The sequence below is a fragment of the Dunckerocampus dactyliophorus genome, chromosome 17, assembly GCF_027744805.1.
Source record: "Dunckerocampus dactyliophorus isolate RoL2022-P2 chromosome 17, RoL_Ddac_1.1, whole genome shotgun sequence".
Taxonomy (NCBI): domain Eukaryota; kingdom Metazoa; phylum Chordata; class Actinopteri; order Syngnathiformes; family Syngnathidae; genus Dunckerocampus; species Dunckerocampus dactyliophorus.
The window spans coordinates 9,281,704-9,545,942 of NC_072835.1; the positions used below are offsets into that span (position 1 = coordinate 9,281,704).

The 264,239-nt window shown below is 40.8% G+C and overlaps 7 protein-coding genes and 1 long non-coding RNA gene across 17 annotated transcripts; 5 read left to right on the forward strand and 3 right to left on the reverse strand.

Moving 5' to 3' along the window:
- Positions 1-951: 951 nt before the first annotated feature.
- On the forward strand, positions 952-19,014 carry tmc2a (transmembrane channel-like 2a). Its single transcript, XM_054757012.1, has 20 exons — positions 952-1,009; positions 2,935-2,973; positions 3,061-3,445; positions 4,418-4,573; positions 5,713-5,803; positions 5,886-5,967; positions 6,044-6,150; positions 6,292-6,390; positions 8,556-8,698; positions 9,934-10,081; positions 10,242-10,430; positions 11,804-11,983; positions 12,081-12,239; positions 12,415-12,543; positions 13,943-14,010; positions 14,799-15,038; positions 15,116-15,241; positions 15,351-15,429; positions 17,831-17,951; positions 18,056-19,014. The coding sequence occupies exons 1-20, from the start codon at positions 976-978 to the stop codon at positions 18,250-18,252; spliced, it is 2,772 nt and encodes a 923-aa protein (XP_054612987.1). The 5' UTR covers positions 952-975; the 3' UTR covers positions 18,253-19,014.
- Positions 19,015-21,553: 2,539 nt separating this feature from the next.
- On the forward strand, positions 21,554-30,008 carry LOC129170007 (annexin A1-like). The gene is made up of 12 exons (XM_054757117.1): positions 21,554-21,624; positions 21,702-21,795; positions 21,995-22,100; positions 23,286-23,380; positions 24,216-24,329; positions 24,554-24,644; positions 25,105-25,241; positions 25,881-25,974; positions 26,162-26,257; positions 28,367-28,425; positions 28,495-28,617; positions 28,717-30,008. The coding sequence occupies exons 2-12, from the start codon at positions 21,727-21,729 to the stop codon at positions 28,771-28,773; spliced, it is 1,041 nt and encodes a 346-aa protein (XP_054613092.1). The 5' UTR covers positions 21,554-21,624; positions 21,702-21,726; the 3' UTR covers positions 28,774-30,008.
- Positions 30,009-30,386: 378 nt separating this feature from the next.
- Positions 30,387-40,080, forward strand: slc30a5 (solute carrier family 30 member 5). The gene is made up of 16 exons (XM_054758127.1): positions 30,387-30,866; positions 31,010-31,132; positions 31,305-31,371; positions 31,465-31,550; positions 31,674-31,761; positions 33,014-33,101; positions 33,176-33,252; positions 33,351-33,521; positions 33,677-33,965; positions 35,791-35,999; positions 36,165-36,322; positions 36,405-36,534; positions 37,789-38,059; positions 38,125-38,351; positions 39,247-39,375; positions 39,817-40,080. Exons 1-16 carry the CDS (start codon positions 30,796-30,798, stop codon positions 39,985-39,987), a joined length of 2,355 nt encoding a protein of 784 aa, XP_054614102.1. The 5' UTR covers positions 30,387-30,795; the 3' UTR covers positions 39,988-40,080.
- An 86-nt stretch (positions 40,081-40,166) lies between these two features.
- On the reverse strand, positions 40,167-83,327 carry LOC129170479 (MAM domain-containing protein 2-like). Of its 3 annotated transcripts, XM_054758128.1 has the most exons (20): positions 83,018-83,327; positions 82,602-82,912; positions 82,172-82,239; positions 81,940-82,082; positions 60,111-60,286; positions 55,291-57,701; positions 55,076-55,186; positions 52,884-53,161; positions 50,132-50,216; positions 49,599-49,739; positions 47,008-47,285; positions 45,927-46,020; positions 43,380-43,526; positions 42,086-42,205; positions 41,864-42,003; positions 41,686-41,782; positions 41,372-41,527; positions 41,053-41,306; positions 40,797-40,881; positions 40,167-40,448 (listed from the first exon to the last, which is right to left on the reverse strand). In XM_054758128.1, exons 6-20 carry the CDS (start codon positions 55,346-55,348, stop codon positions 40,402-40,404), a joined length of 2,091 nt encoding a protein of 696 aa, XP_054614103.1. In that variant the 5' UTR covers positions 55,349-57,701; positions 60,111-60,286; positions 81,940-82,082; positions 82,172-82,239; positions 82,602-82,912; positions 83,018-83,327; the 3' UTR covers positions 40,167-40,401. The 3 variants fall into 3 exon arrangements, with proteins under 3 accessions (XP_054614103.1, XP_054614105.1, XP_054614104.1); XM_054758130.1 differs by lacking the exons at positions 81,940-82,082; positions 82,172-82,239; positions 82,602-82,912; positions 83,018-83,327 and adding an exon at positions 62,069-62,909 and having other exon boundaries at positions 60,111-60,129; XM_054758129.1 differs by lacking the exons at positions 81,940-82,082; positions 82,172-82,239; positions 82,602-82,912; positions 83,018-83,327 and adding an exon at positions 62,069-62,909.
- LOC129170477 (amyloid-beta A4 precursor protein-binding family A member 1-like) lies at positions 62,042-86,404 on the forward strand. The gene is made up of 13 exons (XM_054758125.1): positions 62,042-62,340; positions 69,394-71,217; positions 72,205-72,528; positions 73,535-73,574; positions 73,873-74,018; positions 76,321-76,353; positions 76,476-76,562; positions 76,645-76,845; positions 77,262-77,441; positions 80,070-80,282; positions 80,351-80,470; positions 80,539-80,679; positions 81,248-86,404. The coding sequence occupies exons 2-13, from the start codon at positions 69,433-69,435 to the stop codon at positions 81,317-81,319; spliced, it is 3,342 nt and encodes a 1,113-aa protein (XP_054614100.1). The 5' UTR covers positions 62,042-62,340; positions 69,394-69,432; the 3' UTR covers positions 81,320-86,404.
- tjp2a (tight junction protein 2a (zona occludens 2)) lies at positions 84,823-133,285 on the reverse strand. Of its 8 annotated transcripts, none has more exons than XM_054758123.1 (26): positions 133,098-133,285; positions 122,990-123,116; positions 112,711-112,764; positions 104,884-105,008; positions 102,171-102,273; positions 101,269-102,043; positions 101,100-101,203; positions 98,474-98,627; positions 97,405-97,516; positions 96,952-97,082; positions 96,765-96,843; positions 96,484-96,634; positions 95,934-96,042; positions 94,539-94,758; positions 94,164-94,351; positions 93,982-94,077; positions 93,816-93,895; positions 91,207-91,417; positions 89,529-89,629; positions 89,179-89,403; positions 88,945-89,049; positions 88,372-88,581; positions 88,191-88,205; positions 87,921-87,998; positions 85,451-85,536; positions 84,823-85,341 (listed from the first exon to the last, which is right to left on the reverse strand). In XM_054758123.1, exons 2-26 carry the CDS (start codon positions 122,993-122,995, stop codon positions 85,185-85,187), a joined length of 3,675 nt encoding a protein of 1,224 aa, XP_054614098.1. In that variant the 5' UTR covers positions 122,996-123,116; positions 133,098-133,285; the 3' UTR covers positions 84,823-85,184. The 8 variants fall into 8 exon arrangements, with proteins under 8 accessions (XP_054614098.1, XP_054614092.1, XP_054614094.1 ...); XM_054758117.1 differs by lacking the exon at positions 133,098-133,285 and adding an exon at positions 125,917-126,852; XM_054758119.1 differs by lacking the exons at positions 88,945-89,049; positions 133,098-133,285 and adding an exon at positions 125,917-126,852.
- A 1,037-nt stretch (positions 133,286-134,322) lies between these two features.
- pip5k1ba (phosphatidylinositol-4-phosphate 5-kinase, type I, beta a) lies at positions 134,323-158,127 on the reverse strand. Its single transcript, XM_054757696.1, has 16 exons — positions 157,923-158,127; positions 157,714-157,772; positions 150,166-150,294; positions 149,857-150,060; positions 146,861-146,991; positions 146,165-146,282; positions 145,913-146,065; positions 145,032-145,328; positions 144,434-144,618; positions 141,766-141,846; positions 141,604-141,652; positions 141,446-141,530; positions 141,238-141,372; positions 140,293-140,377; positions 140,054-140,153; positions 134,323-134,973 (listed from the first exon to the last, which is right to left on the reverse strand). Exons 4-16 carry the CDS (start codon positions 149,926-149,928, stop codon positions 134,971-134,973), a joined length of 1,494 nt encoding a protein of 497 aa, XP_054613671.1. The 5' UTR covers positions 149,929-150,060; positions 150,166-150,294; positions 157,714-157,772; positions 157,923-158,127; the 3' UTR covers positions 134,323-134,970.
- Positions 158,128-166,874: 8,747 nt separating this feature from the next.
- On the forward strand, positions 166,875-182,511 carry LOC129170298 (uncharacterized). Its single transcript, XR_008566578.1, has 3 exons — positions 166,875-166,956; positions 181,354-181,497; positions 181,633-182,511. It is a non-coding gene; the product is annotated as an uncharacterized LOC129170298 (long non-coding RNA).
- The last annotated feature ends 81,728 nt before the right edge of the window (positions 182,512-264,239 follow it).

Consider the following 264,239-nt stretch of genomic DNA (forward strand, 5'->3'; position numbering starts at 1 on the left):
AATTTATGGCTAAATTCTAATCTCGTGACATTTCCTTTACTTCAAAACTACTACTAATTGTTTAAATACTGTGCCATTCACGAGTCAGTGAAGAAATGGTAGCTCTTTCTTTTGCAGGAGCCAATCACAAGCTATCAGTCATCTTACAAATAACACTAAAGTCATCACACAGCAACTTAACACTCAAAAGGTATACCTAAAAAATGTATCACCATGTACCACTACGAGTTTAAAATGAAAAAACAACAAGTTTTCATGTAATGCATCGCGTCTGAGCAACGCATTCATTGGGGCGCTGCAATGACGTCAACCTCCCTTTGGGCTCCAGCCTCCGTTGGCTCCCTCTGGTGGACAGAGGCAGTATTGCAGTGCCATCCATCAATTTTCTGTGCTGCTTGTCCTACAATGAAATGCTTTTCTCAGACAAAATGCATTATGGGAAAACTTTAAAATGTTGTTTTTTTTCATTTTAAACTTGTATTGGTACATATTTGTATATTTATAAGGTATACCTTTTGAGTGTTAAGTTGCTGTGTGATGGGTTTAGTGCTCTTTGTAAGATGACACCGTGAGTCAGACTGTTATATTGAGAATGACCTCCTGCAATTTCCAGTGGGTTGACAAGTTGGTCCTGAGTTTTTTCATAGATCATGATTGGCTCCTGTCAAATGAAGAGCTGCCTGGTGCTCACGGACTCGTGCGCGCCACAATATGTCATTTTATGACATGGACACGTGTGGCTTATTGGTGTGGCTTATATTTGTACAAATCTGTTTTTTCCTCTAAGTTTAGTGGGTGCGGCTTATACAATTTAAATTGCATACATCCAATAACCATCCTCTGAGAAGGGATCACGTGCAGCAGTCGTCATAGTGACGGACACCTGAGTTGGGGACTGGAAGGCAGCCGAGACAGAGGAGAACCAAACAGCTTCTGGTTCACCATAGAGGACACTGTGGCTTTTTCTTATTCACCATGCCCAGAAAGAAGGATTTGTCAGCAGATGAAGGTGAGACTGATAATGTTGTTTGGGGATTGCGATGGATTGGGACCTTGGCAGAAAATATAGACAATTATATTTGGAATTTATGACAGTATGCAGTTGGTTTTGATTGTTTGTGGTATTTTCTGTTATTGTCTTCGGGTACCAATGAGGCTAAAAAGTACAGTACTTTGAGTCTGTGGTCAGATGATGCAGAATGAAACAAAAGTCAAGGCTAATGAGAATGTGAATGAACAAACTTCATGTCAGCGTTCCAAAGGATTGAGCCCTCATTGTCAAGTCCATGCTTAGAATTACACTAGTAGCAGGAGCAATAAACCAGCAAAACAAACATGTCTACTTTTATAAACGATCACTTTTTAATTTAAAAAACCCATCTATTGAATTTGAACATTGTGAAAATAAATGTAACTTACAATGGGGGTTGAAAAATTTCCAGTGCAACTGTACCTAATGAATATTTGATAAGTATATCATAGTACACCATGAGGATGGACTGACACTCACAGGCCACACTCTTATGCAATTCAATGCAATTTAATAAGGGCATATACTGTATAAATATGTGCTACTAACTGTACCTTCTTTGTGAAAGATATTCTACTTAATCAGTGGTGTCCAAACTTTTTCTAACGAGTCTGTGAATATTCTCATTCATCCAGGTCATTGTATTTACAGGGTATTGAATTGTTCGCAACTGCACTGTTCATGTCAGGAAGACGTTACGCCTCTCATCCGAGCAGTCTTCAACAGTTCATGCGCAAAAACAAGGTAGGACAGCTCTAGTCTGAGGGGATAGTGCAGGATCCCAAGTATTTATCCCCAAACAAGAATGGTTTCATGTTAGTGCCTCTACCTGAGAGGATACTTTAGATTCTGCACCATGACCTAGACTAGAGTTGCCCTATTTAGTCTTTGAACATGAACTGATGAGGTGAAACCTCTTCAAAGACAACTTGAACGGTCCAGCTGCGATCGACAACATGCTCTGAGAATTTCTCACAACGAGGGTAACTGTGATGTTTGTAATTTTGTAAACAGGCTAAAATAAACCCATGCAGATATGCTAATTGTCGTTATATATACTGTACTGTATATTTGAACAACAAACAGCCTGCATGTCAGCTGTGTGTTGTCGGTGACAAAGCGTATTACTGTGGGACTCGTTTTTGTCAACACCCCTCGGACTGGCTGACTCACGTCGACATGGGCGGTTGTTGACCGAAAATCAGTTGCATTTACTTGTGACTTTGACCATAGGGGGCAAAATAAAAGCTTTTTGTTCCCTCCATTTGTGCAGATGTTTATTTATATTTTGCTGTTTTTATATATTTTATACTCTTATCCAGTGAAGTGCGATCAGTGGAGGTAGTGAATCAGGTACCCGATACACTCATGACAAGAATTGCGCACTCGATACACTGGAGTCACAGATTGCATGCAGAAACTTGCACACCCGCAACAAGCCGTCGCAGCAGTGACTAAGTGAGCGAGTTAACAGAGATGAGTACCCTCGAGGTCCGTTTCTGTACAAAACTAGTCAATTCTGAACGACTCGCACAACTCTACCGGACAGAAGTTACCTTGTTGTTGTTTCACGCTGCTTTGAAATAATGATGAAGTTAACAATACAATACTGCAACGCGTGTTGACATAAACGCACCCATTCTTCATATAAATGAGCCCCCAACACCCAACACGCGCGTAATTTGACCAATATAACCCCCCGAATATAACCAAATCATTCCGATTTAATAAAAATATACATTATATTGCATTAATATCTTGTTAATTTTCTTTATTTATATAATTTGCCAGCAAATCAGTAGCATGTTTAGTCATCCGGTAATGTAACCCCCTCGACTAGCGTCATTAAATTTCATTTGTTACATGCATTTTTGTCATTGCTGTGTGTTTGTGTTTATTGTCAGTTGGGATTGATATAAACGATGACGTCAGTGACAGTGATGGTAAGTTTTGTGCAATATTCCATGAACATACTGTCAATCACGGTAGGGTATAGCAAAAATCCTCAAATGGATTTATTCCTCACATAGACGGCGCCACCCGGAGGCGAGCCAACAGAAGACAAGCAAAGGGAGGAGCCCGGGCCAAAAAAGCAGCCAGTGAGGACGAGGAAGATGATGAGATTGTGGCTCCAAGAACACGAAGAGCAGCAAAGAAGCCTGTCAAGAAAGGTGATGAAGATGATGAAAGTGAGGATGAGGGCCCCAAGAAGAAGAAGCGAGGGGGAGCAAGCAATAACAAAAAAGGAGGTAAAAGCCGAGACAGTGAGGAGGAGGACAGTGACGTGGAGAAAAGAAGGAAGGGGAAGAAGGGAGGCGGAAAGAAAGGAGGAAAGGAGAAGGAGGAGGAGCAAAGTAAAGGCAAGAAGGGAGATGCCAAAGGAAAAGACAAGAAAAAGAAAAAAAAGGTGGAAAGGTAGGCCATAACACTTTAAATGTCCTAAAATGGTCCCCTTTGTGTTGGAATTTAAGTCATTAAGGCCTTAAGTGAGTGTGGGAAACATGTTGGCATCGTTGTCATGTGACAGTCATGTGACTATTTCACGCTACTGCTTCCTCAAAATGGCGGAAAGAGTTAGCTAATTTCCCAAAGATTATTTTGTACCATTAAGGGGCACTTTAAACCAATGTAACAATCCTAATGAGACAATATGTCAAATATTACAATTCAACTGTTGTTACTATATTTCTTGAATAAAACAATGTAGGAAAATATTGCAAAATTCGCAAAAATGCTAATAAGCCAATTTCACTGTTTCAATTATTTTTTTAATTAATATACGTCCTTTTGTTCAATTTAAAGTGCACTTGTAGTTGAGTTATTTTCAAGTAAGGAATAAACTTACCAGGAATAATGTAACATATGTGACAACACTCACCTTTGACATTAATTAATCATATTTTAGAAAAAAAACATCAGAAATTGTTTCATTTCACTTTAAGCAGAACTGGATCTGGGTTTTTATGGATTCAATAAATAGAGACTACTGTATACTATATCCCAACATATCATAGCAATCCCCATGTATAATGCCAATTTATGGTTGGTTTAGACAATGGTTTTTTTAAAGACACATTAACATGAATCCAGTGGCCTGATTGGACACTTATATGTGCCCTGCGATTGGCTGGCAAACAGTCCAGGGTGTACCCCGTCTTCCGCCCAAAGTCAGCTGGGATAGGCTCCAGCATACCCCCATGAGGCTAAGCGGCATAGACGATGGATGGATGGATATAATACCTATGAAATAACATGACATAACTCCAGCATTGTTGCTTTGTTTTGCTCTTTAATTGAGTCCATTAAAGCAATACAAACTAAGAATATTGAATACACTTCCCACTCACAACCCGCCTTCTACCTCTCTACCTGTCCATCCACACACAGTTCATCCGATTCTAGTTCAAGCTCAGATGAGGATGAGGATTCCTTGTCTGAAGGAGAGATGGCCTTGCTGATGGAGGAGGTGGAGGAGAAGAAGAAACTGATAGCCAACATCAGGAACAAACCATGGAGGATGAAGAGGAGGCTGACACACCTGAAGTAATGTCTTGTTGTTGCTATACAGGGAGTCCCTACATTTTATACATAGTATGTATGTTAAATGTATCCAGTTTCGTTTCACTTAATTGGTCCAAAGATGACTGTTTAATTTACTACAAATGTAGTGTAATGTGTTGGAACAATTAAGTGCACTTCCACTAGATGCGAGTATGTGCAAAATTAACTGCCATGTATACAACAGAATAAGTTATGGCACCCCATGAGATTTTTGTAATGTAAAATATATGCCTTGGCTCAACACTGCATCATGCAAAGAAAGTTAAATTAAATGAATAATTAACCCATCCATCCATTTTCGGTACCGCTTATCCTTACTAGGGCTGCGGGTATGCTGGAGCCTATGCCAGCTGTCTTATTATTATTTATTTTTTATAAATATTACATTTTTAATATTTAGTATAGAATACTAGTACTGTACTAGTATAATGCTTATTTAATATTTTTACATGAATTAATTTTAAAAATAAAATGCAGTTATAAAAAACTATTATATACACTAATATAAACAAAAAATATGATTATTACATTCAATTATAATAAGATAATATTAAATTATTTATTTACAATATTATTTATTTATATTATATACAAATATAATTAAAAAAATAACATTATTTTAATAATAGTATAATGCTTATTTTCTATTTAATATTTTTTGACAATTTTTTCCCTTTCTTATTTCACTGCATAATTTATATACGTATTATTACACAATCTCTAGTATTTTCTCTCCCAATTAGAAATATGTGACACTTACACACAGGAGGCGAATAAACTATTAAAGGACAAAACAAATTATCGTCATTGTCAACAACACGTTGTGTGAGAGAAGTGTCAGTGATAGACACGGAGAAAGGGTAGGATTAGATAAGCTCTGCTTCTTCCTACTCCTTTTTGGACATGTTGAAGTGTGTAAATGGAATCATGTGATGTTCCTAAGACACCATGTAGTTTGATATCAGTTACCTCATCAACGATTGCGGTCATTTCTCATGTCAGTTACTCAAATGTTACTGCTTTTTTGAGGTAATAAATATGTATTTGCCTTTATTCTTATGTTTATAAAGTCTATGATCCGGTGTGAAAGTCGCCTTCATGTTATGGGCATTTCCTCACAGGGAAGCTCAAGAGTTTGTGGATAAGTTTGAAGGAGCTCTTGGCAAAGGAAAAGGCAGGAAGTGGTACGCCTACAAAGTGATGATGACAAAGGTTGGGGAAATAATTTGGCTTATACTTTTCAGCATGTACGTACTGTATGTTGGCCTTATAATTTGTCTTTTTCTTTGTTAAGAAATGGATTAAGTTCCAGAGAGATTTTGAAAACTTCAGAACGGCATGTATCCCCTGGGAGAGGAAGATTAAAGAGGTGGAAAGTAAGTAAGTTTTGAGTTTGCACGCTCCACAGCGACCTCTAGCGTACAGGTGATCAACTCTTCCCTGTGTCCTCAGGTCACTTCGGGTCATCTGTAGCTTCTTACTTCATCTTTCTGCGCTGGATGTACGGGATGAACCTTGTCCTGTTTGGTTTCACCTTTGGACTGGTGGTCATTCCTGAGGTAAAGATGTGATGCCATAGTGTGTAAGTCTGTTTAAGTCTGTTAACACATCTAATACTTGAGCACAAACAATACAAGTCATAGAAAATGTGTGCAAATTCAGTGTTTGTCTTGTATTTAATTTTATTCCTTTATATACAGGTTCTGATGGGCCTTCCCTATGGGTCCATTCCTAGGAAGACTGTGCCCAGAGCAGAGCAGGCAACCGCTCAGGACTACTCTGTCCTCTTGGATTTCAATGTGAGTTGTTGATGTTGTAGGAGGAACTGCAAGGTCGTGTCTGCATGCTCCCCACACAATACTTTTTCAGTATTATGTCGAGCATGTCATGTTCTGTGGGCTGCTCTGCTGCCCTCTATCTGCCATGTGTTGCAGCACACTGCTGAGTTTACTGGGTGGAGCTAATTGACACACCTGTGTGCTATTACCAGCCTGCCTTCTTAAGCTGCATTGTAGCATGCACTTGTTGCCAGGTTGCTAGCTGCCAACCCTTGCTTGGTTATTCTCTGGTCGCTTTTTGTTAACACCACAGTGTGCCCTGCCAGGCTATCTCCTGCAGTGGTGAGTGCTACTATTAGCATGTGCTCCTGCTTGGTTTTCAGCAGCGTTTTTAGATAGTATTTTTCTCTACTACCTTTTTTTCAGCTCCCTTTAGTTTTTCCCTGCGGTTATCTGTGCTCAGCAATGACTAGGTCTGGGTAGTTTTTTGTTGTACTTTGCATTTTTGTGTTTTCTGTATTTTTCCCATGTGTGGTGAACCTTTTGTTAATAATACATTTTTGTTACATGGACTGTCTCGTCTATGCAATTCGGATCCAGTACTTATGGCTGTGGCCAATCGTTACAGGGCCTATACTATGACATTATATAAATAACACAGAATGTACACTTTTTTTTTTGCTATTTTGATTTACTTATTTAGCAACACGAGAGTGGCGAAAGACTACACTGTCCTTTCAAATCTTGTTCAATTAAAACAGTGGAAACTGCTTAAGTCGATCCCACTTATGTCGACAGCCCGTCTTATGTTGACTAACTCATCAAGTCCTGGTCCACCATGCCTATTTAAGTCAATGTTGGCATACATATGCTTTTGAAACTTAAGCCTCGGGCAAAACCCACCATGCGTGTTTTGTGGAGCCCACGGCCACCATGTTTTCTAAAAACCTGGGGAGGGTGTGGCAAGAGCGTGCAGGGAGTACGCCAACGCATGTCACTTGTACTGTTGCGCAAGGTGTAAGTACGTGGCCCGCACCACACGCCTGGCCGTGAGCGGTTGCATCGTACGTTGCGCACGTGGTGAGTGAGTTGTACGTGCTTATAATGTGCTTGCGACATACGATCTCCGTGCGATTGCTACGTTATCGTACGGAGGTCGTACTTAAATGGGCTACTCACGTACGGTGTCCTGACTCACTTGCATGTTGTAAGTGCTGCCTCAAGATGCCGCCCATTCCACTGCAGAGACTACAGATTCTGATGCTGCAAAAGCAAGTTCAAGTGGCAGCGCATGAGCACAACATGGCATTACTTGCCTTGATACGAGGAAGGGACAGATACTCTGGTTTCCTCCCACAGTCCAAAAACATGCATGTTAGGTTAATTGGCGACTCTAAATTGTCCATAGGTATGAATGTGAGTGTGAATGATTGTTTGTATATACTGTATATACCCTGCCTCTTGCCCAGCTCCCCCAGCACACCCCCACGACCCTGGTGAGGATAAGCGGCATAGAAGATGGATGGAGGGATGAAGAATATGAAAATTTACATGGTCGCAAATTCCGAATCCACTGTGTTATCATCATCAATGTTATCAACACAATGATGTTAAGAAGCTTCAAATGACAACAAATGACAAACCTGGCGTATTACACAGCATTAAAACATGCACACATTGACTTCCTGTTCAGTGCAAAGAAAGCATGGCAGTTATAACTTGGATTCTACCACAGCAACATAATGCACCCATTTCATTTTAAAAAATGTTGTTAGCAAGAAGAAGGTTTTTTTGAAAGGTTTGAGGTTTATTGTCATTGTAGTCAAGACACTTAACTGCAGCAGCTGAGTTAGATAAGAGCTTTAATTGCAGATTTTAAAAAATGATCGCCTCTTCTCTGTACCGTATAGCTCTGGCGACGGTCACAAGTAAGTGTGAAAGCATTGGCTAATTTCCGTTTCAATATCAATTATGTCGACAACCCTCGGATTGGCTGACATCGACATAAACAGGTTCCACTGTACCTCTATAATATAATGTAGTAGCACTGAAATGTTAGCATTTTTGCATCCCACCAGGAGAGGGAGACACAAAGTCATAGAGAAATTATTTTTTTGCCCAGCAGTAGGTGCCAGTTTTATTTAGATCACATTCAAGAGGAATGAAACTGCACCTTTTCTTTCCAGGGATATTGCAAGTATTCCGTCCTGTTCTATGGATATTATAACAGCCATCGGACCATTGGCTTGCTGAAGTTCCGGCTCCCTTTGGCCTACCTTATGGTTGGGATTGGAACATTTGGCTATAGTCTGATGGTTGTGATCCGCACGTGAGTCATGAGCATGAAACTGGCATATTTTCCCACAGCATTCCTGATGGACTTTCACGCCACGCCAACAGTGGTTGGGAATCACTGAGCTATTCCACAAATTATTATTGAGGGAATAAGTTACATAAAATACGAGGCACAACCACACAACGTAATTACATTTAGTTAAATGATTACGTCTTTGACAGCGTAAATGAATAATAAACCATCAGCATAAATTAGCTGTTTTATCTTTGATACAGCTCATATGGCAGGGGTCTCAAACACAATTTACCTGGGGGCCGCTGGAGGTAGAGTCTGAGTGAGGCTGGGCTGCATCAAGTATTGGGAGTAAGGCTGGGAATCTCGGGGTACCTCACGATACGACACGCGATACATGGCTCACAATAACAATAGTATCTGGATACAGTAATAGGGTGATTCAAATAAATAAATAATTTCACAATTTATATTTTGCTGCATTCAGCTGGGATAGGCTCCAGCTTACCCGTGACCCTAATGAAGACAAGCGGTATAGAAAATGGGTGGAATTTTTTACCACATTTTTTATTGACTCACTCACTCTTAGTTCAGTGTAGGCTTATGTGTGCATCGTACGAGTAACATTGGCTTGTCGCACGCCGTCTTACAGTAATCTTTGAGGACAAGTCGCGGGCCGCAAAATGTGCCTCAGCGTGCCGCAAATGGCCCACGGGCCACGACTTTGAGACCCCTGACTTAGAGCTTGCGGGCCGCATTTACAGTAGTCTTTCCTGTCAAGTCTCGGGCCGCAAAATGTGACTTGGTGGGCCGCAAATGGCCCGTGGGCCGCGAGTTTGAGACCCCTGTCATATGGTATCCCGTTGAAAGGCTGTATGTTATGTTATATTACATCGCTCCTTGAACATTGCTCCCTCCCTCTATCGTGTTTGGAACCAATTTACCCACATTAAATGAGGGACGACTGTATATGGACTATTTTTTACATTGGTCATGATTACTTATTAATCTATGAGCTTTTATGATCTATATCTATATACAGTGGATGCGAGGGTAACTTTCTGTTGGGGAAGTGTGCATGTGTGCTTCCTAGCATGCCTCGGACAGTAACCCTGTGAAAGTCAGGATCTACGCTGTACATACTGTGTATATATAGAGAGAGAGATTATGTTTTAAGCAAGACATAAGCAGAGACAATGTGGCTTGTAAATATACAATACACACTATCCTGTTCTTTAATGTGTTTGATTGTTCAGGATGGCCAAAAATGCAGACCTAGGCGGTGGGGATGGAGAGGATGGAGAGTTCACCTTTGGTTGGAAGATGTTCACCAGCTGGGATTATCTCATAGGGAATGCTGAGACCGCGGACAACAAGTATGCATCCATCACCACCAGCTTCAAGGTAACCAATGGCAGTAGATGACTGGTATGTAATATAATCATAGAAATTCAGGGTTGCGCTTTCATTCAGAAGATGAATGCAAGTATAGTTGATAAAAATCCCACCCTAGCTGTTGACTGATTGCGATTCTCTGCTTTCCACTAATGTTGTATAAGAACAGGAGTCCATTGTGGATGAGCAAGAGAACCAGAAGGATGAGAACATTCATCTGCGGAGGTTCCTCAGGGTCCTGGCTAATGTCCTCATCACCTGCAGCCTGGGAGGAAGCGGATACCTCATCTACTTTGTGGTGAAGAGGTCTCAGGAGTTTGCCAATAGAGATGATCTCAGCTGGTATGAGAAAAATGAGGTAAGGACATTTGGATACTTTCTCCAGTCATTATTTGCAGCAAATATTAACAGTCCTCATTACTAGATCTCCAGTCATAGAAAAAATGATTAGACCACTCTTGCTTCTTCAGTTTCATGTTCATTTTAATGCCTGATAGAAGGAAAGTACCTTTGTTTGGACAAATAACAATGAAAACAAAAATTGGCAGTACAATGCTATAGCTATTCATATAAGAACTTACGTCATTTTGGTTATTATCAAGAAGACCAGGGAAGTTGCTAGATATCAGCTCTTAAATTAAAATCTTATGAGCTATATTTGTTATCATCGTTATATTTGTTGCACCAGGCATTAAAATGGATCAATTAACTGAAGAAACAAGGGTGGTCTAATCATTTTTTCCATGACTGTATGTTTTTTTTAATTGCCATTTATTCGATTGCCACCAAACTTAAAGCAAGCCATGACATGAGTTGATTGTCCCACCTTGTTAATATTGTGAAATAGGGTCTTGTTTTTCTTTTTTTTTTTCAAACATTTTTAGTATCTCAGTGACTGTTGTGTGAATAGTCACATATCAGATATTGGCAGGAATTGGGTATCTATGAAATAGCTAAATTTGCTGCGGCATACAAAAACTGAGGTTTGACTGTATATTGTTTCCCTGTATTGTAAACTATCATGTATACCGTTTTAGTGTCACCAGGAAGTACAGTGTTCCCACGCTCTATCGCGGTTCACCTTCCGCTGATTTGCTGTTTGGCAGATTTTTTTTTTTGTTGGTCTTTTTTATTATTACAGCGTATGAACGCTGTTACAGACTGAGCCTGGCCCTTTAAGATGAATTGCATTGTGGGAAGTTGAGTGTTTCTCTCTTCCCTCTCTGTCTGCACCGCCCATTTTTTTCTGCGTCCTGATTGACTGTAGACCATTGTCAATCAATCTCCTTCGTGCCGTCCTGCCATATCTCCTGTGTCATCGCTAGCTTGTAAATGAATCTTCGGTTCGTCTGCAGCAGTGTGTTTTAACAAGGATACAAAAACACTACAGTACGGCGCCAGGGCAAAAAGGCACGATCACAGGAGTGAAATATGCGTGAGTGATTTAATAATTTCTTGTGCTGATCATTATGGTTGATCATTAAAATTCAAACAAAGGTTTGAACTGTTTTGAGTGTTTAAACAAGAGAAATCTGAGATAATAATTGTAAAAAATGAAGTTGGCTGCTTTGCGGATTTCACTTAATACGGGCTATTTTGGGAACCTATCCCCCGTGATAAACGAGGGAACACTGTATAGCAGTGTATAGCTACTAATATTAAATAGAAACCAAAAACATGTTGTAAAATATGTTTGGGATGAGAGTGGTGTTTTTGATTCACTTGCTCCAGTTGGAGATCATCATGTCTCTGCTGGGCCTTCTGTGTCCTCCACTGTTTGAGACGATTGCGGAGTTGGAGGACTACCATCCTCGGATCGCCCTCAAGTGGCAGCTGGGACGCATCTTCGCCCTGTTGCTGGGGAACCTGTACACATTTCTCTTTGCCCTCTTTGACGAGGTCAACAGCAAGGTATGCGACCTCACGCTTGTTCCACGTTGGAGGTGATTTCTCGGAGACCACACTTCTTCTCTAATGATGCCACATTATCTTCTCTTTATCTTCTTAGCTGGAAGAAGAGCAGTCCATAAAAAATGCCTCCATCTGGGCCATGAAGGAATATTACGCCAACTACTCCCGACTGGTCAATGACACAGAGGCCACCCCACCCCCCATGAACCCTGCTGATGTGATCAGAGGACCCTGCTGGGAGACGGCTGTTGGCATAGTAAGGAGAGACATTTATTTAATTGGACACCTCATTAGATACTGTATATAACATGTATACAGCACAAACCATTATGTTACAATCGTAATAGAACATAATAAAATAGCTGCATTGTATCATGTACAAATGAATTGCGTGTCAATACTGTTGATCTTTTTTTATATTTGTGTTGTAGGAGTTTGTGAAGCTGACAGTGTCAGACATCCAGGTCACTTATCTGACCATCCTGATAGGTGACTTTGCCCGAGCAGTTATTGTGCGTTTCCTTAACTACTGCTGGTGCTGGGACCTGGAGGCTGGATTTGTAAGTATCTTAAACTTGGTTCAACTACGGGATAGTAACTGCTTCAACAGTTGGAGAACAGTTGACGTCCTTGGCAACTCATTTTGAGTGAAAGCTCCACAAGGAATGGAATCAAAATTGTGAGGAAAGAGCATTAGATGGTTGTTGTATCAGTCACAGCACAGATATCGGGCCATGTATTGATGGCAGAATCATCTGAGAACCTCTGCAGATGATAGTGGGTGGAGCTGTACATGCAGTCTACAGTGTAAAGGGTGAAGAGGAATGTTGTACTGCAGGCCAGTAAGTCTGCAACATAGCTCTTTGCTGGGTAGTCTATAATCTAGCTGCCGAGAACACGGTCCAGTCCTGTGTGCTCCACAGGAGCGGTCCAGACGTGCAGGCGGGATGGTGTTGAATACGCTGGAGAAATCAAAGAACAAAATCCTCACAGTGCATCCAGGTAAGAGAAAGCTTGATGCAGGAGGAATATGACAGCATCTTCAACTCTGATGCCAGGCAGGCAAAATGCAATCAATCCATAAACTTCCAAACCAGCCTCTCCAGTGCCTTCATCAGATGAGATGTTAACGGCACTGGCTTGTAGCTGCTGGGATGGTTTGGTTTGGGCACATGATCCACACAGCTGGTCTGCACAAGACTTGAGGAGCTTGGAGCTGATGCCGCCCAGATCTGCTGCCTTCTTTGCCTTGATCTTATGCAGCGCCGTCCTTGCCTGGTTAGCAGAGAGGGCCAAGTGCAAGTTTAAGCTGACTTTCTGAAAGTGGTGTGAAGGGGGCAGGTGGTTGCAGTCATTGGAGATGAAGATGAACGGAGTGATGTGGAGGGGTAGGTTGTCAAGAAGAGCTGGGGCATTGACTGAGCGGGGGGGGGGATTTCTGATGAAACCTATTGAAGAAAAGTTCACTCTCATTTTCTCCACTGTTTTTGTTTTGGGTTTTTTTGCCTGAGATGGTGTTCAGGGTATTCCAGACTCCTCTGACGTTGTGTTTCAGCTTCCTCGTCCCAATGTGGGATGCAGTCTGTGAGGTTGTCAAGTCGTGAGGCAGTTGTCTTAACGCAGTCCCTCAGAAACTCTTCACACGCATCGGCCCATCATCGTACTCGTACTTTGTTTGTAACGACCAGGTTGATAAAAGATTAACAAGGTTCTGGCCTTAGATTCCCCAGGGAAGCAGGGGAGCTGCACTGTACACCTCCTCAGTGTTGGCATACAGGATGACCAGTGTTGGTGGTTTGCTGGCTTGTAGACCTCCATTGCATCACACTGAACAGTGTGTCTAAAATTGTGTCCCTCTCATCGTAGTTAAACTATCAGCTTTGCATTAAAATTAAGTCAGTATTTTCATGTTAGCGTGAGTGCCACAATTTTAAAACTGTTTTTCTCTTTTCATTTTAGCCCTCATACGGAGAGTTCGACATCAGTGGTAATGTTCTTGGACTGGTCTTCAATCAAGGAATGATCTGGTTTGACCTTTTCTTAATCGACAGTCAAAGTCACCTCTATTGTGTGTGTGGTACCCAGTGCAGTGGAACCCATTTGAGTGGGTCCCCTTTGTGTCGACAAACTCATCAAATCCTGGCCCCCCGTGTTATTATTATTAAAAATTGCCTGCTGAAGTTGACCCTAAACAGGAGAATCGGCATAGAAAATGGATGGATGGATGGAAGTTGACGTCGACATAGCTGTACATGGTTGACCCCTTTTGTCTCCATAAAATTTGAGAACCAATAATTTCTATGAAATTTCTATAAAAATTGTGTCGACATGTGTTGCAGTACAGTTACACAGCATTAAAATGTGTGCATAGTAAGCTTCAAAATAAAAGCATGGCAATATGAACCTGGATTGTGCCACAGCAACAGACAAAATGCACCCATTTATTATTTTTAGATTGTCATTGCAGTCAAGACATACAGTACAACAAAATGACCACAGCAGCTTTGTTAAATAAGAGTATAACGTATCATATGAAAGCAGAGGAATCTCATGTCCTCAACCGTTTACTGACGTGTGTCAGCCAATCCAACAGCCGTTGTTAACAAGTTGTACTGCAGAACCTTCCCCCACTTGGTTAATGATTTTTTGCTGTTCAAAGTAAATGTAATGTAATGCTTTTCTGCATAATTAGAGCTCAGTAGTCTCAGGAAGACGTCCTGCAATGTAAATGTAAACACAGTCAACCACCAGATGGGATTTTGTTGGGAAGTCATACATAATACATCGCAGTTAACTTTAAGATGAAATGTTTTAGGATGGGGGCGTTTTATGCTCCCGGCCTGGTCGGAATCAACGTGCTGCGCCTGCTCACCTCCATGTATTATCAGTGTTGGGCTGTGATGGCCACCAACGTCCCCCACGAGAGGGTATTTAAGGCCTCCAAGTCCAACAACTTCTATATGGGTCTGCTGCTCCTCATCCTCTTCCTCAGTTTGTTGCCTGTGGTTTACACCATCATGACCCTGTCACCCTCTTTTGACTGCGGACCCTTCAGGTAACACACTGAGAAAATACACATGTGAATATGCACATGTGGACAATCATGTATATTGTCGCTGCTACTATTTGAAGTGGGAAGGCGAAGATGTTTGATGTGATCATTGAGACGATCGACCTGGACTTGCCAGCCTTCATTGGGACATTGTTTAGCTATGTAGCCAACCCAGGCCTCATCATACCGGCTGTTTTGCTCATGGTGTGAGTACAGACACCCTCGAATGCTTGAATTAAAAATACAAAAAATAGCTGTGAAGCGACAGAAAAGGCTCCACTGAGAAGCATTAAATGCGTCTACTTTCCTCTTCAGGCTGGCCATCTACTATTTGAACTCGGTTTCGGAGGCCTACAAAAACTCCAACCTGGATCTGAAGAAGAAGATGCAGATGGTAAATGGAGATTGCGCTGATGCGTATTGTTTGTATTTTGTCAAGGACGCAAACTCGGCGTCATTGACTGGTTGGATTAATTTGGAGTTTTGGCTTCCACTTCTGATCTGAATGTGAACAATCTGCAGTAATGTTTGAAGATGTGGAGCCTCAACATGCTGAAACATCTGACTGGCCACAACATTATGATGACCTTCACTTTCCAATTAAACACAACACCAGAACTTTATCACAAACTGCTTTTATTCCAAAGATAATACAGTCATCCACCGCAGTCATTTATCGCGGTTCAGTTGCTCCAGACCCGACCGCGATAAGTGAATTTCCGTGAAGTAGGTTCAGTATTAATAAACAGAATATTTTCGCAGTTAAAGCATAGAAAACCTGTTTATGACTTTCTAAATGTCTTTTACTATTAATTGAGTCCTGTAGGCATAAAATAACACTCCTATTGTTCTTTGTTTACACTACATTGCTGAACACTGATGGGCAGGCTACGAGATCACTGCAGGGACATAAGATACGACCGCCACTCATAGCATATAAGAAGCTACCGAGCTAACTAGTTAGCCTCCATTTTACTTTTTCGAAACCTAAGAAACGGTTTCAAACAGAGTGGGCAAGAAGGACAAGGCTCACGTTTTTTCACTGTATCATGTCATGACTCCATGCGCTGTTGTATCTAAGGTACTATAATGTCTCATCAATGTAACTGACCAGAATACTACATATGACTTGTCTTTCAATATTTTCTGACTAATAATAGGCCATAGTCAACCACGAAACAGTGATCATTTATTAATTATTAATTTTTGATGATGTTTGAACCGCAATGTAGTGAGGAATGACTGTATAATGGAACATACAAAGTGGATCACCATAAAATCTTTTCTGTAAAAATACAGAAGATCCACGCTTTTTTGGCGAAAATCCGCGAGTCATTGCGACGCCCATCAATTATTATTTTTTGATAACTTCACGTTGAAGTTCTCTGATTTTCCCTCCATCCAGTCAATGTCTCTGGGGCAAGACACTTCACCCGCCTTGCTCCTGCTGCAGCCAAAACCAGCTCCAAATTGTAACGCTCCGCATACCGTTGGACCAAGCTGGCGAGGCCGAGAGGGGGGCCATAATGAATGGGCATCACATGGTCTCCATACACTTTGCTTGCACCCTGCCCCGGAGCGGTACCACCCTCTCTTGAGACAGAAGGATGCCTACTAGCTCAGTAGCTTACTATGCTATACGCGGCCGTCTCTTATGTCCTTGCAGTGATACCATAGCTGGCACAATGTGATGTAAACAAATAATAATAGGAGTGTAAATGTTTATTTCATGTTTACAGTGCTCTAATGATAACAAATATTTAGATAGTCATAAACATGTTTTCTATGTGCTAACTACGAATCCTACTTTGCAGAAATTCACTTATCGGTCGAGTAGAACCAATTAACCATGATAAACAAGGGATTACTGCTGTAATTAAACTTTGTTGACACATGCCTGCATCTTCCGGGGCTCCTCGTACTTCGGCCTGCTTCCCTGCTCTGCCGCCCCATGAGGGCTCAAAAGAGGACAGGTGAAGTGTCCCTGGCCCCTCTCCATCCTGATTCTCCTGACCTTCAGAGCAGTATCCCAGTTAAACGGTGAGATGTTCCATGTGGAAGCATGCCCAGCGATGCTCCACAGAGGGCTTGGGCGTTTGACGTGGGCCGGGGCTTTGAGCAGCCTGGAAATGGTGCGTGAAACCTCGCTAAGACGGCAAGCGGACAACATCACCATGGAAGCCCGGGGGCTCGGCTATCGAGTCCACACTTTGCAGTGTAGTGAAAGGACACATACAAGAATGTATTAACGCAGACTGAAAAATAGAAGAAACAAGGAAAAACAAAAAGACACTGTGGAAAGAACTAACTACGAAATACACAGCATGGCCAAAAGGGCAGCTGGGATGGAAAAATGGTGCAGGCAAGATGTCAAGGTAACAGAAAACATACTCTGGTCAAAAAGAGAAGTAAGAATACTTAGGCTGTGGCACGGAAATACTGGCGGTAGACATGGCATGAAGACAGCTATGTCAGTACTTGAAGTGCTGCCGGTGTACCTTGTGGCTCCGCTCAGCACTGGAAGTAATGACATCTGGAAAGGAAACACAAAAGAAGGCAAGTGGAGTGACCGATATAAAAGAAGACGCAATGAAAAAACGAATGCGGCAAACCTGATGATCAAGGTGATGATCAGACCAGAACAAATTAATTCAGTGTACATTATTTACTGTGGAAAATTGTTTTGAAGTTAGAACAACTTGGAAGTTTTACATTGAATGTATATTTTTTCGGAATCTCGTTATGTATTATCTATAATCATTCACACACCTCTTCGCGATCATCTCTCTGACCAGGCTCGTGATGAAGAGAAGAACCGGAGGAACAACACAGACAGCACCAACCAGGTCATGAAAGATTTGGAGGATCTGCTACCAAACCGTTCCCTGGCACCCCCCACTCCACCACCAGAGCCTGGTCAGTAATCATTGGATCAGTGATCATTCCATTGGGAAAATATCATTGACAGTGCATATTTATCCGATTTTTAACAAAGTATTCGTCATTGTTTTGTTACACAGAAAAGACATCAGATGCAAAGCCAACTAAAACAAAACCAGGGACGGCTGGGAAAGGCGTTCACCTGCAGAAAGACATGTCACTTGCGTCATCAAACCCTGGCCCCCGGGGGCCAATTACCCGAGCCCCTGGACCAAGAGGACCAGAACCAATATCCGGTCCTGGCCGAGGCCGCGGGAGAGGAGCCCCAAGAAAATGACATAACAACCATCATCTTAGGCTCATCAAAAAAACATACAGTATTTGTTGTTACAACTGGATATACTGTAGATTGTGATATTTGACTCATGTTTTTATTCTTGTATAGCGCTTTTCAAAATACCGAAACACACTTTATTAGTGAAAGTACTGTAGCTATTAAGATAATCCATTCATTTTCTGTAACACTTAACCTGCCTGTCAAAATATGCAATTCTTCTCAACTAGAGAGGAGAAATATGACCTCAGGGAAAAATTAAGCTTAAAACATTTATACGCGAGAACAGCACAAAAAACCTTCAGCATTTCAATATGTGAAGTCAAATTATGGAACGGATTGAGTAAGGAACTCAAACAATGCACTAAAATGAGCCATTTCAAGAAACGGGACAAGCAGTTGTTTACAAAGTACAAGGAAGAAGAGTCCTGAACCAGTGTGTACATCCAATGATATGTCTAATTACTACTACACTTACTACAAACTCTTCACTCTTTGTGAGTACCTTGTCTTTACAGTGACATGAACCTTGACTTTTATTTTACGGCATTGTTATATTACGCCATCATTTTCCCATGTATTTTAATTAGCAAAGAGTACATTCGGAATACAGGACGTGAACAAATTATTTTTTTATTGCAATTGATGGGATGGGGGGTAGGATTAAATAAGCTTTGCTTCTTCCTACTACTTTTTGGACATGTAGAACTGTGAACTGTACTATGTGATGTATTCCAATGTAACTTGTATGCTTGTTCAAAATAAAACCATTACCATTACCGCTTGTCCTCACTAGCCGAGAGGCAGAGCTCACACTAGACTGGTCACCTGTCAATCACAGAGCTTATACAGACACCATTCACACTCGCATTCATCCCGATGGACAATGCATGCATGTTTTTTTGTATCTCTGAATCTTTCGACCCCATGACATACAGTTGTGATTTTCAATGGCTGGCCAATTTAAAAGAAAATAGTCAAGTCAATTTTACAGTAGTTGTCTAACACCAATTCACAGCAGAAGTTATCTCATGGATCAGGTGTGGAAAACCAATTGAAATGCACATGAGCAAGCACTTGGTGATGTAGGCAAGGAAAAAGTTCCTCTAGGGAAGAAACCTTGAACAGAACCCCGGATCTGTGGAGTGGCCTTCTCTCTGGGTCGATTGGGTTGAGATAGCGGGACAGAGAATAGGGAGAACAGTTTGTATTGAACCCCCGGTACTTGAGTAGAGGGACAGAGCGTAGATAGAGAGAGAGAACAGAATAGAGGGGTTCAACGACCGGGGGAGGGGACAGTTGGGTTGCAATAGAGCAATGGAATACAGCAGGGGTGTCAAACTCGTGCCATGGAGGGCCGAGACAATGCGGGTTTTCTTTCCAGCCGGTCACTAAAGCAAGTGATGTTAATGAGCAACACCTTCAATTTGAGAGAAGGAGCTCATTAATTAAATCACCTGCTGAAGAAACCGGTTGGAGAGAAAACATGCAGCGTTTCGGCCCTCCATGGCACGAATTTGACACGTGGAATAGATGACAGAGATTAGGGAGATGAGTCTGAACTCTCCCTCAGTACTAGAGTAGAGGGACAGAGAGTAGCTAGAGAGAGAAGACAGGATAGAGGGGTTGAGCGACCAGGGGAGGGACCAGCTGGGTTAAGATAGAGGAACAGAGAATAAGGAGATATGCAGTAGTCTGTATAAGACTGATCTCTCCCTCAGTACTACAGTAGAGGGACAGAGGGTAGCTAGAGAGAAAAAACAGGATAGAGGGGTTGAACGACCGGGGGAGGGACCGGTTGGGTTGTCATAGAGGGACAGAGAATAGGGAGAAGAGTTTGTATAGAACCCCCGGTACTAGAATAGAGGGACAGAGGGTAGCTAGAGAGAGAGAACAGAATAGAGGGGTTTAACGACCGGGGAAAGAATAGGGAGAAGTGTCTGTATAGGGCTGAGCTCTCCCTCAGTACTAGAGTAGAGGGGCAGAGGGTAGATAGAGAGAGAAAACAGCATAGAGGGATTGAACAACAAGGGGAGACACCATTTAAGTTGCGATAGAGAGACAGAGAATAGGGACATGTGTCTGTACAGGATTGAGCGATCCCTCAGTCCTAGAGTAGAGGGACAGAGGGTAGAGAGTGAAAACAGGGTAGAGGGCTTGAGTGACCGAGGATGGGAAGAGAGAACAATGGGCACAACTCTTATCTGCGACATTAATATTCGCAAAAGCATTGAGCAGCAATGGAGTATAATTACATTTTTACCTGAGTTTAGTAGTAAGACATTACCAGTCATCCAGTTCTTGAAGTCTTTAAGACACGTCTGGAGTTTGTATAGCTGATGATTAGGTCCATTGATGAATAAAGTTGTGTGTACTCTCCGTAACAGTGGAAGTTAACTGTGTGCTTTCTAATAATACAGTACTGCCGAACAAAAGCATGTAATGACTGAACAGTACTGGTCCAAGCACAGATCGCTGTGGGCCGCCACGGCTAACTTGTACACATACCAATTCTTTAATGCCAATAGGTACAAACTGTAAGGAAAATAGGATTTAAACCAATTTAAACTACTGCACTTTGAGAAACTTTGCAAATAAACATACTTTAAAATGAGGGTTGAATAATTTTGAGCGCAACTGTATGTTGTCATCACTTCTGTCTTATCAATGTCTCTTACATTTATGTTCACTTTGTAATAGAGGTTTTGTAATTCTGTAAATTAAGCAACTTCTACATAATACCATGTGCAACACTTTTCGAGTTTGCCTCAAGTAGACCTAAGGTTGCCAGGATGATTGAGGAAGAGTTTGTCAACAACATGAGTGTCATTATATTTGACTTGATAACGATTGGGGAGTGGTTTGCTCAATTTTATTGATATAACTGGCATTTCCTCTCAGTGTGTTCCCGCTTAAGCTTTACCGACTCTGGACAAGACAAGGGAGAAAAATGTTGGCAATCTGGTTGAACCACATGAAACAACAGCACATTGTCGTGATGACGAGTCAGACAAGCGTTTAGTTGGCCTTGCATCTCCAGTAAGTTATGAAAATGTATCTGAGATGTCAGCGTTCACTGTAGGTCTGTGTACATTATTGTTTGATTAAAGGGTGAAGCATTTATTTACAAGACGAGTGTACATTATTGTTTGATTAAAGGGTGAAGCATTTATTTACAAGACGAGTCTGAACAGAAGTCGCCAGACCAGTCGGAGGCGATTGTCGGGTGTGTCCTTTTGGGGTTGAACCCCTGCAGGTGCCACGAAAACCTGCAAGATTTTTTTCTGCACAATCATCTGATGGGTGGAGACTGTAAAACTTCCTGATATCTTCTGTCTGTGCAGTAGCGTGTGAAGACAGTCTTCAGCAGCGCAGGTAAGATCGTCTGAGCTTTAAAGTAAAAAAATGAAGGAATTCTCTTTGTTTATTCAGACATTTTATTTGTTTTCCAGGTTTGACCATCTCTGCCCAGAAAAGATGTCTATCTTCAGAAAATTCTACCAAAATATAATTCATGACAGAGACCCTGAGAAAGACACCATTAAAGTGTGTATTGTAATATTATGATTGTCTTGGGCTAAGGGAGCTTCAAATAAGCAAAGAATTCATTTTATTTTTTTGCTTGCACTGCATTTATATGAGCTGGAAACTCTTTCCTGTCTGTCAACCATATGGTTCAATAAGAAGAAGCCTTACCTGATGTTTTGCATTTGGGAAAAGTAAACTATCTGTGCCTTTCTTTTAGCTGAGGGGAAAAGTGACACCCGTGTTTTATGGTACAGTAGCACCATACCCAAACTTCAATGCCAGCCAAGATGCTTCAGTTCTCCAGAGTGCCATAGAAAGTAAAGGTATGTGCGATCTATGGTTATCTTTACTTCTGCTTGGAACATGCATACTCATTTTATTCCGTAAATGACTGGTAAACATACGCACTAATGGTTACTCCTGTTTATTTAAATTCTATATTATAATGACCAGCAAAGTCTTTATTATTATATAGTAGATCCCCGCTTTTTGTAGGCGTTACGTTCCAGGACCACTAGAGCAAAGTACCAAAAGTAATTGATAAGCAAAATTTGTGTTTTTTGCCACACGGCTCATTCCCCTCCTCCAAACCCTCCTGCTAGCTTGACGTTGACGTTCTCCAATTTCCGATTTGCAATAAAAGTGATTGTTGTCATTTTTAGATTACATTCAGTCCCACAACCCCCCTCTTCTCTCTTCAATCGCCATTGTTCACTCGTGACACAATCCAGGTTTAAGCCCGAAATATACCTCACACACTTACCTGAACACAAGTATAAAATGTATATAAGATGAATAGATGGAATCGGAGTCACAAAGTAGCCAGTCACAGCACACAACTATGGCGCATTCAAGGACCGCCGAACAAAGTGCGAAATCTCAAAGCTTGATAAAAACCATTATCAGTGAAGCATAAAGACATACACATGTGAGCTTTCTAACAGTGGTACATGTATGCTGTACATTTTACCTGTTTTATCAGGTACATATAAATCATTTCAGACTTACAAGCCTATTTTCAGAGTGAAAAAAGTAAATACAAATATTTATTTGACCGAAAATTCAGGCAGTGAATTCTGAATTGCTAATGAGTTGGAATCCACTGTACTAAAATGTTCTGTGTTTTTTTGGGGATATTTATCATTCATTTTGGAAGCCACTTGTCCTCATAAAGGTAGCAGGGATATGCTGGAGCCTATCCCAACTAACTTCAGGCAAGAAGTTAGCTATATGTGCCCTGTGATGAGCATATATCGACAAATATAGCTAATGGAAAAAATACCATTATTCCAATCTATAATAAGTTTTCAAAACTAAAATATTTTTGTATTTATAGCATGTCGGCCATCTTTGTGGAATGTGTTGCAGCATGACCAGCAATTATTGGTTCCCTTGATGTTGAGTTTGCATTAATACAGTATGAATCCACTGAAAGGATACACACACTATTTTCTTCAAAGATCTCACCTTTCTGACACAGATTAAGTAAAAAAATGTTTGTCTTGCAGGAGTGGATGAGGATGTGATCATTTCAGTCCTGGTCAAAAGGAACAATGAGCAGAGACAGAAGATAAAGGCTGTCTATGAGGCTTCCACCGGCCAGGTGAGTTTGAAAATTCTGGTTTCTACGCCGCTTATCCTGTTCAGGGTTTTTTTTTTTTACTTCACGTGAAAGACTGGGGCTGACCACCAGTCAAATACATAACACTGATCAGGAAATAAAACTTGTTCCAGCTCTGTGAACGTCATCTTTGTGGACCAGTACACTACCTTTCAATTATCTCCCAACGGGCACAATAATCCCTAATAAAAATCACTCATACAAACACGGGCTAATACTGCTATTGTAACCCATGCCAAGCTAAAACTCAACTCTTAACCCCTGACGTCACTTACTGTCCTCCTCCCACTCAGCTCCCCAGTACCAAAACACATTTACGGCAACACGCACAAGCACGAGTCTCATTAATGTCTTATATGTCTTATTTTCTCTTATTGTGTCTACTATATTGGGTAATACAAGCGTAAAGGTGACTATAGGTGTATAAAAAGGGATCCAATAATGTTAAAACATTTATTTAGAGGGTCGTAAACAGGTCTAACTATGAAAATATTCCATTTATGAATAAGGAATCATACTTCACGGAAATTCATTTATCACGGCCCGATCTGGAACCAATTAATCGTACTATTGTATAAACAGTGGAACAGTACAAACAACGCAACAACAAAACACAGATATTTTTGAAAATAAACACAGAAGAGAACTGAAAAATATCGACCTCAGTATCGATCTTATACTGATGCTACACTTAGTATCAATACGATCAATATTTGGATCGATCTGCTCACCCCCAGTTTGCTGCTTACTGAAAGAGTAAAAGAATATGCTGAGTGATCTTGACTTGCTATAAAATCACCGCTTCCATGTGTTGCAGTCACTGAGTCGAGCTCTGAAGTCTGCTCTCAGGTCAGATTTAGAGGACATCTCACTGGCCTTGTTGATGAATCCAGCACACTTTGATGCCCACTTGCTCAGAGATGCAACAAAGGTAATTATCAGTATTTTACCAGCCTCCCTTGCCTTTTATGTCCAGGAAAAATTATATTGAAAATGTATTTTGTACAATTTTTTTCTTACAAAATGATATTATATAAACTATAACTTCAGTGTTTCTTTGCTGAATGACAGCGCCATTGATGTTATAGTGTGATTATAAGAATAAATGCTTCCCTTAAATTACAAATAAGTCACATTTCCTTACATTTACAACAGGGACTAGGCACAGATGAAGATGTCCTAGTGGAAGTTCTGGCAACGAGGACAAATGAACAGATTCGAGAGCTGACGAAGGCCTTTAAAGCAGGTTTGAGTTTACAGACTACTTCAGTGTACAAGTAAAAACACCCCCAGTTGCTCCTGATGCTGCGTCATCACTAGGCAAATGTGCTAGCGGTGCAGACAGACGAGTGAGGGAAGCGATAGACACTCGACTTCCCACAATGCAATTCTTCTTAAAGGGCCAGGCTCGTCCAACAACAGCTTTCATGCTTTCTAATAGAAAAGAGAAGCACTAAAAAAATCCTGCAGCTTATACACTGGAATTTACGCCACATATTGTTGTGCCGTGAGGCTTTTTTCATCTAAAATATGTGCCTTGGCTCAATAAAGGTTAGAAACACCGTTGTAAGGGGAGATTATGAGGAAATAAATGACATATTTCTCAAAAAAGGTAGCGGTGGTAGTAGACAGTAGTAGATAGTGGTTCTACAGTCAAACCACTGCCGTCACGCTTCATTCTGCATTCTGGTGCTATTTTCCCTCAGACTACAATAAAGACCTGGCAGATGTTATCAAGGATGAAACCAGTGGTGATTTCACCACCGCTCTTCTGGCCATGTTGAAAGCACACAAGGATGAAAACACAAAAGTTGACATGGATCAAGCCCAAAAGGATGCAACGGTATTGTGTTGGAAAAACATCTCCTCTAAACACCTAATTTCTGTTAAAGAAAATAACCAGAGATGTCGATGTCTTTTGCGGAGCCTCATGCAAAAAAAAAAAAAAATGAAAGGGCGCGGGAGCCGCTTTTTTATTATTTACTTTTCTTAATTTCATTTTGTATTAAACACACTAAAACTACGCTTGGTCAAGATACGCTAAGCTTTGAAATATATTTCAATAATTATTACTAGTAATATATTGTTATGTGTTTTTGTATTTTTTTCTGTTTACTTTTAGAAGTAATGTTAAAGTCTTTTCATAGAAATTATCCCTTTGGGTTTCAAATTTTAGTAATAAAAAGAGCACCGTGTACTGGGACTTGATGAGATGGTCGACATACTGTAGATTTGTTGTTGACATAAACAGGACCGACTTAAGCGGGTTCTTCTGTATCTTCTGTTCAAACATTCACCAATATGTTGTTTTCCCTTTTCAGTGAGGATTCTTTTCTTGAGTATTCCGTGTCGGCCAATAAATATTCCACTGCGGGCCGCAAATAACTTTCCATAACCCCTGCTTTATGCTGTCTGACGTGTTCAGTCACCTTCACAAAAGGAATCTTCCAAATGTCCTTTTAATGTTATCACTTTTATGCAGATTCTCTTCGAAGCTGGTGAGAATACAAAAGGAGTGGATGTGTCTACCTTCATCGACATTCTGACGACACGCAGTGGACCGCAGCTCTCCAAAAGTACGTGAGTGATTGTTGTTTGACTCTGCAGCATTCATTCTGAAATGAACAAGCATGTGGCACCACACCCATCTTGAGGAACAGGTGGAACAGAGAGCGATGCAATGCAATGCGTTGTTTTTTGGGACGTTAGTTAGTAGAATCAAATATTTCATGTGTGATTGTTTGTGCCCCCTTTGCCTGCTAGCGTTCCAGAGGTACGCCTGTGTTAGTGACATGACCTTACCTAAAGCTCTGAACATGGAACTGCGAGGAGACATTGAAGACTGTCTCATTGATATTGGTGAGCATGATGCTATCTTTTCCCTCACTATCACTGCTTAGTGGCGACATAAAGGGTCATTTTTCATTGAAACGACCGTTTTGGGTCTCAAATTTTAGGTCCACATAAAAAGTTGACCAATTAGTCTATTTTCCGGACTTTAAGTTGCACTTTTTTTCATAGTTTTGGCATTATTGTCAAGTGTGACTTACTGTATATATCAAATATAACTTAGCATGTTTTTAAATGTGAATTCATACTGACTGACACGAACCAAGAAGTGAACATTACCGTTGACAGCTGCTAGAGGGCGATGTAGGCTCAATGGCTTCAGCGATGTGGCTTGAGATCGGGAGCTCGGTGAACTTGTTCACTGGTAACTTGTTTGTTTGTTCATTTATCCTATTCATCCTATTCACTGTCCCAGGTATGCTAGCTGTTGTATAGCTGAATAACTGATCATGTGTTATGCTAACATACTAGACACCTGTTCAGCCCGGATTAAATGTCTGTTCTTGCTTTTCAATTTTGTGAAATGAATTTCAAAATAGATGCGACTTACAGTCCAGAGGGACATATATGTTTTTTTCCTCTTCTCTTTTTGTCTAATGCAACGTACACTCCAGAAACAACTTGTAGTCTGGAAAATACGGTATGCCGACTTAAGCAGGCCATTTTTAGGAATAAGAAAAACATGGTGGACCGGGACTTGATTAGTTGGTGGACATAGGCGGGGTATCAGCATCAACAGGATTTAAAGGGATAGTTCGGATTTTTTGACATGAAGTTGTATGACATCCCCATCAGCAGTGTAGTGTATCAACAGCGACTCACCCCCCACTTGGTTTTCTAAATCCAGTTCTGGTCGGATTTTGGTGATGAAGAACGTAGATCCAGATTGTCGCTGGGGTTTCACAAGTAAGGAGTTTGGCTTCACAAAACAATATGCGTTCAAAAGTGTAATACATCAGCATCATAAAAATGCCTACTCGAAAAAATCGGACTTCACAAATCCCTCGGTGTTATATTTCTCGCCTCCTGCCGTATCACTGCGCAGTCGCCTCTCCATTCTTGAGTGTCTTCGTCACAAGACAAATATAATGCAGAGCGATTTGTGAGGTCTGATTTTTTTCAGTAGGCATTTTTGTGATGCAAATGTATTACGGTACTCTTTTGAACACATATTGTTTTGAGAAGCCAAACTCCTTATTTGTGAAACGCCAGCCACTACCTGGAATTATGTTCTTTATCACCAAACTCCGACCAGAACTGGACTTAGGAGACCAAGTGGGTGGTGAGTCGCTGTTGATGGACTACACATGCTGATGGGGATGTCATACAATGTCATGTCAAAAAATCTGAACTATCCCTTTAAGTGGGTTCCACTTACAACAGTGTTGGGAGTAATGTCGTTAAAAATAACAATTGTTTTCCAGTACAGTCGTTCCTCGTTTGTCACGGTTTGTAGTTGAGCATGGAAAACTCTTTATGACCATCAAAATAAGTTTTTTAACATTATTAGAGCCCTGCAGACATGAAGTAACCCCATAGTCAGCTTTACACTTGTATTACCCAATATAGTAGATATAATAATCATCTAAGACAATAATAAGATAAGATAGAATCACACATTAGCATTGACAGTGTATTTCCTGGTGGCTATTGGCTCATCAAAGTAACGCTGACGCCTACAGACCAGTGTAGAATACTACTCTACTGCCGCTGTTAGTGGTTAGGAAGAGACTCGCGATGCACTTCAATCACTTTATTAACAAGCGGAGAACCCATGCAGTGAACATTCACACAGGAGATGCTGTCGGCCACTCTCTACACTGCTAACCTGCTCTACTAGCTAACGTCACACACGTCACGTCCCCTTAATTTAGTCCATGAATACGTACAATGTGCTTTAATATGCAAATATGTTTTTACTAATAATAGACTATAATTCAACCACGAAACAGCAATATACTGTATGTGTGCACAATAAAATCGCTTATGCAACTTTGCAAAATGTTTGCATTGCAACGTGATATTGACATAAAGTGATACTGGACCTCATAGTCGTCTGTGATTTTATAGCTGGATCCAATCTAAAACTACTTTGTGTTGTGATTGTTTTCTTTCAAGTGAAATGCGCCTGGAGCACACCTGCCTTCTTCGCCGAGAAGCTTCATCGGGCTATGAAGGTGTGCATAAACCATTTTGTCTGTGGTTCTGTGATTATGTTGCCAATGATGAATGCTGTGTTCCAACAGGGCCATGGCACATGTGAAGATACGCTGATCAGGGTGCTGGTGAGCCGCTCAGAAATCGACCTGAAGAAGATCTTGGAAGAATACAGGGCCATGTATGACACAACACTGCAGGAGGACATATTGGTAATGTTTTAAGTGATCTTTAAAGGCTACTTCAAGCTTTAATCAGGTACTAGTACAATGCTTGCAGGTTTTAAAGTACTATTTGCATGTGTTTCACAGAAAGACACCAAGAAACATTTTGAAAACATCCTCCTTGGACTGTGTGGCCCCCACTGAGGAACTACATCACTGGAACTTGATGCCAGCTTTTCCACCACAAATATATACTCCCTCCTCCAGTATATTTACACATACATAGACAGTATATATATGTACCACTGAATTGATGATCTAATAAAGTGGGTGTTGAGTAATTGAGCAGCAACAGCAGAGGCTATGTCATTTCAACACGTTCAATCAAGTGTTTGCGATAACTTGCAATGAGTCTCTTACAGCGCTGTGGAGGAATTTTGGCCCCCTCATCTTTGCAGAATTGTTGTAATTCAGCCACATTGGAGGGTTTTCCAGCATGAAGCGCCTTTTTAAGGTCATGCCACAGCATCTCAATAGGATTCAGGTCAGGACTTTGACTAGGACACTCCAAAGTCTTCATTTTGTTTTTCTTCAGTCATTCAAAGGTGGACTTGCTGGTGTGTTTTGGATCTTGTCTTGCTGCAGAACCCAAATTGGTTTCAGCTTGAGGTCACAAACAGATGGCCGGACATTTTTTGGTAGACAGCAGAATTCATGGTTCCATTTATCACAGCAAGTCTTCCAGGTCCTGAAGTAGCAAAACAGCCCCGGGCCCTCACACTACCACCACCATTTTTTACTGTTGGTATGATGTTCTTTTCTGAAATGCGGCGTTACTTTTATGCCAGATGTAATGGGACACACACCTTCCAAAAAGTTCAACTTTTGTCTCGTCAGACCACAGAGTATTTTCCCAAAGCTTGTGGGGATCATCAAGATGTTTTCTGGCAAAATTGAGACGAGCCTTAATGTTCTTGTTCTTCAGCAGTGGTTTTCGTCTTGGAACTCCACCATGCAAGCCGTTTTTGCCCAGTGTTTTTCTTATGGTGGAGTCATGAACACTGACCTTAACTGGGGCAAGAGAGGCCTACAATTTTTTGGATGTTGTTTTGGGTTCTTTTGTGACCTCTTGGATGAGTTGTCGCTGAGCTCTTGGAGTAATTTTGGTTGGCCCGCCACTCCTGGGAAGGTTCACCAATGCTCCATGCTTTCACTATTTGTGAATAATGGCTCTCACTGTGGTTCGCTGGAGTCCCAACCTTTTCCAGACTTACACATCTCATTTAATCTCAGTTAAGTCATGTTTTAACGGAGGCGGCAATCACTTTTTCACACAGGGCTATGTAGGTTTGGATTCTTTTTTCTCCCTTAATAATAAAACGTTTCATTTAAAAACTGCATTTTGTGTTCAGTTGTGTTACCATTGACTAATATTTACATTTGTTTGATGATCTGAAACCTTTAAGTGTGACAAAAATAAAAAAATAAGAAATCAGGAAGGTGACAAACACTTTTTCACAGCAATGTACAGCAATGTAATGTAAATATATATATATATATATATATATATATATATATATATATATATATGTGTGTGTGTGTGTTTGTGAATACTGGTGTATATGTCGGACATCGTACATTTGTATTAAAATGACATGTTTCCCCGGGGTGATAAAATGCCAATTTTGAGGCAACTAAAAAGATGGTGCATGCAAAAAGTATGACATACGCTGTAGTTCAAAACTCCGAGACAGTAGGTGGCGGTATTTAGCTTTGAAGTCTTGGCTTCAACCTGCTATTAAAGCAACAAAGAACAAGAACGTGACGTGGACTGTTTATAGCAAGTATCCAAAAGGTTTTTCCGGGTGTCTCGTGTTCAGTTTCGATGGACTTCTCTATTTGTTTTTAATATGCTGCGCCCCGATTGCTATTTATTTATCCGAAATAGACGTAGCACATATATACACACATATAAAAGAACGCGTCACGGTGTCAAACGGTAGATATAACCTGCCATGCCAGATGGTTAGCTAGCTAATTAGCTCGTAGCTAACATCCCTTGAATGATTCCTTATATAGGGTTGTGTGGTATCGACGATAGTTATAAAACGCGATTATGATATTATTTTAATTAGAGACCAAGACGAGGCTGTCTCTAATTTCATTTCGTAGAAAGCAGTAATGATATAAAGGGCACTTGGGGACGGTAAAGCCAGCCGGCTGAACATGGAGGAGAAATACAGTAGCAACGTCCTCTCTGGGAGGAAACTGGGAATGGTTGAGGTTCCTAATTCTAGGTACAGTATTAATGCTAACTAACATCATTTCCTTCTGTTGACCTGATTTGAAGTAATTGCTGCTGTTAGATTTGCCCTGATGTCATTAGATTATACATGCAGGCATGCTTATATTATATGTTCGTTGTCCTTTTCCTCTGCAGTTTAACCAAGTACATCGTTTTACTGGTTATCTCCAAGATCCTCAAGGCCCTGGGGATATTTGAATCCTATGACATCCTTAAGGTTGTTCACATTGTCCAGTTTATCTTCATATTAAAGCTAGGGTGAGTCTTGTCCAGATTATTATTAAAGATTATTTTATTGAAAGGACACTTCATCATACTAGTCCACTTGAAATGTTATGTCTTCTTCACTTCACTTCTTTACTAGCTATTAGATGTTCATTTAATCAAGGAGTTCATGAAGGAGTTGACCTTGATGTACTGTTATTCCTAGGTCTGCTGTTGTTTTACTTTTCTTTCAAAAACCCTTTTCTTCTGGAAAAGTCATCTCAAAAAGACAGGTAGGTTGGGATGTCAGACTCTGCTTACCTTTTTCACACTTATGTCCTGCCATGACGGTTAGCCCATTTCCTTTTCAATGTTTGTCTTTCTAGTGGATAAAGTTACTAAAGCATGCTGTTTTCAGCTGCATCATATCCCTGCTGGGCTTTTTTGGGTTGACTCTCTGTGGACCTCTGAGGTAAATGTCAAGTCATCCTACTTAAATGACCCGAGACAGTTTTTTCTTTTTAATGTTTGTGTGTGTGCACTTTTTCATAAACCCTTGAGGGCGCCATTAAGCTCTGCCCTGTTTCTTTTTCAGAACATTATTACTTTTTGAGCATAGTGATGTGGTGGTGATTGCTCTCCTCGGTGTCCTTTTTACCAGCACAGGAGGAGGACCATCCAAGGTAAATAGCCCTCACATGCAGAATGTGCATTCTGTATGTGTGGGTGTCATTTAGTTTACATATTGCATACCGCAGATGTGTCCAAAGTGCACCCTGGGGGCCATTTTCAGCCCACAGCTTGTTCTTTTTAAATTATTTATATATTATATTGTAAATAATAAAATGAATTCATTATTAATGAGACATACTGTACATGTACTCTTAGCTTTTAAGCAAATGAGCTTTGTCACGTATAAAGCGAAGCAAATATGTGTATGTTTTGTTCAGATAGCCTAGCATACACGTGTATTGACCTACATTGGATTGGTTTTAGCATCTTTAGTGTTCAAAATATCTCAAAGTGGGCCCTGCATTTACTCAACTGCAGAGAGGATCAGGTGTGTACTTGAGAGGGATCATTTATTTGTACCATTTGTTGTGTGAATGTGTGGAGCAAGGCATGCTGCTGTCAGTGGAGTGGTCGATGTACAATAAATTTTTACTGCATTGTTACAGTAAAAAATGGACTGCAACTGCGTTAGCAGGTTCTATTCGTCAGCCTTTTTCCTTGGTTCCTGTCAATAATGCAAGTCAGTCCATGTTGTGCTGGATGCCAAACCACTGCACTAAGCTATCCAATGTTTCCCATACATTCATTTATTAGTGGCAGCCCGCCCCGAAAATATTTTGACCCGACACAAATCGATTTGGCGCTACATGTTGGCCCTCACTCCTAAACACATTACATTGGGACTGTTTTTTTTTTCTTGTAAATGTATCACTTTATTCTCGAAATCTCATATTTTAATTTTTTTTTACAGTGTGACCATAACACTCCGTCGTACAAATCAGGTCTGCAGCGTAACCTGGTGTGCATGTTTTGTTTGTTTTTAAAATGTGATAAATGAAAAGGCTAAACGGAACTGATATAATGTTGTGGTTTGGACAGCAATTTTCCAAACTTTTCATTTATATTTAAGAGGACTAACTCATGTGCAGTTCAAACAACAAGTTTGTATTGACCAAAATCGCAATTTTTTTTAAATTATGAATACCGATACATTGTACTACAGGTGTGCTTGTCTATTTGGGTCTTACCTCTCATTTTTTGGACATGGTTGCAGATCAGTCTGACTGCTAAAATCTATTAGTCCGTTTTGGACTCTAGGCGAACCCCAGGGTGGTTTTGACTGTACTGAATGGAGCTTATGCACAGTGCCCCATTTCTGCTAACATTCACTACTACAATGATAACTGAACATCTGTCTTCCAGACCAGAGGCGCTGCTCTCTTCATCATCGCAGTGATCTGCCTTCTCCTCTTTGATAATGATGATCTCATGGCAAAAATGGCAGAGCATCGTATCCTTAATTACGCCATGTTTTGTTATCACATTTCTGTTTCCCACGTGTGTGAGCCTTGACACGCCTTGCAGCTGAGGGACATCACGACAGCGCGCTAACTCATTTCCTCTACACCACCATTGCATTTTTAGGAGTTGCAGATCACAAAGTAAGTCATTTTATTCTAAGTGTTGCTCTCATATTTTCAAGTCTTTTTTTTTTGTTGTTTTTTTTCTTATCAGCTTGTTGTCTGCTTCTTCTCATCAGGGTGGTGTTGTGCTGCTGGTGGTCTCCCTGTGCCTGAAGGTGGGCTTCCACACAGCCTCCAGGAAGCTCTCAGTGGAACTTGGTGGATCCAAGCGCCTGTATGCCCTTGACCACCTGGTGTCTGCTGTGGTGCTGCTGCCCTGGGTCATAGTGTTGTCTGCCACTACTGAAGTAAGTACAACAGTCATGTCGACCTTTTTCGTTGAAAACTGAAGCACTTTAACGCCATGAGGAATTTTACAGACATGAATTGAACTTTAAACTTGACACCCGATGCGCAGCCTCATTTAGAAAAGCATTTCAAATGTTTCACTCTTTCTCTGCAGAGTAAAGTAGAGTCATGGTCTTCTCTCATCCTGCCTTTTGCCATGATCATCTGCTCTGTGGTGATCCTTGAGTTTTACGTGGAGGCCATCTGCAGTGCAAAGATGGAGGTGCAGCGGTGCGCCCGATACGGCGCCATTGCACTCTTCTCCAGCTCCCTACTACTCGCCAACTTCTGGACCCACCCACTGACCGACCAGTTGCGCTCTATGAGCAAACCGCCCCAGGAGACCAGCACGGAGCATGTGCTCTCTGGAGGGGTGCTTGTCAGCGCTGTCTTCTTCATCATGTGTAAGTAGTAGAGTTGCTCTGAAGCTTGGTAAAAACAAAAAGTTGTGCTTGTAGGCTATGAAGTTCTTAATTCCTACTTCCTTTATTTGTGGCAGAACCTTTTCCTATGAGGCACCGAGGGCCATATACTGAAAAAAATCAAATGATAGGGAGCCATTTTCATATTTGATATTTTTTTTTAACAGGCGGGTCGCGGCAAAAAAATTTGAACTGCCACAGATAGATTTGACTTTTTAAAAAAAATACATTTGGCGCTACCTGTTTGCCCTCAAATGGGACCTTGTAGCGCAGGGGTCGGGAACATTTTTGGCTAAGAGAGCCATGAAAGCCATGTATTTTAAAATGTATTTCCGTGAGAGCCATATGATATTTTGTAACACTGAATACAACTAAACGTGTGCATTTTTATGCAAGACCAACAATTTTAGAACATGTCTTTTTTTATGCCGTTCTTATACTGACAATAACAAATACTAAATACAATACTTCTTACCGTTAATGCACTTCTGGTGCTGCATGGTTTTGCACGATACTCCTCATCTTTTCCCCCCCCATCTTCTTTGTCAAAAGGTTTTGGGCTGCAGAATTAGCTAGGAGGCAAGTTTACTTCTTGAATTGATAACAGCAAATAAATGAGTATCGGATTATATCGGACCGTATCTAAAATCTCCTATAGTAGTATTGCGGCCTCCCTGTACCGTTTCGCGCCTGCGAGGGCCGGAATGGGTCGTTTGTCTTGATGATGCGCTTGTACAGAGACGCTGAACAGGTTTGGTGTGGTGCAGGTTTATTATTATACGCTTTGATAATGATCAGACCAAAACCGGGAAAACAAACAGATACTTTGCATGTGAGACTGGTTGCTGCAGCAGTGTAAGGACACGTGACAATGCGAACGTAGGATGTGTACTAAAACGGTCAACTAAAATTCCGGTTTCCTAGCCTTTCCTCTCTCCTCCTACCTTGCACAAGCAAGTACACACCATTTATGGCTCCCAAGTACGTAAGCAACCCATGCCCATGTGACCACGCCCCTCTCCAACCGTGCAGCCTAAAACATAAACTTATAACCCGTCTCCTACAATTATTGTATTATTGTGATGTGAATGCAAAAAGTTAAATAGGCAGCAAATGTTCAAATGCAGTAGTAAGTCTTACCATTGATGAGAACAGCAATATGCAATACTGTATGTCTTTTTTTTCCCCCATTTTGTGTAAATGACCACTGATATCACTGTGAAAAGGGTAATAATAATATAAGCGCCTGTTTAGAAAGTCACTTCACCAAACCAACAAACTTTACAAGATACAAATAAAACAAGAAAGGATAAAATCAAACAAATTGTGTGTAGAAGTAATTACAGTGAGTATGCAACCTTAAACAGGTGAGTTTTGAGTCTGGATTTGAAGATATGAAGGGACTTAATGTAGTATCATATGTCCAATCTCAAACAAACTTTTGTGTCGCACCACACGACTATGGTGTGTTTAAGGACAGGTTTAAAGACATTAACATTGTGCACTTTTTTAACAGTGCCTGTATTATCACATATTTATAAATTATTACTGACTCAGGGTGAATTTTTGGGGGAAAAAATACTTTTCTGACCAAAAATCAGTCAATTGGTCGAGTCATGAATGCTGAATCGCAAATGTGTGGTGCTCCACCATGCACAATGAAACCCACTGTTGGACCACATTCTCCTTATTTTATGGTTACATTTTGAGACCATTCTCGCCGCTTCTTCTGCGGGTCCACACTGTATTTACATTGGAAGTTTGCGCGCCTTATTTAAGAGTTGTGGTCTTTATTCTTCTCACGCAGCATCCAGTATTCTCTCATCCCCTTCAAAGAAAGGTCAAAAGGGCACCCTGGTGGGTTACTCACCTGAAGGGACACCCTTGTACAACTTCATGGGTGACGCTTTGCAGCACACATCTCAGTCCCTGCCACGGTTCATCAAAGATTCCCTAAAACAGATCCTGGAGGAGTACGACTCACGGCAGATCTTCTACTTCCTGTGTCTGAACTTGGTATGTGCAGTGTAACTAACGTTCATGGCAATGTATGGATTCATATAGCACATAAACCATGACAAGCCAAGTCCTGCTGTGTGTTTATCCAGTCCATGTGTTGTTCTTGAGTGAAGTTGACACACTGCTGTCAGATATGTTTATGTGAGGATCTTTGTGTTCCAGGCTTTCACCTTTGTGGAGCTCTTTTATGGTGTTTGGACAAACAGTCTTGGACTGATCTCGGATGGCTTCCACATGTTGTTTGACTGCTCAGCTTTAGTCCTCGGCCTGTTTGCCGCACTAATGACTCGTTGGAAAGCGACCAGGATCTTCTCCTACGGGTAAAATGTGGTTTTGCCTCATTGAGACATATTTTGGGACTCGCATTTGCGTTCGATAGTTGATTTGTTGTTGTATTTTCAGGTATGGTCGTGTCGAAATCCTTTCTGGGTTCATCAATGGCCTGTTCCTGATGGTCATCGCTTTCTTTGTCTTTGTGGAGTCTGTTACCCGTTTAGTGGACCCTCCTAACATAAACACAGACATGCTGACTGTGAGTGAAATGCTTTCCATCTTCTTGTAAAAGCGTGTTCCCTTACACCCATCCACCGTGATGTTCCACTGTAGCATCGATTCGTTATTTCCTTCAAAATGTGCAGACAGTAATCTACACACAATCATTTATTTGCCAGTAAAAGCAGCTACTGTTTTATGTGACCGCTCAGGGATGTTGTCCACTACGAGGACATAAACCATACCAGGCAGTTAGAAAGAAATTGTCACCTCGGTATTGATCTGCAGTCCAGGGAAACGATGCTATTGAAGGGTCCATCTTAGAAACTCATAGCTTGGTCTTTTATGGTCGTCCTATTCTTCACTTATTAGCATGCGTTGAGCCTTGTCTTTTTGTGCAAAAGCTGTACATTGTAATCATACAAAGAAATGATCGCAGCACCTCGATAAGAGTATCAAAATATGATATGAAAACAGGATCATACTAAAAATATACACAAATAGAGAAAAAGGATTTGCCGCAGGTTGAAAAATCCTTTATTAATCGCCCATTTTTCTTATGTCTGGTTCAAATCACAAGAAAATGTGAGAGCAATGGCTAGTTTCGCTTATGTCGACAACCGCTTATGTTGGTGTGAGTCAGCCAATCTGAGGGACGTCCCATTGTAATTGCCAAGTTCTTTTATACTTAAGCTCGCCTGAACTTGGAGGCTGAGAAGATGGCACAGGACGCTTTATGAACTTCACTCGAGTACATTGTCTTGGGTTCACTTCACTCCCCAACTATTTACAGGAGCTTGTCAGGTGAAGCTGATAACCTTAATTAAATCAAAGAGGAATAACAAAACGTTGTTCAATGCTTGTACCGTATTTTCTGGATTATAAATTGCTCCAGAGTATGTCGCATCAGTCAAAAATGCGTCATGAAAAGGAAAAAAAAACACACATCACACTGGACTATAAATTGCATTTACTGCTATTTATGATGGAGGGATCATCAGACAAAACCAATCGAAATAAGTCAGTAGTTGTTACATACCAGTGGTCTCTCCATGTCGTGCATCTCACATAGGGATCACATGTCCTATTAGTATCGTGGTTATTAGACTAGTTTTATTATCATCATACTAACTAGAATCTTTTTTTGAAAGCTGTGTGTTAATAGCGTCATTGTTGTCATTCCCCAGGCTTTGAAGACTTGGTTAGTACAGTCATGTGATGTTTACATTTATACAGTATAAATAAGTCTAACAGCGATTGACTTAGTCTGACCTCTGCATCGTGTCTCCTACAGCCGGTGTCTGTCGGCGGTTTATTGGTCAACCTTGTGGGAATCTGCGCTTTCAGCCACGCTCACTCCCACGGTGGAAAAAGTTGCTCCACGCACGACCACGGCCATTCACACCATGGACACTCCCATGGCGACCACAGCCATGGAGGCCACAGCCATGGAGGCCACAGCCACACTCATGGAGGACACGGGCATGGCGGTCATGGACACGGACATGGACATGGCGGGCATGGGCATTCCCACAGCTCAGGGGGCATGAATGCCAACATGAGAGGTGCGGTGAAAATAAAAGCTTCCAGGAAGTAGAAGCCAAATGTAATGCTCCGGTGTTCTTCTCAGGTGTCTTCCTTCATGTCCTGGCTGACACGTTGGGAAGTGTCGGCGTCATCATCTCCACCGTCCTCATACGCCAGTTTGGCTGGTTGATTGCCGATCCTATTTGCTCCCTCTTCATTGCCACGCTCATCTTCCTCAGCGTCATCCCTTTGCTGAAGGATGCTTGTGAGGTTCTTCTGTTGAGAACTCCACCCGAGCACGAGAAGGACCTGAACAATGCTCTGGAGAAGGTGAAGACAATGATAGGGCAAAATAACTGCAAAGCCAAAGACGCTGTAACCTTTGGATGTAGCCCGTGTTCTACAAATGTTGTGGATAGTCCTGTTACGATAATCAGTAAATCGATTAACTACACGTTAAATAAAAACAAACTCGATCATTTTGCCTGCCTTGATATATTGGCATGTGCATGCGTGTTTGATCTACCAAGCAGGCTGGATGACAAGAGGGTTCACTCTGTACATTTGTTTCAACACGTGGGCACATTGGTTCTATAGCGGAATGAACGGAGTGAGTGAACCCTCCTGTCATTCAGTCTATGCGGGAGCACTGGCGAGTGCGCGCACACACACACACACACACACACACACACACACACACACACACACACACACACAGTGGTGCAAGTGGGGAGTAAAGCGACATTTACATTTTGCCTCTGCATTGCCGTGGCAATGCGTGTCATTTATTTATGTATTTATGGCACGCCCGAAAAGCGTGAAGACTAGTTTGTGTACTGTTTGCATTCTGATTACACATAAATTATGCACTTGGCACGCAATTCGTGACCGAAAATGGTGCGCATTGGCAGGAATTGACCATACTCCCGCTGGGTATGTATTGTCACCACCCCTTCCGCTTTGAAGCAGTCCCGCGTGACGCCACACAACAGCAGGCATCACCCCTATATAGCTTCATTAATTTGTGTATTGCTTTCAAAATGGTGTACCTGCGTTATTATGCCATGTCTTATCATTACTTTAATGAAAAAATGGTCTCAAAATAATGTTGACAATAATGTTGTTTAATTTGCAGGACAATTATCGTCCAGCAAAATGTGTTATCGTGACAGGCCTGGTTGTGGATAAAGACTCTTCCAACTGATTCAATGCGTTGTCTTTCCAGATTGAAAAGATTGAAGGGATTTTGTCATACAGAGATCCTCATTTCTGGAGACATTCAGCCAGCGTGATCGCAGGGACCATCCACCTCCAGGTCATGTCAGATGTGGTGGAGCAACGCATCATACAGCAGGTTAATACCAACTGCAAGTGCCAGAATCTTTCTGTGGCGGTCCGCTACAAATTAGTGAATGTATGGGAAGCACTTCTCAGTGGTTAAATTATTTATTACCTTAAAGGTTCTACTGTATTTTATGCTTGGTGAGCGTTTAAAACAGTGGTTAGTGCCAGTCATAGTGGAAACCCTCGAACACGATGGTGTACACCAGAGATAAAGGGGCCCTCCAGCTGAAGTAGTCCTACTGAGATGAGCTGGCTTGTGGGAGTCCTGAAGCAGCGCACAGCCTCTGCAGTAAAGGATTTACTGCTGAACCGTTGAGGCGAAGAGAGAGCTGAACCAGAAGGCAAAGCTCTCAATTTACCGGTCCAACTACTGCATGTTTCCACCCTGACTTATGGTGACAAACTCCATGATAGACTGACACGATCGGCTTGACTGTGTTTTCTCTTGCAGGTGACGGCTATTTTGAAAGATGCCGGAGTGAATAATCTCTCGGTGCAGTTGGAGAAGGAAGCTTACTTCCAGCACATGTCTGGGCTCAGCACCGGATTTCAGGATATTCTAGCTATGACGCAGCAGATGGAGTCTATGAAATACCTGAAAGATGGGACGTGTGTCATGTAGCCTCCATTTGTGGGACCAAATCAGATCTTATTAATTGCAATGGTTTTTACATGGATTGTACAGTGTATGTATGTGATTTGAATAAATCTGTATATATTTGTTTTTATCTGACGCAGACTTTCACTTTTCTTTGATTACTATCAATAACCTAAAAAACAGTGAAAACACACCGCAATCACAACCGTAGCTTTAATTGAGCATTAATCTAATGCATATAAATGTGAGGATAAACATAGCAGTTTTGTTTTTGTTACTGCACAGAGAAAAGTAAAATGGTGCGCTATGAAAACGATTCCACAAAACTGTGACCACGTGCTTGAATGGGCCGTCCAAAAGCCTTTAGAGTCCTCTGAAATGTCCAAAAAAAAAAAAAAAGAACAGTTCATGCATGCTGCTTGATGCTGCTGTTTTCCTCTACTCGATCTCGTTGAATGTTCCCACGGGGGCTTTCGTCTCTGTTGCTGCAATGGAAACAAAGACATCAGGACGCTGCAGCAGATGTGACTTCCTGAACGCTGTTGAGCTCCACAAGCACCGTACACCATGTTTAGTAAATACACATTTCAACTGGTACGGCATTGCCGTTGCAGAACCTAGACCTAAACCAAGTGAAGCAAACCCACATTGTTGCACTACCAAAAAAGGCATATAAAGTGGAACCCGCATGGGAAACAAATTGTTCAATAATTAATTTTTAGTGCATAATAACAAATTAACAATAAAAGGAAAAAAGGCAGCGGCTGTACCATTACACCACCAGGGGCTGACAAGTGAGTTGGTGAATTCTGCCATTTTATTCAGAAGTTTACCTGGACATGGTCCGCTTTCCAAGACGATGTCATCAATGGCAATGTCACTCCTGACTGATGAACCTCTGGTTGCCTCGAACACAATCTGGCACAGTGCAACAACAGCAAGCAGTCATTTTAGTTTATTTTCTCCAGTTTCAGCCTCAATATGAGCAAATGGAAACGGGCAAATCTCCATTAAAGCCTCAAAGGAAACATGCCAAACAGGACTCTGTCTCTAGCCAAAAAAATGGGTGAGTTATTTTTGCCGTCTTGCCTGATGTTGGCCGTCGCTCTGGTACTCCACCGCAGCCCTCAGCCAGGCGACGCTCAGCTCGCCTCTTCGTTGCCACAACAAAACATCTTCTCCGTCTTTTTCCAGGTGAACGCTGAGCTGACCCATGCCCGAGCCGTACATGTGGTAGTAGAAGCACAGACACTGAGGCTCTCTCGAACCCCTGAGAGGGCGGGACAGCAGGCGGACCGTCTGGCTGGGAAGCATTGGAGATGCTTCCATGTACAGGTAGTATCCTGTCAATCAAGTAACGACGGGTTTGTTAATCATATCTGCCTTTCCTAACGTGTTTTTGCCTCACCAAGTCCAGTCGTATGGTCTCCTCTGGGTCCAGTGAATGAGGTCGGAGTCGGTCCTCTCCTCCACTCCCAGTCGGCAGCATCACTCTGCTTGTCCTGCGTGTAACCACACAAACCCGCTTCAAAGTCACACCACCCTGGGAGGGATGAGGACATCCCTGCAGTAGAAAAACTCATTAACTCTTCAACATCACAAAGAAAATGGAATCAGAATCTTGCTTGGTTGGTGTTGTTGAGTATCGCTGCAGAAACAAGTCTGACTCACTAATGAAGCGTAAATATTTCCAGGCTGGTGAATCCTTGAAAGATGTTTTACCTGCTGTCAGCTCGCAGTCTCCCAGACTCATGCTGATGTCATCCAGTGCCACAGATCCACAGTCCCACAGACTCTTGCAGGAGCTGATAAAAACCACCTGAACGGTAAAGGTAACTCGTTAAAACAAACCATTGCTTGCACATGAGCTTGTGACTCCATCCCAATGTCCTCTCCTGACCTTGGCAGGTTGTGATGTGTGGAAGGTCACATCTGTTGCTATCCATATCCCTCTGGACTTCTCCCCCTGAGTCCAGATCTTCTCCTGGCTGCTGCCCAGCTGCAGGTACACTGCCAGGGCCTGGTCCGTGTGGTTGAAACCTGCAGTTGTTCTTGGCTGGTGAGTCACTTGCATACATGCATACATATTGAGACGCCGAAATGTGAAATGGTTGCCTCTCACCCCTGAGAATGAAGTAAAATCTCAGACAGTACTTCATGTTGGCAGCCAGTGTGGGACTCACTAAGCGACTCATGTAGCTGGACTGCGTGCCCAGCTGGGAGTGAGCCAACAAGAAAGTACCTGAAAGTAAATAAAAAACAATAGAGTGACTATTCATGCATTTATTAAGAAACTAAGGAAAATGCATTTCTTGATCTATTATACATATTTGCCCAGATCCATCCATCCATCCATTTTCTATGCCGCTTATCTTCATTAGGGTCACGGAGGTATGCTGGAGCCTATCCCAGCTGACTTCGGGCGAGAGGCGGGGTACACTCTGGACTGGTCGCCAGCCAATGGCAGGGCACATATAGACAAACAACCATTCACACTCACATTCATACCTATGGACAATTTAGAGTCGCCAATAAACCTAACATGCATGTTTTTGGATTGTTTTTTGACCAAAAATCTGCAAATTTGTTGGGCCCTGCTTGCTGAATCACAAAAATGCGGGGATCCACGCTACAGTCGTCCCTCGCCACTTTGCGGTTCGAACATTGCTCCCTCACTCTATCACGGTTTTTCCAAAATGAATGAATGAATGAATAAATGATGGCCCATTACTAGTCCAGAAATAGTGAAAGACAAGTCATGTGTAGTATTGCAGCCACTAGGCTGTAATGTTAGTAATGTTACATTGATGAGACATTACCTTAGATTACATTACCTTAACACTGCATGGAGTCAGCCATGGCATGTCTGACATGACATAGTGGGAAAAAAAAAAAAGTTCTCCTCCCATTCCGTGTGGAAGTGGTACCTTTTTGGCTTCTTACTTCGTGCCCCCCACACACACACACTCTGTTTGAAACCCTTTCTTAAGTTTAGAACAAATAAGTTGGAGGCTAACTATTTAGCTTGCTGTGCTTAAAGCATCGGCCGTCTCTTGTGTCCCTGCAGTGATCTTGTAACGTGCGCATAAGAGTTGCTCAGTGCCATGTAAACAAAGAATAATAGGAGGGTAAAGGTGACGAAGGCGTCTAATAATGGTAAAAACCAAACTATGAAAATATTCCTACGTTGTGGAAAATCACTTATCTCGGTCGGGTTTGGAACCAATTAACCGCCATAAACGAGAGACGACTGTATTCCTTTTGTGTTTTTTCAGCAGTGTCGATGTAGTTCTGCTCAGACGGGAGATTGATCACACGAAAAGAGCCAAGCTATGATAAGCTGAGAAGTAACATTCAGTCAGTGACATTTTTCAGCCTTTTTTGGTATCAGAATGAAAGTCAACTTAAAATACAACCTGCTCCTGATGTGTGGTCCCCGTTCCTAAATATGTTAGGCTTCACGCACACCCTCCTCCACAATGATCCGATCTTTTGGTCCTGGGTGTACTGGCAGAAGCCTGACTCAAAGTCACAGTTGGCAATGGAGGGATCAAAGGTGGGCTCTGTGGAAAAAAGGATCCAGTATGTCAGATCAGGGTTGATAATGTGGCTCTGAAGACACAAGGTCAGCAAGAATGATGGATTCCTGTCATTGGTGAACCAGGGTTGCTCACGTCACAGCAGGCATTTTGCTCTAATCCTGAAGATTTGAAGATGGTTGCTTAGCAACTCAAACTGTCAGCTCCTTCCACAAATTTTCTATGAGATTTAAAGTCCGAAGATTGGTTAGGCCACTCCAGGGTCTTCATGTTTCCTTTTGAACCATTTCTTTGTTGCCCCAGCAGTGTGTTTTGGGTTATTGTCATGCTGGAAGAGCTACCTATGACACATCTTCAGTGTTCCACAAGGTTCTCATCCAACACTCCACCTCTTTCAGCAACCTCTCAGTGCGTGAAGTCTTCCTGTACCCTTAGCAGAGCAACAGCCTCAAAGTAGAATATTTCTGTGTTTGGCAGTGGGCATGGTATTTGTGTCCCCCCAAACACGCTGAGTCAGGTTGATGCTAAAGACTTCGGATGGGCCTGCACAAGTGCCTTCTTGAGCACATTTACATACTGCATTTATCAGACTACGACTGTATGAAATTGACAGTGACGTGCGCTCACCTGTCATGAAGAAAAAGACAAAAGTAAAGAACATGAAGCAAATAGGAGGGTTGTGAATGATAAACCGATGCGATCGGATACCCGGTTTGACATACGGTTGCACCGGTAGAAGCCTCCTGGATCGATAAGAATCAGCCATAAATCCTTAGATGAATTGTAGAGACATGCACCGGGTATCGCAAGACTAGCAACCGTTTGACGGGCTGTCCATCTCCTAAACAACACAAGAGCCTGGGCTGCCGGCAAAAGGATTGTTGCGCAATCACCGTAGATTACTGTGGCTGAAGACAAGAACGGATATAAATAGTAGCGATGTGTACGTTATTGTGATCTGATTTATTATTTGTTCATCATATATTATGTATTGTGTAAAACCAAGACAGGAACAACATCAAATTAAAATCACTCAATGAATACAGAGCCACCATCCACCAGTACGAGCCTGAAGTTTGTTTTGTAGAGAGAAGATTTTGCTAGCCTGAATTAACAAGCATGAGGTTGTGCACAAATGCAACGAACAAATATTCACATTAGCACCCAATACCGCCATCAAATCTTACCTTTATACATTCCCACATAGTATCAGTATTTGGGACCACATATGAGGTGAAAGAAAAAAGGGAAAATTTCAGTATAGTAGTCTATTTTTGCAGCATGTGAGAAAATTAGATGGTGCATTCAGGGGCCGTCGAACAAAGTGGGACAGGTTGCCGCTCCTAACAAACATATGCAAAACTGTGAGATTTCTAACAGTACGTTATTTTTAAAATCAAATAATGGCCCATATTTCCAAAATTGATATATATTTACATAAAATTTGAAGTTTTTTTTTTCAGTGGTTTTTAAAATTTTTTTTAATCATGATGTGCTCTCTTGCACATTTGAAAATACTTCAAGAATGCCACTTTTATAAGGTAAGATGAATGTCTACATCAACAACCACTGAATCGAATCGAATCAAATCGTATCGCTTGTACACTGTATCAAACGGTTCCATTTTTTAAATACATTGTTTTTGAATGACATCGTAACCTGTGGCTCTAGTTTCGAATCGAATCGTCCATCACAAAGAGAGTTACATTCCTAGTAAATATTAATATTTGTCCCTGGAACTGTTGTCATTCCAATCATTTTTAACATTTTCTGGAGTAAAAATCGCTGAGTTTGCATATTTCCTGATCAAATCCAGAGATGAACCACCGTGAGCGTGGCTTCTCAGCTAACTCCGCGAGAGTGTGCACACTCATGGCCCCTTCAAGTGTCTGTTTGTCAGCATGTTGCCAGTAATATAATGTTGCAGAATCAGTTATTATACACCATCGCTTTCTCTAACCTGTGTAATGTCTTTCATGTAAGTGTGACATCATTATTCTTGCTAATCAGATAATAAAATACAGTACATGTAAGTGTAAGTGTCAAACGGAGTGTCATCCTGACGAGGTGGGGGCGTGCGTGAGCTGGAAGGTGCTTGTCACTGACATCCTTTTCTACTTTCTGCTTAAGGAAAAAAATCAAATGCGTTCAATATATTTTGATGCTGTGCTGAATGAATGAATGAACTTGACTGCCAGGATTATATACCCGAACTCACCTCGAGGTGATCAGACTTTGACAACAAAGCTTTTCCTGGAGAAGGAAAGGCTGCATGTGCTTCATATTCAAATAAAAGGTAATTTTCCTTTTCATGATGAGCAACCTTTATTAACAGAAATAAAACTCCAAAGGAGTCAGTGCCTCACCAGCCAAGAACCTCACCGCACGTCACTGGAAACTGAAGCAGTGAGTGATTGAGCTCACCTGTGTCAGAGCTGCAGAACTCAGGTGAAAATGAAATGTCATCAAGTGCAACGTGCCCTCCTCTCGGGCTATTGAAGGCCACCTCGAAAACCACCTAAAGGGTATGACAAACATTACATTACATTACATTACAAACATGACATTACTATCCATCTGTTGTCATACCTGTTTTCCAACACCTCAGTGTTTGTACAATTCGGTTTTGGACAAAAATATTTGCCAAAATTACAACGTACAATTTAACAAACTGGTTCGTCTTAAATGTTTGCATCGACAATAAGTCCCATACTGGCGAAGAAAGAAAAAAATCAGGAAAGCTAATGTTGGGGAAGGGGTAAAGGAGTTTACAAAACAGATCACAAACGATGGAAGATGATCTCTCTAACCTTCCCTCCTTCCTTGCCGTCTTCGCCAACAAAAGTCTTCAATAAAAGTGATGTTAAATGTTAATTTATCCATTTCATTTGTCATTTGTAATTATTTTTGCATTGTTTTCGGCATGTAAAGTTACATTTATTCTCAAAAAAATGTATTGTTTGTTAATATTTTTAGCTGTTTGGAACGGATTAATGGGATTTTCTTAATTTCTTATGGGAAAAATTGCTTTGATTTTCGGACAAATTCACTTTTTGTCAGACCTTTTTGGACAATTTGATAACAAAAACCGAAGTACCAATGTATCCACGCTTTGCTGTCCAAATCAAACTATAGCAAGCGTTGCTAGGCAACCATTGTGTGTTCCACTGGGCATCCTCCTTGCCTGGAGGTTCCTCGGTACTTAGAAAGTACAGTACTTCCCCCAAGCAGGGACACCTTGTGGCCCTGAAAAATGATCAGTGACTTTACTTTGGTCCAAACGTGCATATCTCTAGGGGAAAGTTCCTGTTTGCCTCAACTGCTTCAAGACTCAATTGCCCAACAATCAATTCTACACAATCCACAGTATTCTTAACGATAAATCAATTGATTACGATCCCTGTGTTTGACATTGACACATGAGTCCACTGTCCTTTGGTACAATCAGCCAGTATTACAGCTACTGCCACATGTTTCACTACTGTCACGTTATGTTCATACTTACCTGCACAGAGTAAGGAGCCCTGAGGTCCACCTGCACAGGTATCCACTCTCCGTGTGTCCCGCTCCAGTCGCTTTCGCTCTCTGGATCCACCCTCCACAGCTCCTGGTACTGACCCAGTCGGTCTCGAGTGTAAACAGAGAAGAGGTTCCCTCCTTCGTCACTGCGCTGATAGTGAAACGTCAAGCAGCCAGACATGGGCACCGTGGTCATCGGAGACACCAGTTTGGCTACTTCTTTGAACGTTTTGGAGTAGATGGAGTCCACGTACATAAAGTGACCTAAGGACCGAAGAAAATGTTATTAGATTATTATTCATAGTGGCTAGCATGTTGGCCACACAGTCAGGAGATCTGAAAGATCTGGGTTCGTATCTCCGTTTGGGTTTTCTCCGGGTACTCTTCCTCCCACATTCTGTATGAATGTACGTGTGAATGGTTGTTTGTCTGTATGTGCCCTGTGATTGGCTGGCAACCAGTCCAGGTTGTACCCTGCCTCTCGCCTAAAAGTTAGCTGGGATAGGATAGCATAATAGCATACCCCTGCTACCCTAGTGAGGACAAGCGGCATAGAAAATGAATGAATAACTTGGTAAATATGCAAAAGATGTGCATTTCTGCATTGACCGTGCGCCTAATTTGTGTTAATTTTTCACATCCAGGTGTTCTGTGTGTACTCTCTAGGTCATAACCAACTCTCAGGCACAGTGAGGCACCTGCAAGTCAGATCATTCTCCGTAAAGCGTACCACATTGCCGTCAGGTCTTACAAGGAAGCTGACGTTAACAAATGATACAAATCATACAGCATGTCCTTTCATTTCAGTCTCTTTGAAGAATCATTTGAAGCCTATTGGTACTGAAGGATTTTCCTCTGGGTCTTGCTACAAAAGTAGTCCAGTCTATGTCTGAGGTCACTGGTCTCGTAGCCATAGACCACTTGGACTCTCATCCTTGGATGTAAATGTCTGGAACACCAAACACTCTGGTTCAGGGACTCGATAACCCCTCATGCTTGGCCCAGTTGACTTAATGAGGACCAGAAGTGTAGGTATCATTGCAAGGGCGGTGAACCTACAACTTCAGGGCTCTGAGTAGTATCCAGAAAGTAATTGAACACCTGGATTTTGGCCTTCAACCAGGACACACATCGTACAAGACCCTCCAGTTACAGAGACAGGTTGTCCAGTGCAACACCAAGAACACCCATTGGCTCCTCAAATATCACAACATCATTGGTAGAGTCAAGGTTGGTAAAGCTCTCTTCAGTAATAGATGCCACCACGACCCAATACCCAATCCATACTGGTATTGAACAGTGTGGAATCTAGAACACTATGCGGGTCAACTTGTCTAGTATCTTGTGATGGATCACAAATCCTTACGACATCCCAAAGGGCTGCATGATGACGTTGAAACCTACATAAGCTGCACTAAGTCTGTGTTTCCAGTAATTAGCAACAACAGCAGACTCCCAAACGCCAATGAAGCTTGTATGCAAAGATAGGGCTGCCTTTTGCTCCTTGAAGATACCACGGACTCCCACCACTTTAACTTTACCCCCTTCAACTCTTAACTGCAGTGCAGATTTTCCCCACCCAATGATGCATGTTTTTTGTCACAGACATGAAGGCAAGGCAACCACCGGCTTTGAAAGTCACAGACGGTCGTGCGTTCAACTCAACCAGTTGAAAGGGGATGCAGTAAATTCCCTGTTGCTCAGATGATAGCAAATTAAATCAAGTCATTTTACTCTATTTAGAAGTGACAGATGTTGGCCAAAGAACAAATGTGACCAAACATATGTGAGTTGCGGCTTTAAAGAATGCTGGATGATCTATGGAGACTTGACTATAAACATCTGGATATAAATGATCCTGAAAGGAAAAGTGCAATGCCATTTATCCTGGCATCATTTTTTTAAATATGTGGCGCTGGAGACTATCCCAGCGAACTGGTTTTGACAGCCATTCCCATTCACACCATCACTGTGTAGGAACTGTTCGCACTTTGTTCGGCGGTCCTTGAACGTACCATATTTGTGTGCTGTGACTGTCTATACCACGACTCTGATTCATCTGTCCATCAATCATCTTACGTTATCATTCATTAGTGGTGAGTACAGTTTATACTTTAAAAATGTGTGAGACATATTTAGGGCTTAAACCTGGATTGTGTTGCAAGTGAACAATGACAATTAAAGGGTGAAGGCGAGGGTTTTGGAGCTGCCTGTAATCTATGATCAATAGTCACTTTTATTGCAAATGTTGATCCAAGATCAGAGGAGAATGTCAACATGTAGGTGTGTGTGTGTAAAAAATGGACTTTTTTATAGGTGCATCAATTACTCACGACTTTTCACAAAAACCCTAAACCTTTTTCACCAAAAAGCTCACCCTGACTGAACCCTAACCCCAAAATCGGATCAAATGAAATTAGCATTTGATCTTTACTTGAAAGAGACAGTACTATATAAATGAAATCAAATATATACATAACGTTCAACACTTTTGCAAATCAATGCCAGAATTCTAACTTCTAATACATGACTTTGAAATACTTCTGGGCGTACTATGTGAGTGTGTTTCGCACTCACCTGTCCTGTTGTTGTGTGTGTGGTCGTCTGGCAGGTTGTTGTGAAGCAGCTGGCCCCCGCCACCACTTCCCACATACCAGTTTACATTCGCATTCCACTGGTTATTGTACCCGCAGAGGTGAGACTCCTCGTAGTCGCACTCTACATGCACAAACGTGAGACAGTCCATGATTAGTGATGTGTTTTTTTTTTTTTGTTGCATTTCAAGTGTGTGTGTTCTTTTGGGCTCCTGTTTAATGATTCTACACTGTTATGCGCATCGCTTTCCGTCAGTATGATGACAATGCTTCTGGACCACTTTGAAGCTCTTCTATGTGTAAATGACTTCCAGCTGACTGCTAAGGAGAACCAGATGTAGAGAGCACATTACACATGTCATACTGATTGGGGTCATAGTTCAAAAAGGGCATCTGGGCGGCATACTAAATGTAACTACAGTGTGCCAAACCCAAAATACAGTTTGATTGATAGACTGATTGAATAAGTCTGAGGGGTCTTAGGGTGTGTGAGGGAAGAAGAGTGACATCACCGACCCAGGCAGTATCCGGGGCTGATGTGGATCTCAAATACGGCCACGCTGCTCCCAGCCGTCCGCCCAGGTTTACCTTCAATGACAACCTGATAGACAACACATGTTCCGCATCAGCAAAAGAGCGTTACTATGGGATGATGTCATCGAAGGGGAGCGATCATATCAAAGGTCAGACAACGTACAGTACAGTAGATCCCTGCTTTTTCGGCCAGTGAATGAATTGATATGCCCATAAAAATGCCTGTTTTTGATATGTTGCAGTTTTCGTCAGACCTTTTTGAATGAATTAATAACGAAAACCGAGGTACCGTTGTATTATATTAGATTTAGCTCCACGACCCTCCCCCGTCTCTTTTCAATATGCCTCGTACACTTTTAAACACATTTTTAATTATAAATGCACAGTGGTGTGAAAAAACGATTGCCCCCTTTCTGATTTCTTATTTTTTTTGCATGTTTGTCACACTTAAATGTTTCAGATCATCAAACAAATATAATTTTAGTCAGTGACAACACAACTGAAGACAAAATGCAGTTTTTAAATACAACTTTTTATTATTAAGGGAGAAAAAAATCCAAACCTACATGGCCATGTGTGATAAAGTGATTGCCCCCCTGTTAAAACATAACTGTGGTTTATCACACCTGAGGTCAACTTCTCTAACCACACCGATTACAGCCTGATTACTGCCACACCTGTTCTCAATCAAGAAATCACTTCAATAGGACCTGCCTGACACAGTGAAGTAGACCAAAACATCCTGAAAAGCTAGACATCATGCAGAGAGCTAAAGAAGTCAGCAAAGTAATTTAGATCTATCAGTTTGGAAAAGGTTATAAAGCCATTTCTAAAGCTTTAGGACTCCAGCGAACCACAGTGAGAGCCATCATCCACAAAACATGGAACAGTGGTGAACCTTCCCAGGAGTGGCCAGCCAACAAAGAGGTCACCTAAAACCCCACAACAACATCCAAAGAACTGCTGGCCTCACTTGCCTCAGCTAAGGTCAGTGTTCATGACTCCACCTTAAGAAAGACACTGGGCAGACACTGTTCCAAGACGAAAACCACTGCTGAAAAAAAGAGCATTGAGGTTCATCGCAATTTTGCCAGAAAACATCTTGATGACCCCCAAGACCTTTGTGAAAATACTCTGTGGTCTGACAAGACAAAAGTTGAACTTTTTGGAAGGTGTGTGACCCATTACATCTGGCGTAAAAGTAATGCCGCATATTAGAAAAAGGACATCATACCAACAGTAAAATATGGTGGCGGTAGTGTGATGGTCTGGGGCTGTTTTGCTGCTTCAGGACCTGGAAGACTTGCTATGATAAACGGAGCCATGAATTCTGCTTTCTACCAAAAAATCCTGAAGGAGAATGTCCGGCCATCTGTTTGTGACCTCAAGCTGAAACCAACTTGGGTTCTGCAGCAGGACAATGACGTGGCTGAAGAAAAACAAAACTTTGGAGTGGCCTAGTCAAAGTCCTCACCTGAATCCTATTGAAATGCTGTGGCATGACCTTAAAAAGGCGCTTCATGCTGGAAAACCCTCCAAAGTGGCTGAATTACAACAATTTTGCAAAGATGAGTGGGCCAAAATTGCTCCACAGCACTGTAAGAGACTCATTGCAAGTTATCACAAACGCTTGATTGCAGTTGTTGCTGCTAAGGGTGGCCCAACCAGTTACTAGGTTTAGAGGACTATCACTTTTACATACAGGGCCGTGTAGGTTTGGATTTTTCTCCCTTAATAATAACAAGTTTCATTTAAAAATTGCATTTTGTGTTCAGCTGTGTTGTCATTGACTCATATTTCAATTTGTTTGTTGATCTGAAACATTTAAGTGTGACAAACATGCAAAAAAATAAGAAAACAGGAAGGGGGCAAACAGTTTTTCACACCACTGTATGTTTCACTTTTACGTCTCACAGTAACTATGGTATGTTCAAGAACAAAGTGCAAAATCCTCTACAAAAACATGATCAGTGAAGAAAAAAGACATAGACATGTTTTATGTGTTTTTTAAGCAGTGGTAGATGTATGCAGCACATTTTACCTGTATTATCATGTATTTATTAATTATTACCGACTTAGGGTGAATAAGATGTGTTTTCTCCAGAAAAATCAGCATATCTTCAGAGAAAATGTATTTGACCAAAGTGTGAGTGCTGAATTGCGAGTATGTGGGGCTCCGCTGTAATCACACTTTTGCAAATACAGTCATCAAATATTTCCTTAACGCACAGCTTCTCAAAGTTAAACTCATATTCATACACCTTTTCCGCCTCAGGTCTGCCCTGGAAATACTTAATGTTTATGCGCTCAGGGGCCCACAAGTATCTCAGACATGGTTCGCCATCTCGTTGGTCATGACCTTGTCAAATCCAGAGCCACCTCTACATACCAGTATAAACACGTGCTCTACTGTTCCCACACCGAGATTAGATTACGTGGACGCTTTTCCACACACCTTCTATCATAATTAGTCCACGCAAGTTGACCTACTTCTGCTTAACCTTTAACTGCATCAATATGTCACTGCAGGAGTGTTTGTTATTATGCGTAATTCAGGACTTGTGACGATAAAGAAATCCAACAGATATGTGTATTTTATCATGACCTGCATAAGCCCATGGTTGTTTTACTATATCCATTGTTTTACTATATCCATTTTGGATGAGCATCAAGCATCAGTATCAAACCTAGCAAGAGTGAAGCTTAAACTCGGGTTAGATAACATGAATTTTACCCTCGAAGGCTCAGTCCTGTTGTGCAGGTCCATGCTTGCAATGACCCAGCTGTCTGACGGTTCTTGGCTACTCCACATCGGCCTGTCAAAGCTCTGTCCCTCCAAGCGCTGCAGGACCTGCAGGCTTCCTGAGCCGCTGATCTGGTAGACCAGCCTCAGGCAGCTCCACTCGCTCTGCTCCAGAACCGGACTCAACAAGATAGCCGTCACATCTGCACTTTTGTCCGAGTCATCGTCGTCGTCGTCATTCAAAGCTGCATCTACAGCAACAAAATGTCCTAAAATAGAAGACAAATTGTGATTAATGTATGGGAGCTACTGCCTGTACAGATAATAGCTTGTTTACACAATAAGGACACAAATATGCTGGGTAAGTCCATCCATCATCTTCTGCTTATTCGAAGTCTAAGATGAGAACCCAAGCTTCCTTCTCCCCGGCTGCGCTGTCCAGCTCCTCCTGAGGTGTTCCCAGGACATAGTCGGGTCTTCCCAATGCCTCCCACCAGTCAGATGTGCCTTCAACCCCTCCCCAGAGAGGCATCCAGGAGGTATTCTAACCAAATGCCGAGCCACCTCATCTGGCTCCTTTCAATGCGGAAGAGCAGTGGCTCTACTCTGAGATTCTCCGGATGACAGTTAAATCCCAGCCACCCTCATTTCGGCTGCTTGTACCCGCGATCTTGTCCTTTTTGGTCACTACCCAAAGCTCATGACCATAGGTGAAGGTAGGTAGGTAGATCGACCGATACATTGAGAGCTCCCTCTTCACCACACTGTTCCAATGCAGAGTCCACATCACTGCAGATGCCGCACCAATTCGCCTGTCAATTTAGCATTCCGTCCTTCTCTCAATCGTGAACAAGGTACATCAACCTCAAGGTCCATAGACTCCTCCACTTGGGGCAGAATCTCATCCCCGACCCACTCTTTTTCAGACGAGAAAAGTTGGGTACGTCCATCCATATATTTATTTTATACTGCTGTGTTGTACTTATGTACAACACTGCTCTGGCAAGACTAAATTGTCCATCTTTGGCAGAGTGTTGTTTACCAGGAAAAATACACATTTTCACAACAATAACACAATTACAAATGTTATCCAACCAGCTCGGCGACTACCCTGAAGTTATCAGTGGTTTGACTACCAGTGAGTGTGATACAAAAACAAACTTGCTGTTCAAAACACAGCGGTCCTAGAAAATGATGTACATTGTTTAAAAGTACTTGTCTCCTCCAAGGAGTATAGACACCCAATAAGAAAGTTAGAACTCTTCTCACAGAAGGGAGACTTGTTTAGACTTAGGTCGGAATGTTAATGCTTGCTTCACTTAACACTGGAATGACCAAGTATTAATTTCTCGGACCAAGACTTGGATGAAATATGCAGTACGTTCTCTGCACTGTGGTCCCTCACAGTCACTGAGACAAAAAGAGTAGGCTTCCCCAACAACTACTGCGAGAGGATCCCTACATCTGAGCCACACAGATATGCACGTCTTTGATACAATACCTTCGCCAAGAGTTTCAGTTTTGAAGACCTTGAGTCTTTTGGTAAAGACATTGAAATGTCTGATCCAGACAAATGATCACAACAACATCAATGGACAACAATTTAATTGACTTGCCCAATGTAACCAACAAGGAGAAAAGGTAAACTTGTGTGGAAGACCGTCTCTACAAGATGATCCAGTGGCAAACCCCCAATGACTCTGTCAAGCATTGACATCAATACTTGTCGCCCTTGGAATCCCCATAGACGGTAATAATATAGGATTAAAATATTGATGGAATGTTTATGCAAGGATGTGATTGGTCATATTCTTACGTGTGAGTACTTGACGTGGTCATTGAATGCTGTAATGTTCATTCATCAGCAAGCTTTCATCCCTTTGTATAAACAAATACTGTCACGAAGTCGATGTGATTGTTCACAGCTCTCTTCAGGACTGGACTGACCCAGTGAGATTGCCTAAATGTGCTCTTTCACTGAGTCCAGATGTTCAAGGATGTTGGAGCCAATGGAGACCAGATGTGATCCTTCTCACCAGCATGAATAGCGTGAGCTAAGACCAGCTTCATGTATAATTGCAAAATCCCTGTCAAAACTGCAAAGCCTGCAACAGGTAAACATCTCCGAATGATAAATGTCACTGAGGATGCCATGCGTGACACACATAAAAGTGTCCCCTTACCGTCTTTGTGTAGGGTCCAGCTGGTAAAGTCTGCATCTGACGTGTAACCGCAGGTGTCGGCCTCAAAGTTGCAGGAGCCCGGCAACAACGGCATGTGGGCTTGGATGGTGGCTTAAAAGGAGAGGAGGGGGACGGCAAGTATGAATCACAGAAACTGGCATTAACAGAAACATATCCTCATGCAACCAGCACCGGTAAAAAAAAGAACTACTCACCAGCTAAAGCCAAAACGTAGACTGGAAGCAGTGCAACCCTTCCTGAGTTGAAACCCATTTTATATAAAAAAAATTTTTAAAAAGAAGAAAAGTTCTCCTTTAAGTTGCAGCTCTCCAGCTCACAGACTGGCAAAACACTGCAGACTGTCCCAAATGTGGACAGCAGAGCCCAATAAAGAGGAGGGAGGGGAGAGGGGATGAGAATGGAAGTGAATGGTTGGAAAGCAGTGATGGAAGAAGGAAAAAAGAGCAAGGGGGTGTGGAACAGAGTGGTGAGAGAAAGTAGGAAGTGCAGAGAGTTATTAATGGAAATGGAGCTTTCAGCATGAGCATATACAAAGTGTCCCAAAAAACGTATACACTCCATAACAGTTGAGGTTTAACCCACAGAAATGAATAGCAATGTCAGACTAAAATGCTACTGCAACTTGCATATATGGGGATGTTTGGATATGTTTGAGCTGTTATGTCAAATTTGAACCCTGTTTAAATTAGACTTGTGCACCCAACTGTTGTTTTTAAAAATCACTGAAGATGTACATTGTGTAATCATTCCACCCTGCAAAAAGAGTGCTTCAAATAAATCATTATGGGATATAATATGACATCCATGCCCATGATGAGTGTATGTAAACGTCTGACCACAACTGTATCGAGGATGCCTCTCAGTTGGCTCCTTAGGAAAGTATTCTGTCATGCCCAACTGGAAGGAGACTCCGTGGTAGACCTGTAAGGACATGCTACGCAGTCCCTTCAGGATTTCATGGGGTTTTTTGTGATTTGTGATTGCGGGAGCTTTTTCACAAAAACTTGACCGAGGCTTATTTTTTCCAATAACATGGTATCAGCTTGTGATTTAATGAATTGGTTATCAAGTGTTCTTTTTAACTGTAAAAAGCACAGAACGTCACCAAATCTAACAAAAAAAAATGCTTTACAGCAATCCCTTGTTTATTGCGGTTAAATAACCATGCTAAGTGAATTTCTGCAATAGCATTCCTCATTTATAAATTGAACATTTTCATAGTTAAAACATAGAAAACCTGTTTACGACCACCTAAATATGGTTTTTAAAGTTATTAGAGCCCTCTAGACATGAAGTAACACCCCTATAGTCACCTTTGCACTCATATTACCCAATATAGTAGACATAATAACAGAAAATGAGACATATAAGACTTGTGCTCATGTGTGTTGCTGTAAATGTGTTACGGTGCAAGGGGAGTTGAGTGGAGGGCGGGAGTTGCGTTCTAGCTTGGCGTGGGTTACAGCTGCAACAGTAGCCTGTGTTAAGGATTATTCTGCCTGTTGTGAGATAATTCAAACCTGCAATGAAAGCCTGTTGTTCTGGTGATCAAGTCTGGTGCTTGTGTGTCTCAACAAAAATTACAGTAACATTACTGACACCTAGTGATCAGTGTAGGCAACTACATATTGTCACAATGTCTTTGAATGCGTCTTCTGAATGCATTATATTTGAATTTTAGTTCATTTTTATGCTTGAAAATTCTTAATTTAGGCAAAAAATACATAAAGATTGCTGAATTATGCGTATTTTTTGACTAATAATATGCCGTATTCAACCACAAAACACCACAATTTATTGATCTATTTTTGAAAAAGCATGATGGAGTGAAGCTGCAAACTTCAAAGTACAAAGTAGTGAGGGACGACTCTATTTGCCTATCCAACTCAAGTGCAGAGCACATTTTTGAACATTGACAGCCATTTACCAGTCCCCCCCAGAATCTTGAGGGCCTTTTTAGAGATGCCTGATTTTGCAGTTTTACCTAAAAATTGCCATGGAAGTTACAGTGGTTTTTTTTTTAGGTGTTTATTGCAATAAAATAAGTAAGTGAAAGTTGCAATACTGAGCTTCTTTTTGATTTTCACTCTTGTGTAATTCTAACAGGGAAAATTGTTGAAGAATAAGTAGTAATTGTGGAAAGTGTCGATAGTAAACCTTTTTATTTTCCACTTTTGTTGAGAACATTGGGGAACTGTTGAGTGCGGTCTATCGCGTAGATGTTTGTTGGTAAATGTGAGAAAATGAAGGGATTATCATCACACGTCCACATCTCTGTCAATGTGAACAAGGAAGTGAGGATGTGGGTGGGCCATGCAGCGGCACATTTGATTGGTTAGACAGTTGACTTGCAGGTTTGACGATGATTGGCCAAAATTGCGGTGCTTCGCATAATTCACGGGGGTCGGTTAAATTTGCGAGAATTGGCGCGATTACAACATGACGAAATCCTGGAGGTTGACCTAGATGTCCAACCGTTGGAAGTAGAGGAGGTGGTCAGAGACAGGGAATTGTGGGTCTCCCTGCTCATACTGTATGACTGCCTCTGCCACCTGGACTCCAATTTTCATACTCCAAAATTCAACTGGGCTGGGCTCCAGCTCACCTATGAGAAGGCAAAGGAGACAATGGTCATGAAAAACCTGTTAAAGTCATGAAAATATATTAAATAGTCATTTCATTATTTAAATTACTTTAAGCTGGCTAACGTCTTCTTATTTACTGAAGCTTAGAGGAGGCTTAGGCTTGCCCTGAATCATCCCAAGTTTTTGGCTAAGGGGGATTACCCAAGATGCACTCAGCTTCTCTTTCATATCCTAGTTATAATAATAGCCCCTCTCTCTCTGTCTCCCATAAAATTGATGCTGCTACCTCCAGAAATGCAGGCAAATATTGCAACACTACATTTCTGATTGTAATCTTACTATTGCATGCCATCATAATATGACATTCATGCCTGTTTTTGGGATGCAGCCATGCTAACCACTCATCCACTCAGCTGCGTGAGCTGGAGATTTCTAGATAAGATTGATCTAGCCATCTTACAGTGGTGTGAAAAAGTGTTTGCCCCTTCCTGATATCTTGTTTTTTGCCTGTTTGTCACACTTCAATGTTTCAGATCATCAAACAAATTTAAATATTCAATGACAACACAAATGAACACAAAATGCAGTTTTTTTTTTAAATGAAACATTTATTATTAAGGGAGAAAAACAATCCAATTTTTTTTGTTTGGCCGGCGACTCCAGGGAAGGTTCACCATTTGTGGATAATGGCTCTCACTGTGGTTCGCTGGAGTCCCAAAGCTTTAGAAATGGCTTCATAACCTTTTCCAGACTGATAGATAACAATGGCGGCTGCTGGTCATTGAAGGAGGGGAAGTTAATATTTTTCCAGCCTACATCATAAATGTGTTTATTAATTTCTTTGTAAATTTAGTATCTGCCATGATGATCTTGCCAACAGCTAGAGGTGAGTGACAGAAGAGCGTTGCCAAACACAACGCTAGTTGTTTTAAAAAAAAGACAAAGTCGCTGGGGATCGATAAAGTCTCCGGTTCAGAACAACGGAATGAAAAACTTGGAAAATGCTCCGGTGGAGGTTTATACTTCAAGATCGCTGAGTCGCTCCTTTCACTGTCAATCAAAAAGGGATTCTGCCTCAGACAGATCATTCAGTCATGCAGAAGCTGAGTGCCCGGACCAGCCCACTGCCCCATAGACCCCCAGAGATGCTGAGCGTCCGAAGGACGGGACAAAGCCCAGCACTTATCCATTGACCGTCCACTTTTGCGAAGTGGAACAACCCACTCTACGCTTCCCCATCAAAGTCAGTAGACTCTTAGCATCCGACTGTGTAAAAGCGCCGTGGCGGGGATGAATGAGAAGGAAGTCGTGTCAGTTACGTGTGATAAGTAGCTGATTCTGAACAAAAGATGAAGGTATTCTAGTGCATATTTAGTCAATGAAATGTACACACAGCAGTACATATTTCACCACTTTTTTTGGTCGACATTTTAGGGGAAGTTAAGCTTCCCTTGCAGTCTTAGGGCAATCGCCACTTATCACAATTACTCTCAGTTATGTTTTAAGGGGGGGGCAATCACTTTTTCACACAGGGCCATGTAGGTCTCCCTTATTTCTCATTGACTAATATTTACATTTGTTTGATTATCTGAAACATTTAAGTGTGACAAATATATGCAAAAAAATAAGAAATCAGGAAGGGGGCAAACACTTTTTCACACCACTGTATTTTCTATCCTGTTCTGTCCTGTCACAGTGGCCTGGAGCCTGCACCCTGAAATGGTTACCAGTCAAGTACAGGGCACATTAAGACAAACATCCATTCAGGCTTACATTTTCACATCAGCTTTGTCCCTGTGAAACCATAAGTTGGAGCTTTTTTATTTTGCCATGAATTGTTGGCATACAACTAACAGGTGCTTCTGGTAGTCTCTGGTAGTTTCTTGCTCTATATGCCAACCTTACTTGAATTATCATTGTTGTATTTGACTGCAGTTTTCCAATAGATCGTGTCCAAAAGGCCTGACCGCTCTTTCTTGACAATCCAACTTTTCCTTGCCGAGTTCTGAAGGCAAATTATGATTTGTCTGGTAAAAAAAAGTGGGGTTAACTGTTTATGTGAAGCTTTGAGAAGTTTCTTTCTTCTTTGGAAGTTAAGAGTGCATTCAGGGATGTACAGTATCCATGCACGCAGGTTCTTGTTGTCTTTTACTTTGAAGCCAAGCAAAACAGTAATATTTTGCATCTCCTTATTGCACAAAGCCAATAACTAACAGAAGACAGGCAGGATGTGTCATCATCACTGCATGAGATTTTCATGTTTGCATGATGATACATGTAGATTTACTGCCACAGGGTGTGGCACTTTGAGTCCCCTTGGAGCCTGCAGCCTTTCTTTGGGAACACCCAGAGCTTCATCTAGAGCCCATTTTTCTTAACAACTTAAACATGCATTAGTACAAGTAATTTGACCCAAACGTGGCACTTACCTACTTTTACTGTGACTGACTGGCTGACAGGAATAAAGAAAACCAGACAAGCACAGGAAGAGAACAGTCAGACGGGATATCGGAGGTGAGGCTCAGGTTGGCTCCCAGTGCAGAGTATAAGGCACACTGCTGGATGGTTGCAATTCTTCCTCTTTACGGCAACTATAAACACTTGGCTAATGAGTGATGAAAGCAAATAAACATTGAACAAAAATCATCAATCAATGCTTCATTAGCCCTTACTTTTAAAAGCAAGTGTTAGCTATGTAATAAGTAGTTTGACTCTTTTTCTTGGTCATTTAACACGCTGGTATATGGGATGTGTTTAATACACAAAACTCATTTGGTTATTTTTTTTCTGTATTAAATAGCAAATGCTGTACATATCCAACAGAAAGAAAAACGGCACCATCTGCTGGCACACTGCTCCCCTCCCCTTGATGCAAACTCACCACTGGAACTCTTGCAGGGGTGAGCGCTACTGCAAATTGCGGCATTGATCCCATACCAAGTAAATATAGGATCAGTATTGCAGATACCGATACTTTATATTTGAAATTTGTCAAGATTATTCAGTGATTTTGCCTACAATACAACACAAGTACAACAATGCAACCGTATCAAAATCAATACCATATAAATACTGTCCCAGCATTACTTACACCGATACTTTATACTAGAATTTTTTCAAGATTATTGATGATTTTACAACAATGTAATCGTATCGATCCGATACCTAGTAAATACAAGAGCCTGTGTTGCCGATACGGATACTTATCCAAAACTTTATACCAGTGGTTGTCAATTATTTTCTATCCCGCGCCCCCAGGGAATGGAAATTTTTGTCAAATCCCCCCGATTTGAAATGCTATAGAGAAGCGTGAAGAAATGCAAGTAGAGTGTAGCACTGCATTATATTATATAACTACTATGGGTTGTTACGTAACAAATGATAACAACAGTAAACATAGAAGACAACTGAAACATATCCATCTCATCACTGTAGCATCACTCCGACGCTGATATTGATCGATCGATTGGATCTTCAGCGCTCGTCACTGTGCTATCAAAAGGACATCATCCTTCTCAGGAGTAGAAACAAAGACATCACAGTTAAACGCCTATCTTAATTGGATCTCAAGAGCGGCCGCGTGGGCTTTCCTTTGCGGCCATATACTGTAGGTTTTCTGCATGACAAGAGATATCAAGTGTGCATATGGGCCAATGAAACATTAATGTGCTTTAATGGGTTCAGCCTGCGTGGCAAATAACTAATGACATGTATTGTACAGTATGCAGGGTGAAAGGACCAGTAATTATTGATGTCATCTCTCAAAATAGAGCAGCACTGACCTGAACTCTTTACATAAAATGCAGGCTGTGTTGCACAAATTCATGTCCCAAGCATTAACTATTAGACTTTCTGATGACCTGATGGAGGTGTTAAAACTTTGATTGGTGCACATATAACACCGCCACAGAAGTTAACCATTATTTTCTTTACATAAATACAGAGATAGAGATAGTTGTGTTACAGCATTGTATTGCACGACATCAGTTCCCTGTCACATAAGTGGATGTTGTCAGGGTAACAGGAAGGATGGAACTGACTGGAGTTTAGTTTGTATTGCAGAGGTGACACAGGCACTATTGATCTGCACTGGGAGGCTGTGACTGGCATTAAAATGAGGGAAACACCATACGTATATACATGTTTTCTTGGCCTAAAATCCCGTGTTTAATTCCGATTATAGTCAAGATCAACAAATTAAAGGAAGAAGCACACCATTTAATGTGCTTCATAATTATCGGTATCAGTATCGGCAATATTTGAGCAATGTACATGGTATCGATTCCATACCAACATTTGCAGTATCGCTCACCTTACAGTAACGGCCAACTTTGAGCGCAACAGCGGGATACAGCGCCCCCGGTGGTGACGGTGTGTACGTGTGTACCTGCTCCTGTAGATCATCCATCGCTGCGCTATGATGACGAGTGTGAAGCTTCCCTCCCAGCTAAACAAGCGTCTGCTCCATGTCAGCATCCGCTTGCTGCATCTCTAATCCGCTCTGATGTCACCGTGCTGGAGGAGGAGGGGCTCAGCTCTCTATGTTAGCCGGGCAACTTGTCGTCTGGACGGACTAACACTGCCGCAGCAAGCCGACCGAGCGACTGAACACAGGGGGCAGAATGTGTGTACGGCCGGAGATCCTGTACTAACAAACAGGTAATGACTTTGTGTTTAGTGTGTGTTTGTGAATACACGATGTTGTGTTCCGACACCTGCTCGAGTGGAATGTACGGAGGCTCATCTCGACAGGTGACATCTTACATAATCTGAATACATCGCTTCACTTGCATGTGTGTCTCTTGATGTATTTATTTCCTAAGTCCAATTACATTCATCTCCACTCACAACATTATGTACATTAAAGTACATTATTTTTTATGCTATTCTGTTTTCTCATGGTTTAGTTTAAATGCTTTGCTTTAGCATTTATAACATAACAGAATCCTTCAAGGCCATTGGAAGGATTTAAGAGGCGAATGAGGCCTTCAAAATAAAAGCGCTGTACTCTTTGACAAAGACACGAAGTGCTAGGAGTGGGCGATACTGCAAATTTTGGCATCAATACCAAGTAAATACAGGATAAACATTGTCAGGACACATACGTTTGACTTAAAAATGTCAAGCTCATTGAATGGTTTTATAATTTCGCCTTTAATTTGTTGATCATGATCATGATCATGATAGATCAACAAATTAAAGGCAAAACCTTCATCCTGTTTCATTGATTACAATCGATTGTAATCAATAAAACAGGTTGAAGGTTTTAGGTAAACAAAACATGTTAGTGAACATTTTGACAATATATGAATACAACAATAACAGATCATGTTATGATATCAACAAAATAATGCAGTTATTCATTTTTATTACAAACTGTAAATCATGCAAAAAGTTAACTAAATCTACAAAAACTCCTATTAGATCTCACTCAGATCCTTTGGATCCCCCCCCCCCCAAAGCCCTCCTGTGTCCAGCAACTTATTCACTCAGTTTGTAAACTATATGTAAACATAACAATGTCAACAATGTAACCATATCAATCACACAGCAAAAACTGATTTTAGTGAAAATAAACATGGAAGATAAGTGAAAAATACTGAGCTCATTGCGCCATCAGTGCAACCCATTGCCACAAATAGATTGCAGTCCTGTGGGAAACCGCTGATGCTACCCTTGGTGTCAATACTATCACTGTTTGGATCGATCCACCTCCCTTAATAAATATGCAATGTTGCAATGTTGCTGCCATTATGCTGGCACAATACAAGAAACACAATTCAATGCAGGCCATATGTTTGCTGAGTAAGTATGTGTGTGTGTGGGTGAGAGAGAGAGAGAGAGAAAACAATCCAGAGAGGATGAATGATGCACTCAATATTTAAAAGGTAAAGAAGTGGGCACAGAGCAAATTAAAACCATCTATTATTCAGTAACAGCATTGTATGTACAGTATAATTACTAGTGCTGTCAAATGATTATAGATTTTAATCAAATTAATCACAGTTTTCAAATTAATCATGATTAATCACCAGTTGCAACAATGTGCAAAATGTGCCCTTTTTTTTACTGTATTTTATGAACAAAAAGATAAATGACATTATATATTTGTATGCTCCAAAGGAACCGACAATTTAAATCATGCTAAAAGATACCACACATGTCATCATACACACCAGTCTCTTTCATGGTAGCAAAACATTTGAATCACACTTTAACTTTGTTATTATGAGACATGAGGGGCTGCGCTCAAAGACACCACATAATTTTTTAAGTAGAATGCACTGTTTTGAGTGTAGATTTATTTTCTGGGATTTTTAAAATGCAGCAAATTGTCCAACAACAGTGACACATACTTGCGTATTCAAGAGTCAAATTGCATGCTGACTACGTCAAATTCATTGGCAGGTCTGCACTAATATTCAAAGTCCTCCCTGCCTCTCACATACCCCCGACAGTTCACCGCGCCCACATCCCCCCAAGGGGGGCCTGCCCCACTATTTGAGAAGCATTGATTTAGACCAAACATACACGCATAATAAAGACGTTGTGTTGTTCAGAGTGTCCAGGAATGCACCTCGCTGTAGTCGAGTGACAATGAGGTTGTGTCGTTCCGAGGGGGACAACAGACGAGTTTGTGAGTTGGAGATGCCGCACGGTGGCCGGTGCTTGGCATGTTGGCCACACAGTCAGGAGATCAGGAAGAGTAATAATTTAAAAATATGTGATAATACAGGTAAAATGTTCAACATGCAAGCACCACTGTTAGAAAAGCCCACATTTTTTGACATGTTTATGTCTTTATGGTTCATTGATAATGTTTATTTTTTTGTCAAGCGTTGCGATTTCACACTTTGTTCGTGGTTTTTGAATACACCATATTTTTGTATTGTGAGATGCAAAGGTTTGTTTGGCTCCGGAAGCACTAACTTCGACAGTCAATCATCTTACATTACTGTATTATTCATCAGTGGTGAGTCCCTACACATTTTATACTTTAAATGCGTTGAATAAGTGTGGGAGGCATATTTAGAGTTAAAACCTGGATTGTGTTGTGGGTGAACAGTGGCAATTAAAGAGATCTGGGGAGGGTTCTGGAGCTGAATCTAATGTAATCATTTTTTTGCAATTGTTGATCCGAAATCATTGGAGAACGTTAACGTCAAGTGAACAGAAGGGTTTGGGGGGGTGGGGGGAATGTGGGCTGCGTGTATGAAAAAGACATTTTTATGGGCGTACCAATTACTTGCAGTGTTTCGCAGGTGGTCCCGGAATGCAAGCACATTTTGCAATGCCGCTATCATTTTACTTTAAGCAGGAGTGTGTCTGGGTTCTTATGGGTTGAATAGCTGCAGGTTGACAAATGTTTGAGTCAGCTACTGTAATTGGTTTGTGATAGTGTGAATGTGAGTTATTTTCCTACCAGTCCAGGATGTAGTCCACCTCCTGTCGTGACCATATTTGTTATACTGTAACTGGATAAAGCTTCATTTATGTAGCACAGGTGCACAATGGCATTACAAGATCGCACGAGTGGCCGGTCATTAGTTGTTAATAAGCAATAGTTGTGAAAAATGCCCCTTGTTATGCAATCTTTGAGTCTATGGGTGCAGAATTGGATAAATGACTTAGCCTGCGTTAAACAAGCAAATACTCAGCTGATTTGAATGTTGAGGGGAGTCAAATGAAAGCATCATATTCACCATCAAAAATGCTTGAGCCTCAAAATTGAGACACTCTCAAATTTAGGATCACGTTATTGACACTCTTAGTGCGATTACTGATGACTCAAGGTCCTCAGCACGTGTGTTGGTGTCAGTGGGTGTTTGTCAGGAGTGGATTAGCGAGTTAATGGGTTAGTAAATCCCCCTCCCTGCAGCTTTCACTGCATCCTGACAGATGGAAGTGTAGCACTTAGCTCTGCAGATGCACCACCGCTCTGCTGGGCCATCTGCAGCTTGGCCAAGCCCTCCTCAGTGAGCCTCTTCCCAAACCGCCCAGCGTCTGGCGTCCGGCTCTGAACTCCAGGGAGGGAGGATCATCTATCAGACTTCCATTCTGCCCTGGCAGTTGGGTTTGTGGTCAGATTACTGGGTCAACTTTGGGGAAATTAACATTTGTCCTTGTGTTTTTTTTTTTATTATGTTTGTTAGATTACGAAACCCACCACCCACCACTTTGGCAAGACCATGAACCTCAATTTTTCCTTCTACCTTGACTATTATTTGCTTCCAACTTTGTGGTTACAATCTGGGGAATGAGTGGTGCAGGTTGCAGGATGGCGTAGCCACCTCAACTGGTCTTGGGCGGCCAAATCTGGTTCACGTCACGAAAATGACTGTAAAGAACAAAAATAATCTAGGCTAAGAAAGTCACTAGGAGATAACGAGATAGATAAACCAGTACAGTCGTCCCTCGCTACAATCGCAGTTCACTTCCTCACTCTATTGTGGTTTTTCAAAAATGAATCATTCATAAATGATCGGGCATCAGTTATGACATGTAACTTTGGTGAGGCATAACATTAGATTACATTACTTCAACACTACACGGAGTCAGCCATGGCATGTCTGACATGACAGTGAAAAAAAGTTGTCCTATTGCCCGTGGAAGTGATAAATATTTGGCTTCTTACTTTGTCTTTCTTCCTGACTTGGTTTGAAACCCTTTCTTAAGTTTAGAATAAATAAATTGGAGGCTAACTAGTTAGCTCGCTAGCATGCTATGCTAGAAGCCGTGGCCGTCTCTTGTGTTTCTGCAATGATCCCGTAGCCTGCGCATTAGCAGTGTGCCGTAAACAAAGAACAAGAGGAGTGTAACACCCCTGGGAGTGTTATTTCATGTCTATAGGGATCTAATAATGTTAAGAACCATATTTAGAAAGTCAGAAACAGGTTTTATTTGTTCCAATTACGAACCTTTTGAATCCTACTTCACTTATTCACTTATCGCGGTTGGGTCTGGATCCAATTAACCTCGATAAAAAAAGGGATTACTGTACAGTACATGGGACTAGTTCACAGAAATAAGTCTCAGGAAAGAGCGATCAGCAACACGCAGTGGCATGGTTAAACAAGGAAACCATCTGCCGTCTTTATGCTGAATATCCGCAATCAAGTGTGTGCAGGACAATCGCCCGCAGACACACTCCAACATCCTCCCAGAAGGATAGAAACTGTTATCAACAATTTATAATCATCAACATCAACATCCGATTTATCAACATCCAGTTTCATATTGTCTTCAATCACTATACTTGTACTTTTGTATAAAGCATATAGTGTATCTCATTGAGCACCTTGGAGAATCTATTTAAAAGTTTCCACATTATCCATTACAAACATTACCATTTTTTGACCATTTTGTTACTTGCGATCAGCTTACACAGTTTATCCTTATTCAGGAAGTCTCCTCTCTCAGCGCGATCATGGCAAAGGCTACTACAGGAAATAACTGATGGATACTCTGATAGCCTTGTCATAGTTCATCGGTATCAAAAGTGACCCTGTAAGTCCCAGTACAGTTATTATTCAGATCAGTGGCCTATCCATCGCTCTGTGTCAAGTCTCATCTCACATCAGAGAAATGTCCCTCCTCATCCTCCCGTCCTGTCTCCTCTTTGACCTTTTGTCTTCTCTCGTTCTGCCAGCTGCTGGTGGATGCATGAAAATGGATGGAAGTTCACCAATCATCCATATAAGTCACCGGGGATTTAGTATTAATTTTGTGGAGGCTTCCATGCAGTTTAAGAATAATTTCATTCAACTGGAGTATAAGCATGCCAGGTCAGTCCAGCGCCTACATTGTGATGGTAGAAGGGAGCGTTTCCCTCACTAAGTTCTGGGCGTCTGTTTTGATAACATTGTCACACTGGGTGTAGGAATGTTCCTAGACGAATGTTCCTAGCTTCACTGCAATTTCCTCATCTTGAGCCTGAATTACCAGGGTCTTCTACTGGTTGTTGGCAAGGAGTGCCTGCTATTTTGCCTCTATTGCTTGAAAGACACATTTTCCAGACTATATGTCACATCAGTCAAAAAATGGGTCCCAAAGAGGAAAAAATATATATAAGTCGCCCTGGACTATAAGTGTTTTTTGTTTTTTTTATTATTTGACAATTATTTGTCAGAATGTTCTCAAAGAAGACTTACTACATGACATGACGCCTGGACGCATCCCGGTCTATAGAATGTTATCAAACTGTTGTGCTTTAACACCAAAACTTCACTTTTATATCCACAAATGAAATATAATAGACTGAAAATCATACGTGTGTATTTAGTTAGTTAGTGGCTGACACAGCAGCTACAGTCTCCAAGCTAGACATAATTAGTGTCCTAATAAACAACACTGCTGTCTAAAATACCACATTTCTCAACCCAAACAGGTATCATATCATTATAGTTCAGGGTTTATGCTACATGTAAGTGATCGTGGTGGTGCACCGCTACAAAATAAAAGCCACCGCGTTTTAAAAATGTAAATTTTTTAAAACCTTTTTTTTTTAACAATTTGAAGAAATATATTGTATGAATGGATATACTGTATATGCGATATAGATACCTACTGTATATAGCTTATTATTTACACAGATATTGACCATAATTAGTTTGAAAACGATTTAAAATATCCCAAAAAAATTTCACTGCGCTTTATTTTGGAATCGCCTGTGCCTGTGCCTTGCTGGCACTTGCGCATGCGACCAGATACACGACATGTCTTGTGTTGACTCTCACTTTGTTTCTTATTATCGGGAGAATGAGCAATACCCCTAAAATGTGTAGTCAATTGACGGCAGCTTGTCATATGCTATCGATGTCATATGCTATCTCATTCCACTTTCTGGCATTTTTGTTTAAATGCCTGGCTGGCGGCATCTAGCTAGCTTGGAGCTACAAGTGGCTGTTACATTCATGGGATACATCAATCATTGATCATCATCATAACTTACTTTTTTAAAGTGTCACCTAACAGTCTTGCTCTCTTGTTACCAGCGCTCTGTTGGCAGCCCTCTCTGCAACTTTGCCATTAAATTAACAGTTTTGCAAAGTTCTTGGTTCCTGTTCTGCTAGTTGTTGAAAAAAGTTAAATAAATAAGCTAATCAATAAATAAGTCATGAAAAAGACCTATTTGTCATTTTAAAAAGAAGTTGCAGACACAGCGGCAGCAGTACACCTCCCATGTAGCCCACCACCACAGCTTCAAAAAATCAGAGGGGAAACCCTGTAGTTGTACATTATTTACAGACACAGTCTCCAAGGCAGACGCGTATTATAATGTATTTCGTAACAAAAAGTTTTCAGTATGCGATGTATCATTCAATTTGTGTGCCTAACTGAGTCACAAGCTCAACTATTGGGGCCACTAGGTCTCGTCAAAAAAGCAACCACTACCACTTTAAAGGCAATAAAGGCATAAAGGCAGCACATTCTAAATTATATATATTTTGATATGTAAGTCACCAATCTAGGGTGTACCTCGCCGCTCGCTCTAAGTCAGCTGGGATAGGCTCCAACATTCACTAATATGTTTATAAATTGCAAGTTTGTGTCAGCTGTTTGTAATTAGCTCATGTAAACACCCTCGTTGAGCAAAGAAAGACAATTGGTTTACTTTTTGCAGACTCAAACATCCTAGTCTTTGTTCAAAGGGTCACTTTTACACATTTTCTTTGGCAGTTTGTGATTAATTGTCATTCATTGAATCTACAGGGTAAGTTCTAAAGACTGGAGCCACATCAACACACTAAAATGAGCCATAAGTACCCGGACGAGGGGAATGGGGAAGTAGGTGAGGAACGCCCAGTAGCCTTGGTTCCTCAGCGTACTAGGCAGAATAACGGATCAGTGCCTGGAGAACCCCCTATACGCCGAACCTGGAGACCGTGTCAGATGCACAGTCAAGATGGAGAGTTGAATTCCCACCATCATCATCACCATCATCATAAACAACCATCTCATCACTACCACCCACACTCAGCTCGTGGTCCACCACGTCAACGCCATCGGCGGTCATCACTGCAAGGGCAAGGCCAAAACCAGGCTCAGTTTCCTGGTACGGTACAAGATGTGGTGCCTTCCAATGAAAGTCAAGTCGATGAATCACGTCCTGTCCATCAGCTTCGCGCAGCTGTTACCCGTTACCGCCGCCGTGGTGACCCAAATCCAAGGCTGAGAGGTCACAAACAGAAGCCACCAATCAAAGAGATACAGCAGACTTTATCAGGTGCAGAACCCAGAGAAGGTCCTGCAGACATTGCAGAGCAAAACATGACAGACAAATCTCTAAAGGACCAAATACAGGACAGAGGATCTCCCTACCAGACTCCTGTTGCTGTGGTCACCCCTACCCACCTCACATCAGAACCAGCACATCTTGACCAGCAACAGAATTTCCAGGAAATTGCCGTAGTTTGTGAAGACGACATGAAGGAAGTTAAGGAGAATGACAAGCCAGAACCTTCAGAGGATGGAAGAGATCATCACTCAACCTCAGATAACTCTATCTGCAGCCATGACACATTTCAGACAGTCCACGATGAAGCAGATGTTCATGTAGTCAAGGAGGTGGAAAATCAGGAGGAAATCATGGATGGTGTTCTCGATGCTGAAGCTCAGGGAAGTGAAATCACTGATCTCTGCTCGGACACAGAAAGCGCTGCTTCTCTCAGTAATGATGGACCTCTCCACAGCCCGCCTCCACTCCAGTCCCCTACGCCTCCATCATCACCTGATGCTCCACTTTTCCCCCAGCTGGACCACTTCAGTGAGGATGCCAGTATGAGCCCTCTGCCTGACAATTACCTGCTGCCTGAAGATGAAGACGAGTGCTCCGAATCACCCTCTGAATATTACCCCAAGACCTATGCAGACTTTTATACAGAATCCCACCAAAAGTCTTACCTCGAGTCTGTTGAGGAGTCAGAGACAAAATGCCATCGCAAATCCTTTCCAGAAGCCCTTAAGACATCATATTCTGAGGCACTCAGAGAACCTGGCATGCAGTCTTGTCAACAAACTGAGCCATATGAGGCCCAGCAGGAGTCCCATCGTGAGCTATTTACCAGCCATAGACAGGAGAATGTACAAAAAGCCTCCCCTATCAAGGGCACTTATTATGCACCAAGGCGCGGCAGGGATCGAGGTTCTCATCCCTCCCATGTGGACAGCTCTGTCGGCTGCAGGCTGCACCACTATGACGCCCAGTCTGATGGAGAGGGGGGTAGTGCCCATCAAAGCCCCATCCAGAAAAGTTTTTGGAATGGACCTAGACAAGCAGATGCACTGACCAAGCATCTACCTCCTGCACAGAACAGACCAGGTGAGACAATGGATGAGGTTGGTCCCAATGCAGAGGTATCTGGAGACACCATTAGCTTAGTGATAAAAGACATCAGGGAGGCCATCGAGGAGGTTAAGACGAAAACTGTGCGGTCCCCTTACACACCAGACAAGCCTGTGGAGCCCATTTGGGTGATGAGGCAGGAAACCAGCCCCACAGAGGAAGTCAAGACACTACAGATGATGGCAGGCCATGTAAGTATGACCCTCTTCATTCTTGCTCACTTGACTTAATGTTTATAGTCACTTTCACCACACTAAGGTCTGGTCCAAATGAATATGTTGTCCCTGTGCTCATGTGGGCTCTCTATAGGTACTCCGGCTTCCTCCCACAGTCTAAAAACATGTATTGTATTTTAGGTTCATGTAGACTCCCAATTAAACATAGTATGAGTGTGAATGTTGGTGTGTCTCTCTGTCAGGCCTGTGGTTGTGGTCTGTCCAGGCTGCTAGCTGGGATAGGCTCCAGCCTTGTGGTGAGCCTGTGGTTTTGAAAGTGGTTGATTTTATTACTCTTATCCCTCATATCATAATTTTCTTGCGTTTATCCGGGGTCAGGTGGGGGGGGGGCAGCAGCCTAAGCAGACTTCTCTCTCCCAGGCTGCTTTGTCCAGCGCCTCCCGGCAGATCACGAGTTGTTGAAATAGTCTCCCCGTGTCCTCGGTCCTCCCGAGGGCTCCTACCGGTCGGACGTGCCCTGAACGGGGAGGCATCTGGGAGGCATCCTGACCAGATGCCGAGCCACCTCTCAATGCAGAGGAGCAGCGCCTCTACTCTGAGTTTCCCCTGGATGACAGTGCTTCTCACCTGATCTCTAAGGAAGAGCCCAGCCACCTACAGAGGAAACTCCTTTTGGTTGCTTGTACCAGCAATCTTTTCCTTTTGGTCACTACCCAAAGCTTGTGACCATAGATGAGGGTAGCATTGTAGATCGAATGGTAAATTGTGAGCTTTGCCTTTCGGCTGAGCTCCTTTTTTACCACAACGAGCCGACGAGCCCACATCGCTGCAGAAGCCGCACCAATCCACCTGCTTTCTTGAACAAAATAGTATAGTTCAACTACTGAATGTTTGGTGACACATTTCTACAAGAAATTGTGGCTCACACAGTCTTTGATTTATTGCACTGTGTTTTTTCAGACTTAAGTAGTCTGTTCTTCCTCCTTTGTTTCCTTTCTACAGTCTTCTCCTGAGTCCCTCTCCCAGTCAGCGTCAAGGTCTCCATCTCAGCATGCATCATTGTGTGATCAGGAGTCTGGCAGTCCGCTGAAGGACGAGTCATCCAAAGTTCTCCATTCCCAACAACATCCCGAGCACCAGCCTCAACGCAACAACCATCAGCATCAAGGCCGCCAGTCACAACAGAGGGATGTGGCTAAGCAACCTCAACCACACTTACAGCCAAATCTACCACAACAACAGCAGTATCACCAACAGAATCAACAACATCCACCTCAACAGTCGCATCAGGTTCAGCCTTCACCACAGCAGCTGTCTGTCCAGGAAGTGAGTGTCCATACACCTTCTGTCCAAACCTTTTGCACTAGCGGCTGCATACAGAAAAATTGAAGGATGCAGGGGGCCACTTTGATGCATTTTGTGCAATTAGTCACTCACACTGTACACAGAACACATTAAGGGCATTAAATACAGTAACAGAACACTAAATAAAAGAATTAAATGAAAAAGTAATGAAATAGAAGTAAAATTAATAAAAAAAATTAAAAGCCAACCTTTCCATTGCAATAATAAGACCACTTTGCTCCTTGGTTATTACTGTCACTTTCATAGGAGCAGATCCTTTCACATGTACTGACTCTGGCAGTTATGTGTAGTGTAAAGAGTTTTGAGATTTCCGAATGTCTTTGAATGTAACTGTGTGTGAAGGAGTAGGAGGACGGCTCCATGCAGAGGGGACATTTTAGTTTGCTGATGTTGTTTTATCGTGGTGGTTCGAGCAACAGTAGACAGTTTTGTATTAGTAGTAAAAAGAACAACACCCTTACAACGTCGGGGTAGACGTTACGATACGATCTTTATCCTAAATGATGGCCGCGACAGTCCGTTGTTGAGAGTAGTGTGGCTGCATGTGAGCTCCACAGTTCAGTCTTCCACTGTAACTTGTTCTCAAGTGATTCTCGTGTTTACAGGCAAAAATTAAGTTTTCAATGGATTTATGGGAACAAGAAAACCGTATTCCATTTGCGACACAGTCCAGTGCGGCATGTTGATGAGAAGGCTTCTGAGACAAATCTCTGTAATCTCTTAGCTCCACGGGGTGTATGTATAAAAAAAAAAAAAGACAGTCTGACAGTCTTAACATCTCAACATGGGACTCCAACAAAGGTTTGTGGGAAATCATGACCCTAAAACTGAAAATAAGCCCTGAATAATCAATGCTTATTATTCAGGGCAGGTTATTCTCTGCAATAAATACATTTGTGTGGATACCAAGGAGACACAGCATTCATAAGAACCTTCCACAAAATATATTTTTTGTGTCTTTTTACAGATACGCAGATCTCTTCCTCCATTTCCCACATTTGTGGATAGTGAGTAGAACACTTCTCACATTCTCACCTCCACCCCCATGATTACATAACAGTGTACATTACAATTCTACAGTTTTAGGTTTATTAATGTATTCACACATTTACCAAAATTATGGCCAAGCTGAATACGTACTATAACTTCTTAACTATTTAAAAAAATATGTTTTGTTGTGTTTGGTCACGGAATGAAAATATGAGGTATTCTTCAGGTTAAATTTATTCCAATGCACACAGTCTTCCCAAAAGCTGATATAATGGCCAAATGCTCGTGTCTAATGAGTGCGTATGATCTGCACAGTCCCAGGACCATGTGACCCTGAAGATCTGATTGATGGCATCATCTTTGCCGCAACCTACCTGGGCTGCACGCACCTTCTTTCAGAGAGGACTCCAACAAAGAGCGCCCGCATGGAGCAGGCGCAGGAAGCCATGAACAGAGTGCGGGTAAGGACAGTATACATATTTAGCTTAACACTGTATGTTCTTTCAAAAAGTATTTCACAAATAGCACATTTTTACAAAATAAGGACATGGCCATGATTGTTTCAGCTGACTGCCAGGAGTAATTCTGTTAAGAAGTGAGCAAAAAACGATTACTTATGATTACTTATGTTGCAATCTGGCACAATATAGAAAATGAAATAAAAAAGAAATGAATGTGACCTTCTTGGGATGCCACCCTAATATAATAGTAGAGGGAACACTGCTCTGTCTCCTCATTCCTGCGGGTCCCTTGGTTTTATGTAGAAGAATAATGCACGGGTCATTGCTGCTGATCCACAGTCACACAGCATCCTCTCCTCAGCGCTAGTGGATCTTACATAAAATTTTAACCAGTGAGCATCCACAGAGCAAATATCCCCCCTTCTGGCTGCAGTCCCTGCACATGATGTCACGCATGCTTTCAACCCAACATGCAATACTTAACACTTTAACTAAGCTGAACTCTTTCTGGATGCTTGAATGACAACTGTGAGCATCATCTCTATGAAGGCCTGAGAAACTGTATAGTAAGAAACATACCGTATTTTCTGAACTACTGTATAGGTAGTATATATGGAATATAAGTTGCATAAGTCAAAAAATGCATCACAAAGAGGAAAAAAAAACATACAGTATATAAATTGCACCGGACTATAAGTCACATTTACTGGTGTTTATGATTGAGATATCATCAGAGGGAACTTTTCTTTTATTAGGAGAGTCATGGCTACGTTCCTAACAGCATTAAATTCACAAGACAAAGCCAGCGGGAGGGAGCAATGTTTACATCAACAAGGAAACAAACTAAAGCTACAAAAGCTGAAATAAGTCTAAATGTTCATGTATATGCTACAATACAAACTTACTTAATAAATGTTAGAATGATCTCGAAGAAGACACTTTTAATATGTGACACCACACCTGGACGCATTTCGGTGTGTAGAAATATATCAGCCGTATTCCAACACCAAAAAGTAATTTTTGTATTCACAAATTGAAACTGAAACGTGACTGAAAATCGGACGTGTGTAGTAGGCAGTGACTGACACAGCAGCGACAATCTTCAAGATAGACATAATTAGTGTGGTAATTAAACAACACTGCTGTCTAAAATACTGTACATTTCTCAATCCACGCAGCGTCATATCATTATAGCTGCACATTACTTACAGACACAGGTGCTCCTCACGTAGCAAAGATAAAGTGGTGAGCAGACGTCTCAAGCTACACACATAGATGCGACTTCCATCTTTATTACTCTGATTACGGATAAACTGACTCGGCAGTAAGATTTCTATATCTATAACAAAAGTTATCTGTTAATTTGTAACAGCTAGTTATGTAGAAAAAAAGTCAGTAGTTTGATGGCTTTGCTCCGTGTCCTGAACTCCACTACAGTATAGAAATGCGGGTTTTGTACATTTCCGCCTGTAAAACTATTATTTCATGAATCATTACAAAATGTGACTATTGCAGAAAACTTTTTAATATGTTGCCTTGACTTTGGCTGCATTGTCTTTAAAAATCATTTTCATTTCTTGTATATCGGTAATGTTTGATACCAAATGCTAGCATTTGTAGTTATCTAAAGCGAGATTCACAAACGAATTTGTGCGGCGTCTACAGCGATGCAGACTCTGCATTGATTTGTTGTGGTGAAGAGGGAGCTGAGCTGAAAGGCAAAACTCTCACTTTACAAGTTGATCTACATTCCTACCCTCACCTACGGTCATGAGCTTTGGGTAGTGGCCGAAAAGACAAGATCGTGGGTACAAGCGGCTGAAATTCGTTTTCTCCGTAGAGTGGCTGGGCTCTCCCTTAGGGATAAGGTGAGAAGCACTGTTTTCCGTGAGAAACTTGGAGTAGAACTGCTGCTCCTCTGCATTGAGGAGCCACATGAGATGGCTCAGGCAGCTGGTCGGGACGCCTCACGAACGCCTGCCTGGGGAAGTGTTCAGAGCATGTTCAACCGGTAGGAGGCCTTGGGGAAGACCCAGGACACGTTGGAGAGACTATGTCTCTCAACTGGCCATGGAACGCCTGTTCTGAGAAATCTTCCCTGCTTAGGCTGCTGCTCCGGCGACTCGACCTGGGATAAGCGGAATAATTTTTTATGCTGCTTATCCTTATTATTATTATTATTATATATAATTATTATTGTTAATTTACAGAAATGAAATTTTGCAAACTACCTCTTAGAAAATGTTGTTTCTATGTGGTCCTTCCTTGCCTAAAAGCTAAATTCCGCTCTTTGACTGTGCAGGCGGCTCAGAAGCAAGCAAAGAACAGGAAAAAGGTAAATTCTCTTCAGCCTCTACTTTTAATGGAAGGTTGCTTTCAATGGAAGTTTGGATGAATTGATGAAGATTTTACAGATTTTGCAATCTTCTCATCAGCATGTCGCTTGTATCCCTGCAGAGTCCTGACAGTGAAACTCCGCCCACTGCTGAGGTTGATCTTTTCATGTCCACGCAACGAATCAAAGTCCTCAATGCAGACACTCAGGTTGAGATACATTAATACACATACTAAGCTATCATTTCTATTGTAAGACCTGCTGAAAATGTACTGTCCTGCCCTTACATAGGAGTCTTTAATGGACCTGCCGCTTAGGACTATCTCCTACATAGCTGACATCGGTAATATGGTGGTCCTGATGGCCCGGGGGAAGATGGTCCGGTCTCGCAGCACGCACGAAAACTTGGACACCACGGCTGAGCAAACCACCATGTCCAATGATGACAGACGGCTCTACAGGATGATCTGTCACGTATTTGAGTCCGAGGATGTAAGTGTAACCCGCCTGGGTCTGCAGAATGAGAGTCGAGCGCCATCCAGCTAAAAGCCCGAGCTGTCAACTTGATCTCCAGCACGACTCTCAAGGCGTCAGGGAGTGAGGTTTACCAACATACTTTTGGACACCTGCACAAGCTGGAATCATAAAAGCATTGCTTTATTGTTTGGTGTTAGCAATGTTTGCAATTTATCTTGCTAGGTCCCACACTTTATATACAGTGGAACCCATTTAAGTCCACCCCGTTTATGTTGACAATCTAAGTACTCCAGCTCAAAATTAAAAATAATGAAATTAGAATGAAATAATGTGTTTTACGCTGTATCTAAGTTCAGGCATGGGTTCCTTTAAGGAATGTAAATAAATTATTTACGTTGTCTCATGATAAAACTCGCCCTCTTTTTCTCCAGGCTCAGCTGATTGCTCAGTCCATTGGTCAGTCCTTCAGCGTGGCCTACCAGGAGTTCCTCAGGGCCAACGGTATCGACCCAGAGGATCTGAGCCAGAGGGAATACAGCGACCTGCTCAACACTCAGGACATGTACAACGACGACCTCATCCACTTCTCAAAGTCAGAGAACTGTAGAGATGTAAGTGCGCAAGCAGGTGGCAGCAGAGTGCTGAGGACTTTTATATCGGGTTCAAGATTCACTTTACATGTTTGGTTTGCTAGAACATTTCTCCCCGTCTCTCTCTCACACATACACCCCCCCCCCCCCCTCCCCCCACACACACACACAGTATATTGCACAGGTATTATTATAAATGCAATCAGTAGTTTTTCAAACATCCTACACTTTAGTGCGGGGTGTCCAAACTTTTTCCACTGATGCCTCATACTGAAAAATGAAAGGATGCAAGGACAACTTTGATCATTTGTAAAGCAACAGAGATAGATATGCTAAGAAGTTATACTGTATATACAGTATTTCAAGAAAAAACTGCATCTCAACTTTGTGATATAGGTGAAAAAGCTTATTAGTATAAATTTCGGTTTCGCTCCCCCCCCATTTTTGTTTTTCAAATATTTCAACCTTCTTAAATAATCTTCATAAATTTTCTATACGTAATATTATGACTTTATTTCTGTTATATTATACATTTTTCTCCAACTTAACGTTCCAAAAATTCCAACTTTATTTTGTTTATTTCTCATATTATTGCTCACATGTTTTTCGATTAATATTTCGACTCTATGCTACTAAAATGACATTATTATTTCTCTTTTGAATACGACTTTTTTCTTGTAATATTTGGACTTTATTCTCGTATTTTTTCGATACCTGTTTTTTTAAATTTTCCAACTATTTCACCATTGTTTTTGTAAATGTTCTCCTCGTAATTATGACTTTATTTCCATTATATTTTCACTTTATTCTCATAACATTATAACTTTTCCTGCAACCTAATTTTCCTAAAATGTTTTTCTTGTAATATTATGACTTTAAAAAAGTAACGTCTTTCTTCTTTAATACTGTATTTCAGATTCATGCTACTAAAATTACATTATTTTTCCTGAACATTACAAAGTTATTCTCATAAAATCACGATTACAATTACAGCGTATTTCTCTTCTCTAGTTTGACTTTATTCTCATAAAATAACTGCTATTTTTTTCCTTTTTTTAAAGTTTTCTTGTTAAATTATAGATTTAGAATGTGCCGCAGGCCAATAAAAAAAAACAGCCACAGAGAGCTGCATACTTACAAATCAAAGGGTGCGGGGGCCATTTTTATATGTTTTTTTTTTTTTTAACATAACAAATGATACATAAAACAGGCTGCATCTCAGCTTCATGTTATAAGTTACCGTACAATGAATATTGCTATTATAGGTGTTGTGAATATTTACAACTTTTTCTTCCCTTTTTTTTTTTTTTTTTTTTTTTTTTTAGTTTTCGTGTGTAATTATATTTTTAGAATGTGCCACAGGCCAATAAAAAAACAGCCGCGGGCCGCAAATTAGCCCCTGGGCCACACTTGGGTCACCCCTGTCTGATAGCATTTTACTTGGATTAAAATGTAGACTTTTCCGGTTCCTAATAACTGCTTCCTTTATATGTACTCTGGAGGTTAGACTGTTAGGGAGTTCAGACGTCACATTAAATACAATGATTCCTCAGTTTTCGTTCCAAAAGGCTGAATATGACCTGCTATATGCATATTTAAGCAGATTTTACTTATTTGTTTCCTAAATTAAGCATTTTCAGGACTAAAAATGGCTGTAGTACTGTATGTATGTAGTATTCTACACTGGTCACGAGGTGTCAGTAATGTTACATTGATGAGACAATAATCACAGGGCGTACTGTACAGCACAGGACGTTTAAAGAGCTGATGCTAACGTGTGAGTCTCTGTTATGTCTCATGTGACAACATGTTTTATTGAGAGTAACTATAGTTTTGCATGCAGGTTAAAAATGCAAAATAAGTATAAATGACAAATCCATCCATCCATTTTCTATACCGCTTCATCCTCATTAGGGTCACGGGGGCATGCTGGAGCCTATCCCAGCTGACTTCGGGTGACAGGCGGGTACACCCTGGACTGGTCGCCAGCCAATCGCAGGGCACATATAGACAAACAACCATTCACACTCACATTCATACCGATGGACAATTTAGAGTCGTCAATTAACCTAACATGCATGTTTTTGGCATGTGGGAGGAAGCCGGAGTACCCGGAGAAAACCCCCCCACACACACACACGGGGAGAACATGCAAACTCCACACAGAAATGCCCAAGGGAGAATCGAACCCAGGTCTTCTCATCTCCAGACTGTTCCTGTGTTGGCCAACGTGCTAACCACTAGACCACCGTGCGGCCTAAATGACAAATGAAAGAGAAAAAAATAAACATTTATTATAATTGTTACCCTCCTTGAATACGACAATGAGCGAGGAATGCACACTTTCTCGAATTCAATAGTGTTTCTCACTTTTTATCAAATTGCTGGCACTCGCAACTTTACGAAAACTGGGGCAAAATTTGTGAAAACTGAATCACATGGCAAGTGATAAGCGAGGTACCACTCTACAGTATTTGAGAGGCTTTTCTCCAATGGTCTTAGGTAGTTCAGATGAGCAACTGCATTGGGGGTTACTGCTGTAAAAGGGTCCCACAAAATGTTCCTCAACCCCCTTTGAAAGGTCATCCCCTGCGGAGAGGAGAGACTGGTCCAAGTTACCTTTGTCTGGATTTGTTTCGTTGCTCTCAGGTTTACATCGAGAAGCAGAAAGGAGAGATTCTGGGCGTGGTGATTGTGGAGTCGGGTTGGGGATCCATCCTTCCCACCGTCATCATTGCCAGCATGATGCATGGTGGCCCCGCCGAGAAGTCCGGTCGACTTAACATAGGCGACCAAATCATGACCATCAATGGAACCAGCCTGGTGGGTTTGCCGCTCAGCACCTGCCAAAGCATCATCAAGGTATGGTGGCTTTTTCCAAGCAAACTTCCTCAGTTTTCTGTGGAGAATCTGACTCGGTCTTCCCTCAGGGGCTGAAGTCTCAGTGCAGAATCAAGATGAACATTGTCAGGTGCCCGCCCGTCACCATGGTGCTCATTCGCAGGCCGGACCTCAGATACCAGCTGGGCTTCAGCGTCCAGAACGGCATTGTGAGTATGTTATGTTCACGATTATGTCAAGTGCCTCCTGTTAAACGTGTTGTATCACATGCGTGCAGATCTGCAGCCTGATGAGGGGAGGAATCGCTGAGAGGGGCGGCGTACGTGTTGGTCACCGCATCATCGAGATCAACAGTCAGAGTGTTGTGGCGACCCCCCATGAAAGGATTGTTCAGATCCTGTCTAATGCCATGGGAGAGGTATAAGTCCAAACCAATGCATAGCATAAATGGTGTAGACCAGGGGTGTGCAAAGTGCGGCACATTCTAAAAATATAATTTGAGAAGAAATAAAAATAAAAAAAACTGGAAACCTGTAAAAATCAGCGGTAAAAAAAAAAACCAACGGCAAAAATGGGAAAAAGGAGCAATGACTACCTCATGCTAATAAGCTGTTTCACCCATATGAAAGCTGAGATGCAGTTTTTTCTTGAAATATGTCTAACTTTTGAGCATTTCCACAAAGTGGCCCTTGCATCTTTTCATTTTTCAGTAGGTGGCCCTCCGTGGACAAAGTTTGGACACCCCTGGTGTAGACGTACAGTTGCATTTTCTTCTTCTGCCACGCATATCAGTGATAGATATGATATCTGTTAAAATAAAGCCATCATAAAAAAAGAATGGATAACAAAATCAGCAATAATTATTTACCTCACTGTCATTTTTATAGCAAAGCTCAGCATGCTTATGGAAAGAGCTTTCTAAAACAAATCACTGACAATGTATAAAGACATCATTGGAGTAACAATGTTGTCTGTCTTTGCTGCAGATCCACATGAAGACAATGCCTGCGGCCATGTACCGCCTGCTCACAGCACAGGAGCAGCCTGTATACATCTGACCTTCATCACATACTCTTCATCCAGCTTTCACTCCTTCAACTAGCTTTCACCACGTCGCATCCTGTTTGACATCACGCAACCTGCCTTAATCTGTATCGTGCACAACAACATGGACATCAACGCCGTGACAGACTTTTTTTAGTTTTTTTGTCCTCAAAGCCGCGTGTTCCTGTGTGGTGGTACAGTACACGGGGCCAAAGAGAAATCATGGGTCTCATTGTGCATAAAGTAGGCAGCAAAACAGCGTAAATGTCACTTTATAAGTAAATAAAATAGCTGTCATATGTACACTAAATATGTTGGCCCTAAACATTGTCAGGACAAGCTCAATGTTGAAGTAAAGCATCAAAGCATACACAATTCTACCGAATAAACTCAGAAAATGCAGGACAAGTTCGTTTAGTTTGGAATCATTTGCACAATGACATTTGTAATGCAAATGAAATTATTGCATTATTAGTTAGTCTCACCCTTTCTGCTACTCTCAGTTTGAACCCACATATGCACAGTGTTGCCAACCTGGCGACTTTGTCGCTAACTCTGGCGACATTCCAAACCCTGTTGACGACCTATTATCTCAAAAGCGACTCTCCCTGGTATCTGATATTTGGGGACTTACACATATTGTTCTGAAGTTTGTGTTCTCACTGAGAGGTCCGCCCCGCCCCAAAGTCAGCTCCTACGGCACACCGAGAGCAGAGTGGAGCTCTACGCATCCATCACACGTGCGTGAGGCGCGATGACGCCATGGTGGATCTTGCCCTGTTTTACAGAGCAAGATCTAAAACGTAAATGTTTCTTAATCTTCATGAAATTACTACTCATTACCTCATTGGGAGTTGCTCACTTACCTGTCAGTGTGTCAGAACATGTGATGGACGATGGAAGGTCGTGGGATGAATTCAACAAGTAGTCCAAACTGTAAGATAAAAGGTGGAGGCTGGAGGCAAGTCTGGATGTAATTATTACACTGTCTACACTTTGCACTAGCAGAGAAAAAAATATTAAAATTATTTGACAGTATTCCCTTGTTTATCATGGGGGATAGGTTCCCAAAATAGCCCGCAATAAGGGAAATCAGCAAAGTAGCCAACTTCATATATTTTTTTACAATGATTATATATGTTTTAAGGCTGTAAAACCCCTCACCATAGACTTTATACACTTTTCTCAGACAGGCATTAACATTTTATTACATTTCTCTCATAGAAGTTCAAAACTTTGTTTGAATTTTAATGATCAACCTACAGGTAGGACACAAGAAATTATTAAGTCACTTACGGGTATTTTTTTTTGTCCTATGACCGTGCCTTTTCATCCTGGCGCCAGTTTTGTATCCTTGTTAAAACATATTGCTACAGTCCTTCGAACTGAGGAGTAATTTACAAGCTAGCAAGCAAGCTAGCTATGACACAGGAGACACGCAGGCGGCAGGAAGAAGATTGATTGACAATGGTCTACAGCCAATCAAGACGCACAAAACAATGGGCGGTGCAGACAGGCGAGCAAGGGAAGAGATAGGACACTCAACTTCCCACTGTGCAATTCTTCTTAAAGGGCCAGAGTCGGCTTGTAATAGCAAAACAGTGAATCTGCAAAAGAGGGAACACTGTATTTTGATGAAGTGACGGACAATTTTAAACCAAGAATTACGTTTATTTGTTGTTCTAAATGTAATTAAGTTTTTTTTTACTCACTTTTTGTCTCTCCTATGAGGTTATGCTTTTTCCTACAAAACATCATAGGCAAGTAATATGCAAATAGCCGATGACGTCATCTAGCGACTTCTGGGACAGCCAATAGCTACTTTTCTTACTGAGTTGGCAACAGTGTGTATGCACTCAAACAAATTAGCGTAAGTACGGAAGTGTGCTAATTGTCACACGTGTCTCACAAGTTTACGAGAAAAAAGTTGTTGCCTCAGGCCAAAGGTCACACAAATACCCCCTTTTCATAGCTGTCTCAAGCAATGCCTGTTACGACAAAGTATTTAAATAATCTGAGATGTTGAGAATAAAGTCGTAAATTTACGACTTCTCGTAATATTGTTTTTTCTCATGAATTTACGAATTTATTCTCAAAATCTCAGAGTAAAAAAAAGTCATAAATTTATGACAAAGTCGTAAATACATACTGTACATTTACGAGAAAAGTCAAACATTTATGACAATTAAGTCAAAAATTGATGACTTTTTGAGAATAAAAGTTGTAAATGTAAGAGAAAAAAACTATGTTGCAGGCATTGAGATGAGACAGCTGTGAAAATGAAGGATTTATGTGACCTTTGGCCTTGGGCATGTGGAGGGGGTGGTGTAAGGAAGGCGGAAGTGAGAAGTGCTCAACTGCTCTGTTTTGCTGCCACATTATAAAATCTTGCCTGAAAGTAGGAAGAAAGTTTCCTTCCTTCCTGAAGAGCTACTGCATGCTCTATATTCCCTCTGACACATAACATTATGACTTTTTTCTCCTAAATTTACAGCCTTTTTCTCGTAAATTTAGGACTTTATTCTCGTAAATGTACATTATTCTTGTAATAGTGCGACTTTTTTCTCGTAAAATTACGTGCTTTTTTGGGGTAAATTTACGACTTTGTTCTCATAAATTTAGGACTTACTTCGTACTTTATGTCGTGCTTCTCTTCCTTTAAAATTGTGAATTCCACACGAGTTAGTCCCACCCTCTGTAGCCAAAATGGCGTTGATTGCAAGTTCATCACAGAATACTCACCATTTGGGGCGTGTCGTGCAACATCCGGGTACTGCGGTACTTCTGAAGCGTGAACACACTTACGCACTCAAAATGCTAATAGTAAGTTTGGAAATTGAGACACAGCCATAGTTAATGTAAAAAAAAACAAAACCCAAAACATTTATTTGAAATCCCCCATAGCAGACAAAGAAAAATCAAAAACGTTCATTTAAAAGAGCACTACCATGATTGTCTTATACCATATACTGTACCACATTTGATTGACTTGAGAATATATTTTGTTTGAAATATAAGAACAGTCGATGGTTGCAAGTAGATAAGAAAATATACTGTTATGATCAATAATTCAAACTAATTAAAACCTGAAATAATTTTTAAAAAAGCATTCATTCAAGATTTGGAACTATATTCTGCATATTTTAACTGCATATTTTTGCCCTTTTTATTCATTTATTTTTAATAGATAAGACAACAGAAGCAGATGGCGTAAGACAAAACAAAAAGTTCCAGTAAATTATGACTCAAATCAGATCATTTTTAAGCTTCTGGGGTTCAGTTACAGTATCTGATGAAAGATTTGTTCTTATTATGATAAAGGCACTTGAACATATGCTGCTTCCCAGAATGCACGCACACACACGTATTCTCTAATAAAGTGGAGGTACACGTACACAAAAAAATCACATGACACAACTACATCTCAAAACCAATATTGAAAGAAGTTTGTACAATGCGAAACAAATAAAAACCTCAACTGCTCAGAACTAACTTTGATTCCCTCAATTTGATGTTCATACAAAATATATATATTTACTTTTTCTATAAAAAAAAAAACAAGCACAAAGAGAGAAAAGGCATCCACACTACAAGAGGGGACAGAGGGTAACATGATTTCTTGTCCCGCTAGGAGACAACAACCCCGCAAAGATCACCAGGTTAGTTTCTTCTACAAAAGATGCTTGACTGTTCACTAAACAATGTTTACATGAGATTAAAAAGTAATATATACATACATAGAGAAGCAATGAATACAGTACGTTTGTAGTTAGGACAGGTTGTGTGGATTGAACAAAGATGATGTAGAACACTCACACAAAAGAAAATGTGCAGTGCAGTTCATCAGTGTGTCATAATCGGGGTTTAAAAAAAAAAATACTACAACTCAGTGTCTTTGTATTTCTGGGGGTTGTAGTATCCTCTCTTGTTGCTGTCAGCCAGCTGTCTGCGGTACTCTGCCTCGTCTTCTTCATGCCCTCTGCTCTCAGGGTAATGCTGCCTGGATGGAGTCTGTGGCTCAGGGTTGGAGCTGGAACTGTTAAGATAGAAACATGCACATGCACCCAAACACACACAAAGTGAATCAAGGAAAGGCTGATAAATAGAGGCTGCATATTTCTGACAATGGGACCCCACGCTCTCACCCTATTGGCTGAGGACGGTTGAGATTGGGTTTGGGCAACTTTATCGGGATGGCGTAGATGTCCGGATGCTTCTGGGCGATTTCCAACTGTGGAGCGAAAGCAACAAGACCCAGATATGTCAGAACGACTTTCAGGAGGGGGGGAAAAACACCCCAAGACATCTTCCTTCTGCATGGAGTCATAGGATGTGTTTCCATTCGAACAATTCCACTAACCACAATTGAATTGAGCCTTGATGGAGATCTGTGCTCCATTACGTGACACTCTAGTTCAGGGGTGTGAAAAGTGTGGCCCGGGGGCCATTTGCAGTTGCACATTTTAAAAATACAATTAAACAAAAAAACTAATTGGGGAAAAAAAAAGAAAAAAAACAGCAGTGATTTAATGAAAAAAAGGACACTAAAGTCATAATAAGAGAACAAACTTGTAATCTTACAAGGAAAAAAGTTGCAATTTTATTAGAATAAAATCGTAATAACAAGTGAAAAAAATTAGAAGCATAAAGTTGAAATATTAAAGGAAATATTTATTCAGAATTCAAAATAAAATAATTTTTTTTTTTTTTTAAATACCAAATCAAACAACATTGCAATTTTTGGAAAATTGAGTAAAAAAGAAGAAAATAGTTATAATCTTACTAAAACAAAGTAAAAATATTATGGCAATAAAGTCATAATATTATGAGAAAAAGAAAATTTACAAGAACATCAATTAAATATTTGGAAAATGAAAAAAAAAAAAGAAGAGCCTTGCTTTAATGAAGGATTTTTGAACCCTTTTGCATCATTCTCCTCCATAAGTGCACAATTTGTCAGTTGCGAAACACGGGACAGAAGGACGTCTGCAAAGTCTACCATGAAAGAATAAATGACCTACTGTATGTTCCTATGCCAAAGCTTTGCGTGCAAATGGCAGATCCGTTTAGTTTCCTTTCCTCGTTTGCTTTTATTGACATCACTACCACATTCATTTTGCAAAAACACACAAGCGATAATGATCAAGTTAATACTACAACACGTGTCAACATGAACTGACCCATTTCCCATAGAAATGACCCTTTATGTCAACAAAAGTGGTCGACTATTTCAACGTTGACTTGAGAAGGCACTTTTTAGTAATAAGAACACAGTGGAATGGACACGGTGGATTAATTTGGTCGACTTAACCGGGTTTCATTGTACAGTCACGGCCAAAAGTTTTAAGAATGGCACAAACATTAATTTTCACAAAGTCTGCTGCAATTTGTATATGCTGTATAATTGCAAAGTCCCTCTTTGTCATGAAAATGAACTTAATCCCCAAAAAACATTTGTACTGTATTTCGCCCCTGCCAGAAAAAGACCAACTGACATCATGTTAGTGATTCTCTGGTTAACGTAGGTGAGAGTGTTGACAAGGACAAAGGCCGGAGATGTAGGAAAAACATGACAAGAAGTAGGAAGTGAGAGCACATGGAGGAGTGTAGCGCGCAGAGGGTTATGCATTGTAGGGAAATTTCAACACACGCGTGTACGCATGCACACACATAGTTCAGCCCCAAATGTGAAAATTGTAAATAGTTCTTGGTGTTATACTTGATAGAATTACAAAAAGCTGTTTTTCTCCCTTTTCTAGTCAGGAACTGAAACTTACATATGTTCTACTGATGATTACTAAAGACCGGAAAAAGGTAGAAACAAACATTTTCTTTCTGATGAAAGGGGTCTAATCTTTCTTTTGGTAGGTTCCATGCTTATATATCCATAGAACATAATATTCTGTGTGCCTTGAAAAATAAGTCAAAATTGTCTAAAATGGGCGGTACTGAAGGGGTTTTCTTTTGAAAAATGGCTGACATTGAATGACTTAATGGGTCTTACAGGATACCGTAGTACCGAGTACCGTAGTACGTAGTACCGAGCGAGCTCTGTCCTGGACGGTCCTCTGGACTCCGTGGAGGAAGTGGGGGAGAGAAGGATGTTGCCTAAGATGACATCCATCATGAACAACACCTCTCACCCGCTACATGACACTGTGCGTTCCCTTAGCAGCTCCTTCAGCAGCAGACTGTTACACCCACCGTGTAAGAAGGAGAGGTTCCGCAGGACCTTCATACCGACCGCTGTCAGGCTCTACAACACCTGCACCACCTGAACCATGTTGTAGTCACTATGCTTTCTTTACACTGTTCTCTTTACTTGTGTATCTTGCTTGCTTGCTGCTGTAACAAGTAAATTTCCCCGCTGTGGGATAAATAAAGTACATACAATGGGTAGACGAAGTATCGCAAAATTTGGTGTTGGGTGTGTGGACCAAGATGGCTGAATAAACAAGCAATGCTATCAAAGTCACATGGTGTAACATCTTGTACAATAACCAAAGCAAAATTTGGTTAAAAAAATGCCATCGATAAACCGAATCATACGAAAACTGGGGCTTTCGAAAACGTAGGTTTAACCGCCTATAAGAGAATGTGAAGAATAGTACTTACTCGGGCGCTTTCCGCCTCCTGCAGTTCGAGGATCCTCTGAGCTCGTGCCAGGTGGTCCATCTTCTCGAAGGCTTTAATCTTTGAAGACATGAAAAGATTTTTGTGAATACCTTTTGAAACAGTCAGGACATCCATATACAGTATGTAGTGACATCCAAGTAACAGGCAGATGAATCTTTTCAAATGGAGCGAGTGAAATGAAAAGACCAACGCATGAAAGTCATGAGTGTTTCTTGTTGAACTCACGGCTGAACACGCATGTTCAATTACCTGCTCCCTTGTTTGCTGTCACATTAGAAGCCATGGAAATGATAAGAGAAGACAGTGGAATAAAGACGCAGCAAGATACCAAGCGAACAACACAGGAAAGAGTTTAGCTAATTGAACTAGTCAGTAACATTGGCAGAATATTTTAACATAAACATGCGAAGACTATGGTAATAAAAACAACCTTGCCCAGGAAGGATTTGTTGGCAGGGTCATCCTCCTCCTTCTCTGGACTCTGCTCTTCTGATGTTTGGCTGAGGCGGGCGATAGTGGGCTTTAGGGCCACCGGAGGGGGAGGTGGTGGCTTGCTAACGCCCGCTGCATCACTGCTGATGGTGCTGCTGGAGTGCGAGTCGTAGCTACGTGATGTGTCAGTCAGGGTCTGAGCGCGTACCTGTCACAGAGAAACACACATGAGCTTAACCTGAAACATCTACTCGAGCCCAACTTAAAATCAATTCCTTAATTGATCATTATGGAAATGAACATTCCAAGATTGGTTGGTACAGTAGAACACGGTTATGTCGACAATCCTTAGAGTGGCTGACTCACGTCGACATTCACTTTTGACTTACCCCAGAAACAAAAGAAGAATCAGAGATAATAAGTTTTTAATTGGTGTAAAAGCTGCACCAACCCCTCCATAATGCAAAATAACTTTTCAGTATTTTCTAATTCTTGCCTTATCTTCACAGTGTTTGCATTAAAAAGTCAACACAAACGAGGGTGACAAACACTTGTGAAGAGGCGCTCTCACCTTTGGAGGTTCAGGGACAAAAGCAGGGGGAGGACTGGGCTCTCTGTTCAGCGCCTCTCTGCTGCCTGACCTTCTCATACGCACCCGGGGTTCAGGATGGGGCTTCTACACAAAAACATGCACCACACACACAAATGCGCACGCACACAAACACACAATGCAGGAGGGTTGACAGGGTTGGGTTGTCCCTATGTGCACTACAGTAATATCCTTAAGGGTTTTCCCACCACACACCTCGTCAGGTAGGACGGGCTCTGATGAACGACTGATGGCTGACACAGGCTGAGGCTCGTCCAGTGGCTCATCCAGCTCGTTGTCTGTGTAAGCCCCGCCTTCATCAGCTGTGTCGTCGTAGTCGCTGGTCAGTCGGCTGTCCATGCTCAGGTAGTCTGCGCTCATTGTTGATAGGTATGACATGCGGTCATCATGGAGATCCAGATCCTCCTCTGAACCATCCAACTGTGAGAGGAAGCGACAAGAGGACATGAAAATGACCAAAAAGTCATGTTGAAGAACTCACTGGATGGTGTTGTATATTGATACAAAACAGGGTGTGCCTGTTGGGAATATATAGACAGACTCACCTTGCCCTCACACACCCACACAGCTCTGTCCTGCTGCTCTCGAATGGAATCTTTCACGCTGCCATACCAAGCGTCATTGGCTGAGTTGAGGTCAACAGTGTCTGAATGCCCATGAAAAGAAAAAAAACAGGCTAGTCTGTTAATATGCGTGCATTGGTAATATGCTTATGTTATATATCAATGTGTTAAATGACTTTAAAAACACTGACGGTTCCAGCCAAACAAGTAAATAATATGTAATGGTCCGTAACACTACTGTCTGCAGGTTGTCATCAGATTTTAAGGCAACTCTGGCAAAAATGTTGAATTTTCTTTCCATTTGAAGGCATTTTTCCATAGATAATGTACTGTATGAAATACAAAATTCAGTAGCGAGTAAAAAGTAGGGTAGTGGTTTGCGTCAGAGCCAGCAAAGCCTTCTCTGCTGGCCTAAACACTATCAGAAGCAATGGTTTTTTTTGCCATTTGCTGGTGGTCTTATAAAGTAACTGTACTGTATGTAATATTGTGGCTTGTGATCATAGTCCTTCCATTGCATCTAAAAGGGAAAATATGTTTAGCCAATGAGCAATAATATACTTTCAAGTCAAGCATTTGGACACAGCCCCTATAATTTCATATACTGCATTTTCTGGACTATAAGTCACACGTTTTTCATAGTTTGGCAGGTCCTGCGACAAACTTTTTTTGTTTATCTGCTGCGTTGCTGTGTGATGCTTTTAGTTGTGCACTATGACTGAGACTGTTGTGTTGAGTGATGACCTTCCGCGATTTCCAGTGGGTTTGATAAGCTGTATGAGAGCCCTGTTCTTAATCTGCCCAAAGAAGCACTATCGCTTCCTCACTGACTCTTGAGCGCCCATATGTTTGACCATACCTGCGCCCAATAATACAGTGCGCCTTATGGTCGCGAAAACACAGTACACAAATGGAATGACACTAGAATGATACTGGAAGCTTTTTGTTACGGAATATTTTCTAATACACTTCTGCCTCGGAGACTGTGTCTGTAAGTAATGTGCACCTGTGATGATATAATACCTGAGTAGCTTGAGAAATGTGGTATTTTAGACAGTAGTGTTGTTTAATTTGGACACTAATTACGCATGGCTTGAAGATTGTAGCTGCTGGGTCAGCCACTGACTAAATACACACGTACTGTATGATTTTCAGTCTATTTTATTTAATTTGTGAATAGAAAAGTGAAGTTCTTTTAATAAATATGGCTGTTTGATACATTTCTACAAATTGGGATGCATCCATTCTGACATTTATTATTCAGGTAAGTTTTTATTGTATCCATATACTTAACAAATGTGACGTATTTCAGCTTCTGTAGCTTTAGTTTGTGTCCTCCGTGTTGGTGTAAACATTGCTCCTCCTTCTGGCTTCATCCTCTTTTGTGAATTTAATGTTGTCAGGATTGGCGCCATGGCGCTCCTGAAAAAACACTCGTTCTGATGGTATTTCCATCATAAATACAGCTGTGTGACTTATAGTTCAGTGCAACTTATGTTTTTTTCTTCTTCATGACACATTTTTTTTTTTTTTTACTTATGCCATTTATACTGCGAAGCAACTTATTGTCCAGAAAATACAGCACTATTACAAGCACATAAACTAAAATAAATCTGCTATAGCTGCTGCATGAACAGCTGATTTGGAGATTGAAACCTACCAGTGAAAAGGTGTGAGCAGGTTTTCCTCAACTTGACCGCCTGCTCGTAAAGTTTGCGTGCACTGCGGTTGGATCCAGGCAGGAGGCGGTTTCTCATAGTCTTGACTCCCTGCTTGCTGTCAGGGTTGAGGAAAATGACTATGGGATACCACTGGGTGTAATTCAGGGTGTCAACAGCTTTAGGCGTCACATCCAACAGTGCATGACTTTCCTGAGAAACATAAAAAAAAACAAAAACAGGTCCAGTGTCACATGGTTGATTGTTAGGGTTGGGCACAGTTTGAATTTGAACGATACTGGTTCTGATTTATCATTTCGATTCCGGTTCCTAACGATTCTCGATTCCGATGCTTTTAAGAGGCAGGAATAGTCATAAAAGTTTGCATGGTTTAAATGAGGGCGCCAACCATAGTTCTTTTTGGATTAAATGTCTGAACTTCAGGCCACACGGTGAATGAATGGTTAGCATGTTGGCCACACAGTCAGGAGATCGGGAAGACCTCTGAAGAATACTGAGTTTTCTCCGGGTACTCACAACATGCATGTTAGGCTAATTGGTGACTCTAAATTGTCCATAGGTATGAATGTGAGCGTGAATGATCTATATGTGCCCCGTCCAGGGTGTACCCCCCGCGACCCTAATTAGGTTAAGTGGCATAGAAAATAGATGGATGGATGCATGGATGTCTGAACTTCTCCATGAATTTTTTTTATGATATGAACTTTTAAATCAACTTTACTCTGAATTTCTTACAGGGCTAATTTCAACAAGTATATAAAAATCAAACTATTCCATTCCATTCCATTCCATTTTCCTCTGCTTATCCGGGTCCGGGTCGCGGGGGCAGCAGTCTCAGTAGGGAAGCCCAGACTTCCCGGTCCCCGACCACCTCCTCCAGCTCCACCGGGAGGACACCAAGGCGTTCCCAGGCCAGCTGTGAGACATAATCCCTCCAGCGTGTCCTAGGTCTTCCCCGAGGCCTTCTCCCGGCTGGGCATGCCCGAAACACCTCACCCGGGAGGCGTCCGGGAGGCATCCGGACTAGATGCCCGAGCCACCTCAGCTGGCTCCTCTCGATGTGAAGGAGCAGCGGCTCTACTCTGAGATCCTCACGGATAACTGAGCTCCTCACCCTGTCTCTTAGGGTGAGTCCCGCTACCCTACGAAGAAAACTCATTTCAGCCGCTTGTATCCGCGATCTCGTTCTTTCGGTCATGACCCAAAGCTCATGGCCATAGGTGAGGGTGGGAACATAGATCGAACGGTAAATTGAGAGCTTTGCCTTCCGGCTCAGCTCCCCCTCCACCACGACGGTCCGGTACTGCGACTGCATTACTGCAGACGCTGCGCCGATCTGCCTATCAACCTCACGCTCCAACCTTCCCTCACTCCTGAACAAGACCCCGAGATACTTGAACTCCTCCACCTGGGGCAGGACCTCATTCCCAACCCGGAGGGAGCAATCCACCCTTTTCCGACTGAGAACCATGGCCTCGGATTTGGAGGTGCTGAGTCTCATCCCAGAAGCTTCACACTCTGATGCAAACCGTCCCAGTAAACGCTGCAGGTCACAGCCCGATGAGGCCATCAGGACCACATCGTCTGCAAATAGCAGAGATGAGATCCTAGTGCCCTCGAACTGGACTCCCTCGACACCTTGGCTGCGCCTAGAAATTCTGTCCATGAAAATTATAAACAAAATCGGTGACAAAGGGCAGCCTTGGCGGAGGCCAACGTTTACCGGAAACAGGCTTGACTTACTACTGGCAATGTGAACCAGGCTCCTGCTCCGGTTGTACAAGGACTGAATGGCACGTAGTAGCGCGCCACCAATCCCATACTCCCGGAGCACCCCCCACAGGACACCGCGAGGGACACGGTCGAATGCCTTTTCCAGGTTAACAAAGCACATGTAGACCGGTTGGGCAAACTCCCAAGTACCCTCCAGGACCCTTGCAAGGGTGTAGAGCGGGTCCAGTGTTCCGCGACCAGGACGAAAACCACATTGCACCTCCTGTAGCCGAGGTTCGATTAACGGTCGTACCCTTCTCTCCAGCACCCTGGAATAGACTTTCCCAGGGAGGCTGAGGAGTGTGATCCCCCTATAGTTGGAACACACCCTCCGGTCACCCTTCTTGAAAAGGGGGACCACCACCCCAGTCTCCCAATCCAGAGGTACTGTTCCCGACTTCCACGCAATGTTGAAGAGACGTGTCAGCCAAGACAGTCCCGCAACATCCAGAGCCCAAAATCGAACTATTCAACTTAAATATAAATGACACTTTCACAAAAGATGTTTACTTTTGAAAAGTAGTACACATTGTTTGCTGCTTCAAAGTTGGTGTAAGCTATTTTTATTACGTTATTTTTTTTAACACAAGTAAACAAGATGTAGTGCAGAGTGCTCTTATTTTGAAAGCCAGGAATGTGTTGTGTGGGTTGAGAAGGTGCCTTGACTGTTGCTAACAGATACGGATGGTGAATATGATACACATGCCGAGCCGAAGCTCCCACCCTTTATTTACACCGAACTTCCACATCAGCTTGCATCCTGACACCCAACCCTACCGATCAGCATCATCAAACTGCTTTTTCTAGAATACCCTACCTGTTCAATGATTTGTCGGATTGTGTTCAATCGCACCACTCCGGAAGATTTCTCGCTTCCTGCATCCTTTGGCTCAGTTTCTTTAAGGGAAAAACAAATATAGGTGTACTGTTTGGAAAATATTTTTTTCATCATAGAAACAATTACACGCAATTTAGACACTTACTCGCAACAGTAAACTCATTTGGCATGTCGGTGGCCAGTTTTTCATTCACAGCATCAGATATGGGCCCAAAAATCACCACAGGTCTCTTGAAACCAGCTGGAAAAATAAACAGCAAACTGTCATTGTCATTCAAGGAATCCACAGGAGAGCAAAAACATTGACAGAAGCCAATGTTAGAGCACCTTCACGCAAGACCACTCTCTCATAGGCTGGGAATCGCGTGGCAACTGGAGTTGCACTCAGATCCTCTCGACTCTTGCGAAGATCTTTTTTCTTTGCTGCTCTTTGTCCTCGCAACCTCCAGAAGTCTCCTCTGTCATTGCCCGCTGCAGCTCGTGCAGCATTTTGGACGTTGGCCATTTGCTCTGCTCTGTGATGCAAAACAAAAGTGCATATGACAGCTGTATTTATTTATTTATAATAACCAATGTTTCATCTTTCCACCTGGCATGTTAGCAAATTGTGCTTCAACCTCATTTGAGGCCAGCTGCTCCAAAATGTAAGACTGCAATTTCTGCCGGCATCCATATTTCTGCAAGGATTAAGCTTGTACTGACCTGCTCTTATTGGGAATGATGCCTTTCTCCAGCAGCTGGTTTTCTTTGTTTGTACGGACTGCCAACCAGTTGCCCAGCTTGCCATCATATAGCGTGTCTGTAACTTTGAAAATTTCTCCTCTGGCGAAAGGAAGACTCTGAGGTACTTCTTTTTCATACTCAAAGTGGGTCCTGATGAAGAAAGAGTCACCTCTGCCAGAGGCCAAAATGTCTTTGTAAACTGAAAAACAAAGCAATTTAAAAGTGTTGGTGAACTTACATGGCCGACCGCTCTTTTTAATGCACAGGCAAAAATAAATCTTAGCTTAGGCGCTGCCTGCTCACGGCGGCCTGGGCTCACCAGTGGGTGAAGAGCAAATCATGTCTATCTAGTTATTTTTCCCCTTTTTAAAAAAAATGTATGTAATAATTGACTTTATTTTGTTTAATTATACACATGCAGGTACTGTATGTACAGTATGTGTATATATGTGTGTATACACGTATTTCTATAGTTTCTTTTCTCTTTTTCTCTCCAATACAGCACATCTACATGAATACTATTCTTCATCACTATTGTGTTTTTTTCCCTTCACATTTGATGAATGATCTATGCTTTTGGTGTACCACAAGCTTTGCCCACCACTACCCTCAATTCCCACCACTACCCTATTTCAATGAATTAATAAAAAAAAAAGTCTGGCTGGTTTTATTGTTGTGCATTTATAATGTTTTATGTTAAAAATGTATTTGCAAATACAGTCATGGCCAAAAATATCGTCTTACCAAAGATGCTAATGCAATACAGCAATCTTCGTTTATCGCGGTTAATTGGTTCCATCACAGATGAATTTCCGTGAAGTAGGATTATTATTTATAAATGGAATATTTTCCTAGTTAGAGAATAGAAAACCTGTTTACAACCTTCTAATTACGGTTTTTAACATTAGAGCCCTCTAGACATGAAATAACACCCCTACAGTCACCTTTACACTCCTATTACTCAATATAGTAGACATAATAACAGAACATAAGACATATAAGACATAACATAGACTCACACGTTAGCCTTGATGATGACCACAAACACTGGCCAACTATCGAAAACACCAGTGTGCAAGTCCAGTCGCTCAAAGAGTGACAGCGGTGATGGCCAATCACACAAAGCAAAAAAAGAAAAACAAACAAAAAACTGCAGCGCCAATCGATGATCTTATGTGCGGTATAAAGGTAAACAGGCTTCAGCTTGCGTAGCTATTTTCCACTTGGTCCTAGTTTTAACACATCTTTAAACATAGCTTAACATTGTTTTTGGACGGTAAAAATGACAGGAGAATAAAACTGCCTGTTGAAAAAGTGCAATGGACATGTCCCTCGTGTCAACCCCCAAATAAGGTCGTGATCTGAGGTTTATACCTTCAGGTTTGCTCTGAGCAAGAATGGTCACATCTTCACCCTTGGGAATCTCCAGTAGGTAAAGGACTGCATCCTCACGAACCATACCCCTAAAGTCCATGTTGTTCACCTGAGATGACAAAAACAAAACTGTTATTAAAAACAACTGTGTGGAGAATATGCTTAAATACAACATATATCTCAGTTTCATTAACCTTCCTTTTGGTTTACTATTACAATTAATTGGTTGGAATTGGTTGTTTTCCATAACAATAATTACGATAATTTTAATTACCATTTTTTCCCCCTCATAAGATTAAAACCTTTTCTGTTATTATTAGAACTTTATTTTCTTCAAATGACTGCTCTTTCCCAATTTTTATGTTTTTTTTTTAAATTTTTTTTATTTAATTGTATTTTTAGAATATGCAAAGGTCCAATAAAAAAACAGTAGCGGGACGCACTTTACCCCTGAGTGTTAAGTCATTTATATATATATATATACACACACACACACACACATATATATATATATATATACACACACACACATACTGTATATGAAAGTTACCTTTACAATTTGATCTCCTGTGTGGAGACCTTCCTGTTCAGCTGCACTATCTTCCTGAACCCCAGCAATGAAGATGCCAACATCATTTCCTCCCGCAAGCCTCATCCCAACGCTGTCACCTTTCTGAAAACGCACCATCACCGTGTTCGGCCTAAAAGAAGCAAACAAGAACTCATCACAGTTTCTTGTAAAATAGAACGCTGGCAAAACAAAATATGATTGTTTGAAATGACAATTACGAGCATGATCAATTAAAGACAAAGAATATCTGATATACTGACCCGTACACTTCCTGGTCCTCTATGCTTGGCTTTAGTGGCACCCTTGGAGGAGCGTGAACCTTCGGTGCAACGGCTACCGCTTGCAGTGTGGAAAAAGAACAGAAACAAGTAAATATTTTGGCTTTATATTAAACATACTACATACTAGGTGTATGTAGTGGAGCATCAGAAAGAGAAACAGGTTTACTTGGTGGTGTTTGTGGCCGTGGCTCCTCCCTCTCAGCAGGCAATGGCGGTGCATCTTCCACAGTTCTGTCATGACCTCGAAAGGGGGTCGGCATGGCGCCCATTTTAGCCAGCCTGTTTGGTGGGTCTTCTCTGATAACATAAGAAATTGAAATTATGGATGTCTACAGGTTAAAGACACATTTACAGTATAATCGTCATAGCAATTGGGCTGATGGTCTCTGAGCTTAGTTAAACATCAACGTAATCCTGCATTATCCTGATTTCTACTGCATTACACACACTAATACAAATTCAGACATTGTCGCAATGATGGCCTAATTTCTTTTGACACAGAGGATCAATATCAAGCCTTGAACAGACATTTTGAACAAGTAGATGTTTAAAATATTTCCCAAAGATGAGTGGTTTCTTTACAGTTAATAAACCATTAAACAATGTGACGACTGCATACCTGGGCTTCTCTCTGAGCCTCTCATTGGAGGAATGAGAGGAAAGGTCTGAATGATGGCCCCGTCTGTCATCTTGTGGGGAGTAGGAGCGGTAGGACTCAATCTCAGAGATATCTGCAACAGCAAAACAGACAGTTAAAAAAAAATCTCTTCCAGGTAAGTTATTGTGTTGTCGTCACGCTCTGAAACTTATGGCAAAATTTTTCATTTCCCCATAAACACACCTGTGCATGTGTAAATAGGTGTAAATATGGTCCACAGGATCATTTAGCAAAACCAAATCAAAGTCAGTTCATACAAAGTCCAGTAACTTCACTAATTAAATGCATTATCAAAGCTTGATTGCATATAAATTTGATTATATACAAATGTAATTACACACGTAAAAGTATGACTGACAGAAAAATACAGTGGTTATTGATTTTTTTAAGAAAAGAACCACATGGCTGGTATGGTGTGAAACCTAACATGATGAAATTCTGTCATATCCAATAGCTGGATTATGGTGGTGGATTAGTTCACCCTGCCAAAGGCGGGTGAGAACCTTCTCTCTCTCACACACATACACACACACACACACACACACACACGCACACTCCCAAAAACAGACAAAGTGGGTCACAGGGCCTTTGGCTATTCCACCCTCCCTGCAGATGTTTGGTGAGCAAAACATCCATTCACACCACTTATCTAGATTGGACTGGACCAATCACAGTACAACATTTGGTCATGTGACATTAAAACTAGGTATAAAAGAGAATTCTCATGAAGGTAGAGAGAAAATGATTGCTTGATTTGTTGTCTCCCATTAGCTCATCATGTTTTTTTTGTTTTTTTTTGCTTGGTGAAAACTGTGAGGGGAAAGAACACTATAAACTGATGTGGAAGTAAAGTTTTTATTCAGTGATGGCAAAACAGATTTGATGGAGAAATACAAAACAACAATCGCAATATTTCCATACTTGACTGAGGCATAAGTTGATGTCGTGGTTTATACATGAGGAGGATAACCACACGTTTGTCTTTACACTGGATAGGACCTGCTGCTTTTCAGTTTCAAGTATCTCTCACCATCAAGCTCTGAGTCGCTGTCGACCATCGGGGGGACTCGGATCAGCACTTGCTGCCTGTCTCTCTGAACCACCAGCTGCAGCTTCCCACGCGACTTCTCAATGAGCTTCCCTGCGTCGCTCAGAGACAAATTTTCAGTCACTGTACCGTTGATCTGAGGAGGACATACATGGTTATTACACCATTAAGGAGCAATGTAGACATGTATTCATTTTTTTAAATTATGGTTTGTCAAAAGGGAAAATAAGAATTGCATTTTTTTTTTTTACTTTACATGTAGCGGAACCCGTTTAAGTCTATGCCCCTCTGATTGGCTGCCTCATGTTGACAGAAGCGGTTGTCAACGTAACTGATTGGCGACATAATCAAAAATAGCCATCGCTTGCGCATTTACAAAGAACTTCGGTAGACATCAGAAGAATGGGCAATAATTTCAATAATGAATTAATTCAATTAGATAAATAAGATTTTTTTATGTATTTTTTATTTTTTTACCTCCAATGTACATTCGTAAAACTTCTTCCCGTGGCTAACAAGCTAAAAAAAAAAAAAGACATTAAATGGATGCGTTTTGTTACGTAGTTAAAGTTTGTGGTTGCACAACGATCGAGTTAACAATACGGCAACATGTTGACATTAAATAAATCAATTTTTCATACAATTGTAGCATTCATTTGGATCTCAGATTTTATGTTGACAAAAAGCAGAAATGTCGACATCTATTTAAGTGGACACCTTTTAGGAACAAGTAGACCGTGGTGGACTCGGACTTGAGATGGTAGACAAATGGGGCCTTAAAAAAAAAAAAAAAAAAAAAAAAGACAACGTAGCAACAGTGTTGGGCAAATTACTTTTAAAAAAGCGATTAGTTATAGTTACTTTCTCCAAAAAGTAACTGCATTAGTAACATCATTAGTCATTCACCGGGAAAATAATTATTGCATTACTTTTTAAAAAAACCTTCAAATATTTATAAGAATTCAGATTTACTTTTGTAGTGGTGTGTGCTGTTGAGACGTTTCATGAGATTTGGGGCTAAGGGGTGAGCTTGTGTCTTGAAGTTCTCTATCAAAATGCGAGGAGGCAGTGTTTTCCCGAGAGTGAGCAACCACAACTCTCGCTGACTAGCTGTGTAGCTTCCTGTGTAAGTTGTAGTGAACAATGGCGAACCGAAGCGACATCCAGATTATTATTAGCGCATAATAATTAGAGTGGCTCAATATAACTTTTTTTACTTCTGCATTACTACATTACCAAAATTGCAGCCTTGAGTATCGGCTGATACCGCTAATGATCTGATATCAGCACGATCATACATACTTTTATGACTTCTTTTGTACAGTAGTGTGGAATGTTAGAAAAGGCTTGATCATGAGCTATTACTCAAAAATAGTCAGCAAACTGACCCATTTACTTCTTTATGCATGTGGGGTGTAGTTGTACCCACAATGTAGTAGCAGCTACAGTAGGCATAATGTGGAGAGCTTTGAGGTGCTCAATGAAACGTTTAAACCACCACGACATTATTCACCAATGGCAGGGGCTGGCTCTTTTCTGTTACGGCCAATGATTTTTTTAGGTTGGTTTGAGGTCAGTTGTATTAAACTCCTCGGTTCTGTGCCACCACGGGAAACTTGTGCATGACAAGTTTTGCGCTTTTTTGGACTTAAATACTGCCACACAGCCGACATCACTCCTCCTCCTTGCTATTGTTAACACGTTAGTGCATTCTCTATCCAGACGCTGCTGGAGTGGAGTCTGGGATGGACTCTTGGTATCGGACTGCCAATATTGGACATTTTAGATGCAGGTCGATATTATCTGGATATATTGGATTGGGACACCCAACGCAATAATGCAGCACATTTCACTTTCTGTAAAGGTAATGGCGTTGTAACGTTTCAAATAGTAATTAATTCGATTACAATAAACAATTTTATAACCCCCCGCAACATTGTTTATCAAGAACAGCATTTGTGGCAATTTTTTCTAGCTTCAAGAAATAGTGACGATATTCGGTACAATGACATTCAGGGGTGTCACGAGACAGTTCACAAGACGAGACAATGCATGAGGTTGGGCCCACGAGAATGAGACGAGACAAGATTTTAACATTCTTTAAAACTCTATGACAATATATTGCAATTTACTCTTTTTATTTCGACTACGTTACCTTGCATTGCTCCTCACAAGGCTACATTCTTCTGCATTTTGTGCATGCTACCGGCCCCGCCTACACCCACCGAGACAAAGATACTGTATGACTGACAAAAGGGCTCACTCCATTCATGCACTTGTTCTATGGAACAAATGCGCCAAGGTGCTGAAACCAGTGCACCGAGTGAACCCTCTTCCTGCCTGTTTGGAGGCGGGGGAAGAGGAAAACAGACACGCGTGCCCATGGCAATATATTAAGGCTGGCAAAATTATCCAGCTCCTTTTTATTTATTATGTGATGAATTATTTATTTATTATTGTCCCAGTGCCCACAAGACAGTTTTTTTCTGAATGAAAAATCTTGTCAAGTTTTAATTTCATGAGATCTTGTGACACCCCTAATGACATTTAAAACAAAGGAAAAGCAGTAAAAGAAAATTACTTTAATATTGACAAAATGCTTTGGTACCTTGAGAATGATGTCCCCTTCCTGTAGGTTTCCGTCTCTGCTGGCAAGTCCTGTGCTGGTCATCTCTTTGATAAAGAGCTGACTGCCCAGGCGAAGGCCGTACTCTGGAACACAAACAACAAACATCTCTGTGTTGAGTCTACAGAGGTTTGTTTACTGAGTATATCACCTTCGTTTGGCCGGTTCTTGAGCAGCAGCACATTCAGAGGTTTCTCCAGTGGTTCCAGTTCTCTGGTGTGGCGTGGCATCGGGATGGGCATAGCGGCAGGTGAAGGCGAGCGATCCAAGTGGTCCCTGCTACCACCTCGCTTCAACGGCTCATCATATTTTCTTGTGTCGCTCGTCACTCGATCCCGTCCTCGCTCGAAGCTGTGGTCACGTCCACGGTTGCGTCCCGGGCTATGACTGTCCCGTCTGTAGCTCAGGTCAGGGCTGTTGGTGCGGTCGAGCACGCGCTCGCTACGATAGCGTCGGTCTGGGCTGTAGTCACGGTTGAGGGCTCGCTCGCTGCGATATCGCCGATCGGGACTGTGATCTCGGTCTAACATACGTTCGCTTCGGTACCTTCTGTCTGGGCTGTAATCACGGTTGAGTGCATGCTCACTCCTGTGATGGCGATCAGGGCTACGTTCTCTGTCCAACGTACGACCTCTGCTACCATCTCTCCTGTACTGCTGGTCCGGGCTCAAGTCTCTCTCCGTACTCCTGCCTCGTTCGTGTCGGTCATAGTCTCTGTCGTAATCACGCTCACGTGTTTGGTAGCCAGAATCCATGTAGCCACCCCTTTCCCTCTCCAGGCTATGGTCCTGCCTGCCACTGTACACACTGCGGCGGTCCTGGTCGTAGTTGTAATCTTCAGTGTAGTCGTTGTTAAAGACCCTATCATCAGGTGATCCGGGACGATTCAGAAGATTCACAGGAACCTTCCTCGACCGCTTGACTGTCTGTTAGTAAATACAAGGTTTCAAAACAAATATATGAGTCAAAATTGACCATTTAGCTCGCTGAGTCACTAATCATTAAGAGGTATATCCAAATTCGTGTGTCCACTGTGATACATGTTTAACTTACAATTTTCGCCACTTTGCCACACTTTCTGAGGGTTTGGACGGCAAAGGAGTGGATGACCCCCTCCATGGGGATGGCATTCACTTGCACCACCCTGTCATTTTCACTAAACATAAATAAAGAGAAATTAGCTGAAAATGTATAAATACTGTGGTGAAAAATGAAATTCATATGTTTGCCAGTCAGAGAAGCAAAGTTCTGTCAGCCACTGTTCAAACATATTCAGCAACTGATTTTATCATAATAGATGCCGCAGCAGATCACTGCTTGTTATTGATCTGGGAATCATCTGTCAGAGGATGTGGGACCCTTTTTTTCCCCCCAATCAATAAAGCGGTTGGCTGGAGACTGATGTGATGCAGACTACTGAAAGTAGGATGATATAACCAGTCGGAGAAACTCGTCTGCAGCGTTTGTGATGCAGATATTACATTGGTCAATACTCGTTGAGTGATTACTGTATTTTCCAAACTACAAGTTGCATCAGTCAAAAAATGCATCATAAAGAAGAAAAAATGTAAGTCGCACTGGACTATACTGTAAATTGCATTAACTGTATTTTAATCCAGTTATCATAAGAGCAAGCTTTTTCTCAGGCATGTCATGGCGTGGCTCCTAAAAACATTAAATTCGCAGGAGAAGATGTGTTTGCAATGTTGACACCAAGAAGGAGAAAAAGTAAAGCTACAAACGCTAAAATAAATCTTTTTTTTTTTAAGTATATGGATACAATTAAAAATTTTCAGTTTAGTAAATTTCAGAATGATTTCTCCCTTGAAGCTTTTCAAGGGATAGTTTGGACGTTTTGACATGAGGTTGTATGACATCCTAATCAGCAGTGTAGCGCATCAACAGCGACTTACCCCCACCCCCAATTGGTCCTGTGAGTGGGCATCTGGTCGGAGAGTAAAGAGTTTGGCTTCTCAAAACAATATGCATTCAAAAGAGTACTACATTTGCATCACAAAAATGCCTCCTCCTCCTCAAAAAAAAAATACAACTTCACAAATCGCTCGCCGTTGTATTTGTCTCCCGCCGTATCCCTACACACTGTCGCCTGTCCATTCTTGTGTATGTGATGAAGATGCTCGCATCTTCTTCTGCGGCCATCTTGTTTACGTGTGTGTTCCACAGTGGAAGATGATGGATGGTCTTCATCACATACACAAGAATGTAGAGCCGACAGTGCGCAAGGGATACGGCAGGAGAAAAATATAAAGCAGAGCGATTTGCGAGGTGTGATTTTTTTTTTGTGGAGGCATTTTTGTGATGAAAATGTATTACTCTTTTGAACGCATATTGTTTTGAGAAGCCAAACTCTTTCCTAAGCAAAACCACGTTACTTGTCACGGATCTCCGACCAGAAGTGGACTCATGGGATGAATTGGGGTGGAGTTGGGCTAAGTCACTGTGGATGCACTACACTGCTGATGGGGATGTCATACAACTTCATGTAAAAAAAATCCGAACAATCCCTTTAATATGTGACATGACGCCTGGACACATCCCTTTGTGATGAAACAGTTGTATTTTAACAGAAAAACTTCATTTTTATATTCATAAATGAATTATAATACACTGTTTTGACACAGCAGCTACAATCTCCAAACTAGACATAATTAGTGTCCTAATTAAACCCTGCTGACTAAAATTGCACATTTCTCAATCCACACAGGTATCATATAATTAGTTGTACATTACTTACAGACACAGTCTCCAAGGAAGAAGCGTATTAAAAAGTATTACGTAACAAAACGCAACCAGTGTGTTCTGTATCATTCAATTTGTTCGCCTAACTGCATCACACGCTCAGCTCCATGAATTATTGCAGCCACTAGGTGTCGCCAAAAACACCCACTTTAATTGAAAAGTAGCACAGTTAGTCAAATTCTATATATATTTTCATATGGAGTATAAGTCGCAGGACCAGCCAAACTATGAAAAAAGTACAACTTATACTTCAGAAAATACAGTACATAAACTTCAGAATCCTTTTTATCTACAACAAGAGATAACTTCCCCATGCAAAATATGTGTTTGGGCAGAGAACTGCATTGGATCGCCACAAATTCATGATTAAGCATTCACGGCACTGCAAATTCACAGATTTGTGATAAAATATTTTGTTAGGTTGTATTTTTTCTGCAGAAAAGACATCTCACCATAAGTTGATAATAATTTATAAATATGTGATAATACAGGTAAAATATACAGCACACATGTACAACTGTTAAAGAGACCACCATTATCACATTCTTCCTTTATGCTTCACTGAATGAGTTTTCGTCACGTGATTTTGCACTTTGTTCGGCGGTCCTTGAACGCACTATAGTTTTGTGCTGTAATTGGCTACAATGTGAATCTAATTCCATCTGTTCATGGATCATCTTATATTATCATTCATTAGTGGGGACTACCTATATATTTTATAAGTAAAAATGCACTGAATTAATGTGTGAGGCATATTTTGGGCTTAAAGGTTGTGTCCTGAGTGAACGATGGAAACTGAAGAGAAAAGGATAGGGTTCTGGAGCTGAATCTGATCTAATTATTACAGCAATCACTTTTATTGCAAAGCGAGTTTTAAGGGCGTATCAATTATTTACGTTTTTTTTTTTTGCCATTCTCTGGTTGTGCTAGAAAGTAACCCCCGTGAAAAGCGAGGATCTACCAAACAGTGTAATATCTTCTATAGGTATTAAGGAGCAATATGTACAATAACAAGCCATCAGCTGGTCCTCCTTGTAGGACGTCAGACACGACGATGGATGTCTCGCCACTCTCCTCGTTTGGGTTGTCCCGCCCTCCTGACACTGCGATTCCAAAGCCCATCTTTGGATCCTGACAAACAACAAAATAAAACATGAAGATAATTTAGAGGTTGGATACATTCTGTTTCCCTATGTGCGCATGTGTGTGTGAGACAAAGCGGTCCTGTAATCTCCCACTGCATTATCATGGCTGTACGTCGTTGTGATGGCGATTAGAAGGGATTTTTGCCTCTGTAATGACATTCGTGAGCAGCGTAGTCATATATGACTGTGCCACAGTTCAAAGCTGTTGTGTTCATCGTCTGAAGCCTTGTGTGTCGTGTGTCTGTGATTAACAGCTCCAGTACGCTTTCAAATGCCAATTGTGTATGAAAGGAGTCAAACGTTTCCAAAGGTATGGATCACACAGTCGAGAAAAGACCTTTGGCTTCCTCTGAAAATGGTTCCGACTTTTATAAAATCTACCTGCCACTGTTCCAGTTTGAGCTGATGAGATTAGTTCAGAGATTCGACAAATGCTTTCCCTTAATCCCCCCCATCTGTACAAAAAAAACCCATTTCTCTATTCACACACTTCCCTCCACCTCAAGCAGACGGCCAGTGGTGGAAGTGACATAGAAATGAAAGGACCCTACAAAAACTCACCAAGGCCATGATTGTCATATTCATTATGGGCCCTTAATGAGTTTTTTTTAACTGTTCTTTTCCCAGAGTGGAATGATTACACACCGTAGGTCTACAAATTTTTAGACCTGGGTGCACAACTATGAATTTATTTTGTATTCTCTCTAACTTACATACAATAATCAAATATAAATCATTTTGCCTAAATACTTTAATGATTGGTGCTGAGGGATCTAGAATGTCTTAACTTGAAAAGGACAAGATCTACTAAGTTCTTGTGATTGACTGCAGTTTCTCTTTGGCAGCAAAAATGATTTGTTTGACTGCACTCATGGGAATGAACAATACTCTGTAAATACAAGAAACTCTGTGAAGATCGAAGGAGAAGTGTGGAGGTTTGAAAATATTTTTGAGCCATTTTCAAACAACTGCAAATTCCAAGACACGATTCCCACTCTTTCCCTGAAATTATTTTCCAGGACATTTTCAGCCTCTGCAGAGCCAAGTTGTAACACCATATGAACCAACCCAGGCGACACTTTTCAATTTATGGTCCCTAGTTTTGTCTCTAAGAGCTGAGTTCTTAACTGTGTCGGAAAAGTTGCTAAATCTAGCGACAAAGTCAGTTGGAAGCAAGGGGTTGCAGAATTGCTCTGTGTGGAAATGCAAATGTGATTGGCTGGTAGCGTTACGTGGGGTGCCTTAATGTTGCCCGAAAGGTAAAGTGACAACAGACATGCATGCGCAAAACTTTTAATCCCTTCACATTTGCTCACGAGACAGGGAGAAGAGGAATAATTTTACAGGATAACTTCACCTGGAAAATGACTAGAAAATTGATAATTTTCCAGGTTTTCCAGGACACATGGACACCCTGTAAGAAACCCTTTAAGATCACCAGTTCGAACACAAGTACCTACAAGTTATTGCCAGGGTCTGAAAGGAGACCCAAACTGTCACCCTCTGCTGAAAGGAAATTAGTCAGGATGTTTAGGAACAACCAACAAACCACTAAAGCTCATGTGTGAAACTTCTGGAACAGCTCTGCCGATCGCGAAAGAAGCCCCTGCTCCAAAATGGACGCCTTCAAGCTCGACTGGAATTTGCAAGAAATGCCTTGTGGATACAAATTTGATGGACCGAGGAAGACCGAGGAATTTACGTTTGGAGCCGCTAAGGTGTAGTTTTCAAACCTAAGAACACCGGAGCAACTGTCAAGCATGGTACCATCATGCTCTGGGCCTGTCAGTAGTACTGGTGCACCGCAAGAAATGGATGGAATAAGGAAGAAGAAAGACTACCTCCAAATTCACCTCAAACTAGCAGCTGGACAGCTGAAACTCGAACACAATTGGGTGTTCCAACAGGACAATTATCCCCAAAAACATAGATACATTCAGCTTCTGGAAATCCCTTCCAAAATCCCTGATCTCAACTAAATTCTTAAGTTAGGTCAGTTCCAGGAAACCAACCTATTTGAATGAAGTTTACCAATTCTGTCAAGAAAAATGGTCAAATATACAGCCACAATTATGCCAGAAGCTTATACTGTATATGGTTACAAAAAGCGTTTGGTTGAGATGAAACTTAAGCAATTTAACCAAATATTAGTGGGGGTTTATGTATGTTTAACAGGGGCTGTATCCTGCTCATTTCAGGAGCTTTTATAATAATACTACGGAAGATGCTAGATATCAGCTCTTAAATTTAACTCTTATGAGCTCAGTGGGCCACTATTGTAAGTTTGTTTTAATAAAACACTTCATAAATCTCAAAGTGGAGGGTAAATCTGCATTCTTCTCCTTTCTTGGCCGAAAGTCTCGAATTCAGCAGCTCCTCTCCCGACCACGCCTACGCTGTTGCAATTGGTCAGGGCTCGAGGGTCGGCTTGCCTGCCTGTTCACGTAGCTGTGGTGGTGTGGTGGGAGATTTTTCTAATGTAAAATACGTGCCTCGGCACACTAGAACTTGAAAAACACTGCTTTAGATGGATTACTTCCAGAAAATAATAATACGTTAAAAAAACATCTATTACTGTATATTCGATCACACTTTTATATTTCTGCAGTCTCGGTGACACAGAACTTTTCTCAGTACTTCACTGTTCCTGGCAGACTGTTGTACAACATGCATTGTCGGACATCAGCGCACCAGTTAAGCCAACAGCAAGGTTTTTTTTTTTTTTTTTTTTTTTTAAACAAACAATGAAGGCATGGAGAAGAGCATGATTATATGCAAACTGGTACAAATAAAAAGTATGCTTTAGTACGCTGTGCTTTTATCTGTAGATTCTCCGATCTGTTCAAAACTTTGTTTGGGAAGTAATTAATCATTTACTTTTGGACTTTGAGGTGAAGAACCAATGCATATGTTCCATTTGAGATTGCTGCCTGATCCTCTGCATCTCACCTGTGATTCCACACTTCACGTAGATGAATCTAGTTACCAACTAAGTCAGAACTATCTAACCCATTTCATTATGATAACGGAAAAAGTATGCAGTAAATGGGCAAACAGGAAATGACGCACGCACAGTGACGAGGCGTTCCGGGTTATTCAGAAGATAAACAAAAAGTAACTGATATTTTTCACAAAATGATGCAAAGGACTCAAAGACTAAAGCAAAGGGTGTAGGAGGCCATTTAAACCTCCACGGTATGACAGTGGATCCCCACACATTTGAGATATTTCAACTCATCCATTTTCTTTACCACTTGCCCTCAATAGGGTCACGGGTAAGCTGAAGCCTATCCCAGCTGACTTCAGGCAAGAGATGGAGTACACCCTGAAATGGTCGCCAGCCAATCGCACATATAGACCATTCAACCATTCACACCTATGGACAATTTAGAATCTCCAATTAACTATTTATGGGAAGAAGCAGACGCACTTGGAGAAAACCCACACACGTACGGGGAGAAGGTGCAAACTCCATACAGAGATGTTCCAACGGAGATCTCCTGACTGTGCGGACCACTTTCTTTTTCCATTTTCAGTAATCGAAACATAATGAGTGTGGATGAAAGGACAAAATGTACAACAAAAAAAAGCAATAGCCACTACTGGTCGCAAGGCATCCAGCATGAAAAACAAACCAAATTAAACATACCCTCTGTGGTGACGCCTCCCTCTTGCCTCAATACCACATATTTTCAATTCATGGGAACATTTTACAGACAAAAGCACAGTTGTTATGGGTTCACCAGTATCCCCCACTATGGCCAACCTCTACACTTGGAAAGGAGGGCTATGAATTTCTTTAAGGGAACAGCACCAAGTCAGTGGTACAACACACACTGGTACTGACACCCCAAGCACATGAACTCAGTGGAGACAAACATCAAGTTTACACGTGAGGATTTCAAAGACAATAAGTTGGCTTTTTTGGACTGTGATGTCCATATTGGATAGGACAGGGGCATTGGTGTTTAAAGTAAACCCACACAAACTGACTAATACTTTTTGACACAAACCACCCACTGGAACACAAAATGGGCGTTTTCAGAACCCCACAACACACAGATGATAATGTTCCCACCAGCCCACAGGCCAAAGAGAAAGAGCATAACCATCTGAGGGATGCCCTCAAAACCTGTGGTTACCCAAGCTGGTTTCTTTGTATAAAAGTGCATCTCATTCCAGAAAGAACAAAAGCAAGGTGGATGAGGTGGACAATAGTAACGTTGTCATTCCGTATGACTGAGGTCTTTCTGAGAAAGCAATTTTTAACCAACACAACATACCAGTACACTTCAAACCTGGTAACACTTTGAAACAAAGGTTGGTACACCCTATACCCAGAAAAACAATCTGGTGTATGCTGTTCAGCGCAGTGAGGAATACACCAAGTTTTACATTGGGGAAACCAAGCAGCCACTGAGCAGGTGCATGTCACAACACAGACTGGTTAACTCTCCAGGTCAAGACCCAGCCGTCTACCTGCACCTCAAAGAGAAAGAGCACTCTTTTGAGGACAAAAATGTACACACTCTGGACCAAAAAGACAGATGGTTTGAATGGAGAGTGGAGGAAGCCATGTACATTAAAGTTGAGAAACCATCTCCTACAGAGGGGGATGGCAGCAACACCATCTCTCCATCACATACAATGCTGTCCGTTCATCCCCTTCAAAAAGATTAAATCATTTAGCCTCTAACAAATAAACAAGGCACAGCCACCTTGGTTTCAGGAGAGTCCATGAGCGTCGTTACATCTGAACAAAAGGCGAATGAGGGTGATATGACCCAAATGATCATTGTTGGCTGGCGGAGGCCCCACTCCATTGTATCCTCACGATTGTCAGCGAAACCATTCCCATTCCAGACTAGAGCTGTCCTATCTAGTCATACTAGTGTTTGTCCAACTTAGTCATTGAGCGTGAACTGATGAGAGGCAAAACGTCTTCTAAGACAACCTGAACAGTCCAGCTGCAATCGATTCAATGCCCTGGGAAGCAACAGAAGAAAGTTAATTTGCTTCTAAACATACAGTACTTGTTTTACGTTTTATTTTTTTTTGCTCACTTTGTCTCCCACAACATCCTAAAAAAACCCTTCCATGCACAGTCCTTATAGTCAATTATGCAAATTAGATGATAACATCATCAAGCCCTCCCCCTCAAACTACTGCCAACGATAGATTGCAGTCCTGTGAGAAACACTGTGTATTGTTTACTTGATTGTTTCCCAAAGAGTTATTTAACACAGGAGAGAAGAGGGTAAAAAGTAGATACACAGAGTACAGTGTTAATGTGACAGCTGGCTGTGGGAAGGTTGAGAACTGGAGGTCAAATGTCTGCAGCAGAGGACTTTTTTTCTACTAAATCTGCTTTTCTGGCTCCAATGAACTGCAGCACAAGACAATGGCCTCTAATCATGATGAATAACTAAGCTCAACCGACTCGCTCGGCTCTGCACGTTTAACAAATAAATGTAATTTTTTGGGTGAAAAAAAATCTGTATCCAAGCATAATATTAAATATAAAGCTTACACCTTCTAGAACCTTCTCGAAGAGAGGTATAAATGACAAAAATATGTATTGTTTGGGTCTGGAAAAAAAAAAATCGTAAGCGACACACGGCCATGAGTCACAAGTTCACTGCTGGTCTAAAAATAGCGCAGCATAGTTTGCAGTGTCTACAATTTTTAATTTCAAACAGAAGCGGGCACAGACTTTTCACTCATGTACAGTCCCACTCCAAATTCTTCAGCCCTCATTAGGCCTGCCACGATAATCAATAAATCAATTAACCGCACGATAAATAAAAACAAACTCAATCATTTTGCCGGCCTTGATATATCAACATGCGCATGCGTGTTTGTTTTCCTCCTCTCTCTCTTTACCAAACAGGCTGGATGGCAAGAAGGTTCACTCCGTGCATTTCTCTCAACACTTGGGTGCGTTGTTTCTATAGCAGAATGAACGTAGTGAGTGAACCCTCCTGTCGGTCATTCAGTCTCTTTGCTACGCGCTAGCGAGTGAACTACTTGCTAGCTGTGTGTGGCGTGTGCTACACGATCAAATACTTTCTTTGTGTATAAAACACGATCTTAATTTCAGCCCGTTTGCGCATCATTTTGCGACATGAAAAACTATGTGACAAAGACAATTAAATAAATAACACAAAACGCTGGTAGTTATTTTTCAGTGATTCCCGAAGTATAACACGTTATTGTGCACCAAATGCATTTTGCTGCCACTAAAAGATATACATTGACCAAAAAAAAAAACAAAAAACGTTACTCCTCATTAAATGTAAAGTGCATATTCCAACACAATGTTGCTAAAAGTGAATCAAGGAAGTGTATATGCAAATGAGCTGACATCTGCATTGAGTATTTCCGGGTTATTTCTCCATTTTTAGCAATATTCAAACAATAACGAAAGTGCTACTGATTCAAAATCAGAAATATTGGGATTGATTGTGATTTTTACTTAAGTGAAATGTTCAAAATTTTATTCAAGTGCAATTTTTGCTGAAAGAGATTATTTTCGTTGGGGTTTTTTTTGTCCTTTTTTTGGTGTGTTTAATTTATTATGTTGTTTGTTTATTTTATTTAAAAGCTCTTGACATTCCAATTACAGTGTTGTTGTCAAATTAAATGTTATTGCTTCTGATATGGTGTACTCGTATTATTATGCCAAATATTATCATTACATTAATGAAAAAAATGGTCTCAAAATTATGTTGACAATAATATTGTTTATCTGCAATAATTACTGTCCAGCAAAATTTGCTATCGTGACAGGCCTAGCGCTCAAAAACTTTCACTGATAGTCAATTTCAATAAATATTCCCCATTTGTATATCGGTTGAGCTATTTAAATTGTTCTTCTATTGTCGGTTTAATGTAAACTACTGCAGCTTTGAAGTGAATGGGGGTTGAATAATTCTGACTGGAACTCCGTAAGTTATGTCAACTTTGTGCAATAGTAGACTTTAACATATCATTTAATAGTATGAACTGCGATTGGCTGGCGACCAGTCCAGGGTGTACCCCGTCTCTTGCCTGAAGTCAGCTGGGATAGGTTCCAGCATACCCCCGTGACCCTAGTGAGGATTAGCAACATAGAAAATGGTTTGATGGATAAATAGTATGAAAATGTAAAACCTGAAAAACTTTGCAAACTCTGCACCTCACCTCGAGTTTTTGACATTCACACCTTTTGTTCGAAGATTTTTTACCCACTTTCGACTTTCCATGTCAGGGATTGGCACAGCGAGTCCACTGCATGAATGCTTTTGGCTTAGTTTTTACACCGGATGCCCTTCCTTTCGCAACCCTGGCCGGGAATCAAATCCCTGCCCTCTGCCGTGAAAGGCATTACACCACCACCATGGATACCTTTTGTTCAAAAACCAAATATTGCTCTCCTGCGAGTGTCACACCTCACAAAGCTTATTTGACAAGATTGTTATCATAATGCTTCTTCTTTTACATGGAGTGTTTTATGCTCCATTAAAAGGGTATCTGTTAACATCTGTAGGCTAACTGCAGAGGATCTACCGCTTATCGGTCTCACAGGGAAGATGGAGCGTATTCCACGTTTGCACAGTTTTACATGTTGCTCTCTGTGAATCACTATGGCTACTGGTCTATGTTCAAATGCAACCGTAAGAAATGAGATGCGGTGCAAATGGACTCACCCTCTGCAGGGTTACTGTGTACTGCTCCCACACAGTCTCCTCCATGACCGGGTTCTAGAAAGAAAAAGGCAAGATTACCATCAGTGGTTTCATTTCCATGTACAGATTAATAATGAATTACGTGATGTAATGACAAAGCCACTTCATTAGCCTGTGCTGTTACGCAACACGGACCTCTTAGCAAAACAATGACAGTTGTCTGCGGCGCTCCATCAACTCTCACTTTGAATTACTGAAGACAATATTGACATTTTTTTTAAATGGACTTTTACCCAAAGTTACATGCTGTAAACAAACATTTTAAAGTCACGTTACAAAGCATCATCAGTTAAAATGTTCACAAAGTGTTGTAGCATTCAATCAGACCCCAGGATAATGAAATACAATAATTATTAAATTATTATTTTGTAATTATACAATTTATAAGTAAGCTTGTAACACATTTTCAATAACTTGATTTCTATTATTAAAACACACCATTTGTTTTCATCTGTGAGGTTTTGAATTTTTGCAAACAACTTTACTGGCTCAGTTCATGTGAAAATAGCAACATGGATAATTTTACAAAAGGCGATACTATTCTGTTATCATTTCATGAACTTTTCCAGTGCCTGCATTTTACTCACGTCCATAATTGAAACACTGCCACTGAGCGGGAGCTGATGAATAAAAAGTGAGTCAGTTTAGTCGAAACACTCACAAGTCCCTGCAGGATACGTATGGTTTTGACCGCGTGGGCCCATTTCCTGTGCAGGCTGAGGACAGTCTTCATTACTGGCACTCTCCTTTTCCTATCGCCGTCTTTCCCTGATCACTGCCACCGGTGCTCTGGCAAACTGATGTGCGCCACAGCCTCCTCCTTGGGCACAGCTGCACAACCACCAGCTGCTCTCTCCCTGCATCTGCCCGCCTGCCTGCCTTTGACGTAAGCGTGATTCTGCTGGCCTACATTCAGCACAAATCCCAGTGTCAGTAGACAGTGTAAACATACAGAGCAACCAACGCCTGTACTGGTGGGCGGTGATTAAGGAGCTTCCACCCGTATCACAACAAAACATTTCTTAGATTGGATTCCAAACTACAACAAAGTTTTTCAAATAACTCCACTATCTGCGCAGGCAAACCAACACACCTGATAGGATGGCAATTTTGAGTTGAATATACTTGTAGGAGGCATGGTTGACATTAGGATTAGGGCTGCATTAAAAAAAAAAAAAAAAAAGAATTGTGTGTTTTTGTCACACAAACATGCGACTCTTAAATTTTAAATGACAATTTGTTCTGATTTGACTTAACAAACAAACCACTGTCGTTGGCATGACTGCCAACACTAACTCCTCGCTCCCCCCAATGCCCCAGTGACGGTCCAAATTTTGCGGCTTCACTCTATCACAGTTTTTCAAACACATTAATTACCAGTGATGTCCCGATTCGATCTTCAGGATTGGGATCGGCTGCCTCCGCCGTGAGATCGGGCCGATCCGGTTTCCGTATCACATTCGTAACTCTGAGCCACACTCCAACAGGGGATGTGCAGTAATGTGCCTCAAAGCTGGTTGCCACGCGACTCCCGCCACCAGCAAGAAGAAGAAAACGCACCGCCACCATTCAGAATTGTCCGCAGTGTATTGTGGTGAAGTTAGTATATAAATGTAAGTAATTACGCATAATTATTGAGTTGCACAGTAACGCCACTCATGGTTTATTTTATATTCAATCATTTGCTACTCCACGTAAATATTTGCCATGTTTTGAATTGTTAGTTTTCGCGAGTTATAAGTAGCCAGCTAACACCGATATCTGACTTCACTGCAATACTGCATTTAATAAATCATTAGACAGTGATTAGATAGCAACCACGTTTGCCTGTTCATTGTAAGTTGTATTCTAAAATAAATGGCTCGCTAGCGAGGGGAATCTACATTACTGAATTGGCCAAGAGAGTGTCATGTTTGTGTCCGACTAAAGCTTTTTCGGCCACGGCGGGTGGATATCCCACCGCTCTACACTCCCGAGCTCCGTGGCAGCATGGAGGCTGCTCGGATGCACCTTGCCCGCCCATGGCAAGTGGCTAGCCCCTCTCCATAGTGTACAGTTTTCTAATCTAGTTATTCAGTGCAGCACATCGTTTGCAGAAGTCTGTTTGCTGTGAATCATAGCCAACCTAGTCCACCAACAAATGTCATGGTGTCATGGTGTTGAAGCAATAACAAAAATTGCAGCGTGTACACACACCAAAGCCCAGCATCTCTTCCAGATTTGCAGTTCTTTTTGTAGTTATTTTGTTAATATCTGGTCTGGTTTAACATCTTACAGTCGACAAAAGCTTCTGGGTGTTGGATTTCGCAGCGCCAACATTTTTATCACCGATCTTCAACTCGTCCTTGACTACCATACTCTACACACTCCACCCAGCCGGCTGAAAGTGCTTGCAAGTGGCGTCGAGAATGTAAACAAAGGCGAGGGAGGCGCAGAGGGGTACGAGCTAAGCAGAGCATTTTCTTTGCTGATGTGCGGTCTTTAAGGAATAAAATGGATGAGTTACGATTCCACATCACTCACAGTAAGAGACTTTTGGGCTGCAACATCAGAATTTTCACTGAGATATGACACAGCAATGGACAATGCTATTGAGTAGGTGTGTCACGAGATGAGATGAGACGAGACAAGACGAGACGAGACATGACACTGGGTCTGCGAGAACAAAATGAGATGAGATTTTAACTTTACTTAAAAAAATTTGAATGAAAAATATTTAAAAATATATAACATATTGCAATCTACTAATTTAATTTCTACTATGTTACATTCTTCTGCACTCTTTGTGTATGCTACCGGCCCCGCCTCCACCCACTAAGACAAAGAGCCTGTATGACTGACATACAGTCATGCCATTGTTCTATGGACCAAACGCACCAAGTTGCTAAAACCAAATGTACAGAGTGAATTCCTGTTTAAAGGTGAGACAAAGCAAACAGACACGCATGCACATGGCAACATATTGAGTTCATTTTCATTGTGTGATTAATTAATTAATTTTATTTGCCCACAAGAGCTCTGGTCAAGTTTTAATCTCACGAGATCTTGTGACACCCCAACTATTGAGCTAGCAGACCGCCACACACTTCAGGGTTATAGAACAGAGGACTGTGCATCTATATGAACTGCTTTCTGTGTCACTAAATCAATCAAAATAAAAGGTACTGTTGTTGCACACCTACCATGTTCATTTGTTTATCTGACTGTTTCAGCTGAGGTGGAAAAAGTTGCAAATGAGATCTGTTTATTTGTAGCGAGCACAAAACATGATGTCACAATGCGTGTGTGTGTGTGTGTGTGTGTGTGTGTGTGTGTGTGTTCGCGTTAGTAAACGTGGAATCTCAGTTCTGGTGCATTTGTGGCAATTTCAAGGATTTTGTGCAATCGGAGTCAACGTTTTCTTAACCAAATTATTTTGCATAGGAGACTAAAAAGCAAGAGGGCAAGGATTTAGGCTGCTGGAACTTGCAACGTCTGTTCCGAGGAGCGTGTGAGTGAATGTCAGAGCTAGGAGTGATGGGATATTGACGTGAGATGCTTCACTGACACAGATTGTTTTAAAATAACTTTCTGATGACAATAAGAACTTTTGCCTACATCTGTGATTACTTTCCCCCCAACTCTAGCACGGCAAAACCCGCCTTTCCGTGACGTGTAGGCCAAATATACAGTACATGACGTGAACATTAAGACTGCAGTAGCATCAGGTATCTGATTTATATCTACATACAAAAGAGGCCTGGGTCGCATTTGAAAAAAATAAATAAAATATCTGAATGTACTATTCACACTGACCTGAAAAAAATCAGATACATGTCACATATGAGCAGAAAAATCTGAATTGACCTGCAGTGTGAACGTAACCTAAGGCTGACGCAAATCAAATACTTCCGTCCAGGGTAGAATCAGGGCAGTGAAGCTAATATGCCCTGGCCGGTGAGGCTCACTGGGGGACAGGAAGAGTGAGGACAAAATGTCATTACATTTAGTTTAAATGGCAGCGTTTTAAATGATGTAGCTTAAGTAAAGTCGTCATTTATCCAGTATCACAATTTTTATCTAGCCCTTCTGGAAACAAAGATAAAGTGACAAGACAGAATAATTTGGAAGTCTCCCAACCTCTGTTGTGATACAGTATATTAGGTTTAGCTGTGTATGGATGATGGTAGAGCTATAGTGTATCTTGTGGAAAGAAGTGTGTGCACAGACCAATCACTCGAGTTATTGAACGCAGCACAAGAACAAGATGAAGCTCAAGTGAAAAAAGCAGCAGGCAACATAAAAGCACAGTTCCTGGACACAGTTCTACTATGACGTGCTTTGATTGTGTGGGCTGCTCGCAGGCTGGCTTGCAGGATAAGCAGTAGCTTCCCGAGTTCTATTACATAACAAAACAATTTCCTCCAAATGCGGTGGGAGGGTTGAACCGCAAGGTCATTGTTGCTGGGCGCAGAATTAGTAAAACAAATTTTCAGTAGATTCTTCGCATATGCAAAAAGGCTTACAACAGAAGGTAAAGTTTTGGAAGGCATTCAAGTTCAACACAACAATGGGTTGTAAACTTTGGTTGTGAAAATGATTTACAGAAATAGCGAGGTCCATTTTGCATTTGACAATGAGAGGAAATACAGCACAGCCACAAACATTTGCATGACTGATAAAAATACTTTGGGACAACAATACAGTATACTACAGTATACAATTAAAAGAAGCAGTTTCAAACAACAGAGGGCCTATTATATTATTAGCTACTTATTTCCAAAAAGATAGCAAAATATTATTTCATCTTCCTCCCTAAGGCCTGTGTGATATCTGCCATCACACATATGTGGATAGCAACAGTATACAAATGTAGCAACTGAATAATAGGGGCATTCTTGAACGAGAGGTCTTTTTTTCATCCTGCATATAATTTAAACAAACTTATCGGTTAATATTAACCTATACCGACAACTGTACACCGTCCAAGTGTATTTTTAGTACATATAAAATGCTAAAAACTTAATCTTCCAAACAACCTGTATCAAACATATTGTACGAGACTGCCCCCTTCTGGCGACACTATGTAGGACAGCGATCAAGAAAAGTTGAATAAATACTGTATTTTTAACGCATTTGGAAATGTTTAACCTTCGGTTTGTGTTGAACTACAAATATGTTTTACTTTTAATGCATAATACGTGTAATTTTACGTGTAACAACTTTGATTTTTCACCGCCACAATACGCACGACACAAACGAGTGCGATGAAAACTTTACCATCAGCAAGATGTAGAACATCGGAACAAGTCTTGGTGTGCAGTATACTTACAGTACAGTATGTATTTATATTTGAGTTTACACTTGCACGCTAAACAGTGCATGAATGCTTGAACACAGCAGGTGCACCGACGCCCAATTTGACTTTTTGTTTCTGTCTTATGGTAAGTATATTGCCTTTGTAGGTTAACTTTTGCATGAAAGAATGCATTAAAATGACTAAAACGGTAGATTACGTGTACTTACAGTGAAATAGTGAGTAGCATATCTGCTCAGGGAGAGCAGCTCCCCTCCGTTCACAGGCATCACGCACTTCGCAACGTCTCAAGATGGAATCAATCCGTTTCCGCCACGCCGTACGCGTTTTAAAAGTAAGGAATTTCAAGAAAAAGTCTTATCAACTTTACACACATTAATAAGTCAAACAGAAAAAGTTTACTAAACACGGCCATGCATGAAGTGGCGCCGATTACTCCGGACAGAGGATACCAAACGAAAGCATGAGGGGTCATTACCATAAATACTAAAATTGTCCAGTGACAAAAAAATCAACAAAAAACAAGGTTTTACGTATCTTCCCTCCGTTACATACAGCAAAGATTGAGCTGACTATCATAAAGTATAGAACACGTAAAAAAATATATAACAGTGCAGAAAGTAATGCTGCGTACAACACCCCCGTCATGGAAGAGTCCAAAATGCGCATTGAGTTAAAGATGGCCTGCTGTGAGGCTTCCAGACACAGCACAAATAAGAATTAATACAGCAAGTAACACACACTTCATGAGAGCACCCAAGCACACTCATTCTAAAGGGTAAAATATATACACTGTGTGTCATCTTCATTTTGAGGTTCTACACCAGTAATCCTAAAATACAATGCATCCAGAAATTAGTCACCCTTTTTATAGGCATGTGCCAGCATGAGAGTCTGACAGTATGATAATCTTGGGCAAAAATATCACTTTTTCACGGTTGCATGGTATTATAATTACAGCTCTAAGATGTGTTATTTTGAAATATGTTTACTAAAGAAAAGAGAAACAAAAAAATATTTTTTTCAACAATATAATATAATCTTTGTAAATAAATAATCAATAAAATTCCGTTTTTAATGCAGTGTACTGCGGCTAATCCTGCAACGAAAGTCAAAAGGCCAGAAATATTTTCTTATAAAAATAAAAGAAAAACAAAGCAAAATGCAAATAAATGCAATCACTCAGTGGCTCAAGAAGGTCGCAACAAAAACAATAAAAAAAACATTAAAAACTGTTACGTTATTACAGTATTTCATAAAAGCCCTAAGAGAGGAGGTGTTATCTATGCCCTGTCGGTTAAAGGAAAACTGCACATTTATCAGAATTTTACCCATCATTCACAATCTTTATGTGAAAAATGAAAACAATCTTTCCCTTCTCTGTGCGTTCTAACGAGAGAAAACAAGCTAGTACGAGCCAGCTAACAACGTCATGGGAGGTACCTAACAAATAACCTTAAAAAAAAAAAAACGGCAACAGTGTTCCATTTACATAACTGACCTGCATATTAACCATGCTACAGCGATATTGTTATTGTAGTAGCTAACACGAAAAACTATATTTATCTGGCGGAGTAACACGACGCCTCCCTCATCTCAGCATCATTTACAACGCCTCCAGCAACTGCAACGAGACTGACGGAAGAGTGGATACTACTGGCTCTCAATTTCGCTAGGAAGATTCAACAAGATGCTCGTTTGCTGCCAGCATTTTTTGCCTGAGGACTGGAGCACAAGTCTTGTGCTGGAAAACACAGCCATCCCAATGAGAGCGGACATTGTAAGTGTCGTTGGTGTTTCTATGCCGCTCTTGTTGTTAGCTCCTATGGTCCTATAATGTCAAATCAATGCACCTAGGAAAGACGTTTCGGTAATGTTTTAAATCATGGAAGTGCGGCAAGATACTGTAAGTATTACGTGTTCTCATCAATTTACTTGTTAATGCATGATCACAGCGTGTATATAATATGATAAAACATTAGAAGTGTTTTTAGAGGGCTTCATAGTCAAAATAGTTACAGTACCTCCCATGACATGCATTGTTAGTTGGCTCATACTAACTCGTTTTCTCTCGTTAGAACGCACAAAAAAGGGAAAGGAATATGTGTTCATGTTTCACATTAGGATTGGGGATAATGGGCAAAATTCCCCCCCCAAAAAGTGCAGTTTTCCTTTAAGGGGCCCGGACTTTGGCAACACAGCCCACGCCCGTGGTTTCAACACATCAAAGCCCAGTTTCGACTGCAAGGAATGACACAGGACATGACAAAATATGAATACTTTCCAGATGTACTGCAAAATCTGTGTTAAAAATAGGATCTGTAAAATAGTACTATACCTGCCTTCACTTTACATAAAAATAAACGTTTTTTGGAATCAAATGGTTATGAATGGACAGACTTGTAACCAAGCTCCAGGTCATTGCAACAATGTTTGGATGGGACTGAGGTCAGGGCTCTGCACAAGTCAGTCAACTTAGCTCATAGCAAACTGTGGAGAACTTTAACATGCATTATCATGTAAAACATTACTAGAACAAAAATGTAGCTATATAGTTTGTCCTCATTGGAACACAGAGACCCAATACAACAACAAAGAGCCTTAACAAAAGCACACAATGGTATGTGGACAGGGTTTAGAGCTATGTGAAAAATGAAAAGCTATTATGAGGAGCTGAAGTGGAGGTCTGGAGGAAAATAGATGGTCCCATTCAGCTGCCCCTAATAACGTATTGTTGTTACTTTGTATGCGTTTGTGTTTCTTTGCTGGCCATTTTTATCTTGACTTGTCAGCTGTACAAATGAGACAGATCACCTGACCCTTAAAACTAATTTCCACTGCATTTTCCACCCGATACTCAAAATCTACAATATGCATGCTAAATTCGCTCTATCAAATGTACCCACCTCTGATACTGTACTTGTCATATAATGTACATAACTCTCGGACTTAAAAGTTACACAAGCATCAACGTGTTAAAATCAGCCAACAATAACCAACAATTCACAACACAGACATGAAATTAGTCCACTCTAATGCAGCTCAACCTTAATACTTAGTGAGACACAGTTAATACAATGAACTGCCAGAGCAGCGGCATGTCTCTCTGGTTAATTATCATCCATTATGCAGGTGGGGTCACGTAAGAGTATGTGTGCTCAAATAAAAGGGAGCTAAGTCTGGGAAATAATGAGTCACTGCGTTGCAAGCAGTGTGGCAGGGAGGAGGAGGCTGTTTATTTTTGGAGAAAGTACAAAAATGTGTGCATGCCTTAGCTTGTTACGGGATTATGAAAAGAGCTTCATGAGATAAAGATCTAAGCAACATGCATGGAAATGACTACTTAACAAGTCACCTTTATGCAGACCAACTGGCTCCAGTGACATGTAGATAACACAGATACAGAAATAACGGACATGCAGCTTGTAGACCATACACAGCAGGGGGGTCCACCTTTATGCTCTTCACATTTGTGTTTAGAAAACACCCTGAAACCAACACAATGTAGGTCAAGATATGCTAAGCAGTTTAATATTGTTGAGTATCATACAGAAAAGAGGCCAATAAATACATTTCCTGATTATCCAAATACAGTATAAATATTACGTCATAATTATAATACAGTTTTTGTGATTTTTGTTTGTGTTTTTTCAGACAAAGTCAAAATGTTACTTTTTTAAACGTTTGTAAATTTACAATTCTAAAATATTTCTGGCTTTTTGATAGTCAATTAGGCAATTATAATTGTCGACTTTTTTCTTTGTACAGTCCCTCGCTACATCGCGGTTCAAACATTTCGCCCTCATTGCTGTTTTTCAGAAATTAATTAATAAATGATAGCTGTTTTGTGGTTGAATATAACTTATTATTCAGAAAAAATGTGCACATATAAGCATATTTTATGTACTCTTGGCCTAAATGAATAATTTTCAAGCAACCATCCATCCATTTTCTATGCTGCTTATCCTCACGAGGGCCGCGGGTATGCTGGAGCCTATCTCAGCTGACTTTGGGTGAGAGGAGGGGTACACCCTGGACTGGTCGCCAGCCAATCGCAGGGCACATATAGACAAACAACCATTCACACTCACATTCATACCTATAGATAATATGGACAATGATTTGGGAGGAAACCAGAGTACCCGGAGAAACCCACGCACGGGGAGAACATGCAAACTCCACACAGAGATGCCCCAGCGGAGATTTGAACCCAGGTCTTCCCAATCTCCTGACTGTGACCAACATGCTAACCACTCGGCCACCGTGCGGTCCATTTCGACGCATAAAAATGGCTAAATGAACCAGATACAAATACTGTATAAGGAATTGAGAAGACATGATGTGTAGTGTAATATCTGCAAGTTGTTGTGTGTGCCTTTCAGGGCCGTGTGTGACGTCACTTATGGTCAGGTCTGGAACAAATTAATCACTATAAATGAGGGATTACTATATTTACAATTTTATTAAAATTATTCATGCACATCCAAATCAATACTTAAAAAAAATAAAAAACAACTTTTTCTTGCAACTTTTTAACAGTTTTCCTTTCAGTTTGGCCCTAACCATCGTTCATGATGCGGGCTGCTGGACTTTGGACACCACTGGTATACAGTATGTATACAACATACCAGTAGATTTAAGTGAATCTTCCTGCGTGCTTCTGATTGAGTGATTCGAAACAAAACCATCTTAGTACAAAAAAACAACTGACGATTCAGTAATTTTACGACCTACTGACCCTCCTCAGAGTCTTGGAGAGGTTTATACCAGTGTTTCCTATAATTTATATGGCGTCAACTGTTCAGATTAGTGATTAGCAAAAAATCAAGTAACTTTTTCTGTTCTTATTGTACATACAGGGAGACCAAACATTTCGATCAAAAGGGAGACCATTTTGACTCGGAAGACACAGCACCAACATTCTGCATGATTGAATCAACGTACCATCATGATAGCAGAGTAGCTGCGTGAAGAGAGGCGGCGAAGATACAAGTACTGGGCTTCTCGGGACCAGCAGAACTTGCGGCTGGACTTAAAAAGTGCAGATGTCTGGTCAGTTCCAGGCTGGTCTCTGTGTGTACAGAAAAAAATATATAATAATAAATCACATGACTCATATTACTCAAGTCCTAGACATTTTAAAATCACAGAAGTAGAGAGTTCAATCTGTGCATTAGCTTCAGCACCTTGTCGCAATTGTTCGATAGAACAACGGCGTGAATGCAGTGAGCCCCTTTGTCAGTCATACAGTCTCTTTTTCGGTGGGTGGAGGCGGGGACGGTAGCATACACACAGAAGAGTGTAACAAACTACAAATTAAATTCGTAGATTGCAATATATTGTTAAATATAGATTTTTTTCATTATACTTTTTTTTTTTAAAGTAATGCTAAAATCTCATCATCTCGTCTTGTGAACTGAGCATCATGAAACATATTGTAGCTTTGTTGGGGGATGGGGGAGACATTTTAGGTAGGCTGTTCTATGGGTGTATAATGACCTCATAATCTTATACTTGATATTGGCTATTAGAAACAAGAGCGGAGTCGCGGCTGGTCCCCACATGTTAACATTCTGTGTGCCTTCATTGTTCTCAAAGACAGGAGGTGTTGGTGTTAGTGAGACACCACACGGACACCATCTTTGTGTTTTGTCATGAGTTATTTCTCTAATTCAGTAGTGTTTCTCACCTTCTTTATTAAAATGCTGCCACTTGCAATGTTCTTTGGCTAAATTTTGGGTTACAGTAGTGAGGAGAGAAACACTATTGAATTGAAGAAAGAGCTCATGTCTAAACAGGAAGGTGGGAGTGGTTGATCTCGCTGCCACACTGTTGTGTTTGGGGACACTAGTCAAGAATGACATCTTCAATTAAGGTAAAAGTAACCTTAAATGTTCATTTATCCCTTTCATTCATCATTTATATGCAATTCGAATTGTTTTCTGCATGTAAAACTATAATTGTAAATCTATAAAAACTATAAAATGTTTTGTACTCACATTTTTGGCTTTCTGGAACTGATTTATTGGATTTACATTATTTCTTACCTCCAAACAACAAATGAATGGTCCCACTGCCTTATTACCAACATTGGATGAATGAGATGTGTTTACAACAGGCAAAAATTTCCTATTTTCAGAGACAAAAAAAATTGAACCAAAAATCCACAAATTTGCAGGACCATGCATCACAAATGTGGAGGGATTCACTGTATATATTTTTGATGACAAAAATGTGTAATACTAGTAAGAGTACCGTAATTTCCGGTGTACAACCGATTGGTCATGCCTGGGAAGTGCAGCGCATGGATGATGTCATATAAAGGCGACTGTTGGTGTGATATGCTGTGGTCACATAAACAAAGCCAACACGTCTGTCCAAGTTTGTTTTTGTCTAGTCAAAGGGTTTCAAAAGGCTGGACTACTGCATGATGAGGAGGACAACAAGGCTAATTTGCTTCGAGATGAAAGACGCTAAGAGTGACAACGAAAGAGGGAGAGACTGACCAAGTGTGTGACAAAGGAAACTAAAAGGCTTTTCAGTTGTGAAGAAGACGACTTTAGTGGTTTTAGTTCCCAGGAGGAGGAGGAGGACGGCGATGAATGACTTTTCTAGTAGGCTCCGTAGATTTAGAGAGATTTAAACAAACTTTCTGTAGCATCTTTCTACGTACTAAATATCCCATGTTACAATGTGGACACCAGCAGCTTATAAAAAGTTGTGGCTTATATATGTACAAACAGCTTTGTCCCTTTAAATTTAGTGGGTGTGGATAATATACAGTATATAAGCACTCTATAGTCTGGAAATTCCGGTATTCATGAAAGTGAAAAGCCATCAGAGTGTAGGCCCTTTACAACAAAACGCAGGCTTTCATGTGTTTATCCAGATGCTTTCTATGAGGGATTCTTTCTGTGTAGCTGGGCTTTCAAAAAAAATTCTTACCATGTAAATATGTCAACAACGCATCCTAATTTGTTAAAAAAGAAAAAAAGCGAGTGTAGAGGAAGTTAACTTATGTTTATTTCTCTACTTAAAAAAATGTTTTTACTGAAAATAAACTAAGTTACACAGATAATTGCCATGTGCTCAGTGTGCCACTCTTTGTTCCAGTTACATGAATCACTCATTGCAAGCGTTATTTTGTGCAATTAACTTCATTGTGGAAAATTCATAGTTATCAGTACAATTTTGGTCACAAGCGTTCTGTTTTTTTATATTGAAAAAGCATTTTTATAAACAGTTTCTGTTGTCAAAATGCTGTTTACTTGTTTGTAAATGTCGCTTGAAAAGAACCACTGTGAATCAGTCAGAAATGTAAGAATGATATTTAATCACTTTATGTTTTTAAATCTGTTTTAATATATGGCTTTATTGAGCCAAAACAATTTGGCGAAATAAAATGACAAACTATTGTATACATAAGAAAAATCAGAAAGGGATAAAACCAGGCCCTGGTCCTTGGCTTTCGGAAAATGTGGTCTGTGCACAATTTAGTTGAGCCCTATTGTAAGGTCATATTAGGACATATAAGTACTAACGCTTTAAGTCATAGATGCCACACGACTGAACTGAAACATGGACTTCAGCAGAATCCGCAAACTACCTTTGGTCACAAAGACACAATCAGTGACAATACTTACTTGCAGCAAGCCTTCTAAAAATGTAGTCTGTTTTCTCATGTTTTGTGTGCGTGTTGTTTTTTTTTTAGGTTGTAACCATATTTGAGGCTCTTCTTGTTTGTGAATCCACACAAGCCTATTTGTACACAACATGCTATACACCACACAGCAGTGTTTACAGCCAGGTGCAGCCACTGCAGTACACAAGCCATACATGCTGGTCAAAAGACACAAAGTAATGTAACTCACCCAGGGGGTCTCCATAGTTTCCTGCCTGGTGGCAGAAGCTCTCGTTTGTTTAGGGGTACAACCCCCATTGCTGCCTGCATAATCGTAATGAACTTCTTGAACTTCATCTTCTACTGTAATACTCCTCCGACGCAAGAGGCATCACACGGATCGCACTGATGCTACACTACATTTACCCTTCTCCCATTTTCCAACAAAGACCTCAAGCATCTCCAAATGCTTGCTCATCTCTTCTGCCTTGCAAAGAGACTCCAAACTCTTCCCTGCCGCATCAGCACATCAGTCTCTCCATGCCAACAAGCCCCAAAGCAGCACGGTTGCTGTGGCGTGACTACTACAAGTGCCGTCCCCGACCGCGCACTCTTGACAGATGTCCTTTTGGCTTTTCCCAGCGATGGAGGATCAAAGGAAAACGGCCACGTTTCTGCCAGGCAGTGGGCCGGCCGAGAGAGGACGACAGCACGTCACTCTTACATAATTGTGGAGCTTCTCTGAATATTACACTAATGAAAACACAGCCTCTGCCATCACCGTGGCGGCTGCTGCTGCTGCCGTAGGGATAACTGTGGAACTAAGCTCTTGACAGATCATGCATGCTCCCCGCCCCCTTCTCCTCTAATCCCCCAACCGGGCTAAGTCTTCTCACCATTTATACCCAGACAGAATCATACTATTTCACCCTTGCATCAACACACACACTTCAGCTACCGCTGTATGGTGGGTTCTTCAGGACAAAACCTAATCTTTCATTGCAAATTAGCGAATTTCAGTACAGAAATTCTGTATCTTATCCCCACTTCAGCAGCGGACTGCAGGCCGCCACGTCCCGGGAGGTTTGAAATAAATTAATAATCTCTGTGTCCTCTTGATGAGCTGCCAGTCAATGCACATTCTGGCCAGGACTTATATTCCAGGGGCCTGGACGTCAGGAAGGCAGTGCCATCCATGGGGGCTGCTGCAGCTTTTAGAAATCCCTTTGCATACCAATAGCACAAGCACAGCGGGGAGGCACGGAAATAACACGCGGCTATGTTTGAAAATGATTGGGTGAAAGAAGCACAAAGGCAGGAAAAAGAGAAAATTTTAACCTCTTACACCCCGGGCAGTGTTTCTTGAAAATGACATGCTGGATATGATCTTGTTATGTAATAACTGGAAGACTTTGATCGTTATTTAAATGCTGCTGGTTAAGTACTCATGAAGATGGAACTGTGGATTTCATTTCCGTCTAATAAAAATCTAATTTGGACTTTAAATTCCCTTTATAACTATGCTGTTGCAGCATAAAACAAAAGAAAGGATAAAAGCCATTTGGTTAGTACCTTTGTAGCGTGTTGCTAATAAAATAAACCTGAGCAAATTTACTGCATGTTATTACTTGAGAAATGTGACATTTAGCAGCATTCTGGCAAAAACAGTTACATCTTAGTGTAACTCAACTTTATTTAGCAACGTTAATGAAAAAACATATTTATAATAGGGGTGCACGATAATTAGCGGCCCCATATGGGAAATTATGTCATAACGATAAATCTGATCATGTTAAAAAATAGCTCCGATAACTGATAAAACAAACAAAAACAAACTCCAATGAGGTGGGATTATCCGTACTTTTCTTTGGGTACGTTAGGATGAGCAAATCCAGTGCACCTGCTCCGTGACATGCTGCCTGTCGTAACCTCCCCTGAGCTCACTTGTAAATAAACATGGCGTTGATCGTGTGGGAGGTTGAATGGGAAGGCAAATGCTCTGCAAACATTCAGCGACGATGGAAAAAAAACTATGAGTTTCAACACATCAAACCTTATCAGCCACCTGAAGTGCCAGCAAGGCTACAGTGCCTGGGATGCGGGGCTTGTTCCTATGCCGCAGCGTTTGAAAAGTGCAGACAGCTAAGCGAGCTGTGATTTCATTATGGAAATGATGGCACTGGACGACCAGGACTTTACCATAGTTGAAGATACCAGCTTTTGTCGGCTAGTAACGCTTTTGAAGCCACAATTTCTACTTCTGGGCCGCCGCTATTTTTTTATGTTTTGGCACAAATGATAAATGTCCAATTTTAATATTTTTCACGGTGTTCCCATCACATGCAAATTGATTTGCCAGTTTATTTGGGATACAATTGCTGAGCTCCCTGAGTGTACGACGTGCCCAGGTTATGGCTCTCTATCATCGGAAAGTGATATTGTTTCTGTTCAAAATCCTTTTATTGTAACCCCAAACAATGGACTAACATAACAACCGGGTCTGCATTCATATAAAACAAAGTTATGAACAGAAAATCAAAAAGGTAGCAAGATTCGTAATCCTCGCTTTGTATCGTGATGGTGATTTTTGCACTGTTTTGGCTTTTTGTCCAGTGAGTTTTTGCAAGAGAGGAATAATACTTGCACCTAGAAGTCTGTCATGAAAGTTTTCTCATTTTACTAAATTCTTAATGACATACAGTATGCTGATCTTGAACTGTTTTGCTTGTTTTCAAAATTTGCACATTTAAATGTTTGTGGTTTGGATTACCTGCTGTTTTTCCTAAAATTGTTTTTTCTGAGCTTTCTGATGATGGTTGGCGAGTTACAAATAGCATGGATATAATGACTATCAATTAGTGGATCCCGAGATGTTCTCAGGCCATTTAAGAGGCATAGTCTCTCCAAGGTGTCCTGGGTCTTTCCAAAGGCCTCCTACCAGTCGGACGTGCCCTGAACACCTCCACAGGGAGGCGTCTGGGAGGCATCCTGAACAGATGCCTGAGCCACCTCATCTGGCTCCTCTTAATGCAGAGGAGCGGCATCGGTTCTACTCCGAGTTTCTCCCGGATGACAGTGCTTCTCACCTTATCTCTGAGGGAGAGCCCCGCCACCCTATGGAGAAAACTCACTTCGACCACTTGTACCCGCGATCTTGTCCTTGTCCAAGTAGTGCCAAATATTGTTTTGTCTAAAACACAAATATGATAGGTCTGCTTTGATGGATGACTACATTTAATTAAAAAGATATTCACATTTGAGAAGGTGAGATTAGAGGATATTTACATTTTTTAAATAAAAACAACAATGAACTGAAACCAAAATAAATTCTGATTAATTGAATAATCGATCAATCACCAATTAATTGTTGCAGCTCTAATTACCATTAGCATATTTCACAAGAGCAATTCCAGGTCTGAACAAGTCTAAAGAGTACAAACTACTTACAAAACAAGTGTGCACAAATCTCATCACGAACACACACACGCCATAATCCAACTTCACAATAATCTCACGAACAACACGCAGCTGGCACAGATGACAACCTAACAAAAGTATATCAACCTGCGTGAGGGGGAGGTTGGAGAAAGACGTGCTGGACACGTGCGCACCTGATGTCAATATTCCATAACCTCCTCGCCCCGGTGTTCTTCAACCCTATCATTCTGTGTATATCACTATTTTTATCGTTGTCATTTATTCCAGGCATGGTAACAAAAATCAAGAGACCAGGAGGAGGATGAACTGCCCACCCCTGTTTAATAGGTGACTGTGTTCAATATTTTGTATTGTGTTGGTTACACACCCCATACAGATGCAAGCCCAATGACTAAGGCAAACTAACCGTGGCATGGTGTGTTACCGACAGCGTTTTGTTTATTTGTTGGCTCAGAAAGAAAAAACTACGGCATTAATAAATACACAATCAAAGCACAGTGAAACCTTAGCTGCAAGAGTGTTTATCCTTACAATAACCAGTCATGTCACAAAGATTTGCAAAGTGAGTGGATGCCTCTCAGTTCCCTCTGGAAGAGGACAGCTGCCTGTGTTTACAATAAACACTGCAGCTTCAGGGTCAGTATGAGGGCAAGTGTAAACAATATGATTACATGAGCTGCTCCTCATTCAGTCAGTCCTCTTGACTGCACAGTCAGCGGGTATGGGCAGAGCACTTTTTCAATTGAAGTCCCCTATTACATTGTTATTGACATCAGTGTTTCCCATACATTCATTTATTTATTTGTAGCAGACCGCCACAAATAAATCTCTCAAAATAATAATAATGTCAATAAATTAGAATAAATGAAAAGAAACATAATCAATTATATATTTGAAAAGGAGTGAGAAGAAGTAAAACTTATTTAATCCCACCCTGTCCTGAAGCAGATATCCCATCAACTTCCTTCAATCTCCAAAACACACAGTATATACACCCATGAGTACATACACACACATCCTGTATATCCATGTACAGTAGCACATACTGTATACTGTACCATACAAGCACAGTGCACACAAATACAAAAATAAATAAATCTAATAACCAAAAATAAATAACACATTTGGGCATAAATCACAGCCACAACTCTTTCATCCTCATACCTTTTAAGAATAATATTTTTATACATTATTTTAAACTGTCTCATATTTGTACATTGGTTAGGTTAATTGGCGACTCTAAATTGTCCATAGGTATGAATGTGAGTGTGAATAGTTGTTTGTCTATATGTGCCCTGCGATTGGCTGGCGACCAGTCCAGGGTGTACCCCGCCTGTCGCCCAAAGTCAGCTGGGATAGCAGCGACCCTAAAGAGGAGAAGCGGTATAGAAAATGGATGGATGGGTTCAGTTCCACACTAAATCCCTTCAGAAGTCACACCACGCATACTGGTGGTGTTTTCTGGTGGCATGAAATCTTGGTTCCTTCAAGTTACTTTTTTTCCCTTAGGTTATAACACTCTTCCTGATTTTTGAACAATTGCTGGATATTTCCTGGTAATAGTTTATTTTTTGCTTTAAACATTATTTGTGCTGTTTGGTATTGGACAATGTCAGTAAGCTTGAGTAGCTTTGAATTTAGAAATAATGGGTTTGCGTGTTCCTGATAACCAACTTTGTGGATAATTCATATCTGAAGGACAATTAAAGAATACAGTGATGTTTTGTAGTTGTTGCCCCAAACCTCAGCACAGTACTGCAAATAAGGTAAGACTAGTGAACAGTCCAAGGTCTATCAAAGACCTTCTTTGCTTTATTTATTACTGCAATGTTGCTTGATACTTTACTCTGTACATGTTTGATATGTGGTTTCCAGCCAATTTTGTCATCTATAATCACCACCAAAAATTTGATTTCATGAACTCTCTCAGTTTCTACATGTATCTTTAATGTCTTCATTCTATAATTTCCAAATAACATTATTCTTGTCTTACCTAAATTAGCGAGAACTTGTTACTGTCCAACCATATTTTTAGTTTGTTCATTTCTGTGATTATGTCCTCCTGCAAGTTATAAACGGTCTTTCACTTGTATAGCGCTTTTCTACCTCCAAGGCACTCAAAGCGCTTCAACAATAAACATATTTGTTTTGCCTTTCTTGTTTTATTACTCGCTTTTTGCAAATGGGTCATGGCCAATAATGTAAATTACACGATTACATGTCATTACAGCATTCTCCCCCAATCCACCACAGCCACAAATACGTCGCAGTCCTGTGGAAAACACTGGACATTCTGTCACAGCGCAGTGCAGCCACAGTTTTTGGTCATCTTAATGCTTTTACATAAGCATTTTGTTTCTTTGTCCCTTGCCCCCTCCCAACATGCTGTTATTAAGGCCCAGAGGCCATTATGCAATGTCCATATGCAATGCACGTGCGAGCCAGATGGAGGGACACACTCACAAATCTCTAACGTGTGTGTTCAGAGATGGATACAGACAAACAAAATAATAGAGAGTCACTGCAGGCATGTGTCCACCACAGGTGACCCATGGATCATGAGGGAAGATAGATGTACGATAATTAGAGGATAAAAAGTACTTTAAAAATTTTCAGGGGAGGGATGTTCTTCATAGTTGGAAGTTTGTTTTTTTTAAATAAAGGATTCAAAAGTGAAATGCTGCAGATGAGCACAGAGGGCATCAAGGCATTAACAAAAGCTACCAACTGGTGTGTCCCTCCCTGCTGACTGCAGCCACAACCAGTATGCACACAACAAAGACAACAGACAAAGGGCTGCCTCGCAAACAAACATGTCAGTGGCACTGCAACAGTAATACAGCGAAGGGGCCGAGCAACTGGCACTATTCCCCACCAATCGGGGGCATTTTTAAGTCTGCTCAGTTGTCGTAAAATGTGCAGTGTGGATAAAAGTGGGTAGCAATCTGTGGCTCTTTTATTATTGCATTGCTATGTTATCTTAATTATGATTATCAATCATATGATTATACTAATTATCATGATAAACACTTGATTTGACTCTTTTCCGCAGGTTTAATCACATGTGAGTATCTTGACGTTAATCTGTTTCAGAAGGGTCAAGTCACTGGCATCAAGCATGAGAAAATATCTAAGGAGATGGCTAAGGAGATGTCCGACGCTTTATTTAAAAGTGAAACAGTGGAGAAATTTTGCGCAATCGTCCGAATCTTCCATCATCGATAGGATCTTGGCGAAAAATGAATGCAACTCTGGACAGAATTAAATGTTGTGACAATGCAGAAGATTGTGGAGACATTGCAGCAGCAAGAGTGTGACCTTTTTTTGGCCAGGCAGTGTCGTTCTACACCACTACAAACTACAAACACATTAATAAACTATATTAGATTAATACATAGTTTATGGCAGTGTTGATGAAAACAGGATGAACATTATTGTTTTTAAAAAAAGACCTAAATAATGCTACACTTGCATTGAAGTTAGTAGATTGATCTTGCCTACTCTACTGCTGCAGTGGTGTTTACCTTTGTGGCAGATACAGTAGTTTAGCATGCTGACATACTATTGACAATGCTAGTGCAGTAGCTAGCTGATGACTGCTTAATCACAGTGTATACTGCAGTATTAGGACAGTATAGTAAATGGAATGACCTCATCAAATAGATGTAAATAAGTGTCACCGGGTAGTCATAGAGGTTTAAATACTGTCATTAGAAAGGCAGTAGTTTCACATCGTACTGAAAAATAAAAAAGCTAAACAGACAACATGCGTAAACAGTCCCTACACACCCAGGTTCGTACGACAAACGGAAATAGCAAGACAGTGAAAAGTTAGGTTTACTCCCAAGGGAGAGAGCTGAATGACAAGGAAAAAACTATTTAAACCTAAGGTATAATCCAAGCGACCTGTATGTGTAAAGTACAGAAGTTCCAAACATGGCAGCAAAGAGACCCAACACAAGTATGTCGACACTAAGCGAGAGGCGTACATACCAGGTGAAACTGCGTCACTTTTCTTTTCTTTGTGTTCACTGAGGAGATGAATCCAAAATCCAAATCCAACAGTTTTTGTCCGAGACGGATAAATGCAAAAAACGCGACGTTCTTTTGTGTCGTTTAGTACGATCTGGCAGTCCAAATGTGCAATTTCCTGGTTTTCACAGGTATGTGGGCGTGGCTTAGCAGCGGCAGGTGGGTGCTTGCAAAGAAGTTTCTGTTGGGTGCGGATGTGACGTCATCACCGCGCGTCATTTACCATAGCAAATAATGCTTACTCATCAGTTTAGGATTCAACACAGACCTAATCGAAACGGGAAGGATTTTATTATTTGACATTTTGCGGGTAGGTACCATATTTTGAATTTTTAAACAACGTTTATTGCCACGTAGTTGTTTCTAAAATAAAATGTCTGTTCTAAGAGAGAATATATTTGAAAAGTAATATCTCCAATATTTGTTGTCTTTAGTAGTACTTTACTAGAAAAAAACAAAACAAAGAGTCATTTCTATACTTTTCGTTTTGGAAAAAAAAAGATCCAATATGCTAAGAAAATATTTGTTTTAGTTGTTTCTTGTTCTTATTATTTTTAAACAGCCTACATTGTGTTATTAGCATACCGTACATTTTTTTCTTTGCACACTACTGGTGGAATGAATGTCAAGTCTTGATGTCATGTCATTGGTGCGCCCTCTTGTGTTTGAATGAACATATGACGGTTAATACGAAAGCATGTTAAACGAGCTTTGAGCTACGCAGACATAAATAATAGCTGGAAATAGCTTATTGTGAAAACAACAATGCTTTTGACGCTAAAAAATATGTGTTTAAATTAAAATAGTGCAATTTACCTTTTTAAACATCAATTCAATTACATAGACATTACAGTGATTAATCAAGTATTCTAGTTAATCAACCAAATTAGTCATACTGGTCTATTGTAGTGTGGTATGCACACGTTTAAGATGGACCCTGGGGCAAATACTCACTTAACATTAGTAATAACTCATTAATAATAACTATGGCTAATAACTAACTAAATCATTACAGGTTCAACTTTTACAATTGGGTGCTTTGCCAGTTCATTTTTGCCCCTGCAAGACTGCCATTCTCGTAGCCATTTACACTCACATTCACACATTGCTATTCTCCAGGAAGCAATGCAACTGCAAGTTCCAACTTGTAGGATCAGCAGTGCACAAATGCGGTTTTTTTTGCCTTTTCTATGATTTATATTTTATTAGACAGAAATGTATTCCCATTACACAGGCCTCCAAATTACAGCAAAACATTTGATTTTGAAATAGTTAAATTAAGGCGCATTGACGAAAGCCTCCAGTTTTAAGATATATTCATTTGAGAAATGGAGCAGGATGTGATGAAGGTCAAAAAACTTGCAGAGCAGGTAAAATCTATCCACCATGATTTAGCACCAACAGATAACAACATAGTTGTTGCTAGCATGGATGCAGTGTCAAAGTAGGAAAACAGTTGCGAGGACAGAAAATAAATTAAGTATTGACAAAACATTTCCATAGTGATCCAGCCACTGAGACAAAATCAATTATTTTTTTCAATTAGCAGCAAAGTGTACAGGAAATTGCAAAGTTTTAATATTGTATTGTATTGTGTTGCATTGTATTGTATTACACCCAATCTGTATTTGCATGTGTGCTTTGTGGAGTAGTCATACACTGGATGCCACTTGATTCCAAGTAAAATCACTGTCTTGAGCATTTTATTGCCTGTAGTTTGTGAGGTGACGTTGCCGTGAAGTCCTAATGTCTTGACATTGCATGAGTGAAACCTCAAAAATCTTCCTCTTCCAAAGGCATCGCTTCCAGGGCCGCATCCACCAGCCGCGTCACCTCACTGCAAAACAAAATCCCACAAAATTGAAAAGGAGCAACATGACTTTTTATTTACCGCAATGCATCCTTGATTCTATTGTATAAATGGAATTTGAGTTATAGTTATTATACATTGAGTTTAAGTTAACTGGATATGACTTCTTTTTACAGCAAATTCGAAGCAAGTCGAAGTGGGCACAGGTGATCTTAACAAAAAGCACACAAAATAAAAGTTAATTCACCTCAGAGCTCTGCTACTTGACCTGAATGTAATTTGTCGTTTCATATCTATATAACTGTCCCAATCATCTGTGTCCATGCTTGTTGGTGTGCCACGTGTTTCAAGTACATGTGCCTGTCCCTGTGGGGGAAGCTAAAATGAAAGACCGCTAACAATTTGATGCCAGGCTGTCCAATTTTCCAGAACCCTCTGATGTTGTTCAGTGGGCCTGACATTCTGCGCCTTTGTGATGTTACAAGGTCTTTGCGTTAATACATTCTAACATTATATTAATAAATTATGTTGGCAAATTGGTAAATCCTGATGTAAAATGAATGCAATGTATACAGTATATAAAGAGTGTAAAGAGTCTGACCTTCAACATGTATTTGTCTAAATACAATATGTAGCCGAATGTGTATGTATATATATATATATAAATTTGTAGTCAGTACAGGCGGTCCTCGTGTTACGTTCCGTGGTACTGTGCAAAAAGTAAAGGATAACTAATTACGTGTGATGCAGCAGACGAATAGGTAGGTGGAATAATACGTATTTGTGTGTGGCTACACTGAAGAAGGACATCACTTTCGTTATGTCTCCCAAGCATGAGGCAGACTCTTCTGATGGCTGTGCGTCAAAGAAAAGTAAAGTGAAAAGTGAAGTGAAATTAGACATTGTAGAATGCGCAGAAAGTGCAGAAACGCTCACCAACATCGTCTCCATGCCCAGTCCTAGCCGTTCGAACGCCACGACCATCATGAAAGATAAAGATGGTATCTTTGAACATGTGAAAGGATCTGCTCCTCTGAAATGGACAGTGATAACTCAGCCGCATAGTGCTCTCATTGAGACTTCGTTCTCCCTCCTTTGCAATGCCGCTTCCGGTGTGCAAGAGAAGTAAGGAATTGTTCTCTTTTTCATTACTGTTTTGTTTAATTCTTGTATTTAATCTTTTTATTTCTGTATTTTATATGTCCATCATGTGTCCTGTGTACAGTGTGTGTGACTTAGGTGCATAATTTATGTATAATATCCGACTTACACTTAAACTGGACTTACATTGTCATCGTAGGAACGAAACTTGTACATAGACTGAAGACCTCTTGGATGTACATTGCTTTTGGGACTCCATTTCCACCTGTGGTTTTCCGTAAATAAAAGCCATTCATCCGTCCATAAATTTTCCTCTGCTTATCCAGGTCTAGGTTGTGGGGGCAGCAGTCTCATTTGGGAAGCCCATATTTCCCGATCTCTGGCCATCTCTTCCATTTCCACAGGGAGACACCGAGGCGTTCCCAGGCCAGCTGTGAGTCATAATCCCTCCAGCATGTCCTAGGTCTGCTCTGGGGCCCTTTTCCTGGCTGGACATGACTGGGACACCTCAGCAAGGAGTTGTCCAGGAGGCTTTCAGACTAGATGCTCGAGCAACCTCGCCTGGCTCCTCTTAATGTCAAGGAGCAGCAGCTTTCCTCTGAGCTCCTCCCACATGAGCAAGCTTCTCACCGTATCTCTTAGGTTGAGTCCACCCAGTCTATGGAGGAACTTAATTTTGGCTGCTTGTATCCGTAACCTTGTTCTTTTGGTCACTACCCAAAGGTTGTGAACATGGGTGAGGGTAGGAATGTAGATCTACAGGTATATACAAATTGAGAGTTTTGCTTTCTGACTCAGCTCTTCCTTCTTCCTTTAGGCGAACTTGTACAGCGACTGCATCACTGCAGACGCTGCGCTGATTCGCCTGTTGATCTCACGCTCCAGCGAGCAAGCTCCTGAGATACTTGAAACCCTCCACCAGGGGGCAAGACCTACTCCCAACTCAGAGGGTGCAATCCACCCATTTTCCGCCATGTCCAGAACCATGTCCTCAGATTTGGAGGTGCTGAGTCTCATTCCAGTAAACACTGAAGGTCACAGCCTGATGAGGCCATCGGGACCACATCATCTGCAAATCTCAGAGATTCTGGACACCCTCAACGGCTGTGTCATGAACAGGACCGGTGGCAAAGGGCAGACTTTGTAACTCGCCTGGTTCAGCCCCGTGCACCGCCGTGGACTCAATCCAACGTCGTTTGGAATGAGAGTCGAGCGTGCTAGGTGTTGAGCTAAAAACCCCGACTGTCAACTCAATGACCACGTCGGATTTTAAGATTAAGGGAGTGAGGTTTACCAATAAACATTCGCACAGCCACAAAGTACAAGGACCGAAGCGCCACGAACCCTGTGCTCCCGGACCACTCCCCACAGGACACTGCAAGGGACATGGTCGAATGCCTTTTTCAAGTCCACAAAGCACATGTGGACCAGTTTGGCAAGCTCCCATGCACCCTCCAGTACCCTTGTAAGGGTGCCGAGCTGGTCAAGTGTTCCACGACCAGGACGAAAACCACATTGCATATCCTGTAGCCAAGATTCGACCTACGGTCATTCCCCGTCTCTAGGCTTTCCCACAGAGGCTGAGGAATGTAATCCCCCTGTTGTTGGAACACCCTTCTCGAAAAGGCGGACAACCACCCTGGTCTAACAAGACAGAGGTACTTTTCCCGACTTCCACGCAATGTTGAAGAGATGTGTCAACCAAGACAGTTCCAACTAAATAAAAGCCTTAGACACACATTTGTTCGAGCTTCAAATCTCGCATTAATATATGTTCTTTATTGCAAAATGTCAAGAAAAGTGCATTTCTGCACCCAAACCCACACAGTTCCATTCACAACTGCGTGTAAACGGATACGGGTATCTCTAGCCTCCCTTTCTCTCTCTCTCACTCACCCACACACATACACACATGGTCTATTCATGCTGTTTTATTTGTGTTGCACAAGAGTGAGTAATATATGCCCTTTTAAACGTTGTCACTTTCACTTATCATTACATTTGGAAATTGTGGTAATTCTTATGAATTTAGCTGTTAAACATAATTCCATGTTGTTTCGAGCAAGTTCATGAGACATGACTAATAACGAAGCAATAATCTTTAACACATTATTCCGTGTTTCAGAGTTGTGCCCAAGGTAAAAATGAAATCCTTTTTCTTCCAAAATAATTCATGAGTATATCCAGTTATTCATAATTAGATTTAATAGCCTGATTCTTACTCAAGCAGCACCCACACTAGGCCATTCGTACTCTGCTGGACTCTGGAACCTTTTCTGTCCCCAGAGTTGTTCTGCATATTTATTTGTACAAGGTTGCGGCTGCCATAAATTACTTGCAACAGGGGCGATCTCATTAGTTAAATGAAACGTTCCATTCTGCTGCATTACAGTACTGCAATTTCTCTGACTTTGTCTTATTTGGAGACGTTCTGATTATATATTTTGTGCAACGTTGCTGCTGTCATTCGTTTTCACGAGAGCAGCGATCTCATTACGCACATGAAAGTAGTCACGGGTGAGTGAGTGTGATGTGGGTTTGACTTTTGGATTATTCTGAGTCTTTGTATTTGGATTATATAAAGAATTGTGGCAGTTATCGTTAAGAATGTGGTTGCATCACAGGCATTCTATAACTCTGCTATGTTGCGCGCGTGCTACTGCTTCCAATCGTGTCAAAAGAGGGAAAGTGTACTGCGCCAGGGCACGATTCAGTGCGCTCACACTAGCCAAACGTACTGTTCTTTAGGTGTTAAATGGGCTCAGGCACAGTACGACTGCCGTAAAAGGCAGGGGTGGTTTTTTGGTATCTGCATCTTCATGCATTGCCTGCATGCATGGTATTCATACTTCAACGATACACAATCCTCCAGCTAGGTGGCAGCAGTGCTCAAACTAATCAACAGGCTGCCTGTTCAACCCAGTAGAAAAAGAAGACTGAGGATGAGCGTTGGAGACATTTCTGACAGAAATGAAAAGAAAAGCGAAGGAGAAATCAGAGGCAACCGAAATAAAAAGTCCAGGAAATATGACAAAGCATTAATACGTGAATACGGCAGGAAATGGCGTCATCATCATCATTTGCACTTTTCTCTATGTTTTGAGAATCACACAGACAGAGCAGTCTTGCTTAAATGTTACAAACTTGTCAAATTGTTTTACGATGTCGCAGGTGTTATCTGAGCTCATTTTATTAATCTATTTTCATAATCAGGTGATTGTATGCAGAATGCTGGTGCCAGCAGCTCATACAGTGGTTTGTACAGATAAATAAATAAATATCCGGATCTCTATTGTATTTCAATTAAGGAGGAGGGGTTTGAAAAAAGTCCTGTCCCCTGGGGCGGGGACATGATCCAAAATGATTGAGAACCACTGTCCTTGTGTGAGTATGCACTCAGTCGTTCACCCTGCAAATGCCATAAGCTTGCACCCCCTGGTGCCTCAAGAATTGCATTCATTGTTTATTTACATACTGTACTGCAGGGGTGTCCTGTTTTTTTATTGGCATGCAGCACATTGTAGAAATAAAATTATACCAGAAAATCCAGCAAAAAGGCAAAATATTAATAAAAAAAAAAGAAGAAGCTGAAATGTTGGTACTAATAATCAAACAAGTTTTTATTAGCAATCCATTCATCCATCCATCCATCCTCCATCCATCTTTTATACCGCTTGTCTTCACTAGGGTCGCATGTATGCTGGAGCCTATACCAGCTGTCTTTGAGCAAGAGGCCCCCCTTGCTTTGATTTTCCGTGGAAAAAGTTTAGACACCCCTGCTGTACTGTAATTTTTTTCCTCTTAGGTTACCATTGTGATAAATTCAAAATATATGGCAGCCTATCCCTCTGTCCCCTGCACATTAATCTAGCAGGGATGTCCTGTTTGTCCATTGTCCATTCTAAATTAAAACTCAGAATTTGAGGGTTTTCAAGGCCAAATCCTTGACGCACCCCACATGAAAAAGGGATGCATGTAGATACAGTATATTCTGTATTTTTCATACCAAGTAGACATCCAGTTCAGTGTCTGACTGGCTTCTGGTGAGGGATGGCAAAGGATCATCCAATGCGATGGTTGAACTGGAAGCCCGTCTGTCTTCACTGCTGCAATAAAAAATACAATTCTAAATCTAAGAGCAAAGCATGTCATCATGCTAAAAACTACAATGGATTTCCTCTATAGGAAGAAAGATATATGCACCACCTTGTATAAAAATGACTTTATACCATAACATATCGTTACCTGTTTTCAAGGTGCTCTTCATCAGTAGATATGAATGAAACAACAGCCCTTGGCAGAAGATCGGCTGACTTGGATAAACTGGAAACTGGAAGATGGAAGGAACAGATAAAACCAGTGACCGAAGCCAAATAGGTATGAAATGTTTGAAGTGGTAGCCTAGTGTTGCATGTGGTTAGCACTGCCTCCTGGATGGTTTGGGATGGTGGTTCACAACCCGGGCCTCTCAGTTCTCTCTCATGTTTTTTGATCAGGGAAAAAAAAAAAAAATCAAAGTCAGGGGTGTCCAAAGGTCCGCGACAGAAAGAATTGATGGATGTTATGAGCAATGAGGGGTTGAGTTGAAAACAGTGAAAAAAAGTGAATTCACACATTTTGAGTGGATTTTTGTGGGATTTCCGAGCGAGCTAGGAAGTGAGTGATGAGAATATCCACTTATTATTTTTCGTTGTCTTTCTGTTTATTTAGACCACACATACACTCATAATAAAGATGTTGTTTTGATGTTCGGAGTCAGGAGTGTATGTGAATGCACCTCACGCGAGTTTGGTTAGAATGAGGAAGTGTTGTTCCGTGGCCGGATGGAGAGACTTGTTTGCGAGTTGAAGATACAAATAAGGTGTTGGAACTGCACTGCTGTTGATATGTTCAGGTGAGAATAAAGTTATAAAAGAGCCATGATGTGCACACATTAATTACGTAACAGTCCAACGTTAACACTTTATTTATGACAGCCCTATGAATAATATATCTCATTAATAATGATTTCACTTTTATTTTTTACAATATGCCAAGGGCCAATAAAAAACGAGCTGCGGGACGGAAATGTCCTCCAAGCCTCACTTTGGACAACCTTGATCTGAGCAATCTGATAGAGTGGCCTATTTTTTATTGAATATAAAAACACACAAATTTATTGAAGCATTAAATCCTTTCTGCATAACTTACCATCCAGGTTTTCCATGCTTTGAGCTTTCTTCTCCTCTTTTTGCTTCACCTTCTGCGGTAAAGGCAGCTCCTGAGAGGCAGACCGAACCGCACCAAAATAATTCTTCTTCCTTTTGGAAGAGGCTCCTCTTAAGTCTGTTGAACAAAACCCACTGTGTTAAAACTGTTGTATATAATTGCTTTAAAAATTGACAGCAGAATTACTTACGAGGGATGCGTTTGAATACAACCGTGCCCATGAATTTCAGAAATCTATCCGCATAAAAATTGGGCCTGTGAACCGACACAGTGTCCTGCAAAACAAAGACGACTGTCAGATAAACACACAAATAATCAATAGGACAAGAGACATGTGATTGTCCATACCCCATCATGTAAAAGTGCTTTCCAGGAATGTTCCACCTTCTTAATGAACCTGTCAATAAAAATACTCAAATTAAAAATATAAGGCAGCGTACAGTATATACAGTAAAAGTACGTTATGAAAGGGATGTGAGTGTGTGCATGTTTATGTGTGAGATTGTGAACCTGTAGGACTGAAGGATGTCAATGATCCCCAAAAAGATTAGCAGCTTTTCATCTTTATGTTTGGCAGGAATTCCACCCAATCTGAAATGAAAATGTTTTCAAAGTTAATCCGCATACCGTAATTTGCATTGGGATGCAGTGAACAGAAGATTCTCCTGATGTAAGTGAATCTGAAAGCTGATACGAAGTACATTGAAAACAGGACCAAAAAACAAAATACAAAGGCAAATGTTTATAAATAAATTCAGGGGAGTGACTTAAATTTTGTGATTCAATAGTTTTCCTGCCTCAGTATAAGCAGACATTTTACCTCCGGCTTCTCAAACTCACAGCCACACACCGTATTTTGTGGCCCCCTACTTGACGTTAATGTTTGGCGTAAGTGCAGCATGCTCATCCTAGGGCAGGGGTGGCCATTACGTCGATCGCAAGCTACCGGTAGTTTGGGTCGATCGCGTAAACGTCACTTTGTAGTTCTCATATGACATCAGTCAGCTGACATTAAGCTCCCCTCCTGATTCGCGCTTGCTCCCCCGCAGCGTTTCAAGCTACACACAAAGATGCAACTTTCATCTTTATTATTGTGATTATGGATGAACTAACTCTGCGGTAAGATAACAAAAGTTATCTGTTCACTTGTAGCGGCTAGTTACGTAGAAAAAAAGTGTATTGTTTACTGGCTTTGCTTCGTGTCATGAACTCCATTACAGAAATCAGTGTTTTCTACACGTTCGCTTCTTAAACTATTATTTCATGATGAAATTAAAAATGTGCCCATTGGTGAAACCTTTTCAATATGTTGCCTTGACTTCGGCTGCATTGTCTTTTGCATCATCATTTTAAATTCTTGTATATCGCTAATGTTTGATAGCAAATGCTAACCGGATGTAATACATGAACTGTGTGCCCTAATGAACATTACATAGCTATTTTGACTGACATATTACCAGCACTCAGGTTATGTACACAACTATTTAGGAGTTATGTGGAATTATCTTTATTTCCACATTGAAGTGAATTATGATAGCAACTACTTTGATTACCTGTAAACTTTGATAATGTGAACGTGAAATACTAATCTTTAATGTTTACAATAGAATTTCAGAGTTTAGTGGTTACGTTTTGTATATGTTACAGTATATGTTTTATAGAAAGAGGTAGATCATTTTGACTTGTACTTGCATGCTGAAAAAATGCGTGCACTCCTGGTATAACGTACATAAATACCTACTCAAAAATTTCCAGTATATACTTTCTGTATTCATAGTAGCAGGTAGATCTTTGGGACTTGGTCATTTTAAACGTAGCTCGCAAGTTAAAAAAGTGTGAGCATCCCTGTCCTAGGGAGATGATTGGAGGCAGTTTAGCTTGCTGAAGGAGAAGGCTCTTTAAGTGGGCAAGCAATAGGCAGCACCGAACACCCAGTCAGCTTGCCACACAGTGCAATCAACAAGGGGGTCACTAACTATATTCACGGTGCCAACACAAAAATGACAGTACAACATGTAACAGGTAAGTAACCACACACGGCGACTACTACGACTATGGTGAATAATAACAACTTTGTTTACTCTAAATACATAACTTTAGCAATTTCTTACAAAACAAGTGCCAAAAAGCAATCTAGGAAGCCTGAAGCAATCCCAGTGACGGCAGTGATGCCGGCTCCCAGCACGCCTTGCGGCACCCTCGTGACAGCTTTCCGTGGTGTTTGTAGACAAGTTGGAAACGTGATTCCAGACTAAATACTTTATGAGGCCTGACCTCACCCAGACTCTACCTCCAGTGTCCCCGAGTTGAGTTGCGTTTGAGACCCCTGTGTTACGTGTACAGTGTAGTGGATTCCCGCACATTTGTGATTCGGCATTGATGGCCCCGCAAATTTGCAGATTTTTTTGTCCCAGAAACCTTTTTTTTCCTCCAAAAAACAGGCAATATCTCAGCATAAGTTGGTAATAAATTATAAATATGTGATAATACATGTAAATGTACCACTGTTAAAAAGTCCACGCTTTTTACATGTTTATGTCTTTATGCTTCACTGATAGTGTCGTTTTTGTTTTTGTCAAACTTTGAGATTTCGCACTTTGCTCACCGGTCCTTGGACGCACCACAGTACCTGTGAGACGCAAAAGTAAATGGTAAATGGTCTTTCACTTGTATAGCGCTTTGCCACCTCCAAGGCACTCACAGCGCTTTGACACTGCTAGCACACAAAGTAAAACATATATATAACTTCTACACCGCGACTCAAACTCAGTTAATCGATCATCTTACATTATCATTTATTAGTAGTAGAGTACCTATATATGTTATAATTGAAAATGCTTTTTAATAAGTGTGTGAGGCATATTGAACAGAGAAGGGGAGGGTTCTGGAGCTGAGTTTAATCTAATACAGTAATTACAAATCCCTCTCATTGCGAATGATCCGAAATCGGAGGAGAATGCCAACCTCAATCTGGCAGGAGAGTTTGGAGGGGGAGTGAGGAGTGTGTCAAAAATAGACATTTTTATGGGCGTCTCAGTCGATTTTTGCTATCCTCTGGTCGTCCTGGAAGGTAACCCCCGCGAAAAGCAGTCATCTACTGTATACTGACAGAACTGTATCATACAGTACTTATACTTATAAGTAAGGAAAAAAAAAAAGTACATTAAAGTTTCCTCACGTGTCGTCATTTGCCACTGGTTCTGGGTCCTTCACAGTCCCCTGGATGGACTCGAGGGCGGTCGAGTAGAGAACTTTTTGTCCTTTCCTGCTGTCACATCTGCTCTCCCTGCTGAACAGCTTGCGATCCAAAACGTGGATCCCCAGCAAAAGACTGTAGTCCATGATCTTGAAGCTCTCTAGAACCTACAAAAAAGAAAAGGCTTAAATTAAATTAAACATTGTATTTATTTCCAAGGGAGAGCTAGTTCTGTAAATGTGGTGCCCTAAAGGGTTGACAGAACTGGCAGACATTTTAATAAGCACTAGACTGACCTGTCCAAGACAAGAGCAGGTCTAAATTAAGGGGACTTGATTTGCAACTGCACACCAAAGTACAGTACAAGCAAGCACCAATCCTACTGGCCACGTAATGCTGTCACAGAATTATGCTTGAAAACAAAGACTTCCTTGAGCACTGTTACCTAATACAGTGAGGTCCAATCCCACCTGGCATTTAGTTCTACTCGGCCTTAATCCTCCATTAAGTGCCCACTGTTGTGTCACACCAAAGAAATAAAATAAAGCTAATTAAAAACTGAAATCTTAATGCAACATACCCTGCAGTCTCTCTGTAGAGTCTTCATTAGTGCATTGTAGGTCTCCGCATCAAAAAGCAAGCCTTCGTGTAGCTCCTGGAAGTCCAAGTCTTTGAATGTGGGTGAAGACTTGGTGCGTTCTTTGTGCGAGGCACGCCGTTTGTACGACGAGCCCTTCAGGTCGTACTTGTAGTGCATCCTGATGGCACGTGGCAGCACATTATTCATCACAACCACACGGACAGTGAAACCGCCACACTGGATGCAGTAAAGGCCATAGAACTTGGGCAACAAAGTCCTTGGGTTCTGGTTCAGGTTCTACAATTGGGAAATCAAACATTATTTTACATAAGACATGTAATCACATATATATGATAGGTTGGGGAGAACAAGTTATTTTATTCCAAAGATAAACGGTTAAAGGAAACATTATGCATAATACGTCTGTGACATGCTTTATTCAAGAATTAAAGCACACTAAAAGCCCCTCTAAACAGCCTTGTTCAGAGCAGTAGGTTTTAGAGCCTGTCCTGTCTCATGCAAATGAGCTACTGGTCACACCCTGTTACAGATGTCATGTACAAGACATTTAAGTGCCGAGAGACATGAGTGAGGGAGTGGTACAGAGAGGGTGTGAGCAATTTGCCTTGGCATTTGTTGTACAAAAAAAAAAATGTCTCACCCAGAAAACCACAGCCTAACAATCTTATTTTTACACTAGACAGAAAGAAGGAGGTTTCCCCGAAGTCAAGACATTACAAACTCTCTCCCTGGAGAGATGAACCAAGACATTTTGCCCAATACTTATGTTTTCATACTGTAGTATACAGACTAACTATTTTTTAAATGTTTTTATGACACATGTAATCAGAGAATATTAAAAACAGGAAATGCGTTGTCACCATGTAGTAGCCAGGAAGCAGCTTCTGCAGGAACTCTGCCTCTTTAGGCTGCACAGTCTTGATGATGAACTCATCATCACTTGTAAGGTAGAACCAGGAACTGCTGGCTCCGGGGTTGGACAGCTCGATCAGAGGCTCATTACAGATGGAGTACTGCAAGTCACAATGATCTCTCAACATACTGTCATGATCAAATAATGATGATCAGAAAAACAAATTGAACACAGAACTCTGTGCCCAAATATACAGTACCAGGTAGTCGTCTGGTTTGATACCAAAGAGCTCTCTGAAGTAGCGGAATGCCAGAGGTGCATATGTTTTCAGGTGGAAATCTGGGTAGTGATGTGCTGGAGTCAGGCTACTGCCCGCACTGTAGAACAAACACAATTATCCAGAACAATTTTTTTATCCTAAAAAAAAAAAAACAGGTCACTGGTGCGTTTTTAAAAATGCAATTTTCATCACAAACAAGGCAAACTGTAGAAGCAAGCAATACTATAAGCCACGGATGCCAGCTGCTGCAGCTGCATTGGTAACACCTTAAGAGTCGCACTGGAAATCGAGTAGACAGTACGGGCTTTTAGCTTGATGGTTAGCGCTCTCGACCCCGGTTCACCACATTTTACTTTCATGACAAGTAAAATGTTTGCTCAGCAACACTCGGGCAAAATCAGTGCAACAGTTCCTGTAGCCGGCAAACAGTGAATTAAACACGTGTGCACCACAGTAAGCAGTCAGGTAAAAAAAAAAAAAAATCCCTTATTTTAACTAATTTTCCACAAATTGGCCCTTACTTTCAAATGTAAATGTTGACAGCTATATGCAGGTCTAGCCTACCTAATTATGTGCCCAGTGAGTGCATATTAAATGTGGACATCTGACCATTGAAGCAAAGGCAGAATGAATGAATGCTTGTGCCTTTTCTGGTTTGTGTTGAAATGAAAGTACCTTGGCAAGAAGACACTCTCCACCAAAGAAAAGTCTTGCATGAGAACATCTCTGTCAGGTTTGGAGCTGAGGTTTCCCACTGCGTAGCCAATGCCCAGCTGGATGGCACCCTTCAGGGCAGCAGCTGTGGGCTGAAAGAACCAGAACAATGTTGGAATGCAAACAATCCTTTAAGCCATTTATTTCCAGTTGCAAGCAGGAGGTAATTATGTATGAATCAGCTCTTTGCTTTTTGTGGCCCTAAACAAGATTTTATTTGCACCTTACCAAAAGACACATACTAATACAACTACTAAACACACATATAGGCAGCATAATAATCATAAGAAATGAATTAAGTGCAAATCTGTGTATTTGAATAAGGTCTACTATAGCAACTGAACCAATTAAAAAATATTCTGAGTATGAAGAATAATTATGCCAGACACTGGCCCTGACTCAGCACAAGATAATGATCCTCAGCTTATTAACACCATCTATTTACTTAATGATGCATTTATTATTGCGGAGAGCTGTTTCTACTTTTAGACTTCTCTCATATAGTTGCCAAAATATTGCCTACACTCCTCTCAGCATTATGCATTGCGGTTCTGCACAATTGCAGATGCCAATGAAACAAACTCTGTATTGTTACATACGGGGTCTCTCTCAGTGTCTATTAAAAGTGAGTATTACTATCTTTGTAAAGGCAGTTGTTTTGTTAAAGCTGTGCAAGGTCTATCCAGTGTTGGTAGGTGACTGTATTTCCATTCCATTCCAATCCAATCCAATTTTATTCATAAAGCACATCAACCACAGATGACCAGGAGGTGAGGCATACAATACAAATGTAAAATACTGTACATAGAAATAGAAAAAACTAGGGGTCACTTGTCATGAGATATCACAAGATCAAAACGTGACGAGATTTGTTGTCCAGAAAAAAACGGTGTTATCTTGCGATAATAAATAAATGTATATAATAATAAATGTATATGTATGAATAAATGTACCGTATATAAATAAGCCACTACTTTGAACACTGCGGCTTATACTGCGGCGCGGCTAATTCATGACTAATTTCTAATCTTGACATCTCGTGACATCTCGGTGCCGCTCGCGAGTAAGGAAACAATATTTATTTTTTTGGCAGGAGCCAATCACGAGCTATCAACGCAGTCACAACAAGCTTATCAACCCACTGGTAATTGCAGGACGTCATATATACTACTTTAACAACAGTCTGACTCAACAGTCTGTGTCTTTCAAAGAACACTTCACTCCAACACAAAATTAATCACACAGCAACTTAACACTCAAAAGTTGTACCAGGCAAATATGCGAACATGAATTTCAAATGAAAAAAAAACAACATTATAAAGTTTTCCTATAAGGCATTGGATCTGAGCAACGCATTCATCGGGGTGCTGCAATGACGTCAGCTTCCCTCTGGGCTTTGTGTTCCGGGTCCTCTGGCTCTCTCTGGTGGACAGAGGCAGCATTGCAGCGTCATCCACCATTCTCTATCTCTTCAGACTGTTATATTGAGTAATGACCTCCTCCAATTTCCAATGGGTTGACAAGCTCGTTATATATTTTTTCATAGCTCATGATTGGCTCCTGTCAAATAAAGAGCTGCCTGGTCCTCACGGACTTGTTCGTGCTACAATATTTTCATTTTCTGACGCACGGCTGATATAGTGGGTGTGGCTTATACACTGGAATTTAGGGTAAATTAATCACAGGTGAAAATGAAGTGGATGATTTTGACAGCCTCCGTATATTGTCATGTGCATGTGCAGGAGGTTGGAAATGCTACATGCAGAATTGTAAATTAAACAGGCATCCCCACACAATTTTTGTGAATAGTTGAACCTTACTGACTACTAATTCCTATGTAGTGTATTTCATTTTGACAGGGGTATGACATGTTTATGCAAGCAGAGGGTGTGTCATGGTGCTGAGTGATTTAATGGAAGACTGAAGCAGTTAGCTTTAGTCATGCACGATTAATAAAGAAGCTTAATCATGAGGAAACGCTAACTTTGGATCTCTCTATTGTTTCACTGTAATTTTTATTGGCTAAACAGGGATCCCTAGCCTGTGTAACCTTTGCTATTGGTCCAGATTCCCCTAGGTCTGGTGCCGGTAACATGTGTGTCTGTTTTCCTTCTCTTCAAAAAGGCAGGAAGAAAGAGCATTCACGCTGTGCATTGGTTTCATCACCTAGACAAAAATAGTTGCATTCACAGAGAGTGCAGCTGAATACATCGCAAAAGAAATGCTGCTCTAATACAATTGAAAAGCCAGAATTTCAAGAAATGCTGCAAATGTTTTATAGACAGTACAAATTGCCTGAGAGAAAACATGTCATAAACATCAAGTCCACAACTTTACACGGTGAAAGATGACAAATTAAAGGAAATATTGAATTATTGTTATACAGTATATTATTATTTATTTATTTATTTATTTTTATATATAACATTAATGGTTTATTTGGTCTTTAAAAATGTTGATAATAATATTGTTTACATTGTGGGAAAATAAACATTTCAAAACGCACTAGTCCTGTTTTTTTCATCGTACTTTTCTTGAAATTAATGTTAAAATCTCGTTTCCTAATCATGGACCCAATCTCGTTCATTGCCTCGTCTTGTGAGTTGGCTGTCTCCTTGACCCTTTGACAGCCATACAAAAAACACAAATGACTGACAGAATATGACAGATATGCATAAAGTCTTTAAAAGGGAATATTTGTATTTGTACTTTATTTATCCCACAGCGGGGAAATTCAGCAGCAAGCAAGATACGCAAGTAAAGCGTGTATATATATATATATGTATATAATATATCTCATATCTTTGAAATCTTTTATCCTGGTAACAGTTCTTCCAGTCTAATTTTAAGTTCTGTTGGATGTTTAGTTTAAGGGTTATTTTGTATCCTGCAAGTATATCTTAAAGTGTTGGTGAAGTTCATGTTAATGTATCAATTGTTCTGGTATGTGCACTTACCTTTTTAATATTCTTGGACACCTTGAAGACTGGAGTTCTTCTTCCTGCATCGGTTCTGTTACTGGCTGACATCTTCCGCACAGGTAGAGCTTTAAGGGGGAAGTCTGGATGCTGTTCCTGGTTGAGGTTCCCCTTTCCCCTCAATGATGCTGTTATTGACCTCGAACTGACATTACTGGCACTGCCTTTTCTTGTATAGCATCTCTGTAAAGAGAAGATTCACACAGAGTATAAATATTTCTCAGTATTGTCTCCTTTGTGATCTACAAAGCAAGTCCATACTGCAACTACCCATCAGCAAATGCTTACAGAGTTTTGCAGAGCCGTCAGTCCTGTGCACAGCTTTGTGTGTTCTGAGGGTCCTTCAGCATTTGAGTGTGTCTTTTGCTCACAAATCCATCTTGATCCCAGTTGAGAAGGATTGCTTACCCAATCCCCCTGTTTTATAACAATATACAGAGGAAACAGTGCTTAAATTAGTGGGTGGATCGATTCAAATATCAATATTATCGATACTAGCATGATTATATCAATATTTTTCAGTGTTTATTTTCAGAAATATTTGTGTTTTTTGTTGTTGTTTTCTTACATTGTTTATGTTCTTTTTGGAAAACAGACATGAAATGGAAAGGGTTATCACATGCAGTACCTATTGTTTATGTTAAAATACCTCTTAAGAGTTACACCAGGGGTCACCAGCGTGGTGCCCGCGGGCACCAGGTAGCCCCCCACGACCACATGAGGTGCCCGCAAGCCTGCTTTTCATTCAGGTTTTCAGTTAATAATGAAAGAACAGTAGAAAGAAATGTATTCTGAAATACAAAATGCGAGTTGTGGACACCAGCATTTTGTTAATGTTCTGGTAAAACAAGCATATTTGCTTTGTTTGGGTTTAAAATAAGCTCTGAAAATAAATGTTACAAAAATGAGTAGCTCTTGGCCATTTTCATTTTTTAAAAGTAGCTCTCACAAGGAAAAATGTTGGTGACCCCTGAGTTAGATAATGAAATTGTTAAAACATTTCATTTTTAATAATATACCGTGTATTATAGAGAGCTATAAAAAATAATATGTTAACGGTAGTAACTAAATTATTTAATTAACTACTACTTAATTATTAATTTTAATGGACATTTGTCTCTGTTATGACGGCAGACGGAGGCATACTGTAGTGTAGCATCCCTACAGAATTACACTTAATTGTATAACTCATGACTTTATTCCGAACTGAACACATCAATAGCAGTGCAATTCCAACACATCTCCAACTCACAAATCTCTCTGTCTAAACAGTTTTCATTCTCACCACACACTCCGCGCGAGGTGCTTTCACGGGCACTCAGAACTCCGAACATCACGAAAATATCTTTATTATGAATGTTTGTGTGGTCTAAATAAATAGTAAGACAATGAAAAACAATAAATTGATATCCTTATCACTAACATTCACTGTTGTAAAAGTAAAAGATAATCATTAAAATCTTCTATTGTACTATATATAAAATATTACGTGGTGTCTTTGACCCTCGTAATATTACTAGGAGTTACTAATGTTAGGCAAATAGAGTTTCAGACAAGTGGTATCGTTTAGCTTGATTTAAATTTTCAGTTCATTTGGAACTGTTAGTACATACGAATATACAGTGGTGTGAAAAAGTGTTTGCCCCCTTCCTGATTACTTTTTTTGTGCATGTTTGTCACACTTAAATGTTTCAGATCATCAAACAAATTTAAATATTAGTCAATGACAACACAACTGAACACAAAATGCAGTTTTTAAATGAAACATTGTATTATTTAGGGAGAAAAAAATCCAAACCTACATGGCCCTGTTTGAAAATGTGATTGCCCCTTAAACCTAATAACTGGTTGGGCCACCCTTAGCAGCAACAACTGCAATCAAGCGTTTGCGATAACTTGCAATGAGTCTCTTACAGCGCTGTGGAGGAATTTTGGCCCACTCCTCTTTACAGAATTGTTGTCATTCAGCCACATTGGAGGGTTTTCCAGCATGAAGGCCTTTTTAAGGTCATGCCCCAGCATCTCAATAGGATTCAGGACTTTGACTAGGCCACTCCAAAGTCTTCATTTTGTTTTTCTTCAGTCGTTCAAGGGGTGGACTTGCTGGTGTGTTTTGGATTATTGTCCTGCTGCAGAACCCAAGTTGGTTTCAGCTTGAGGTCACAAATGAATGTCCGGACATTCTCCTTCAGGATGTTTTGGTAGACAGCAGAATCCATGGTTCTATTTATCACAGCAAGTCTTCCAGGTCCTGAAGCAGCACAACAGCCCCAGACCATCACACTACCACCACCATATTTTACTGTTGGTATGATGTTCTTTTCTGAAATGTGGCATTACTTTTATGCCAGATGTAATGGGACACACACCTTCCAAAAAGTTCAGCTTTTGTCTCATCAGGCCACAGAGTATTTTTCCAAAGGTCTTGGGGATCATCAAGATGTTTTCTGGCAAAATTGAGATGAGCCTTAATGTTATTTTTTGTCAGCATTGGTTTTCGTCTTGGAACTCTACCATGCAGGCCGTTTTTGCCCAGTATTTTTCTTATGGTGGAGTCATGAACACTGACCTTAACTGAAGCAAGTGTAGCCTGCAGTTCTTGGGTTGTTGTTGTGGGGTCTTTTGTAATCTCTTGGATGAGTCGTTGCTGCGCTCTTGGGGTAATTTTGGTTGGACGGCCATTCCTGGGAAGTTTCACCACTGTTCCATGTTTTCGCCATTTGTGGATAATGGCTCTCACTGTGGTTCGCTGGAGTTCCACAGGGCCATGTAGGTTTGGATTTTTTTTTCTCCCTTAATAATTAAAAGGTTCATTTAAAAACTGCATTTTGTGTTCAGTTGTGTTGTCATTGACTAATATTTACATTTGTTTGATGATCTGAAACATTTAAGTGTGACAAACGTGCAAAAAATAAAAATAAATCAGGAAGGGGGCAAACACTTTTTCACCCCACTGTATGTAATCCTTGTCATTTATCCTTCTGGAAATAAAATACAGTAAAAATTGGTATATTTCAGACATAGTTGCAATGCAATGTCAACTATGTTTACATTTAATGGATGTAAGTCTTGAAATATACAGTATCATAGATCAAAACTCAGTCATAGTCGTTAGATGTACAGATGTACATGTATAGTCATAGCCATAATTATTGACAAAGATGCCAGTGTTGTTCGACAAACACAGGCATGCCCAAAAACATCTTTGGGATATGAATATTTGACTGTATGTAGGCAACACCATCTGAATACATTATCATTTCCAAATAGATAAACGTTATTTTTAGCAGGCTGAATAACAAGCATCACTGTGCTTTTGCAGGCTACGTGTGCCAAGGCAATGTAATTCAAAACAATAACGAGTCCTCATTCTGCATACTCCACAAATATGGCTTTTGACTCCCAGCAGACTCGTTACAAAAGCTGATTGGTTGACACAGGAGGTGAAATGAACGAGAGCACGCAGCAGAGACACAAAGTGCATGAACACAGGAGGAAGATGAATACACCACAAACACAAAATGCACTATACACAAACTCTAAAATCGACCATAAAGATAATGTGATGAATACAGTGCACTACGACTCACATCAATTGCTACCAAATTTGACTGAGAAAAGCCTCCATTTTTTAAACTTGCAGAAAAAGCATGTTTATGAGGAAAAATATCATCCTTTTAGTAACATAAAGTTGAAATATTAAAGAATGTTATACTGTTATAATGTATAATGTCATAATTACAAGAACAAACGAACAAAAAAAGAACAAAAAGTTTAAATAATTGGATAATTTAAAAAAAAAACAACATCTGTAATTTTACAAGAATAAACTCAGAAAGGTTGTATTCTAGGAAGAAAAAAACTTGCAATTTTACGAGAATTAATTCATAATATGGGGAAAAATAATGTCATTTTATTAGCATAGAGTTTAAATATTAAAGAAAAAATATGTCAATAGCTGTAATATTATGAGAAACAAACACAACAACAAAAAAGTTATCTATTTTCGAAAATTAGGATTGGGAAAAATAATAATATTACGGGAATAGGGAATTTACAAAGATTATTCGAGAAGAAAGTTGAAATATAGTTCTAAAAAACCAGCAAGTTCATAAAAATAATACTTTTTCATCACACAAAGCTGATATGCAGTTTTTTTTTTAAATATATATAACTTCTTAGCATATTTACTGGACGTGTTGGTTTACAAAAGTGTCCCTTGCATCCGTTCATTTTTCAGTATGTGGCCCTCGGTGGAAAAACTAGGGTCAACCCGACTGGAGTTGTCGTCATAATGAGGAAACTAACAATACGACAACACATGTCAACACAAACTGACCTATGTTTCATAAAAATGAACCCCTTGGATGAGAAATTTTATGTCCTCAAAAGTGGCCAACCATGTTGACTGAACTGGTACTTTTCAATAATAATAACACGGTGGGGCAGGACTTGATGAGTTGTTCATCAGCAATATACCGTAAGCGGGTCTGACTCGTGGTGAACAAAAGTGTGGCTCTTTAGAGGGGTCAGTCACAAAGGTTTGCCAGTTTGAGGGAATATGTTATTTCTTTTCATACTAAGAGAGAATCGCCGCTATACTACTGTACTGTACACAGAATGGCCTGAACAGCTTGAGGACATTTGTGTCAGGTTTCCTCTGCAAACACAAAGTGACATAACACCGTGATGTCATTGAAAAACATGGGATTTAGGAATGTAAGGGCCTTAGCGTGACCTATGATTAGTTCAAACTCTACCAATACAGGGATTTCTGTTACAAAAACAAATCCTTATTTTGCCTGATTGCACACATAAATACCGATCCAGTCCAATGAAAGGATTGTTTGTGCTAATCCGATGTTTTTCAGGTTGTTCTCTATGTGTACAAACCGGTGACGTGTCGTGAGATTCATGCCAAACTGTTGTTTTCAGATACTTCCTGGTCGCATTTATTATCTTTTTATGTAGGGAAACACATTTTGTATGGTCTTACCTTTTATCTGCATATGAAGTACGTGAACCCTATCTGTCTCTTTCTCACTTTCTGATACTTTTGTAAAAGTCGGATCACCTTTTGTCGAGCTTGGATATACAGTGGTGTGAAAAAGCGTTTGCCTCCCCTTCCTGATTTCTTACTTTTTTGGATGTTTGTCACACTTAAATGTTTCAGATCATCAAAAAATGTAAATACTAGTCAATGACAACACAGCTGAACATAAAATACAGTTTTTAAAGGAAACCTTTTAATTATTAAAGGAGAAAAAAATTCTAAACCTACATGGCCGTGTGTGCAAAGTGATTGCGCCCTAAGCCTAGTAACTGGTTGAGCCATCCTTAGAAGCAACAACTGCAATCAAGCAAACAATTCGCAATGAGTCTCTTACAGCGCTGTGCAGGAATTTTGGCCCACTCATCTTTGCAAAATTGTTGTAATACAGCCACATTGGGGGGTTTTCCAGCGTGAACCGACTTTTTAAGGTGATACCACAGCATTTCAATAGGATTCAGGTCAGGACTTCAAAGTCCTTCAGGCCACTCCAAAGTCTTCATTTTGTTTTTCTTCAGCCATTCAGAGGTGGACTTGCTGGTGTGTTTACTACCACCACCATATTTTACTGTTGGTATGATGTTCTTTTTCTGAAATGCAGCGTTACTGTTACGCCAGTTGTAATGGGACACACACCTTCCAAAAAGTTCAGTTGGGGATCATCAAGATGTTTTCTGGCAAATTTGAGATGAGCGTTAATGTTCTTTTTGTTCCCGAGTGCTTTCCATTTTGGAACTCTGCCATGCAGGCCGTTTTTTGCCCAGTGTCTTTCTTATGGTGGAGTCATGAACACTGACCTTAACTGAGGCAAGTGAGGCCTGCAGTTCTTTGGATGTTGTTGTGAGGTCTTTTGTGACCTCTTGGATGCGTAGTCGCTTGGGGTAATTTTGGTTGGCTGGCCACTGGAAGGAAGGGTCACCACTGTTCCACGTTTTCGCCATTTGTGGATAATGCCTCTCACTGTGGTTTGCTGGAGTCCCAAAGCTTTAGAAATGGCTTCATAACCTTTTCCAGACTGATAGATCTCAATTTATCTCAGTTAAGTTATATTTTAATGGGGAGCAATAACTTTTTCACACAGGGCCATGTAGGTTTGGAGTTTTTCTCCCTTAATAATAAAAAGTTTCATTTAAAAACTGAATTTTGTGTTTAGTTGTGTTGTCATTGGCTAATATTAAAATATGTTTGACAATATGAAACATTTAAGTGTGACAGGTCAGGTCACACCGGTAGCATTTCTGCCGTTGGGGCACTGAGATGTCCTTCTCCAGGTTTCCTTATCCTGCGCCATTCTCATGCAGATTTCCACCGGCTTCTCCAGCCATATCCACCCAATTCCTCCTTGGTCTTCCTTGACCTCGCCGTCCATCCACCCGACCATGCATTACCGTGTGCCTGGCCGTCGAGTGACATGTCCGAACCACTGCAGCTTCCTTCTCTTCATTGTGTCCAGCAGCGGTTCATAATCCCCGATTTTCCTCCTGATCTCTTCCAGCACCGATGCATTGATGCGGCGATCGTGCCAATAAATCCCGAGTAATCGGCGGAAACATCTCATTTCCAAAGTGGCTATTTTCTTCTCCAGATTCTTGCTGAGCATCCATGAATCATATCCATATAGGGCTATCGAGGTCACCAGTGCCTTCATCAGCTCAATATTTGTTTTCTCTCTCACCTCTCTGCTTCTGCAGATGTGGTTCAACTTGGCCAACTGAGCAGTAGCTATGGCCATTCAAGTTTTTATTTCTGTTGCTGAAGTGGCCTCTTCATTCATCAAGGCGCCCAGATATTTGAATTGGTGAACTTCCTCCAGCGCGTGCCCGTCCACCCGTATCTCCTGTGCTTCGTCATCTTGTTTATTATTCTGTCTTGAAGTCGTCATTATCTTGCTTTTCTCATGACTAATTTCCATGCCATATCGGCACGCGGCAATGTCTAGCCGTGAAGTCAGCTCTGCTAGCTCTGCTAGCTCTTCTCTATTTCCAGCAACAAGGTCAATGTCGTCAGCGAATCTCAGATTGCTGATTGGCCTTCCCGCGATTGCGACTGTGCCATCAAAATCTTCGAGTGCTTCCATCATGATCTGCTCCAGAAAGTGGTTCAAGAGGCTTGGCGAGAGAATGCATCCCTGCCTTACACCAACATTGGTTTGGAACCATTCCAGAGTCCTGCTGTCATACATCACTGCATTAGTGGCATTATCATACAGCGACTCACAGAGATGGATCAGTTTTGGACCAATGTTATGTTTCCGCATTGTATACCATAGCGCCTTCCTCCATACAATGTCTTGGAGTCGACAAAGTAAGTGTGACAAACATGCAAAAAAATAAGAAATGAGGAAGGGGGCTAACACTACCGCTACCACTGTAAAATTATATACTAATGAATTATTTAAAATGTTATTTTAATTATTGTCAATTTTATTTCATTAATATTTTGTTGCTATTGTTTTTTTAAATGTTTAATTATGTCTCTCATTTGAAGTAAACCATTTAAGAATTTAATAGGATTTTGTATCAAAAAGAATGCATTGTAACTTGCACAGCTGATTGAAACCACTGTGACCGTAAAATATTCAGTTTTTGGTTTGTCCAATATGTTTTTGGGTGTGTTTCAGGATTCCATAATTTCATCACGCTGGCACAAGAGTGCTCATGTTACTGCATTAATACGACAACAATAAGAAGCTTTTCATGCGACCATGTATGAAAATGACAATGTAATGTGGAGTAAAAGTGTTCTTCAATGTTATTTTGTTTTGCAGAAGTCAGAATGATGATTACCTGTCCCTGTTCTTCATGCGGTGTTCATTTCCTCTTGCTACACCACTGCCGGCTTCCCTCTGGGTGACAGACAATGATCGTTATCATTTGTGACGAGGAAACCAACAGCACTTTCATGCTAAAGTTATTTTAAAAGCGTTACTTCTGATTCTTCACTATTAACTAGAAGTAAAAGGTCTCCTGAATGTAAAGAACAAACACTGTCTTACCTTAAGAGGCAAGGTGAGACGATACAAACTCTGTGGCAGGCTGACTGTGGTGAGAAACCAAATGCTGCATTCACTTTAGCGCTTCCTCACGACTTCCTCCCTCTTGCTCTGTCTTTCTCCGCCCACTAGTCATACTTTATAGGTCACACTAGGTGTCAATGGAAGGCGAAAGCATTCATCTTTCTCTTGGGCTTCTGTTTTATTTTTCCATCAATTGTCCTATCCGGGTGCAGGGAAAGCTGAAGTTTAGTCCACCTGACTTGGACTGCCTGACTAATCCAAACTCAGTCCCAGAGCTTGACACATATATAGAGACACACACCAATTACACTCGCATTCACGCCCACAGACAATTAGCCTTTAATGAACCTAACGAACATGTTTTGGAATAGTTGTGGAATGTGGGAGGAAACTGTACTCCTCAAAAAGAAATAAGACAAGAACATGCAAACTTAAGAACATAGTTAATACAGACTTGGATCCAGACGCTTCTTGATGTGAGGCAAAAATAAAAAAAAAATATTTCTATACCACAGTGTTGATATAAAGTGATATTGTAACTATAGGAACAGGTTTTCACTGACCTGTGATGGTTGTTTGTAGGGATGGCCGAGTACACCTCTATCTGTATCTGTATCGGTTCACCCATCTAAATTGTATGTATATGTATTCAGAATGGGCGGGGCATAACCCGGAAATGGGCGTGGTTAACCTGAAATGGGTGGGGCTTAAATCTGTACATTATTTAAAAAAATCTGAAATTGATGTGGATTGATCAGAAGTTGCTATATTTATTGTTGATTATTCAGCTACATGTGTACTGTGTATGTGTGGAAGTGATCTGAAGTCTTTATTATTTCATAATTTTTTTATGATCTGTGTGAAGTTGGCGATTCATGCAAACATCCAGTGATGGCAAACAGGGACAGAATCTGCCAGTCTTGTTCACTGTAGTTTTCTCAAAAGCTCCGCGTTCAGTACTACAAGCAAAGTTTTCCAACCTGAATTTATATCACCAGCCAAAGTAGAAGCAAGCAGTCATCTTTTGAAAATAAAATGCTATAACATCCAGTCCGAGCTAGTATTGCTGGAAACACATCTCTTTGAGTACTGGTACTCCAAAGGAAATACATTGGATACCTTGGATTCTTTCACTTGTGTGCACTGCTTGTCCGATAAGCAATCATTGTCATGTCAGAAACTGAACGAATGTGCTGCTTTTAATTTGAAGGTTCAACAAAAATATCCGCTACTAGCTGATGTTGACGCAGCAGCATTTTCATCACAATTTGGACTTTGCACCTGCTAAATGTTATAGTATCTCATGTAATTCCTGATCAGTGTCACCATTGAGGTTTAACAGATGATACTGGTCATTGAATCTGAGAAATGATGTCGTTCGTGGAACAACGTACAACTTCCTGTTTGTGATGTATGGCGTACATCCATGATCAAATTTGGGGTTGTAATATGTTGCAATACTTTTACGAAATTTCGCAAAATTTTGCAACTTTAAGTTATTATGTTATCTCACACATTGTTTTTTTTTACTTATCAAGCTGCGAGAAGGTACTGATTTTTGGTAGGTACTATTTTTTTGGCATACAATGTCCTACTTAGTGTTCTTTTTAGATGTGAGCCATCTCTCGACTGATGTTTTTGCTTTGAACTGGTAGTTAACAGCAGGCATAGCCAAGGACAGCTATTTGGGGGCTTATCTCAATGTCACCATATCAGTGGTTCTCAATTACTTATTTGGGGGACAGAAATGTTTTCGTGGCTCCCCGATTTGAAATACTATTGAGAAACTGATAATATCTATTTATTTATCTGTACTGTGCAGACTCAACTCGAAAGTGAAACCAGCGAAATGCAACAAAATGGAGAGCAGTGAAGTATAAAAGCATGTTGAAGGGTCTGGACTACTTTTTTAAAGTCCTCCCTGCCTCTCACGCCGCCCTCTGGCAGTTCACTGCGCCCCCCATTTCAGAAGCACGATAGCCGAAGAGCTAGCGGTGCTAGCTAGCATTAGCACTGCTGACTAGCTAGTTACCGGGAAAGATCGTCAGTAAAACATACGTACATTATAGCGATCTAATTTATCTTCTTTATTATGTATTGTGTTAAACTATGACAGGAACAACATCAAATTAGCAGCACTCATCGCCCACCAGTACGTGCCTGGACTTTCAATGGTATTGTTTTCAGGGAGGTTGTGTACCGAACAAATATGCACATTAGCAGTAAATAAGGTCATAAAACCTTACCTTTATGCATTCCCACATAGTGTCAGCATTTGGAACCAAAAGTGAGGTGAGAGAAAAAGGGTAAAAATACAATTTAGTTAGTCTATCTGTACGGCGTGGGACAAAGTTACATGGTGTGTTCAAGGATTGTCAAACAAAATGGGACAAAGCGCCGCTCGCATTCAACATGCATAAATTGGAGGATTTCTCAATGTAGGCCTATATTATTTTTGTAATAAAATAATGGCCCATATTTCCAAAATTGACATCCCTCTATATAAAATTTGATGACCAACTACAGTCGTGGTTGCGTATCAAATTGTTTACCACAAAGAGATTTACGTCCCTACTTATTATGAATAACAACGTATTTCTATTTTGATTGTGATTCATTGTGAGTTAACTATGTACAAAAACTAATAATAATAATAATAATAGATAAATAAATAAATAAATAAATGCTTAAAATAAATATGAATAAAGAACAAAACTTTGTCATTTAAACAGCTAGTTACTTAATAAGGCATTATTTCTATAAATTACTAGTAATCACTCATTAAATTATTAGATTAATTGACTAAAACGGTTATATCTATACTGTACTTATTTTAAGGCACTCAACAATAATTAAATCAATAGACATCAATGCAAACAGTTCTAAAATCGACTTGTAATAATGATTTACCCACTCGGTAAATTTATTTTTGCCTAAACTTTATAACACACAGAAAAGTCAAACACCCCAACAGCATGCCTCACTCGTGGATTTTTTTCTTCCATTCTCTCACAGGATTTTTTTTTGTTTCTCTGTTGTTGTCTGTAGGTCACGTCATAATTTGCCAGTTATTTCCTTGTGCAATGCATACTTGTTTGGCAGGATTTAGAGCTGAATGCAAGTGTTTACTGCTGTGTTCAGCTTAAAATAAAATGATATAAACTTCAGTATATATACCTGTACATATATATAACAGTATAACAATATAACAATCTGACTCATGGTCCTACAGCAACTTAACACTCAAAAGTTATACCTGATAAATATACCAACATGTACAAATAGTACCAATGAGTTTAAAATGGGAAAAAAAACCCCAACTCTTAGCGTTTTCCCATAATGCAATGCGTCTGAGCAAAGCATCCATTGGTGCCTGCTGGCACACTGCAATGACATCAGCCTCCCTCTGGGCTCCTTCGGCTCCGTCTGGTGGCACAGCATTGTAGTGCCATCCGCCATTATCTATGCTGCTTGTCCTCCAATGAAATGCTTTGCTCAAACGAAATGCATTATGGGAAACTTTAACACGTTTTTGTTTTTTGAACTCCTATTCGTACATGTTTGTATATTTATTAGGTATACCGTTTGCGTGTTAAGTTGCTGTGTGGTGAGTTTAGTGTTGTTTGTAAGATGACACTGTGAGTCAGACTGTCATAGTAAGTAATGACCTCTTGCAATTTCCAAATGAGTTTTTTCATAGCTAATGATTGGTCCTGTCAAATAAAGAGCTGCCTGGTTCTCACGGACTCATGTGTGCCACAATATGCCATTTTATGACTTGGACATGTGCGGTTTATACACCAGTGCGGCTTATATACTGTAAGTACAAATCTGTTTTTTCCTCGAAATTTAGTGGGTGCGGCTTATAATTTAGGGCAAATACCCGTTTTAATCCAAACAATGTGTTTAATCACAGTGTACATATGAATAAGCTCTCAATGTGTGTTGGATGATATCGATTTCTGTCATAACTTTCTGAAAAAACCCGCCTTTTTACAAAGTCCAACATGCTATTGGCTTGACAGTTGCTCTGACTTGCTCTGAGTGTGTATCTCTGTGTGCGTGAGTAGTACAATATGTTTCATTCAAAATATTGTGGAAGTCAAAGCCACAAGATGATGACGCAAGAGGCGATACCGCTTTAAAAACGGAAGCTGCAGAGGATTTCACCCATTCATAACAGCTTTCCACGCTTGTTCTTGTAATCACTGGCAGGCAACGACACAAAATAAAAAACAAAAAAATAGGCGAGTGTATTTTTTTAGTTTCATTTTTAAGGAAGCTATTTCTAGGCTGCACGTGACTTCACACCCAATTGCAGTCGTCACCGGCTCAAGCAGATGGGAGGCAAGTGTAAGTGTATTCATAGCTGGATGTCATGTAAAATCAGTGTAGTAAAAAATATTGTTGGAACTCAAAAATGGTCATGAAAATGGGAAATGCAACACCATTAATATAGATTACAAAGCTTGATCTGTTGCACGGAAATAAGATGGAAAAGTAACATGCAATTGGAGTTGAAGTCTGCACTCACCATTAACACTAGACTACGACAACACACACCTTCACCTGTATTCTGTGTTCTGGCAGAGCGATACAATCTAGCTCTAGCTCTATTTTCATCTGCTACATTAGTTATGTATGACATGGAAGATAAGCTTTCATTGCTGTTTCATTGTTTTCAACTATTTCATGTTTTTATGCAATACACCATACACACTCACACAATTGGAGCAAATCATTTCAACAGCATGCACTGTTATTCGCTTTAATTTGCCGAATATTGTACAAAGATACTGAGAGTGTATGTGGTCATGTTCAGTTCATGTTCCATCCGATCCACTGGCTTGACGTGTTAGCAGCCCAGCCTTTATACATGTTTATTTGTACGCTAACTGGAGAATGCATGCAAACCGAGACAAAATTGTGGCCTAAATTTTTTACATTAACCATTAAACACACTAACCCGACCGGACATCATTCATTAGTTGTGAGCAATGTTCCCTCTAAGCTGCGCGCGTGCGCAATCGCGCACTGCTCTCCAGCTCTCTGCGCACCGCAAAACCATTCTGCTCACAAAATATCTTCCAACCTGAACTGCAGATGAAACAAACACATAACAATTTATTCTGTACCATTTTGCAATGCCGCGGAGTGAGTGCCAGCAAACAACAACAAGCGGAACATATAACACAGTGATGAGCACTGTCCAGCCAATGATAAGGTCCTGTTTGCACGTATGTACTACCGCAGCCCATCAGTTTATTAACAGCGCGTACATGGTACATGCCGCTGTTTATGGCAGGTTAGCATATAGCTAATGCTGCTTGCTAACTCTGTATTATGGCGAAACAAACGACCATAGCAACAGAGTCTGCAAAAGCGCTACTTTATAAAACATGCGGCAAAGCCGAAGTAGCAAACCAGTTTTCTGAGTGAAAAGTGTGGACTGAATGTGTGGCGTAACCGTGCATGTTTTACTGCCGTGCTTTTATTTGGATGGCCGGACGTACAGTACCGCATACAGGAAGTGTTACGCCGAGTTTGTGTTGCTGAAGGGACCGAAAGGTCGGTTGTGACTTTATTTTTATTTTATTTTAATATAGACAAAAGTAAACATATACAACAAACATGGCATCACTTTCAAGTACATTTTCAGGATGAAATAGGGCCACAACGGGCAAGCTTGCGAGAGGGTTTGGAGGGGCAGCAGCGAGCTGGTGTAGCGTACGGTGGCTATGAAGCAGTAAAATAAACATATTTAAGTGTCTCAATTACTCATGTTTACTGCATACTAAATATCCACAATACTGAGATCTACTGTACTTATATGCGGTCATTGTGACCTGCATATTAAATGTGGGAAAGAGGGGTGGTTGCCACTAAACATACAGTAGTTATTAAACAGCTGAAACTGAAGAAAGCAGCTTGCAGTGGATGGAATGTGACGTGGAAGAAAAACAAGTAAATCCAGAGATTAACCCCACAGATTACCTTATTTATAAATTGCAGGACAAAGTGTAGAAACCAGAAAAGCTGAACATACTTTTTTTTTAGGTGTTCAGCAACAAAACAGGTGTTTTTTTTAGTAAAATATAGGACATAATTTTGATTTCAGGTGTTTAATTTTCTTGGATTTCCACTTTTGTTGTGGAGTCAAGTTAAACAGTAATGTTATAAATAGTACAGAAAACAATAAATAATCTTATCAAATCTAATCTTTTCCATCTAGAAGACACACCAAAGTGGATCAACAGAATTTGTCATGCGACGTTTGTGTGGACACCTTTTGCGGGGCAGTTATATCAGTGTTGGTTTGGTACTAGTGTGATGATTTTGTAGAGCAAGCTCGTCCAGAAACCGGTTGGCGGTTCTTGGTATTGGATCAATACCAACAATTGCAGTACTGCCCACCACTACTGGGCAGAACTCACAGAGGCCCATTCATAACTGCTCTATTGCATGGCAACCTACACACCACAAAGTCAGCTCAACTAAAAAAATCAAGAAAAAGGGGCTTGCAATCGACTTAAAATACGCACAAAAATCTGCCAAAACAAGAACATTTGGTTGCTTTTAAAAATATCTCACCTCAAAGAAGACATGAAGACATTGAAAGTAGTGCATTTCCATTATTAAGCAACACTGTTTTTTTTTTAAATTGTCTCATTAATTATTATAATAGGCTTAAATTGTGCATCTAGTGCTTGGCAAAGGTCTTGGATTTTATTCTTTCTATGTTAGACCAATTTGCTCAACTTCAGTAATTTGTGCTCAGCTGCAGGATATATGCTGCCAACACACCAAGAACATTTGACTTGCTAAAACATGTGAAACAAGTAAAACAGCATAACGGCATGCAAGTTTTAAGCAATTATCACATCAAGTTCATGTAATTAATGAATCTAAATTAATCACATTTTCATCAAGGACTGTAGCAATATTTCAAGGCCGACATGCTAACCATTAGTCCACCATGCAGCCTGAACTTAAACAGCAAAATTCAGTGAAAAATGTTTTTGTCTTCCATTGGGCTAGGTCATACATATTAGTCCTTTATAACAAAGTGCAATTAAGTTCAAGCTGCAATATTAACAAGGTTCTAACTCATAAACTTGAAGTAGTTTGCAATAAACCATCAAACTAAAAGCAACTGAATAGCTCAACACAACAAATATTTCAAACTACAATTTGCATTTTCCAAATAAACTATTTTATAATAATAAAAAATAAAATAATTTATTTCATTTTTTATTATTATAAATTAATTATAAATTATAAATTATAAATTAATTTATATTTATATATTAATTTATATTATTAAATATATAAATTTATTTTTAGATGCACCTGGTGTGAGTGAATACATTATTGTGGCATTTTTTTTTTAATACATGTGTTTCTACTTGGTTTACTACAGTTTAGTTTTTAACTCATTTTCATAACAGTTTTCATTTTGGTACATAAGGTGCATGGACCGTGATAGGAGAGAAAAGGAAAAAGCACCGGCAAGGCTTCTCGCATCACGTCATTTCTGCTGAGTAGTGATGTGTCGGTCGTGAGTGAATCGGCTCGAAGAGCCGACTCTTTGAACGACAGGAGGTGGTTCGCGTTGTTGGGAGCAGACTGGGAGACGATTATTTTTTTCCTCGTATTTTTTTCTGTTAAAGGCGACTGTCATCGGTCAAGATGTGTGGCGGCGTCTCTGTGTCCACACTGAGCAGGGGGAGGGGCGGGGTTAAACACGCTGTGGTGCTCTTGGAACCGATTCGTTTGTGAGAAATTTGCATGAAGAGATCTGACCTATTTTGACCTAATTTGTCTATTGAGATGAGTCTTTGTTTTTGCATTTTATAATATAATATAATATAATATAATTTTGTAGCTGTTCACTGAGGTTTAAATAAATCAAATTAAATAATAAACATTTGATTTAATGTATTTTTTGACATTCGTAATTCATTTTACACAATACACATAATTTGGTAATAAATTAATTTAAGAACAAAAAAAAATGGAGGAGCCACTTCGTAGCCGAAAGAGACGACTCTTTTTGGTGATCCGAGCCAAAAGAACTGGCTCTCTAAAAAGAGCCAAAATTTCCATCACCATCGCTGAGGTTGGACGCAGTAAGACAGTCATAACCCTTCAAACGAAGTCAAGTAGTCTAAAAAGTCAAAAAATGTCATGGTCCCAGAGCTGGAGGATCCGATTGACTGTCTGTCAAGACACAGGACAATCCTCGGCCCAAATGAGGGTTGTCCAACAACCATCATACGAAAGACTAAGTCACACCAAGTAAGGCTGACTCCGGAAAACGGCTGTATGCGGTATTTTTGTGTGTCCTGCGGCATCTTGCCGGTACAGGGTAGATTTGCCGGCTGTATGCTCTTTCGACATACTCCCGCATGTGCCTCTTTTCATGCAGTGTGGCATCTGCAGAGAAAAAATGTTAAAACCAAAAAAGGCCTCTTCTCCTTCAACACCACAAAATTGCCTGTGTGGAATTTGCACGAGAGCATGGGACATTGAAAGGTGGAAGAAAGTTTTATTCTCTGATGAGAAAAAATGTAACCTTGACTGTCCTGATGGCTTCCAACATTACTGGCATGACAAGAAGATCCCACCTGAGATGTTTTCCACACGGCACAGTGGAGGCGGCGCCATCATGATCTGGGGTACTTTTTCCTTCAATGGAACAATCAAGCTTCAGTTTGTGCAGGGGCGTCAAACGGCGGTGGCTATGTGGAGATGTTGCTGGGGGCATCCTCATGACTGAAGGCCCTCATCTGTGTGGTAATAACTGGCTTTTTCAACAGGACAAAGCTGCAGTTAACAATGCTTGCCTGACAAAGGACTTCTTCCAGAGGAATAACCTCACTCTTTTGGACCATCCTGCGTGTTGCCCTCATTTGAATCCGACAGACAACATTTGGGGATGGATGGCAAGGGAAATTTACAAAACTGGACATCAGTTCCAGACAGTGGTTGACTCCCGAAACACTGGCATCAAGTAAGCCCAAACCAATTTTTGAGGTGATTAATAAGAATTACCGAGTATTTCTGTTTTAGGAAGGTTTTGGGATTTTTTGAGTTATGGTCTTAAAATTTTGATCAGCTGAGGAACAGCGTATTTCAGTTTAATGGTTGTTTGCATTAAATCCCTTACTGAAAAATATTTTTTTCATTTTGCATTTTGAAGATATACTTAGAACCTCCTTAAGATCCAACAGTGCAAAATGTAAATTCTTGCAGCTTTTCAGTTGGTCTTAAATTTTGATCAGGAGTGTTTATACATTATAACATGCTGCTAGCACGTTGACCGACAAATGTGTGAGCGTGAGCTGGTTGGCATTGTCTTTATGATTGTGTGATGTACAAATGAGGCACCTCCATGGCACAAATACTTTAGCAACACAGACAGTTTACCTAACAATATAGAAATACAACTAAATAGGATTATACAGTGTGGTTACGCAAAAACATCTCTCACTGGAAGGGTTTAAGTTACCAATTAAACGTTGTGAAACAAGTGAGAAGAGTACAGTATAGAGAATTAATAAAAAGAATTAACAGAGACATGCTCAGTACCAGTACGTAGCATGGAGGTGGATAGTGGATTTTGATGCTCAAGTTCAAGCAGAGCAAAAGTTTTGTTGCGTTTGCAATGTGTGTAAAACATCATTTTTCTCACCTCAATGCGGGTCCTTTCTGCCTGTCAAGTTTGTTTTGGTGGCCCACCTCCAACCACCCGCACAGCAGGTGCACCCGTCCCAGTGAGCGCATCTGTAGAAGGAACTCAGCCGCCCTGTGTGACGTGGGGTGATGGTCTCGTGGTGAAGGGAAATTGTGCCAAACTTAATTCAGAATACATGTGAGTAGGTGCCTTTTTTACACGAGGTTAATTACGGGTATGTATAGGCTGCACTCCAGTTAGTGGCCACTAGATGGTGGTAGATGCAAATTTATGTCGACGGTGTGTCCCAACTTTTATTGAGCCAAGACATATACTGCATATTATGAACAAAATCTCACTGCACACCACTAAACAAAATGTATGAATGGCAACAGGCGCATACAGAGGTTATTAATGTCCCTCCTGCCATCTAGTTGAATTTAATTATTCTGCCTGTGAGTCACTAGGCGTCGCTAACATAGATAGATCAAAAATATACATTCAGTGTAATAAATAAATTATTGCTTTCAGAGCAATTAAGTGAAATTGGATAATTTCCCCCTGTAGACCTCGTGGTCTCTCACGGCACGCAAATCTGCCGCAGCACAGTGGTTGGGAATCACTGCATTTTGTATTGTGGAGGAACATTTCATGACATCATGTGTGTCTACAGAGCTGAGTCTAGTCTCGTGGCTAGGGGTAATAAGTGGGAACCCTTGGTCTAAAAGATTCTCTGTTCATGTTTGCCACCCCTTAGTGCACAGGTGTCCACATTTTCTGTGTCCAATACAGAAAAATGGAGTGGTAGGATAAGTTTTGATATTCTTTGGCTTTGTTTTTTGCACACAAAACAAATACAATGTTGGTGACTTTATGTAAAGCAGCAAAATATATTTAAAGAAAAAAACCAACATTGATTTCAGCTTTGTGTTGACAAAGCAAATTGTTATTAGTATTATAGTCGTCCCTCGCGACATAGTGGTTCACTCTATCACAGATTTTCAACAAGATATTAATTCATAAATTGTGGGGTTTCATGGTTGAATATGGCCTATTATTAGTCAGAACATATGCATTTTTAAGCAAATGTTTTTTGCCTAAACTTTGAATTTTCAAGCATAAAAATGGCTAAATGGACTAAAATACAAATATTAACCATTCAAAACATGTATTCAAAGGCACTGATGTAGTATTCTACACTGGTCACTAGGCGTCAGTAATGTTACTGTAATGTTCAGTGAGACACACAAGCACCAGTCTTGATCACCAAAACAAAAGGCTTTTATGACAGTTTTTAATTATCTCACACCAGGCAAAATGATCCCAAATAAAAATACCCGGCTACTGTTGCGGCCGTAACCCATGGCAACCTGAAACTCAACTCTGAACCCCTAAAATCACTTTCTGTCTGCCCCTCACTCAAATCCCCAGGGAACACATTTGTAGCAACACACAGCAACACATGAGTCCTATTTACATCTTAAATGGCTTATTTACTCTTATTAAGTCTACTATATTGAGCAATATGAGTTTAAAGGTGACTGTAGGGGTGTTATTTCAAGTCTAGAGGGCTCTAATAATGTTAAAAAAAAACGTATAAAGAAGGGCATAAACTTGTTTTCTATGCTCTAACCACAAAAATATTCCATTTATGAATAGGGAACCCTACTTTATCACGGTCGGGTCTGGAACAAATTAACCGCGATAAATGAGGGATGGGATTGGGATTGTTGTACTTTTATTTTTGGGCCTCATCTTGGACATCCCTGCCTTAGCTGTCACACCCTGTGTCGTTATTAGTTTTGCCTGTGCCATCTCGCTGTCCTGTCCACTTGTATCTACTGTATGTGTATTTAGTTGTTGTTTTCACTGTGCCTGGTTTACATCCAATGGGGTTTGTTTGTGTTACTGATGCTAGAAGTTATGGTTTTTGTGTATTAGTTTTGGAATTTTTGAGCCTAGCTCTCCAGCTGTGTTGCCAGGTCCGCAAATTATAAGGGGCTTTGGACTTCTTTTTGTGGAAACCGCCAGTTGTGGGTTTTTTTGGGCTTGTTTATGTACGTGTAGTTGTTTATTTGGACTTGCTTCTCTGCCTGTGTGAGCTCATGATCCGCCACAATAAAGCAAAATGTGTACCAAGTGTAACAGATGTGTACCAAGTGTGGTAAGTAGTCTGTCCTCTTCACGTCCCTATTTTCTGGTTGACTTGTCGCGCCCTCAAACACACTCACGCGCATGGCACATGCGCAGCTACGCCAGGCCCCAGAGTGACCGAGTGATGACTGACAGTAAAAGTGGAGAAACTGTGGGAAAAATATAATAAATATAATAATAATTAAAAATTAGGTGGAAGAGAGCACTGAAGGACTGTATCCCACGTCAGGTGGGACATGCCTCAAAGGCGTTTTGACGATCTGCTGCACGTGTGAGATGAGATACTCAGGTGCCGAGAAGCACAAAAAAACTGCACCTTTCGCTACGATCTGATCTGGTCTTTACCTCCATCTTGTGGGCGTGTGGCGTAACTACAGTGAGCAGAGGCTTTTCCAGTGCCTTCTCAAGGAACATACAGGGGGTTTTCTACAGTGGCCAATGCAAAAGCACAATACAGCACAAATAAAAAAGCCACGCCTGCACAATACACAAACATACACAAACGCAAGCTCCACAACACGGCAGCAAATTGGCACAATGAAAGTGACCCTTCTACAGAATTCCCAATGGAAATAGATGATACAGAATGCTTATTTTGAACTGCACTTCCTGTTCAGGGTCACAAGTGAGCTGGAACCCTTTCTACCTGGGCATAGTTGAGAGGTGGCATACACAATACTGGCTGCCTTGCAAAATTGTTCATATTAAACTGTGGTGTCGCTGTGTCATTCTTCAACATTAGTGCCCACATCGATTGAATATCACTCTGTACATTGGACTTTTATTGTCATTCCTGGTTTCTCACAGGAACATTGTACTCCTGTATATATCGAGAAAAGCCAAAAGAAAGAACATTCTTCATAGTACTTAATCCAGGGGTGTTCAAACTTTTTCCACCGAGGGCCACATATTGAAAAATGAAAGGATGCAAGGGGGCCACTTTGATATTTTGCAAAGCAACACACGTAGATATGCTAAGAAGTTTTATATACTGTATTTAAAGACCAAAACTGCATCACAGCTTTGTGATATACAGTAGATGTAAAAGCGTACTATTAGTATGAACTTCGGACTTTGCTCTTTTTTTGTTCTTTTCTTTTAATCTATGTAAAATTGTGACCTTTTTTCTCGTTAGAATGTTTTTTTCCCTCCTAATATTTTGACTTTATTCTCGTAAAACGACAGCTGTTTTTTCATTTCTGCTGTTTGTTGTTATCATTTTCCAACTATTTCAACTTTCTTCTTGTACATTTTCTTCTCGGAATTACGACTTCATTTACACATTTTGACTTCACTCTCATACCGTTATAACTTTTTCCGCAAACAAATTTTCCAAAAATTACAACTTTATTCGTTATTTTGTTTGTTTTCCGTAATATTACAACTTAAATAAAAAGTCTTTTGTTAATAATTACAACTTTATCCTACTATCCTTTATCCTACTATCCTTCCTCATAATATTATGACGTTACAGTCGTCCCTCGTTTAGTGCGGTTAATTGGTTCCAGTTGCTTATAAATTTTGCTTTAATAACAGCCGCAGTCCTCAAATGGCCCCTGAGCCGCACTTTGGACACCACCGTTATAATCTCTAGTTAATAGAAGTACATAGAAAGGGCTACTAACTGAAGCATGCCTTTGTGGTGGAAGTGTTTCACAGTAAGCGCTTGAGGGATGAAGCCACTGTGAATTGTTTTAGTGCTACCATGCATACAGCATTTTATTGCTTTATAGTCAAAATGGTATTTGCATTCTGGAGCACTGGCACACAGATGTTCCTTAGCACCTCCTTTTTCACGTTTTATTTGGTAGCATATTTACTGTGCCTGACTGCAGGCAGACTAGGATGCAAGGTGCTGCAGTGGGCACATTAAATGAATATGGCAACGTAAAATAAAATGTTACTATCATCTCACCCTGCCAGCCAAGAACTTTTAAAATTGCGTCTTCGTGTTAAATGTAAAAAATATATATTTTTCTGCATTGTAAAAGTTTTACCACTGGTACTGGTACTGGTACCAGCACCATTTAAATCATGTATTACTGCTGAAAATTGAAAAAATACAATCATGCAATGTAATATTTAAACGACGACAGTTTGCAAAAAGATTTTGCTTAACGAGCCGCTTCATAAACAGCGAGCCTCAGATGAAAGGGGGAGATTAATTTTCTTGACAGCAAAAGGTCATAGCTGGTATTCTACCCCGGGGTTCTTGCAAATTAAGGAATATGTCATGGGCAGAAATCAAAACACAAGTTTTACATGGAGCCAGTGGGCATGCAGATCTACAGGGATGGAAAGAATGGAGGGATTGTGTCAGGGATGAGAATCAAAGATATTTGAAGGATGGCATTCCAACTGTCATTCAGTATTAGCCCAATCAGTTACATTAGAATCTAGAGAAAGGAGTGGGGCATATATTTGTGATTCAAAATTTGCAACTCCCCAAATTCGTAGATTTTTGATGACAACACTATTTACTATTTGTCATTTTGCACTTCTAATCTTCATAATTAGGCTATTCATTGGTAGAAAGCCCATTGAATTTGCACAGTAAATTGAACTTGAACTTGAGCTTAAGGCAGTGTTCTTTATATGCAGTGAATCAGCTTGATACGTACGCCCTTACTCACACATCGCAAACCAACAGGACCTGAACAACCCAAATGCCTAAATCACTCACAGTGCAACCAGAAACATCACAAGAAGGAACTTTGCAACACTATGTGGGTGTCGACGCTTGCACACTAATATACGGTACATGCAAAACAATACTACTTTCTATTCATTTATAACCCGCAAGCCATGCTGGTAAGCCCAGTTGCAGAGTTCCCCAACAGGAAGTCACCCAGCATACCCTGCGGGTTATAAATGAGAATAAAATAGTATTGTTTTGCATGTGTATTATTTATGGACAACTTGGAAAGGATCTGCTACAGCCAACTCCTGGGGAAGTACAAGGCCTGGTGCTACCAGTTCATTCACAGTGATGTGGCCACGGAAAATGAGTGATATCTCCTCAGCCACCGCAAGTAAGACGGATAGAAAAGCTAGTTCATTCATCTGAAAGTGGTTCGTGTCTGCCACAGTGTGTCTACCAAACAAGCCTCTTTGGGAAGAAAATATTGCAGCTTCCACTGCAGTCCCTCAGGCAGGGCTACATGCATTCCTTACTGTTCAGTCAGTAAGGAATGCAAACGCCAGTGTCAACTGGGGAACACTCAAACAAGCTGTCCGTAGGTTGCAGCATCAGGAGATTGTTGAGTTCAGGCAGGACAAGCAGGACTAGGATGGGGAGAGGCGCCTCACTTCTGGTCCAAAGCCAACCGCAAGGAGAGGAAGGAGATAGTGGTGGCGGAGGTGATGAGGATGGAGGAAGGCTGTGTTGCAGGGTCAACAGGTGAGCTGGACAACTTCAGAGGGAGTTAGCAGTTGGTCAGAAAATGGAAGGTTCCACAGGCAAGACATAGCTTTCTCATCTGGGCCACCTACGACACACTTCCCTATCCTCGTAACCTCCACCAGTGGTTCTGGAAAAAGGAATGCTGTTACCTCCGCAAGGCCCACAACGCAAGCTTCCAGCACGTCCTGTCAGGCTGTAAAACCGCTCTCTCTCGACCAGGTCCTGAGAAAGCTAGCCGAGGTGCTGGAGAGGTGTCGACAGGACAAAAAAAGTCACCACCAGCAGAGAACCACAACAACTTTGTCACCGAAGGTTGGGAACGAAGATACACCAGACCAAGACTATTTTCCCCTAACCAGGAGTGGGACATGAAGGTTGACCTCGACAGGCAACTTCGGTTTCCCACAGGGATCACCACCACATCTCTCCGCTCTGACATTGTTGTTTGGTCCACCAAGGCAAGGGCAGTGCACATCAGTGTAGTAATGATTCCACAGGAGCAAGAGATCGTGTGTCTGTGTGGAGCGGTTACATTGTATGTTCCACGTGTCTTAGAGCAGTGGTTCTCGGCTGGTTTGGCTGTAGGACCCACTATCACCCCTTAATGACAAGCCACGATCCAAACTTTTTAACTCAAACTTTGCAAATGAGACTGGCGCGGCTGCCTGGAGGGCACTAACTTTCAGAGTCTTCATTGTGGGTGGAATTCCCCCACGCAACGCAGCGTGAACCTGCAGTGGTGAGACACCGTCTCTCTCCTTATGGTGCGCTCTTCTCCAGCAGATATCTGTAGCTGTGTGCCAGACTGGTAGCATCTCGCTCAAGCTTGACAATCTCACCCATAAACATGACACTCCCCTTGTGGCGGTGTTGCAAGCGAATAGCACAGGCAAGAGCGTGAGGTGCATTCATGGACATCAGGTCATTAGTTGTTTTGTTTTTTGTCCAGGCAAAGACCTGCGACACAGGTTGAGAATCAAAGTGTCAAAATTGACATTTCGTGTCTCAATTACTCGCCAAAGCGTGGATCTACTATACAATCAAGTTGTAATATCAGTAATAAAAACATTTCTCCCGTCAACATGTGCAAATGTTTAACAAAATATTGACAAAATAGGCAGAAGCGGCTCATAAATTGTTCTTTCTTTGTTGAGCTACTGTTATTGCCATGATGACATCTGCATGAAGGAAATATACAGTATATTAAACAGCAGTGAGGCATTACAAATCATAGCTACGTCAAAAAAGGTGAAGCACGAGAGACCTCACCAATGTGAACATTTCCTACTACGGCAGCAATCTCAACATGTAAGTTCAGTTTCATGTGCCTGCATGACTAATCCATCTGCTCTAACAACACAATTACAGTGCCTCATTTGGCCCTCAAAATGCTGAGCCCTGCCATTAATGGAGCCGGCGAGGATGTGAGCTGAAAGCACAGTCCACCGGCGGCAAAAGGACATTTCACTCTGGCCGTAATAAGGCATAACAAGATCTGCAAAGTGTTCTAATGGCAAAATCAATACATAGACACGTGAAAGCCAGCCGAGGAGAGTGAGCATGTGTGGCTGATCTTGTGGAGAGCCTTGTAAAAATATGAAAGACTGAACAAAACAGAATTGTTGGAGAATAAAGGAATATCTCACCACAGAAAACCTGTACAGACGACGGTGAGTATCGAGCTCAAATGCTCAGATTGAAACGCTCAAAACTTTGGTTGTACTTAAAAGCTTACACCTTAACAGATGCAGACTCAGCCACCTGCAGCAAGTGCTTAAAGGTCATATTGTGCAAGTAATGTCATGCAAGTGACCTCATTTTGTTCAATTAATAATACATAACACTTAACACAGCATGTTGGATTAACTAGCAAATACCGTTGTAATGGTAGCCTAACATTGCCGCAATTTTGTATCAATTATCTGTATCAATTTCTGCTCGAATTGTGTGCAGTGTATGCAGAATGTATCCACTTAAAGTACTCTAATATCTTGCATTTGTGTTTCTGCGTCCTTATTGCTGCTGTTTTTGCTGTGATAATTATGACAATGCGGTGAATTTTTTTTCTATATTGGTGAATTTATTAGTTACAGTTTATCGGTTCCAGACCCGGCCGTGATGTTTACATATCATACATCAAATATTTTCAGAGTTAGAGCATAAAACAACAGTTTACCACCTTTTAACTTTTTTTTTAACATTATTAGAGCCCTATAGACATTAAATAACACCCCTATAGTCACCTTTACGCTCATATTACCCAATAGAGTAGACATAATAAGGGAAAATAAGCTATCTAAGACAAAAATAATACTCATGCTTGTGTGTGTTGCTGTAAATGCAGGGAAGTTGAGTGGGGGGTCGACAGGAAGTGACGCCGGGGGTTCAGGGTTGAGTTGTAGCTTGGCGTGGGTTACGGCCTCGTTAATTAGTCAATTTTAAAGCTTGAATATGCTTAATTTAGGCAAAGAAATATGTAAGATCTGCTTAAATATGTATATTTTTCACTAATAATAGCACGTACACAACCATGAAACAACATGATTTATTCACTAATATATGTATTTTTTTATTAATACAAATATTTTCTGCAGCTAGAGAGTTTTGTGTTCTCTTCTTGCTGCTGGACATTTCATGCTCTCTGTTAATGAAGAAAGCATGGATGTCATGCTGTGAATGCATGGGCAGCTACTGGCTGTCTCCAAGGAAACAATTAAGATTGCCTCTTCATGGACAAGTGTCACACTTTTGCTTGCAGGCTGCAGAAAATGATCGCTGACGCTAAACCATAAATGAACAGCTTCCTGGTTGACAATTGAAATCACACTTTGCACAGCACAATAAAAAAAAAAACTCAATGTGAGTTTTTATTGTTCAGTACAGTGGAAGCATACGGCCCGGTTAGCCTGTTTTATGGTTAATGTCGAAAATGTATGACACAATTTTGCCTTGGTTTACATACATTTTGCGGTTATGTTCCGTCTTACACTGCGTGTTCTTAATGTATTATTATTATTATTTATTTATTTATTTTTAACCACAAAACGCCCTATATTAAGCATTTTTAAACATAAAAATGGCTAAATGAACTAAAATACAAATAAGGCATTCAGTAGATGCATTCAAAGACATTGTGATGATATGTAGTATTCTACACAGTGCAGCGTAACGATGAAGGGCAGATACAAGAATGTATTCATGCAGACTGATTTCGTGTAAGAAGGCAAGTAGACATGTTCGAAGGATTATTTTCATTATGTCAGACAGTGAGAAAAGCTTTTACTGCTTTTTGATCGTCTGTTTTATGTGTCTTCATCCATCACACCATGTACACTCACACAGCTGGAGCAAATAATTTCAATGACATGCACCGTTATTCGCTTTAATCTCCAAAATACTGCACAAACATACTGAATGTGGATGTGGCCGTATCTTATGCTTGCCCCCGTCTGCTCAGCAAAGTGAGGCAAACTGCCTCCCAGTCAGGTGGTTGAAACCTAGCAATACGTAGTGTAATATCTGTGATGTTCTGTGTGCCTTTAGGAGGCGCGGCCTGAGAAATGGCGTGTTTGACGTCAGCGAGCTACTGTAGAGTTGCTGAGTGTTAGCATGGTTAGCAGTGTGGAGAGCGAGAGTGACTGGCGTGAGCTGTGGCTGACAGCAGCTCCTGTGTGAATGTTCACTGCACCATTGCAGTAGTATTACACTACACTATGCTTGTTGACAAAGATGGCGATGTGGCAGCAAAATCAACACGGACACCACCTTTGTATTCGTTGCAACTTTCTTTGGCTCCATTGTGGTTTGTTTTCCAGCCATGATCAGTAAGAAAAACAGAGACCTGAGGTGAGAAACACTACTGAATTCAAAAATAGAAAACATGAAGGTGGTTTCCGTGTTGATTTTGTTGCCACATCGGCAACTTTGTCAACAATCACGTCTTCAGTGAAGGTAAAAGGAGCGTTTAATGTTCGTTTAAGCCTTTCATTCATCATTTTTATGTATTTCAAATAGTTTTCTGCATGTAAAACTATAATTGTAAAACTATAAAAAAAAATTTGTGTTAACATTTTCGGCTTTCTGGTACAGATCAGTTGGATTTACATTATTTCTTATGGGAAAACTGATTCGGTTAGAGTATGTTTGAATTGGACCTTCTGGAAAGGACCAAAGTTCCACTGTGCAATCATTTGAGGGCAAACTATAGCACACTCATTTCATAGATATTTTTTTCAACATTGCGATGCAAATACCAGAAAGCCTTTTCCATCTAATTCAGCATGAAAATTAAATTGCAGACACTTGAAACTTGCTTGAGCGCACTCCATTATCATGAATATATCCAATTTCATTTGTTCTCTTAAGCCTAATTCAAAAAGGATTAACATTACCGCAGAGGTGGAGGATGGCATTTTCACCACGCTCCTTGGTAATTTATCTCATTGTTCCGGACACAGTTTTAACCATGTGGAAATGACAGGATATGGTCTGTCATACACATGGACAGTCACCGGCTTCCTCAGGGAGACTTGCTGAGAGACAGATACATCACATGCACTTGAGATAAATAATGATATCAATCATAGTGTCTCTATGCTAAACCCTGGGCTTCAAAAAAAGACATTTTTCTCTGCTTCGCCAAGGTCTACATGGAGGATGTCAATTTGATGGTTACTGTAAATGTAAAAATGCACATATTTATGCTATGATATGAATAAATGAAGCTGCTTATTCAGTGAGTTTTAGTGGTAGATGAATGATACTTGTACCGTTGGAGGGGCTAAGTGAAGCGAGAGAAGATTCTGTAGCTGAATATTAATCTAATCTGGTCTAATGATAATTAGACCAGATAACACAAAACCCCTTCGCAAACATCAGATGAAGTCGTACGTTGAAAGGATTCACCGGAGAAAGCCCTGTAGCAAGATGCTGCATTAATGATGCATTTATGTTAACTTTCAGGGTGGGAAGATAATGTACGTCATTGATAAGGATTATATTTTATTTATAGAACGTTGCAAGGGCCAAGAAAAATGAGTTTGGACACCCCACCCTCGGAGTTTCACTGTCATTTCAGGGTTTTTTTTTAAAATAATATTGGATTACAGTGGGGCACTGTAATACGTTTATTTGACTAAAATACTCCATAAATCTCGAGCTGTGTTCAGGGTAAATCTGCATTCTTCTCTCCTTGGCTGACACGCTCGGATTCCGCACTCTCCTCCCTGACCATGCCAACTAGTCAGCAGAGGTATGGACGTGAGTCATGTGACTTGGACTCGAGTCAGACCAAAAGATCATAATTTTGATGACTTTGGACACGACTTGACAAAATCATCAAAGACTTGCACCTCGACTTGGACTTTGACATCAGTGACACAGGACTTGATTCGGACCTTAGTCGGATGACTTGAAATTACTTGAGATTTTCAGCGAATGTGTTGAATAAAACGAGTCCCGTTCCGTGTGTTCAACTAGCATGATCGTTATTATGTAATTTCCAGCAAGACAACACATTTGCCTCATTGAATGCATTCATTAATGTCCAATCAGGTTTAAGAACAAACAACAAATGTAAATGAGTCTCGTCACACCGGTCTTATTGTATTTTAAAAATAAAACAATTGAAAATACATTCAGTGTATTTGTCAAATATAATAGATTGTTCCATTGTTTAAATGGCATTTTATTTGGTAAACACTAAACGGTCCTTATGACTTGTAAGGACTCGAAAATATTAAGCCTATGATTTCAGACTTGACCTGACCTGTCTTGTCGTGACTTGAAACGTGACTTGGACTTGTACGTCTTTACTTGAGACTTGACTCAAGACTTGAGATTATAGACCTGAGACTTACTTGAGATTTGCAAAACACTGACTTGCTCCCACATCTGCTGGTCTGGGGTCGAGGGTCGGCTTCAAACCCTCACCCTCACAGAACTGCAAAAAGACACGAAAAAGTAATGTTGGATATAATTGGATGAATATTGGAGAATCCGGCATCAAACTGTGCTGTCTGTGAAATGGCGAGCGCAGAGAAGCAGTGACCGTAAGTCTTTAGCTCCCCAGAAAACAAAAAAATCCTCAGATTGCTGCCTTACTCTGGTTTAGATACACAATTCTTACATTCATTAACCATTCTGGCTGCCATTTAAAAAAAAAAGTACTGAACAGCAGTCGACGATCACCACTAGACACCTGACAAGTTGTCGTACATGGACCAAAAGTTGTAATGTGAGAAATGTATAAGATCTTGTGGAAATCTCATTAAATAAAAAAAAATGAAACCAGCAATAAAGATAACTTAAAAACACACCAACCTCATGTTGTGGCACTTGCACATTATGTAGAGCGAGATTGCAACATTTTAAACATTTACATCAGACTGAAAATACTGGACGTGTAGGCTGGGGCGCCTTTAAGATTTCGTCCACATAAAAAAGACATTTGAAATTTTTGCAAACAGATTTTTAGCTTTTGGAAAACTGTGGCCAGGATGAAGATTTTCAAAATGCCTTCCATGGCATAACAGTCCCCCTCCCCCCCACACACTTTAGTGGGTTCCCACATTTGTGATTCATTATTCACGGCCCGCAAATTCGCAGCTTTTTGGTTTTAATTTTCTTTTTTTTTCAAAAATAAGCCTGTTTTTTTTGGGCAGAAAACACATCTCATTCACCATAAGTGTTAATAACTCATAAATACGTGTTAATACAGGTAAATGTACACCGTACATGTACATGTTTAGGTTTGTATGCTACACTGTTTTTTCATCAAGCGATGAGATTTTGCACTTTGTTTGGTGGTCTTTGAACGCCCCATAGTTGTGTGCTGTGATACGCAAACGTTTGGTTGGGCTATGGAAGCACTTTTGTACCTCAAATCAACTATATATTTTATACTTTAAATGTGTGAGGCAGATGTAGGGCTTAAACCTGGATTGTGTTGCGAGCGAAGAATGGTAACTGAAGAGAGAAGAAAGATAGATACTTAATTCATCTCCAAGAGAAATTCACATGCCATAATAAAATGGCATAGTAAACTTAAACACTTTAAACTAAACTTAAACAAACAAAGCAAGTTAGGAGAGATAAGAAAATAGAGTAAGAATAAATAAGTACATACGGAACAGATCACTTCAAATTCAAGTGCAAAATAATACATAATAAGATAATAAGTCCGGTCCTGTCTGTGTTTTTTTATCGCTCCCCCTCTGTTGTGTTGAAAAGCTGCATTGGGGAGGGGGATTGATCTGCTCAGTTATTCAGCGGAGCAGGACGGTGATAGTAATCTGCCACTGAAACTGCTCTTCTGTCGGGAGATGATGCTGTGCATTGGATATTTCTGGTTGTCCATGATTGAAAAGAACCTCCTCAGTGTCCTTTGCTCTGCCACACATGTCAGGCTGTCCAGCTCAGTACCAATGACAGACCCTGCCTTCCTCACCAGTTTGCCCAGGCGTGTGGCGTCCTTCTTCTTGAGCCAGCAGACAGCTATGCCCTTTCCTGCACAGAGCATCCATGTTGGGATCTATTGCAAATGTTGATCCGAAATTGGAGAAGAATCAAAACGTAGGGTTCTACTGCATTTAGATAGTCAATACCACAGTGAAAGTAGTGATCGCAATCGCATCCAAGGTTGCAAAAAAGTTGAAGTGGTGTTTTGTTGAGTGGATGTGTTTGCTGTCTCAGATGTGCCACTGACTGTCACAATGGCTTTTTGCAAATCCATACATCACAGTCGGAAATGATGATGGCTTCTAGCCCAGAGAGAGGCACAGGCAGCCTCCAACTGTGTCTGAAATGAGAGACGCAAAGTGATGCTGTCTCAGATTTAAAAGACAAATTGTCTGTGGCTTAGTGGGAGCCCTGTAAGCCTGTTAAACAAAACAACGGCATGTGCTTCAAATGATGAGCTATATGGATAACGGAGCGCAGTGGTCTTCAGTTGAAATCAGTTGGACATCTTATGTGTGGTGATTCGATTTTGTGTCATTACCTCGCGTGTAGACTGATTGTACAAAACGGCTTGCAGTTAATTTGGGGTAATTAATTTTAATTATCAAGTCGACAGGCCCGGTTTGTACAGCAGATGGCCCAAGTAATGCGCTCAACTCGACAGACTCCTCCACTTCCTTCTTCAACACCTCCTCCTCCCCTTCCCTGTCAATCTGCAGGGTCACGGGGTCGCACTCGGGCCCCACCTTTCAACAGGCGCCGGGGTGAAACGTAAGACGCCAACGTTACGCTTACGTGATGACTCCTGCAAGATGAGAAGACGTAATGAAGCCCTGACAGCTGCTCAGAAAAAAAGACAAACAGTAGGTTCTTAAATCTTCATTAGTCAACGGTAAATGAGGTTTGTTTTACACCACGCACACACCAACGCACACGCACACACACATGCCAGAACCGTGGTAATGGCTCCTATTGATTTCTTTTCTCCCTTCCACCAGTCAAGCATGCCGAGTTTGGATGCTGGGTAATAAAATTACCTTCACTCTGGAGGATGTCAGGAAAATGTTCCAGCTGGAGATAGACTCCTCCGTGAGCATGTGTGGTAAACATCGCACCTGTTTGCATTGCCTTAATACTCAACCAACGGCGGCACGTCCTGTCTCAATCAACACGTCTTGCCCGCTCCCACCCGGGCGGTAATTCATTCATTATTCATCTCATTAGTAGCGCTAAATGATGGAAATGACCTTCGCTGAACTGTATGGAAGTCCATTTGGACACTGTCAGACACTATTAGACATTCAGCAGGGGGGGGTCAGTTTTTTTTAGTTCAACCCTGCCAGATAAACTGAAATGTGTGACAAAAATGATGTGAGTCACAGCTGAAGCCATGACATAGGCTATAAGTACGTGCCTCATTGTGACTGGGACATCTGAGTCACCTGGAACTGTGTGTTTGTCCTCTGTGAGCTCATCACTCTCGGTTAGCAAACACAATGCTGCATTAATGAACTCCACGCTTCTAATTGATTAAAATCCCCCCGCTGTGCAATTATGCGATTTCATAGACATGCTTTCAGTTTGTGTTCTTTTGACTTTCTGCCTTCCTGCGTTTTCTCTTCAGCCAACATTTTGATTGGTTAGGGCCTGGTCATGGTGCTGAATCTACACAGTTAATGTGTAAGGTCACTTGTCTGTCTGGTCATGCTCTGCACTCATGTCAATCTAAATGGTTTGAGCAGATCTTAGTTGGAAAACGATTTACCACCTAAGTGTCCACAACTTTTATAAAAACCTCGGTGCCGCTATAGTTTTGACCTCGAATCCTAACGTATTTTCCGGACTTTATGCCGCACTTTTTTCATGGTTTGGCTGGTCCTGTGACTCATAGGTCAGGTGTGATTTATATATCAAATATTTATATAATTTAACAAAGGAAAACTGAACCTTTGGGGAATTTTGACCTTAATGTGAGACATAAACACACGTCTTTCCCTTTTCTGTGCATTCTAAAGATATAAAAACAGATAAAAAAAGAGGCAGCTCATTAATGCACGCAATGGGACACGCCAATGCTGCCTACAAAGACACCTCCAAAAAACCTACAACGTTTTATTGTTTTATATACATGCTGTAACTGGCGCATTTATGATAGCACGTCAAACTTACAGTATTTTGCTGTACTTTGGTCATTTTAAGCATTCCCGGAACTTCCTTCCTGCGCTCATTGATTTTCACAGCAGCACAGCAGCATTGGCTGCCGCTCCAATATGTAGTGTAACCTTTTGGTTGTGACCTGAGGCGTTGCTGTGAGTGATGAAGCTAGTCGCTAGCCGGCTAGTAGTTAGCCAGTGTGGTGTGGCAAGGTGTCACTACACCAGTAAAGTAGTTCTTTGCGTAACAATGTTAACAACAATAACATTAACAATGGCGCTGTAGCTTGGTTGATACGCAGGTCACATTATGTGACTGGAGCATCGTTGGCAGTTTTTGGAGGTTTTTTCAGAAGGCTCTATAAGTGGAATACTTGCATCCCAGTACATGCATTCTTATCTGTTTGGTGTGAAAGTAGTGTGAACTGTAATGATATCATACCTGTGTGGATTGAGAAATGATGTATCTTAGACAGCAGTGTTGTTTAATTTGGACATTAACTAGCAGGAATAATGATGTCACGCTTACATTAAAGACATTACACGGGATGTAGAAAATCGTGGTGTATAATAAATGTTTTTAATTATTGCCAGAAACAGAAACTGGCAGGCGCCATGAGTCACCTCGCTCACACTTTTGTGCACTAAGCTGAGAATCCACTCTCACGGTGACCTCACTTTAGGATTTTTTCCTGTATTTGACCAGGAAAATCTGCAAATTCAGCGATTTTTCACTTAAGAAAATGTTAAAAACAATTGGACTCATACAGAAAATAATTTATAATACAGTTTAATGGACAAATATTCATATTTATTTGACATTATTCATTTTTGTATTTCTCATCATGACCCCTGCCTGACCCGTATGCCACTGCTGCACACTATTTCGTCAATGGAGTACACTTCTAAGAAGACTGCTTTAAACAATCTACCGTAAGACAAGACAGCAGGCAGTTTCTATAAAAATGAAGGTTGTCGGGATTTTTTTGCCTCCTAGCCTAAAGTCCCTAAAGTTGTGAAGGGTAATTTTTTTTTTAAGTATCTTCAAGCTAAAGAAAGACAATAAATGTACAGATTTAAAAGACGAGTGTGTGTTGTGAAATCCTTTTTTATACTGTAAATAAAAAAATGTCTCTGTTAGAGTTGGTGCTTGTGAGATAGTGCCAGGCTTGGTGTAGACCACTAAAGTAGGTGGTGTGATAGGGTTGCTATTCTTTTATAGCCATTATTCATTCATTCATTCATTGTTTGCCGCTGTTCAGGGTAACAGGTGAGCTGGAGCAGGGTACACACTGGATTGGTTGCCAGTCAATCACATGACACATATACTATTCACACTCGCATTCACAATTCTCTGATTAACTTAACAAGCAAGTTTTTGGAACCCAGTGGTAGTTGTCATGAACTTGTTTGTTGGTCTAATAGCCACTGAGCTTGAATGGCCTCACTATAAGTCACCCAAATTGCTTGTTGGGTTTTCTCTGTGCTTACTCTGAGGCGGCCTTGAAGGCATTCCAAAAAGGTGCGTTGGAGGAAAATGTCCCAAAGTGACAGAAAGGTGAGTAACAACGAGTCCAGGCATTGCTTATTGTTCTGCCTTTGGACACCGGGGGCGGCCACAAAGTTTTACCACGAAGACTCATTGGTCACATCATGCCGTCTTTTATTTCTTCCGTCTAAAACTTTAGTGAATAAATGCATCACCAACATTATCTGTCTATTCACTTCAAGAGACCAATTTCAACAGTCTCCTTTTTGCTTCTGTGGGCTTTTGGAGAGGAGTGGTAGTCCCTTATGTAGCAAGGGTCTCCGAAAAAACTCCAGAGGATCTTATGGCAACACAAAACTCCTACCTATTTCAAACCAGTAAATACCCTGAGACAAAAATTAGTGCATCCTAAAGACAAGGCTCCAAACCAGAAACAAAGCAATGTGGCTCCGAAAAAGGCTTTATCAACATCGCAGGGACAATTCTAGTGGTCCTCAATCAGCAGTACATCTACACCTGAAAGCTACCAATCACTCCTTTCAGGACAGCGAGGTAAAGATTTTGGCCAAAGAAAACAGATGGTTTGAAAGAGGAGTAAAGGAAGCTATTTTTGTCAAACAACAGAACCCATCATTGAATCGGAATGGTGGTTTGAGGTTTAATTTGGACCCTGTGTTCAGCAGGTTACTGAGACCAAAACCCACAGCTCTTAGTCTTGCAAATGAGGTGAAGCCAGGGCCGAGCCAGAACAATAGATGCTAACTAGCCAGTATCAGAGTCGTTTATACCCAATTCAGGGAGCGACACTTCCCTTTTATTGGAGGTGTTAATAACAGGATAGGATTATACCACTACTCCGCCCAGGCTTAGTGTAAGGAACCAATAGGAGGAGGGTGTTGGCACACCAATTCCGCCCACTCTTACTGTATTTAAGACCTAAGCTACCAGCACTTATTAGTTCGCTGACGAAGCTCTTCGGATGAGGAGCGAAACGTCCGACACCTTCTTCACAGAAGTACAGATGACGTCTCAAGAAGCTTTTTCCTCGATGGACAACTCCTGTACGACTGAGAGCCTACACAGACGTATCCTAGAAATGTGTTGAAATCTATTCACCGACTGAAGATTGAACCAGCAACCATCAACATGGGAGACAACCACTCTGTGACCTGAGCCAGCACAGAATAACCAGAATGTTACGTGTAATGTTAAATGTAAAATTAATTTCCACCAATAGGGGCAACATTGAAATTGTCCATTCATTTTCAATGGGAAAAATGTCACCGAAAATATTGAACTGTGGGAAATGTGGTCATTTTTACAAAAGTCCCGATGGACGACTTACATGTCCTGTATGAGCTGAACATTTTGAGGTTGGAATGGTTTGACGCAGTTTGGAAATATGGGAGTAGCTTGCGAACAAAAAAAACGGCAGAATTTTAAATGTTGGAATGTAAATGAAAAATTATTGTTGAAATGTATAAATAAGTGGAATGATTACAAGAGGACTGAGGGTCAAAGCAACAGATCGGGTTGTGAGACGACCAATCAACCACCTGAGCCATGTCACCCTGTAGAATGCTCTAAGTGGGATGCTCAACTAATGTAAAATGTAAAAGTATCTTCCACTAGTAAATAAACTGCCCATTCATTTTCAATGGGAAGTCCTGTGAGATAGCCAACGTATCCAGAATGCGCTGAACATTTTGACGTTGGATGGAATCGGTTGTGAAATGTGGGAGGAGTTAAACACTTATTTCATCCATTCACATACAAATGCATTTAGAAGATTTATTTCATGTTTTAAATCTTGATATTTTGGTGATATTCTCTCTCACTCTCTGTGAACCTACCATAAAAATGATGGTCTGAACATTTAATTGATGTGGTATTGTTACAATATAAGAACACAAAATGTAACAGGCTTCAGCAATGGATCCCTTATCATCAAGGGTGTCATAATAAATCGTGACCTCTCTACCTTCACCCACTGCCAACGATGTGCTGGTACTGTTAATCATATGTGTACATGTGTGAGGAGCAGGGGGGAGACAATTGATGGAGTCATATTAAGCCTTCCCTCCCTTCCTCATTGTTTAAGACACTGTCACCCTGATTGTGTCTGCTCCTCATTGATATTCATGAGCTGTCTGGCTGAGTGAGAAGATGCTATATTGCTACTCTGCCATTCAGTCTGCAATGACTCCGTGATGAGTCTGCGTAGCCTGTAGTCAAGTTCAAAGAGTCATTTAGCCGAGTGTTATTTCAATGGAGGGAAATGACTTGCCATCGCAGGTCTTTTCCCTCCCAATAAGACCAGGCTGGCAAGTCATTCGATGATCGCATGCATGCATATCTCACTGATTCGCCTGCAAGGGAACCGAGAGCCATGCTGTGTGACATGAGCACAAATGAGGCCTGATTGTTTTGTTTTGATTCATCCCAGTGAGGCCTGCGGTTGATTTACATGTCCATGATGCAGCTCACATCGAAATTCATGCATGCCAAATTTTACATCATTTATCAATCTTCTGTTGTATAGTAAAATGTAATTTTGGATGTTCTCAAATGTACACGCGGTCAAAACTATAAATACAATAGGGTGACCAAACATCCTGTTTTCCCAGGACATGTTCTCTTTTGACGTCCTGTCCTTTTTTTTCCTAGAAAGTTAGTTTTTAATAGAAATTTTTGTTTGTTGAAGTAATGTCTTGATTATTTATATAATTTCATTGAAAGGTTTGGAGAAGTATTTTTGTTAAAGCTGGATTTGCTACTATAGCTAATACACTAAGTCCCCAACTAACGAACACAATTGGTTCCAGACGACCGTTCTTATGTCGAATCGTTCTTAAGTAGGGGAAAAGGTAATATTACCAATGATATAGGTAATACATGTACGTGTATACATATACAGTATATGCGTATGTATGTAAATATGAGTTTGGATGCAGTAGTAATATTAAAGGAGGATAATTAATGAAAAGAACAATAATAAAAGTGATATAATAATACGTAATGATAAATGTTATTTACCTTTGAAGAGGAGTGGTCGAGCATACGTTGTTGTGGTGGAGAAGGAGGAGGAGTTATTGAAAAAAAGCACAAGTCATCGCCGTCGTTAGACTCTTCTAAAAGAGGTAGTGTTCTGTGGGTGGTGTAGAATTAAGCAGGCCTATTAACTCTTCATAAACTTTAATCACACGCTCTGTCCGGGTTGTATAATTTAGCTTTTTATTTAGCTTTATCGCCCCAGCGTCTAACTCTTCCTCTGTTGGTCTCATTAGCTCTAAGGCTGCATTAGCAGTGTCACAGTGCCCTCTACTGGTCAAGCATGTACAGTAGCAGTATAAATACTGATTGATGGACTGACTACAAGGCAAAATAAAATAAAATATAGACCAGTCGGCTTGTGTTCGTATCCGCGAGTGTTTGCTGGTCGGGTGTTCGTAAGTTGGGGACCTAGTGTATTATTTAATATGTTTTTGACTTGAAAGTGACACACTATATATAATTTCTGAGATTTTTCAAAGTTCTCAAACAACACTTTAGGCATAGTAAAAGATATTGAGTAACCTATGAAGCCGATCAGAATTTTGTGATTTTGGTTATATGGTCATCCTTTGCCACATTATGCTTCGAATTTCGCAGCTTTACTCTATCACAGTTTTTCAAAATACACAACCGGTAAAAAAGTTTTAGAACACTCCAATTTCTCTGGAGGAAAAACCTAGATTTTTAAGTGTTAAGATGGTCTGTCTCTCTTCCATTATTAATTCTATAAGCGTGTCATTTAATGTGTAGAGGGCTCTTGTAATGTTGAAAACTGTATTTTGAAGGTCGTAAACAGGTTTTTTATGCTGTAACAAAAATGTTCCGTTTAGAAATAAGGAATCCTACTTCACAGAAATTAATTTGTCTGGAGCCAATTAACTGCAATAAATGAGTGATGACTACAGAACGTATTTTGTGACATAATTTAGTGTCCATACAGAGGGGCCATACTTTAAATGTATTGGAATTATACGGCATCTTTGAGTGAACTTCAAGTATCATTTGAGTATCTCATTGGTCGACCCAACATACAATATATTCCATCCATCCAGTTTCTGTGCTGCTTATCCTCATTAGGGTCGCGGGGGTATGCTGGAGCCTACTTTGGGCGAGAGGCGGGGTACACCCTGGACTGGTCGCCAGCCCATTGCAAAGCACATATAGACAAACAACCGTTCACACTCACATTCATACCTATGGACAATTTAGAGTCGCCAATTAACCACACAGTCAGGAGTTCGGGAAGACCTGGGTTTGAATCTCCGCTTGGGCATCTCTGTGTGGAGCTTGCATGTTTTCCCCACGCATGCACGAAAGCATTTGCCAAGAATGTTTTCATTAATCAAGAACGAAAGTCGGAGGTACGAAGACGATCAGACACAGTCGCGGTGCACAGAATCCATTACCCCTCTAGCATTCAATGATGTTTATCCTTAATGATGGTCAAAGAGCAGCCAATATTGGTGGGCGCTTCTCCTCTCTCTGAGCTGTTTATGATGTTTACTTTCACTTCCACGGTGATGGCTTTCATTTTCTTTGGTGAATGAAGTATAAAAAGTGAACTAATAAGTAGGGCTGTCAAACATTTTAATCAGATTAATCACAGTTTTAAAATTAATTAATCACGATTAATCACCATTAGCAACTATGTCTGAAATATGCCCATTTTTACTGTATTTAATTAAAGGTATTGTATTTGTATGTACTAAAAGCGCCCAATGAACTGAATGTGTCAATCAAGCTAAAAGATACCACACAAGTCTAAAAATGGATTTGTCTAACGCTTTAATAGTAGCAGAACATTAGACTAAATGTACTTGTTTTCAGTGTATATGAGTGATGAGAATCGTCATGTTTTTCTTTATCTTCCTGTTTATTTACACACACACACACCCACACACATTATAAAGCCGGTTTTGTAATGTTCGGAGTGTCCCTGAATGCATCTGACATTCTTGTAATGAGAATGACGAAGTGTCGTTCCCAGGATGAACAGACTACAGACGTGTGTGAGTTGCAGATACATACGATACATACATACGGTGTTGGAATTGTACTGCTGTCGATGCGTTCAGGTGAGAATGGAGTTATAAAAGAGAGTCAGACTGTGTGACTGTGTAGGGACGCGCCACTGTGATTCCGTCTGCAGTCATAACACAGACTGCAGACGGAATGTGGTGCGTGAGCAGGCACACATTGTATTCTTGTGCTGCGTCGTATTGTTCCGCCAACGTGCGCTGTAACTAGTTCTGGAGTTTCGTGTTTACAGACTAATATTAAGTTTTGAATTAATTTGCTTCTGAAAAAGCTCTGATCATGTCTGTGAGTATCAGGTCATCTGAGGTTTCAATGTTAATAGTTAGTTTCTATCCTAAATTGTTTTCAGAACGCCTAACAATCTACTGCACTGCCGGTGATTCAAAAAGGGTTTGGCCATTCTAAGAACTGCCTTTGTTAAATAAATGACAGTGATTTGTGCAAACTATTCCAGACATTGATTGAAATCCACAAATGCCCTGAATGTATCAATTGTGATTAATGGTATGCTGTGATGAGCAGCGCTGCTCAATTGTTAACCATTGACTCAGAGGAAATTAAAGTGGCTTTAGCCAACTCAAATCAGGGACCACTCTTTGTTAAATCCGGCAGGAGCCTTTTTATTTCCTACTAAATATTGTCTTTGTCATCACAAAGAAATATTTTCTAGCATACTTGCTGTGGAATATGTGACGGCGTTACTCAGTGAGGAATGTTGTTGACTTCAAACACACACACACGGTACGATAAATCATTTATTTGCATGATCTTTCCATGCTAACAACCTTCTTTAAGGTCAGATGAAGGAGAAAACTAATCTTTATATCAATCTGCATGCGGAACGCAGCTGGACCGAGCATATCCCAGCATGCTTTGGTTTACTTCCATCTATCCAAAACCAACTGATTCTGCACATAGTCAGCAATAACTCCAGCACAGCTTGACATTTGGCATAGGGAGAAAAGATATTGGATTTATAATTGAATTAGTGTGAGTGGGAAAAAAAAAAGTTTCAGGAAATTATTGTGCTGAACACATTGAGTTATTGCTGCTTTTTCATTTATGAAAAATGTATGCACATGTGGATGCCATCTGTGGTCTGTTATCATTAAAACATTTCTTAAGTATACGGCCAGATTATTATTAACTTTTTAAAACAAGCAAAGACAACATGTATTTGTTTTGGAACTATTATGTGTGTTTGCCATCTGGGTTGTTGGCACAATGGCTCACAAGCCATCATCAAGTTATCTGCTGGAAAATGTTTAAAAATGTTTTACTGCATTACAAAATAAAACATATGGTCATGAGTTTTGGGTGTCGACCGAAAGGATGACATTATGGCTACAAGAGGCCAAAATGAGTTTCCTCCGTAGGGTGGCTGGGCCCTGCCTTACAGATAGGGTGAGAAGCAGGAGAGACTCAGAGTGGAGTCTCTGCTCCTCTGCGTTGAGAGGAACCAGATGGCTCGTGCATTCGGTTAGGTTGACTCCCTGGGGAGGTGTTCAGGACACGTCCGACCGGTAGGAGACCTCAGGGAAGACCCAGGACATGTTGGAGAGACTGTGTCTCTCAAATGGTCTGGGAATGCCTATGGAACCGCTAGGAGGAGCTGGACAAAGCAGTCGGGGAGAGGTGAAGTCTGGGTTTCTCTGCTTAGGATGCTGACCCCACGACCCGAAGAAGCGGAAGAAGATGGATGGATGGACAAAATTAAACAAATGAAAGCTGTAGGGAGTTTTAAAACCTAGTAGCAACTTTAAATGAATTCATTACCAGGTTTTTATTATAATTCTTATTTTCACACTTCTTGAAAAGGGGAACCACCACGCCTGTCTGCCAATCCAGAGGTACTGGTCCTGACTTTCATGCAATGTTGAAACGACGATTCAACCATGGTACTCCCAGAACATCGAGAGCTTTAACATTACCTGGGACATGAAGTCAGATAAAGTCAGTTACCCAGGAGCCCACCCTTCACGACCACCCAACACACAATGAACCAAACCCTTACAGTTGAAGGACCAACCAACAGGCACTCATGCTCATGTCCGAGGGAGGTACGGGTCTTGTTTTGTTCATTAAGCTTGTCTGGATCGCCCTTTGTCTGGTTTGCCTTGAGAGACGCTACTAAGAGCGCATAGCCACCACTAAAATAGCTCCTGGGATCACCCCTCCACCACAATAAAGTAGACTGCCGAGGACTTGGGACTTGGTTTGCATTACCAGCAGTAAGTCGAGCCTGTTCGTGGTAAATGTTCACTTCCACCAAGGTTGCCGTTTGTCACTGGTTGTATCTCAGGTGAAAGAATTCAAGTATCCCGGGGTCGTGTTCACCGGTGAAAAATAAAAGATAGAGCTCAAGAAAAACAGGTGGATTGATTATCTTGGCTTAGGAGAAGTGTTCACTGACACAGATTTAGACAGATTTGTGAATCATTTTTGAGAGAAATTGGCCTTTTGTGTAAATAGAAAAAGTTGTAGACCTTTGAGTTTGGGTAGTGACCGAAAGGAGAAGGTCACAGATACAGAGATACAAACCGAGAAGAGCCCATATCGAGAAGAGGCACATGCTTGGGTTGTACCATGTGGGGGTAGACCTAGGACAGGCAAGAGGGACTATTTCTCACAGCTGGCCTGGGAACGTCTTGGTGTCCCATCGGTGGAAATGGAGGAGGCAGCCAAAGACAGAAAAATCTGGGTGTTCCAAATGAGACTGTAAGAATATGGATGGATATTTTCCTCATTTGTATTTACTCTACTATTTATAACACCATAAAAGTATTTCAACAAATACACCACATAATTGAGAGAACAAGCTTTCTTATAATTCATGAACTTAAATGAATTCTGGTAAAAAAAAAAAAAAGCAAACTTCTCTATTATTACGTCAAAGTATTTATTTATTTGATTCCAGTATATCGTCTCTCGGGAGATTGGAGGCCCTGACGGAGCGCCCCGTATGCCTCTGATGACCTGTGCCATTTCCTAACGGCTTCATTTAGTTCCAGGCATGGTGTCTGGCTGGGTGCCTTAACCTGGCGGGGCACTTTGTGGCTGCCAACCACCACAGCACCAGCCTTATTATTCCCCTCCTGCTTTGACTATGTAATTTGATCAAGTTATTCATAACATTTCAGCTGATGCCTTTCCCCAGAGTTAGCGTGACATTGGTATTTGCAGAGGATAAATGCATTATAGGATGGCCCACTGCTAGGAAATTGAGCATTAATATTTGCTTTTGATGTGATGTATATAAACAGACAGATTTGCAGGCTCTTGGCTCCTCTATTGGCAACCCTTGAGGGGGGGAGATAGCTGAATATTTGCGGCCCGATTTGAGAGGAGGGAGATTGGATAGTAATAATAATAACAACAATTCATGAGGTGTATTTATCTGCTGGAAAGGAAGCCTGCTGTTTCCCGTCTCGGTCGTTTGCTTGGTACACTACAAAAAGTGAAATCTAAGTAAGATTAAATTTGTTAAACAAGGTACATTGTGTTTCTGTATGGCAGGCTAAGATAACAGTGGTTTTTTTTGTTGTTTTTTTTGCTTGAGAATGTCACTCGTTTTAAATATTTTTTTTTGTTGCTTAATTATCTTGGTAAGATATTTGAATTTGTTAAAAAGATGTTATGGCTTGTTTAGTACAATTGATTAGTATTTAGAACCAGAGATTATCATCCTTGATCTCCTGATTGTGCAGCCGACATGCTGACCAGTAGGTCACCGTGCGGCCTAAAAACATAAACCACGTTACCAGGTAATCACGTTATGATCATTATCATGTTTTTGGCAGCTTGGAGGAAATCTGTAAAGTAATAATGCATTTGGGATACAATAGGGATAGGGATACAACTTAATTTTTATTAATCAATTATTGAAAAAAATAACACATACAGAAATAGTCCAATTAATTGGCCTTTCTATTCCTGCACTCCATTTGTCACAGAACTTCCTGCCACACCGAAAACACACACTCAGGTGGTAGAATGGTAGTTTCCCAAATGGAAGGTTGCTTGTTCATCTGCTGGTTCGATCCTCCGTCTTCCGTCCTTGGGCAAGATACTGAAACCCCGGTTGCTCCTGATGCTACGTCATCAGCAGGTAAATGTGGTAACAGTGTCAAAGCGCTTTGAGTACCTTGAAGGTAGAAACACGCCAGTTACCGTTTACTCGTTGTAAAAGTAAGCCCACACAGTTCAAATGAAGAGACTCATGAGAGAGATGGATTATAGTGAATTGTAAATTGTAGACTTTTGGTCTTACAGATAAAGGTGCTACAAATATGACCGTACATACTGAATACTGCAAAACAAAATAGTTGAGAATATTGAAATTAGTTTAGAGGAAGTCCTTTAAACCTCTCGTTTTGTTAAATCTGAATTTCAATTCAATGTGTTGGCCACTATTTTACTGCAGTTTTTAGCTAGAAAGTGTTTAAGGTGTATTTTTTGTTTTGCATTGTTTCTAACGTATTGATATTAGACTGGATAAGTTCTGGTTTACTTGTATGACCATTAATGATTGCCTGGACAGTTAATAGAGGTTCTATGATGGCAGCAGTTTTGACTTGGAAAATTTGAGAATATAGTGGAGCACTGGTTAGCGTCGTTAATCCACTTCAGAATGTCATGTTCCGCAGGACAGGGAGTGCTCACTCCTGTCCTGCGCTCTTATTTTGGCGCGCTGTACTTCCTGCTGGGGGGAAGCTACAGCCGCTTCACCCCAGTGGTATGTTGTACAGCTGGCCACAATCGCAATTAGTGGGGTTTAAACGCCCAGCGCCGTCTCAGGTACGGCGCTGGTTCATTGCACCTTTGCTGCAATGTGTACCTCACCTGTGCTGTCACCTAAGACGCTTCCCTTACCTCTTGCTACAGCCCAAGTCTTCCGTGTGTGTGTTCACAGCCTTTCACCTCTGTCGCTTTCTGTTGATTTTCCTGCACCTGCTTCATGAAAGTGTTTTTATTTTTCACCACCGCATACTGGGGGTCAAGCACTCGACAGCTCCGAAGATTGTGACACAGAATGTCCAACTCTAACCGAAACGTACTCTAACCCAAGCAATTTTTCCCATAAGAAATCACATAAATCCAATTAATCCGTTCCGGAAAGCCAAAAATGTTAACACAACACACGTTTTTATAGTTTTACAATTACATGTTTTACATGCAGAAAACAAATCAAAATGCATATGTAGTGGTGTGAAAAAGTGTTTTGCCCCTTTACTTTTACCTTCATTGAAGACGTGATTGTTGTCAAAGTTAGAAATGAGGCCGCAAGATCAACACGGACACCACTTTCGTGTTTTGCCAGCTGCTAGCTTGCTTGTTGCTAGACTCATTTCTTGAATTCACTGGTGTTTCTCACCTCAAGTCTCTACTTTTCTTTTGATTACAGCTGCAAAATAACCCACAGTGGAGCCAAAGAAAGTTACATGTGCTCGTATTTGATAATAAAAGGTGAGAAACACGCTTAAGTTGAAGAAAAAACTCACTGCAAAACACAAAGGTGTCGTCCATGTTGACCTCGCTGCCACATCGCTGTCTTTGTCAACAATCACGTCTTCAACGAAGGCAAAAGTAACCTTAAATTAGTGATGTGATTGATACCGAAATATCGATACTTACGATATCAGCTCTTCATGCTCTAAAATCGATTTTCAAATCAAAATATCAATATAATCAAATATTAAGTTATTGATTTATTGAAATGAACAGGGTTTTTTAAATTCTAATATTACAATAATTTCTTTAATTAATAAATAAATTCAATGTCCCACATCCTTTATGCTATGATATGAAATACACAACTTTTAAAAAATGTTTCGGACACATTAGGTGATTTGCACAACGTAGCGGTATCGGATCGGTATCGTCGATGCCAGCTTGAACTTTACTGAGTATTGGATCAGAAACTAAATCAGTGGTATCACACATCACTGCCTCAAATGTTCATTCAGCCCGTTCATTCATCACTTATATGCGTTTGGAAGTGTTTTATGCCTGTAAAAGTATAATACTAAAACTACAAAAACATGTTTTGTGTTCACATTTTTGAGACTTGTGACATAACTGTGCACCAACTTCTGATGACATCATAGGCGACGGAGCTCACTTCTGGTTCCCGTTTCCATGTGCAGTAGTACCTCGCATGACGTAAACCTCCTTTTCCGTAAATTCCACTGAACGTAAAGAATTTATGTAAAGTTTTTGCATCGTATTACGTAAGAAATTCCATATAAAGCGTCAAGTCGGTGCAACTTCAGAAATTCGATTTGAATAGCTCGCGCGACAGAGAGAGGGAAACATTTTCCATGACGAACAGAGTACACTTGGTGACGCCTTCTGACGCTTCACGCTCTCATTGGCTGATTATCGTTGCACCACCTACGCTCTCATCTCATTGGCTGACTTAAACAGCGTGTACGTGAGTTTGTGTGAGAGACAGGCTTCTCTCTTCAACTTCCCTTCCTCATCGTGGCCAAAGGGGTGAGTTTGGGAAGATCTTAGAGCGGATTAGGCTATTTACATGTATTTTACGCTTCGTATAGCATAAAAACCCTATAACGTAAACGTCCTCGGAACGGATTATTTACGTTGTAGGGGCGTCTACTGTATTAGCAAACTAAAAGAATGCTAATTTGTGATAAAAACACATTAGGAACACCGCTGGACTCAGGCAGTGTATTAATAACATACAAGGCATGCGGCATGTTGTAAAATGAAATAATCTGAAATGGCGTTAATACGACTGTAATAACATATAAAAAAGTTGCATTGTTTTCTCAATCCACAAAACAGTGGCATCATCAAAAAGTGAGAGATTTTATGCTACTGTGCTTGTCAAATTATGGAAGTATCGTCTGCAATGCAGGGTCACACTATTTTGCGCACTTCCTGATTGTCCCCACAGGCAGCAAAATTAACTGCAATTACAGGGAGCTGACCAGCAGGTCTCTAGTTAATTGGCACGTGGCAATGCTTTCAAAAACAGTGCTTGGTTAAATTGAACGCTAATGTAACGTGACACCGGCTTTTGCCACGAGGCCAGAGATGTTACACTGTTTTCTACTGTCACCACTAACGACTGTGTTGCTCATTAATGTGACAGATATACCCATAAATGGGTGTTGTTTCTCTCATTATATTGGCCTGGTGCTCAGAATTGCGTAACATCTCATGGGTCCAAGTGAAGCTCTGTCCAAGGGTCATTACATCCCATCAAATGCCTGCTGCATATCTAACAATCGCCCTGATGTGTCCCACTTGACCTCTTACCTTGTTGTTTCCATAAAGCAGAAGCAGGGGTCTAGCAGGTTTGAGGCTGTAGAAACGCAAATATGTTCAGTTAATGGATTTCAACATTGTGGAAAAAAAAACACTAAACTGATTTACCGCTAGTGTTCATTCTTTTAACAGTTATGTATGTATGTACTTAATATGTGCGTTTAATGTGTGGACTGAGAATGCACAATTACAACAATTGCCGTCTGCATTTTATAGTAGATAACATAAAACTACACAAAAATGTTATCATATATTTTAATTGACAGCGGTCGTCCACAATTTTACTAGCGAATTTATGTGCGTAATCACATCCAGTTCCGGAAAAAACTTTTATTCTAAATCATCACTTTCAAAAATTATGTTTGTTTTCCAACTTGGTCAGCACTTGGTTTATTACAACAAAGTCACAACAATTTACTATTCTTAGTCAAAACAAAATTAACAGCGTAAAAAATAAGTATAATATTTCTAAGTCATAGTTTGGCTGGTCCTGCAACTTATAGTCAGGTGTGACTTATATATAGAAATATATCAAATATACGGTGGAACCTTGATTAGTGTCATCAAATCATTCCATAAGGTCTAACTCTAACCAAAATGGAATATGAATTAATCAATATTTACCCGTAAGAAATAATGTGAAGCCAATTAATCCATTCCAGAAAGCCAAAAATGAACAGACTCCAAAAGCACCGAGTCGATTTGATGCCAGAGAGCTCAATTTGGCCTCATCGGACCACATAACTTCCTCCCAATTTATTTATAAATGCTTATCAACAAAATAATAATTTTGCCAAAATAATCAAACACACGCATTCGATAAGATGAAATAATTCCTTAAAATATGTGTTAGAGAAATGCCACATCTTCCCTATCCTCACAAACATGTCAATCCCATTAAAACCCATCTAATTTAAATGCATCTACTGTATTGTGACACAACACCTGCATGGCGGTGATGCTGACTTCTAATGAGCGTGCTTTGTAAAACCACAGTAAATTAGATACCCTGTGACGTGTGAACGCAAGTATTTATGACATCAATACACTGGCATATGTTATTTAAAACAGATGTTCTTGAATCGCATTGTGGGAATTAACAGGTAGCTTTGGGCACTCACAAAAACACAGGCGTTATTACTCCCGAGGTCATGCTAATTGTTACAGTGCGGATTACAATAATGTTTTCTTTTTGATGAAAAATAGTTTAAAAGGATAGTTCGTATTTTTTGACATGAAATTGTGTGACATCCTCATCAGCAGTGGAGTAGTGTGTGGCTTCTCAAAACATTTGCATCCCAAAAATGCCTCACAATCGCTCGGCGTTACTTGTATCCCATCGTATCACTGCGCGCTATGTGTTCCACAGTGCTTACATGCGCGGACGAAGACGTTATCGCCTCACCATGGCGACGCGACAGTGTCATTGGCTGGCGGCCAGTCCAGGGTATGCCCTGCCTCTCGCCCGAGGACAGCTGGTATAGGCTCCAGCATACCCCGCGACCCTAGGTAAGATAAGCGGCATAGAAAAATGATGGAAAAATGTCTAATATTTCAGTTAGATGTGTACAAAAGATAATTTAGATGTTTTGCACATGAAAAACAACGAAACAAGACCCAATTAAATTAATTGGCTGTTTGTTTCACACCTTTCCTCTCATTGTTGGTGTTTTCACAGCTTCTCTCATTGGCTTAGTGTTGCAGATTGTTGCCTCGAGATTGTCTTTGCCTCATGTTTGTCTAATTGGACACCCCTGGGCACCTTCAAATGTGTTATTCTTTTTTGTCTCGTATAACTGTCTCTCACCGTAGCTATTAACATAAAAAATGTCCCGGCCCTTTAATTCTCATGTCCTTTGTTACTACTGTTGTTTTATTGGGCGATGACTAATTCGAAAAATGGGTTAGTGTGGTACATGCTGAGGGATTTGATTGTCGCCTGAGTCCTTTTTTAGTTTTTTTTTTCCAGATCTCTTGACAGTGTCATCTGACACACAAGATGACACAATAAAGCTCATAAATTAATCAAAAATCCTCTGATTTAGTGCTTAATGATGTCTGTCATTGGTTTCCTAGCTCATTCAGTGGCCCTACCCGTCTGGTGTTTTTTTTCTGTCAGGATTCTTACATTATGTCATGTCAAGATGTGTATTTTCATGTCGGAGATAGAATACAAGTATGTACAGTGCAGCCAGCAGTGACAAAAACATATACGTGAAGTCATCCCATGTCATTTATTTTGTGTTTTTCATCATTCTGGATAGGGTTGGGTATCGTTAACATATTATCCGATGCCAAATGGGGCCAAATCGCTACTTGTGAAATGGTGCTGGTGCATAAACGATGTCTTGACAAGTACTTAAAAAAAGGAAAACAAAGTCATTTCAAATAACATAGAAAAGTAATAGCAATTTGAGTATGTCTCGACTCGAATCGAATCGAATCGAATCGAATCGAATCAAACCGAACCGAATCGAATCGAATCGAATCGAATCGAACAATGAATGATAACTAAGTAATAAATTCACCTGTATGAAAAACAAATCAGAACAAATTCGAAAAGTCTAAACCAGCAGCAATACAGAACTTGGGGGATATGCAAAAAAAAAAATGGAAAAAAGCTTTTACGGGACTTTTGACAATTTGAGCAGAAAGTGATAACTGAAACACAATTCTGACAATGTTCTTACCATTACAACTGTATTTATTAGGTAATCTTACATGCAAGAGTCGTGTATTAATCGAGCAAAATTAAGTTACTTATGCAACATCACTCGCACAGTATCAGCAATGGTGCAGGTGGCTGAGTTTGTATCTTTTGAGGTGTCTATGCAGGTACAAAAACATTGTCATGATAACAGAGTGATGATTTGGGCCGGGCTATACCTCATTTTTACTTACGAGGCACTGAGATCTACTTAGTTTTTTGGTCTGGTTGCTACCCTTTATGCCATTATGATACAGCATTTTGGTGTGCATCCCTAAAGTTCAAAAGCAAAAACTAAGAAATACATTAACAATGAAAAAACGGCAGCATTCGTCACTAAAACGACTTTAACATGAATATTGTGAGATGCTCAAAAATAGTTTCATCAGTGGTACCTGGGCCTTCATTGGGGTGACTTGACCAGCCAGAATTTTTCTTGAAAGACACTGCAAAGACCAGTATTGTTAAAAAAAAGATAATAATTTCATTTGTGCTACTAACTCGGAGCATTAACTACTACCTTCCTCTGGTGATTGTCATTGCTTCTGAATTTGCCGCTCAGCCAAATGTAACAAGGCAAAGGCTTGGTGAAGTTAAGACTCCAGACGTATACACTACATATGGTGCAGTTCACAATCAATATTTATTTAACAACACGACAAAAACATAAAACTTTTTGTCAGTTTTGTCAACCTCTGTCAATTTCTCCTCCTCAGTCAGCCATTGTGGATGTAACTTGGTTTGTTGAACAGATTTGCTCTGATCAAGCAGTAAGAGGACAAAAATGTGCCAAACTGGTCCAGAGAAGCGTATCTAAAGTCTGATTGGCTGAAAAAAAACAGCCCCATTGCAAACAGTGTGTATGTGACATAGGCCAGCAGTCCTGATTCTGAAGGCCCTGAGCAGATTACATTGATATGGCACATAAAACACATAAAATTTGACAAACATTTTTTTTAACATACACATACTGGAAGCAATGCAGCCAAGTAACATGCTACTAAATAAATATAATAGACTGTTGGAAATAAAGTATGGGCCGCACGGTGGTCTAGTGGTTAGCACGTTGGCCAATACAGGAACAGCCTGGAGATCGGGAAGACCTGGATTCAATTCTCCCCTAGGCATTTCTGTGTGGAGTTTGCATGTTCTCCCCGTGTGGGCGTGGGTTTTCTCCGGGCACTCTGGCTTCCTCCCACATTCCCAAAAACATGCAGGTGAGGTTAATTGGCGACTCTAAATTGTCCATAGGTATGAATGTGAGTATGAATAGTTGTTTGTCTATATGTGCCCTGCGATTGGCTGGCGACCAGTCCAGGGTGTACCCCGCCTGTCGCCCGAAGTCAGCTGGGATAGGCTCCAGCATGCCCCCACGACCCTAATGAGGATGAAGCGGTATAGAAAATGGATGGATGGATGGAAATAAAGTAACCCTATATATACAAATATTAGAATTTAAGTTGTAACTTTAAGTTGTAATTTAAGTTGTAACTGTAGGTCAGTGCTTCTAATAGTGTTTAGGGTAGCAGAGAAGGCTTTGCTGGCCCTGACTGCACACCACTGAATAATGGCATTGTGGTTCGTAACACACCTCATATGTAGAAGAAATCAAAGAAGTACAAAAACATCTAACATACACATACAGTACTGGAAGCAGTGCATCCAAGAAACACGCTACTAAATGAAGATAACAGACTGTTGGGAATAAATTAATACTATTTCATGGAAGAAATATTAGAATTTACGTTAAAATGTAGGTCGGTGATTCTGGTAGTGGTTAGGCCAGCAGAGAAGGCCTTGCTGGCCCTGACTGCACACCACTGAGTTGAGACAAAACCGTATAGCAGCTGTGACTTACTACATCGCCCCTTGTAGCTTGAGCTTCATCCTATTTTATTGAAGAAAACCTGTTCTTTTAATCAGGAAATAAAAGTAAGGGGGAAAAGTCATGTAAGCACCTAAAACCAGAGCCGTTTTGGACCGCAAAGCGACTGCAGGGCTGGTTGGTGACAGAAAAAGGAGCGTTTGGGTGGCCTAATGGGTGACTTCATGAGCACAGGCATGCTGTCCTGATCCAGAAACACCTCATAAACCGGGTTCCCAAATCATCCCCAGTCTGCTCCATTTCTGCAATTACACGGTCACTTATACAATGTCTCAATATCTGAATATTTTTAGTTTCTCATACTCACTTAAAGGCAAGAAAAGGGTGTACAATTACCCACACACACCCACACGCACACACCAAAGAATATTTGGAAGCATAAAGTCTGTCCTTTTCTCATTTGTAAAAGACAAATGTTTAAAGATGTTTCTGACATCTGGTGCTTGGCGGAAGAAGTGAGTGCAGCAGTGCTGCTATATACTGTATGAATTGGCACTGTTAAAAAAATAAAGGCGCATACATTACATGCCGGACCTGACAAAAGAAATGTTGAAAGTCTTTATTGAGAACAAAATGGGGGAATAACAGAGAGAGAAATCATGAACTTGTTGACGACTGAACGCATTTCCTCATTAATGTAAGAATATAATATGGTTTATTTATATATGCATTATATATCCACATTCTGTCGTGAGAGATAATTAGCTGTGCTGTGGGAAATTATCCAAGTTTATTTAAATGGTCCAAAAACGATTTTGCAACTGCAAATAATGTTTGTGGTCAGCTAAACAGGCCCAGATTTCACGTTACAATAATCTGTCACCACTTGGCACATCGAATTTTGTGGCTTTACTTTAGCACAGTTTTAAAAAAATATATATTAATAATTAAATATAAATAATTCATGCTGTTTATGCATACTTTTTCATAACGTTTGCCTAAATTAAGCATTTTCAATCATAAAAATAGCTCAATGAACTCAAATACAGTACATACATGGGATGATATGTAGTATTCTACACTGGTCACTAGGTGTCAGTAATGTTACTGTAATGACACACAGACTTGACACACAGTAAGAAAAGTAGCTTTTGGCTGTCCAAGAAGTTGCCAGAAGTTGCTAGATTATGTCATCGGCTAATTTACATATTATTTGCATCTGCTGTTGTAACAGATACTGCCGGAAAAAAGCATAACTTCGTAGGAGAGACAAAAAAATTGACTCTCCTGAGGGAGCCCTTTGGTTATTGACGAATAGAAGCTCCTCCATGTCATTGACTGAACATCGTGCCTCGAGCATGCGTGACTCATGGATACGTGGATCTCCACTATGCTCTCTCGACGGCTTGGAGCTTTGGGGGCGGGGCAGCCACTGCTGCTCAGTGAGAACACAAACTGCAGCTCATTATGTGCTTTCACGTTTAAGTCCCCAAATAACAGAAAACTCTCCAATGACGCCAGAAAAGTAGCTAGATTTGTCGCTAGTCGCTTTTGAGAAAATATGTCGCCAAGAGAATTTGGAATGTCGCCAGATTTAGCGACAGAGCTGCCAAGTCGGCAACGCGGCTCTGGAACAACAGGCTTTTATTGCACGTTTGAATTATCTCACAACAGGCACAATAATCCCTAACACGAGCTACTGTTGCAGCCGTAACCCATGTTCATGAGTGAACTGAGACAAGATCATCCAAATTTCAGCATATCAGCGACTGCACCCCACGACCGCTAGGAAGCTGCAAATGGCAAATGTTTATTCCAATCCATCATCTTGTCAAACACAGTGCTCATGCAGGTTTCTTCTTGTTTAATTAATAGTTGACTGTTGTTGGTATTCTGGGAGTGTGCAAGCATATGTCCAGAGTGATGTTTGTTTTTGATAGCCGACTGAAAATAAAAGAAATATGATGTGGTGCTCAGAGCATAACCATAAATCACAGAGAGGAGGAAAGATGTTACAGTTGCAATGCACTCATGGTATGAGCATAGCGGCGGTGAATTTATTATTCAATTAGACTGTGGTGCGTTTGTGTGCTTTTACTGTGCGCAGATCTGCATGCATGTGCACGACATGCTTCTACAGGGAACCCTGACTCTTCACGTTTGCCTTGTATGTTAGATTATGTTCATTAGTTTTCTTAATATTTAACTCCAAAATAATAATAAAAAATAATAAAATATGATCTTAGAGGAAAATTAAACCTAAAACATTTATATGCGAGAACAACGCTGAAAACCCACAGCATTTCCGTGTGTGGAATTAAATTATGGAACGGATTGAGTAAAGAACTCAAACAATGTACAGAGATGAGCAAATTCAAAAAACAATACAAGCAGTTGATGTTTGCTAAATACAAGACAGAAGAGTCTGATTGTTCTGTCAGGTTTGTTCTTTTATTTTATTTTTTTATTTTTTATTTTATTTTATTTTTTATTTTATTTTTTTTATTTAATTAAATTTTATTTTTTATTTATTTATTTTTATTTTTATTTTTTTTTATAATTTTCTTTGTTGTGTTTAAAAAAATTAAAAAAAAGAAGGAAAGGGAAAAAAAAAAAAAGCTTTGTTCTTATTTATTTATTTATTTAGTATTGTCATCATTATTATCATTATTATGAATGTTCTTTCTTTTTTTGGGGGGAGGGCTATCTCACCGTTATCTATTATGTGTTATCCTGACTATCACTGAAAACATGACATGGAATCCAGGAAGTGAACTACATGTACTGTACTAGATGTAGAATGGATGGGGGGTAGGATTAAATAAGCTTTGCTTCTTCCTACTCCTTTTGGACATGTGGAACTGTCAAAGAATGATTCACGAGATGTATTCCATTGTAACCTTCATGTTCAAATAAACTAAACCAAACCAAACCAAACCAAAATAAACATCGGTGAATATCAATGTAAAATATGTACTTTTATTTCGACCAGGGTAGCCACAAAGTGGTTAAAAACATCACAACTTTGACGCGATCCATCCCCCCGATTAAGGATGGGTGGGATTTTTACATTTGACCAACACAAGACTCTGGACTTTAACGGCCTAGCTGCAGTTCCATCGATACACCATCAATATATCATAAACAATTTGAGGGTCCTGATATAAGGCAAACATCAGCATTGCAGAGCAGAGAGATATAGGGGAAGCCATGGCCTCTGGGCTCAAACAGTCTCCTGCAGCACATAAGCTGGTTTCATTCACAAGGTGCAGTTGGAATGGAGAAATGAGGCATTCAAGGTAAAATCAATATGACCTATGGCGAGCGCCCCATGTGCTACAAAATGGCCATGCTTACATCTACACACAATTTAAGTGAGTTTTTGTTTTTTGTGTTGTGATTCGATGGTCATAATGGACTTGACTTAGCCAGGTAGCTACAGTGTGACTAGAAATATACCCTATGTCAATATTTTACCTACAGTAGGTTGTTTCCTGATTGATGTGTGTGCGCACATAAAAGACCAGTGCCCTAGGGTTAGGTTATAATAAGGTGGCACTCTTCCTTTTGCCCTGCTGCTACTCCCTCTGATGTCCTCTGGCAAGTCACCTCTTCCACCACCTTTCCTCCTTCTTGCTTTTAAATTTGGGACCATGGGGGAACCATGTGTCACCCTCATCCGCAGAGTTTCACTGCGCTTGAATCAAAATAAGGAAGAGAGTGCAGGAGAGCATTTTAATGACAATGCAACTTGGAAACAGTCCCGCGGCCCACCATCCAACACACAATGGGTTTGCAGGCTTCTTGGCTCGGATTGAAGCTGAAATTGATCTTTTTTTTAGGAATATGGCTATTTGTAGGGGTGTCACTCAGCTCACGAGACGAGACGATGCACAATATTGGGTTCACCAGAACGAGATGAGGCGATATTACATTACATAACATTGCTTTTAGGAAAAGTACAATGACAAAATATAGGACTGGACAAACAGACTTTTTTTTTTTATTTAACTGAGTCAAAAAACAATTCAGGTACATTTTGAATTTTTTTAAAATTTGTATAACTTTGCATTATGCTTTTTTTCCCACAAATTGAAACAAAAACTAAAAATTGTAAAAGTTAAAATAATGACGGCAGTTGTAGCTATCGTCTGTGTTGATGTGTAGTGATGTAAATACACATGTAAAATAGATGCGGATCGCAGTAGGTTAGCTTTATGTTGACACTAAAAGAACTGCAGTTCCTGTGATGCTTCGTGTGCCCAATCAGGAAGTAATGCATTTCCGAAATAGAAGCTAAGTCTTTTCCAACGAACGTGTTTTGAGCTGACAAATCTTAAGTCAGTTTGGTCAATAGAATGTACAATTACTACAGCTTGTGCCTGGGCCTTAACACTGCGGTAGCTGTTGATCTCCAATGAAAACACCGGAGCAAAGTGCAAAGCACTTCATGTGCGGTTCCAATCCTGCCATATTACGTGTATTATCATTTATCCTGGCAATGCCATAGCTCACAGCTCACAGTGTGATAGTCACAGTTTGCTTCTGGCTGCCCTGTTCTCGTGAAACGACTTTTCTCTTAAATGACAAATATCATCACATTTTAATCTCAAGAGATCTCGTGAGTTATAATGTCTTTCTGTCTGTGACGATGAAGCAGCAACATTTCGTGATCTCAGTTCAACAGATGACTTTTATTAGCCACCTAAAGCCCAGTCAAGAATCACAGTAATCACCACCACATTTTCCATAAAAACTTTTCTTCTTGTCACATGTTACGTATCGGTGCCATCACGCATGCGGAAAGACCAAGTCCTGGTCATTGGGAGCTTTCCTAATTCAATTGGGCCCACTCGTCTTTACAGATGCTCTCCAAATCTTGAAGGCTTCGAGGTTGTCGCTCACCAACTCAAAGTTTCAACTCACTCCACAGATTTTCAGTTGGATTAAGGTCTGGATGTTAATGTGCTTCTTCTTGAGCAACTTCTTTGTTGCCTTGGTCGCTGAGGGCAAGGAGGTTCTCATGCAAGAGTCTACAGTACATGGCCCTGTTCATTGGTCCATTAATGAAGTCTTCCTGTGCCTTAAGCAGCGAAACAGTTGAAAAGCAGAATGTTTCCACCTCCAAGTTTGACTGTGGGGATGGGGTTCTTGGGGTCATATTAAGTAGGTTGACCAAACACCGTGTTTCCCCAGGACATGTCCAGTTTTCACGTCCTGTCCTCGCTGTGAAAAAGTCTGGGTTTTCATTTGTTGTCTTTCATTGGGCCATTAATTGCACTCTGCTACATGTTACACAATTCCTGTGAGGCTGCTGTTTAGGCAGCTTTTTGAATTTGTGTTGCCAAAAAGCCCCAAAAAAAGAAAAAAGTATGCCTAGAGTTAATCTCCTGACACCGTTTCATAAAATTGTGGATGTCATTAACAAACATGGTTAAAATTCCGAAGTTCTTGCGACTTTAGAGGGCACAGTTTTTCCGAAAATATTGTTTGGTTATACAGTCATGGCCGATAACTGCATCCCGCTGAATGGCATAAGCAACACCACACCCATCATCGTTGTTACGTTCACCAACAGGGAATTCAAAACTGCACTACTGAAACAGGGAAAGAAGCTGAAAGGTACAAACGTCCACATGAATGAGCATCTGACAAACGCTGACATCGCCAAGAAAGCACGAGACTCGAGGAAGCAGGGAAATGCGTAACCATCTGCACGCTACACTCCTCACTTCCTCCTTCTTGTCATGTGCAATTCTTCCATTCACGTGGTCCCTGCTGAGATCTTTTCAAATGCACTTGTGCCACCTTGTGGCCGTTTTAATGGCTTAAAATTGCTGTGAAGTGAAATGCATTAGTGGAGAGTTACCTCTTTTTGCCTCTTGTGCAAAACCCCCCATAAAAACGACATATAAATATGTTGTTTGCATCTTTTTTCCTCTGAATTTCTACTACCTTGCTTTGCTCCTCAAGCTCCTTTCGTTGTATGTATGCTAGCGGCCCTGCTAACAAAATTAAAGTGTGCAACAATTTAAAAAAAAAATTTTTTTTACGTGTGTGTGCACATGACAATGGTGCAAGTACCGCTATGTGTGGTCTGGGGGAAAGTCCAGGACCTGTTTCTAATCCCAGTGTTACCACATCACACTGAGCACAAACCTTGCTCATTATAGAACAAAAGAGCAAAAGCCGAAAGGGGGACCCCGCCCACCCCCACCCCCTATTCCTCCCCGCTTCATAGAGCATTTGCACACGTTCTTCAGATGACGAGAATGACATCCCTTTAAACGTGCAGTTTCAGTTGGACCGAGTCTTTCATCGAAGTCGTGGAACCTTTCCCTCTCTGAACGTGGCTACCCATCGTGTGCGCTTTGAACAAGATAAAAAGCACATATTGAGTAGCTTACCTCTTCTGTAGTCTACCTCTGAAGAGAAGTGCAGCATTAGAAATCAATTTCCAATAGACATCCTTCTGTGCTCAGAGTTGTTTATGTAGTGTTGATGTAGTATTTTCTCTGGTTGTGCATTGGCATGATCTCTCTTTTTTGAAATAGCAGTACTTGCACTTTAGTACGTAATATGAAAACATACCACTTCCCCATACATACCATACCACACATATTCAGCCTGATTTGCATACATTTTCACAAACTTTGAGGTACTGCGGAAGCAAAAATCACACAAACTCCCAATAATTATTTTAACTGGGTAAATAGGTTCCTGGAAATCATATTTCCTGGACATTTCTTGGCTATTGCTTTAAATTACTGTATGTTCTGAACAGTAGGCTGCTTCAGAGTCTAAGTCGCATCAGTCAAAAAAATATGACATGAAGAGGAAACAAACATATATGTCACATTTACTCCTCACAATATTACATTTACAAGAGAAGAAGACCATGCTCCAGGGGGGAGGCAATGTTTACACCAGCAAGGAGAAAAACTAAATTGACAGAAGCGGAAATAAGTATTTTTTTTTTTCAAGAATATGGATACAATAATAAAAAAAAATACCTGTATCATAAATGTCAGAATATTCTCAAAGAAGACATGTTGAATATGTGACATCACACTTGGGCAGATTGCGTTGTGTACAAACATATGAAACAACCCTATTTTAGGACCAAAACTTCATTTTTGTATTCACAAATAAATTAAAATAGTGGCTGACATAGCAGCTTCACTGTCCGAGCTAGACAGAATTACAGTCCTAATTAAAAAAAACACATTTCTCAATCCACAGCTATCATATTATTATAGTTGCACATTACTTACAGACATACTGTATAGTCTCCAAGGCAGATGTATATTAGAAAGTATTCCATAACAAAAAGCATCCGATATACTCTGTAGCATTCAATTTGTGTACCTAACTGTGTCACAAGCTCAACACAATGAATTATTGCAGCCATGAGGTGTCACTAGAAAGCCAACCACCACCCCACTGTACTGTAACTTAAAGGCAGCACATGTCAAATTGTATTTTGATATATAAGTTGCCCCTGACTATAAGTCGCAGGACCAGCCAAAAGATGAAAAAAAGGGTGACTTTTAGACCGGAAAATATGGTGATTTGAACTTTGACTTTGACCTCAGCTACCTTTTATCATATATTTCAAAAGAAGCTTCTTCAGATTATTTGAGTGTTGCAACCTGTAATGGAAAGCTCTGACTACACATTTCTACAAATGCTGTGAACCGAGGTAAAATCCAATGTGGTGTCAAAAAGTTATGCAAAGCCTTGTACATTCTAATATTTATTTTTATGCTTTTCTTACATGAGGCCACCTTTTATAAAGTATTGCAAAAGCTCAGGTGACACGGGCACTCATTGTGCCATATAGTGAGTCATGTGTGGACACACACTGAGCAGCGGCTTCTGATCTGCCATCATGCTGTTCTCTCTACACCTCCTGTGTCGACCTTGTCGACTTCTATCTCCAGTGTCTCTTATATAAATGAAAACCAGTTGAGAAGGTGACTCTCTGCTTTGCATTTCTCCACTTACATGTACAGGATCTCCACAGGACACAGAACAAGAGACCAGAGGGTTGTATCATTAATCATTAATGCTTGTATCTGACAAGATAGTCACTGATCTTCTAGCGGTTGACTCACCCGACTTCAGTTGAAGGCAGCGTGGGTTCAGTCCACACTCGGTGATGGAGTGGATTTCAGTGTGAATGTTCATCAGTTTCTATATGTACCCTCTGACTGACTGGCGACCAGTCTAGGGTGTAGTCGGTCTTTCACCCAAAGTCATCTGGGAATAGGATGGATAGAAAATGGATGCATGGATGGATGGATGACAAGGTGTTGATTTTCAATTTGAACCAATGTCTTCAAGTCTCATAGCAAGAGAGTGATAGAATCGTGTCTGACTGTCTCTTTGCAAGAACTGGGATGTTTTCAGCTTCCAGGAATTGTGTACAGATCCTTGCAACATGGGGCCGTGCATTATCATACTGCAACATGAGGTGGATGAATGGTGTAACAATGGGCCTCAGGATGTCATCATGGTTTCTACGGTGTGTACATTCAAAATGCCATCAATTAAATGCACCTGTGCCCGTTGTTCGTAACATACACCTGCCCGTACCATAACCCCAATGCCACCATGGGCCGTTCAATCCGCAACACAAGAAAACATCCCTGTTCTTGCATGGCCAGTATACTCACCAGGCATGCTGTTAGGGTCTGTTATGGTTCTGCTTTATTTGGTGTTGTTACCTTTTGACCTCTGTTGTCCTTCCTTCACTCCCTGAGTGGGTGGCGCCACGAGGCACACCTGTAGCCACTCTGCCGTCAAGGGCTCTTAATCCACCTGGCTGCATTAGGAGGATGTGGGGTTGTTACTACTGGTCTGCATGCTGCCCGTGAAGCTCCAGTTAGTTTGTTGCTGTTCTGGCTCCGCATTTTGGGATCTCCACCTGACTGTCCGTAACACATGCCACCCATTTAGCATGTTTGAGATGTCCTGAATCAGCGTATAAAGTATTTGTGCAAATGGTGGTCACACCGGATACTGGTTTTAAGCTCTGGCTGCTGTTTCCAATGGATTTATAGTATTTTCACAGTTATAAATAAAAAATTTTCCTGAATATGCTGGCCGGATATATACCAAAAGGTAATGGTTTCTTCCGTGGCCCGTGCCACACTATTTGATAAAGTTCCATTTAAATCGGCTAAGTAGTTTTAGTAACCGACATACAACGGACATACAATATAACTTGCTGAAGTCATGATAACTTAAAAAACAATGTCAACACTTTTCCAGAAGGATCCAAGAAACCACAGGTAGTCCTATTACTTTAAACCGTAGTGATAGCAAAAGGCCCTTTCCAATTGTATAATGCTGAGCGAAATTCCTTGTTATCTCAAAGAAAGCACGGGTGATAAACTGTATCTGAGATTGACAATTTAATGGAAATAAGACATAAAACTTTTTTTTTTTTACATATTAATAGACCGTTTAATCCAGTTTCCATGTAATTTGCATGGTAGAGTTGCAGACTCCCACACATGGTTTACGTTAGGAATAAATATGGATTTTCTTGTACTGATTCTGCTTTATTCATGTCATATAAAGTGCATCAAATTGATGAGTCAAGGTGGAGAGCCGTGTCAAAAACAGGGTGCGGTACTACCCCTCTCTGCATTTTGTCTCCCAAGAGAAGCGAGCAGCATTCGCCACTCATAACCCTTCATTTTCACACAAAGATAATTCCTTTCACATGGACTACATGGATGTTATCAGGTATGACACATGGAACTTCATAAACTTGTACTTTCAGAAAAATATCCCATGTGCGGCCTCGCTATTCTAAATCCGAACCCTCATGCCGGTCTGGCGTAATGCCCCCTTGGGGCAGCTTCCTGGTGTCGGGGGAGCGGTCACAGTGTTGGTGTGCGTGCGTGTGTGTGCTTTTATTTATTTACTTCTTTTTACTAATGTATTTTGCTTGACAGGGGTTGGCTACATGACAGTGGGTGCTGGGTGTTCAATCCCTGCTACCCAAGCCTCCTTGGGGCAGGGGGGTGATATCTCCTCCGGCTTTGGGTTGGGGGCTTACGATGGGTTGGGGGCTTACCATGAAACTGCGCAACATGAGGACCTCCTTTACTGGGACAGAATGAACAGAATAGAAAATTGCACACACTCAGCAAGCAGTCCATTGGTCTCTATCCAGTGTACACATGAGCACTGTAAAATTTGGAACACGCACACCTCATCTGGCAATGATACTACACTGACTCACTCAGGCATCTTTAATGAACCTTCTGGTCTTGACCATATGTACTCACACACAAACACACATACTAATGAAGAGGCTTCTCACAGTCATTTCCCACCAGGCACTGTGTGATTCTCCACACCGTGCATCCTGGAGAGGTCTCTGTCAGCCGTAACTGACGAGATGACAGGGGGATGTTGTCATGAGTCATGGTTAGACTGGTGGCCTCGCAGCTGGGTACCTCCAGCTGCCAGTCCCCAGCAAACCAAGTGGGGGATGAGACAGACAGATGAGCAGCCCTAAGTGAAGCACTGATCAAGAAAGATTATTTGAAGGAGGATGCTGAAATTGAATATGTGACAGACGGCTTAAGACGTTTCTAAGGTGAAACCCAAGGGACGATTCAGAGGCAACGATGTGCAACAACAAACCAAAGACAGAAAAAGGACACAAGTAAAAAAATATGTTTGAAGAGGGAATTTAATCAGGATCTGCTGAGCCTCTTGGTGTAGATTGTTAGATTAAAGGAAATCTCAGTAAATCCAATCTGTAAACCATCATGATTGGTTACCACAGATTCAGTACTACAGAACCATTCCACAGAATCGCTGCCATTTGCTTGTTGTAGTTCTCTCAAAAATAAAATTACATTTCTGTCTTTTTTCAACCCTAACTCTGATAATACACATACTGAACTAGTTAAAATCTGTGTTACATTTTTATGTTTCCCAAGACAATATGACACATCTCGGTTTGGGCATCTCTGTGTGGAGTTTGCATGTTCTCCCCGTGCGTGTCTGGGTACTCCAGTTTCCTCCCACATTCCAAAAACATGCATGTTAGGTTAATTGGTGACTCTAAATTGTCCATAGGTATGAATGTGAGTGTGAATGGTTGTTTGTTTGTCTATATGCGCCCTGCGATTGGCTGGCGACCAGTCCAGGGTGTACTCCGCCTCTCGTCCGAAGTCAGCTGGGATAGGCTTTTAAAGTAAATTAAAATGTGATAGATATTTAAATATGAAGCTTTGTGTTGTTATTGGTTGCTGGTGTCAACATTTCAGCTTTTTCTCATTGTGCCTCTTGCTGTATTTTTACCATTTTTGCTTTTTTTTTCCATTTTAGTTTGTTTCTGCAGTGATGCATTAACAAATGAGCCACAGTCCGCAGATGGCCCCTGTGCCGCACTTTGGGCCCCCCCCTACTTTTGCGGCTCTTCGTCAGGGTCAGGCTTGTGGCGTGGGCTCTATGAGCAAACTACAAATGTGTTCAAACGAGTTTAAATTAATCCTTTTAATTGTATTGACTAAAGATGCAATTAGATCAAAGTGCGGGACACTTTGCTATATAAATACAATTATTACAATACTTTGTCATACAAGAAGATGGAAAAGCATTTCACTCACAGTCAGCATGTCTGTGTTTATGTTAGGAGGGTCCACTAAACGGGTAACAGACTCCACAAAGACAAAGAAAGCGATGACCATCAGGAACAGGCCATTGATGAACCCTGAAGGATTTCAACACGACCATACGTTAATACAATTAACGATGTTTAATCGTTATAAGGCAAAGTAGTCAATTAAATAAACATTTAAACTTGTGTTAACTTGCACGTAATCGCATGTTTGAGTTGTTCCGTTTTAAGTTAAGAGATATTTTTCACATAATAATAACGCAGGGGCAGACCATCATGCTTTATCTTATTAAAGATAAGTGCCGGGTGACGTTGGCCATCCAGCAGCTAATCGTGGCTCAGCTGAGTGTGCAGTGATGTGACGAGCCCTGAACTTCTGACATACACAGAAAACAGGCCTCAGCGAATCTGACCACATCACATAACCTCAACACACAAACACGCACACACACTCTCAGAAGTTGTTGTGCCCCAGCTGGGAGTGGAGCCACACAGGCAGAGCTCGCTGAAGCAAGAAGCAAACTAGCACCTGCTTCTGGCCTGGCTGACTGAGCTGCAAAGGCGCGCGCGCACACACACACACACACACACACACACACACACACCCACACAGGCACACATACGTGCACAATTCTCTGAGCTCATAAAATGACCATCAACCATTTATTTGTTCCCTTATATTCATCCTGCTGCCCCCCACACTCACAATCTTCTTTAGAATATCTGCTTTGATTAAAAGTATTGTGTTTGCATTTTTTGATAAATATCTTATACTTAAATAAATGCTTATGACAAATATTCATGCTGTTCTATTTGCGTGAGTAATACAACCAAACCCTCCAGATTCCTTCCTTCAAGGTAAGATCAAGTAGCCACTCAATAGAATATCTACTCTGCAAATTCAAAGCTGCGAACCCCCACATATTTGCCAATCAGCATGTACAGCCCCGAAAATTCAGCAATTCTGCTTTTTTTTTTTTCTCCAAGTCGATTTCTCTGCATAAAATACATCATTCACCCTAAATTGGTAATAATTTATAAGTACAAAATTATACAAGTCAAATGTACAGCATGCATGTACGACTGATCCATCATTTTTACATGTTTATGCCTTTGTGCTTCACGGATACTGTTTTTTCGTCAACATTGACATTTCGCATTTTGTTTGTCCGTCCTTTGAACGCACCATAGTTGCTGCGAGATGCAAAAGTGACATTTATATATATATAATTTATGATTTGTCAATAGTGATGTGTACCAGTTGTCACGAGTGGCAGAAGCCACAGCAGGAAAATTAGGATCCCAACGCAAGACTAGGACGACTTCAAAATACAAAATAAAGTTTAATAACAAAAAGAGTCCAAACAGGTAAAGTACAACAAAGGAAAATCCACTCTGGGTAACAAACATAAAACACTGACAGCAGAAGGCTGTCAGGAAAAAACTAGAAGTAACAACAGAAAAACGCTGAAGGCAAACCAACAGGAAAACACTAATAAATACTGAGCAAGCAAGTACAAGTACAGGTAGCGGGCCAGAAAGCAGGGAAAAGGTAGTGGAGCCGGACTGAGCGGTAGCAAGGAACGGGAGGTCAGGAAGTACAATCTGGCGACGATCAGAAGCTGCTGCCTTGCTTAAAAGGAGTCCTGATTGCAGATTGCCCGCAGGTGCGCTCTGGTGTCTCCGCCCACGCCGGCTGAGGTGCACTGCGGACAAATAGCAGACAGGCGGCAGCAGAGCGACAGGCAAAGTGTGACAGTATGTCCCCCCCTCATAAGACGCCTCCTGGCGGCTTACCTGGCTTGTTAGGATGGAGACGGTGGAAGTCGCTTATGAGTGACGGATCCAAGATAAGGGAGCGGGAGACCCAAGAACGCTCCTCAGGGCCGTAACCCTCCCAGTCGACCAGGTACTGGAATCCCCTGCCCCTCCTTCGGGAGTCCAAGATGGCCTTCACTGTGTACGCTGGATGGCCATCGATCAGGCGCGGCGGAGGAGGCGACTCGACCGGGGGGCACAGGTGACTGGAGGACACAGGCTTGAGGCAGGAGACGTGGAATACCGGGTGTACCTTGAGTGCTGGTGGTAGTTTGAGTCTGACGGAGGAGGGACTGATGATGGAGTCTATCTTGTACGGTCCCACAAATCTGGGTGCCAGCTTCCGGCTGGTTCCGACCAACGGTAAGTCCCTGGATGACAACCAGACTTCCTGGCCGACCTGGTAGACGGGTGCCGGGATCCTGTGGCGGTCGGCCAGGCGTCGATTACGGTCCGCCGTGCGGTTCAGCGCAGCTATTGTCTCCCGCCATACTCTTCGGGCGCGGCGCAGGTGGACTTGGACCGATGGCACCGACACTTCCGCCTCCTGAGACGGAAAAAGAGGAGGCTGGTACCCATTAGCGACTTTGAAGGGTGACATACCTGTGGCCGAGCTGACAAGAGTGTTGTGCGCGTATTCCACCCAGGGGAGGTGGATGGACCAGGATGACGGGTGTCGGTGGCAGACGCAGCGTAAGGCCGCCTCGAGGTCCTGGTTGGCCCGCTCTGTCTGGCCGTTGGTCTGTGGATGGTGACCGGATGATAGGCTCACCGATGCCCCGAGTAACTTGCAGAAGGACTTCCACACCTTGGAAGTGAATTGGGGTCCTCTGTCGGAGACGATATTGAGTGGAATGCCGTGGATGCGGAAGACATGTCTCACCAAGAGGCGAGCTGTGTCCAGTGAAGTAGGTAGTCCAGGTAATGCTATAAAATGTACCATCTTGGAAAACCGGTCAACAATGTTCAGGATTGTGGTGTTTCCTCTGGAAGGGGGTAGTCCGGTAACGAAGTCCATCGCTATATGTGACCAGGGACGGGTCGGGATGGGCAACGGTTGTAACAAGCCCGCCGGAGGTCGATTGGACGACTTATTTCTGGCGCAGACAGAGCAGGCCGCGACGAACTCCTTTACATCCGCCGCCATGGAGGGCCACCAAAACCTCTGCGCCAAAGCCAGCTGGGTTCGTCTGGTTCCTGGGTGACAGGTAACTCTGGATGCATGACCCCACTGCAATACGTCCGATCTTAGTGTCTCTGGAACAAACAATTTGCCAGCCGGACAACCCTCTGGAGGCTCCTCCCCTTCAGTTGCCTCCGACACCTTTTTCTCCACCTCCCACCGAACCGCGCCTAATACCCGGGCCACAGGTATGATGGTGTCCGGCGCTGTTCCCTCCTCCGTGGAACTGAAGACTCTGGACAGGGCGTCGGGTTTAATATTGCGTGATCCGGGTCTGTAGGTGATGGAAAAATTGAAGCGTGTTAGGAACAGTGACCAACGGGCTTGTCTGGCAATAAGTCTCTGGGCGGTTCTGATGTAGGACAAGTTTTTGTGGTCGGTGATAACTATAAATGGATGAACTGCACCCTCCAGCCAGTGCCGCCACTCCCGCAGCGCGAGAACGATGGCCAACAGCTCCCTGTTGCCCACATCGTAGTTTCCTTCAGCCTGTGTGAGGCGACGCGAGAAGAAGGCGCAAGGATGCAGTTTCTGGTCGACCGGGGACCGCTGGGACAGGACGGCTCCCACTCCCGTATCAGAAGCGTCAACCTCAACAGAAAATTGTAAGTTAGGATCAGGATGTACCAGAACCGGAGCGGATGTAAACAATGTTTTGAGTGTGTTAAACGCAGAATTAGCCTCCGGGGTCCATACAAACGGAATCTTTGGTGATGTAAGCCTAGTCAGAGGTCCTGCTTTGCTGCTGAAATTACGTATGAATCGCCTGTAGAAGTTGGCGAACCCGAGGAACCTCTGCAAATGCTTCCTTGATTTAGGAGTAGGCCACTCGACCACCGCCTGGATCTTGGCGGGATCGGCACGCAGCTGACCCTTCTCCACAATGTACCCCAGAAATGGCACCGAAGTGGCGTGAAAGTCGCACTTCTCTGCCTTCACATAGAGCCTATTTTCCATTAATCGCTGGAGAACTAGTCGGACATGAGTGATGTGGTCTTGCAGATTCCTGGAAAAGATAAGTATGTCATCTAGATATACAAAACAGAATTGATTTATCATGTCGCTGAGGACGTCATTAATGAGGTTTTGGAACACCGCCGGGGCGTTCGTGAGCCCAAAAGGCATAACCAGATATTCGAAGTGCCCCAGCGGTGTGTTAAACGCGGTCTTCCACTCATCTCCATCCTTAATGCGTACCAGATGGTAGGCGTTGCGGAGGTCTAATTTCGAAAAAATGCGTGCTGAATGTAAGGCGGAAAAGGCAGAATCCATGAGTGGCAAAGAGTAGCTATTGCGGACAGTAATGCTATTGAGCCCCCGGTAGTCGATACAGGGCCGAAGGGATTTGTCCTTCTTGGCGACAAAGAAAAAACCCGCCCCAAGTGGCGAGGAAGAGGGTCGAATAAGACCGGCTGCTAGCGAAGAAGATATATATTCCTTGAGCGCCTTTTGTTCTGGAGTGGAAATGTTATACAATTTGGCGCTCGGAAAGGTGGCGTTAGGCAGTAATTCTATGGCACAGTCGTATGGTCGATGAGGGGGAAGTGTTTGAGCACGGTCCTTGCTGAACACTTGCTTTAAGTCGTGGTATTCGCTAGGAATACCTGTAAGATCTATCTCCTCCTCTGGGAAATTGGAAGAGGGAACATCGGACCGAGCCGAACGGAGGCAGTTAGCATGACAAAAGGGGCTCCAACTGGAGACGTGCAACTTGTTCCAATCTATGAGGGGATTGTGAAGCTTAAGCCAGGTTAGCCCCAAAACTAGTGGCGCGGACTGGGAGGGCATGACGTAAAAGCGGATGGTTTCGGAGTGATTACCTGAGAGATGGAGAGTAAGTGGTTCGGTTTGGTGTGTAATGGCCGCCAGGAAGCGCCTATCCAAAGACCAGACCTCTTTACTAGCAGGCAACTTAATCATACTGATATTATTTTTGAGAACAAACGCTGTGTCCAAAAAACAGTCATCAGCGCCCGAGTCAATAAGGGCGGCTATGTCAATGCAACTACCCTTGTTAATGACTATTCCCTTAATTAGAAGTCTCTTGAAGGGAACTTCCTCTGCTGTAGTGGCTGAGTTCTGGAGATACTCACAGCTCCCCATGACTGGGCTGTCCTCCGGAACAGGTTGGTTGCTCCTGGGTTTAAGCTTCGGCTCCGCTGCTGATCCAGGAGTCGATCCCTGGTGACGATGGGGTCGAATAGGGCATTGGAGGAGTCGATGCCCCGGATTACCGCAGTAGAGGCACAGGTCCAGCTTGCGACGACGTGCTCTTTCCTCGGCGGCGAGGCGTTGTCCTCCGAGTTGCATAGGAACCTCTGGCGGTGCGGCCACAGCGTCCCCGATGCCTGGTTCGAGCGTCTGTCCCTCCGGAGGTGGAAATGGTATCCTTGTCGGGATCGACACCCTGCCGTAGTATCCCTCCTTGGCGTACTCTCTCACCCTTTCCTTCATGCGATTCTCTAATTCAATAGCCAAGTTAATAAGGCCGTTGAGGGAAGTAGTGTTGTCCTTGGCGACTAACTCATCCTTAATGTGTGCGTCGAGTGCCTTGCGAAAAATACTTCGAAGGACGGTATCGGGATACCCACTCTCTACAGCAAGCACACGGAAGTCAATAGAAAAATCCGCCACTGGGCGTCCTCTCTGCTTCATATCTAATAGCTGACTAGCTGCTTCCATTCCCCGAATGGGGTGATGAAACACACATCTAATTTCTTCGAGAAACATAGGTAAGGAGGTGCGTATGGCAGGCATAGACGTGCTCGCAACCATAGCCCACGTAGCGGCTCTACCCGAGAGTAAACTCATTATGAACGCTACCTTAGATTGGTCCGATGAGTACGTGGTGGGTTGCTGGTCAAACACGAGGGAACACTGGTGTAAGAACTGGTTGCAGGAGTCCGAGTCTCCAGAGAAGCGAGAAGGGTGAGGAATATTTGGCTCACGCGGCTGATGAGGCACAGGTGCGTGTGCAGCTGCGCCATTAGGTGTATCCAAGGTGTGTGGGGACGTACCGACCTCTGGTGGCGGGTGAGAGGAGGTACTGGCAAGGCGCTGGTTTAGGGCATCCATTCCAGCGGATAGCACCGATATGGCCTCCATGATGCCTTGGAGAGACTTCTCGTGACCACCGACTAGTTGGCCTTGATGCGCCAGGGCCGAGCGGAAGTGCTCCATGTCTGCGGGATCCATCTTGGCCAGATTGTTCTGTCATGAGTGGCAGAAGCCACAGCAGGAAAATTAGGATCCCAACGCAAGACTAGGACGACTTCAAAATACAAAATAAAGTTTAATAACAAAAAGAGTCCAAACAGGTAAAGTACAACAAAGGAAAATCCACTCTGGGTAACAAACATAAAACACTGACAGCAGAAGGCTGTCAGGAAAAAACTAGAAGTAACAACAGAAAAACGCTGAAGGCAAACCAACAGGAAAACACTAATAAATACTGAGCAAGCAAGTACAAGTACAGGTAGCGGGCCAGAAAGCAGGGAAAGGGTAGTGGAGCCGGACTGAGCGGTAGCAAGGAACGGGAGGTCAGGAAGTACAATCTGGCGACGATCAGAAGCTGCTGCCTTGCTTAAAAGGAGTCCTGATTGCAGATTGCCCGCAGGTGCGCTCTGGCGTCTCCGCCCACGCCGGCTGAGGTGCACTGCGGACAAATGGCAGACAGGCGGCAGCAGAGCGACAGGCCAAGTGTGACACCAGTGACGTGTGGTCAGGGGACGCAGGTGAGGCAGTCTCACCTGTCGTGATGAAAAAACAAATGATAACACAAAATAAATATTAATATTTGTCTATTGAACTGTAATATAAATGCATTTTCTGTATAATTCCAATTCCAGCCCTGCCTACTGACGTTTTATTATAGACAATGACATTGTACAGCCTATGTCATGTCTTTAATGTAAGTGTGACATCATTATTCTTGCTGACCGGATCATAAAATACATTAAAATGTCATATGTGGAGTCACTGCGGTAATCTGTTCATCCTGAAGGGGTGGGGGCATACTGTGTGTGAGCTGGAAGGTGCTTGTCACTGCCATCCTTCCATAGAGAGGAAAAGGTTTTTTTTGTTTGTTTGAGAGCAGCAAGTCAAATGCAAAACATTTTTATGCTCTGCTGAATGAATGAATAAATGAATGAATAAATTTGACTGCCAAGGATGGAGGATAATACTGTATATCTAAGCTCCACAGAAAGTGATCAGGCTTTTACAAAGTTTCTAAACTTTTCTTGGAGAAGGATAGGGTTCCTGAACTATAAACTATGGACTACAAATAACAGGTAAGACCACAAATGTTTTTCCGTTAATAAATAAATAAATGGGTGGTACTCATATCTGTTTTGTTTTTCCACGTGATATGTCATTTATTAGTCTACCTGTTAATCTGATTTGGTCCCAAATATACCTGTCCTCTTCCAAACAGTTTCTATCACCTCATTCCCAAACTGATCCTGGACAGTTGAAATAGGTTTGTCGTTCCAAGGTCACACATCAAAGTCTCCAACACCAACTCTATGGCCACTGATGTACTCTCCATGCCTGAAAAACTGATGGAGTGGAGCTTAAAATGAAACCAGCAACCATGGCGTCGCTACATCTGCTGCTTCCTCCCTGTGTGTGTGTGTTTTGGGCTCATTAAAGCCCAGATTGCCCGGCCACTGTAGGTATCAGTTTGTGGTGCAAGGAATGAGCTGAGGTTGTCCTACTGGGCGCCCCCATGCTGCAATGTTCCTGTGAACACCAGGTACTAAAACAACAATCCAAGACCAACATCAGTGCACCCCACTCCAATATTTAATCACACAGGTGAGTGCTATGAGAGTCCTATCAAGAAATATATGTAAATATAGACCTATATTATGTAGTTACTGACGTGTGTACGACATCATTTTATTATTTTGTGTGTATTGTTATTATTATTATTTTTAATAGGGCTGTCAAAATAACGCGTTAGTGGTGGTAACTAATTTATTTCATTAATTACGAAACATTTTTTAGTGTAATTAACGCAAGCACACCAGACCAAGCACACCTCTCTGTTTTGACTGCAGACGAAAGCCCAGTGGAGCGTCCCCGTGCAGTCGCACAGAGTCTGACGCTCTTTTATAAGTTCATTCTGACCTGAACACACCAACAGCAGTACAATTCCAACACCATTTACTGTATGTAACGCCAACTCACACACGTCACACCCTCCTGGATGCAGTTGTTTGCTGGGGAAGCAGCCTCAAGAAGAAGGACGCCACACGCCTGGACAAACTGGTGAGGAAGGCAGGGTCTGTCATCGGCACTGTGCTGTGCATCATCCAATGCACAGCATCATCTCCTGACAGAAGATCACTTTCAGTGGCAGATTACTATCACTCTCCTTCTCAACCGAAAGACTGAGCAGATCTATCGATCTATCTATTTATCTATCTATCTACAGTATCTATCTATCTATAGTCCTTTCATCCTGGGAACGACATTTCCTCATTCTCATTACAGGAACGCGAGATGCATTCAGGGACACTCTGATCATCACAAAAATGACTTTATAATGTGTGTGTGTGTGTGTGTTTGTGTGCAAATAAACAGGAAGATAAAGAAAAACATGAAGTGGATATTCTTATCACTCACTTCGTAGCTCTTAATTCGGATGTACAATTTGCTACATTTAAGTATGCTGGAAAATACATTGAAAACAAGTAAATTTACCTTAAATCATGTGATGTCTTTGAACGCAACCCCTCATTGCTCATAATAACATGGTTTAAAGTGTGATTCAAATGTTCTGCTATTATTAAAAAGATTAGTGTTAGACAAATAGACTTTTAGACTTGTGTGGTATCTTTTAGCTTCATTGACATATTCAGTTCATTTGGAGCTTTGAATACATACAAATATATATCATCCTGTCCCGTCATTTATCTTTCTGTTCATTAAATATAGTAAAAAGTGGCATACTTCAGGCATAGTTGCTAATGGTGATTAATCATGATGAATTAATTAAAAAACTGTGATTAATCTGATTAAAATTTTGAATCTTTAGACAGCCCTAATTTTTAACAATACTGGCCCTGATTGCCAAATGCTCATTTGCTTTGAGTGTGCAATATGGGGGTCAGAATCTTTGCTGGTTGGTTCATTCAATCAAATGCAATTTAACTCATAACCTTTATTCAATTTTTTGTTGTTTGTGTCTGTTAAAATAAACCTACCCAAAAAATCAGGAGTGATTGGATCAGGTCCTCTTGACATTGAATTATCTGCCGGAACCTGAGAGCCAGATGTACGTACAGACAGTAACTTCAGCTGTTTGGAACAACCACGTACTGTGCCTTCGTTTTACATCCCGCGTTCAAACTGGATTATGTAATCGCTGCATTTACCGTGCCCAAAAGCCCACATTCACAAGTGCAATTGACCCTGGCAGAATTTTGTGCGCGTTAGTAATGAGCATGCAACTATTCTGGATTTGAAAGGCGCTGAGTGCCATGTGCACTCTGTTCTTGCGTCACATGCTATTGATGCACACTGAAATTACACCTAAAGTGGGCACATATCTGTTACATCTGCTCTTAACCTTTTTGGGATAATTCAACATACATGCACACTGAATCGACTATTTCTGTGCATCATCTGCCTCGTGACCATCCATACTCAAAGAACCATTACAATGAATACGTTATGCATATCAGGACATCGAACAGGATGGTGGCCTACTCCCCACCAAGTTACCAATACAACCCTAATATACGGGTAATATTCATATATTTTTTTTTATCGAAGGGTACTTTTACACATCTTCACACTCTACTGCTGATACCTTGTCGATACCTTTCAACCCATTAAACAATATTTACCATTTATCCTGATATTCACCTGAACATGAATGTCAAAAATTTCAATCTTTAACAATATAAAGCAGCATATGACAGCTTGATATTATTAAAGATCTTATTTTGACCCCAGAACCCCAGGTAATTGCAATGTCATGTTGTTGCATTATAGACCTACGTCCTAGGTTCCCAAAGTGGGGTACTTGTAGGCCCAGGGTACGCAAATTGTCAACAGGGTACGTGAATAAAAATTTTAAAACTCTCAATTACAAGTGCACCTGAACGCCTCACGGCGCAATGAGAACGGAGCAGCAAGGAGACAGAACATGAAGTTGTCCATTCTTCTGTGTGAACAAATAAGTACGTTTGATGATCATTTTCTGCATTAATAGTGTTTAATCTTGAATATTTCATTGATATTGGTGTTCCAATCCCTGCACGTGAAAACCTGTCACTGTGATTGGGAATTTATTGTCGTTTGTGTGTATTTTTGGGCTTCGGATACTGCTTTATCGTGATTGTTAAACTTTCCCCTTCAATTTGGTGTTAAATTAATATGCAGATTTAAACCACAGCCATTGTGAGTGGACCAAAAAAGTGAAGCTCAAATTCAATCCATTCAAACGGATGGATGCCAACATCAAACTAGAATAAAAAATATGTAGAATCATTACTTATCTATTCATCAGAGCTCATGTGAAACTATCAAAATACTAGTTTTTGACCCGGAATTACTGTAAAATTCATTAAACAATTCATTATGTTCAATATGGGCCGCACGGTGGTCTAGTGGTTATCATGTTGGCCACAAAGTCAGAGTCAGGAGTTCGGGAAGACCTGGATCTGTCTGGAGTTTTCATGTTCTCCCCAGCTGACTTTGGGTGAGAGGCGGGGTACACCCTGGACTGGTCGCCAGCCAATCGCAGGGCACATATAGACAAACAACCATTCACACTCACATTCATACCTATGGACAATTTAGAGTCGCCAATTAACCTAACATGCATGTTTTTGGAACGTGGGAGGAAACCGGAGTACCCGGACTACCGAAAACCCACGCACGCACGGGGGGAACATGCCCAAGTGGAGATTCCAACCCAGGTCTTCCCGATCTCCTGACTGTGTGGCCAACATCCTAAACACTCGGCCACCGTGCAGCATATGGACAAATATTAATATATATTTTTTTTATTTTTCACTATAACCCCTGACCGCACATCACTGTTTATTTCCCTCCACTATCAACCACAGAGATGTAGCCAGATGTTACCATTTCATGACCTTTTATATGGGATATGCTAGACACGATCCCGTGCCTAAAGCTGTGTAATGAATGATGAAGTGTCTTAAAATTGGTCCGTCACGTTTAGTGAAGTTATGGCCAAGAAATGTCATATTGTTCCTTTACCCCTGGCTATGAGGAGATTAGACCAGGATCATATCCTGTCACGTGTAATAATAATAGTCACTGGAATTAATTTGACCTTTTTTTCTATTTGATCTGACACTGACTGAAGGATAAAGCAGTTGAAGCCATTATCAATAATTCTGTTTGTCTCTACTCTACCCATCTACAGTATTTTCTTGTCCGCGTGTTTTTTTGGTGTAAAAAAAACAAATGGGAATCACATGATATAAGTCAACTTTGTAGATATACTGTATTCATACAATGTATACAGTATGTATACAGTATGTATGTATCCATACAGTTTGAGTGCAACAATAGAAGTCTTTTAATGGCCCAAAATCAAGGTGTTTTCAATGCAGAAAAATGGTGTAGATCAACTGACTGAGGTAGACGGTGCAAAACAGGGTAGTAAAAAACAAAAAGGCATCGTAGAAAAACCAGTAACAGGAAAAAAATAACTAAAAATAGACAAGCAGGGAAAAAAATGAATACCTAGCTGACCAGGACGGTGTCACAAGGCGCTAGGAGGACGAGTGACTAGTAGGAGTGTAACAATTTGTTTTAATAATGGTTCGATTCATATCATGATGCATGGTCGGCGATATGATTCAAGGATGATATTAGTTCATTTAGAACGATACAATCCGAAATGATTCAGTAACTTTTTAGACAAAAATTCAACCAGTCTGTGAAATACCTGGACAGATACTGGACAGTGCAGGTGAAGCTTCCTAGATTGTTTTTTGTAAGTGAATCAGGTATACATTAATTATGGATATAAACAAACAAGTAAACAACAATTGATGGCAAATACATTCACATTTTATTTGAAGAAAGTGGAACCAACACTTCAGGTTGAATTGAATCAAGTTTGTGATTAATTCTATCTGATCTACATGACTTGTGTAAACTTTAATTTGATACCTCATTCGCTTCTGTACCCCAAGTATTAAAGAAGTTAGAGCGAATTTCGTACCGGGAAGTAGTACCTTTGGTTCTCATTGCTTTAACACTGAGTCAAGACAAAAGCTGTGATCGACCCATGGACGTTGGCAACTATAACCGTACTACAAAATATATCACAATTTAGGCTGTGACATTTGTTTTAAAAGTCAGAACAGAGTAGCCATTTACATTTTTTTGATCATCAAAAAGTCCATTGACGAAAATCAAGCATCATTTCATGTAGACCTCACTGTACACACCATACTACAAATTGCTGTACACAGTAATTCCCGGGCAAAATGAACATATTTCAGATTTTAACAAAATTTCGTCTGCAGATAGATATTAAAGACTTAACTATGGATGACTTTCATGACTCGATGTGGTCCAACAGTATATAAATATAAAATACATAAGTATAAATCCAGGATAACGCGTGGCAATGACATCACAGGCAGACTGAATCGAGTGCAGCATCGAAGGTGTAGGACATCTAGAGTCACTCTTTACAGGACAAAACCTCACAAACCTGTGCTCTTTGCAGAGGCTTTGTTTTTTCAATGTGCCAAACACACTGTAAAAAACACCCCCACACACATCCATAAAGCCTGCCGTGCTTAAATCCAATGTTTTACTTCCTAGTATCCATTGAATTGATTGATTACATTTTACACGATGTTAAACAGACACTAGTAGAAGCAGACAGAACTCTGGTGTGTCTCAGGTGCAGACAAAGCAGTACACATCATCCTCCTGCAGCCAGGTAGCTAAATACCCCTAATGGCAAAGTGGCTACAGGTGCGCCTTGTGGCCCTCTCACCAAGGTAAAACAAAACAGAGGCAACACAACAGAACCTAACAATAACTACATTTTTGTATTCACAAATGAATTTGAATAGACTGAAAATCATACGTGTGCATTTCGTTAGTCAGTGACTGACACAGCTAGACATCATCAAACTCTGAAAACAGCACTGTTCACTGTTCACATTTCTCAATCCACACAGGTATCATATATGTATAGTTGCACATTACTTACAGACACACGGTGTCACAAGGCAAAAGCGTATTAGAAAGCACCGAGTTTGCAAGAAATGTTCTCATTGCCATGCAAAATTTCATACTAGGATAAAATTCATCTCAAAGTGGCTTTACACTAAAACTCGTCTTACATCGCAGTCATAATAGCAGAACTCGTTCGTACACTGAGGACTTCCTGTACACTTGCACACTTTAAACTCTGCTATTGCATTACTGGTTGTTGCCCGCATTTCATTTTTCATTATAGATATTTTTATTAGACATGTGAGTTAGGAGTTTATTTAACATCTTAATAGTAGAAGTAGTGGTATGTAGCCATGTTTTGTTATACTTATTTCATTATTCGGTGCATCCTTGCTGTCCCTTTGTTGAGTGATTTGCCTTAGTTTAGTTTTACAAATAAACTGATTAACTGTCTTTAACCAAATAGATCCGAAATGTATCCCCGAGGAAACATGGCTTTAAAGGAGACATATTATGCAAGATTTTTTGGTTTTTTTTTTTACAAATTAAAACGGTTACTTGATATTAATGTCTGTGACATGCTTCAAAATACCACAAGGCTAAAGAGTTACAGAACCTTCTTGAACCAGCGCTGTTCAGAGCAGCAGCCTCCTTTACTAACCACCGTTTTGAACTCCTTTAGAGGGCTTTGGACTTTATTCTACGCTGGAGTTGCTACAGGCGTGAGCTTATTAATAGTCCCCCCGGCCTACACTACCCCAAATATGTGTATACAAGCAATTAAAAAGTCAGTTTAACAAGTAACTTTATTCAGTCCAACACCAAGCTTCTGTATTAAATGAATAAATGAAACTTTAAAGGGGTGGGACTTGTGGTAAATGTCATGTCGGTGAATCTAATAAACTCTACATCACCTATTTCAGAGCCTAACAACCTCCACTTCACCAACCCCCAGATCCACAACATACACTGGACGTGCACCAACTTTTTAAGGGTTCTTCCTTGGCCTTTAGTGCACAATGTTTTGTGGAAATTGGCAAAGCAGGTTTTGCATAATCCTGCTAACTAACCACAAAAAAAACTGTCATGAAAACAACCTCCTTGGTGGAGCAGGAGCAAATGAGGACAAGGTTGGTTTTGGTATTTAATCAGCTTTTGCTCTCAACATGTACCTGCACTGTGTGCTCCAGAAAGAATCAGGAGAAGGGAGTAGCTGGAAGCAGGACTGTGCTCAATACGAGCATCCACTCGTGGACCGGGCTCTGCCTCTTGGAAATCCATTTGAAAACATCTGGTCTTTTTATGGGAATGTGCAACCTGGTGTAAGTCAACATGGCACCTGATATTCCTGATGACACCTGTGATGTAAAGGCAAAAACTCTCTCTTAAAAACGTGGGAATAGCCTACTATTCTCCCTGCTGAAAGTTTATTCCTCCTGTTCCCACACATCCTGTTTCCACACAGCCCCAGCCACCTCTGCTAGCAAAACTATATTCTGTGTATTTAATTGATTGCACAGCGTAACACAATATTTTTATGCTTGTACTTTAATGGTTACTCTAAGGAAAAAACTACATAAAGATCTGTTAGTTTGGAATGGCTTCACGGTGGCCTGGTGGTTAGCATGTTGGGCACACAGTCAGGAGATCGGGATTGATATCTGGGTTCGAATCTCAGTTGGGCATCTCTGTGTGGAGTTTGCATGTTCTCCCCGTGCGTGGGTTTTCTCCGGGTACTCCGGTTTCCTCCTACATTCCAAAAACATGCATGTTAGGTTCATTGGCAACTCTAAATTGTCCATTGTGAGTGCGAATGGTTTGTCTATATGTGCCCTGCGATTGGCTGGCGACCAGTCCAGGGTGTACCCTGCCTCTCGCCCGAAGTCAGCTGGGATAGGCTCCAGCATACCCGCGACCCTAGTGAGGATAAGTGGCATAGAAAAAGAATGGATGGATAGTTTGGATTGGCTCGCGTGTCGAGAATTAAAAACAAGACATGCTTGACATATTAGCGAGAGCCGGAATCCATGTCAGGCTGCTGACCTGTTCACCCAATTCAAGCTGGGCTTTGACTGGATACTGATACTTGCAAGATTCCAACATGATAGGCTAATGGATTTATATGTTTAAATGTGTTTGTGAATTTTAGTGCTCAAACACATCTGCATGATCTGACAAGCTGATTTCTCTGAGGACAGATGAGAGCCAATTTGTCCGCCCAGTAGGATTAAGTGCATCCCACTCTGTATGTTCGCTTTCACTCAGTGATGTGACAGACCCAATCCATCTGTCAGTGTCAGTCTGTGAATCTACTGATGATGAAACCAGAGCCCCTTTTCTCATTTACCTGGGTTTTTGACAAACATTGGCACGTTTCCACTGACATTACCTGGGTAAAAAACTTCCCTCTGACAGCAAACATTTTGTGCAAATGTATCTAGTCATGAGGCACCTGACCCGCATGAGCTCATCCTTCTCCGAACGGACAGTTTACTGGCTGTAATGGAAACTGTGGACAGGCTTGAACAGAAAGCCCTCACCGGTCACTGACTCTTTCTTTGTGTAAAACTCTGACCTAATATCATCTGTTTATTTACATGTCATCAATGTAAAACTGTACCACTCACCTGTACGTTATCAGCCTGATCAAAAAGGGGCTTATTCTCCTGTTTGTGAATTAAGTGTTTTCTACACGCTTGGAGTTAAGCTAGTTTCCCTGATGCGGATTCTCCCATCCAGGCTCCTGACATGCCCCCCACACATTAGCTGTGAATGAAGGCACTATTATGTGATTCATTTACAAAGGAGGCGGACATTGCCATCATCAAGTCATTTTTTGGGGCTGTCTGAAAGTGTTAGAACGTGGAGTTTTCCTACCAGGTGTGAATGTCATTGAAATCTGTGAAAATTATAAAGCACACTTTAATTTGCAAAGGCGTTATAAATTTAACAATGTATCAAGTTTAACTGATATGAGCATTTTACCAAAAAGACTGTTTGTGTTACGTTGCGGTGTGTGTCTGGACCCCAGATGCAGAGGCGAGAGGCAGTGGAGGTAGTGGGAGTCTTTAATGGTCCACAAAACGTTAGCAAAAGGCGATGGTGAAAAGTTACACCATGAGAAACTGAAAGTTAGCCTGGCAGAGGCAGGTAGCTGCTGGAGGAGCAATGCGAGAAACGTAGAAGGAGCAGCTAACGAGACGAAGCTCTAGAGTTTGTGGTTGGGTTGGTGCAATAATCCGGCATCTCACAGCTGGCAGTACTAGGCCGAAATAGATAGGTGGTAATAGGAGTCAGGTGCGTCAGGTGCCAACAATTAGCAAGGCCCAGGAACCTCTGAAGGTGCTTCCTTGTAATAGGAGCGGGCCACTCGACCACAGCCTGAATCTTAGCAGGGTCGGCTCGGTAGTTGCCCCTTCTCCCCAGAAAAGGAAACAGAAGAAGAGTGAAAAGTGCATTGCTTTGACAAATAGCCGGCTCATAAGGAGCCTCTGAAGAACTAAGCGAACCTGTTGGATGTGCTCCTCCAGGGTGGCATAAGGAATTAAAATGTTATCTAAATAAACAAAAACAAAGCGGCCGAGCATATCGCAAAGAATGTCATTGGTCAGACTTTGAAAAAGATATTCTAAGTGACAGAGAGGGGTGTTAAAAGGCCTTCCATTCATCCCCCTCCTGGATCCGAACCAGGTGGTACGCAGGTCGAGCTTGGTAAAAAAAAAGTGCAGAGTGGAGGGAGTAAAAGGCGGAGTCTAACAACGGAAGTGGATGTTTGTTTTTTTACAGTGATGTCATTAAGAGCGCGGTAGTCAATGCAAGGCCGGAGGGAGTTGTCTTTTTTTCCCCACAAAAATGAAACCATAAAACAACAACAACAAAAATTCTGTCCTCTCATTTCATTTGCCGAGGGAATCCTTGCTCCTCAGCTCACCTTTTTCTGTTCCTTGCAATCCAGGGGCGTTTAAGGTTTAAGAGCTGTTAAGAGCTACCCCTGATTTACTTGGTAGAGGACAATCTTTAATGGTTGCCAGTGACAAAAAAACGACTCGTGTGCTAAGTTTGGACTGCAGGGACTCCTATGATGGTCAGGCATTGTAGGCAACGGTACTTGCAAATAAGAAACCAAGAAAAAGAGATGCATTTGAAGGTCATTTCAGGTTTTGGTAGGAAGAAACTGTTTTGTCCTTGACTGACGGTTTTGCAACATTGCCACCATGGGAAGTGGCAGTAATGCTAGTTGGGTATATACTGTAAAAAAATGGGAAGTCAATGTTCCCCACTGAAACAAACATTTTGTTTGTTGAATTCTGAACTTTTAAAATCCTTCTAAAGAGGCTTTTATTTTAAAAAAAGAAAAAAAATGACTAAAAAAAGACTAAACACAGTTAATAAGGTTTTAATAATGATGACACTTTTTCCCTTAAACACGTAATTTCCATTGGTTTGTGTGGTAAAAGTAAATGTTATGAACAAGATAAACGAATGAATAAAGGAATGAGACTGCATTCAGCTGTTAAGGTTTCGCTGAAGATAAAAGCAAAAAAGACTGAGGAGTCATTCAAGTGAAGCTAAAACAAAAAATAACATTTAACAGACTCAGTTCACAGGGTCTACTGTATTTTGAAAGTAAACACATCTTAAACCTAATACAGCCATTTAATTTAACTCTAAAAATAGGAGCTCAGATTGCATTTTGTTTCTCCATGAGAAACTTGATATTCGAAAGATCAAAATCCTTGCAGCCACCAATCGCTGTTAAAGGATTTCTTTTATTGGCGCAGGCCTGAAACCCAACCAGACCGAACAGACTACAGTAAAAACAGACAAAGCTCAAGGTCAGCAGGATATCATGGTCCATGGGAAACTGAACTAGATTTCTTTGAACTGTAGACTGTACACAATGCTGTCGCTGACCCCTGTGCAGTCCAGGCACAGCTGTGGAGATGTCTACATTGAGTGCTTAATATATAAGGAACACCACAGCTAAAAAAAAAAGCATTTAAAACAACTAGATGGGGTACTTCCAGGACCACCCGCGAGTAATTGAGACGTTCATAAAAATGTTTATTTTTGACTTAAGGGTTTTCCTTGTCCCCTAAACCTAATAACTGGTTGGGCCACCCTTAGCAGCAACAACTGCAATCAAGCGTTTGCGCTAACTTGCAATGAGTCTCTCACAGCGCTGTGGGAGAATTTTGGCCCACTCATCTTTGCAGAATTGTCGTAATTCAGCCACATTGGAGGGTTTTCCAGCATGAAGTGCCTTTTTCAGGTCATGCCACAGCATCTCAATAGGATTCAGGTCAGGACTTTGACTAGGCCACTCCAAAGTCTTCATGTTATTTTTCTTCAGCCATTCAAAGGTGCTTGCTGGTGTGTTTTGGATCTTTGTGCCACCGCAGAACCAGAAAGTTGGTTTCAGCTTGAGGTCACGAACAGCCGGACATTGTCCTTCAGGATTTTATGGCAGACAGCAGAATTCATGGTTCCGTTTATCACAGTAAGTCTTCCAGGTCCTGAAGCAGCAAAACAGCCCCAGACCATCACACTACCTCCACCATATTTTACTGTTGATATGATGTTCTTTTTCTGAAACGTTACTTTTCACGCCAGATTTAATGGGACACACACCGTCCAAAAAGTTTGACTTTTGTCTTGTCAGACCACAGAGTATTTTCACAAATTTCTTGGGGATCTGTTCCATTTGTGGATAATGGCTCTCACTGTGGTTCACTGGCGTCCCAAAGCTTTAGAAATGGCTTTATAACCTTTCTCCAAACTGATCTCAATTTCTTTCTTTCTGATAGATCTCAATCTCAGTTAAGTCATCTTTTAACATGGGGGGCAATGGCCCTTTTTCACACAGGGCCATGTAGTATGGGATTTTGGGTTGCGCCCAATGCAAGATTTTCTAATACCATTAGTGCAAAAACGTTGATTGACGTGATAAAATGCCTTACAAATAAACACGTACGCCTCATTTGTGTCAGCTCATCTGCAGGAATAGAAAACAGCTGTACAGAGTTGTCGGCACATTGACACTGGGCAACAGAACCATAGCACACCGCGCCATGTTTGTTTGTTGCTTCGTGGACACACATAAAACATGAACATGTCTGTCCATCCCAGTGCAGCAGTTGGGACCTGAAGGAACTCACAGCTGGTTATGTCTACGATTGTTCATTCAAAAATAGTTTTAAAAAATTGCCTGACCTCAAACTGTGCAAAACACCCACGAAGAGGTCTATATTTGCCACGGTATTTGGTGCCCGCAGTCTGCCCCAAAGCCTTTGTTCTAAATGAATTCATGATCTCATGTGCTTTTTCACCCCATTTTCTTTGCTTACATCTTTCCCTGCAGCACAACTGTGATCAGTCATATGATCTTTGGAGTTCATTTAGAGACCACCCTGACATTATTTTGCATAATGGTTGCAAAGAAATGTGAGAAACATATTTATATTGTGCTGCCAGCAGATGCAGGGTAATTGTAATCATTAAACTAGAATAGTGGCTAAATGAATGTTCTCAAATGTAAATTATTTACATATCTATAATGGTTGCGGTATTTTTTTTTTATTGCTTCATTCATTTTGTATGAAAATATTCAAATTAGGTCACATTCAAATGGTTAATTTCTATAGTTATACACTTTTATGGTCTTAAACCAAAACCAGCTACCATATTTTCCGCATAGTACTGCCAAAAATGTAACTCTTATAAGCTCTTTCTAAAACTTTGGAATTCCAGCGAACCACTTTGAGAGCCATTGTCCACAAAGGGCGAAATGGAACAGTGGTGAACCCTCCCAGGAGTGGCCGGCCAACCAAAATAACCCAAGAGCGCAACGACGACTCATCTAAGAGGTCACAAAAGACCCCACAACAACATCCAAAGAACTGCAGGCCTCCCTTGCCTCAGTTAAGGTCAGTGTTCATGACTCCACCATAACAAAAACACTGGGCAAACACAGCCTGCATGGCAGAGTTCCAATATGACAACATTGCTGAACAAAAAGAACTTTAAGGCTCATCTCTATTTTGCTAGAAAACATCTTGATGATCCCCAAGATCTTTGGGAAAATACTCTGTGGTCTAACGAGACAAATGTTGAACTTTTTGAAACATGTTTGTCCCATTACATCTGGCCTAAAAGTAACGGTGCAGTTCAGAAAAAGAGCATTATACCAACAGTAAAATATGGTGGTGGTAGTGTGATGGTCTGTTGCTGTCTCCCAAAAAATTCTGAAGGAGAATGTCTGTGCGTGACCTCAAGCTGAAACCAACTTGGGTTCTGCAGCAGGACAATGATCCAAAACCCACCAGCAAGTCCACCTCTGAATGGCTGACCTTAAAAAGGTGCTTCATGCTGGAAAACCCTCCAATGTGGCTGAATTACAACAATTCTGCAAAGATGAGTGGGCCAAAATTTCTCCACAGCGCTGTTAGAGACTCATTGCAAGTTATCGCAAACACTTGATTGCAGTTGTTGCTGCTAAGGTTGGCCCAACCAGTTATTAGTTTTACGGTTTATCAGTTTTTCACACAGGGCCATGTAGGTTTGGATTTTTTCTGCCTTAATAATCAAAACTTTCATTTAAAAACTACATTTTGCACATTTTGTTGTGTTGTCATTGACTGATATTTAAATTTGTTCGACGATCTGAAACACAAGTGTGACAAACATTAAAAAAATAAGAAATTAGGAAGGGGGCAAACACTTTTTCACACCACTGTGTATATAATTTTGTGTGGCCTTTAAGTTAAAGTGGGGTGGTGGTTGGTGGCCACAAAATTTTTTTGAGTTGAGCTTGTAATGCTTTTAGGCACTCAAATTGACTGATAAAAATTGGACTCTTTTTATTACTGAATCCTTTCTAATTCGCTTCTGGCTTGGAGACGTCTTGGATGTGTCTGTAAGTAATGTGCAACTATAGGTATGGCTTGAGAAATACGGTATTTTAGACAGCAGTGTTGTTTAATTCGGACAATAATTATGTCTCGCTTGCAGATTGTAGCTGCTGCGTCAGCCACTGACAAACTAAATACACACATATGATTTTCAGTTCATTTGTGAAGACAAAAATGAAGTTTTGGTGTCAATTTTGATCCATAATTTGCGACAGTAGCAGTGATCTAGACCGCATGCAAAATAGAAGCAGCAAATATGAACAAGAAGCGCACGGGTAAATAACACAATCATTTCCATAAATATGGCTAGTTTTATAGATACAAGATCGATATAGATACAAGTATTAGGTCACCTGATTTTTTTTTTTACCTACACAGGAATGAGCAATAAAAGAAAAATAACAAGTGTTCTTCTTTGCAGTGAAACTGCTTCCACTCTTCTGGTAAGACTAACTTACAAGTTTACTGGACTGTTTGTGGTAATTTTGGTCCCTCTTTTGGTCAGAGGTCACTGACGTTGAAGAAGCAGGCCTGTTAATTACCAGAGCTGTGTAGCTACAGTCCTTCATTTTTGATACTGCATGATACTCACATAGAAGCTAACTAGGAGCTGGGAGCTTAATACAGTGACGCCCACACGTTAATTATATGACAATAGTAAAGTAGGTCTTAATTTATTTACACTAATCAAACAATGATTGTTGATGGTGGAGGCTGGCTTGGAAGGTAATTAACCTGCTCTCTTCTCACACACACACACACACACACACATGCATCCGCACGCACACGCATCCAAGCGTTTTTCTTGTGTGGACCAGCCAAAATGTCCGTTCAAATACAAAAAGGTGGGATGTCGACGGTTATGCCAGACAAACAAACACACACATCTGCTGGGACAACCAGTGAATGGCAAAAAAAACCACAAGTAATTGATACGCCCATAAAAATGTCTATTTTTGACACACTGCTCTCCCCGCCCCTCCAAAACCTCCTTGACATTGATGTTTTCCTCTGATTTTGGATCACCATTTTCAATAACAGTGACTGCTCTACTTATTGGATTAGATTCAGCTTCTGAATTAGGCTAAGCAAATGGTTCGCTGCTGCTCAGAAACAGTATCACGGGTGAAAAAAAGATGGGGAAAAATTACACTTAATATATTTAAAAGAAAAACAAACGCGGAGAAAGGATGGATAGCTGTTCTCCGGCAGTTTAAGGATGGAGTACAGCCAGCTCCTAAATTACAAGTGCTCTAGTCAGGCTAGTGATTTACCAAGAACACAATGAGTCATCCAGCCACGCGTACCATTCTCCTGAGTTTAGGTTTCCTAGCAAGTTGGTTATTGGCACAAGGCTTCCTAGCCCTTGCACTGAGAGTGCACTTGAGCAGTGCGGTAGAGGTACAGTATGTGCGATACATGACCTCGTCTGAAAGCGGCAAGAAGACTCATAACTGACCGTGTTCCAGGAGGAACCGCATGGCCATGAATGGGGTGATCAACACTGATGAAATACCTCTACTCTATCCATCCATCTATTTTCTATGCCGCTTATCCTCACTTACCTCTACTATACTACCTATTAAACACGTTTAAAGTATAAAATGTACAGGTGTTCACCACGAATGAGTCATAATTGCCTAGTTATCAGGCTAGCACTAGGGGAGGGGTGCATGCGAACCACATACTTTAAAATGTATTTCCGTCAGAGCCATATAATATTTTTTTAACATTGAATGCAACTAAATGTGTGCCTTTTTAAGCAAGACGAACTGTTTTATACTATAATAAGTATCTGAATTTATTCTTTTTCATAACATTGTTATATTGAAGCTATCCATCCATTTTCTGTGCAGCTTATCCTCACTAGAGTGGCGGGAGTATGCTGGAGCCTATCCCAGCTGACTTTGGACGAGAGGCGGGGTACAGCCTGGACTGGTCGCCAGCCAATCGCAGTACTGGAGCTGACCAATAATAAATAAAATACTTCTTATCATTAAATCACAAAGGTGAGGAATCTACTGTATTCTGTTCTTACAAGCGAAAGCGGTGGAGAATATTTCAGTAGCGCGTGATCCTATTATCATTATCATTGAAAAAACAACAACAAATTAGAAAAAAAATCATGAAAGGGTAGCTGATGCAGACACATAAAATAGAGCAAACGTTATGTGTGTGACGGCGTTTAATGATTCCACCGCTTGCGTTCGCAAAAGCCATTAGTGGTTTTGTTTTCCCATGATTCTGAGAAGGTAGAAGACTCTCTCAAATATTAGTGGTGAGTATGCATAAGCATGTTCTCGAACAGTGTCTTGGCTCCCGCCACGCCACTAGCTGAGCAACACATCGGCTGCTACGAGTAATTCACAGTTTATTAGACTCCCGGTGTGTGTAATTGTGTGTGTGTGTGTGTGTGTCTTTGTTCATCATCAGGGGTTTGTTGCACGGGCTCACAGGGGATCACATCGTCATGATCATAATGCCCATTTTGAAAGATGAGTATTGCTTTCTTAAGTCTACTTGTGACATGTTTGTGTAGCTGAGGGGTGTCCAAACTTTTTCCACTGAGGGTCAAATACTGGAAAATGAAAGAATACACTTGCCACTTCGGTATTTTGTAAAGCAACACAGGTAGATACTGTATGCTAAGAAGTTATATCCATTTGAAGAAAAAAAAAATCTCACTGATATCAGTGAAAAGCCTCTTATTAGCATGAACGTCAGTTTTTCTCCGTTTTTGCTATTGTTTTTTATTTTTAATTTTCCAAATACTTTTTTCTTAAATAATCTTTGTACATTTTCTTCTTTTTATGCTACTAAAATGAGTTAATTCTTGTAAAATTGCGACTTTTTTCTCGTTAGAATTCAACTTTTTTCTCTTAATATTTAGACCTTATTCTTGTAAAACTACAGCTGTTTTTCATTTGTGCTTTTTTCCCCAACTATTTTGACAGATCTTCCTTCTCGTAATTATGACTTTATCGCCATAACATTTTGATATTTAATATTCCAACGTTATGCTACTAAAATGTCATGTTCTTTATAATATTGCATTTTTCTTCTAAAATTACAACAATTTCCTTGTAATTTTTAAATTTGAATTGTAATTTAAATTTACAACTTTTTTTTATATTTGTACTTTATTCATGTAAGATTACTGGTTTTGTTGTTGGTTTTAAAAAAAAAAGTTTTCTTGCTGAAATAGATTAATTTGTTCGTCGTGACTGTAATTACAGGACTGACATTTTTGGGAAAAAACACACACAACCTTATTTAGGTTTAATTTTACAATAGAGGTGGTCCTGGGCTCGCAATGTTTTGTGTTAGGACATTTTGTGGTTACGAACGGACTCCCATAAACTAACTAAAAATTGAATTTTGGTCCATAAACATGAGACTCACTCTCAAACTTCTACACTAACAGAGGATAACAGCCCTTATTGGCTAACCTTTTACACTTCATCATGTCTCCAAAGTATAAAAGCGGGCTCTTCTGCTGGCAGTGTGCCGAAGAAAAGTGAAGCCATTACCATGGAAGTAAAAATGAACATCATAAAAAGCTCAGCGGGAGAAGAATATTGGCTGTACTTTTCGTCTCAACACTCAACTGTCAGGACCATCATTAAGAAAAAAGATGGTATTGTCACGTTGTAAGGACGATGAGGAGTTGGCCAATCAACAATGTCTTTATCGCAAAAACAAAAGAGACCACTGACCACTGCATCAGAAAAGGAAAATTAATTCCCTGAGTTTGTAAACAATATATAAAGTTTTTCAATATATTTGAACAACACAACAATAAACATACATATTTGGGAACATAAATACGGAAGAGAACAAAAAATAACAATTTTCTCATGCTAGTATCGATCCGATTACAATTGGATCGACACTATCACTATTTGAATCGGTCCACCCACCTCTGATTTGTCAGCAGGGGAAACTTGGTTTCTGTTTATGAGGATTTGTTGAGATGACATAAATATGAAAAGCTTCCCCGTTAAGTTTTTTAAGGCCAAAGAACACAACAAACACATAAAATCTTTATGTGAGTATTTGCAATAAAAACGCTTTATTTGAAATCCACCCATTTGTTTGCACCCTTGATAGGCGGTCTCTCTTTTATTGTTGTATTCATTTTTCATTGCTTTAATATGTTTTAATATATTTTTTAGTGTTATTATGCTCCAAAGTATAATTACGGGTTTTATTCTGCTTCACTACATGACTTTTAATGTGTCTATGTTTTCCTTGCTGCAAGCTGAATTTTACAACTGTGGCAATAAAGACGAGAGTGAGAAGCGCTACGAGAGGATACAAGTATGCACAAACGTCATAAAAACACAATACTGTGGTGACAAGTGATTAAAAGTTGTCTTTCCATTTACGACCGCATCGTATGCTTTATGAATAACGATGACTCCACCTGCTCTCTTCAGCTTCTCCTTTCCGTTGAACTTCATTTGTATTTCATCAAATCACAACACAAACATGAATTGATTCCTTGGTTTATTTTTGGGAACCCCGTGTCCCGTTTTCTTGCTTATTCATTGGTAACTTTATCTCGGCCTTTGGATTCTTTGTTCTCTCCGGATGAGAGAATCTCTGCTTAGACTGGCCTCCACCTTTGCAACTCCTGCGGTTACACCCAAAAGTCATGTGATGACATCATGTGGAAAATCCCAACTTTTTTCCCGAACATATTCCGATTGCCACCAAAATGTTCTTTTGTTTCTTGTTTTTCTATGACGCAGATCTATCAGATTCCTTTTCTTGTTTTTTTTTTTAACATTACTACTCATGCGAACGTTGAAAGAATTTACTAGAATGTAAATTTACTTGAGGTCAGAAAGTGCAGACTTATTTCCTGTTATCATCAGATTAAAACCCGTTTTTTCAACGTATCAGTTCAATCAGCAAGCGTGTGTCTTTTATTTTTTTAAAAGTCGTCATCCATGCTGTATGTCTGAAACATTAAATGATTTTATCATAGAATAAATCGGGCCAGATTCCATACATAGAATGTATTATTTATGTCAAACACAATTGTTAAAATATGTACTGTAGCTTTAAAATGCAATTCCTCTCTTCACCACACATTAGCATCTTCGATTCAGCAGCCACAGCGCACGCAAATTTGCAGATTTTTTTGTCTTTTTTTTTTTCCCCTCTGCAGAAAACGTCTCATTTGCCGTAAGTTGGTCGCAGTGGCGGTTCTAAATATGGACCACATGGGCGATTGCCCAGTGCAGCGTTCTCAAAGGAAATGTTATGTAATGTTATTTATTACTGCTTAGCGCTCATTTGCATCAAGTCAGGATATGTGTGGCAGATGGGCGCCCTCTACAGGATGGATACTCACGCCCCCATGCTGCTCAGCCCACAATTTTTACATGTTTATTTCTTTCTGCTTCACTGATGATGTTTTTTTTTTTATCAGGGGTAGAGAAAAAGCGGAATATTGGTACAGTATGAACTTTTGATCTTTTTTTGTAAATTTTCCTCTTGTAATATTATGACTTCATTCCCATAATTATTATCACTTTTTCTCCACCCTAATTTTCCAAAAATTTTAATAATTGTTTCTTATAAAATGACTTAAAAAACGACTTTAAAAAATGTATTCTTGTTCTTTAATATTTCCACTCTATGCTACTAAAATGACATTCTTTTTCCTCATAATATTACGAGTTTGTTATCGTAAAATTACCTTTTTTCTTGTTAGAATACGATTTTTTTTCTCTTCATATCTTGGCTTTTTTTCTAGCTAGAATAACCGTTTTTTTCTCTTAATATTTTGACTTTCTTCTTGTAAAATTACAGCTTTTTTTTCATTTATGTTTTTTTTTTTTTAATTTTCCAAATATTTCAACTCAAATGTTTTTCTATTATTATTATTATTAGTTATTACTGCCATAATATTTTGACTTTATTTTTTATGTAAATGTTTTAGATTAATTGTGAAGAAAATCTTAAACATTACATCATCATATTGTTACATTACCTTATGATTGTTCTATGTATTAAAAAAATCACATATGGAATACAGGAAGTGAATAAATTGTACAGCACTTTATGTGGAACGGATGGGGGGGGGGGGGGGGGGGGTTAAATAGGCTTTGCTTCTTCCTACTCTTTTTGGACGTGTGGGACCGTGAAGTGAATTATGTGATGTATTCCAATGTAACTTGCATGCATGTTCAAATAAAATTAAACCATTAACTATTATAACTTTCAAGAAAATGTTCTTCTCATATTTATGACTCAGGTCTTCTTGATCTCCTGACTTTGTGGTTTTATTTGTTTCTCATAATATTACGATTGTGAAAAAAAATGTCTTTAATATTTCGACTTTTTCTATTAATATGCCGTTTTTTTCCCCATAATATTACATGACTATCCTCGTAAAATTAGAACTTTTTCATGTAAAATACATCTTTTTTCTCCCGATATTTTGACTTTATTCTTGTATAATTGCTGCAGATTTTTTTCATTTTTGCTGTTTTCTTGTGAAATCATTTTAGAATGTGCTGCGGGCCGATAAATAAACACTATCACCACTGCAAGAACACATCATCAGTAGGGTCAAATGAACCGGTCTCTAAAACCAGCTCACGTTCCCTATTCGTGGGTGAACAATCCAATGCTTGGTGAAATCTGCTTTACAATGAAGCCGACATAGAAGGACCAAAAAGCGACATCGCTATGAACGCTTGGCCACCACAAGCCAGTTATCCCTCTGGTAACTTTTGTGACACCCCTGGCTTAGGCAGTGACATACTGTACTGTACTCAGGGAAGGCAAGCGAGGCAGAACAAAATAAAATAACAATAATAACATAAAATTAATAGTATTTGTCCATTACGTGTATTCTAAATGTATATTCTGTATGATCCCAATTGTTTTTAACATTTTCTCAAGCAAAAATTGCTGAATTTGCACATTTCCTGATCAAATACAAGGCAAAAAGCTGAGATGAGGCTCCTCTCGGCTTAGAGCGCAAGTCTAAGTGCACTCACTGAGTGCACTGAGTTGGAATGTAAAGTGAGGACTGCCTGTTCTGTTTGTTCTCTTTGTGTGTCTTCCGTAGGTTCCCTTCCTTCCACAGTATTTGATAACGTGAGAAAGAAATGCATAGAAATGGCCTCTTTTGAATTTTAAATGGTGTGAGCCATTCCTAGATGTTAGCTTCTGCACCGTAAGGAGGCACAGAGGATATGCAAATCATTGCTTCGGGGCTGAAGTTATTTCTAAGGCTCACCTATTTATTTACCCTGAGGGTACAGAGTGCAAACTGACTCCAACTGGATTAATAGCGCAGTAAGAGAAGTTAAAATTGCTTGTTAATAAGGCCAACATGTTTCTTATCCAATTGATTGAAAAAGAAGTTAGTAACCAATCTGTGCTCAAGATGCACAGTCAGCGCGCTTACAAGTAATGCGTCTTGAAGAACGCACGTCCAAAAGGGCTAATGGCAAGACTAAGTAAGTTAGAGAAGGAGGGGGTGAGTCCGCCTCTCTAAAGCCCTTGGCTTATGTGTAAGGTCACGTCCCCCTCCTCAGCTCTAAACAGAGCTGAGTGTTAAGGTTGAGTAAACTAATAGACTCTTTTGAAATGAGGGTGAGCCTCAGCTTTAGCTTCAGTCACCAGGATATAAAATGTAACCAGCGTCCTCTCATGGAGCTAACGAGAGGCAGTCCACGACCTCTGACCCCCGTGTGCAAAAGGTCACCACGCGCATGTGAAATTAAGAGTTATTAAGAGGCAAGTCCCTGCTAATGAGGACCCCTGTTTGGAGGTCTGTGGAGAGCACGAGCAGTGGAATGTGGAGTCCTTGTGTGCACCGGGGGGAAGTTACACAGCTTTGCTCTCATGACGCGAGATAAGGTGACAGTGCATTACATCCTGCACGACATCTTTAGAATTTCACAGGCATGGAGCAGGGCGGGAGTTCATGAGGTACATTTAGACAAGCTACAGGCAACGGGGTGTGTGACGAGTACAAGGTTGCTTTTCACGGGGGTCACGCCCCAGGGCCACCAGCAAATGGCAAAAAACTGTGAGTCATTGATACGACCATAAAAATATTATTTCTTTATTTATCCTTCCGAAAGAAGCACCAGCCTCAACAATTTGGGTTCAAAAGAAGAACAAAAACATACACGGACTGGAAGTCTTGTGAATTAAAAAAAACTCACGTTCAAATCATCCGTCATTAATACACATCATGAAATGTGTGCATGTTGTCATCAATGTGTTAATAAACTGCAAACTGTTCCAACTCATGTGACTATGTCATTATGAGCTAATTTGGTCCATTTGAATGTGACCACTGCTTTGTCCTGCCGATGTGAGCTTCCACAAACACGAGCCCTTCATTCCAAATTGAGTATCTTAGATCCAAAGCCATACAAAATCAATTTAATTAATTAATCGAATTTAATAGTGCAGGTGTGCTATGTTTTTCTTTGACATTTTGGTCCCATTTATTCCAATAGCAGGACCAGCCTCAACAGGTGTGTTTCACATTTACAGTGCTTAATTTACATGCTCAAGCACGACACACTTGATAGGAAGAGTAGACCGGAACAGAGTAGGGAAAAAAAATGCTAGGTTTGATGGGTTTGATGGAGGAAGATGACGGAGGGACAACCAACCAACAAATCTTGCACTTAACTCATTCAATCTCAACCATTTTTCAAAAGACCTTTTGTCATCCGATGCTGATTATTTTTCTTTTGCTTCTTGGGCATTTCTCGCCAGGGGTCAGATCTGATCATTGAGCTTCATGTAACTATTTAGAATATGTTCATATGCTTCATCTGCATCTTTAGGACTGTAGACACTCTCCCATCTGTGTTCTTTCCTGAAAGTGCTGACTCTGTCCTCTGTTCGTAGTCCTTGAACGGTCTTTTTGTCTTTTATTGTAATGTTCGTTGTAAATTGTCGACACTGGAAGATGGACCCTGATGTCGTTGATTAGCAGGCCACTAGTTGTGCTATTATCAAAGTCATTGTTTAATATATTATCGATAAGGGTGCCGCAGTGGTCTGTTATTCTGCTTGGTCTGGTGATTTTAGGATATACTGTAGACTCAAACTATACATTGGATCTATGAAGTCAACTATTTCCTTGTACTGTACTTACGTGGATTCAGAAGATCAATATTGAAGTCTCCACAAACAGCCTTCGTATGTGGAGACTTCAATGCTTTTGACCAATGTCTGTAAAGCTTGTTTTAATCCCATCCTCAAGCATTCCAATGCTTGACTTTGGAGTTCTATATAAGCAATTTATTAACACATTTTTGCTTTTTTCTTTCCAGATTTCAACCGTTGTACCTTTTACGATGTTATCAATAGCAGCTGACATATTCTTTACCATTTTGTAGTTGAGATGTTTGTCCACGTACACAGCCACTCCTCCTCCACTTGAATCATTCCGGTTTATGCCAGTCATTTCATATCCTTCAAGCTCAAAGTCCACACCTTTTGTTAGCATTAATCCAAGTTTCCGAGATGGCGATTACTTTGAAGGGTTCCTTGAATTGATTCAAATATTATTTGATGTTGTTAAAGTTTGCATACATGCTTCTGCAGTTTATGTGGATAATTGAAAACCTATTGCTGATATTAAGATTATTGTTGTATTGCTCCTCCGTATAATAACAGTCATTTGTGATATGAGAAAAAAAGTTAGTGTCCGGCGCTATGTCTTTTTCCAATTCCAGTTGTTTGTGATCTGTGAAACAAAAGGTGTCCAATAGTAGATCTTCTTGTGGCATGTTAATAACGTTGTTGGAGCGGTTTTCCTTTTCCATGTTGGTATGGTCCTCAGTATTTATCTAGATCCTTGACCAACAAGAAATATGGCCTCTGGACCTCCATTTAATTTGATGAAGATTTTGCAATGTGCACTCCAATTACCTTGGACCCTTCCTTGCTTCCTCAGATCACGTGCTTTCTTGGTGATTTCAGCATTACGCTTAGTCAGGTGGTCATCCATGTAGACGTTTGTACCTTTCAGCTTCCTTCCTTGTTTCAGCAGTGCGGTCTTGAATTTCCTGTGGAATGCAAGTGCCGATGGTTTGGATGTCTACGTCCACCTCTTTTGATTGGAAAAAAAAGTGACAACTTGTTGCTCCGTTGAAGCGACATCCATTTCATCTGGATCGTCCTTATTCCCAACCGCCCTGGCATAAGACCTGGTGTAACGGATGCCAGCCTGTGAGGCTGTGCAAGTGTACGTTGGGAAACCTCACTCCCTCTGCCTTAAGACCTGCGCTGAACACGCGGTCGACAGTCCGAGCTTTTGGCCGTGTGGTCAGCGCTCTCGCCTCCCATTGCGAAGGTCCTGTGTTCGAGCCCCGGTGCGGGCGGTGTGAAACAGGGCGGGTTACACTGGGTCACGATCACATCATTCATTCATGTGTTCTGATCCATGTCATCGATGGTGGTTTTCAGTCGCTCAATGATTTTGTCTTTTTCTTCAATCTCTTTTTTGAGAGTGGCCCTCAGTGCTGCATTACGTTCCTGTAATTCTTTGTTCTCCGCTCTCAGACTTCGAACTTCATTCGTCAAGTCCTGGACCTTCTGCGCTATGGAGCCCATTTTTTGTTGCATGTGATCCAGCATCTGTACCTTCTCATTAAGATACCTCTGAAGTTTCTGTAGTATTTGTACTAGGGGATCTGCTCGCTTTTCCACCGTCTTATGCAACTGCTTCGACACTCTTTCTAGTTGTAAACCAGCATGCTTAGTCAGTTGGAGCTTCAAATGGGTTACTTGCTCGTCGGCAGGTCTCGGTAGCGGGGGGCCGGTACAAAACCCACACCTTCTTTCATCATAGGTGACTCCATGACTATAATCACATCTGGAATGCTTGGACCTCAACTGCACGAGCCACCATCAGATCTGCTTCTTTTCTCTTTTATCTTTGGCATTATTGCGGTTGCTAAGCAACATGGTCTCGCCGTGTTGTCGATAACCTCGTTAACTTGTCTTACAGTGCCTTCGGTGTTTACCATTCGTTATAACAGCGAGTTTGTGTGTCTCACCAGTCCTTGTTACAGCCGGAGGTATCCCGTCAAAGCTGCCGCTAGCCTGATAGCTTGCCTATAACGGCTGTCGACTCCTACTATTCCTTTGTTTTGGTGAGTTCAGTCCTCTTGCTAGTCTGAATCAAGGCAGAGATGTCAGCACACAAAGTTGAACCGCGATGGAGTGAGGGAACACCTTATATTAAACACTAAAATGGATTAATTTGTTTTCTTTTCAAAACAAAACAGGGGTCAACCAGTGTCCCGGAATCAGTTGTGTGGGAGCTTAAAGTTTCCACTGTACATTCGACCAAGGTTTTAGCCATAAGCTAGTTTTCACGAGTAGATGGGGTTACCAACATCTTAAACCTGTCATTGTCCCTATTAAATGCAAACAGCTCAGGTGTGTGTTCTCAGTCACTACAGGTCTGTTTAGTGCAGCAAAGCACAAGGCTCTCGTCTGACAGCCATAAAACAAGCCAATATTAACACCAGTTTTTTGTTGTGTCTAGTTTGTGAAGAAGGGGAGCAGAGGTGCTTTCATGATTCAGCATTTTCATGTTGCAGCCACTCCCCACACAGGGTTGGGTATAGTTTACATATTATAATATTCCATATTATCCGATACCGGGGCCAAATTGGTACTTTTGAAGGGAACGGCATATAAGAACTTCTCTCATAAAATTGTAAAATTCTTGTTGTTTTCAATAATAATTACTATATTCCATATCCAGGAAGAAGTTAGAATTTGACATGAAAGCATCACATATATTGACTTTTACAAATTTGTTAAATAATAATTTTAATTTTATTAACCAGCCTCATCGTCCTATATAAAATTAAATATTTTGACAATTCATCTTGAGTTACTCGTATTGTGTGTGTACTATCTGCTGCCGTTACCTCATAATAGATAGTAGGCGCAATAGAGTAAAGTGTTTAGGGCGTGAGTTGTGTGCAGGAGAGGTCAGACATGCTGATTTATGGCCTATGTGATAAATCACCTCCTATTTTTGGGAGGAGGCCACCATTGGATCCTCCATTCTGAGGAACATCTGTGGATTCAGCTGTGGCCTCCATGACCTGCAGGCAGGGCTGCCTGTTGAATACTCTTCCTCCCACTCTGTCATTCCTCGCCTACTCATCCTTCTCTGCCATCTATCTCTCGCTGTTGAAGCTCATATTCCTTCAGTTCTCATTCGATCACATATCTTTGTTCTCAGGCAGTGTTGCCCTGAAGATATTTGGTAATATTTGAAAAAAAAACAACAACAACATAATAATTACAAATTTGATGGCTTATTTTTTTAATATATTTTTTATTTATTACATTTTCCCTTTAAGGACCTTCCTGTTAGATCTTCTTGCTGCCTTGGTCTGGAAAGTGTGGCAAAAATGTTTCCATGTGCTGAATATTATAGCTGGCCACAAATTCATTATACAGTGAAACCTCGGTTCATGTACGCCTCAGTTAGCATGTTTTTTGGTTTTGCCTCAGGTTGAGTACATTTTATGATTATCCTACATCTTTTTGTGTTATTGATGCACCGCGGGAATGCAACTTTGTTCTTAATGTATTTTTATCACCAAAAATCTCGTTAGCATGCTGATATATAAACAGGAACAGCGGTTGACTGTAGTTCTTTGCTAACTAGTCATGGCCAAAAATATTGGCATGCCAAAAATGCCAATGTTTTTGGCCATGCCTGTATGAAATACAACCAAATCATACAGATTCATACAGCCATGGCCAAAAGCATTGGCATCTTTGACATGTTAATGTGTGAGGTCAAGACTGTAAAACAGCTACCCCACACGTCTCAAAAATGTACCACAAAACCCGTTTTATAATTTTACAATTATAGTTTTACATGCATAAAACAATTCTAAATGCATATCAATGACGAACTAAGGGATCAATTTTGTCAGCTTACATTTAAGGTTACTTTTATCCTCTTTGAAGACGTGAGACAAAGACACGATGCGAGATCAACACGGACTCCACCTTTGCGTTTTGCCATGACATAGTGTTTCTCATCTTCTTTATCAAAATGCTTGCACTTACAACTTTCCTTGCCTCCATTTTGGGTTATTTTACAGCCGTTACCAAAAGAAAAGAAGACATTTGAAGAGATTTTGTGGTGTCCGTGTTGATCTTGCTGCCACATCGTGTCTTTGTCAAAAATCAAATCTTCAATGAAGGTAAAAAAAATGCTTAAATATTCATTTATCATTTCATTCATCATTTATATGCATTTACATGCATTTTGAATTGTTTTGTGTATATAAAACTATAAAAACTGTTTTTTTGCGTTAACATTTTTAACTTTCTGGAATGGATTCATTGGATTTACATTATTTCTTATGGGAAAAATTGATTCAATTAGGCGTACATTCTGAAACGGATTAATGATGCTAAGCAAGGTTCCAATTTATGTTTTTGGTGAAGTTAAAATACAGGGAAAAAAAAATATTTAAATGGGGATTGGGCGACGGGAAAGAAGGGCAAAATACTGGAGTTTCCTGGGAAAAACAGGAGGGCTGACAAGTATGGTTGTTGCTGGGGTGGGTGATACTGCAAATTTTATTATAGAGCCGATTCCAGTAAATATAAGGTCAGTATTGCCAGTACTGATAACGATTTACACATTTGCAGTCATTGAAAGATTTTTACCTTTAATCTGTTGATCATGATTATAATCAGAATAAAACAGAAGACAAAGGTTTCCTCTGTAGGGTGGCTGGACTCACCTTAAGCGACAGGTTGAGGAGCTCAGTCATCCGGGAGGGGCTCAGAGTAGAGGCGCTGTCCCTTCACTTCGAGAAGACCCAGTTGAGGTGAGGGCATCACCTACCTGGCGAGGTGTTCCGGGCATGCCCAGCCGGGAGAAGGCCCCGGGGCAGACCTAGGACACGCTGGAGGGATTATGTCTCAGAGCTGGCCTGGGAACGCCTTGGTGTTCTCCTGGTGGAGCTGGGGGAGGTGACCGGGGACCGGGAAGTCTGGGCTTCCGTACTGAAACTGCTACACCTGCGACCCGGACCCGGATAAGGGGAAGAAAATGGATGGAAAGAATGGATGGACAAAGTGAAATCTTGGCGAGTAGATGGTAGAAAGGCTGCATCACTTAAATCTTTATGTTAGGAGATGGCAAAAGTATTAACATGGTACACACCCTTGCTGCTTTGAGTGGCACAGTGCTCCTCATGACATCGTCTCAGATACCTTATCCCCAGTGACTTCCCTCAAAGCAGAGGCTTCCTAATTTGTTCATTGCTTCTGATGTGCATCAGGAAAAGGTTGAGAGTCATGTGCCTCCTTAAAAGATGCACTTGTACAAGCAGGTTTGTGCACCAGCAGTACTAAACCTTTAAAATGCTGCAGAGCATATTTTAACCAACATAAGTGGTGAATGTAACACATTTGTATGCATCATCAGTGCACTGGTGATTTTTATGCGGACAGACATTTTTTTTTTTTTATATAAGAGTAGGAGAAATGTGCATTTTTCAAAATATCCGTGTTCGTGTCCGTTCATTCCTGCTTGAATGTATCCAGACTACTGATGGGATGAGCCAGAAAAAGGGAGGGGGAGACGGCTGTGGATATATGACTATGTTTGTTATGGCGTAGTTGTTCGTTTCAATAAAGTGACAGTTGACCAACCACCTCCTCATCATCCGGGCAAAAGCTACAGTATTTTATATCAACACAAAAAAATCATTGCAGAATTGTTGTAATTCAGCCATATTGGAGGGTTTTCCAGCATGAAGCGCCTTTTTAAGGTCATGCCACAGCATCTCAATAGGATTCAGGTCAGGACTTTGACTAGGACACTCCAAAGTCTTCATTTTGATATTCTTCAGCTATTCAGAGGTGGACTTACTGCTGCGTTTTGGATCATTGTCCTGCTACAGAACCCAAGTTGGTTTCAGCTTGAGGTCACAAACAGATGGCAGGGCATTCTCCTTCAGTTACATTTTTTGCTCGACAGCAGAATTCATGGTTCCATTTAAGACAGCAAGTCTTCGAGGTCCTGAAGCTGCAAAACAGACCTAGACCATCACACTACCCCCACCATATTTTACTGTTGGTATGATGTTAGTTCAGTAGTGTTAGTAGTAGTAGCAGTGGTAGTGTTAGTTCCCGCTGTTAACGCGTTATTTTTGGCAGTAGACTTCCGTGCTTGACATTTATGTGAATGTGTTGATAGGCGCACATGTGGTTATGATGCACCGCCTGTTCTATGTTTGTAGGTTTGTGTGTCATCAAACCCTGTGATTGGATTACAGGTCACACTAATCCAATCGTCAAGCTGTCAGCTCAGTGAGAAGGCATTTATAACATGGACTGTGGCTGAGGTGAACAGAGTTCTCAGACTATTGGTGATAGACTGTAACCGTGCTCAATGACAAGCTGTGTCTGGACCGACTCTGATAGCCTTCAGAGGACAGGTCGCCGACCATTTCCCTCACGAAAAAAAATACAGGTTTATTTGACACCTGAAGTGTGATGGCGGACAGAAGCGTCTCAGAGATAAAGGTGTTATCAGTGCGGCTTTGACGACTGGACGGTGCAAATGACTTGGCTCCCCTCCTTGAAATTATACTGACAGGAACTGTGCTCCCCTTAGATGAACCTGGCCGTTCCATGCGGTTTTATCATTTGGATCATTTCATGAGGTTGGGCAGCAGAAAGCATATTTTCTCAGGTTCAATCCGTTGAGCAGCTTGAGGTAAAAAAGATCAATACTTTTCATTTTTATCACACAGGCAATATTGACGGCTTGAAACTGATTCCTGAGTGGTCACAGAGAGGCCATTTGATAAGAATCATATTTTAATCATCATCTTATCTACATATCAGCCTGGAATGAATTAAGTTTTTTTTTCAAACATGTGAGAACATTACAAGGCACAATACAGGAGGTCCTCGGTCTACGTACAAGTTCCATTTTTAGTGGAAGTTCGAAACCTATACCTAAATAAATTATACTAAATTATAACTAACACCTAATTCACTGACACTGTACACAGAACACATGAAATACATGTAAAATACAGTAATAAAAAGTGAAATAGTAAATGATATATAATAATAAATAATAGTAAATAACAGACAGGAATGGTCGCGACAGTCTTAGACAAAGCATGCGGCCAATGTTGATTCAAGAGAGTTTTTATTGCACAGTAAAACGGGTAGTTCTGCTATGCAATGAAATTCTAGTTCTGTTCATTCTCCCAAAAAAAGAAAGAAAAACACAAGAAAATGAATAAGAACATCAGAATCATATACTGTACATAAAACATAACATAACAAACAAACATAAATACCAATAAATTAAGCAAGCAACAACAACATCCATCCATCCATCCATCCATTTTGTATACCGCTTCATCCTCCTTAGGGTCGCAGGGGTATGCTGGAGCCTATCCCAGCTGACTTTGGGCGACAGGCGGGATACACCCTGGACTGGTCGCCAGCCAATCACAGGGCACATATAGACAAACAACCATTCACACTCACATTCATACCTATGGACAATTTAGAGTCGCCAATTAACCTCACCTGCATGTTTTTGGGAATGTGGGAGGAAGCCGGAGTACCCAGAAAAAACCCAGGCGCACACGGGGAGAACATGCAAACTCCACACAGAAATGCCCAGAACCCAGATCTTCCCGATCTCCAGGCTGTTCCTGTGTTGGCCAACATGCTAACCACTAGACCACTGTGTGGCCCACAGCAACATTAATACAAATAAATCAATAAATAGTGCCATGAGTGTGTGCGTGTGTTGCGTGCAGCGTGTGTGAGTGCTTCGTTGAGAAGCCTGATGGCCTGTGGGTAAAAGCTGTTTGCCAGCCTTGTGATCCTGGACATTCAAACTCCTGTAGCGTCTGCCTGACGGTACGAGTGTGAATAATGAGTGTTGTGGATGTGTGCTGTCCTTGATGAGGTTGTGTGTTGTGTGATGTTGGTGGGCATTTTGCATTGTTATGAGCATTTTATCATGTCTACTGTAATTTCATTTCATTTTTCACTTTCACTTTTCTTTTCTTTGGTGCATGGCAATCAGAAGAGTCTGCCTGACACTGGGGACGTATGTATAAGCTGTATATGTATGCAATTAAGATTCATTACCATTAACTCAACTTCAGTCCTGGCCATTTTTCAAAAGACAACCCCTTCCTTCAGTAGTTGTCATTTTGGACGAACTTTTGAAATTTTGACTGATCTTTCAACGCACACAGAATATTGTGTTCTATGGCTATATAAACATAACTTACCAAAAGAAAGATTTGAGTCCCGTCTTTCAGCAGAAAAAGTGATAAAAATGATTTCAATACCAAAGATTATTTATACATTTTTATAATCCCGAATGCCCAATCCTAAAGACGTATAAATACGCAAAAAGAGGTGATGACGCAATTGCACGCTAATGGATGTCACTATTAGAGCAATTCAAGCCATAAAAACAGCCACAAGGGGGCAGAAGTGCATTTGATAAGAGCTTGGCATGTGAATTTGAATGGAAAAAACATACATGACAGAAAGGAGGAAGTGGAAGAACGTGGAGGAGTGCAGCGTGCTGACGGTTACATAATGTAGGGAATTTTTATTGCATGCACATGCACACACAGTTCAGTTCAAAATGTGAAAATTGTAAGTAGTTCATGGTGTTATATTTGTAAATAAATTGTTATTTTGATGTAAAACAAACCGTTTTTTTGTTGTTTATGTTGTGTTACAGTTTAGATATTCGAGCTGTTAAAAAAGCAAAAAAATGTCTTAAAGTGAACGTTATGCTTGAAATGTGTCTTTTCACAAAAAGCTAGTATTTCACAAAAAGTATTTATAGAATATTGTTTTGGCTATGTCCAAAATGTCCAAAATGCGTACATTATACCATACATTTCAATTGACATGACAGTTTTCATACATAAAATAACTCTGCACGGAGTACATTTAATCATTGTGACTTGTTTTAACTGTTTTTCGTGTGGACAGGAATATTTCCTGATGTTTCAATTCCATGTGTTGATGGTGTTTTTGGCACCACCTGTATAGAGTTATTGACATATGGACAACGTGGCCTATGAGCCAGCATCACAGTTACACTGCATTTGCACCCTTCAAATTTGCCACTAACTTATTCTGATTATGATACCCACCAATCATTCAGTCAATGATGCTGCCCCTGAGGTTGACACCATTACCCCACGGTTGACCAACATTCCTCCAAATCACTCCCTGTTTAATTTAGGTGACCCTGACATCCACCAGGAAGTGTCTGAAAATTTGTCTTGTGATCAGTCCAAGTGCCCTTTTGGTTGACAAACCTGCCTCAAGTTGATACTTTGTGTTTCTTTTAACCAAAAATAAACTTTAAACACGGATAGGGAGGATTCTATGACCTTTCTCAACCCCCAGTATGTGTGGCCCAGAATTCCTGCAGAACTGAGCCAGATTGACCCACAGTCACAGCTGTGGGTGACCTCTCTAGACACAAAATGGCAGGGTGTCAGTTGAATCGAAGCCAAATCACCCTGGCGTAGTCCACTATTTGGGCAATGACTGTCCAGACTGCCCATTGATTGGCTTTGTTACCTTTTCAATCAATCCGTTCTGTCTCATTTTGGAAAAACACAATTTAGCCTGCCTGAAAGCAGTTTACTTGAGATGAGTTTGAAGCAGAAAACTGATGGACAAAATAAATCTGTGTTCATCTAAAGTCTTCTCCAGCAAACAAACAAATCTATAGCGGGCAAAATGTGGATCCTGCAAATAGAATCCTGGTAAATTATGAACGTCTGTATTTGTTAGGGGCACATCCTCACATCCTCTACATCATTGAATTAAATCAGTTTTTCAAGCTAGATGGGGCACTTGCTTATAACAAGAAATAAGGGAGCTTTGCAAACACTTTTAGCGAGGTAGAATAGATTCAAACCGAAAGATCGAAAGACTCATCAGCTCATATGTCTCAGGCAGGTCAAAATCTCGACCCGACATGCTCCGAGCTGAAGGGGCATGGGGGGAGTGTCAGGGCAGCCCGGCTCTATTTCCAACAGATATCTGATTCCCTTCTGTGAAGATCGGAGTGAAAATAAAACTGACACATTTCAATAAGGATGGTGGCTTTTAATGCCAGGTTTTGAAAAGAAATGACCTTTCTAACAGCCACCTTGAGGAAGAACCCCTAACTCCAAATGAAAACACACACTCAAGAAAAACAAATAAGCTATTAGATTACGTAGTGTTGATGCAAGGGTGTAATTCTTTTTAAACATTCCCACTGGATTCACGAATAACCGGCCGACGCATTTAGAAGCAGTGTTATCTCACTGGCGTAGGCTACATCTCTGTTTCTGTTTCTAGAATCAAGTCTCTGATAAATTAAATCAACCCAATCAACGACCCAATCAAGGTACACAATTAAGACAAACATATAACAGACTGGAATTTATGATTTTTTATTTTCTGCTATCAATTACTGCTCTGAAGGGATAGAATAACTATGATGTATAGTTTTAGGATTCAGACTGCTTGGCAGTGTTGCATCATTTTGGGAAAACACTATCTCCAACTCGATAGTGGGCGTGTCCTCAAGTGGCAGCTGAGGGATATACAGTACCATCAGATAAGGTGGTTATCTGCGAAACAAGACAAGCTTGCTTGTAGGTAGATAGAGAATTAGCAGTCCCAGCCAAATCTGTGGAATTCTTACCGTGGCTGGGGCAAGTTGATGGGCGGCACAGTCATCCTCAACCAGGGGCGTATTTAGTCATTTGGGGGAACAGGTCAAACCCAGTCATTGAGGCCGTCCACATCCTGGTACTACACTGACAAAAGTTTTATTCTCACCTCAACAAGGTCTTCAATGTGGGCAGCAGCTAGTTACAGTACATAGCCATGTTTATATACCCTCCCGCAAATGATTTTAAATATTCATGTTTATTATCTACTAAGTTAGAAGATGATAAACATAAATATTTAATATTTTTTTCATATTCACACTTGTTAGTACTGCTAACAAGTGTGAAGTCCTTAATATAAAGTCCTTCAAATCCTCCTGGGGGATTATTATTACCTAACAAGTGAATCATCTCACACTTACTGTAACTAATAAGAACACTTAGCAACATTTCATGTAGTTTGCCGCTTATGCATATCTTTGTGAGGAAAAGCATCACTCGCAGGCTCAGCTTCATCCCAAGAACTACCTCCTCGGCTGACCCTCACAGCCGCGCTCCTGTCAAGAGCGTCTGGCTCTTGTTGTTGTGTCTTACTTGGGACTATGAAAAAGGTAGTTTGGATAAAAACTGTTTACTTTCCTCTAGGGATGAAACAGATACTCGTTTTAGACGAGTATGCGTTATTGGTAATGCATTTTTGATGAGTAGAGCTCGTCATTGGGTAACTACTTATGTGTTCACGCTTCACGCTCTGTGATTGGCCAGTCACACACAGCAGACTCACTACAGCACATGTGTCAAACTCGTGCCATGGAAGGCCGAGACGCTGCAGGTTTTCTCTCCAACCAGTTTCTTCAGCAGGTGATTTAATTGATGAGCTCCTTCCCTCAAACTGAAGGTGTTGATCATTAAAATAAAGTAAATTTCCCCGCTGTGGGATAAATAAAGTACATACAATACAATACAATACAATACAAAATCACCTGCTTTAGTGACTGGCTGGAAAGAAAACCTGCAGTGTCTCGGCCCTCCATGGCACGAGTTTGACACCCCTGCACCACAGCCAGAGAGAGGAGCCATGCCTCTCAGTGAGAGTGACTCTCTGCTTGCTTGGCTCGACTCCAGCTCACGTTCTTTATTCCGCTCTATTTCGGTTTGTATGATATTTAAAGTTAGTTAGTACACTTGTTTTGTTACGTACGCGGACAGATTTGAAAACGACTCGTGACGCGTTGGTCACTGCCTCTACTCCGGACGTTTTTTTTTTTAGGTTTTCCTCAGCTCAGCTTGTATCTAAACTTACTTGGTAAACTTCTTTGCGACGTATGCGGTGCGTTTAACAAGACAGAGCAGTAGACGGCTCGTAGACTGGCGGTGTTTTTTTTTTTTTTCCATCTGCTTGCTTCTAATTTGGCTGGTGATATAAAGTCAGTCGGAAAACTTTGCTCGTCGCGGTGCTTTTAAGAAAACTACAGTGAACAAGGCTGACAGATTATTTGCCTCTTTGCCATCACTGGATGTTGGCATGAATCACCAACTTCACACAGTCATCACCTACACACACACACACACACACACACACACACACAGTACACAAAGAGCTAAACAATAAATATAGCAACTTCTGATCAATCCATGTTAATTTCAGACTTAAAATAATGTACAGATCTAAGCCCCGCCCAGTTCATGTTAAACCACACCCACATCCGGTGTATGCCGCGCCCACTCAGAGTTCAGATATGGATACAGATCATTTAGATGGGTGAACAGACACAGATACAGATAGTGATGTACTCGCGCATCCCTCCTTTCCTCTCGCCTTCTCCTCTCCTACGCTTCGCTCCTCCACTCCGTGCCAGCGATTTTGTTTTTGCCGCCGTCTTCCTGAATCTATGTGCACATGCGCAGTAACATGGAATAGTCCATGGCATGAGAAGGGAGGGGGAGCCATCCAAACGATCAAAATAGATTACGCATTTTGATGTGTTTTAAAGCATGTGAATTAAGACCAAAGCAGCAATAAGGACTTTAAATCGAGGGAAAATAATCAATAATCAGTTTTTATGAGACGTTTGGGGGACCCTGAAAATCTTGGGGGCCCTAGGCAATTGCCTGTGTTTGCCTAATGGGAAGTCTGCCACTGTCCTCAACACCTTAGTTGTCAAGAAATACCTCAAAGTGAGTATCCTCTGCCCCAGGGAGGACAACCTTTGCCAAAAAAAAAAAAAAACGTGTGGGAGGTGCATCTCAGTCTTGGATGACAAATCAGCTACAAGTTGGAAACTCAATTTTGGAGGAAATTTACATGATGCATAACCAATAATGAATTACCTCCTTTTGTTTTAAAAAGCTGTCCTGGGCTCGGCCATTTTATTCTCTAATTGCCTCAGGCTGACTTGCTGCTCCATGCGCACATCATGGCAGCAATGCGCATCCTTTGCACAGAATGTGCCCTCTTTGCCCAAATGGACCACCCATGGATTGTACATATAGTTTGCCCTGACTGTGCCAACTCACGCCTTCTGTTGTTTTGTGCATGCAGAGCGTTAATTACCGTCGATACCAAGGCAAAAGGCAGCAATGAATAAAAAATTGACCCATTATTGATTGAAACTCCCAGTACTCCCGATGGCCAGTCCGTTCCTGCTCTAACTGCGCTACATCTAAAAAAAATAAAAATGCTTCTCCATGAGTAACTTTAAGGCCTTAGCGCATCCCTACGACATCACAAGTCTGTACCTCTAATTAGCAGGCAGCTGCGGATAAGCGTAAGACTGAAGTGAGTGTGCATTAGCTATGGCTGGTAATGATGGATCGCAGTTGTCTCTGCCAACCCAACGGTGCAGCACAGCCAAGACTCAGTGAGTTTTTTTTTTTGCTACAATGACTCAAGGAAAGGAGCTGGTACTGATCATTTAGTACTGATCATCAACAACACAACACATCAATACGACAAGAAGCAAAGGGACACTGACTGGTTTTCAGTGCAAACTAATGGTCTAGCTAAAGTTGAAGTGATTATGTGTGATTTGACAAAGCTCATAGCATTAATAAAATACAAAGACTCAAAATGACTGCTTGCTCACTACAGTCACGTGTGCGCTAAAGACGTGTCATTTAATCAATGTGATCGCTCCTCTCGCAAGTAATTAATGATGGTTGGCATATTACACATTAGGGATAATCAGAATGACTTGAAATAAGACAAATAATCTTCAGCGTCATGGGACATTGCAGTAATGCGGCATAATAGCAGTGATGGGACGAGCAAACAATAATCGCAATAAGCAGCAATAATCGAATGTCATGGTTTCCCTCTATCACAGGTTTTCAAAAATATATAAAGCATTGCTGTTTCTTGGTTGAATACGCCCTGCTATTGTCACAAAATATGCCTGTTTAAGCAAATTCAAGCTTAAAAATGGCTAAATGAACTAACATATTATAATATAAGGCATTCAGGAGATGCATTCAAAGACATTGTGATGATATGTCGGTGTCAGTAATGTTACACTGATGAGACAATAGCCACCGTAGGATGTACTATCCAGAACAGGAAGTAAAAAAGGAACAAGGAACTCTTCCAAGGCTATCGTGTGAGTTTATATTATATCTTATTTGTCTTATATGTCTTATGTTCTCTTATTATGTTGACTTTCATGGGTAATACAAATGTAAAGGTGACTATAGGGGAGTTATTTCATGTCTAGAGGGCTCTAATAATGTTAAAAAGCATATTTAGAAAGTCATGAACAGCTTTTCTATGCTCTAACTATGGAAATATTCAATTTACAGTCGAGTCAGGACTCAGTGTTCACTTTTACGGAGCCCATGTAAACCACATGAATTATTTTTTTATAAGTCACTTGAAGTCAATAGCTTAATTACTCGTGTTTGTTGTTAAATAGATGAGATAATGTATTTGTCTTACTGTATGACACAACCCAAAAGCTTCACCCTGGCCGGATTTTTACAAAAACTCAGTTTTTTAGAATAGAAACCTACGTTTGAGCGTAGACATAAGGCTAAAACACGTGGAAAAATAGTCATGTTTGTGTGGACGTAGCCTTAGTGTGAATTGCTGTTATTCAGCATTCAAACAACGGGAAAGGTTATTGAATTCAACCATGAAGTGGGATATAGTTATTTAAAATATGTGCACCAGCCAAAGAGGTATTTGTTCACTTTGGTACCCCAGGTTGGATTTTGGGCTACCCTAGTTCACCTGTGATGTGACAACAGAGTATACAAGAGCCAGAAGTTGCTCCAATTGGACACAGATACCATGAATGATCAAAATGTATAAATCCCTTTAAATCTCACACACACACCCCGAACAACTGCATCATTAACATTCCTGTGTCGGTAGCCTTCGGTGGTAATGGCCCTAACCATGCCAAGCTGCACGGGTCATGGACAAAGCAGGCCAACATCCCTATGAAAACATGGATAGATGTGTGTCTCAGATGTTTGAGCGTACGTACACTCCAAGGTTTTTGTGTGGATTTGTGTGAGTTTGTGTATTTGTGTTTGCAAGGAGGTCATGTATACAAAAAGGGTTCAGCCAGGTGCCACACACAAACCCACAAGTGCAGATTGGACAGAAATATCTTAGACCTCCCACGTCTTCCTGTCATTCTTCATCCTGACCCCCCAACTCACCATTCCTCATTAATCTTTATACGTATCACTTGTTTTTGTTGGTCCTTAAATTTGACATCTTTGGAACAGAAAGGTTCACACTGCAGTTTTAAAGTGAAGGATAATCAGATCCCATGCGAGTGAGATAAATGGGAATGGGAAAATGGGAAAACTATCACAGAGAAGAAAGTATAACAGAGTCAAAAGCACTCAAAGTCAAAGCTCGAGAAGGAAATGCATGACTCATCAGCCTGTATCGAACACACACATCCCAACAGAAGCGTTTGATTAGCTTCTCCCTGGAAACCTTTTGAAACCTTCCAGTCAACAAAACATCAGCTGATCTTCAGTTCAGACTGGTAACCACAACAGATGTCTTTGTGGAGGCCAAAAAAAGACAGCAAGCGTATCGAGTATGCTCCAAATGTCACATCTCCACTTATATCGACAAATCGGCTCCAGTGTGGGATTCATTCATATTTTTCTTGTCAAAGGACGCCTCCAAATAAACTTTGCCTTGGAAACACCTCTTTGTCATTATACAAATCTCTATGTTCATTATACTTTTCTTCATCACTGCATAATCTATATCTATAGCGTTTATTTAAGAATTTTGCATTTTTGTCTGTATTCGTACTGCGGCAGTATTGTTTTAAAGTCTTGCCTGTTGAGCTGGCAAAATAAATAAAACAGTAGTTTTCTACTGTTTGCCCCCCGCCCCGAGACATTCAGCCCAGCAGCATTTCAGTAACTTAGAATACACTCCTGTAATCCCTTGTTAATAGCGGTTAATTGGTCCCAGAAAAATTAGTACATTTCCACAAAGTAGGATTCCTTATTCATAAATAGAATAGTCAGTGCATTGAAAACCTGTTTATGACCTTCTAAATACAGTTTTTAACATTATTAGAGCCCTCTAGACATTAAATAACACCCTTATAGTCACATTTACACTTGTATTACCCAATTTAGTAGACATAATAAGAGAAAATAAGCCATGTAAGACAGAAATAAGACTCACACTCACATGTGTTGCTGTAAATGTGCTCCAGTGGCGAGGACAGGAAGTGACTTTGAGTGTTCAGAGTAGCTTGGCGTGGGTTACGGCTGCAACAGTAGCCCGTTTTAGGGATTATTGTGCCTGTTGTGATAAATAATTCAAACCGGCAGTAAATGCCTGTTGCTCCGGCGATCAAGCCTAGTGCTCGTGTGTCTCGCCAAACATTACAGTAACATTACAGACACAGCTTCTTTGAATACAAGCGGCAGACATTTGTTCTCAGGAGACAGTCTGAGGGCTCGATGGTACAAATACTATTAATAATACTATTTACAGCAGGGGTCTTCAATTAAAATTTAGTAAGGTCCGTTTATTTTATTTTTTTCACAGCGAAGGTCTGAATCTTGTTTTGCCTTGAACTGCGTCTAACAGACTAGCTCATAGGAATACAGTATCAAATGCAATGAAACCCAGCACATCACCCTACAACCAGTGCTTCTCAAATAGTGTCATCTTTAACAGAAAAGCTGCTTACACTCTCTGTTAAAGTTTCACATTTCCGTGTTACTTTTGTAGCTGACATTGGAATTTGTCTGAATTTGTCACACAGTTCCTCTTTTTGTTTACCTTGGAGTAAGATATCTGCATGAGAAGCACTCCACAATTCTCCCGTCAGCGAAAGGTGTTTTGTTTTGCTCCAATATCCATACAATCCTAAGTCAAGACTCATTTGCACGTCGCCGTGCTGTAAATTAATGTGCTACGACACGTAGATTTTCATACTGGGCTCCACAGTTTGAGAGCATGTGAGACACAGGGGTTTGGCTGTTCAACAGCTGACCAAAGGTTTTAGACAGTCATTTGAAACTTCTTCAAATCCTGAGGGTTATGGAATTAAAAAGTCAAGTGGTAGACCCAAAAAAATATCACCGTCCCTGAGCAGCAGGATCCGATTGGCTGTCCGTCAAGACACGGGACAATCCTCGGCCAAAATGAAGGTCGTGGCTGGTGCCGAGTGCAGTCCAATAACCATCAGATGGCATCTACGAGAGAAGGGTTTTAAGAACGAAAAACGTCTTCTAAGGCCTCGTCTCCTTCAACACCACAAAATTGCTTGTTTGGAATTTGCACGAGAACACCGAACATGTGACATTGAAAGGTGGAAGAAAGTTTTATTCTCTGTTGAGCAAAAATCTAACCTTAACGGTCCTGATGGCTTCCAGCGTTACTGGCATGACAATGATATTTTCCACACGGCACACATTAAATTCTTGCAATTTTTCACCTGGTCTTATATACACTCCTGAAAAATTTTAAGACCAGGTGAAAAATTGCAAGAATTTAATGTTTTAACCTTAGTCTTGCACGGGCCCAATTTAAAAAATCCAGAACGACCCCACGTGTCAATAATCAGTGGGTATAAGGGGGTGGACTGCGTCAAAGTTGTGAAAATGTATTTGCAGGTTATTCAGTATTCCTTGAGTACAGCGTTGAAACACATTGTCTATCCCACTGCATTTGCGGCAATTCCATATTTTGTGGTCTAGTTGCAGTTAAAAGTCCAATTTTCAGTGCATGCTTTATACTTTACTTATACTTTTTCATAGCTCTGTATTTGTTTACATCTTGTGGTCACACTTTACAATAAGGTACACAAAAATACAGTAGTTGCTGGGGAACTAATGAAGAACTAATGAGGAACTAATGACTAGGGCACATAAATTTAGACTAGTTACTGAGGAGCTAATGAAGAACTAATGAGGAACTAATGACTAGGGCACATAAATTTAGACTAGTTACTGAGGAGCTAATGAAGAACTAATGAGGAAGTAATGAGCAGAAAAGTTACGTACTGAGGCACCAAAGCACATAAATTTAGAGTAGTTACTGAGGAACTAATGAAGAACTAATGAGTAACTAATGAATAGTCATTAGGGTTAGGTAGATTTGTTCATCATTAACTAACTAACTGTAATTTTGTGTACCTTATTGTAGAGTGTTACCCATGTTGTTTTCAATGCCAGCTGTCTTCTTCTAGTACTGCTTCATTGTGGCACGTACGTCTCGCTGTCGCCCCCTGCAAAGCGGAGAAAGTATGCATGCCGCACATTTTACCTGTATTATCACACACTTAAAAATGATTACCGCCTTACGGTGAATGAGATGTGTTTTCTGTGTAGAAAAAAAAAGCCCTATTTTCAAACTATCTTCTTTTACCAAAAGTTTGCAAATTTACGGCGCCCTGAATGCTGAATCGTGAACGTGTGTGGATCTACCGGACTACAAATAGTGCAGAAAATAGAGCGTTCAAGTTTGGAGGTTTGTGTAAAACTTAATATTAATCTCATGTCATATGTATTTCATCTTGAGATCCAGCCGCCCTTGCGAGTGTGGCCCGATCATAAGGCCATGAGAAACAAAGGCACATGCTGCTGTGGCTTGTGCTGGCAGCCACACTGACCCTAATTTATAACGACTCCATTGTCTCGGGGAACACAGACGTATATCAGGCATAAATGAAGTAGGACACCCACTTAAGCAGGGAGAGATGAGGTGATTATTACTCATGCAATAGTTTGCCAAGCTGGGCTGGATGAGCAACACCGTGTTCACACACAACACACACGCGCACACAAAAGAATCATGCATGCAAACTCATCAACCCGCAGAGGCGCGCGCTTGTGTGTACGCAAATTATGCATTTACGTGACACACACAGACACATGCTGGGTGACACCCAAACAATAAACTAATTGACTGCAGCAAAACACACAGGGAGACTTTATTTCTCTATATTTTTATTTATGATCCTGTCAACTGATTTGGGGTCAGCTGCTCGTGTGTATTGTCTGCTTCAGTCAAATTATTCACCATTAAGACTGTACCTTTATATGTGGAACTACTTTTACGACACAGTGTAATGTGCTCTTTCTTTTCAGGGGTCAGTCTGCAGAGGACTGTTTGTGTTTGCACAATGTGGACAAAAGTATTCGGACACTTGGCCATTCCGCCTAAAATAACCCCCGCCTTTGCTCCTACAACAGCTTACGCTCTTCTCAGAAGACTTTCGACAAGATGTGGCGATCCACTGATATGAATAACAAGGTCAGAGGTCACTGAGGTTGGACCAGAGAGAGGGCCTGCTGGCACCCCGTTTCTGTTCGAGTTCATCCCAGTGGTGTTTGCTTTGGCTGAGGTGAGGGCTGTCAAGCTCTTCCACACCAAAGTAATGCAACAATGATCATTTTGGCATCGGTGTGATACTATGTATATACAGGCCAGTATCACCTTTACTTTTTAACAATAAATAAATACATTTTATTTGTATATTTATGTTTATATTATACAACAGAGTATTAGGGCCACATTGAAAAAAAAATCTGAGATTTTGAGAAGAAAGTTGTTAATTAAAGTCGTAAATTTACGGGAAAAAAAACCTCATAAATTTACAAGAAAAGCGTTGTGAATTTACAAGAATAAAGTTGTAAATTTACGAGAAAAAAAAGTCATTGCCTTTGTCGAAGGCCATAGGTCACATAAGAGCCCCCTTTTCTTAGCTGTCTCAGGCAATGCCTGTTATGATGGAGTACTAAAATAATCTGAGACTTCGAGAATAAAGTCGTAAATGTACGAGAAAAAAACGTAATATTACGAGAATTCAAGTCCTACATTTACGATAAAAAACTCTTTAAGTTGGGCATGTGGAGGGGGCAGGGTAAGGAAGGCGGAAGTGAGGAGGGCTAGACATGCTAATCCAAATGCTAAATGCTCAACTGCTCTGTTTTACTGCCACGTTATAAATGCCTGAAGCAAGAGGAAAGTTTCCTTCCTTCCTGAAGAGCTACGCTCTTTTTTCCCTCTGACACGTATGACACAATCACACGGAATATTACAACTTTATTCTCGTAATATTATGACTTTTTTCTCGTGAATTTACAACTTTATTCACGTGAATTTACGACTTTATTCTCGAACTGTCCATTTTTTTTCCAATGTGGCCCTAATACTTTGTCGTATTATTTATTTATATCTACATATACTTTTTACTTGGACTGAAAATAAATAAATAAAACTGTTTTGACCCACACATTTATTTGTGAAACCAGAGCTCGCTCGCAATTGAACAATGTTGAATGCAACAGTATAAGACAGTGTAACAGTATCAACAAAACGATACAGTTATTCCCTTATTGTATTTTATGACATAGAATTGTTTGAGCAAAATAATGGAAAAGCAAAAACTACTATTGGCTCTCATTCAAGTCCTTTGGCATTCCCCCCCAAAGCCCGACCTGTGTCTAATGAACTTATTCATTCAGTTTGTAAACAATATCTAAATACATCCAATATTTTTACTGCAAAATTGTAGTAGTAGTAGTAGTAGTAGTTGGAAATAGCAGCTAGTATCACTCTGATACTGATACTATCCTGGTATCACACAATCTGAGGAGCTGTGCATACACATTTCATGATCTAGTTTGACGATTGCGTTGAGTCAACCCACGAGTTTTGAATGCACACCCTGGAGGTGAGCTTTAACTTTTCGTAGTTGGTTTGTAAGACATTTCTTTTGCGTCGCTGTTTCAGAAAAAAAGCATTTTAAAAAATGCTTTGACTGGGGATAACTTAAATCTTTCAACTGAGCAGAGCATCTGGTGTTCAAAGCTGACTCAATGATGACTTCTTCAACATAAATGTTATGACCTCTTTCCGCCCAGCACATGTTTGGTTGAATATAATTAGCGTTTTTAGTGAACAAACAACTGAAATCATGCAGAGGGCAACTTGTGGAATCTGTCAGCCTTACAGCGCTCTTGCCGTGGTCACCACTGCGTGGCGCAGTGAGTCACGGACCAGAACAGCTGTTGAGTCACACATATTCAACCTATGGAGGGAAATGAACATGCACAATGTTGTT

Bases quoted from the DNA above. Each gene is read 5' to 3' on its own strand.
- tmc2a (XM_054757012.1), top strand. From the start codon at position 976: ATGCCCAGAAAGAAGGATTTGTCAGCAGATGAAG. The intron at 2,974-3,060 runs GTAAGTTTTGTG...TTCCTCACATAG, and splicing joins TGACGTCAGTGACAGTGATG to ACGGCGCCACCCGGAGGCGA. The intron at 5,804-5,885 runs GTTGGGGAAATA...TTCTTTGTTAAG, and splicing joins ACAAAGTGATGATGACAAAG to AAATGGATTAAGTTCCAGAG.
- LOC129170007 (XM_054757117.1), top strand. From the start codon at position 21,727: ATGTCTATCTTCAGAAAATTCTACCAAAATATAATTCATGACAGAGAC. The intron at 28,426-28,494 runs GTGTGCATAAAC...GTGTTCCAACAG, and splicing joins AGCTTCATCGGGCTATGAAG to GGCCATGGCACATGTGAAGA. The intron at 28,618-28,716 runs GTAATGTTTTAA...TGTGTTTCACAG, and splicing joins CACTGCAGGAGGACATATTG to AAAGACACCAAGAAACATTT.
- slc30a5 (XM_054758127.1), top strand. From the start codon at position 30,796: ATGGAGGAGAAATACAGTAGCAACGTCCTCTCTGGGAGGAAACTGGGA. The intron at 30,867-31,009 runs GTACAGTATTAA...TTTCCTCTGCAG, and splicing joins GTTGAGGTTCCTAATTCTAG to TTTAACCAAGTACATCGTTT. The intron at 36,323-36,404 runs GTAAAATGTGGT...TTGTATTTTCAG, and splicing joins ACCAGGATCTTCTCCTACGG to GTATGGTCGTGTCGAAATCC.
- LOC129170479 (XM_054758128.1), bottom strand. From the start codon at position 55,348: ATGGGTTTCAACTCAGGAAGGGTTGCACTGCTTCCAGTCTACGTTTTG. The intron at 42,004-42,085 runs GTGAGAGGCAAC...GAACAACTGCAG, and splicing joins ATTTTACTTCATTCTCAGGG to GTTTCAACCACACGGACCAG. The intron at 41,307-41,371 runs GTGAGGCAAAAA...CTTGATTGACAG, and splicing joins AGACCATACGACTGGACTTG to GATACTACCTGTACATGGAA.
- LOC129170477 (XM_054758125.1), top strand. From the start codon at position 69,433: ATGAGCCATAAGTACCCGGACGAGGGGAATGGGGAAGTAGGTGAGGAA. The intron at 77,442-80,069 runs GTAAGTGCGCAA...CGTTGCTCTCAG, and splicing joins AGTCAGAGAACTGTAGAGAT to GTTTACATCGAGAAGCAGAA. The intron at 80,283-80,350 runs GTATGGTGGCTT...GTCTTCCCTCAG, and splicing joins CCTGCCAAAGCATCATCAAG to GGGCTGAAGTCTCAGTGCAG.
- tjp2a (XM_054758117.1), bottom strand. From the start codon at position 126,023: ATGAAGTTCAAGAAGTTCATTACGATTATGCAGGCAGCAATGGGGGTT. The intron at 102,274-104,883 runs GTACATATTGCT...ATTTATGTTTAG, and splicing joins CCAGCTGATGGCTTGTTATT to TGAAAATGACAGGGTGGTGC. The intron at 96,043-96,483 runs GTAACTTTCATA...TTGTCATCTCAG, and splicing joins CAGGAGATCAAATTGTAAAG to GTGAACAACATGGACTTTAG.
- pip5k1ba (XM_054757696.1), bottom strand. From the start codon at position 149,928: ATGTCAGCCAGTAACAGAACCGATGCAGGAAGAAGAACTCCAGTCTTC. The intron at 146,992-149,856 runs GTAAGTGCACAT...TGGTTCTTTCAG, and splicing joins TGTCCAAGAATATTAAAAAG to CCCACAGCTGCTGCCCTGAA. The intron at 141,847-144,433 runs GTGAGGAAACTT...TTTTCATTTCAG, and splicing joins CCAGTGGCAAATGACGACAC to ATTGGGTGGAATTCCTGCCA.